General features: G+C 35.8%; 4 protein-coding genes across 4 annotated transcripts in view; all 4 read right to left on the bottom strand.

Annotated features, from left to right (window-relative positions):
- The window catches only part of LOC134391191 (complement factor H-related protein 3-like), a 59700-nt gene extending 56848 nt beyond the window's left edge, over positions 1-2852 (bottom strand). Inside the window, exon 1 of the mRNA XM_063115157.1 lies at positions 2740-2852. Within this exon, the coding sequence (XP_062971227.1) occupies positions 2740-2797 (58 nt within the window). The 5' untranslated portion in view covers positions 2798-2852. The remainder of the gene's footprint in view (positions 1-2739) is intronic.
- A 21196-nt stretch (positions 2853-24048) lies between these two features.
- F13B (coagulation factor XIII B chain) lies at positions 24049-54969 on the bottom strand. The gene is made up of 11 exons (XM_063113481.1): positions 54906-54969; positions 47243-47443; positions 45228-45413; positions 38666-38842; positions 38114-38290; positions 35445-35624; positions 35171-35356; positions 33891-34073; positions 30695-30895; positions 29768-29950; positions 24049-24266 (listed from the first exon to the last, which is right to left on the bottom strand). Exons 1-11 carry the CDS (start codon positions 54967-54969, stop codon positions 24049-24051), a joined length of 1956 nt encoding a protein of 651 aa, XP_062969551.1.
- Positions 54970-67956: 12987 nt separating this feature from the next.
- Positions 67957-135414, bottom strand: ASPM (assembly factor for spindle microtubules). Its single transcript, XM_063114949.1, is given in 31 exon segments — positions 67957-68059; positions 71988-72157; positions 74076-74252; positions 75733-75887; positions 76036-76228; positions 76711-76902; positions 77799-77948; positions 81400-81609; positions 82871-82967; positions 84543-84709; positions 88111-88526; positions 88529-88648; positions 88651-88935; positions 88938-92850; positions 104402-104596; positions 109218-109346; positions 109459-109601; positions 109697-109904; positions 111718-111939; positions 112400-112485; positions 112573-112718; positions 117715-117890; positions 118557-118687; positions 119382-119523; positions 121754-121821; positions 122758-123003; positions 124242-124388; positions 124798-124902; positions 131371-132835; positions 132997-133140; positions 135118-135414. Coding segments are annotated over 31 exon segments (10398 nt in total).
- An 11853-nt stretch (positions 135415-147267) lies between these two features.
- On the bottom strand, positions 147268-189222 carry ZBTB41 (zinc finger and BTB domain containing 41). The gene is made up of 11 exons (XM_063114170.1): positions 189152-189222; positions 187281-188521; positions 180223-180430; positions 179425-179494; positions 177513-177660; positions 170579-170708; positions 167171-167266; positions 165519-165625; positions 163680-163785; positions 159062-159150; positions 147268-150095 (listed from the first exon to the last, which is right to left on the bottom strand). The coding sequence occupies exons 2-11, from the start codon at positions 188401-188403 to the stop codon at positions 149440-149442; spliced, it is 2733 nt and encodes a 910-aa protein (XP_062970240.1). The 5' UTR covers positions 188404-188521; positions 189152-189222; the 3' UTR covers positions 147268-149439.
- Positions 189223-288358: the final 99136 nt, after the last annotated feature.

Raw genomic sequence — 288358 nt, 5'->3', positions numbered from 1 at the left:
TGGACTCACAGCTTTGGAAAACACAAGCCAGAAGCCTTGGCGGCATCCACATGCTGTTAAGCCTGCAGGCTTGCAGAATGCTAAAGCTGTGGAGGCTTGAGAACCTCCACACTGATTTCAAAGGATATTTATGGAAAGCCTGGGGGCCCAGGAAGAGATCTGTCACAGGGGTGGAGTCACTGCATAGAGCCTTGACTGGAGCAATGCTGAGCAGAAATATGGGGTCAGAGTGGCAGAAGAAAAAACCCACCAAGGCCATGCACAGTGGAGCCATGGAACCATGGAGCCCCCAGACTTGTGGAGCTACCAGCATGCAATGCCAGTCAGTGAGAGCTAAAGCATCACCTGAGACCAAGAAAGCCATAGGAGTGGAGCAGCCTGTGGCCTTGGGGACACAACCCCCACACCATGGTGCAGAGGATGCCAAAGACAGGGTCAAGGTGTGTGATTCACCAGCTGTAGTATTCAATGCCTGCCCTGCTGGGTTTTGGACTTGTTTGGGACCTATTACACCTTTCTTTTGGCCTGTTTCTCCCTTTTCGCACAGGAACATGTACCCTGTGTTTTTCCCACCATTGTATCCTGGAAGTAGATAACTTGTTTTGAATTTGCAAATGGGACTTTGATCTTTGGACTTTTGAAATGAAACACGTTAAGATTTGGGGCATGGTATGAATGTATTTGTGTGTGAAAAGGATATGAATTTGGGGGAGGATCAGGGGCAGAATGCTGTAAGATTGAATGTTCTCAAGCTTCACTGAGGCGTAATCCCCGCTGTAACTGTTGACGGTGGGGAATCCTATTATAGTAATTGAAAGGTGGAGCCTTGAAGAAGTGATTAGATTGTAGGACCATGCCATAGCGAGTGGATTAATAATGGTGGTCAGGGGCCTGGTTCTGAGGGCTTTAAAAGGAGAGTGCCTGAGGGAAGATCACTCTTGCTGCTCTGCCATTTTCTGCCATGTGAGACCCCTAGGTCACTGGCGCCACCACCAGAGTCTCACCAGATGTGTTCCCTGGACTTTGGACTTCCTAGCCTCTGAAACTGTAAACAATAAATTTTGTTTTCTTGTAAATGACTCAGCTCAGTGTATTTTGTAATAAGCAACAAAAACTGACTAACACAGTATGGCACTAGCAGAAATTGATATCACATTAAAGCAGACATTGATGAAAAATAAAATAGAAGTAAAACAAGTAAACTGGAATTAATTATGTAAATGAAGAGTTTAAAATACTATTTTAAAGTATCACATATACTTTGCTACACAGTATTTTAATAATGTTTCAATTTCCACTTTGTAACCATTTAAACATTTAAACTTGGCATCGATTCTTCATTTTTAAAAATTAGCCAGAAATAGAAGAAATCTCCCTTACAAGTGATACCTACATAAAACCTCAGCAAACTGTATATAAATAGTGAAACATTAAAAGCATTCCCATAAAGTAATAAAAGACAAAAACCTTTATGTAAAAAAAAGATATTTGATATGATTGGTAACATTAACATTATTTCAAACTCTTTGCCAGTAAAACAATGCTTTATTTTAAAATACTAATTGTAATATTTATATATGTAAGAAAATGATTATCTAGCTCGTTTAAAAAGTGTCTGAATATAAGGTTTACAAGCTAAAAATCATGCTATAACATTTTATTAAATATAACTGAATAAAGGCTCAATCTAACAAAAAAGCATTAAGCACATTTGAATAAAATTTTTAAAATATTACTAAAGGATATAACTTTGAAAATCTTTCTTTATTTTCTAAATTGTAAGACTTTCAAGGACAGAGGTTTTGTGTTATTTCCTCACATTCTTCAGCGCCTACAGGCTATGCTGCAGGCAATCAATCAAAGTTTGTTGACTTAGTGAAAAGTTTTGGAAAATTATGAATGACAGGTAAATTATTTGGTTTAAAAATGTTGATCAAATATCTGTCACATAACTGGTTACCTATCATGAACTAGGAAAGCACACTTCTAATAATAATCTTTTTAATTTATTGAGAAGCAGTGTTAGAATTAAATTTAATTATGAATCCAGAAATTGTCTTACTGATACCAGAAAAAAACCCTTACGTTCATATTCACTACACCAAAAGACTGCTCTCTGAGAGTATATCTTACATACAACTACAGGGAAAAAAATCCTATTGAACAATTTAGATGTTGCAAGTCTTATATATTCAATTTTCTTTCAAATTGACATAATATTTTCATTCTGATAGTGCAGATGATGCCTGTCTACAATACATTTAAGGCCATGACACTACCAGTTGTAAATGACAAATAAATTTTTCTTTATGAGAGTTAAAATTATATCCAAAATAAATCCTATCATTACATGATTTGAAAGTTTTTATTGACTATGTATATTCACATACTTAATACTTTCACATAAAGCAGTTTGTGAAACTTCTAAGCAAAAAAAAAAGCTAAGTTACATTTTGTGATAATAGCAAGAGAAATGATTGTGCCAGATTAGTTTTTAAAACATTATTTAACATATTTTTAGATTTTTCATTAAATAAAGTTATAATGAATACTCAGATGTGTCATTCAAATACTTATATATTTTAAATGTAACAATGTCTAAATCACTCAAATGCTAAGCTACAAAATAGTAACTAAAACAGTTTATAGACCAAACTTGTATTATCACCAAGAAAAGCAATTTTAGCAAATGTTTCATAAAATAGTTATACAAAACAAGTCTTCCTCTTTTAATCTTACCTTCTCCTACACAAACAGCCCATAACGTAAGCCAAATAATCTTTGCTGGAAGTTTCATTTTGGGGATATTTTAGGGATATATTTACTAGCTAACACTGCTCACAGCATCCAGTTCTCCTCTGCTAAAAATTGTGATTAATGCAGGAAAGTATTTTCTCTAAAACGAAGTTGAATGCCCCACCCATCAGAAACTTTTGCAAAGTAAACAACAAAAAAATCCACTACCAGCTCCAGCAGTGCTAGAGTTTGACCCGCTTCTGACTGTACTCCCACTGAAAGTTCATGCTGTTATCTGCTGTTTGATTGTTCTTATAAACCCAGGCGTGTTCTCCCTGGAACACGTTTAGATTCTTGAAGTGTGCAAAACAGCAGCTGGGGATATTCCCTGGACTTCATAAACCCTCCAATTATTCAGACTTCAATAAAGAGCTCTTCAATAATGGAAGCTCTTTTTAAAAGCATTTACAGGAGCCTCTGAATGCCTGGAGTAAATATTTTAGCAGCTGAGACACATGATGTTTTAAGTAAAATTAAACTCATTTCAAAGAGTGAAATACAATTTTTAAAAAAAATCGTTTACAGAACTTCAGTTTAGGCAATGTTTTCACAGTCAACACCCAGACAACATGAGTGAACTTTACCAAGAATGCAGTGCTGGCTGGTTACTGGGCTTGATCTGGAATGGTCTCAAGAGTACTTGGATATTACAGTGCAGTTTAAGAGGTTACACCTGAGCCAAGATTACGAAGTATAGGAAAGTGTAGAGACTATTTTAGAAGTAATAAGGAGACCAGCACAGGAGCAGTGATTTTGCACAAGGCAGTAGGGGAAAAAGAAAGAGGAGCTGTGAATAAGAAGAGGTTTGAATTCCAGATCAAAAAATTTTAAATTATTTTACAGGCAATAAAACATATTCGATATATCTAATTAAGGAACAGGAATGTAGGTAAGGTAGTATTTAAGTAGCATTGTTTTGGCAGGTGTTTTGGAAAGGATAGAGGAAAAAGAACTCAGACGAATGGATACAAATTAAGCAGATTACTGAATGAATTCATAATACAACAATTATACAAAATCTCAACCTGAAGAAAAGGGGGGAAAACTGATAATCATAGTCAGAGCTTGATTTCCTGAGAATCTAATGAAGTTTAAGCTCCAGGCCGCCTCATTTGAACAGACCTCCTCAAGGACCGGAGAGGGCCCCTAGTGATGTTTCTGCATGGTCATACATTTTTGTAAAAACTGAAAAAACATCTTAATTGAAAGAGAATAAGCTATTGTTTTATTCTACTCAGATTTTCCATTCATTATACTTTTACTAATCAGTTGACTTTAGAGAATCAGGAATTTAGAGGATTCAACTAAAAAGTTACACACAGAATGCTTTTAGTTTGAGATTAGTGGGGTATAATCTGCAGTCACAGTTGTACATAATTTGGTAACTGATAGCCACCCATGTGTAAGAATGGCGTCTACCACCACCGTGTCACATCAGTTGCCATCAGTTGCAAAGAGGTTGGGTCTGCAGACATAGCACATATGAATATGTTGCATATTGCCTGGCACCAGAATTCTATGGGTTTTGAAAGAGAAATAGCATTTTAAAATGTGGAGTCTATCATGAGATACATAAAAGTTGTAGATGATTCAATGCTCACTGATGCGTAGTGTGAATGAAAGTTTTTTCATGTCATGCATGATACATTGACATCAATGAAGGTACCGTAAAACTTATAACGTGTCTTTAAAATGCAGACATTGAGAACAAACTAGTTTTCTAAACTGCAACTGAAAGAGTATTTGATATTAATTCTATCATAAGAAATCTTTTAATGCCCTGAAATCTCAGAGTCCATTTTATCAGGGAAATTTGACAGAATTTTTCCAAAATTTGAGAACAATCCTAAAAATTTATAGATATTACAAGTTATAAGTGGTGAACCTGAAATGACTTGAAATATTTATATACCAAGTTGCAGATTTGAATCAAACATGCTAGAAGAAAGACTGAATTTTTAAAAATTTTATCTATATTGGAAATATAGCAAAATGATGTTATTTGAGGAAATAACCAAAAGAGTATTCAGCCAAAAATATAAAAATTGAAGGTATCATAGAATTTATTAGATAACTAATATTATATTATGTTTTTGTGATACCTCATTACAGTTTTCATTTGCATTTTCCTTTTGATTAGTGATGTTGAATATTTTTTCATAAGCCTATTGATTTGTATGTCCTCTTCTGAGAAATGTCTGTTCAGGTACTTTGCCCATTTTTAAATCAGGCTATTTGTTTTCTTGCTATTTATTTGTTTGAGTTCCTTATATATTTTGGGTATTAATTTTTTATCAACTGTATGGTTTGCAAATGTTTTCTTTCATTTTGTAGGTTATCTCTTCACTGCATTAGTTTTTTCCTTTGCTGTGCATAAGCATTTTAGTTTAATGGAATTCTATTTGTCTAATTTTGCTTTCGTTGACTGTTTTCATATTTTAAAAAAATATTGCAATGTTGTAGAACTTTAACCTATGTTTTCTTCTAGTAGTTTTACAGTTTCAGGTCTTAAATTTAAGTCTTTAACCCATTTTAAGTTGATTTTTGTATATGTTCTGAGATAAGAATTTAATTTTATTCTTCTGTACATGGATATCCAGTATTCCTAATAGAATTTATTAAAGAGACTGTCCTTTCCCCATTGTATGTTCTTGGCGCCTTTGTCAAAATCAATTGGCTATAAATGCATGGGTGTATTTCTGGATTTACTATCTTTTTCCATTTGTCCATATGTTTATTTTTATGCCAGTACCATGTTATTTTGATTACAATAGCTTTATATGTTTAGAAATCAGGCAATGTGATGCCTCCAGTTTTATGCTTTCTGCCCCAAATTGCTTTGTTTATTTAAGGTCTTTTATCTTTCCATATGAATTTTAGAATATTTTCCTATTTCTGTGAAAAATTACATTGGAATATTAATAGAGATTGCATTGAATTTGTAGATCAATTTGGATAGTATGGACATTTTAACAATATTAATTCTTCTAATCCATGAACATGGGATATCTTTCCATTTATTTGTGTTTTCATCAATTTCTTTCATCAGTATTTTGTACTTTTCAGTATACATTTATTTTACTTCTTGGTTAAATTTACACCTAAGTATTTTTCTTTTTTTGGTTGCTATTGTAAATGATATTGTGTTCTACTTTTTTTTCTGGATAGTGTATAGAAACTACTCATTCTTGTGTGCTGTTTTTATCCTGCAATGTTACTGAATTTGTTTATCAGTTCTAAGAGTTTTTTTGGTGGAACTTTTAGGGTTTTCTATAAATAGGATTATATTATCTGCAAACAGAGATAGTTTGACTTATTTCTTTCTAATTTTAATGCTTCTTATTTTTTCTTGCCGAATTGCTCTGGCTAGGACTCCCAGTATTATGCTGAAAAGAGATGGTGAGAGTGGGCATCCTTGCTTTATTACTGATTTTAGAGGAAACACTTTCAACTTTCATCATACACTGTTGAGTTTTATGTTAGTTTGTCTTATATGGACTTTAATGTGTGGAAGTACATTCCTTCTATACCTAATCTCTTGATCTTTTTTCTCATGAAATGATGTTCAATTTTGTCAAGGGCTTTTTCTGCATCTATTTATATGATCATATGGATTTGTCTTTCATTTTGTTAATGTGGTGTATCACATTTACTGATTTTCATATATTGAGCCATCCTTGAATCCCTGGGATAAACTTCACTTGATCATGGTGAATGATTCCTTTAAAGTATTGTTGAATTCTGTTTGCTAGTACATTGTTGAGGATTTTTCATCTACGTTTATCAGAGATATTGGCCTGTAATTTTCTTTACTTGTAGTGTCCTTGTCTGGCTTTGGTTCAGGAGCATGTTGTTTAATATCCACATATTTTTAAAAAATTTCTATGATTTCTCTTGTTATTAACTTCTACTCTCATACCATTGTTTCAGTCATCTTAAATTTGTTAAAATTTGTTTTGTGGCCTAACATATGATTTATCCTGGCGAATGTTACATGAATGTTTGATTAGAATGTGTATTCTAGGGCCGACCCCATGGCTCACTCTGGAGAGTGTGGCACTGGGAGCGCAGCAGCGTTCCTGCCGCGGGTTTGGATCCTATATATTGATGGCCCGTGCGCTCACTGGCTGAGCGCGGTGCGAATGACACCACGCCAAGGGTTGCGATCCCCTTACTGGTCACCAAAAACAGAAAGAAAAAAAAAAAGAATGTGTATTTTATTGTTATTGGATGTAATGTTTCTATATGTCTTTAAGGTGCATTGGGTCTAAAGTGTAGTTCAAGTCCAATGTTTCTTTATTGATTTTCTATCTAGGCCATCTATCCATTGTTGAAAACAAGGTGTTGAAATCCTCTACTATTATTGTTTTGCAGTTCATCTCTTCATTTAGATCATTTAAGAATTGTTTTATACATTTAGATGCTCAGATGTTGGGTGCATATATATTTACTACTGTTATATTGTCTTAATAGTGGCTTTTTATCATTATATAATGAACTTTTTTTTGCCTCTTTTTACACTTTTTTACTTAAATTCTATTTTGCTGATATAAGTGTTGGTACCCCTGCTCTCCTTTAGTTTCTATTTGCATGGAATACATTTTTTTCATCCTTTCACTTGTAGTCCACTTGTGTCCTTAAAGCTGAAGTGTGTCTCTTGTAAACAGGATATAGTTGAATCTTTTTTTTTAATCCACTCTGTCACTCTGTCTTTTGATTGGATAATTTAATCCATTTTCATTCAAGGCAATTACTAATAGGGAAGATTTGACACTTAGGAATTTGTTTTGTTGATCCTTTTTCTCTGTATTCCTGTCTTCCTGTCTTACCTTTGTTGTTTGATAATTTTCTGTAGTGGTATGCTTTGAATCCTTTCATTATATATTTTGTTCAACTACTATAAGTTTTTGCTTTGTGGTTGGCCTAAGCCTTACATAATAGTCTATTTTAAGTGAATAACGAATTAAGTTTATTGCATTAAAAAAACTCGTACTTTCACACTCATCTCCACCTTTTAAATTTCTATGTCAAAAACTGTATCTGTTGGTAATTTGTATCTCTTAACAATTTATTACAGCTATAGTTGTTTTTAATAGTTTTGTCTTTTCTTAGAAAATTCCACAGTTTTGGGTTTTTCTTTTAAGTCTTTAATCCATTTTGAATTGATTTTTTGTATGTGGTGAGAGATTGCACTCTAGTCTTATTTTTTTGAATTTGGATATACAATTTTTCCAGCACCATTTATTGAAGAGTGTCTTTTCCCCAATGAATATTCTTGGTATCTTTGTAAAAAATCAGTGGATTGTAAATATACAGCTTTATTGCCAAGTTCACTATTCTTTTCTGTTAGTCTGTATGTTTGTTTTTATGCCAGTACCACGATGTTTCAGCTACTAAAGCTTTGTAGTATATTTTGAAGTACATAGTGTGATGCTCTCAGCGTTGTTCCTTTTGCTGAGGGTTGCTTTGACTCTTCATAGTCTTTTATGGTTTCGTACACAGTTTAAAATCATCTTTGCTATGTTTGTGAAATATGTCATTGCTATTTTAACAGGAATTGCATTAAATCTGTTGATTACTTTTAGTAATATGGTCATTTTCACAATATTAATCTTCTAATCCCTGAATATTAAATGTATTCCAAGTTTTTTGTGCACCCTCTTCAATTTGTTACATAAATGTTTTCTAGTTTTCCTTGTAGAAATATTTCACCTCCTTGGTTAAATATATTCCTAGGTATAATATATTTTTTATAGTTATTGTATAACTATATAAATATTTGTTAATTAATAATATATTAATGTATATTAAATGGAGATAATTTCTTGATTTCTTTTTTAGCTAGCTTGTTATTGGCATATAGAAATGCTCCTGATTTTGTATGTTGGTTTTGTATCCAGCAACTTTACTGAATTTATCAATTCTAAGAGTTTTTTTGGGTGGAGTGTTTAGGGTTTTCTATATGTATAAGATTATGTCATCTGCAAACATGAGCAATTTGACTTTCTCGTTTCCAATCTGGATGACCTTTATTTCTTTCTCTTGCCTAACTGCTCTGTCTAGGATTTGTAACACTATGTTGAATAAGAGTGGAGAAAGTAGACATCCTTGTCTTGCTCCCATTCTTAGAAAAAAAAAGCTTTCAGCATTTCCTCATTCAGTGTGATATTACCTGTGAGTTTGCCTTTATTGTATTGAAGTACATTCTTCCTGTATCTTGTTTGTTGAGGGTTTTTATCATGAAAGGATTTTATCAAGTGCTTTTTCTGCATTTATTGAGGTGATGAAATGATTTCTGTCCTTCATTCTGTTGATGTAATGTAGTACATTAATTGATTTGTATATGTTGAACCATTCTTGCATCTCTGGAATAAATCTCACTTGATCATGGTGAATGTTTATGGTGCTGCTGGATTTGGTTTGCTAGTATTTTGTTGAGGATTTTTTCATCTAGGTCATCATGGATATTGGTCTATAGTTTTGTTATTGTTGTTGATGTTATTGTTATGACCTTGTATGGTTTTGGTATCAGAATAATGGTTGTCTTGTAGAATATGCTTGGAAAAACTCCCTTTTATTAAATTTTCTAGAAGAGTGTAAGAAGAATTGGTATTAATTTTTCTTTAAATATTTGATCAGAGTCCCCTCCCCTCTCCCCGAGTGTGTGTCAGTGACCCAGAGGTGGTGTGAGGCGGAGGGACCGTCGGGGGGATGGCCAGTGCGCTCACTGGCTGAACGCGGTGCAGACGACACCAAGCCAAGGGTTGCCATCCCCTTACCGGTCACAAAAAAGACAAAATAAATAAATAAATAAATAAATAAGTCAATATTTAAGAAAATGAATACAGTCCATGTACTATGTACACTGCAAAAACAGACCTGAAAAAATAGGAATGTAATATACATAATTAGGCTCTAAGTCAACAAAAACAGTAACTCTGTATTTTGCTCGATTTATAATTATAAGGCCATTTAAGCATTATTTATAGTTTTTTTATTATAGGGCAAGTACAATCGTGTATTTCACCTCCTCAACTCCCCAACGCTAAAGTTAAGGACATAAGGAAAGAAAAATATGGACACAGCGAAGTGGTGGAATATGATTGCAATCCTAGTTTTCTAATAAAGGGGCCTAAGAAAATACAATGTATGGATGGAGAATGGACAACTTTGCCCACTTGTGTTGGTAAATAGATATTAATGTTTAAACAAAAGAGTTACTTTTACTTTGCACTTATATGTGAATACATATGTAAATAGATTTGAAATATTTTAAAGGTAAACATATCCTTTATTACATTTTGCTAGGACAATTGAAAACATGTGACTCTATACCTAAACTGGAGCCTGACTCTGTCCAACCCTCTGTCCCCCCTTATCAACATGGAGTTTCAGTGGAGCTGAACTGCAGAAATCCACATGCAGTGACTGGAAGGAACGCAATTACCTGTATTAATGGAATATGGACAGAGCTTCCTAAGTGTGCTGGTGAGAATACACTTCTACACTTTATATTTGTTTACAATTTTGGTTGGGATTGCGTGCAATTTGTAAATCTGGCTAGAATTATAATTGTATTGATATTGTCTCGTCTTCCCCATGAACATAATGTATCAATCCATTTATTCAGGTCTTATATTGAACTAGCCAAATGGTTTTATGAATTTGTCATTATTTCTGAGTAGGTTTCTTTCCCAGTTTCTTCAGGATTTTACTGATATGAAGAATGGGATCATTTATTAATTTATGGGTTTGAATGGTATACTTTCTACATACAAGAATATAATTTAATTGTGTATATTGATTTTGTTTCAAGCAACAAATGCTGAATTTTTGTATTAATTCTAATATTGAATTTGGATATTGCATTCATACAAGTAATTACAATTTAATCTTTTTTATTTGTTTGCTTTAGCCCAGTTTTTACCTCAGCTGATCTTGAAACAATAACCAAAATATTAATCATGTAACCTGAGTTCTACTAAAGTTCTAGGGTGTTTGGAGTCTCCCCTTAGGGGAAGTTTGGGAAACCAGGACCCAGGAACTAGGCGTGATCGCTGCAGTTCCAGTCCCCATAATTCTCTTAACTTTATTCCAAATTTTCTGATTACCTTGTCTATGTTTCCTCCACAGAAGTGATGAAATCCATTCCAGGTTTTTCTGTCAGTCTGTCAGCCTTCGTGCTCTGCTCTTGCATTCCAGCAGCCATACTGATAGGTGTTTGCAGTGTTTTTTTCCTGGCATCCTTAGATCCTGGCCTCTTTTGTCCTATCCCTACCAACCACAGTACAGTAAAGCCTCGAATTTTGAGCTTTAAAGACATGCAAACTCTGCTGCTGTTCTTCTTTCAGAATCTAAAGTACATAGCCCGGAATCGCACCCCTCCCCCATCTCCTGGACTTTTGGATTGTCAACTGGCTCAGCCACTTCTGGGAAAGGTTACTGTAGCTGGCTGCTGCAACCCTTTGAGTCTGGCAGATACAAGGTCACTAGCTATCCTTGATGACCTACTGGAAGGGAATGTCTTTCATTCCCAGGAGACTGGACTCTGTTATAAGAAAGTGTAGATCCTATATCTTCCTGGTCCCCAATTTTATGCAAACATCCAACCACTAGTATCACATGAGGTAACTTTAAGATAGGAATTATTGCAGAAAAACATAAGCACAGAAATAGAAGGGCACACTTAGTGTCTCATTCTACCATCCTTTAACACACCAAGGAAAAGTCTCCATAACCAACTATATATTTATAAAAATAAAGGGTAGAAATGTAACAATGAAAACTACCTATGTTAAGCAAGAGGCTTTCTAGAAGTGCAATAATGTTATTATCAGAAAGTTCCCCTCATGTGCTGAGTCAGAGGTTTTGCTAAGCTTCTGAGAACTGAGAGTAATCAAACATCACGGGACTTCCAGATTTGTCCCTCCTTACTGATATGATACTTCACACAGACTTACTTGTGCATTGCCTCTTTTAATTATTTATATGTTTTGAAGATATTTATTGAAGATAGTTTAATGGAAAATAATCACATATGTGTACATTTTCAGAACCATTATAAGTTTGGCTGAATGTAGTTGTATAAAGACTGCCCTCCAGTGCAATCTTCTGGACCAAGGGAACTCACCTCTCACTTCTGTTTCCCAGAAAAGTTTCTAACATATTTTTCTGCCATTCAAAGACAGGATAGATTTTTTTTTTCTATTTTTTCAACAATATAGCCTATTTTATACAATGACATCAGAATAATTTTTAATGATTTTGCTAAAGCATCAAACTAATTATACTACTATTTAAGATATTTTATTGAGAAAATTGCTTAGTTTTCATTTAATATTGTCATTGTGTATAAATATTTTCATTTTTTATAGCAACACACCAACTTAAGAGGTGTAAAAGACCAAGTCGAATACTCTTCAGATCCTATCTGGACGGATTTAATCACAATGCCAGAATAAATTACACATGTAGTGGGATCCACAAATACCTGCAAACAGTCTGCATACACGGGAAATGGGATCCCGAACCAGACTGCACAGGTAAGATTTGTTTAAAGCATTTTGTTGATCCTGTTGCATTTTTTCACCAGAAAAATTATCTTGAAATTGATATTTTTTAATTAAACTACTTATTGTGGCATACAATTTTTAAGCAAAAAAGTTAGAAACTACCCATAATACTCTTTCCAGGCAAATAGTATCCTTGAAAAACCCTGGCTTTCTGGTAAAGATGACTAAGTAAAGCCCGTTTTATTCTATTACAGTCTCTCAAACCCATAAAAGAGAAAAATAAATAACTGTAAAAATAGAAGAAAAACTCAATATTCAATGACATTAGGAAACAATTAAAACTCAAATCGCACACTAGGAAACATAACTAACAGATATTTTTAATTCTGTAGAAGATAGTAAGCTGAGTAGAAAGTAGGCAAAGAAAGAAAATGCACTCAATTAGAAATTATTTCTCTAAGCATAAATCTCATATTCTTCAGGCTTATTTGCAAATCATTTAATTTGAGCAGTGGAATGACAAATTACAAATAATTATAAAATGGGACACCATGTTAGATTAAAATAAATTAGATATAGAAAGGACAAAGTATCTACAAAGGAATGATACTAAGACAGAAAGTTAGACTGCAGGCTTCTCAGCAGCAATACAAGAAGACAGAATGGAGTCATATCTCCAAAGTGCTTAGAGAAAGTGATTGGCAACCAATTATTCTATATATCAGTATTATTCCTCATGATTGCAAAATAAATTTTCAAGTATAGGAGACTAAGGAAATTTACCTAAGTCACAATTTGAAAGAAATTGTACGAAGTACACAGCAACAAGATGAGATATTAATTCATAATGAAAGAATGTGATGTCATTAGAAATTGTGAAGAAAAAATAGTGGAATAAATTGTTAAATCTAAATCCGTAATGATTTCACTAAGATAAAGTAACCACAATTTGTTTTAAACAACTGAAATGGTTTTATATTATATATTTTTTAATTTTTATCTTATTGAAACATAATTGATTGTACATATCCGTGGAATACTGAATTGAATATCAAAACCTGTGCTCAATATATGGGATCAAATCAGGATAATAAATATATTCATTACACAATGTAATCATATTTTGTGGCCCTTTACCAATTTCTCACTAACCCTTCCTCCCCCTTTACCAACTCTGATAGCCTAGTTCCGTTCTCTCTTTGAAAGTTCAACAAATTGTGATTGTTGTATCCTTCTTTCTCTCTTTGTAAAATCTTTTTTTTAGGTCCCACTTATGAATGAGGACATGCAGTATTTCTCTTTCTGTGCCTAGATTATTTCACTTAACATTATTTTCTCTAAGTTCATCTATGTTGCTGCAAATCACAAATTCTATTCTCTTTCATGTCACAGTAGTATTCCATGGTGTGAATATAACACATTTCCCCATCCAGTCTCTGACTATGTATATTTAGGTTGGCTCCAACTCTTGGCTATTGTAAACAGAGCTGCAGTAAACATGGGGGTGCAGGTGTCCCTTCAACATGATGATTTCCATTACTTTGGGCACATGCCCAGCAGTGGAATTGCTGGATCATGTGGCAGCTCTATCTGTAGCTGTCTGAGGCAGCTCCATCCCATTTTCCATAATGTTCACACCAATTTATAGTCCCACCAACAGTGGAGAAGGGTTCTCCTTCTCTGCACCATCAATAGCATTTCAAGTGTTTTCTGCTCTATGGGGTCTGATAGTTGAGAATTACTGTATTCCTTTGATTATGTCATATTTTCTTGTGTTTTCATATTTCTAATCTCTCTACATTGATGTGTGGTCGTCTGATAGAGCAGTTGCTTCTTCTATTACTCTGGAGTGGGATCAAGGAGAGAGATTTCCTTCTCTTTTTCTGGAATCCACTGCTGACTCTCTTTGTGTCACTGCAGTCAAGTGGTCACCAGGACAGCAGCACAGCAGCCATGGCTGCTGCTGTGGCAGTTGTGGTGGTGACTGGTGGGCCATCCATACAGGAGCAGTGTTTGCAGCAGTGCTGGGGCTGCAGTCTCCAGGTGCACCTCTGCCTTCTATTGGGTGGGCTGCTACCCATGGCTCCTGGTGAGGTACCCAGGCATGCTCCTGCCTTCTTTCAGGTGAGAGGCTGCCTGCAGCTCCTCTTATTGTATACATTTTTAATTCTATTTGAGGAGGTGAAATATCACCCTGAGTTTAAAGAATTTTAAAGTCTTCTATGTGCCCATGAAATGTTTGCTTAAATTGACCAGTTATTGTGCCCACAAAATAATTTTCACACATTTCAAATATAGATCACTTTCTATAACCACAAAAAAATGACATTTAAAAGTACTGATATTTAAAAGTACTCTATTGCTCATTTTGAGTAGTAATTTACCTCTAAATAATCTAATGACATACTGTTTAAAATACTAAAAACAAAATTACAATTATAAGAACACATGGCAAGACCTATGAGATGAAACCTAACTAAAATTTAAAGTGACATTTATAGTCTTAAATTCATTTATTTTTGGGGAAAAAAATAAGTATAGATATATATCCTAAAAAAGCTAAGAGAAAAAGTAAATTCAGATATTCAAAGAAAAAGGAAAGGTTAAGTAGACCTGTCTAATCAAGTTGACTCTAATGAAGAATGGTGTGCAGACACAAACATTTCTACAAACAAAAAGTATATGGAAATAGAAGTGTGGAGAAAAATAATATGAGTATAATTTTTAAATAAATAAATTGAAAACTTAAGGAAAAGGAAAATATCATGAAGCATTTAGCGATTCTTGAGAGAGCACCACTTCTGCACATCTCCCTTGACATAGGGTCGGCACCTTGACAAAACTCTTCCAGCCCTACATTTAGAGTCCTTTCCTCTGTCAGAACTATCTCACTCCTCCAAGGTGCCCTTTTGGGTACAGCACTTTTAAGACAACACACAGCTAGCCCTTTTCAATGGGTACAGTTCTAACCACTGAAATTTGGAAATGGATGTCAACAGTGTGGTCTTGTCTTTAGGTGCTTTACAAAACAGCCCACTTCAGTTAATTTCAAATTTTAAGCAGGAGTCAGGAAATATTTCCTGAACCATTAATTCCTTAAGAAAAGTGGCTGTTGAGAAGCTTCCTACTTTCACTTGGCTTAAGTTGAACAGGAATTTTCCCTTTTCTCTCCCATGAATATGGCAATAGACAGCTCTCTATTAGGAAACCTTTGGTACTGGCCCCACAAAACTCATTTCTTTACCTTCTTATGCTTATAATTGTAGTATAATGCTGGCGGAATATTTTTTTTTTATTTTATTTTAATTTTTTTATTTTATTTGTTTTTTGAACATTTTTTTAAAAATTTATTTATTTATTTATTTTTAATTTTATTTTGTCGATATACATTGTGGCTGATTATTGCTCCCCCTGGCGGAATATTTTTAATACTCCCCTGTCATATTTTTTAAAAGTTGCCTACCGGACCCTCTGACCCTCTAGCACCAATGCAGCAACAGGCAGCTGAGTGACAGCAAAACTCCCTGCCACTGCTGCAGACACCAGGGTGGAAGAAGTGGAACATGAAAGCCTCTGCTACAATGACTAAATACCAATGGAGAGATACTGTAAATATGAAAAACCAAGAAAGTACACCACCACCAAAGGAATGTAATAACTCTCAAATTCCATATTTTATAGAACAGGAAGTGCTTGAAATGACTGACAAGGAATTTCAAACAATTCTAAGGAAACTAAATGAGACCCAAGAAGACTCAGTTAGACAACACAATGAAATGAGAAAAGGTATACAGGACCTGAAAGAGGAGATGTACAAAGAAATCAGTACCCTGAAAAAGAATGTAGCAGAGCTTATGGAGCTGAAAGATTCATTCAATGAAATAAAAAACACAGCAGCTTAACCAGCACACTAGATCAAGCAGAAGAGAGAATTTCTGGCCTTGAAGATGGCCTGTTTGAAATAACACAGGTGGACAAAAAAGAAAAAAAGAATTTAAAAATTTGAAGAAAATCTAAGAGAGATAACAGACAAACTAAAGCACTCAAATATCTGAGTCACGGGTATTCTAGAAGGGGAAGAAAAAGGAAACAGCATTGAAAACATATTCAACAAAATAATAGCAGAAAATTTACCAGGCATAGGGTGAGACACAGATCTTCTGATTCAGGAGGCTCAAAGATCCCCACACATATTCAACTCCAAAAGGTCTCCTCCAAGACGTGTTATAGTCAAATTGGCAAAACTCAAAGACAAAGAGAGAATCTTAAAAGCTGCAAGAGAGAAGTACCAAGTCACCTATAAGGGAGCCCCTATCAGACTAACATCAGACTTTTCATCAGAAACCCTAAAAGCCAGAGGAGAATAGGATGATAGATTCGAAATGCTAAAATACAAAAATTGCCAGCCAAGAATACTTTACCCAGCAAGGCTATCCTTCTGAAATGAAAGACCAACAAAAACTGTGGGAGTTCACTACCACACAACCAGCCTTACAAGAAATTCTCAAGGAGATACTGGGTCTGGTACTTGAAAAACAACCATCATGACCATGAATACTCAAGAAAGAACAAATCCCACCAGTAAAATAAAAATGCTTACAATAAAGAGAAAAAAATTTCTCTGCCATCCGAGGAAACCAACAAACACAGAAGACAAACAGTAAATCAGAAAGAAAGAAACAAAAGATATTTAAAACATCAAAACAAAAATCAATAAAATGCCAGAAGTAAATCAATACCTTTCAATAATAGCTCTTAATGTAAAAGGATTAAATCCCCCACTCAAAAGACACAGACTGTATGATTTGATTTAAAAGGTGGACCCAGCAATATACTGCCTTCAGGAGACTCTACTCACCTATAAATGCACAAATAGACCAGGAGTGAAAGGATGGAAAAAGATATGTCATGCAAATAGAACTGAAAAATGGGCTGGAGTAGCTACTCTTATATCAGATAAAATAGACTTTAAGCCAAAAACCATAAAAAGAGATAAAGAAAGCCAAAATATAGTGATGAAAGGATCTATCCAACAAAAAGGCATAACAATCATAAATATACAGGCACCCAACATCAGAGCAGCCAGATTTCTAAAGCAAACACTATTAGAACTAAAGAAAGAGATAGAAACTAATACCATAATAATAGGAAACCTGAACACCCCACTCTCAACATTGGAAAATCTTCTAGGCAAAAATCAATATAGAAACACAAGATATAAACAACACTTTAGACCAATTCGACTTGACAGATATCTACAGAACATTTCATCCAAAAACCTCAGAATACTCATTCTTTTCATCAGCACATGGAACATTCTCCAGGACAGACCACATGTTAGGTCACAAATGAAGTCTCAACAAATTCAAAACAATTGGAATCATTCCATATATTTTTTCATAACACAATGGATTAAAACTAGAAATCAATAACAAATGAAACTCTGGAAACTGTACAAATACATGGAAATTAAACAACATTCTACTCAATGACATGGGGCAAGAAGATATTGGAAGAAGATATTAAACAGGAAATCAAAAAAATTATTGAAACTAATGAAAATAATGACATGACATACCAAAACCTGTGGGATACTGCAAAAGCAGTACTAGGGGGGAAACTTATCATATTAGATGCTCACTTCAGAAGAATAGAAAGATGACAAGTAAACAACCTAATACCTCACCTTAAAGAACTAGAAAAACAAGAACAATCCAAACCCAAAGCTAGCAGATGGAAAGAAATCATTAAGATCCAAGCAGAACTTAATAAAATTGAAACCCAGAAAACAATACAAAAGATCAATGAACCAAAATCTGGTTTTTTGAAAAGATAAATAAAATTGACAAATCATTAGCATGGCTAACTAAAAAAAGAAGAGAGAAGATCCAAATAACAAAAATTAGAAATGAAAAAGGTGATATTACAACGAATACCTCAGAAATACAAGGAATCATTAGAGACTACTATACACAACTATATGCCAACAAATTTGAAAATCTGGAGGAAATGGATAAATTTCTGGACACACACAAACTACCAAGACTGAGCCAAGAAGGTGTAGAAAATCTGAACAGACCAATAACAATCAAAGAGACTGAAACTGTTTTTAGCAGTCTCCCAACAAAGATAAGCCAAGGACTGGATGGCTTCACTGCAGAATTCTACCAAACCTTTAAAGAAGAATTAATACCAATTCTCTACAAACTATTCCAAAAAATTGAAACAGGCCATTCTCCCAATCTCATTCTAGGAGACAAACATCACCCTGATACTAAAACTGGACAAAGACACAACAAAAAAAGAAACAGGCCAATATCCTTGATGAATATAGATGCAAAAATCCTCAAAAAACACTAGCTAATAGAATACAGCAACAGATATATAAAATTATACACCATGATCAAGTGGGATTCATCCCAGGGATGCAAGGTTGGTTCAACATATGCGAATCAATAAATGTGATAAACCACATCAACAGAATTAAGAACAAAAACCATATGATCATCTCTATAGATGCTGAAAAAGCGTTTAACAAAATGCAACATTTGTTCATGATAAAGACTCTCTATAAATTGGGAATAAAAGGAAATTATCTCAACACAATTAAAGCCATATATAAAAAACCCACTCCCAATATCGTCCTGAATGGGGAAAAATTGAAAGCTTTTCCCTTAAGAACAGGAACAAGACAAGAATGCCCACTCTCACCACTCCTATTTAACATAGTGTTGGAAGTACTAGCCAGAGCAATCAGAAAAGAGAAGGAAATAAAGGGCATCCAGACTGGAAAGATGAAGTTGAACTGTCTCTGTTTGCAGATATATGATCCTATACATAGAACAGTATAAAGACTCTACAAAAATACTCTCAGAGTTGATAAATGATTTCAGCATAGTTGCAGATAAAAGTCAACACAGAAAAACAAGTAGCATTCTTATACTTCAACAATGAACTAGCAGAAAATGAAATGAAGAAAGCTAGCCCATTTACAATACTCACACACAAAAAAACCAGGAATAAAGTTAACCAAAGATGTGAAAAATCTCTCCAATGAGAACTACAAACGACGGTTGAGAGAAATTAAAGAGGACACAAGAAGATGGATAGATATCTCATGTTCTGAGATTGGAAAAATCAACATTTGGGTAAATGTCCATACTAACCACAGTGATCTATGGATTAAATGCAATCTCCATGTAAATTCCAATGACTTTTTCCTCAGAAATGGAAAAAAACCATCCTAACATTCATATGGAAGAAGAAAAGACCATAAATAGCCACAGCAATTCTGAGCAAAAATAAATAAGTAAATAAAGCTGGGGGCATGACACTACCTGATTTTATACTACAAAGCTATGGGAACAAAAACAGCATGGTACTGTCATCAAAACAGACACACGGATCACTGGAACAGAATAGAGAACCCAGAAGTCAACCCACATACTTAAAATAACTGATCTTTGAGAGAGGCACCAAGAACATACGTTGTGGAAAAGACTGCCTCCTTTATAAAGGGTACTGGGGAAACTGGACATCCACATGTAGAAGAATGAAACTGGATCCGTACCTCTCACCATATACCAAAATCAACACAAAATGGATTAAAGAATTAAATATACATCCTGAAACAGTAAAACTCCTTATAGAAAACAGGGGAAACAACTCCAGGAAGTAGGATTGGGTACAGACTTCATGAATAAAACAAGGCAACCAAAGGAAAAATAAACAAATGGGATTATATCAAATTATAAAGCTTCTGCACAGCAAAAGAAACAATTAACAGAGTGAAAAGACAACCAACAGAGTGGGAGAAAATATTTGCAAAATATACATCTGACAAAGGATTAATATCCAGGATATACAAGGAATTGGTAAAGGGACATGAAAGTCAAATACATTGCACGTTGATAAAATAAAATTTAAAAAATGAGCTCAAAACAAACAAACAGACAAGAAAGTAAAAACCCCCAAAATAAAAAGAAGTTGCTTACCATCTCACTTGAAATCTTGGGATAATTCAGTCTGGAAGACCAAGCAAAGGATACAGAAAGTTCTTATTTTAAAGCTCTCTTTAGTATACAAACATCTATGGGTCTCAAAACATAATATTTTACCAAAAAAAAAAAAAAGAGCAAGTTGCCACACAATTTGAGGCAATATATTACTTATGGATACTAAAAAATAAAGTCATGGATATTGAAAATATATTGTACATGAATTCATATGTACGTATTTGGAAGCAGAAAATAACTACAATTACACGTGTGATAAAATAGAAGGAAAATAATGAAATGAGGTATGCCATAAGAATAAGTTTATTTTGCCTTTAAAATTTGGTTTCTTTCATTAAGAAGAGGAAGAAAACAACACTATCTACATCTGAAAAGCAAGAAAAACCAAGATAAATTACCAAATCAGATTTATAAAAAAAATCCATCAGACAGCTTAGGATACAAAGACACCTAATGTCCATACTTACCCAAAGTGATCTACAGATTCAATGCAATCCCCATCAAAACACCAATGACATTCTTCACAGAAAAAGAAAAAAATAATCTTAATAGTCAAATGAAACAACAAAAGACCATGAATAGCCAAAGCAATCTTGAGTAAAAAAAAATAACATATATAATAAAATAAAGCCAGAGGCATAACACTACATACCTATCTTCCCCACCAGAGCACAACCTGCATAAAAGTAGAAACAGTGTGCGTCTTATTCACTGTTTTTATCTTCACTGCTTAGCACAATGCCTGGCATATGGTATGTGTTATTATATGGTATATGTCATTCCTTCTAAATCAGATGATTTCACAATTAACAAATCAGAAGATTTGGCAATACCAGGTACATATTCCCACATCACAATGACACACTTTGAGCAAAGAAGTAGTTGTTCAGGTTAAACAGAACATGCCTTCTCCAGCTCACCAGAAATCTCAGCGGACAAGCCACACCCATCATCGATGGAGTATGCCTGGCCCCTCGGCATTTGAGTTTGCAACCACTACTACACTCTTGTCTCTTCTACTAAACTGGGTAGTTCCTTGTTTTGTGAGTTCCTTGAAATAATGAAGTGAATTTTATTCATCTCTGAATCCTGTCTCACCCAGCATGTTTCCTGGGATACAGCAGGTTCTCAATAACGTTCATTATTTGATTGATTTAACAGGATTAATGTTTCTCTATTGATATTTAATTTCAATCAAATTTAAATGTTATGGGATCCACTGTGGGAATCTATTGTAGGAGACTCATTAAAATAATGAATATGAACTCAAGGATAGTTCTAAGATACACATGTTTAACGTTGAATGAATTAATATTTAATCCACAGAGTTAGGTCCAGCTGGGGCTTCATTTCCAGAAGAAGCTATTTCATAGTCCAGCAGTAGAGATTTGTAAGTTGGGGGTTTGAAGAATGTCATCATAATAGTGGATAGCTTATTGAGAGGGGAAAAAAATGTGCTGTTCTAGTGCCAACAACCTGTCCTAATAGGGGTCCCAGTATCCAGATGGTGCTATTATACACATGCTTATGAATAACCTGAAATAGCAATCGGAAATATAAGTGTTACTTCAAACTGAAAAGTGGCAGTGTTGCTGTTTCAGGTCTCCAACAGACATTTGTAATACTGACAGTAATTTTTGGGGTGCTCCCAGGAACCACTAAATTCAGGTTTTGTAATCTACATGATTCCAACAATTATCTGATCCAAAAAAAAAAAAAAAAAAAAAAAATTTGAAGAGTGAAAAATATTAAAGTGGCGAGGATCAAATAATTTGATTATTAATCTGGTAGCAAACATTACAGTCGATTTTAAAAATCCTTTGCATTTACAGAGTCTAAAGGACAGTCTCTTGTGCATTTAACAAAGTAAATCCTCTAATATAACATATAGTCTCTCATCTCTAGTGTGTTTTGTACTTTAACATTGACATAAACATTGAATTAAAAGTAACAGAAAACTCTAATATTAACGAATATGATAAAGATAAATGTGGGGCCGGCCCCCTGGCGCACTCAGGAGAGTGCGGTGCTGGGAGCGCAGCGACGCTCCCGCCGCGGGTTCGGATCCGATAGAGGAATGACTGGTGCGCTCACTGGCTGAGTGCCAGTAACGAAAAAGATAAAAAAAAAAAAAAAAAAAAAAAGATAAATGTGAATGTTAATTTTTTGCACATACAGTATATTGAAGGCAATAATATATTCCAGTCTATGGCCATTAGGAAACAGAAATATTTTTATGTGCATATTAATTTTTAACAGAAGAAAGACATGAAATAAGGACTTGGTTATATGTCAAATTATCCAAACTAGAAATAAAACAAGTTTTGGCTTTTATTTATAAATAAAGAAAATTTTCAGCACAAACAATTTAGATTTTAATCTTCAAGCAGGTAAAAACTTAGATGTTTTTAATTCAATATATTTCTTCTAAAAATTATGTTTTATAATGAATTTTATGATGTGTTGAAATACTGTTCTTCTTTCTGCCATTCATTTTTATGTTATTAAGGGTAGTTGATAAGACAGAGTCCTTGAGAGAGAGAGACAGAAAGATATTTTTTCAAATAAATATCAATTCAAGTCAATACTTTCTTAGCCATTTAAATTTCATACAATGAGTGATTGTTTTAATTAGGCACTGACAAGAGCAAGGAACCATACTTGGCAAATAATACTACCAGTTCCCTTTTAACAACTCAGTGTTATTTACTTTATGAACACCATTTTTTCACAATTTTTTTCTAAATTACTTACTCTTTTTTCGCTTGGAAATGAGAAATCCAAGATATACTAAACCGTTTAAAGAGCATATAAAATTTCTCCACTCTGATTCTACCTCAATTAAAAATAAAAAATTTTACCACCCATATGTGTCTTATAATTTTTTCCAGAGTGTTCAAACTGTCTAAAAAGTTGTTCTCATGTATTTTATATAATTCATTGTTTGAAATTACTAGAACTGCTCCACATGTACTTTGCCATTAGTTTTTTGTTGTTGTGGTGGTGGTGTTTGTTTGTTTTAATATTCTTAGTTGAACACAAAACATAATTTCCATTTTATATAATAACTTCTAAAGGGCCCAAATTCTGATCCTATATAATGATTCATATCATTTTGTTGTATTGTTTTAATATTTTTCTAAGAAGAGAACAGAATTATTTTCCATTCATTGAGTAGTAGAAAAAAATATATTTTTTAATTGTCATATGGAGAAACACCTTAGTGATTCCAAGTTTTATATACAATGTGGTCCTAAAAATAAATACCATAATTTTAATCATTATTATTGCAATGCTCTGGTCTCAGTAGAAAGGTTTGCACAACTGTGTTTCCCAATCCTTAATAGTTACATATGAACTTATATTAAGAAATAAAAAAATATATATATGATTTTTTAAAAAAATCTCAGAACATATAGGTTCATTTTGGCACATTTAAATATTGCACATATAAGTTGATTTATTTATTCAATTGCCAAAGTGTCACAAATATCAAATAGCAAGCAGTGCCTTGACATAAGACAACTCAGAAAGCTTGTTGAATTAATATTTCTAGGAGTTTTCTTGGTTTTTTCTTTTAAATAATGAAAATAAATAAAATATGATTCTTTTTCAATGGTCATAAAGTTGGAATGCTGTAGAACATACTTCTGAAGCGTATAATATATATGAATCTCTTGAGTAACGATATGACCAAAAAAGTAGCTGTCAGTGCAAAATACCTCTTACCTTTCTCTTTGAATACATCTTGGATACTTTAACTGCCCTCTGTCACATTGCACTCTAAGTTCAGATCCAAGTACAGATGACTCTGTCATGTAAGTATCTCTTTTACAAAGAAACTCAATATACTCGCCATGGAAAATATGTGGTCTATTGTCAAAATTCCATTTCAGGAGTAAATTATTCTTTTCCATTTCAGCAAAAGATAATATGCAAGGCTCTGGAGGAAAAAAAAAAAGAATACTATCTTGATACATCTTGGATTAACAGGAATCATTGTATCGCCAACTCATGATGACCTTAAAACTCAGGCATGAGAGTGGCAAGCAAGATAGTTAGAATTAATTCAAATCAGAGAATATGTTCAGACCTCACAGGAACCAGTGTGCCGTTTATCTCCATAGTCCCCAATATGGAGAAAGGGTAGGTCCCACCAGTCACTTAGTTTTATGACAGTAAGTTTTTCAAAGATAGCAAACCAAAAAAAAGATATTTTTCAAGAGCACTGACTAATGGTCATTGAAATAAAGTTCTCACTTTTTCCTCTTTAAAAAGCTCTAATAAAATATTCATGAGACAAACCATTGATTGCCGGATATATAATATTTTACGGAAATGTAGACAGAAGCTAGATTCTCAACACTGACAAAACTTTATAACTTGATGCCATCTGAAGTGGTTGACAGTTTTCTCTTTTTTAAATTTCCAGTTAAGAAGTATCAAGATTGGATTAAGATGCTTTAAATTCTAAGCATTGAGAGTATTATTGTGTTCTTTCCCATATGTATTAAAACAAAATAAAGCAAAAGCTTAAATAAATATCAAATTATTTCAGAAAACATTTTTCTTGTACTTATTTGCCTGCTGGATAATCTGGCATTAAGGAAAAACTTCAGAAATAGGTAAAAAGGTCCAGAGATACTAACACAGCATTTCAAACATATACCTGTAATAAATTAACAAACTTACTTATTTAGTTATTTTTTCAATATTTATTGAAAGCCTATGTGTCACACATTATGCTAAAAGTGTTACAGACTATAAAAATGAGCAAGAACTATTAGAAAGAAACTTTAAAGTCAATGCAAAATAGTTTAGAAAATGAGATCGAATGGTACTATAATTTAGAATATTATTGTCCTACAAAATATGAGACTTCAATCACAACAAATTAAAAATTGATTAACGGGCCTTCTGCTTTCAGCTATGACAGAGTAGTTTATATCAGGCCCACACCTCTACTAAGTACTAAAATATCTGCAAAACACGCAATAAGCAAGTATTTCAAGGTATCAGAGAACCTCTAAGGCAGCCAAGGAGCCAAGGTTCTAGAAAAGTTTATTCATATAAGTTCAACATTCTATATACCACTTTCCTCTGGGTATTTGTTGATTCTCAGACTAAACTGAGAGGCTATGCTGAGAATGACCACTAATAAGCAGAGACAGCGCAGAGTTTTTGAAAATATCATGGTGCTGAGGATAGAAAAATGGGAGTTTAGGTCAGCCAAGGCAGACAGGACTTGAGGAGGTGAGAACTCAGATTGATGGGAGGTATAGAGAAATGAGCTGGATTCCCTGCACTTGCTTTTCCCTTGAGGAATTTGTCTATTCTTGACCTGTGCACAGGGAGAGGATGAGGAGCTAAACAGAAGGTGAACACAAAGCTACACTGGGTGTTTGACAGTCTCCCAATAATATCAGAGCTAGTCTAGAAGGAGGTACATGCTCTACACTCTCAGTAAAGAATGCTGGAGGGTTACAGTCTATGAGTAAGGGCAAAAAAAAAAAAAAAAAAAAAAAAAAAAAGTCTAAAAACAAACAGAGAAAACTTTATTTCTAATTGAATTGAGACCCACTGCACCTACTCTAATCATACCCCAGAGGGTAGAATCAGTATTCTCTGGAGTAAGATGGCATCATCCCAAACTCCTAAAATTTTCCATACATAATATTTGATATGCAACAAACTGTTAACAGAAATAGCAAGTAATGGGGCTAGCAAATAGAGATAGGCCTACAAAATGATCCAGATATTGGAGTTCACAAAGACTTAAAGATGAGTATGATTAATATGGTCTGGAAATCAATGTTAAGATGGAATCTTTCATCAGACAATTCAAATCTCCAAAAAAAAAAGTATGAAGTGGCAATTCTAGACATGCAAAGATAACAGCTGAAATTGAGAGCTCAATAGATGAGTTTAAAGCAGACTGGACACATCTAAAGCGAGGATTATTGAATGGGAGGAAAATTACTAAATTGAAAGATAAAAAAGATAACAGGAGAGAAAATATAGATTTAAAGGGACAAAGGCACAGCAAAAAGATGTAATATGTGTTTTATGGAATCACATAAAGGGTGAAGAGAGAGAATGTAACAAATTGAAAACATATTAACCAAATATTTCTAAAACCTATGAAAGACATCAAGCACATCAAGATTTAAGAAGTGCTACCAGCTTGAATAAAATGCGCAAAGAAACCCACATCTAGGTGAACATAAATAACCTGCTGAGAATAAGAGCAAAGAGAAATCTCAAAAACAGCAGAAAACAAAAAGTCGCATTCAAATAAGTAGCATTAAGAGTGACATTTGACTATTTAACAAAAACTATAAAACCAGAAAAGGATGAAATGACATCTTTTAAAGCACTGAAAGAAAATAAGGGTCAAACTGGAATCTGTATCAGGCAAAAATACCTTAAAAAGTGAAGGAAAATAAAGCTATTCGCAAACCAAAAAAAAAAAGAGAGAGAGAAATAATGTAAAATAAAATCGTTTTCAGGCATAAAATCATTCTGGTGAGAAACAAGAAAACAAGAAAGGATCAGAATCAAATGCATAGATAAATATATGTGCAAAGTCTAAAAGGATATTGTTGGACAAGACAATAATGTTAATAATATTAAAGTATTTGTAGAATTAAAATGTATGATACAATAATACAAAAATTAGGAAGGTAAATAAAATCGAAGTGTTCAAACATCCTAAAGAAGTGGTAAAAGTACTAATTTATATCAGATTGTATAAATCAAGGTTTTATGATGTTTCTCTATGATAACAGTTAAAAAACTATAGAAAGCTAAAAACTATAGAAAGGTATAATTAACAATCTAATAGAGGGTGAAATTGTACAACAAAAAATATTTGATTTACCCATAAGAAAACAAAAAAAGAAAAACAAGGCTATAAACAGACAGGATTTGTAGGAGGTACTTCAAAATGTTTGTGGAAAAATTGAATTAAAAAATATGAATCCTTCCACAAACTTTCTGAAGATCTCTTGTTATCTGACATAGTAAGATGGTAGCTATAAACCCAAATATATCAGTAATTACAGCAATACATACATGGGCTGAATACTTTATGAAGAAAAAAATTGTCAGAATGAGTAAGCATATTTTTAAATAAACTAACTATATATTGCTTATAAGAGATGCACATTAAAAGTAAGAGCCCAGATGTCTGAAAGTTAATGGATAGAAAAACATATACTATATAAATACTGGTCAAAAGTCCTCTGTTGCAGCTAAAGCAGACTTCAAGGCAAAAACAAAACCAAACAATCAAACAAAAGCATCACCACAGATAAAGAGGGGCTCTTAAAATTATGCAGGGCCAACACACCAAGATTTAACATGTCTCAATTTGTGTACACATAATTAAAATAGTATCAAAATATCAAGACAAAAATTGACAGAACAAAAAATGAGAAGTTTTTAAAAATGCACAGTGTGAGACTTTAACATACTTCTCTCTGCAACTGATAGAAAAACAAAACACAAATCAGTACAGCTATGGATGAATTTAATAATATCAAAAACAAAATTCAATCCAATAGACATACATGTAACAACAGTGAACCCAACAATGCCAAAGTGAGCATTTTTCAAGTACAAAAGAATATCTACCTAAAGCAAATATATGCTAGTTATAAAGCAAGTATCAACAAATTTCCAAGGACAGATATAATTCAAAGGATGCCTCAGTGGAATTACACTAGACATTAATAACCCAAGGAAAACTAGAAAATCCCCCAAATATTTAGAAATTTAAAAATAAATTTATAAATAATGCAGAGCTCATGGAAGATATCAAAATAGATATTATAACAATTTTTAACTGAGCGATAGTAAAAATCCAAAATATAAAAATGCACAAGATGATGTTAAAGTTGTGATCAGAGGGAAATTTATATCCTTAAATTCATATACTAGAAAAAAACATAAAAGTTGAAAATTAATAATCTAGGTATCCATATAAACAAGCTATAAAAAGAAAAATAAAATAAATCCAAGAAAGTAGAGGAGAGGAAATAATAAAGATAAACAACATTTGATGAAAGGATCAACCTATACAAATGTTCATTGCTGGAAAAGGCTAATGAAATGTATGGACCTTTAGCAAGAACTGTTGAGAAACAAATAGAAGTTAATAACAGTAATTATAAAAGTTGCATCACTAAAAACATTAAAAAGAAGATACAAGGATGTCATGAACCAATTTATATCAACTAATTAGGTAATTTAGATGTAATAGACAAAAACTACTCCCTACCAAAATTAATGAAAGAGATAATAACATAGTATCTATTAAACAAATCAAAGCTGTCATTAAAATCTTTCCACAAAGAAAACTCAAGACTCAGATGGCTTATCTCTTGAATTATTACAATTGTCAAGGAAGAAATAGCACCAATCTTACATAAATCTTAATTTATTGTATTAGGTCAGAGGAAACTTGATATCAAACCTGATAGGAAAATAGTAGACCAATCTGTCTCATGAAAAGAGATACAAAGCTCCTAAGTAAAATATTAGCAAAAAATCCAACAATATGTAATAAGCATAATTCATCACAACAACGTAGGATTTAGCACAGGAGTGCAGTCATGCTTTAACATTCAGAAAAGAAGCGATATAATTTACTAAATTTACAGGAAAAAAAGCCATGTAATAATTATATTATTGTTTCAACAGATATTGCTAAAATTAAACACCCAATGAAGATTCTTTAAAAATGCTCTTAGCAAAATAGAAATAGAAGGTTTCTACACCTTTAACTTGATTTTTTAAAGTATTTACCATACCACACTTAAAGGTAAATTATTGAAAATTTTACTTATGATATTGGGAAATAAAGATACCCACTACCTCTTCCATTCAACATTGTACTGAAGTCTTGACCAGTGAAATAAGATAAGAAAAATAAATAAAAGTCAGAATTGGAAACAAAGAAATATTTCCTTATTATTTATAGGTATTCTGTTTTATGACTTCTGAGGGCCTTGATAAATGTTACTTCCAGAGTGCTTTGCAAATGAAGGCATTAATTCGCTTCATCTTTCCATGTTGAGGTGACCACTTCTATCTTTGTTCCTCCATTATATTCCTGTTTTCTACTACATACCAGTCACATAGAATGGCAATTGTTAACATGTTTACTCAGGCCACTATGGCTTATTCATCTCTTAGCCTCATCCCAAACTAGTACCAGATGTATGGTTTGTATTTAATAAATATTTATCAAAGAAGACTGGACTATCGTTATTTATGATCTAAAGGAAAGAACAGAAACAAGTGATTAAATAGGCACACTAATAAAATAACGTAAGTGCTGCAAATTTAGCATGATTTTCATGTTATATCAACTCAAAAGTTACAGAAAGCTTAAAATATACAGTTTTACATTGTTACATAGGCATCTTTAGCAGTACATACCTAAACACGATGGTGGCGTAGTCCACACTCCTTCTAAACAATAGGTCTCCCTAGACCCTTGTAGGAAATGGTGATCAAAACATCTGTATTCTACTGAGGAACCATTTTCATAGATGTCTACTGTTGAACTAATAATAACTCCATTTTTAATAAGTGGAGGAGATGCACACATTCCTTTAGATTCTGCAAAAATAATTTTTAAAGTATACACTGAATTACTATAATAAGTACCCAGTGTTTTTATAATTGTAACAGAAATAAAATAAGATCTTTTACGTAAAGGCATTTTAGACAGTTCTCAAATATTTTTAAATATTAAAAATATTTCTGGAACAATTTCATACTGTAAAAATTTTTATTACAATTAGAATCCAATGTTATAATATTTAAATACATATTTAAAGCTGCTAAAGTGTTAACAATCATGCTTTTATTATTATTCCCTTTCTATCTAGCCAAAAGTGAAAGTGTATGAAATCTCTCTTGAGGCCATGCTTTCTGTACATATTATCTTTCTTTTTATTTTATGTATTTTTATTAAAAGTAATAGTCTGTGTATCCAGGGAGCACAGAAAATCTGTCACACTGCATAAAGCCCTTTTCTGACACAATGGTGCTGAGCACAATTTGAGTAAAGTGATGTTTTACAGTGCTGTGGCATGCCCACATGACGTGATGAGTTCTCTGACAGACTGATGATACATAGAAAACTTCTTGATTTTTTACTTCTTACTATGGACATATAGGAATCAAAAGACATCAGCACAGTCATGCTATTTAAATGTAATTGCTGAGTAGAAATTGGAATTGGATCACTTCCAACTTCACAGACTAGAAGATGATGCTTGTGGTCATAAAAATAACCTTTCAGCCCAGGTGGCGGATAACAATCCAGAAGGAAATTGTCAGAAAGCACTATTGCTTTACCTTGTCTCACACACGAGGGATATCTCAGTTCGCCTCTGTTGCACTGCACGGTTAACTCAGACAGCGGAGTTGATGGAGGTAAGGAATGCCCTTGTTTACACACAAAATCTATTAAATCTCCATGTAAGACCTTCCCTTCGTATTTCCACTTCATCCGTATGTTATTTCTGTTCATGTAATCCGCATTAACAGCACATGGCTCTGAAAAACAAAATGTTCTTTTAAATTCTTTACTCATCTGACAAACATGAAAGCAATATATTTTTAACATACAAATTATGACAGGCATCAGAAGCAATATTTTATCATTTTAAAGCTTCTCACAAATATACATAATAAAATATATACTTTATGACTATCAAATGTATACATCTCTAATTATTTTTATTACATCATAAATTAAAACTACTTAGTATGAAACTTTAAAAATATTGTTTAAGGCTATCAAGCAGTTAGGTTAATCATGATTTCCTTTCTATAAAATAAAAACCTTGTCATAGAAAATGTAATGTATTGTATAAATAATTATAGAAAACCTGCCACTTGATTATCAATGAATAAAAAAAAGATCTCTGCCCTCACGGGGCTTACCATCTAGCTGGAGGAAACACCCACAATAAATAATAAATATAATCAATGCATGAATTTTATGATTTGTGTCCATTTTTAAACTACAGCATATGATAAATTAGATGGGAAAAAGAGTAGTGAGGGGAGGGAAGGGGCTATCAAAAGGCCTGGAGGAAGGGAGGTTGCTCTTTTAAGCAAGGTGATTGGCAAAAGCCTAAATAAGAACTGATATTTGCACAAAAACTTGAAGAAGGTTAAGTCGTGAACCACGTCGTTTTCTGACAAAAGAGTATTCCAGGCAGAGGGAATGGCCAGTGCAAAGGCCCTGAGGTGAGCGCACTGGGCTTGTTTGGGGAAGAGGAGGGAGGCCAGAGCGGCTGCAGGAGAGTGGGAGCTCGGGAGAGGAGTGGGAGGGCTTAGAGATGTTCATATTGTCTTGAATAATAACTCACAGACGGAAAATTCTACCCTCATCACATGTAGTCCGGATTTGTACTTAGAATACTTTCAATTCCAACAAATAAACAAAACGAGCAGAGCTCTCTCATCGCACCCTGATGACAGCGATGGGTCCTCACTCAATATTTGCTCGGAGTCATTAGCACCACGCCTAGCTATCGTGAGGCGACTGAATTACCGATTTCTTTAAACCTTGTTGTTTTTTATGGGATGGTTTCATCACTAGCTTTCTCATTACTATTTTAATCCAGTCTCTATCCTCAGAGATGTCTGTATTTCCATTCAATACAATATCAATCACATCATTTAAAACATTTATGAAAATATGAGAGCAATAGAAAATTATTATAGGTAAAGATACATCTAAATTTGAACGGGAACATCAAAATAGATAATTCTCAAATGCATAATATAATTTGCATAGATATAGCTCTTACAAGTATAGAAAATGGCTAAACGATGAACAATTAATTCATGAGAATAAAAACCCGTGGCTGCCAGAAAATTGGAAAATACCAAGTTGAATCATAAAATGAACCAATATTTAAATGAACCCAAATAATTTTGCTTACTGGATTAATAAAGTGTGAAGATTAAAATATTCAAAGTTGACAGATTAAGAAAACTACTACCTTAATTCACTGACGGTAATGCTAAAAATCAGAATAAACTTTCTAAAGGACAATTTGTCAATTAACAAGAAAAATTAAAATTCCAATGTCTCTGATCCAGAAATTCCACTTTATAAAATCTAAAAAATAATAAGAAACTAAAACATGAGAAAAATAAATATAATTAATTTTTAAAATAAAAATAAAGATTTTTAAGGTATACAACTATTTAGTTACAAAATGCACTGTTTGGAATATGAAAAGGTGGAACACTAAACACCCATCAATAAAATGATTAGTTAAATTAGTTATGGAATATCTGCATTGTGTAATACGATGCAGCTATTAAGATATAAGTATAAATATAAGTATACATATGTTTATAAGTATACATATAAAATATATATATGTATATATATTTTATATATAAAATAAATATTAAAATAAATATATATACATATATTTATAAGTATACATATAAAATATAAAATGCACATTGTATTAAAATATATATTATATGCCAAACCATGTTTATAATATATTTTAAGTTAAAAAAGATACATAATCTCTGCATATACAATAGCATTTTTGTGCTCTGTGTGTGTGTATGAGTGTGTGTGTAAAAAAAGGTTTCAAAGACGTTCATTATCTTAGTCATTAATGGCAATTGTTTCAGGCAAGGTTAATGACATTTTCTGTTTTCTTCTAGCTGCTTCAATTAACTTATTAATTTTTTAGTAAATAATGATTTGCCTTTGTAGTTTAAAATGCTAATGTGTTTATTTATATAACTATTTTATTTTAGCTTATAGAAAGTTTATCGTGTCATTGCTTACTTGTAAAAGTCACAATGGAACCTATCCAATGCAATTGTAGTGACCAGTTACATCACTTTCAAATGTAACTCTGGCCAGAAAAGTTTTTAAAAAATGAGGAAAATCATCATCTCAATCAATGTAGGTAATTATCTGCATAACTTCTTCAATTTTCTACTTGAAATATGAATGTTCATTATATCATGCCTTATTCCAAATATATTCAGAGCAGTTACAAACATTTTTACATGATCAACAAGATGTAACAAAGGTGACCATTCGAGGGAGCAAGTGGTGGTGAAGAAGCTATTAGTGATATGCTTTACCAAGGAAAAAACTGGATTGATTATTGTTCTCTCCAAATGACATTCCGAGGACAATGCACGTGGAGACATTAAGGGCTACAGTAGCGGGAAATTTCAGTTCGGAGAAAGACACACAAAACCAATCAGTTAAAAAAATGTGAATATACTTAATGCCACTGAATTGTACACTTAAAAATCATTAAAATGATCAATTCTATGGGATATATAATACACCAGAATAAAAGGAAGTATTGGGGTAAGAACTAATGTAATCCTACACACTAAAATATTAGGGATTTTCTTCTCAAAGAAATGACGTGAAAACACTTGGGGAAAAAAAAGACATACAAAATCATTTTCATTCTAGATACATTATTTTTTAAATTACATAAAAATACAAATGTAATAGGAAAATTCAGTGTGTTCTCTCTCTTACCCAAGCAGACAGGTGGGGGTGACCACTTTCCTTGTTCACAGTGAGATACTTTTGACCCCTTCAGTAAGTAATATTCATTGCATCGATATTCCACCGAAGACCCTGTTGTGTAGCTTGCCAACAACCCACCCACAGCGGCTCCATTTGTGACATCAGGTGGAGGCTTACAATTCTCATTATTTTCTAAGAAAAGAGGCCATTTAAAAATTAATGTCAACTCATAAGAACAATGACATGCTACAGTTGCTCATACTACAGTGTCTCATTATTTGTAGTATATAATTTAGGACAACAGATTTCTAAATTTATCAGAAATTACAGAAATGTTATTCGGCTCAAATACCTTTAAAATTTACTAAGCAAGAATAAACAGCAAATGTTTTGCCTGCGTTTGCATATTTTTCTCATTTCTTGATTGTGAAGGAACTACGACACAGTTATTCCTCAGATGTATAGAAAGGGCAACAATGTTTTCAACCTGAAGGCTATGGTCAATTCTAAAACTACCCTTTGGCGTTATCCATTTTTATTTTCTCCCTTCCTATTTCTCTTCATCCCAGGTCTCAATCAGCCCATAGATGAAATGTCCATTTTTTTCTGTCTTTAGAATCTTTCTCTTACTTTGCTAATTTCTTTAGCATCCTTCCTAACTTTTGTCTTATGCAATGAATATCCTAAGTAAGTACATTTGTAGAAATCTCTCCAGAATCTGATCAAGAAATGAGAAGCTTGGCAAGAAGAGCAGCCCCAGGAGTGGTCGTGTGTCCTGGTGGCGCCCTTCAGTAAAATGACAGACCAGGGCCGTGTCTCGGAAGGCTGGAAGGTTCAGAACGGCCAGCTGCAAGAGCACTGTCAGCCGGACTTACCAAAGTCAGAGTGCCCTGTCCTAACTTTGCAGGATGTGTAGGGAGAAGGAGATCACGCTCATGGCCCGCCACTCAATCCAATATGCCCTTATTTACTTCTCTAATGAAGCACGTCATTGCTTATGTGCTGGCATTTAAAGCTCACAAGTCATGGCATCGCAGAGGTCAGACAATTGGTGCCTAACACTCATATATTCAAAACAATTTTTTTTTAGTTTCTGAATTTTCTTACATTGGCTTAAATTCTGCAGAGGGCTCCATGCACACACGAAAGTAGCAGAGTAGGTGCAGTAGCAATGTGTTTCTAAATTTTCTAAGCAGTGGTCTCTTGATATGAACATGTGGATAAAATAAACATGATGAAACATTTTGCACTGTGGGCTTAGCTACTGATCGTAAATGCAGCACACGTACCAACACACTCAGGGGCAGGTGTCCACTTCCCACGATTACAAGTTATCTCATTTGATCCACGGAGACGGTAGCCGGCTTTACATCCGTATGTCACTTTATCTCCATTGTAATAAATCTTAGCTTGTGGGTTTGCTGCACCGTTCTCAATGAAGGGTGGCTCCTCACAAACCGTCTTCTCCTTTTCCTCTGAAAAGTTACAGTTTAAAGAGAAGAGACCATTTAGCCACACATGCAGATTTCATTTGAAGGAAAGCTTATTCAAGGTGCTACTAACCAATGCATTTTGGAGGTTCTGTCCATTTTCCATTTTCACAATGTATGTCTTCTGACCCCTGGATCCCAAAATTAAGTTCACATTCTATATGAACTATTTCTCCATGACGATAAGTTGTTGAATATGTTGGAATTTTGGAGTTTAGAGGCAGAGGTGGAGGAGGACATCGATTTCTTCTTCCTTAAAGAAAAATGTTAGCACATTTAGTCATATAATTACAGAAAAAAAAAGATTTAATAAGAATATTCATTGTGCTAAGCACCATAGAAAGTTCGGCAGACAGACTCTAGGAGCACCCTTTGTCCCCTGACTCCTGATGTCCACTGTCTTGTATGATACCCCACTCCATGCGTGGGACCTGTGGCTTGCCTTCTAGCCAATAGAATACAGCAAAGATGGGTAGTACATGATTACGTATAGACAATTATGCAGCCTAGTATTGTAACATCATTCTTGCTGAGAAACTCTCTCCCAGCTGGTTTAGAAGAAGCAACTTTGTGTCAACATTGTGAGCTTCTAAATGGAGGGCCACAGGCAAGTGGTAGAAGGCTGCCTCCAGCCGACAGCCAGCAAGAAACTGAGGCTCTCAGTTCAGCAGTCTGCAAAGCACCGAATGCTGCCCCAAACCACAAGTTTGAAGAAGATTGCTGTCCAGTTAAGCCTCAGATGAGACTGCAGCCCAGTGACACCTCAATTCCTGCTTTGTTAGACACTGATGTAGAGGTGCCAGTTAAACTATGCCCAGACTTCCAACCTACAGAAACTGTGAAATAATACCTTTGTGTTGTTTTAAGCTGCTTAGTTCGTGGTAACATTGTTATGTACCTATAGAATACAAAAGCAGCAAGCATCTTACATTCATTATCTCCTCATCCTAAAATAACTTATTATGTAGGGACTATTAATTCTCCCGTATTACAGAAGAAGAAACTAAAACTTACAAAGTAAGTGTGTTAGTAGTAGGTAATGGATCTGTTCTTGAACCCATGTCTGTTTGAATTAAAATATCCTGCTCTTAACTGTTATAAAATATTGACTGTATTAGTTTCCTATTGCTGCTGTGACAAATTTCCACAATTTAGTAGCTTAAAAGAGCACAAATTTATTCTCTTATACAGTTCTGGAGGCAGAAAGTCCAGAATCAATTTCACTGGGCTAAAATCTAGGTGTCAGAAAGTTGTATTCCTTCTGGAGTCTTTAAAGGAATATCGGTTACTTTTGACTTCTGCAGCTTCTGGAGGCTGCCTGTCCCCTTCCTCATTGGCTCAAGACCCCTTCCTCTTATCACTTCAACCAGTTGCTTGCCATTGTCGCATGTTCTATGTCCTCTTCTGTAGTCAAATCTCTCTCCACCTCCCTCTTAGAGGGACACTTGTGGCTACATTTAGGGTCCAAATGGATAATCCCAGATAATATTCCCAACTCAAGATCCTTAACTGCAAAGTTCCTTCTGCCATATAAAGTAACATTCACTGGGTCCAGGGATTAGGATAATAGGCGTGTTGGCTTGCTGACTAATTTGTAGGGGGAGGAGGTATGGAATAGGCATTAAGTAGGTCTGTCTTTTATTTTTTTTAAATAACATGTTACAGAAAATTTACTAACAAATTTTTTCTCAACTGTTATGCCATGGCTGTTGAGTATGCCTGGACAGTCACAAAACCAATAAAGTTGCTGTTTAATACATTTTGAGAATTATGATAGTTCAGGGCAATCCCCTCGCATAGCCCTCCCTCTTCCGCTCCTCCTAGCAACTGTTTCAAATCTTCACTCTCTTCCAAGTTCTACCTTCATGTCTTTCATTTGCCTGTAAATAACAATACTATTTCCCATATTACAGAGAAAATAGTGACTATCAAGCCCCTTGCCTTACCCCATCCTTCCCAATCCTCAAACTCCTGTTTATCTTTTATGACCCAGTTATTTATCACTTCTATGAATGCTGTCCCACACCATACCAGTCAGAATCTAATGTTTTATTCAAGCACTTTGTACCTGATTTTATTATATCATTTGTCACATTACAGGAATTACTTTTTCATACCTGTTTCCTCTGCTACACAGAGGTTTTCTTCATATTAAATTGTAGATGTGTTTAAATGACTACTGAATTGATGTCTTCTTACACCTAATCACACTGCCTACCTGACTGCATCCAGTGATAGAAATGCAACCACACCTGTTACATTTTTGGATAGCTCTTAACTGGGTGACCTCATTTTACATTTTTAGTTCTAAGTAATATTCTTCTGTTTCTTCTGCTCTCTATCCCATTATTTTGGAGATTAAATTTTCACATCAGGAAATAGGTGGCCAATTAAAGTATCCTCACAAAGTCGCCAGCTTGGGATAATTGGGTCTAGCAATTCCCAACAAGAAAGGTCATTTGTTACAATAAGAGATTTAAAATTTGTAATAGATATTTTAGAATAATAAATTTTAAGATATATCCATTCTACAAAGTAATACAAAATGAAGGTTTCTTCAGATGGAATATATTAAAGATTGCCAAAAATAGCACTGATTCAAAAGACAATATTTATTTTTAAAGTAGTACTCAGGACAAGAATTAAATATAACCACAGACATTTTTTTTCATATCTCATAGAAATTAAAGATGATAAAGACATGTTATATTTCATTTGTGAGTGTGAAATTTAAAAATTTACCTTCACATACAGGAGATTCTGGATACCAACCAAAGCTATAGCACTGAATCAAATCAGGTCCACTTAGATAGTAATTTTCATGACAGAAAAACTGAACTACATCCCCTTCTTCATAGGTTTGCTTTACAGGATGAAAATAACCATTTTCTATCAACCTTAAAGAAGAGCACTTTAATTCTAAAAATGAAAGAACAAATAAAAAATGTAAAGTGTTTTTCTGCTAGAACAAAATTCACTTACTATTTACATGCCATATCTGAAATAGACATCACTAAATTTGCCATATTCTGTTTTAAATAATAAAAGCTTATAAATTTACTTTACATATTTAGTAAATATAATTAGGCTTAGTCTAATTTAATTATTTTAGGTAAAATAGCTTTTGTCCTACTCGAGAGCTTTAAATTATTAAAGACTACTATCAACATAATTAAAACCAGAAGCAAAAAATGTATGAAAATGGAACTTAATTAGTGCGACAACCTATCTACATTCCCGCATGAGAGGAAGTTTTCAGAAGTAAAGTAGATTTTATTCAGAACGAGAACCTACTGGTACATTTTGGTGTGAGAGACCACCCGTACGTGTGACATTCCACCTCCTCGGTCCTTTTTCCTCCAGCCGTGTAGTAGCCAGTAGCACATTCATATTGCACTTTGTCCTTCACTTTGAATGTTTTCTGTGTTGTAGAATAATTTCCATTATATAATTCAGGTGCCAAACATGTTTCTAAAAAAAAAAAAAAAAAAAAGGTTATTTATTTTGTGAAATTCATTGACAACCTAGAATATCATAAAGAAATTTCAATATATATTTTCATTAAATCTTAAGAATAAATAGCAGAAGTAAACCAAGACCCGCATGGTGCCAGGGGCTCAGTCTACAGCCCCAGAGGGAAGGGATGCGCCCACAGCCCAGCAGCCCCTGAGGTGAGCCAAGAGCCACATGGCTCTGGGGTCTCCGTCTACAGCCACGGAAAGTTGGAACAGGAGCCAAGGGGGTGTAATGTAGCCACCGCCACACCTACTGTCACCACAGTAGCAGCCAGGGCCACTCTATAGGCAACCTGCCAATCACTTGACCATATTGATATATATGAAGAGTCAACACTAGAGATTGCAAATAGGGGAGGAAGTCTTTATCCTCATGGCCAACCCCAGAGTAATAGAACAGGCAACCCCTCTACCAGATGACCAAATATCAATGAAGAAATACTAGAACTGCAAACAAACAAGAAGATATGACACCACCAAAGGAATGAAGTGATGTTCAAATTACAGACCCCATAGAATGGGGAATCCTTGAAATGTTTGAAAAGTAATTCTGAACAATGATCTTAAAAACTCAGAGATAAAAGAATACTCAATTAGAAAATACAATGAAACAAGGAAAATATCCAGAATATGAAGGAGGAAATTTACAAAGAGATTAATACCATAAAAAAGAGTGTAGCAGAACTCCCAGAAATGAAAGATTCACTTAGTGAAATAAAAAACACAACGGAGAGCTTGAGCAGCAGGCTATAGCAAGCAGAAGAAAGAACTTCAGATCTTGAACATGGTCTTTTTGAAATCACCCAGGCAGACAAATAAAAGAAAAAAATAATTTAAAGTAATGAAGAAAATCTAAGAGAGATAGCAGACAATCTCAAGCACTCTAACATCCAAACTGTGGGTATTCCAGAAGGGGAGGAGAAAGGAAAAGGTATTAAAAACCTATTCAAGGAAATAATAACAGAAAACGTCCCAGGTGTATGGAGAGATGCAGACCTTCAGATCCAAGAAGCTCAAAGGACCCCAAACAGATTCGATCTAAAAAGATCCTCTCCAAGACACATTATAGTCAAATTTGCAAAGCTCAAAGACAAAGAGAGAATTCTAAACGCAGCAAGAGAAAATCATCAAGTCACTTATAAGGGAACCCCTATCAGACTAACATCAGACTTCTAAACCGAAACCCTAAGGCCAGAAGAAAGTGGAATGATATATTCAAAATACTAAAAGAAAAAAATTGCCAGCTAAGAATTCTTTACCCAGCAAGGCTCTCCTTCAGAAATGAGGAAGAAATAGTGCATTTCCCAGACAAACAAAAATTGTAGGAGCTCACAACTACATGACCAGCCCTGCAAGAAATTCTCTAGGGAGTCCTTCATCTGGAATCTGAATAATGATCACTATCACAGATACACAAGAAAGAGCAAAACTAGCCATTAAAACAAAAATGCCAGTGAAACAGAGAAAGAGGCTAAATCATGCCACCTCAAATTTCCAAGTAACATTGAAGAAGAGAAATCAAAGGGGAAGTAATGATCAATAGGTGTTTAAAACATCTAAACAAAAAGCAATTAAATGACAGGAATTAAACAATACCTGTCAATAATTAGCCTAAATGTGAATGGATTAAATTCCCCATTCAGACAACACAGACTGACTGATTTGATTAAAAAGCTAGACCCAAGTATAGGTTGTCTTCAAGAGACCCACCTCACCTATAGAGACACACACAGATTAAAAGCAAAGGGATGGAAAAAGATATACTGTGCAAATGGAAACCCAAAATGAGTAGGAGTAGCTATTCCTATATAGGATAAAATAGACTTTAAACCAAAAACATGAAAAGAGACAAAGAAGGATCTATCCAGCTAGAAGACATAACAATCTTAAATATATATACACCCAATACTGGAGCACCTAGATATATAAAGGAAACACTCTTAGACCTAAAGAAAGAAATAGGCCCTAATACATTAATAGTGGGTGACCTGAACACCAATTTTTCAGTATTGGACAGATCTTCCAGGCCATATCAACAGACAGACACAGGATTTAAGCTACAACTTAGACCAACTGGACTTGGCAGATACATAGAGAAAATTTAACCCAACAACTAAAGAATATACTTTCTTCTCATCAGCACATGAAAAGTTCTCCAGAATAGACCATGTATTAGGCCACAAATCTAGTCTAAACAAATTTTTAAAAATTGAAATCATTCCAAGTATCTTTCAGACCACAATGGACTAGAAATTAATAACAAGCAAAGCTCTGGAAACTATACAAATACATGGAAACTAAACAATAGGCTCCTGAATGACCTATGGGTCCAACAAGAAATTAAACAGGCAGTCAAAAAAATTCTTGAAACTAATGAAAATGAAGATACATCATACCAAAACTTGTGGGATACTGCAAAAGCAGTACTAAGAGGCAAATTTATTGTAATAAAAGCTAACATCAAAAGAATGGAAAGACAACAACAATCCAATCCAAAAGACAGTAGACAGAAATAAATAATTAAGAAATAGAGACCCAAAAAACATTAGAAATGATATAAAAAAAACCCACAAAAAGTCGGTTTTCAAGAAGAAAAATAAAATAGACAAACCATTAGCTAGGTTGACAAAAAAAAGAAGCGAGAAGATCCAAATAATAAAAATCAGAAATGAAAAGGGAGACATCATAACCAATACCACAGAAATATGAAGAATCATTAGAAACTGTTATAAACAACTGTATGACAAAAAACATGAAAACCTGTAAGATATGGATAATTTTCTGGACACATACAAACTACCCAGATTGAACCAAGAAGACAGAGAAAACCTGAACAGACCAATAACAAGCAATGAGATTGAAGCGGTAATCAGCAATTTCCAACAAAGAAAAGCCCAGGTCCAGATTGCTTTACAGCTGAATTCTGCCAAACCTTTAAAGGGGAATTAATACCAATTCTCCTCAAACTATTCCAAATAATTGAAACAGAAGCCATTCTCCCAAACTTATTCCATGAGACCAACATAATTCTGAAACCAAAACCAGATAAAGACACAATAAAAAAAAGAAAACAATAGGCCAATATCCTTGATGAACATAGATGCAAAGCTCCTCAACAAATATTGGCAATCAGAATACAGCAACACCACAAAAAAATTATACACCATGATCAAGTGGGATTCATGCCAGGGATGCAAGGATGGTTCAACACATGAAAGTCAATTGTGATACATCACATCAACAAACCCAAGGACAAAGACTATACGATTATCTCAATAGATACTGAAAAAGCATTTGACAACATTCAACATCCTTTCATGATAAAGATGCTCAACAAATTAGGTATAGAAGGAAAGTATCTCAACACAATAAAAGCCACCCATGACAAGCCCACCACCAGTATCAATCTGAATAGAGAAAAACTGAAGGCTTTTCCCCTATGAACAGGAAAAAAACAAGGATGCCCACTCTCACTGCTCCTACTTCACAGTACTGGAGGTACTAGCCAGAGCCATCAGGCAAAAGAAAGAAATAAAGGACATCCAGATTTGAAAAGATGAAGTCAAACTGTCCCTATTTGCAGATGACATGATACTATGTATAGAAAAACCTAAAGACTCTATAAAAATCTCCTAGAGCTGGTTAATAATTTCAGGAACGTTGCAGGATACAAAATAAATGCCCCCAAATCAGTTGCATTTATATTCTCCAATAGTGAGCTAACAGAAAGAGAAATCAAAAAAGTAAGCCCATTTACAACAGTCACACACACAAAATAAAATACCTAGGAATCGGTTTAACTAAGAAGGTGAAAGATCTCTACAATGAGAACTACAAACCACTACTGAAAAAAATTAAAGATGACACAAAAAGATGGAAAGGCATTCCATGCTCTTGGATTGGAAGGATTAACATTGTGAAAATGTCTATACTATCCAAAGTGCTCTACAGATTCAATGGAATCCCCATCAAAATACCAACGACATTCTTCACCAAAATGGAAAAAACAATCTTAACATTCATAGGGAACAACAAAAGACCCTGATAGCCAAAGTAATCCTGAGCAAAAAAAAATAAATAAATAATAAAGCTGGAGGCACAACACTACCTGACTTCATATTATATACTACAAAGCTATAGTATCAAAACAGCAAGGTACTGGCATAAAAAATAGACACAAAAGACCAGCATAGCAGAATAGAGAACCCAGACATCACCCCTCAGGCTTACACTCATCTGACATTGGACAAAGGCAACAAAAACACACATTGGGGAAAACACTGTCTCTTCAATAAGTGGTGCTGAGGAAATTGGACATGCATATGCAGAAGAATGAAACTAGACATGCATCTCTCACCGTTTACTAAACTCAACTCAAAATGGATTAAAGACTTAAGCATAAGACTTGAAATGGTGAAATTACTAAGGGAAAATATAGGTGAAACATTTCAGAAACTAGGTCTGGGAACAGACTTTATGAAGTCTGTTGCCCAAAAGCACAGGCAACAAAAGAAAAAAGGAATCAACAGAGTGAAATGACAACCTACAGAGTGGGAGAAAATTTTGCTAACTATGCATGTGACAAGGGATTAATATCCACAATTAACAAGAAACTCAAGTAATTATGCAGTAAAAAAACAACCAAATTAAGAAATGGGCAAAGGAGATGAATAGATATTTTTCAAAGGAAGACATACAAATGGCCAACATGTTCATGAAAAAATGCTCAGCATCACTAGTCATCAGGGAAGTGCAAATTAAAACCACATTGAGATATCACCTAATCCCAGTTAGCCTGGCTATAATAAAAAAGAGAATAACAAATACTGGCAAATATGTGGAGAGAAGGGAATGCTCCTACACTGTGGGTGGGACTGTAATTTAGCACAACTGCTATGTAAAACAGTATGGAGGTTTCTCAAACAACTACAGATCTTCCACATGATCCAGCAATCCCACTTCTGGGTATATTCCCAGAGGAAAGGAAATCATCATGTCAAAGGGATACCTGCACACCCATGTTCATCGCAGCTCTGCTCACAATAGCCAAGATATGGAACCAACCTAAATGTCCATCGATGGATGATTGGATAAGAAACTGTGATATACATACACCATGGAATGCTACTCTGCCATAAAAAAGAATGAAACTCTCCCATTCGCAACACCATGCATGAGCTTGGAGAAACTTATGTTGAGTGAAAGAAGCAAAGCACAGAGGGGTAAACACCACATGTGCTCACTCATAAGTGAGAGTTAAGAAAGAAAGGAGGAAGGAAAGAAAGACCACAGTGGTGCACTGGACTTGCAGAGGGAGGGGGCACACCTAGAGATGCAAAGTGGAGTTGGGAAAGGAGGATGGGAAGAGAGGTTGGGGACAATTGGGTGGGGGTCAAGGGATATAATGACAACTTGTGGTAATGGGCGTGCTGCCAGTGTGGATCTTGCCATCACATCTTGGGCACGAGTGGTGACAATCAGCTCTGTACCCCATGAATATTCACAAACAATAAAAAAAAATTTGCAGGGGGGTTAGTGAGAAATTGGTTTATGGACACAAAGAATGATTACATTTTGTAATGATGAATTCGCTAATTATCCTGATTTGATCATCACATATGGCACACAAGTATTGACAGTCGACTCTGAAACCCCTAAATATGAATAATCAATTACGTTTCAATAAAAAAATGAAAGGGAGAGAAAAAAAGAATACATAGCAGAATCAACGCTTGGCAAAATTGAAAAATAGTCGGTTTGCCTTGCCTTTCCATTCTCTTTTTTCATATACCTTGTGACATAACTCTACCAGTCTTGTATTCTTCAAATTCTAGTCTACTATATTTGACCAAAGGCCGCAATTCAGTTGAAGTTTTGTGCAGTGACAATTTTTTGAATATGTATCATCTGTGGATTTGTACAATTAAATGAACTATAACACACGAACAAAATATGTATATTCAAATTATTAGATTACTTTTAAATATCTGGCATTGGTTTGCAGTATAAAATACTGTGCATGATATTGAAATCTTCTGTAATAAAGGAAATAGTTATTTACATATGTTTCAAGAAAAAGATAAGTTTCTTTCATTTTATTCCATTCCAATTCTTTTTTATTAGTACAAAGTAGGAATGCTGGAGCAGGGGTGTTGGAGGGGTTGAGAACCCTTGGATTAAGGAAACAAAGTTTGAAAAAAACAATATAATATCAACTCCCCACATATGCAGACATAATGAAGATAAATTATATTAAATAAAAATGCCTATATATATATAAGAAAGTCATAGCTTCACAAGCTGTTATCGTCAGTATTAGGAAACGATTCTTATACACATACCACGTTCCACCCTACAGGTTGGCTGAGAGGACCATCCATCAGGGAGACATTGAATCACTTCTTCATCCTTCCCTCCAGTGGTCTTGTAGCCCGAAGCACAACCATAACGCATGTTCTCTTGAATTTTGTACGATAATTTTACATCAGAGATATAACCATTTCTCAGTTCAGGCTTAGTGCATTTTTCTATGGAAAAGATATTTATTTGCTTTACTTGGTGAAATTAAACTTGTCATTCACGAAGTTGTAAAATTAGAACAAAAGAATAATATTATCCTTAGTTAGAAATCGAAGAAGAGAAATAATTTTTAATCCATAATTCCTTGATTTAATTTGATTTGAAAATATCTGCATAAAATTTCTTTGAAAATGGTTCAATTTGACATTGACTTTCTTTGTATTTACTAATATCAGTTCTTATAGTCATTCCTACCCCCACCACATTTACCTTTAGAAAATACACTCATAGCTCTTTCAGTAGTTTTTACTAATTACATACGGAAGGAATTTCCTTTGGATTTATTTCCTAATATTTTTAAGTCTAGTGAGTTTGACAATTTTTAACATCATGCAACAAAAGAACATTTCTATTTTATGGATCCTTAAATAATTCTAAAAACATCTTCCCTTAATGTGAAAATTGTGTTCATTCACTCCTTCATTACGTATTTTGGAATCACCTAGCTGCACAGTTAAGATTTAGCAGTCAGTTCATGTGGACTGTGACTAAATCACAGATATGTTACTCAAAAGCTTTGAGTTTACAGAGTTATTTTTAGTAAATACTTGCAACAGTGATATATTAGATGATAAAATTACCTTAGCATTGTATGGAGTTCTATCATTTTTATAAGCCCTGATATTAGACCCTCACAACAAACCAATTCAGAAGGGTTAAGATACTTATCCAAGGTTAATATTAGTTTAAATATATTCAGTACCTGCTACACACATATATTTAGTACAATGCTTTATAACAATTATCTCATTGAAGCAGTATTATCCCCATTTTATATATGAAAAACTTAGACTCAGAAGTCACTTCCCAGTGGTGGAACTGGATTCACACATAGGCAGTCTGACTGTGGAGGTTATATCTTAATGATCACACTATTGCACTGATCTCTTCTTGATCCTATTTCAATATTCTTTCCTTTAAGCTAAAAGAGTTAATAAATCTAAGATGTTCTTATGAATGGATTTTTCTATAAATCTATTGTCTATACTAAGACAAAAAATAAAATTCTTATATTTCTGGTCTGTCCTCAAGTCATAGAATGGTAATTATCACAAATGGGTATGTTTGCTGGATATATCAACCACAGTAATCCCCATACCCTACTTCCTTTTCTAGATGAAACTGACTCAACAAATCGCCTTACTCTGAAAAACAGAACTTAGGGAATTCTTAGCTCAAGAGAGATCATCTGACTCAGTGGAAGCCGATTGGTAGTTTGACTATAGCTTAGCCCGAGATGAAATAATGAGACGAACCAGTCACATTACCTTCTCACAAGTTCGAACTCAAATTTCAGAAAAACGCATTATTTTTTAACAAGTATTATGAGAGAAGATGGCACACAAAGGAAAGATGAGTCTTGCAAATAATAAAGCACTACAGTAGTAATCTTGTCCTTCCTGAGGCCAGTGTCTTAAGCATTTTTCTTGCTTCCTGTGCATAATTATCCATATAGTAAGTTACTCATTACTTAAAAGTAACTCTGTTGAGTCTCTGTCTCCTCTAATGTGATAAATAACAATAAGAATAACAGTCATTACCTTTACTTCCTTCACAGGATACTAATAAAAACAAATAAAGAAAATAACATTTTAATGTGAAAGCATCATTTACAGAATTTCAGAATATGCCTCCATTTTGTAAAAAGACAGTTGGCCAGTAATTTTATTCTTATCTACCAAAAGTTTTAACCACTTTCTATATTTTGTTGGAATTTTATTTTTATAAGCTAATTTGAGTATTGTAACCATTGTGTTGACACATTCAGCTGACTTACTGAAGCATCTGGGCTCTGGAGACCAGCCTTCTCCAGTACACGTGGTTCGATCTTCTTGTTTCCCAGTTTCAGTTGTATAACCAGCCAAGCAGAAGAATGACAACTTTTTGTCTATGCTCATTGGAAAGTAAAAACTCTTAAAAGTATAGTAATATTGGGCAATCATTCCATTTTCCACATTAGGAAGACCACAGGGTTTCTCTGAAACAAGTAAACGTCAAGTTGAAAGTGGGAAAACAGATCTAAAACCATAAAATTCATGATCAAGTGACAATACATTTTTATAACACAAGTTTCTGCAGACACTTCAACTAATACTTATTTTTATTACCTAAATTTTTAAGGTGCTTTTGTGGCAATCCAAGCATTTTTTTTTTTTTTTTTTTTGTTCTTAATCATAATCTGCTGACAACACTAAATACCCAACGGTCAGAATAAATTGGGCAGCACTTTCTAATAGATACATAATGCAAGTCACACACATAATTTTAAAATTTCTAGTAGTCACATTAATAAAAATAAACAGGAACAGTTGAAGTTAATTTTAATAATAGGTTTTATTCAACATAATATATTAAAAATATTTTGCATTTTTTTTCTTACTAACTCTTTAAAATCCAGTATGCATTTATGCTTACAGTACATCTCAGCTTGGACTAGCCACATTTTAAGTATTCAATAGTCATATGTAGCTAAGGCAACTGTATTGGATGGCACAGTTCTAGAACCGATGAAATTTTCCTGAAGATATGCAAATTAACAAAACTTTAAAATGAACAGGTGGATTTTGAAATTACAGACAGCCAACTAAAGAAAATCAAAGACTTGAGTGAGAACTTTAAAAAACAGGATATTTAAATGGTCAGAGACCTAGTATTCAGGTTTATTAGTTATCAAGGAAATGCAAATTTAAACTACCATGACACAGTACTGAAAAAACTACCAGAACTGTTAAGATGAAAAAGACAGACTATCTCAATGAATGATGAAGTGAAAAATCTGGAATTCTCAAATGATTGCAACCACTGTGAGAAAATACTTTGGCAATATTTAGTAAAGCAGAGCATGTACATACCATATCACCCAATACAAAGCGTACACTTGTACATCCAAAAGCATTTAAAAGAACGTTCAGGGGAGAAGGGAACAGCACCACAGAGAGCAGAACAGAGTATCCAGCCTCAGCCCCACTGCAGGAGAAGCAAGGAGAGAAGGTAGACTGGAAAAGACCCCAGCTATTCCCATTGCCACCACCAACACTGGTGATCTCTGTCTCAAAGGAGTCCCCCAAGTCTTTTGGGGACCACATCTGAACTCACTCAGCACTCACTCCCCACCCAGGTGAGCAGACAGACCTGCTGAGTGGAAAATACACTGAAGTGCAGCAGTTCCCCATATTTGCAGTCCACCTGGCACAGCCCATGGGGGCTAAGGCCCTGACTAATCCAGTGGAGGCCCTACCTCCCATTGGGACCCTCCAAATACTCACCCAGATACCAACACATGAGCTATTTGGACCCTGGATGCCAGCACTGGACCCAGCTGGACTGGGTGCCTGTGTCTGGAGGCACTGCCTGAATTCTGCATCGTACACTTGAATACTGTCGAGGTCAGGGTGCAGGCTGCCTAAAGCCTGGGATAGACAGAGTAACTGAAATCTCAACATCTGACCTCACTCAGCCCTCTTCTCCCAAGGCAGACCTCTATAGTGTTGCTGGGCTTGGCCGTACCCTTGCAGGTTCACATCAGGCTCAACAGTGACTGGGTTTCCTTTCCTACAGCATGTCTCCAGAGAGCCACTTAGTCTTACATCACACAGGCTTGCTCCAGGCTCAACAGCTGAGCCAGCAGCCCTCTACAGGAAGTGCTGCAATAGTACACAACTACTCACTGACTGACAGAGGATCACCCACCCCAATGAAACCCCACCCCAACAAGAAACGGCCAAGGGCCGCTCTGCCTAGGCCACAAAATCTTAAGATTGAATGTAGTTGAAGAAGTTGCACAAAGCCTGCACTACTGCCCTCACCTAGATCCAAATTTAAAATGCCAATGCCAACTGCCAATATAGAATACAGGAAAGAGTCTCCACCTTCAAAAGCCACTCCTGGAATTTAAAGTAACAATGCCACCAGATGCCCAGAAGTCAATGCAGAGACATGAGAAGCATGAAAAAACAAGGAAGTTTGACTCCTCCACAAGAAGACTACAATTTTGTAGTATAAAACCCCATAAATAGGAAATAGACAAATTACATGAGAAGGAATCCCAAACGTCAATACAAAGGAAACTCAAAATGATGGATGAAAAAATAGATAGAAATCACAATGAAGTCAAAAAGAAATTCGAGGACATGTATGAGAAATTCAACAAAGAAATACAAGCAATTTTAAAAAATCAAGCAGAAATCCTGAAACTGAAGAATTCATCCAAAGAAATAAAAAATACAACTGAGAGCACAAACAGTGGGTGGGAACAAGCAGAAGAAAGAATTTCTGAACTAAAAAACAGGCTTTTTGAATTAACACAGTTGGGCCAAAAACATAAAGAATTCTGAAAAATGAAGAAAACCTATGAAATCTTTCTGATAATATTAAGTATTACAAACATCCATATTTCAGGTGTACAGGAAGAAGAAGAGAAAGGAAAAGGCATTGAAAGCATATTTAATGAAATAATAGCTAAAAACTTCTAAAATATTGGGAGAAATAGTCTTACAGACCCAAGAAACTAAAGGTCCCCAAACAGATTTAACCAAAAAGGATCTCCCTGAGACACAGTGTAATCAAATTGTCTAAAGTCCAAGACAAAGAAAGAATCTAAAAACAGCAAGAGAAAAGCATCAAATAACCAATAAGGGAGGCCCAATCAGGCTAACAGCAGACTTCTCAACAGAAACCCTACAGGCCAGGAGAGAGTGGGATGACATTCGAAGTGCTAATAGAAAAAAGCTGTCAACCAAGAATACTATAACCAGCAAAGCTTTCCTTCAGAAATAAAGGACAAAGTATCTTTCCCAGACAAACAAAAACTCAGGAACTCTCTACCACAAGACAAGCCCTTTAACAATACCTCAAGGGAGTCCTACATATGGAATCAAAAGAGAGAGATATGTCACCATAAATACACAAGAAAGAATAAAAACCACTAGTAGAACAGATATACAAATGAGAAAGAGAAAGAAAATGTATTTTATCCCCCCCACCAAAAAATGAAGCAGAAAGAACAACAACAACAAAACCAGAAGCAAAGATACAATAAAAGGGAAATAAAGGAACATAAGAAATATAAAACAACCACGGAGAAATTAACAAAATGGCAAGAATAAGGCAATACCTTTCAATAACAACCTTGAATATAAATGGACTAACTTGCCCACTTAAAAGATATAGACTGGCTGAATGGGTTAAAAACTAGACCCAACTATATGCTGCCTGCAAGAAATGCACTTCATCAATAAAGATATATATATAGGATAATAGTGAAGAAATGGAAAAAGATATTTCATGCAAATGGAAACCAAAAATGAGCAGGAGTTGCCGTACTTATATAAGCTAAAATAGACTTTCAACCAAGAACTATAAAAAGAGACAGATATGTATATTATATAATGATAAAAGGATCAATGCAGCAAGAAGACATAAAAATATATATATATATATACACACACACACAAACACACACACACATATATATATATATATATATATATATATATATATATATGCACCCATTGGAGCATCCAGATATATAAAGAAACTGTTTTGGGGTCTAAGGGGAGAAATAGACCCCAACACAGTAATATTTGGGGACTTTAACACACCACTGTCAGTACTGGACATGTTATTTAGACAAAGAATCAGCTGAGAAATATTGGATTTAAACACCACATTAGACCAAATGGATTTGACAGACATGTACAGAGTATTTCATCCAACAATGACAGTACACATTCTTCTCATCAGCATTTGATCATTCTCCAGGATAGGACGTATGTTAGATCACAAATTAAGTCTCAACAAATTTGAAAAGATTGAAATTGTATCAAGTATATTTTCAGACCACAGTGGAATAAAGTCAGAAATTAACAGTAAACACAACTGTGGAAACTATATGAATTAGTGGATATTAAACAATATTCTCCTGAATAACCCAGTGGGTCAAAGAAGAAATAGGCAGGAAATCAAAAAATTCCTTAGAACAAATGAAAATATAAGTATAACTTACCAAAATCTATTGATACTGCAAAGAAGTACTAAGAAGGAAGTTTATTGCAATAAGTGCTTACATCAAAAGAATGAAAAGACTTTGAATAAACAACCTAATGTTAAATCCAAAGATTTAGAAAAACACGAAAAATCTAGTCCCCAAAATAGTAGACAGAAAGAAATGATTAAGATCAGAGCAGAACAAAATGAAATACAGACAAAAAGATTGATACAAAAAAAAATCAATAAAACAAAAAGTTGGCTTTTTGAGAGGATAAACAAAATAGACAAGCCACTGGCCAGAGTAACTATTAAAAGAAGAGAGAAGACCCTAACAACAAAAATCAGAAATATAAAAAGACATGTTAAAACTGATAATACTGAAATACAAAGAATCATTAGAGACTATTATGAACAACTATACACCAACAAATTCGAAAACCTGGAGGAAATGAATAAATTCCTGGGCACTTACAAACTACCAAGACTGATCAAGAAGAAATACAAAACATGAACAGACCAATAACAAGCAATGAGATTGATGCAGAATTTGCAGTCTCCCAACAAAGAAAGGACCAGGACCAGATTGCTTCACCACTGAATTCTACCAAATGTTTAAAGAGGAATTAACACCAACCCTTCTCAAACTATTTCAAAAAATTGAAACAGAGGCCATTCTCCCAAATACATTATATGGGACCACCATGACCCTTATACCAAAACCAGACAAAGACACAACAAAAAAAGAAAACTATAGGCCAATATCTGTGATGAACATAGACACAAAAATCCTCAACAAGATATTAGCAAACAGTATACAACAGCACATTGAAAAGATTATACACCATGATCAAGTGGGATTCATTCCAGGGATGCAAGGATGTTTCAAAATACGCAAATCAATAAATGTGATACACCATGTCAACAGAACCAAGGACAAAAACCAAATGATTATCTCAACAGACACATAAAAAGCATTTGACAAAATTCAGCATCCCTTCATGACAAAGACTCTCAACAAAATAAGTATAGAAGGAAAACATCTCAACACAATAAAAGCCATATATGACAAACCCACCTCCAGCATCATCCTGAATGGGAAAAAACTGAAAGCTTTTCCTTTATGAACAGGATCAAGACAAGGATGCCCACTCTCACCACTTCTATTCAACAAAGTATTGGAAGTATTAGCCTGAGCAATCAGGTAAGAGAAAGAAATAAAGGGCATCCAAATTGGAAAAGACAAAGTCAAATTGTCACTGTTTACACACAACATGATCCTATATATAGGAAAATCCATAACCTCTCCCAAAAAACAAATTCAGTATTGTTGCAGGATACAAAATCAATACACAAAACTATTCTTATACAGCAACAATGAACAAGTAGAAAAAGAAATCAAGAAAGCAAGCCCATTTACAATAGCTACCAAAAAAAAAAAAAAATACCTAGGAATAAATTTAACTGAAGAGGTGAAAGATGTCTGTAATGAGAACTACAAAATTCTGCTGAAAGAAATCGATGAAGACACCAAAAGACAGAAAGACATTCCTTGTTCAAAGACTGGAAGAATTAATGTGGTGAAAATGTGTCCTACCCAAAGTGATCTACAGATTTAATGCAATCCTATCAAAATGCCAATGACACTATTCACAAAAATAGAAACAACAATCCTAAAATTCACATGGAACAAGAAAAAACCCTGAACAGACAAAGTGATCCTGAGCAAAAAAATAAAAAATAAAACCAGAGGCATTATACTGCCTGACATAAAATTATACCACAAAGGTATAGTAACAAAAACAGCATGGTACTGGCATAAAAACAAACACATGAACTAATGGAACAGAATAGAGAACTCAGAAATCAACAGAGGTACTTACAGGCATCTTGTCTTTGACAAAGGCTCCCAGAATATACATTGAGAAAAAAACAGCTTCTTCAGTAAATGGTGCAGAGAAAACTGGGTATCCATGTTTAGAAGAATGAAACTAGACCCATACCTCTCACTATATACTAAAATCAACACAAAATGGATTAAAGAATTAAGTATAAGACCTGAAAATATAATACTCTTAGAAGAAAACATAAAGGAAACACTTCAGGAAGTAGGACTGGGCAAAGACTTTATGAATAAGACCCCAAAAGCACAAGCAACAAAAGAAGAGATAAACAAATGGGATTATATCAAACTAAAATGTTTCTGCACAGCAAAGGAAACAATCAACACACTGTATGTTTCAGTGGTGTGGGAAAAAAGCAGAAAGTATAAGGCAAAATTTGAATAATTTGATTATATCAAAATTAAGTATTTCTTCCAATAAAAGTCACTTTTAACAAAACACATAATGTTCTGGAAGAAGAAATTTGCAATGTCTAAAATTGACAGAAAGTCAGTATTTACTATATAAAAGAACTCCCACAAATCAACTATAGAGAGGCATAAGGCAAAGGGAAATGCTAATCAAAAGTAAATCAGAAAATCACAGAATACTGAACATCAAAAAACTATATGAAGACATGTACAAACATACTAGGAATCAGAGAATTACAAATAACAAAAATGGGATGTCACTCTCTGTGACACAGCTTGGCAAATAGGACAACAGTAGATAACATGAAGTACTGATGAAGGTGATGGGAAGCAACAACTGGTATCTTCTCTGACGACGATATACCATGAAACAGCCATTCTGCAAAAATAATATATCGCTACTCACAGAAGTCAAGTACAAGAATTGACCCAACTGTCCCACCTGAGAGTGAACAGAGGCTGAATAAATTCTCTCAGAGAGATAAGGTGATTATATGACAGTATTAATTTCAGTGGTATTTGTGGCTAGAAGGGAATTAGAGTAACTCTATGTCCATCACTAGAAGAGAGGTTATATAAAATACATGAAACGATACGAAGCAGTTAAATTATTTGGTCCTCAATTATTTGGTCCTCCTACTAATCACTAGTTAGTGACTCCAAGCAATGAATAAATCATTGAGGTAAAAATCAAGTATCAAGAGTAGAAAAATTTGCTGATGATTTATGGTTATTTATTTTTCAAATTGCCCACATTAAACTATCACCTTATAAACAGAGAATTTAAATTGTCCTAGTTTTGTCAGTGTTAGAAATAGATTCTAGCATGAAATTAGAATTAAGTTTGACATGTGACTTCTATACAGCCATATTATTAGCCTGAAAACCCTTTAAATTATTTAGAACCTAGTGTCCTATGCTCCAAAACCTACAGATACAAAGGGTTAATGTTTTGGTTTGTTTTTCTAAGTTATGTTACCATAAGAATAGTTCACTAGTTTTGCCCAAAGGCAAATATTATAACACATTATATTTATAAAAATAATGTGTTAAAAATGATATGTCAAAATGAAAGCGTATGAATGTTATAATCTCCATTTATAGACTTTAGAGAATAAAGAACATTAAGCATTGATTTTACCTTCTGCATACAGTTCTCCTGAGATTATTAACAGGATGATAAAAGCCCAGTCTTTCAACCTCATCTTCAGTGGTGTGTTTCATAAAGATTTTAACAATTCTAAAGTACTAGGGACCCCGCATTAAGTACACAACACTTCTCTTGAAGAAAAAGTTAATAATTTACAACATCTAAGTCCCTTTGCCACAAGCGTTATATTTCGCTTAAAATATTTTCAAATAATGTTAAAATAACACAACTGGATTAATTGACATCCCTTTTCATGCCAGAGACCAATATGAACATGATAACCAATTAGGGCAACAATAGCAGAGGCAGAAATAATTGACACAGACTCATAAAAAACTGGGTATATTTTTAACTTTAATTCCCTAGTTTCAAGTTCATTGAGCAAAGTTCACTGTGGCCATTGATCTTTACTCACAGTGGTCGAGTGAAGAGATGAACTTAGGAACATGATAATGGATATCTGATGATGAAATGTGTTGTCTAAATGGCACGCCTTAGAGAGATAAACGATCTTAATTGTCTCAAGCAATAATAGAATAGTTGTATTATTAAAAATAGTAACATGTAACATTGAGAGAGTTTGTGCTCTGTGGCAGGCAGTGAGCACTGTGCTATATTATCATTTATTCACAAAAAAAAATGTTTTGAACGTATATATACCACTATATACCAGGCTATGTTATAGTCTTGGGATTTACGGTAGTGGAAAAATGGATTAAAGTTATTGCTCTCATGGAGTTTACATTCTAATGAGTTTTAATTTCAAGTACAAAATAATGTTTTGAGGTGGGAGCTGTTATTATGTCAATTTTGTAACTTTTTAATAAAACATAACATATTAGCAGAAAAGCACACATATCATAAGTGCATAGGTCAATAAATTCTCACGAGGTGAACACATCCATGAATATAGAACCCGGATTAAGAAACGTCATATACCAGTGCTCTAGAGCCTCCCTTCCAAGTCATTACCTACACCCACCCTAATTTAAACACTGTAAGTCACGTGTAAATCAGAAAATCACAGAAGTCTGAACATCTTGACTTCGAACAGCATAAATTGCTTTTGCCTGGTTCTATACTATATAAATGGAATCATTTAGTATATGTTCTGTTATGTCCGGCTGTTTTTGTTTAACATTTCGCTCCTGAGATTCATTCATATTTTGGAATGTAGTAGTTCCTTTTGTATACAGTATTCCATTCTGTGAATATGACAAAAATCATCTGTCTGCTCTACTGTTCATGTAAATTTGAGTGAATTACAGTTTAGGGAAATAATATATCACCTGCTTATTTTCAAGATTTTTTTTTCATTTGAAAATTTTCAAACAAAACTTCTACCTCGATTCTACCATCAACATTTTACTATAGTGTTCCTTTTAATTTTTAAATGCTTCAATTAGTTTAATTTTTAACATTGGATCTCAAGAATTTATTTATTTTGGATAACTGAAACTTTGTACCCCTTGAACGACTTCTCTTCATTTTTCCCTCCCCCCAGCCCTTGGCAACCACAATCCTACTCTGTTTTGACTATTTTGGATTCTACATAGAAGTGAAAGCATGAGTGTTCATCTTTCTGTATCTGGTTATTTTACTCAGCATAATGTCCTCCAGGAACATCCTTGTGGTATATGGCAAGACTTTCTTGTTGTTTAAGACTGTATAATATGCAACTGTATGTATATACTATTTTTTTTATTATTCATTCATCTGTCAATGGACATTTAGGTTGTTTCCAAATCATGACTATTGTGAATAATACTGCAATGAATGTGGGAGTGCAGATATCTCTGAGATTCTGGTTTCAATTTCTTTGGCCATATATGCAGAAGTGAGATTTCTGGATCAAATGTTTTTTAAGAAATCTCCACATTGTTTTCCATAGTGGCTGCACCAATTTACATTCCCATCAACAGTGTACAAGGGTTCCCTTTTCCCCACTTCTTGTCAAAACTTACCTTTTGTCTTTTTGGCAATAGCCATCCTAGCAGGTGTGAGGTGATATCTTGTTGCACTTTTGATTTGCATTTCCTTGATTAGTAATGTTGAGCACCTTTTCATATATCTGTCGCCCATTTGTATGTCTTTAAAGAAATATCTATTCAGATTCTGTGCCCATTTTTTAATTGGGTTATTTGTTTTGCTATCGAGTTGTAGGAATTCCTCATATATTTTGGCAATTAATGCCTTTTCAGATTTATGATCTGCAAACATTTTCTTCCATTCCATAGGTTGTCTCTTCACTCTGTTAAGTGTTTCCCTGGCTGCACAGAAGCTTCTTAGGTTCATGTAATCTCATTTCTCTATTTTTGCTTTTGCTGACTGAGCTTTTGGGGTCAAATCCAAGAAATCATTGCGCAGACCAATGTCTAGAAGATTTTCCCGTAGGTTTTTTTCTAAGAGTTTTATTATTTCATGTTTTGTGTTTAAGTCTCTAATCAATTTGAGTTGATTTTTGTATATGGTGTGCAATAAGCGCCTATTGTTATTCTTTTGCATTTGGATATCCAACTTTCCCAATACCGTGAGATTTTTACCCTTCATTTTGTTAATACTGTGTATCACACTGATTGATTTTCTTATAAAGAGCCATCCTTGCAACCCAGGGATAAGGTCTATTTGGTAATGGTGTAAAATGCTTTCAATATGCTGTTGTATTTGGTTTGCTTGTGTTTTATTGAGGATTATTGCATCTACATTCATCAGGGATATTGACATGCATTTTTTTTTTTCCTTGTGGTATCTTTGTTTAGCTTTGGTATCAGGTGATTTTGACCACATAGAATGAGTTTGGAAGTGTTCTTTACACTTTTATTTTAGAAGGAGTTTAAGAAGGATTGGATTTGCTTTTCTTTAAATGTCTGTTTCTTTAAATATTTGGTAGAATTCACCCGTGATGTCATCTGGAACTGGGTTTTTCTTTGTTGGGAACTTTTGATTTCTCTTCCAATCTTATTTATTACTGGTCTATTCATATTGTCTAATTCCTTCTAATTCAGTTTTAATTGGTTTATGTTTCTAGAAAATCAACCATTTTTTCTATGTTGTCCAATTTATTGTCATATAATTATTTGTAATCATCCCTTATGATTCTTTTTATTTTTGTGAGATCAATGTTTCCTCTTTCATTTTTATTATATTTGAGTTTTCTTCTTTTATTCCTTAGTCTAAAGGTTTGTCAATTTTGTTTATGTTTTCAAAATACTAACTGTAAGTCTTGATAATTTTTAAATTTGTTTTTCTACTTTCTATTTATTTCTGCTTATTGTTATTATTTTCCTCTTTTCACTAATTTTGGGTTTAGTTTGTTTTTCTTTTTCTAGTTCCTTAAGATGTAAAGTTGTTTGAGATCTTTTTTAATATAGGCACTTTTTGCTATAAACTTTCCTCTTCACACTGTTTTTGCTGCATTCCATAACTGTTGATATGTTGTGTTTTCATTTTTGTTTGTCTCAAGATATTTTGTTTTTTATTTTTTGAACCTATAATTGTTTATAAGTGTTATTCAGTTTTCCTGTATTTGTGAATTTTCCCATTTTCTTTCTCTTACTGATTTCTAGTTTTATTCCACTGTGATCAGAAAAGATACTTGAAAAGATTTTAATCTTGCTAAACTCATTAAGATTTGTTTTGTGACTTAGGATGTGATTCGTCCTAGAGAATGTCCCATGTGCACTTGAGAAGAATGAGAATTCTGTGTGGTTGGGTTTAATGTTAGGTATATTTTGAGTGTTGTGTTGTTCTGTTCTTTTTTTTTTTAATTGGTTTTCTGTCTGGATAATCTATCTATTCTAGAGAGTGGGGTATTGAAGTCTCGTACTAATATTGTATTGCTGTCTAAACCTCCCTTCAAGTCTATCAATATTTGCTTCATATATTTAGGTGCTTTGATGATGGGTGCATATATTCATATTTATAATCAGTATATCTTCCTATTGAATTACTCCTTTGATTATTATATAATGACAAATTTCTGTGGTTATAGTTATTCTTACAACTCTGTCTTTTAATAGGTATCTATAGTAGCTTTAGAGTGATTTACATGCCACTATTACAGTATTACAATATTGTGTTTGCTTTTATATTTACTTTTAGCAGTGAGATTTATACCTTCATATGCTTTCATGTTGTTGTGTAGCATTTTTTTTGTTTCAACTTGAACTTTCCTTAACAATTCTTGTGAGACAGTTTCACTTTTTTTTTTTCCCCCTCCACTCTCTCCTGAAGAGAAACATCCTCTGATAGTTTTATGCAGTCCTTCTTTTATGTGATAAGTCACTTTTCTCTTGTTGCTTTCAAAACTCTGTCTTTGACTCTTGAAAATTAATTATAATGTCCGGTTGTAGATCACTTTGAGTTCAACCTATTTGGGAATCGATGGGCTTCATTAATCTGGATGTCTATTTCCCCCCCTAATACTGAACTTTTAATTTTGTTCATGTATTTTGCCTGATTTTGTTTAGTTGCCTATGTTCTCTTGTAAATCCTTGAGCTTCTTTAAGATGAATATTTCAGATTTTTTGTCAAGCAGTTTATAAATCTCCATTTCTTTGGGGTTATTTAATAGAGTATTCTTAATTTCTTTTGGTGGTGTCATGTTTGTCTCAATATTCTTAATTTCTTTTGGTGGTGTCATGTTTGTCTCAATATTTATAATCTTTTTAGCTTTGCACTGGTTATCTGTACATTTGAACAAGGATGAACCTGTTCCATTATTTGTAGACTGGTTTTGGTAGGTAAAGACCTTCTCCTATTGGCTCCCTAAGTGGAAATGAAATATGAAATTTACAAACATATGCACAACTTTTAAGTGTGCATTCTATGAGTCTTGAACAATGTATATACCTGTGTAACTCATATCCCTACCCATTACAATAGTCTCAGAAAGTTCCTTCTATCTCCTTCCCAGTCAGTCCCACCTCCACCCACTCAGAGGCAACCATTGTTCTGATTTTTCCAATTATTCATTTGCCAGTTATAGAACCTTATATAAATGAAAAAAAAAAATACTAGTACTTTTTCCTGAAAGGCTTTTGTCTTATCTATTCTGGCTACTATAACAAAATACCTAAGACTTGGTAATCTATAAACAAAAGAAATTTATTGCTTACAGTTCCAGAGGCTGGGAAGTTCAAGATCATAGTGCCAGTGTATTCAGTGTCTGGTGAGGGCCTGTTCCTCATAGATGATGCCTTCTGTGTGTCTTTACATTGCAGAATGGATGTACAAGCTTTCTCAAGCTTCTTTTATAAGGGCACTGATCCCACTCATGAGGCCTCCTTATAATCTAATCATCTCCTAAAGGCTCTACCTTTTAATACCATTGCACTGGGAATTATACTTCAACAGATGAACCTGAGAGAACATCAACATGCAGACCACAGGTGCTTCTTTCACTCAGCATGTTTTCAGATTCATCCATATTGTGTGTGTCAATACTTAATTCCACTTTATTGCTCAGTTTTACAAAAGAATACACTGAAACTTAAATAGTATTGAATTGGAAGTGGTTTGGCAAAGATCACAAATCTAGCAAGTGTTAGAGCCAGGGTTCAAAGAAAGTCCTTTTGAAAAGGTGAGATACATGCTGACATATCCAAATTAAATATCTAATTTTTTAAGCAATTAAAATTACTAGTTTCAGTAAATATAGTAAGTGTATTTCATCTAAAAAATCAAACTAAACTAGGAGATATATTTAATGTTACAAAACATTTCCGGTTCCTCTATGAGACAAATAATGCTCTCAGTATCTTTTGCATTTTACCAGAATTATCCTATGCATATACAAGAAAATCTGTACCTACCTCACTTTTTTACTTAACAATATATATTGGAGATCTTTCTATAGCAGTGCATAAATAGATTCCTCAGTTATGTTTTGATCAGCATAGTCTTATAGTATAGGGACATATAATTTAAATCAAATTCATTGTTGTTGGGTAATGAAGTTGTTTCCAATATTTTATTATTGCTGAAATTGCTGCAATATCAGTACTGCACATGACATTTTGCACATGTGCAAATATATAAGGATAAATCTGCAAAAGTGAAATGTGCACTTGTAATAAACAATTTTTTTTTTTAATTTTGCTGAATTTTCCTAATAAAATTATGCTAATTATTTCAGGGCATAGCCCTTATGATCCAATCACCCCCCCCAAAGGCCTCATCTTTCAACACTGCCACAATGGGGACCAAGCTCCCACTTGACAACAGAAAGTCCCAACCAGGAAGAAGGCACTCACCAGATGTACTCCATCAACCGTGGACTTCCCAACTTCCAAAACTGTAAGAAATCTCTGGTTTCAGGTATTCTGTTATCAGCAAAAATAAATGGACTAATACAGTAGTTATTTGGCTTCATTTGTAATCGATACATATAAAATTCATTTTTGTAAGTGGTATCAGATAAGTATGCATCCTTTTTGTTTTTTTTATTTTTGCCCCCCTCAGAGTTGCCAATCTGTTTCAATTATTTATCAAATATTTCACCTTTTTTGTTACAGGTCTAAATTTCCAGTGTCATCATGTGCTAAATTCCTGTGTGTATTTTGTGTCTATTTATAGATCTGTTTCATTGTTTAGTTATGCTTTTCGCTACCATACTTTTAACCACTCTCACTACAGAATATATAGTAAGTCTACTCTTCACTTTAGTCTTCTTTTTCAGAAATTCCCTATCTGGTTTTGCTTATTTACTGTTAATGTAGTACAGATTTGAAGTAAAGATTTTGGATTCACACAGCTCTGACCTATAATGTCCATATCCAGACTATGACTTTGGAAAAGGACAAGTGTTTTGCACCTACAACTCTTAATCTCTAAAATAAAAATAAGACTAGTAGCTACCTCAAAGCACATTATGGAAATACTGCTGAGGATAATTTAGTATTCCACCGTTTGCTGACCCCTAAAAGGCCACTATTAGAAATGGCTTTAGAAACAAACAAAACTCAAAAACTGCCAACCTACAACTCTATACCCAGTAAAAATTCTTTTCAAAAATGAAATCCAAAAAGTACTAAAATAGAAAAATCTTTCAGACATATATTAGCTGAAAGAATTCTTCAGCAGCCAACCTGCTCTATAAATCATATCAAACAGAGTCCTTCAGGCAGAAGGAAAATGGTAACGGATGGAAATCAGGGTCTACTTAAAGACTGAGGAGCAACCAAAATAGCACCTACATAAGGAGATATAAAGATCTTTAAAATTAGTTAAATCTCTTTTTAAAATAACTGCTGAAAGCAAAATAGATGAAAATTGTAACAATTTTTTGTGAGATTCATAAGATAATAGAACTCAAATTTTAACAATAGCACAAAGGCAGGGAAGGGAGAAATGTAGCATATTGCAAGGTCCTTATACTACATATGAATTCGTATACTGTCACTTATAAATTGTGATAAGTTAAAGATGTGTACTAAAAGCCCTAAAGCAACCAACAAAATAACGTAACAAAAGGTTATGTATAGCCAACAAAGTAGATAAATTGGAATCATAAAAAAAACCCCAAAAAACGAAAAACTACTTGATGAATTCAAAAAGGTCAGAAAAAGGGGAAAAAAAGAACAGATGAGATAAATCAAAAACAAAGAACACAAGAACAGATTTAAACTCAGCCACATAAAATAATCACATCAACTATAAAAAATGTAAACACACCATTTAAATGAAAGATTGTTAGATTGGATTAAAAAATAAAGACCCAGTTATATTCATTCTACAAGAAACCCATGTTAAAGTAATATACAAAAGGTTAGAAGTACAATATGGATAGATATACCATGCTATAGTGGGTTGGAATTATGACATAGCGAACATATTGAACTCCCAAAAGAGATATCTATGTTCTAATCCCTAGAACCTTTAAATGTTATCTTATTTGGAAAAAGGGGTTCTGCAGATGTAATTCAATCAAGAATTTTGAGATGAGATTATTCTGGATTATAAGGGCGGGCCTTAAACCCAATGACAATTGTTCACATGAGTGAGGAAGAGGGAGAATCCAAGGCAATGTGGGCACAAAAGCAGAGATGGGAGTGATGTGGCCAGAAGCCCAGGAACACCTGGAGCCACCAGAAGCTGGAAGAGGGAAGGGACAGATTCTTCCCTAGAGCCTTAAAGTGACTGCATCTCTGCCAACATCTTCATTTCAAACCAATGCTTCCAAAATTATGACAGAATAAGTTTCTGCTGTTTTAAGCCAACAATGTCTTGGTAATTTGTTATAACACCCCTAGGAAATTAATACACATGCTAAGGCTAATCAAAAGAAAACTGAAGTACCCAAAAATGCTGATATACTTAATGCAAAGGAACTTGTACATTTAAAAATGGTAAAATGGTAAATGTTATGTGTATTTTATCACAATTAAAAATTACTTAATGTAAAAAAATGAGAGAGCAAGAACTGGAGTTGCTAAATTAACATCAGACAAAAGAGATTTTAGAATAAAGCATATTGCCAAGGATAAAAAAATGTTGTTCCACAATTACAGAGTGGTAAATGTATCAAGACAACATAATAATCTTGAAGATCTACACAACTAATAAAACAGCTTAAAAATACATGTAGTTAATCAGTTTTTGGTTCAAGGATAAGTAAATCAATACACAATTATAGTCAAAGGTTTTAATAACTTTCTCTCAATGAATGATACAAGTACACAGAACATCAGTAAGTATATGAAAGTCTTGAACAACAATATTGCCTAATTTGACTAAATTGAGTATATAGAACACTCTACAAGAACAACAGGATTGACATTCTTTTCATGTGTATGTGGAACACCTATCAAAACAGACCATATCTGGGTCATAAAACAAGTCTCCAACTTCAAAGAAGCCAACTCATAAAAAATACCAGAGTAGAATTAAAGTATCAATAACCATGATATATGGAAAATCTGCAAGTATTTGTGTAAACTAAATAACACACCGCTAAATAATCCACAGGTTAAAGAAGAGAACAAAAGAGAAAGTACTTTGAACTGAATGAAAATGAAAAACACACCATACATCAAAGTTGGTGGGATGCAGCTAAAGCAGTACTTGAATGCAAATCTATAGCATGATTGCCTATATTAGAAAAGAAAAAGATCTCAAATCAGTGAACTCGGTTTCCACTTCAAGTTCTAGAAAACGAACAAATGTCCAAGTAAGCATCGAAAAGGACTTAATAACTGATTCTAAATTTTACATGAAAAGGCTGGCTGGTTAGCTCAGCTGATTAGAGAGTGGTGTTAGAACACCAAGGTCAAGGGTTCAGATCCTGATACTGGCCAGCCACCAAAAAAATAAAATAAAATAAGATAAAATAAATTTCATATGCAATTGGAAAGGACCTAGAATGGTCAAAGCAACTTAGAAAAAGAACGTTGGATTACTTACACTGATTTTGAACCTTATTATAAAGCTTTTAATATAATTATTATATTATGATAATGAAGATATTGTGATATTGGCATAAACAAACAAACAAAAAAAAACAAAAAACAAAGAGATCAATGGAAAAGAAAGTCCAGAAATAGACCAATACTTATATGGTTCATTAATTTTTGAGAAATGTGCAAATGCAATTCAGTGGAGAAAGAACAGGCTTTTCAATAAATGTTGCTGAAACCACTGGCTATCTATATGAATAAACCTCTGATCCATACCTTGTGCCATATACAAAACTTGAAATGGATCAACAAATTATACAACTAAAATGATGTAACTTCTGGGAGAAAACATAGCAGAAAATCTTTATGACCTTTGGTTAAGCAAAGTTTTTAAACAACACACAAAGTATAATCAATGAAAGAAAAAAAGGATAAATTGGACTTCATCAAAATTAAAAACCTCTGCTCTTCAAAAGACTGTGTTAGAATGAAAAGACAAATGACAGACTATGAGAAAATATTTGCAAATCACACTTCTGGTATCCATAATATTTAAAGGACTTTAAAAACTTAATAAGAAAACAAAAAAAGCACATGAATAGATGCTCATCAGAATTAGCATTTGGGAAATGCAAATTAAAACCACAATGAGATAACACTACGCATCTATACAGGACTTTAAAATTAAGTTTGACCATAACAAATGTTCTTAAGGATGTTGTTATGTATAAAAATACAAGGAAACATGTTAGGTAGACAAATTACATTACTTAACACCCTCAGAGCAGTAGTTTTATTGACAATCAGAATTGACAAATAAAACAGGTGGGAAAAGTGTTTGAGAAGCTGGCTAGGTTAGTTCAATGAACGTGTTCATGCACTGATGTCAGATGGAGAGTAAGACTACCGTAAAGGCATCTAGAACTGGGAAATGAAAGTGAGAACGGAGGATGACGCAAATCCACCACTTTTTATCTTTAATACCTCTCACAACATTTTCTTTAATCTTGCCTGGTCCCTTATTTTATTGTTATTTTTTTAACTTGTTCATTTGTTTTTTTAGAATTTATCGTTTTTAGTTTTTTTTTTTTTTTTTTTTTTACCATCTAAGATGCTACTGTGGAGAATCTGGGGGGAGGGATAGAGGAAAAGTGGGAGGGAAATAGGGTGGGAGACAGAGGAAGGGGGGGGTGCATGGTCAAAGCCTGCAGCACCCGCCTCATTCTGGCAGGGGAGACCAGGCGGCTTCCTGCAGTGGCTCAGTCATTGCTGGGCTTGATACAGATGTCTGGGGGTTGTGGCTGAAGCCCTCGGTGGCACCTCACTGCCCCAGCTCAGGAGTCCAGAGCACTTCCAGTGGCAGCTCGGTGGTCATTGCTGGGTTGCTTGCATATGTCGGGGACATGGTTGCCTGATCCTTTCATCTGGCCTGTCTTGGGACTGGAACTGAACTTCTGTGTACTACTAAGGGTGAAACCAATGCCCAAGATACACTATCCATATGACCAAATCGATTGTGTATGCGTATATTCCTAAAGGAATTTCACAACTTCACCTCACATTAGGGCTGTGTATCTAGCCCCATCATAAGCAGCAGGAACAGCCCTATAATTCTTTATCTGTCAAATCTAACACATCTCCCTGGGTATGGGCAAAGGGGAAGCCCTGGTAAGACCGATGTTAGCGCCTGCTTTAAAGGTAATTAGTACAGCTGAGCCAGGGGAGCAAGGGTGTGGGTTAAATGCCCATTAAACATGTTTAGTGTGAGATTTAACAATAAAAAAACTTTTAACATCTGAAAGTCCTCTTCTTGCATACATAACTTCATCTAAATATTTCTTGTGCAACTATTAATTAGTTATAATCATCTTGGAGGAAATTAGTACTAATAACATTTTTACAATGGTCAATGATATTCGAGCAGTATAATTAATCAACATAAATAGATTATTTATATGAAAATTCTCTTAAATGAAGGAGAAAACAAAGAATAGGAGAGTCAACAAAAAATGTAGTATTTACTATAAATACTCAGTAACAAGAGATAAGCAAATACTGAGTACCAAGAGCTCTTAAACACTTTATTGGCAAAAAAAAAAAAAGGGAAAAAATTTTTCTTCAGTTAATTTCAATATACCCTTTAATACACCAATATATTAGATCTATCCTAACCAAATCATAAGCAAACTATTTCAGAATAATGAGATTAAATCCTTAAGTTGTTCTACCAAATTTATATATATATATATATATATATATATATATTTTTTTTTTTCGTGACTGGCACTCAGCCAGTGAGTGCACCGGTCATTCCTATATAGGATCCGAACCCGCGGCGGGAGCATCGCCGCGCTCCTAGCGCAGCACGCTACCGAGTGCGCCACAGGCTCGGCCCCCAAATTTATATATTAAGTAGTTAAATAGTCTCTCCATTTCTGGCTACTACTGTTTATCTCAAACAGTTAAAAACTTTTACAGTGTCCATACACAAACAGATTTTGGGACCCTATCAGATTTCAAATGGCCAGCAATATTAGGCTTCTGAGCCCTGGAATCACATAGATACTGATTACAGTGACCCAGTTTTATAGAAATAACAATTTACGTTTCAACACTGAATCACTTTCAGGTCTGCGGTATGTAATTAGACAAGTTTCTATAATAAGCAATACCACGCTCTTCCTGCTTTAAATTAAAACCCCAATCAGTTCAAAGTTAAGGGTTCTTAGATACCCAGTGACAGGTTGCATTCTTTAAATTTCCCTAGAGGGGTTCACTTGCCTACGTGGATGCTTCAGCCAGTCAAGGATACAGATGAGGAAGTTGATAGGCATTTGATAGACCTTTGAGGGAATATTTTATCTTCCTCTCACTTCTTAGTGAGTAAACAGAATGTTTTGGACTGATTGTGTCCCACAGACTTCATATCTTAGAAACTTAAATCCCCACTGTACTGTTGAGGGTGGGAAACCCTATTATGGTAATTCAAAGGTAGGGCCTTGAAGACATGATTAGTTTGTAGCATCATGCCGTAGTGAATGGATTTATTATGGTGGTCATGGGCACGGTTATGAGGGCTTTATAAGGACAGTTCATGGGGGACTATCTCTCTCGCTGATCTGCCATTTTCTGTGAGACCCCTGGGTCACTATCACCATCACCAAGGCCTTCGCCAAATCTGTTCCTTGGACTTTGAACTTCCCAGTCTCCGAAACTAAAAGCAATAAATTTCATTTTCTTTATAAATCACCCAGTTTCAGGTATTTGTTATAAGCAACAGAAATGGATTAATACACAGAATCTTCCATTTCCAACATTTACTTTAGAAAAATGCTTCAACTTATCTACAAAACAGGGGTAATGAGCTATTCTTTTCCTTTTAGAAATATTATTACATTCAAACTAATATAATACTTTAAGATAATATAATACTATTATTTTATGACATTAGTTTGTTACATATAAAATAAAATAGTTATTAAATAATAAACAATAAAGAATGTAATAAAGAGTTTAGTTGTTATATATTTTTAAAATTTTAATACAAAGATTTTAATAGTTGTACACAGAAAGCAAAAAATAGTTTACATATGCATGATGAGCTTTAACATTTCTTTATGCTGTGCACCCTTAAACGATTACATTGACTAATGAGGAATGCCAAGCGTGTCCATCACCATTTGAATAGCTTGCAGGGAATTCGTGATTTCTTCCACGTTATCTCTTCCCAAAACCCAATCTGGCTTAAGTCTGCTAAAAAAAATAAGTAAAAATCTGGCATTAATAAAGTTATTCTCTTAAGAGTTGCTTTCCCTTTTGTGTGCACTAAAACGTGGCTACTCCGGAGCACATCATTTCCCTTACAACCCTCTCAAAGAAGTGGGACAGGTTCATATTATCGCCCATTACTAGTTCCAGGCTATTTCCATCCTTCCTAAAAAATGATGCTGGCTTTTCTGGAGCTGACGCTATCCAGCCCCACCACTGCCTTCTGATCATCAGCCAAACTCTCAGGGTCTTGTTCTTTGTAAACCTGGTTCTTGGTCGTCTCTCAAATCTTGTCACCATTCTCAGTAACATCAACACCCACGCGGCCACAAAGCCAACAACCTGGGCAGGTTTTGTGCCCCTTTTCTTCTGTTCTACCTCGACCAATCCTTTCTCACACAGTCATATATCAGACCTTGTCATCAGCAGATGGTGCACCACCACTGAAATTCCAATTTGAGACTTCCATTCTCCAGCCAAAATTTCTGATTCATCCATGTCTGTCTGCTTTCACACAGTCACTGAACCAATTCTTCCATCTCACAGAGATCTCCAATTCATTTGACCTCAACATGTACCCATCGTCCTTCGGAACTTTTCTCACTTCCCTCTGTATCTAGCTTAGGTGCCTCAATATAATCCCTTTTACAAATGCCATTAATTCTGTTGTCTCTCTCTATTGACCTTGTCTGGATTTGATTCTAAATTGAATCAAAATATCTACCTTCTCCATTCCCATACAGCTGGATTTAGCAAAATAAATAAATAAATAAATAAATAAATAAATAACAAATAAATACATAAATAAAATTAATATATATGTTTTATATTACACAACCAGGCTGGCTGATTTCATTTTCGCTAATAACTGTACATCTAAAATGGGTACTCAAAATTGTCTTGTATGCTCCTTTTCTCTCCATGATGACTATTTTATTCATTTGCTCTTTTCAAATGTCCCCTCCACACCCTCTGAGCTGCTTCTGAGTTGCTGAGTTTATAATCTCACACTTCATTGAAAAAATCTGCATCTTCTCACATAAATGCCTATCATATGCATTTCCATCTTCTTATTCTTTTCTGTTAAAAATTCACATATCTATTAATTAATTGGTGAATGTACAAAGTGTGCCATATCATACAATGAAATATCACTCAGTGATACAAAGGAATGAAATTCGAACCCATGCAACAATATGGATGGATAAACTTCAAAAGCATTATGCTACATAAAAGAATCCAGTCACAAAAAGCTACATACTGTATTCCATGTATGTGACAGTGCAGAAAAGGCAAAACTAAAGGTACAAAAATCAGATCAGTAGTTGCCAGAATCCAGGGATTAGAGGGAGAGAATTGACTGCAAAGGGACACAAGGGAACTCTGGTGCTATGGAAATATTTTATATCTCAGCAGTGGTCATTTCACAACTGTATATATTGGTTAAAATTCATTAAATTGCATACTTATAAAGGGTGCATTTATATTGTTGGTAAATTTTACCTTAAGAAACCTCATCTATATCAAAAAAGAAATAATCCATTCATATGTTAGTAATAGTTTTAAAAACATAATATTGAATTTCACCTAGTCTGCAAATAAACACTATGTGTAGAAATGGTCCCATGAATAAGTTCAAGCAAGTAGACTACTTTTATGTTATACTGTGAAATATGTATGCATAATTTACAAATATTATACTATACAGTTTATAATTATAACTGCTGTGTAACCACTCAAGTCAAAAAGCAGTGCACTGTAAACACTGCAAAACTTTTACCTAGCAGAGAATTGCTGAGTCATAGGAAGAAGGAAGGAAAGAAAGGAAAGAAAGAAAGGAAGAAAGAAATGAAGGAAAAGATTCATATAATTTAGAAAGGAGGGAGAAAAGAAGGCAGGTTATTAAACACCATGACAGCTTATTGAAACGAATCAAATCTTTTTGTTAATAAAATAAAATTAGAAGATGTTAAATCAACGATTTTTAGATAAAATTTTACTATCTGATAAAAATATGTCACAGCTAAAGTTGTAAAGTTGCAAAATTTAGAGCATAAAGGAATTCACGAAAAAAAATCTGAATCTTAAATCAGTATTATAATTCTAATTTACACCACCTAAAAGAAGAATGTTACAAGAGTTCTCTATAATAGACCAATACAAGAGTCATAAGTAACTTAGTCAAAATTTATACTTAAAAAGGATGAATTTTACTGTATGTAAATTATACCTCCATAAACTTGACTTTAAAAAATATGCAACAGTAAGTTTAAAAGTTAAATTACTATAAAAGTTTCTAAATGCTGACTAAGCTTCTGAACATTTATCAACACACAGCAGTAACAGAGCTTGTGGTCTAGCATTGGTCGTCTGTGAGTCACACTTTGAGTAGCACAAAAGGCTTGAGGTGATTCAGGTTTGGTTTTAGGGTAAGAATCTTATTTAGATGGTGCTGTGTACCAGGAGAAACACAATATTTGGTTGTCTTATCTTTTTGTGACGTCAAGATTCATTAATAATTTTGATTATTGTCTCCAGATCCAGTCAGTTCATCAAAAGATTTTCTCAGCCATGCATAATCATAGCCTAGAGTAGGCCTGCTATTTCATCAGGGGCTGCAAAACAGTGTGTGGTCTCATATTCCTTTAGCATTTATTAAATGGAATTCTTTTAACAGAGAACTTTTCTGCATCGACCATTTTGTTACCCTAAGATACAGTCCATATAAGAAAGATGGCATCTTTAGCATCATCATAAACTCATGATTTCTTCATACGATGTGCTCCATTTGTTTTCATTCCTCAGCTGGCACATGTCACCACATCACCAGTGACCTCTATTTTTCCCAGTCCAATGGGAATTTTTCATCTTCCTCTAACTGGATCTCAGCAGCATTCCACACTGTTGACTGTAACACCACTCTCTTTGGAATGTTTCCTGTCTGATTAGCAATTTCTTTTCAGAGCTCTTGGCTGGTTCTTTCTCTGTCTGAATTCTGGACTGATCAGGGTTACCCTAGGATTTAGTTTGGGATTTTCTTGTCCATATATTCTCTTCCTCCTAGGTGATCACATTCATCTCCTGGCCTTAAGTGCTATCTATATCCATGTCCTAATCCCAGAACCTCTGGATGTCACTTATTTGGAAAAAGGGTTTTGCAGATATACTTAAACAGAGCATCTCAAGATACGATCATCCTGGATGATTCGGGCTGGCCCGAGATTCAATGCCGAGCGTCCGTATAGAAGACACAGAGGAGGGAGAAGAGGAGATGGACGCAGAGACTGCTGTTACAAATGCACATGCCAAGGAACACTTAGAGTCAACAGGAGCTGGAAATCAGGGAAGACACGTACCCAAGGGCCTTCAAAGGAGGTACGGGCCTGTCAACCAACTCTGTGATTTTGAACTTCTGGCCTTCAGAACTGTGAAAGAATAAGTTTCTGTTGTTTAAAGCCATCAAGTTTGTGGTAATGTCTTACAGCAGCCCTCAGAAACGAATACACGGTCTCATAAAGAACTTCTGTAGGAGAAATTCCAAGAATCAGAGTAATTACCGGAGGACTGAAGGTTGACATTTTGGTGAAGAGGGACATTTGGCAGCTCTTAAACAGTGTAACTTTTTCTTCATGCAGGAAAAAAAAAAATAATAAAACTTATAACAAGCTTCATAGCCTTAGCTCTTAACTATTTAATACAAGAAATTTGTTGAATAACTACTAAATATCCAAAGGCACAGCATTATTAACTCATTATTTACTGAGATTGCCTCCTTTAGATTTAGGAAATATTCTATTCCTGTTCATTTATTGTTTCACTATTATTGTACACACAATATCTTATTTACAGTTAAGTACTATGAAATGAATAAACAGTGACACAAGATTACAGAGTACATTTAATTGCTTACCTTGAAACTATTCTGGTCCTTACAGGTGTTTCTGGAATAAAGGGAATGCTCATAGAAGAATTCTTTTTTTGTTTATAAAGTATTCTTTCATTATTCATTTTATGTTTATGAGCTGTCAGCTTGTAGAGATTATAAATACGATCAACAACTTTGGACCTACTTCTTACATCCTAAAAAAGAGAATGTACATTTATTAAAAACCAAGAATAATTAAATTTTTTTGCTCTAGACTAGCAAAATCAATCATAATAAACAAACAATACGAAGTAAACATTCAAGCTTCTGACCATCAAGAACAGAAGCTCTCCAAATATAGCAGGCAGATTGATTTAAATTATGAACTAATTTGCTAGGTAATTAATTATAAAGAAGACAAATATTCAAAAGCTATATATTTAACTCCACACTGAATACAAAAAGGAAATACTATAGTCAATATACCTACCATATCCAGTTACCAAGTCTTGTGAATTTTACCTCTTCAAAGTTTCCAAAGTCATCCACCTAATCTCTCACTGGCACGATGTCTTGCCTAGACCACTACGTACATACATACACTTGCCTCCTCTTTTAATGGTCTTCCTATATCCACACATGCTCTCCCAAATTCATTCTTCAATCAGCAGACAGAGTAATGTGAAAACTTAAATTGGAAAACATCATTCCCTCACTTAAAATCCTTCAGTGGTTTCCCTTTGTTATCAGGATAATAGCCACAATTCAGACATGGCTAATAATTATCCCTATGTTTGTTGTGACATTTAGAGAGAATAACTGAAGTCTCACCATAGAAAAGCTTGAAATATATTTATGATTACAACAGGAGGATAAGGAGTTATATACATATCTGGTTTTCTACATTGCTAGGATAATTTATTATTCTCTCTAGTTAAATGGGAAATGGATGCTTTTATGGCTGTAATAAATTCTATTTGCATAATTCAGTTTCTTTAATTTCTGAAAGAAACAGCTTCGTAAGTAGGCATTTCTCTAAGGAAGATATACAAATGGCCAACAGACATATGAAAAAATGCTCAACATCACTCAGCATCCGGGAAATGCAGATCAAAACCACATTGAGATACCATCTAACCCCAGTCAGGATGGCTAAAATCCAAAAGACTATGAACGATAAATGCTGGCGAGGCTGCGGAGAAAAAGGAACTCTCATACATTGTTGGTGGGACTGCAAAATGGTGCAGCCTCTATGGAAAATGGTACGGAGGTTCCTCAAACAATTGCAGATAGATCTACCATACGACCCAGCTATCCCACTGTTGGGAATATACCCAGAAGAATGGAAATCATCAAGTCGAAGGTATACCTGTTCCCCAATGTTTATCGCAGCACTCTCTACAATAGCCAAGAGTTGGAACCAGCCCAAATGCCCATCATCAGATGAGTGGATACGGAAAATGTGGTACATCTACACAATGGAATACTACTCAGCTATAAAAACGAATGAAATACTGCCATTTGCAACAACATGGATGGACCTTGAGAGAATTATATTAAGTGAAACAAGTCAGGCACAGAAAGAGAAATACCACATCTTCTCACTTATTGGTGGGAGCTAAAAATTAATATATAAATTCACACACACACACACACACACACACACACACACACACACACACACAAACCGGGGGGGGGGGGGAGAAGATATAACAACCACAATTATTTGAAGTTGATACGACAAGCAAACAGAAAGGACATTGTTGGGGGGAGGGGGGAGGGAGAAGGGAGGGAGGTTTTGGTGATGGGGAGCAATAATCAGCCACAATGTATATCGACAAAATAAAATTAAAAAAAAAAAAAAAGAAAAGAAACAGCTTCGTGCACACGTGCGCACACGAGGGCTTTCAAAAAATTTGTGAAAAAATTAGTATTATCTTTAATCCTACATTTCCACAAACTCTTTGAAGTACCCTTGTATATATATATATCCCGAATTCATTTTATCAGTGTAAAAAGCAGATTTGAATACATACAAACCCTATTTTAGTGTAATAATTACTAAAGGAAAAGTCACAGACTTAAGAACCTAAAAAAAATAACCTTAACGAAATGTAACTAATTAATACGTACAGAGGCTCGATTTGTTGTCTTCAATAAAACAGCCAACAAACAACAAGTTTTTGTGAAAATGCTTCCACCCTTGTCTGCAACTTTGTCACCAGGCTTTTCTCGATACATCTGCAAAAGCTCCAACAGTGTATCTATACAATTTTCTACATCATAAACTGCTGACGTAGTCTTCTCATACTGGAAGAAAACAGAATGAAATTAAAAGTTATAATAAACATATACCTTCAGAAACAGCTCAACCATGAAGAGCTTAGAGCCAAATTTTTGAGCCATCTGCAGCATGTGCAAAGGAGTTCATGAAATGACTTTTTGTTAATACTGTCATTTCTGGATCTATCTTACATGCTTACTCACATTTTAACCTTTTTCTTTCCCATCTACTTCTAAAGATCCACATATAATGAATCAAATCTAAAATCTCTGAAAATGAGCATCTCGAATTAAATAAAAGCAAGGTTTTAAAGATACGACCATTTTAGTAAGAACCTCTTAGGAAAAAGGTAACATCTGTGATAGTTAATCATGGGGTAAGATAATGATAAAGGTAAGATCAGTTAGTTACCCTATTACATGCTTCTAGAGAGGAAGATGAACTTGCTTTGAAATAAAGTAAAATAAATATGATACTACAAAGTATAGGATATATTTTTCATGTTTCATTTATCTAATTTTATCAATAGCTTCCTATTGAAATTTGCATGGTAGCAAATAATGATGATACTGAGATAATAATAACATTCATAGAAACACTTGTATGGCATGTCTGTCTATCAAGCACTTTATGCAGAATAATTTATTTAATCCTCACTATAACATTCTATGGTGGGTACTATTACTATATCCCTCTTACAGTTGAAGGAAGTGAATCACGAGGAGGCTAAGGAACCTATAATACGCTGCACAGCTGGAATTCAAACTCAGGTAGTTTGGCATCAGAGTATGTATTCTTAACCACTACCTCTCAATATGAAAACACCAGGTAATTTGCTCTAAGTTGTGATTGAGGGGTTGGGTAAGAAAGATAAATCTTTCATATTAATACCTTTGAATGCATATAAATATAGTTTGTTACAGATATCAGCTACCAGCCCAAAGTCAAAAGACTTAAATTCTGATATATAGAGCATTACAGGGTAACTAAGTTACAGTAATATTTTTCTTCATCATGTTCTTCCAGATATAATTATAATGAGGTTCTACTGTCTTGATATAATACGGTGCAGAACAATACCAGCTGTAGAGGCAGACAAAGATGAATCCAAATTCAGCCCTACCACTTGTGACACTCAGGTTCTTAGGAGAGGAACCTAACTTCTAAAAGTATTATTCCTTCTCTATAAAATGGAAATAATAATGTGAACTACCTTAGAGAATTATTATAAAAATTAAATTAAATAATGCATGAAAAATACTAGCATGTGCTAAATACTTACTAAATGTTATCCACTATTGTTATTAATTTTACAAAGGCAGAAGAAATAAAATCTAATAATAAAATTTAATATTAATAGATAAATATTTTTCCCCCAAGATTCTTGCACACAAATGAATTTAAGAGACTTCAAGTTCTAGTAATGAGCAAACATAAACATACACTTAATTTGCAGGGTCACATTTCTTGACCAATGAATATTTCATTATTAAAATGGAAAACTACCTTAGCTACATGAAGCAAGACTTGTACAGCATATTTGATGACTTCCATGCAAGGAACACTACGATTACAACTTCGGATCAGAACAAATATTTTAGAAATTGCTCCACTCTGGGCCATGTTCTCACAGCAAAGTGGAGACAATCTAGTAACTACCTCTGAAAGTGGGGCGGAAAAAAAGCACAGGTTAATTCACAGCTACAAAATGAAGTTTTGGCAAATACTGTACTATTACAACATTTTTAAACATTCAAAGGTAAAAATTTACTCCCAACCTTAAACAAGATATTATTAAAACGAACTAACCGAGGTGCTTTAAAGCCTCAAGAATAGCAGAAAGGTGTTTATATGTCAAAAGATAATGAAGTGCAAGTGCAGTTCTTTTGTAGAGTTTGTTTTCTTCTCGAATCGCTCTACTGGCAACTTGAAGACTTAGTCGTATAGCTTTCACTTTTGTACAGTCATTTTTCTTCCTCCAAGAATAGCCTCTCCATAATGCCTTAAAGAGATAAAACAAAGTAATTTTAAGATTACAGCCAACTATGTTTTCAACTTAGATAGATATCTACATCTATTTCCACAATGTAAACATTTTCAGTAAATTTATATGGTATGATCAGATACATTTCAACTAAAACCACAATTCAGGTTCTAATAAATAGTAAAATCAACTTTGCTAAAAGGAATTATACATATATAGTATTCCTGTATGTAAACTGAGGCATCATTCATTGGCCAAAAATGTCAAAATCTATTCAAAATGTTAAAACACTTTTTCATTTCTTAATCATAAACCTCCTGTAGGGAATTTGAAAATAAAGGCCTTAGCAATGAAATTATGGTAATGTAGTATTTCATGAGTTAGGCTACTGGCTAATCTCTTAGCTTTTTAAAACATATGTGAGTTTATAAAATGTTAGCTCCCATGTAGATGAATTGCAAACCAAAGTCTTAAACTAAAACCACACAATTTTCAGTTACCTGAATTTTAGTGATTCCACTATTAAATTTTTCCTGTTTTTTACGAAGGAGAAAATGGCGTACTGCTTTCTGTATTACTGATGCAGCCCTATTTTGCTGTTTCAGAGATTCTTGAACTTCATGCTCAATTTTTATGATGCTATGATAATTCTGAACAAACCTCTTTTGTTGTAATCTTGCTCGAAACCATCTCTGTTTTAAACATACAAACATTTTTTTCACTTTTACTTCAGGTTTAAAAAAAAAATATATATATATATATATATACACACACACACACACCCAGACATACATAAATGAAAAAAATAGAATAGTATATTAAAATATTTCAGTCTCCTCCAGTGGCATTACTTCCCCCCTCCACTTGGTACAAACTCAGTCAATGTCAGGGGTGTGGGGGTAAGTGTAAGTGTATGTGTGTAAGTGTTTAACCCTGCACAACACTGCCTTCATTTTACAATTTATATAAATTCTTTCAAACTGTATATGTTATTCTGCAATTTGTTTCTTTCACTTAGTATTTTATATGTAAATATGTTAAACATACAAATAAATAAGATTTTTCTCTAAAATATATAAAAAATTCCTGTAAATCATAATAAAAAAAGAACATCCAACAGGAAAAAGTGCAAAGTGCATGGGAAAAAAAAAAACACATTAAAAAAAGGACAGAATATACAGATATGAACTTGAATCAACACAGATGAAAAAGTTTTAGAATTGCTAGCAATCAAATCCAAAAACAAAACAAAAATGAGATCCCATTTCCCATTTACATGAGAATAATAGTAAAAATTAGAAAGTCTTCTGGTGCCATGTGTAGGCAAGGATGTAGAGAAACAGGTATCCTCAGACTTTGCTAGTAGGAGTATAAATAATTATAATTATATCAGAGAATAATTCACAACTTTACTTTTGTGCCATAGGGCATCACCCTATTTCTAACCCTCAAATCATCCTCACAGACAATGATGAAAGGCTAAACATGATAGGACCTTAGCATAAAGTATTTGGAAATTATTTATTATATATCAAAAATTTCTAACAGACAAATTATATCATAGTTTTACTGCAAGGGAGAAGTTAACCTGAATACAGATGACTGAATCAAGCTGCCTGTTAGCATTCTTCATAGCCATGTGAAGTCTATATGCTTTTTGAATTTTAAGAGCAGACAGGTGAAAATACGCAGCTGCTGTGAAGTGAAGAAGCCGAATTTTGGCTCTCTGTTCTAAAATCTAAAGGAGGGAAGAAAAAAAGAGCATTAATAATCAAGTATCCAACTCCTCAGATAATCAGTGTGTATTTTTATATAACCTCAATATCAAGTTATATAAACTAGCAAGAATAAATTAACTTTTAATTATTACAATTATTTACATTGTAATTCAAAGTGATTTAGAATCCTTTACTATACAATACGTCCAATAGTGTAACTCATAATTCAAGGTATAGAAAGCAAAATTATATTTTTGGCACTTTACTAAAGAATAATATCATTTAATTTAACTAAACTATCCAGTAATAGCTAGATTTGTCTTAATGTTTTGCAATGTGATTATAATGAGAGAAGGGTATGAATGTTAAATTCAAAAAAGGTTATAGTATAAGTTAGGTATAGAGGGAAAGTATCTCAACATAATTAAAGCCATATATGCCAAACCCACTGCCAATATCATCCTGAATGGGGAAAAGCTGAAAGCTTTTCCTTTAAGAACAGGAACTAGACAAGGATGCCCACTCTCACCACTCCTATTCAACATAGTGTTGGAAGTAGTAGCCAGAGCAATCAGAGAAGAGAAGGAAATAAAGGGCATCCAGATTGGAAAAGATGAAGTCAAACTGTCCCTGTTTGCAGATGACATGATCCTATATATCGAACAGCCTAAAACCTCTACAAAAAAACTCTTGGAATTGATAAATGATTTCAGCACACTAGCAGGATACAAAATCAACACACAAAAATCAGTAGCATTTCTTTTCTCCAATAGTGAACATGCAGAACAAGAAATCAAGAAAGCCTGCCCATTTACAATAGCCACCAAAAAAAATAAAATACTTAGGAATTGAATTAACCAAGGAGGTGAAAAATCTCTATAATGAGAATTACAAACCACTGCTGAGAGAAATTAGAGAGGATACAAGAAGATGGAAAGATATCCCATGCTCTTGGATCGGAAGAATCAACATAGTGAAAATGTCCATACTACCCAAAGTGATATATAAATTCAATGCAATCCCCATCAAAATTCCAAAGACATTTTTCTCAGAAATGGAAAAAACTATCCAGTCATTTATATGGAACAATAAAAGACCACGCATAGCCAAAGCAATGCTGAGCAAAAAAAATAAAGCTGGAGGCATAACACTACCTGACTTTAAGCTATACTACAAAGCTATAATAACCAAAACAGTATGGTACTGGCATAAAAACAGACACACTGACCAATGGAATAGAATAGAGAATCCAGAAATCAACCCACACACTTACTGCCAGCTGATCTTTGACAAAGGCACCAAGCCTATTCACTGGCGAAGGGACTGCCTCTTCAGCAAATGGTGCTGGGATAACTGGATATCCATATGCAGGAGAATGAAACTAGATCCATACCTCTCACCGTATACTAAAATCAACTCAAAATGGATTAAGGATTTAAATATATACCCTGAAACAATAAAACTTCTTAAAGAAAACATAGGAGAAACACTTCAGGAAATAGGACTGGGCACAGACTTCATGAATATGACCCCAAAAGCACGGGCAACCAAAGGAAAAATGAACAAATGGGATTATATCAAACTTAAAAGCTTCTGCACAGCAAAAGAAACAATTAACAGAGTTAAAAGACAACCAACAGAGTGTGAGAAAATATTTGCAAAATATACATCTGACAAAGGATTAATATCCTGAATATATAAGGAACTCAAACAACTTTACAAGAAGAAAACAAGCAACCCAATTAAAAAATGGGCAAAAGAGCTAAGTAGGCATTTCTCTAAGGAAGATATAAAAATGGTCAACAGACATATGAAAAAATGCTCAACATCACTCAGCATCCGGGAAATGCAGATCAAAGCCACATTGAGATACCATCTAACCCCAGTCAGGATGGCTAAAATCCAAAAGACTATGAACGATAAATGCTGGCGAGGCTGCGGAGAAAAAGGAACTCTCATACATTGTTGGTGGGACTGCAAAATGGTGCAGCCTCTATGGAAAATGGTATGGAGGTTCCTCAAACAATTGCAGATAGATCTACCATACGACCCAGCTATCCCACTGTTGGGAATATACCCAGAGGAATGGAAATCATCAAGTCGAAGGTATACCTGTTCCCCAATGTTTATCGCAGCACTCTCTACAATAGCCAAGAGTTGGAACCAGCCCAAATGTCCATCATCAGATGAGTGGATACGGAAAATGTGGTACATCTACACAATGGAATACTACTCAGCTATAAAAAACGAATGAAATACTGCCATTTGCAACAACATGGATGGACCTTGAGAGAATTATATTAAGTGAAACAAGTCAGGCACAGAAAGAGAAATACCACATCTTCTCACTTATTGGTGGGAGCTAAAAATTAATATATAAATTCACACACACACACACACACACACACACACACACACAACGGGGGGGGGGAAGAAGATATAACAACCACAATTACTTGATGTTGATACGACAAGCAAACAGAAAGGACATTGTTGGGGGGGAGGGGGGGAGGGAGAAGGGAGGGAGGTTTTGGTGATGGGGAGCAATAATCAGCCAAAATGTATATCGACAAAATAAAATTAAAAAAAAAAATAAATAAATAAGATAAAAATCAGTAAAACTAAATGTTTTAAATACACAATTTCATACATATATGTAATGAAAGACAAAAAATACAAAGGACATAATGTAGGCCAAAATCATGATATCAATAGTTGTTTGTAAATAAACAATTAAAAATGAAACACTGTCCAAAAAATAAATAAACAAATAAAATAAAACAAATGGGGGGGAAAAAAAAAAAGGTTATAGTATTCCAAGCAGAACTGTTAGAATACTGTGAGAATATTAAATCAGAAAAAATTATATGAATTAATTTCTCCAGTATTAGAATAGTGCAAATGTAGCATAAGACTCCTGTAGCATAAGTGTTCTACTATGGCCTCTGGTCTTCAGACTTCTGATTTAGTAAACAAAATACAAATGATTTCTTCTTTTTAACTTTAAATCCAATTATTTTGTTTATGCCAGTACTTCACATATTGGAAGGTTGAAGGTCACGAGCTCCCTTAAAAAGGATTCTCTCTAGCTGATGACACGAAAGCTATCACAGGAATGGTAGTTACAACACCTCAGAGAGATGCCTGGTGGTAGCAAAAGGCTACTTGAATAGCAAGTGACCTTCTTCACATATGGAGCCTTGATCTCAAACTTCTTTCAGTTCCTTTGTTAAGATTTATTACACAAGAGAAATTTTATTTTGCATCTTTGACAGCGAACATCTCTGAGAAATAGTGGGGTCACAGAACAAAAATCTATGACAACCAGTGCTTTTGTTACATGGCTTTGCAGCAGCTAAATTGATTCACATTAATGGTTGTATTAGTTCTGAAGTTATTCTCCAAAATCTAAAATTTCTTAACACTATTTATCATCAAATACTTTCATTTCTTTAGATTTAAAATACTTACTTTTTTTCTTACTAACCAACCACGCACCAGTGCTTGTAGAATAACTGTAGATTTTTTTAATTCAACATATTTTATCCTTTCACACTTCCCAGCCTCTTTGGCTCGTATATATCTTTGTATGATCAAAGCAGCAGATTTCTGCTGAAGAAAGACCTGCCTTCCTTTATATCCTCTAAAATATGCTTGGATCAAACAAGCAGCCTGATGTCTCTATAAGGAAAAATTTGGAAGTAACATTAATAGCTAGAAATAATAAGATTTTCAACCCACTATAAGTTCTTAAATTTCTCAATGTAAAATGAGATGGCATAATTATGTTTTACTTTACATTTATAGTTTAAGAATGCCTTATTTCATAGACATGAAAAGGTGATATAGCATTATTAAGAAACCTATATAAGTCTATAGCAAAAATGAAGGTACAAGCCAGGGTCAATAAGTAGCTGGTGCTTATTCCTTCATCCTCTTGACTCCTTTCATTGTGAGAGGAAAAAAGGACCAACATTATTACAGGACAAATACATTTAATAAAAATGCTAGGTACAATATGAAGAGCAGAGTGGTCGTATGTACATCTATGAGGAAAGCTATCTGCAGCTTCAAGAACCATACCACCAGCACACCTTAGATCTGTCAGTTATGTAACATCCTGACAGCCAATTCCTAATACACGCAAAGAAACAATATGAATTAAAATGGTTTTAATTTATTTAAGCTAGATATGTCTTACAATATAACTCCCCACCTACTAGCAGAATGACCTTGCGCAAGTCGCTTTGCCTCTCTAAATCTCAGTTTCCTCATCTGTACAATTATTATGCTAATAGTAACTACCTCATAAGGTTGTTATGAGGATCAAATTAGTTAGTAAATATACAAGAGCTTATCCAATGCCTGGCATGTATTAGGCATCAGTAGTAAGAGTAATAATAATAGTGGTTGTATAACCACAGTGAATATGACATGAACACTGAAATTTACAAATAAGATTTTAATTTTGAGTTACTTAATGAAAGACCCTAAGTACTGTAGCTATTCTAAAACTTTGCAACTGGCTAGTAACGGGATCTGAAACCTTGACCTTGGTTGTTATAACATTGCACTCTAACCAACTGGGCTAACTGGCCAGCCCTGATCTTAAATATTTTATATAGATCACCAATTGTGCCTTAAAGAGCATGTTATTAATTAGTCATACTACACAAAATATGCTGTATCTTTATGACCTTCTCCAAATAAATTGTTTATTTTCACTTAAGTCACTACAAACTTGGGTTTGAGAATATTTTAAAAATACAGATAAATAACACAAAAATACCAGCAAATAGTCATTTTATGGGTGAATAAAATTTTTAATTGACGGCAATTGATGTGTGTAAAATAAATGAATAGTTAGGTCTTAAAAACATTCTTTTTGTTTGTTTTCTGTTTCCTAAAGCAGTTCTTTGAAGAGTTGATTTTTTGTACCTACTTTTAACACTAAGAAGTTCTCACGAGCTATTCTTGCAGAAAGCGTCGCTCTCCATTTTCTCTGAATGATAATTGTTGATGCTCTCACATTCAAAAACCTGAAAAGTAGTTATTGAAAAGCAATTTCAAATTACATCAACAAATTCAACAGATATTTATTGCCTCCCCTTTAAATACTAGAGCAGAAAGGAAATATAAGAAAGGCAATGACAAAAGAAAAGAAAGTGGAAAAGAAAAGTATTCTTCACACTTAGGTTCTAACAATCAGAATTTTACACACACACACTCTCACACACATTGACACAATGAAAAAAATAAAAACTTTGCAATTGACAATATTCCAGTGGATGAGAAATCTGAAGTTCTATGACTCTAGTATGATGAAGACTTTTGAACATGATTAAAACAAAGTATCATTATCTAGATCTAGACAAAAACCTAGATACAGTGGGTGGTGGTAGAAATAGTGGTAACGTATGAAATCTGAGTCAGTATTGTGAGTCTTTGAGCAGAACAATATTGGGGAGATTATGAGCAGCGTCAGGCAAATGATACACGAATGCTCCTTTGAAAGGAAAGATAGGCATCACCAAAATATCTCAATAGAGATATTCTGTGAACAGAATTGGAGAAAAATAAAAAATGTGGGCTGGCCGGTGAGCTCAGTTGCTTAGAGTGTGGTGCCGGTGACACCAAGGTCCAGGGTGTGATCCCTGTACCAGCCAGCCACCAAGGGAGGGGGAAGAAAAGTGAGTGCTGCAGATTAAACTTTAGGGCTTAATGTAGCTCCAACAGATAAAATGAGAACGGACAAGCTCTTTGATCTGTTCTTGGTAATGTAGAGAAAGTAGAAAGATTAGCTTGTCTTGTTGCCACATTTCTTAGAAAATAAGGCTGAGTGTCAATGAGAAAAATTCTGAATTTCAGTACAGGAAAAGTTAGATAGTGATCCTTAATCGCTGATAGTAGCAACTATATCTTTACAGGCTAAGTCCTGCTTCTAACTATGGACTTGATCCTGGAACTCTTCTAACCCTTGTGTGCTCTTCTAGAACAATCTATAATACCATCACTGATACAATAATTCAGCAGTTCTGGAAACTGAAGAAAAATTCTTATACTGAAAAATTTAAAAAAATAGATGATCTAGTAACAGCTTCTGAAAATGTGTGTAAAAGAAATGAACTAGGAATAAGAAAATACAGGTTGGTCACTAGGGTCGTCATCATTAAGGATAGAGTATAAGGAAAAACACAAAGTAAAAAAAGAAAAGAAAAACAAATGAGTAAAAAACCAAATTTTGCCAGTAGTCAAGTCAACAGACAACATGAATCAATGCACTAATAAGGAAAGCAAGACTTAACTAGATTATTTTATTCACTTCCCACCCATCTGTCCTTACCCTCATTCCTATGAACATGAATTAATCAAGTATAGGTAAATATTTTTTTACTAAATTATATTTTCAAGCTATGCTCTATCTCCAAAAAGCAAGGCAGTCCAAGAGATATATTTTGTTTCATTAATGAAGAAAACACCAAGAAAACCAACCATATAAATTAAGCACAGCAAATACTTAAAAGAAAAATCGATAAGCAGTGTTATTTTATATAAGGACTTGGCTACTACACACACATACTCTCACACTCTTCCACAGAGTTATGATACATTACCATGTTCTCTCCAGTTTGGTATAGAAGGAACCTTGAATAAGTCTAACAGCTTTTAATACAGCTAAATATTCTTTGCGTGCTCTCCAACACCTATACCATGCTTGGATCTTGCATGCAGCTTTCATTTCACATAAATATTTCTTGGCTTTATATCTCCTCCACGCAGCCTATTAAACATGTAAATATAACCAGTATGCAATGAGTTGTCTATTTTTTCTAAATTGGAAGAGTCAGTATTAAAGACTGATAAAAAACCTGGAAGTTAATATAAGATTAATGAAGACAAAAACTAATTGCAGACTCTCTACTACACTTTGACACACAGTGAGCTCTCTGAGAACAGTGACACTTACTATAGTACTATGAGCTTTATCACATATACCCTGTGGCTGGCTGCCGGCCCAGACTAACAGAAACCTAACCAATATTTAGGAATTGTATGATATTCACAGTATGTGGAAAGCCAGATATGTGCGTTGTCCTCACCACCTCAACCCATGTGGAAGAACAGAAAGGAAATGAACACACTGACCTGCTCCACTTCCTGGGTGGAAGGAGGAATCCCTCCCACCCCATGTACACACTGAGTTTTGTTTCCAGCCTGCAGCAGAATCCTGAGAGCCCCTATCTATGATGGGACTGGCAGACTTTCTGATTCTGGCAACCTTGGGGCTGACTAAAAGTTAAGTGACAGCTACAATTGACTGAATTTAAGCACTAAGAACTATTAGTCTTTACAATAACGTAGGTAGATAATATTATTACCTCTAATTTAGAGATGAGGAAATCAAGGACCAGAGAGATTGAGCAACTTGTTGATGTCACATAGGTTAATAAGTGGAAGAGCTATTAATAAATATCTTGCAAAATGGTTATTAAGATCTCTATTTCAGAAATAAACAAAAATTAGGTTGAGAAAGACTTGTTACTACATAGTCAGTAAGTGATAGAGTCAAGATTTGAACCCATGTCTATTTGACTCCAAAGCCCATCCAATAAATACTGCTGCCACACCTTATATGGATATTAAGTTCTAAATTCCATTGATGAGGCAATGTATGGTCAAAGTTACTCTTGGGATGTCCTTAACTCAGAGTATATTATGTGTGGTTTTTATGTAAATAAACCTGAATCTCAACATATGTACATATACACATATACATACAAAGGCATTCAGTAATGTACAGTACATTACAGCGGATCCCCAACTTTGCTGCTCATCAGAATCACCTGGGGGGGCTTCTAAAGATCCTAATGCCTGTGTTGCTCCCCATACCAATTAAATCACCATGTCTAGAGGTTGGGGCTGGGCATCAGTATTTTTAAATATTCTAGGTGATTCCAACGTGCAGTAATGTTTGAGACCACTGGTACATGCTAAAAATCACACATATAAAATACAATTTTATAATTTAACTCCTTAAAAGAAAAAGCAGTTGAATTCTCATAAGATTATTATTTTGGTCTTTTAGTCATTTCAGCTGAATATAACCCAAATACATCCAATTAATCTCTCTCAATTCTGACCTTCTTGGTAGCATTTGGAATTTGAGCACTCCTTTCTTCCTCTCTCAATCCTTGGTTTCTTGATACTGTAATCTTTTAGTTGTCTTCTTCCCCTGTTAATATCATGTGTTGGCTTCTCCACTTAATGTCCTTAAATTTCAATGTTCTTCTGGACTCCAGTCCGAGGTCCTCTTCTTTCACCCATTCTATACATTTTCCCCAGGCGATCCCATTACTCTCACAACCTCAATTATCAGCATATGACAATAATGCACAAGTCAAATTCTAAAATCCATACTACTCTCCTAAACCAGACAAACATAGTCAACTGCCTTACTAGACAGTTACTAGACTGGGACATCTGCTAGGTTACTTCAGACTTCATGTGCCTCAAACTTAATTCATCAAAACCCATTCCTGAGGCTGGCCAGTTAGTTTGCGTGGTTAGAGTGTGGTGTTATAACACCAAAGTCAAGTGTTTGGATCCCCATACCAGCCAGCCGCAAACGAATAAAAACAAAATCAAAAGCAAGAACCCACTCCTGACTTTGTTCCTATGTCAGTGAATGGTACAATCTACTCAGTTACTTAAGTCATAAACACGGCGCGGTTCCCTGTTTACACTCTCTATACTGCCAATTCTATCCTTCCAAGCAAGTTCCTAAAATCCTGTCGTCACTAACCTATACTGAACCACAACTCTTTTCCCTGACCTACAGCCAACTGTCTCCTAACTGGTCTCCCTGTTTCTAGTCTTGTTTCCTTCCCATCTTCCACATTCCTGCCAGAGTAATTTTTTTTTTTTTAAATGATTCTGGTTTTCTCCTGCTTAAATTCCTCTAGAACTTCTCTTAGTCTGTTGGATAAAGACTAATCTTTTTTCAATATCTTACAAAGCCATCCACAACCTTACTCCTTCTATTGCAGACCTAGTCCTATATCACTTTTTATCATTCTCTTCGTTTTGGATTTTTCCATGTTATCCCCTGCAGCTGTAATATTTCTTCCATAAATTTTACTTGGCTATTTCCAATTCATCCTTCAGCTTAACATTTCAACTTAAGTGTCACTTGCTCTGGTAAGCCTTCTCTGGCATGGAGATTAGTTTAGGTTTCCCTTCTTCATGGTTCCAGCAACCTACACTTCTCATTTTGTATTATAATTACTCTTCCTTGCTCAATTAAGTTCTCTGAGAATAGCAACTAAGTATATCTTACTCACTGCCTATTCTTAACACTCAGTACAGTATTTGGCCCGTGGCCAGCACTCAATGTTTGTTGAATGAAAACAGTGTTTTTAAGCTTAACAGCAACCCAGCAAGATACCAGCATATTGACCCTAGGTTCAAAGCCCAGGTTATTGCATATAGAACAGAAATAGCTGAAGTACTCAGATTCAGTTCCTAGGTCTGCCTCTTTCTGTGCAACACTGGCAAGTTACTTAACCTTTCTCAGTTTACTAATATTTTAAAAGAGAAATAACACTTCTAGACACATTTGGAGAATAGATTAAACAAAATAATAGAAAAGTGTTTTGGAATAATAATAATTTAGATAATAATTCCTCACGCATTTGGAGAATAAACAAATACAAAAGTGCTTTGGAAGCCAAAAGTACTAAAAACTCTGAATAAAGTACGTCAATCTAGTCTAAGCAGCCACAGTTAACAGATTAGTAGAGGAATAAAGTTATTCTATTTGTCCTAAACTATGCCAAATAACACTTTACCTTAGTTTAAATTTTTCATTAAAAAAATAACTTTGCCAAATAGAGAGTTCCCATCTTTCCAAAATTCTTCCAGGAGTGTTATAATTAACAGCTACTGAAATGAACCAAGCACAGGGTGACCAGGGCTAGAACAATCCCAGTCGTGTGCTGTCTTGGATGAATTTATTATTGGTGCCGTTTTCCAACTCTCAAAAATGTTCCAATGTGGAAGGCAAATAATATGGTCGCTTTAACTAAATATTATTCATTATGACCTGCCTATACTTACTTTATAAATTCTAACAAATATTGGTCAAAAGAAAGACTGAAGTTTTGTATTTAAATATATACATACCTGAATTGCTACGGTGCTATTTCTAATTTTCTGAAACTTCCGTTTCTGTATAAATCCTTTCATTCCAGCCTGAATGATGATAACACTGCTCCTGATTTGTAAATAAACCTGTCTTTGATGTTTGGCAGACAGAAAGGCTCTGTGGTGATTTTGTAAAACCACTGCTGCTTTTCTATACAGCAGAAACTGTTTTCTTGTTTGCCATGTCCTGAAATAATGCTGCAAAGTGATAGCAGCTCTTTTCTGCTGAACAAATCTTCTTCGATACACAGCCATCTGGAGGAAGGACTGAATTCGTAAAGCAGCACTTTTCTGTGTTTCCAGTTTTCTTGTGACTGTTTTATGAGAAGCTTTTTGAATGGTTACTGCAGCCCTGCTTTGAGAATGACATTCTGCTTCCTGTGAATAAGCAAGTGAGAAGTTGTATACCACTTTTGAATCATAAAATGCCCACTTTGCACAGCTTTACATTGAGTTTTAGCTTTGTAACAGCAGAATGCAGATTGCTTAACAATGGCTGTCATCCTTTCCTCAGACGTTTTTCAATTGGTCTAACTTTCATGCCTCTAAAAGCAGCCAGAATAGTTCATACAGATTTCTGAACTGCTAAAAATTTTTTCCTTTCCCTTTTTACTCTGATACAGGGCCTATAATAATTCTCTACAACTGCAGTTTTCTTTGCCTGATAATCAACTTTGGCCCCGTGCATTTGGTAGAAGGACTGAATCAGTGTAGCAGTCAGGCGCATCAATTAGACAGCCCTTCATACCTTGAAACCTCTGTAAAAAGACCGTATACAAATAACTGCTTCAGTACACAATGCATTAGTACTCTGTATCTTCTCTGGACAGAAAATACTGTTACTCTACGATGGAGATAACGCCTTATTTTAAAATGTTTAAAATGCTTTTGAACAATAAAGGCAGCTGATGCTGTCTCAATCTGTTTCCTTATGTTCATGTCCTGAAAACTTACCTGAGTAAAAGTTGCTGCTTTCTTAAGCACATTGTGTTGAAGAGCTTCCTGTTTCTTTTTATTTACTCTGTATCTTTCTTGTATTACTTTTGTAGCACACCGAAGTTTCTGGTAGAAATAATACTGTCTATACATTCTATATGTACTTTGTATTAGGATAGCAGCTCTGTGTTTTTCCCTCAAAAGCTGTCTTGCTTTCATTCCTTTATAAGCAGCCTGAATGATCACAGCAGAGTGCCATTGTCTGATAGAATTTTCTCTTCGCAATTTTGCAGCCCTGTATGTTCGATAATGTTGCTGAATTACAACTGAGGCATGTTTCCAAGTCTGATACGTAACACATGTTCTGTGCATTTTGAAAGTGGCCTGAATGAGAACTGCAGCCCTGTGCATTTCCTGTAATTTCTTCTTTACTATCAGTCTTCGGTAAGATGACTGTATTGTAATGGCTGCCTTTCTTAACTGCAGGAATTGGTACAATTTATGCTTGGCACAAATGGTGGCTCGATACTTCCTCTGAACAAAAATAGCAGCTTTTTTGAGGGAAATGAATCTTTTCCTCATCACTAAAGATCTAAACCTACTCTGAATAAGGGTTGCAGAAGAATGCATACTCTTCAATTGTCTTCTAGTTTTCATACCCCTAAATGCAGCCTGAAGGATCACGGCAGAATGTCTTTGTCTGAGGTAATTCTGCCTCTGCAGTTTTGCAGCTCTATTTACTTGGTATCGCTGTTGGATAACAACCGACGCCTTTTTCAAAGCCTGGTATCTCACGTGTGCTCTGTGCATTCTGAAAGTAGTCTGAATGAAAGTAGCAGCCCTGTGCATTTCCTGCATTTTTTTCCTTACCATCCATCTTCTGTAAGATGACTGGATTTTAATAACTGCCTTTTGTAACTGAAGGAATTGTTGTAAGTGATGCTTTGCACAGAGATTTGCACGATGTTTTCTTTGAATCCAAACAACAGTATTCTTGAGAGACAGAAATCTTCGCCTAATCACTAGAGTTCTAAATCTTCGCTGAATAAGGGTTGCGGCTAAATGCATAACCTTTAAATGTTTTCTAGCTTTCATCCCTCTAAAAACAGCCTGAATGTAAATTACTGAATGCCTCAATTTGTTATACCTGTGAAATTGCATGTTTCTTTCTTTCACTGCCCGGTACCTTTGCTGTACTATTTTTGTTACCTTCTTTAGCTTATTAAAATATGTTTGCTGTCTGTATCTTCTATAGCATGACTGAATGAGTGTTGCTGCAATCTGCATCTTTCTTAGAGTCTGTCTAACTCTTACTCCTCTAAAACCTGCCTGAATAACATTAACTGCTTTCAAAATTGTCAGGTAATTTTCATGTTGAATTTTACCTTGGTAATATGCTCGATATTGTACTTGAATTATAACAGCTGCTTTTCTCATCATATGGTATCTTACTTTTGACTGATGCATTTTAAACATAGCTTTAATTAAAGTGGCTGCCTTGTGCATGTGTTGAATATGCCTTCTTACTCTACTACCTCTATAAACAGCTTGGATTTTAATTGCTGTCTTCTTTAAATTAAGATATTCCTTATGTTGATGATTTGCAATTTTAATGTCTCGATACCATCTCTGAATTATAACAGCTGAAGCTCTATAAGTTGTATATTTCTTTTTGGTTTTGTAAGCTCTATATTTAGACTGTATAGTAACTGCTGCTTTGTTGCAATCCTTTATTCTTTTTCTCACTTTCATACCACGGTAGGCTGACTGTAAAATTACTACAGCTGCTTTTGTTTTCAAATATAAGTGATGCTGTTCCCTTCCAATACTGTAAGCTCTATAATACATTTGAACCAGAAGAGCAGCTTTTTTCATGATTTTCCACTTCTTTTGTTGCACATGCATTCTATAGTATGACTGTATGATGATAGCACATTTGTGCTGCCTTTGAATCTGTCTTCTCAGTGTTTTTGCCTTCCATGTAGATTGAAGCATCAGTACTGCATGACGGAGTTCAATATACTCCATACGTTGTTTCTTTCCTGAAGCCCATGCTCTCAGATGTTGCTGGATGACTACTGCTGCTGTTTTTAATAACCTAAACTGTTTCCGGGCCTTGGCCATTCTAAAAACAGACTGAATCTTCATTGCGGCTTGATGTTCCCTTCTGATCTGCTTGCGAACTTTCCTGCCACGATAAGCAGACTGGAGAGAAATCACAGCTGCCCTTGTCTTTAAAAAGTGTATTCTTACGTCACAAACAGTCTTGTGTGCCCTATACCATCTCTGAATCTTCATAGTAGACTGAAGCATAGATTGATATTTCACTTTTTTACTATAGCCTCGAAAAGCAGTTTGAATTTTACGAGCAGCTATAGATTGTTGTTTGATGAGCTGGCGTACTTTATAACCTCTATAAGCTGCTTGTAAGCAAGTGGCTGCTCTTTTGATTTGCAAGAAGTTCCTCCTCTGCCTGACTTGTGCTTTGTATGCATGATAGTAATTCTGAATGACAACAATTGCTTTATAAATTTTCAGGTAGTACTGCCGTATCCTTCTCATTCTGTAATACGATTGTAGTAAAATAGCAGCTTTTCTTTGCAACCTCATCTTCTTTCGGGTCAGGTATCCTCTAACAAAAGCTTGCAGTTTAATACAAGATTCCCGCATCTGCATATATTCTTCTCTCTTTTGTGCAGCCATCTTTTTGGAACGGTACCATTTCTGGATAAGCAGTGCAGCTGCTTTTAAATGTAAATATTGTTTACGTGTTTGTTTCATCTTGACAACTGACTGCAATTTTATTGTTGCATTTTTTAGGCTCAGAAATTTCTTTTTGAACACATAAGCACGATAATTCGATTGAATCTTTATAATAGATGCAAGGATGTGAATAAATGTTTTCCTGGCTTGCATCCCTCTATATGCAGATTGTAGAACAATGACAGCAGAGCGTGTTTTCTGATAAGACACTAGAACTTTCCTGGCTGACACGTAAGCTTGGAAATGAGTCTGAATTATGAGGGCCGCTTTCTTCATCTTCTTATACTTCTGTAATTGTTGGTATCTTCTTATGTGTGCTTGCAACTTGATAACCATCTTCTTAAAGTTTAAAAATTGAAATCTGTCTTGTCTCATTCTCCAATATGACTGAATAACACAAGCAGCTCTAATTTGTTTGTGTAAATTATGAGCTTTCATTCTCCTGAAAGCAGCCTGTAGTAGAATGGCTGCAGCTCGTTTCTGCAAATAGTTGGTGCGCTCAATCTTTCCTTTCAGATATGCTTTGTAGTACTTCTGGATAATCAGTATAGACTCTTTCTTTCTTTTATATAATTTTTGGGCTTGAAAGCACCGAAATCTTCTCTGAATGATAACAACACAAGATCTAATATAAATATATTTCTGTAATTCTTTGTGCATCCTATACCATGATTGTATAATAATAGCAGATTTTTCTTTAGCTCGTTTCCTAAAATGCCATTCTCTAAAAGCTCTTTGCAATATTATCACAGCTTTTATTTGTAATTGCATTTTACGTAGCTTCCATCTTCTGAACATAGACTGGATTATAAGGCATGATGATTTTAGCATTTCATATCTTTTTTGATCTCGTTTTCTTCTTAAACAAGCAAGCCAATGCCTCTGAATTGTAACTGTAGCCCAAAGATATCGTTTATAAGATGTAACAGCAATTATCATTCTTATCCTAGATTGCAAGATGATTGTATAATATTTTAATTCCAGAAATCTTTTTCTAGTGGAATATCTTCTCCAATACCCCTGAAAAAAAGGTAAGAAAGGATACAAAGTAAAATAGACATAGTTTTCTATACCTAACATTTTTGAAAATACTAATTTTTCCAACATTCTGCTGAAAAATAAAAAATAAATTAGAAAACCAGGAAGTAATGGGTTATCGGTATAAAGCTATGCTATCTACCCTAAGTGAATCAATGTACAGTATATACACACTGTACCCCACAAACATGTGCAATTAATATTTTAAAAAATTAGAAAGCAAACATATTTTTGCTAGATACGTCTCATTTATAGTTTAGTTTTTACATTAATACAGCTGTAGCCAATTCAGAAATCAGCCTCAATCCTAATTGCATTTATGCTGCATTTGTATTCTAGAGTCATAAGAAATAAAAGCAAGTTTATGTTATGTTAGAAGCAAAAGAGTCATAATAAACAATAGTAATATTCTTTTGCTATCCATTGATTCTCAGTAATTTCGTATGAATTTATTTCTGGATCTTATGTGTTCCCTTTATTTCAGGATTGCTAAGTTATCTTATAACGACTAGAAAATGTTTATGTGAGGGATCCTATACTATATTACAGGCCTGATAATATAAATACCAAAATTTGAGAAATAAATGAGCAAGATCACTTTCATAATCACTATTTTCTTTAATAAGAATACAATTCCTTCCTTTTCTCAAATTTAGAAATTATAGGCACATGGTTAAAAAGTAGAATTCTGAAAAGACTTAAGTGACAAATCTTTTGTCTCTTGACCCCTTAGTTAACCTAACAATATGCTAGGCTTAACAAAAAGGGCTACAAAGTCTCAAGCTAACCCCAGTTACTGCTTTGTAAAAGACCAGACCACAGGTTACAGGTAATCAAGCTGTGGGTGTTCCAGCAGTAAGACCATTCCTTTATCCAAAACTCTCCAAACGTTGTTAAGACTGGGGGAAAAAGGGGAGAGGAGTGGTTCCGTATTACATCTTAATTTTTCTTACACATAAGTAGAACAGTATAGAGGCTGGGTACCTCACTCTTTTAGCATTCTCCATGCAGTTATGCTTGGCCCAACACACCTATCCATCAGAGGAGAGTTAGGGAGAAAATGTACATCCTGCTGACCCTTTTCCTATAAGTTTATTTGTTTCTTTCTCTACTAAGTGTCACCTGAGATTTTGTTCTTACCCTTCAGCCTGACAAAAAATGATGTGTGCAGCACATTATTTCTCTTACTAGGAAGAGAGGCATAAGTAATTAAAATATTTATGCAACTACAGTCAAGCACATTTGCTCAAAATGACTTCAAAATCCATATAAATGTAAGGTATTATTATGCTGCCTTAAAAGAAATAAGGCAAAGCAGAAATAGTATTCAGGGTCTCAGACACCATTATATTCACCCCCACTCCACCCCCAGATATTTGTAAAATCTTCAAACTACGAAATTGAAAGGTCACTGTGGACACTTTACTTTACACTTCAATAATCATTTCTTCTAAATATGCCAAGGGATGGGAGGAGGGCGGAGGGATAAACAGGTGGAGCACATAGGATTTTCAGGGGACTGAAGCTATTCTGAATGATAACGTAATGGTGGACATATCATTACATAGTTGTCAAATCCACAAAACTATACAACACAAAGAGTGAACCAGCCTAATGTAAACTAATGTATTGATATTGGTTCATAATTCATTTAAAAAAAGGACTACAAAAATAAAAAGAACAGAGCTTCAGAGACCTATGGGGCAAACTCAAATGCTATTAAGAGTTCTGTCATCAAAATTCTAGGAGAGGAAAAACAGTGCAGTGCAAAAATATTTTTGAAAAAATAATGGCTCAAATTTTCCCAAATGTTGTTATAAAATTATATATTCAAAAAATTCAGTAAACCTGGAACAAGATAATCTCAAAGAAATCAATGGCCAGACACAACATAATCAAGCTGCTGAAAACTAAATCACACACACACACACACACACACACCTCTTAAAAAGTAGCCACAGAGAAAAGTCAAATTACCTGTAGAAAAACTACGATTTGAATGACATGATTTCATCAAAAACCATAAAAAATATCTTTCAAGAATAAATGTGAAATAAACACATTCTTAGATGAAGAAAAACTAAGTAAACTTGGAACATCAGGAATGAAAGCCGAGCAAAAGAAATAACAAATATCTGTACGAATATAAGAGAATATTCTGCTCATGTGCTCTTTAAAATATTATGGCTGAAAGCAAAAAATTATAACATTGCATAATGTGATTTGTAATGTATGTAGATGTAATACATAAGATAGCTACAACATAAAAGTGGTAGGGGGAGTTATCGGGACCTAGATAGTGATGTTTTCTACATTCCATTTAAAGTGGTAAAATATTGATTCTAAGTGAATAAAAAGTTATGTACACTGTAACCCCTAAGGCAACCACTAGAAAGCCTACATAAATGGATACAGTCAAAAAGAAAGTAAACTAAGGCTGGCCATTAGCTTAGTTGGTTAGAGAGCAGTATTATAACACCAAGGTAAAGGGTTTGAATACCCTTACTGGCGAGCCACCAAAAAGGAAAAAATAAAAATAATCAATAGAAAAAAATGAACTTTCAAGTCAAAAAGAAAGTCAACTAAAATGGAATACTGAACAGTGTTCAAATAATTGAAAAGACAGGAAAAAAGAAAGAGAAGAATGAAGGAGAGAGAACATTCAGAAAACAAAACGATAGACCTAAAACCAAACAGTACCCCCTTATCCATGGTTTTGCTTTCAGTGGTTTCAGTTACCTGTAGTCAACTATGGTCCAAAACATTAAACAGCAAATTCCAGAAATCAACAATTCATAACTTTTAAATTGTGAGCTGTTCTGAGTAATGTAATGAAAAGTCATGGTGTCCTGCTCTGTCCCACCCGGGATGTGAATCATCCCTTTGTCCAACGTATCCAAGCTGTATATACTACCTGGCTGCTAATCACTTAGTAGCAGATCGACTGTCACAGTATTGCAATGTTTGTGTTCAAGTAATCCTTATTTTACTTGATAACGGCCCCAAAGTACAAGAGTAGTGATGCTGGAATATTGGTATAATTGTTCTATATTATTATTAGTTATTGTTGTTAATCTCTTACTATGCCTAATTTATAAATTAAACTTTATCATAGGTATGTATGTATAGGAAAAAACATAGTTTATATGAGGTTCAGTACCATCCGTGGTTTCAGGCATCCACTGGGGATCTTCAAATGCATCCCTGCAGATTAGGGAGAACTACTGTATTAATAAAATAAGGCTGGCTGGTTAGCTCAGTTGGTTAGAGCATGGTGTTGATGACGCCAAGGTCAAGGGTTCAGATCCCTGTACCCGTCAGCCACCCAAAAGAATAGATAAATAAAAATAAAGAAATTAATACTTAAAATATAAATGGTCTAAACCACCAATTAAAAGATTTTCAAAACAAAAACTATATGCTGTCTATTTAAAAATTCACTTCATATAAAATGTTATAGATAAGTAAAAAGTAAAAGAAAAAAAATATACCCTGTAAATGATAGTGAAGGGAAAGCTGGAGTGATCATTTTAACAGCAAGCAAGGTAGACTGCAGAGCAAAAAAAATTACCGGAGATAAAGAGGGACATTGCATAATGATGAAAGGGTCAACTCACGAAGAAGAAATAACAATTCCAAATGTGTATGCATCTAACAACAGAGCTTTAAAATACATGAAGCAAAAACTGGAAGAATAGAAAGGAGAAAGACAAATCCACAATTATAACTGGAGACTTAAATATCTCTCAGTATTAGGATAAAAAGAAAGAAAATCAGTAAAGATATCAAAGTATTGAACACCATCAACCAAATGTATCTATCTGACATTTACAGAAAACTCCACCCAACAACAGCAGAATACACGTTCTTTTTAAGTACACATAGAACATTCACAGAGATCAGGGGTCAGTAAAGTTTTTCTGTAAAAGGCCAGATACAAATGTCTTCAGCTTTGTGGGCCAATTCTGTTGCAACAACTCAATTTTGCTATACAGTGCAAAAGCACCCCTTAAATGATACATAAATAAGTGGCTGTGTTGTAAAAAACTGCATTTACAAAACTACATGGTAGGCCAAATTTGGCCCACAGATTTGCCAATCCCTGAATAAAATGGATCATATCCTGGGTCATAAAAAAACCTTACCAAATGTAAAATCATTGAAATCATGTTCTCTGATCATGATGAAATTGAACCAAAAATCAATAACAAAAAAATAATAGCATGATCTCCAATACTTGGAAAGTCAATAACAAATTCTTAAATATTGTCTGAGTCATAGAAGCCTCATTAGAAACCAAAGTATATTCTGAATTGAATAAAAATGAAACTATACCATATCAAAGTTTGTGGGATGTAGCTAAAGCTGTACTTAGAAGGAATATAAGCCATTAATGGATTATATTAAAAGAGAAAGGACTCGAATCAGTTAACCTAAGATTCCACTGAAAGAAGCTATAAAAAGAACAAAATAAATCTAAACAAGCAGAAAAAATTAAATGATAAAGAGCAGAAATTAATGAAACCAAATACTTCTTCAATGAAAAGATCAAGAAAATTAATAAACCTCTGGAAAGACTGACAAAGAGAAGAGAGAAAATACTAATTACAGTATCAGGAATGAAAAAGGGAATAGCACTACAGACTCCTTGGACATTAAAAGGATAATAAAGACTTACTATGAACAACTATATACACATATATTCAATACGACTTACATGAAATGGGCCAATTATAAAACTACAAACTACCAAAGCTCATCAAAGATTAATCATATACTAATGTTAAAAGGTATAATTTGTAGTTAAAAATCATCATATAAGGAAATGTCTGCTCCAAGATGGTATCACTGGTGAGCTCTACCAAATCTTTAAAGAAGAAATAATGCCAATCCTATACAAGTTCTTCCAGAATATATAACCCACTTACTGAAGCCAACATTACCCTGATGCCAAAACCAGACAAGAGAGAACAAGAAAATAGATCAATACACCTCATAAACATAGATGCAAAACTCTTCAACCAAATATTAGCAAATGGAGGAATATACGAAATGAAAAACACATCACAAATGTGAATTGGAGGGGGGAAATGAAAGGTTGATTAATGGACACAAATTACAGCTAGATAGGAAAAATAAATTCTAGTGGTGTACAGTCAAGATGGACATCTGTAATAAACAATAATTAATTGCATGTTATCAAATGGCTAAAAGAGAGATCAAATGTTCATATCACGAAGAAATGATTAAGTTTTGCAATGATGAATTTACTAACTACCCTGATTTGATCATCACACATTGTATACATGTATTGAAATATAAGTCTGTATCCCATAAATATGTATAATCAATACGTTTCATTAAAAAAATAAAATTAAAATAAACATATTATTCTAAAAAAAAAAAACCTGTGAATTTTATCCTAGGAGTGCAAGTTTACTTCAAAATTTGAAAATCAATAAATGTTAACAGTGTAGGGAAGAAAAACCATAGGGGCATATCCATTTATGTAGAAAAAGTATTTGATGAAACTCAAATCCATACATGATAGAACTCTTAGTAAAGTGAGAAATAGAAAGGAACTTCTTCAACCTGATAAAAGGCATCTACACAAAAATCTACAGTTTATATCATACTTAATGTCAATGTTAGATTGAGAACAAGGCAAAAATGTCAAACTTCACCACTCCTATTCAGCATCATACTGGAATTCTTATTCAGAGAAATAAGGGGGAAAAGGAGAAAGAAATAAAACAATATATAGACTGGAAAGGAAGAAAGGCAGATGACACGACTCTCTGTGTTAGAAAATCTTAAGGAATCTAAAACAAAAAACAAAAACATAAAAACTTCCCAGAAGTAAGTGAGCTTATCAGCAATGCTATAAGACACAGGGTTAACACATAAAAATGAATCTATCTATAAAAAGTAATGAACAAATAGGAACTGAAATTAAAAAGCAATACCATTTACAATGGCTCCAAAATATACGAAAAAGGTATAAATCTAACAAAAAGCTTATAGAAAAATCAAAGATCTAAATAAATGGAACACTAAACGTAGTATAAAGATGTCAATTACCCTCCAAATATGTATAGATGTAACACAATTCTGATAAAAATTTGGCAGGATTTTTTGAAGATACAGAAAAGCAGAACCTAAAACTAATGGAAAGATAAAGAAATTAGAATAGCCCAACTCATTTTGAAAAAGGATGAAGTTGGAGGAATTACAATACCCAATTTTAAGGTTTACTATAAAGCTACAGTAATCAAGGTGCTGTGGTATTGGTGAAGATACAGACAAATAATGGAACAGAATAGAGTTCAGAAGATCCACTCGAATATAGCCAAGTGATTTATGACAAAGCTTCAAAGACATTTCAGTGGATAGACAGTTTTTCAACAAAAAATATCGGAACAATCGGACATCCACATGTAAAAAAAGTAAAAGTGAACCTTAACGTAACCCTTATACCTTAGACAAAAAATTAACACAAAATACACCATAGATCTAAATTTAAAATGGTAAATTATAAAACTTGTATAGTACTTACATATGACACTAAAAGCACAATCCATAAAAGAAGAAAAAAATGATCATTGGAATTCATCAAAATAAAATACTTATCTACGTAAAAACCCTGTTAAGAGCACAAAAAGACAAGGTACAGGTTGGGAGAAATTGTTTCCAAACCACTGATGACAAAAGAGTTCTTATCTACTAGATGCAGAGATTTCATGTAAAGCTATGTTGCAAGTCTGAAAGACAGAAAAAGGACCAATGGAATTTTAAAAATACTTGAAACAGAACGACACATGTAAGAATATGAAGGTCATTCAAATACTCCATGGAAAAATTCGTACTATCTTTCAATTCTATTTTTCCACGAACTTTCTGAGGTACCCTTGTACTTAATGTACTAAAGGTAGCATTGTCACAAGACAGGGATGGTTGTTTCAGTAAACCACAATGAAACAACTGGATAAACATATATAAAAAAATGAAAATGGTCTCTAAAACAAATCATATGCAAAATTTAATTTCAGGCGAGATCTAAACCTGAAAGACAAAACATTAAAGCTTATAGAACATAATATATAAGAATATCTGCAAGGCCTTAGGATAAGGAAACACTCCAAGGTACACAAAAAAAACACTAACTACAAAAGAAAATTAAGACCATCCATGAGTAAGACAAAAAACAGTAAATCAGAATCGGGGAGAAGATGTTTATAATACACATATCCAACAAAGGTCTAATAACCAGAATACAGTATATGAAGATCTCTTATGAATCCACAAAAAGGCAAACAATCAAATTGAAAAATTAATACAAGATTCTTGAGGCTGGGCAGTTAGCTCAGTTGGTTAGAGTGGTGCTGACAACACCAAGGTCAAGGATTTGGATCTCTGAACCAGCCAGCAGCCAAGAAAAAAAAAAAAAAGCAGCAAAAAGATACGTGAAATAACACTTCATAAAAGAACATTTCCAAAATGAAAATGTGCTCAATATCATTAATCAAGAGAATGCAAATTATAACTACTCTGAGTACTACTGCACAACCAACACAATGGCTAGAACTAAAAAGACAATTTCCAAATGTTTACATAGGAGTGGAGTTACATGAACTGTTATAAAAAGCTGATGGGTTTTAAACCTGTACTTTGAAAAACTCTTTGGCAGTGTCTATTAACACTGAAATATATATACCCTGAGAACAATTTGTACTCCTGAGTACAAACTGAACAGAATGAATACAATTTATAGCAAAAGACACATTTGTAGCAGCTTTAATAACTCAAAACTGAAAAGCCAAATGCTGATAAGCAACAGAAGTAGTAAATTGTGAAATACTAAACAATGAAAACTCAACAGATACACTCAACAACACTGATACAATAAGTATCCCAAATGTAATAATATTACATGAAAGAATTTATACAGTTTAAACTGATCTTATATAAAATTCAAAAAACAGGCAAAACTAAATTATAGTGTTTAAAGATGATGCATAGGAAAAAGGCATGATTAGCATGAATTGGCATAAACATTACCTTGGGCTGGGGTGGGAAAGTTAATTAAGAAATGGCTTCTGAGAAAGGTGGTGGCCTAGGTGTTAGTTACTTGAATATTCAATTTGTGAAAATTTGCTAGGCTCTACGTTTTCCTTTTATACTATTTTCTATATGTAATATTTCACATTTTTTAAAAAAGGCTCAAAAAATGATAATTTATTAAGTCAGAACTCCTCATCTATCAATAACTGTAGCCAGATACAAAACTTTCAAATGTATAAAACAGATTAAATTTAGGTCATTCAGGAGCATGTTGTTTAACTTCCATGTGCTTGTACTGTTTCCAGAATTTTGTTTGTTATTGATTTCTAGTTTTAATCACTTGCGGTCTCAAAAGATACTTGAAATGATTTCAATTTTAAAAAATTTGTTGAGACTTGATTTGTGACCTAACAGGTGGTCTATCCTGGAGAATGTTCTATGTGCTGATGAGAATGTATATTCTGTAGTTGTTGGATGAAATGTACTGTAGACGTCTGCCAAATCCAATTGGTCCAAAGTGTAGCTTAAATACTATTTCTCTGTTGATTTGCTGCCTAGATAATTGGTCCAAAGTTGATAGAGATGTGTTCAGGTCCCCAATTATTATTGTATTGGGGTCTATCTCTTTCTATAGGTCTAACAGTGTTTGCTTTATATATCTGGGTGCTCTGGTGTTAGGTGCATATATATTTCTGACTGTTATGTCTTCTTGCTGTATAGATCTCTTTATCATTATATCATTTGTCTCTTTTTATGATTTTTGGTTTAAAGTCTATTTTATCCAATATAAGAATAGCTACTCTGCTCCTTTTTGGTTTGCATTTGCATAGTGTATCTTTTTCTATCTCTTCACTATTGGTCTGTGTATCTTTACAGGTCAGGCAAGTCTCTTGTAGACAGCACATAGTTGGGTATGCAGTCTTTTACTCCAATCAGTCAGTTTGTGTCTTTTGAATAGGGAATTTAAACCATTTACATTTAAGATTGTTATTGAAAGATACTGCCTTATTCCTGGCATTTAACTGCTTTTCGTGTGGTTGATTTAAAATATCTTGTTCCTTTCTTTCCCTTTTATTGTCTTTAGTGTTCCTTGTTTTGTTTTGTTTTGTTTTGAGATCATATGGTATAGTTTTTCTCTTTCTCGTTTGCATATCTGTTCTACCAGTGGTATTTGTTCTTTCTTGTGTATTCATGGTGGTGATTGTCATTTTTTGGGTTCCAGGTGCAGGACTCCCTTAAGGGTTTCTTGTAGAGCTGGTTGAGTGGTGGTGAACTCCTGTAGCTTTTGTCTGTCTGGGAAATACACTATTTCCCTTTCATTTCTGAAGGACAGCCTTGCTGGGTACAGCATTCTTGGCTGGAAGTTTTTTTCTTTTAGTATTTTTAATATATCAGCCCATTCTCTTCTGGCCTGTAGGGTTTCTGCTGAGAAATTTGCTACTAGTCTGATGGGGATTCCCTTATAGGTGACTTGATGCTTTCATCCTTGCTGTGTTTAGGATTCTCTCTATGGCTTTGACTCTTGACAGTTTGGTTACAATGTATCTCAGAGAGGACCTTTTGGATTGAATCTGTTTGAGGATCTTTGAGCCTCTTGGATCTGGAAGTCCCCGCTCTATCTCCCAATACCTGAAAAAATTTTTTTCTGTTTCTTATCTGCTTGGGTTATTTCAAAAAGACTGTCTTCAAGATCAGAAATTCTTTCCTCTGCTTGTTCTAGCCTGCTGCTTACACCCTCAATTGTAGTTTTTATTTCATTGAATGAGTCTTTTAGCTCTAGGAGTTCTGCTACATTCTTTTCATGGTATTTATCTCTTTGTAAATTTCCTCCTTCATGTCCTGGACGTTTTTCTTATTTCATTGTGTTATCTGAGTCTGACAGACTGTGTTACTTGATAGTTTCTTTAAGATTATTACTTGGAGTTCCTTTTTAGACCTTTCAAGTTTTTCCTGTTTTTTGGGGTCTGGTAGTTGAGAATTATAGTATTCCTTTAGTAGTGTCATATTTTCTTATTATTTAATATTTCTAGTATCCCTATACTGATGTCTCGTGAAGCAGTTTCTTCTATTACTCTGGGGTGGCTTTTGAGGAGAGAGCCTCCCTCCTGTAGATTTGTTATATATTATCCAATGGGTAGGGTGTTTTAGTTTTGGTTCTGGGTAGACTCAGTTGTTCTGGGGGGTGCCAGCAGCTATGTTTGTGGGCTGGAGCCATATAAGCAGCTAGGCCCACACAGGTGGATGGGGCTGTGTGGGTGCATATGATGGACGGGACTTCATGGGAAGCTAGATGTCTGGAGCTGCATGGGTGGTCAGAGCAGCTGGGTCCACATGGTGGGTGGGGCTGCCTGTGTGTCTGGGAAGGCTGGGGCCAGGTGGGTAGGTAGGGCCACACAGATAGCTGGGCTGTTGGGGTAACGTGGGTAGCCAGGGCAGCACAGACAGCTGGAAGGCAGGAGCTGTGCAGATGACCAGCACTGCGTGGGCAGTATGGTCTATGTGATGGGGTGTGCTGCGCAGGATGAACTCCTGTGTAGGGAGAATGGCTGTGGAACTAGACAATGACACAGGCTACTGCACTGGTGGAAGGGGCAGGCTAGGGCAGGAACAGGAGGAAGGTTACTGCTCGGAGGTGATCATGACCCAGGAGATTCTTTCTGCTGCAAGGGAGAATTCTTCTTGGCTGATCCTGGTGTCAGACTATGGTAATGGCTGAGGCCTCATGCCTCTTTCTCCTCTATGCCTACCCTGCTTGGTTTTCATGTTCACGCCCCTGCTGCCCTCCCACACTCTGCCACCGATGCGTCCTTGCTCTGGTCTTTCTGTGGGAGGATCACACATTGGGCACCTCTAATCTGCCATGTTGCCCCACCCGCCCAAAGGATAAATTTAAATAGCACAACTTTCTAATGTTATTAAAATAAAATTTAACATAAAAAACTAATTTATATAGATGTAAGTAACAAATCAATTATGTAAAGTAGATATGTTACATATTTTTTACTAGAAAAAATGACAATGGCTTTCTATAAACTAATTACAAGCACTGTTATGTGCCAACTAAGTGGGCTAAAGAGAAAAATGTGTACATTTGTCCCAAAATATAAGTTTCTAAAACTCACAAAAAAGATAAATAAGAAAACTTGGTGGGTATATGGATATACATAGAAGAATGGTATGGTATGCCAGCACGTCTCATAGAGTGGAAGACTGCAAACCTCTAACATAGAACAACTAAGACAGAAGGGATATAGAATTAGAACATTTGTTCCTTACGTTTTAGGTTTATGCTGAATAAACATAAGCAAAGAGTTCTGCAGGAAGTAAGGAGGTGTTAACTATTTGTTAAATTAAATATTAGAGAAAGAATGCTAAAATATTTTCATTGAAAACTTGATCAAATTTTGCCTTCTTTCCTAAAAAAAAGTCATTACATTTTTTTAAATTTAAAAATTAATTCAGGATACTATACCTGAATAACTGAGGCCGATTTATTTTGAACTTTTGCCAGTTTTTCCTTTTTTAACATTAATAATTTTCTCTGTGCTAAAACTCTTCGCCAAAATTTCTGAATGAACAGCACTGCATTAACCTCTTTTTTCAATCGTTGTTTAGTGAGAAAATTGATTACAGCTGATTGAATAATCCTTGCAGCTTTGTCTCTCTCCTTTAAAAAAAAAAAAAAAAAAGAAAATCAGCAAATGTGAATTAAACATTTAATCACTTAAGACCTTAAATTATTCTTTATAAGATAATTAGCTGTTCAACATTAATCAAATTGATCCTGAAAACAGCCCAAGGCTACTTGTATTCATCTTTGAAATTATAGATACTTCTGGGGATGTGGAAATGGCTGATAGGTGGGCTTGCAAATATATTTGCATGATGAAACACAGATTCCTAAAAAATATTCTAAGATAAAGATCACAGACATGTTCCATCTATCATAAATCCAATCAAGATAAAGACAATTTGATATGTAACATGGTATTGTTATTTGGGTCCACTGAATTCATGCTTCACTTTTAGGAAAGGGGTGGATTGGATGAGGAAAAAACGCTTTCAATGTAGTATTGCTTTGTTACAATTTGAACAAAGCAATACACAAAAGAAGAAAAACAAAATACCTCTTCCTTCAGCACAGAATATGTTGTGGCATTATGCCATGGAGGCTTAAGAGAACAGAGTATAGTTTGGGTGTGAGAAGTGGTATCTGAGATGCCCAATGCCATCAGTTGTCAAAAAGGAGCCAGCTGCCCTGGGAACACTAGAGAACACTGCCCCCCTCCATCTCTCTGTTTCTGTTATTTCTGATAATGCTCCTGTGAGTGATAACACATTTTATGTCTGGCACCATTCTAAACATTTCATGAAAGACATGCTTAAACCTCACAACAACCATAAAAATTAATGAGAAGATACTACTCTTATTACCATGAGGAAACTGAGGTAGACAGGTCAAGTGGCTTGTTAGTCTACTGACAGCATAGGCAGGATCAGAACCAGAAAGTGTGGCTTCAGAGTCCATGCCCTTAATCACTTTGGTATACTGTCCAAGACTAGATTTATCACTTTACTTCACCTGCACTGGAAACTAGAATATGAGGTATTTCCTCTGGTGGAAAGGAACAAGTTATAGCATGTCCGACAACCTTTTATGTTGATGCCTGGGACAGTCTAGCATGCAAGGGTGGGCTCTACACAAAGATTAACTATAGATTCTAATTATTAATTAATAATTAATAACAATCAGTGGATGGTATCTGCGACTGGAGGCTACACAATATGGGAACACAACAATGGAAGGGATCAAATTATTATTCTAACATTTGAAAAAAGTAATCAACATATTGAAACAAATACTAAGGAATGGTAAGGGCCATACTGGATCACTCCTCTGAGGAGAAAAGACTAGACAATTCTAAAATTGGTCTAGGGGAATTATGTATGTATCACACAAGTAGATTAAGCCTTCTAACATCATTGTCAGTGTCCCTGGGAAACCTATGGCCTTTAGGGCTATAGAGATGCAGGTTAAAAACACACCCCTATTAGTCAATAAACAAATAAATAAGCACATTAAAAAAAAAAATAATGCAGTTCAAAAGTATATAGCATTTGGGCCAAAAGTTATCGGGGCTAGGGGCATTCTGGACAAAATAGGCTAAGGTGAATTTAAATTCACATCTCAGGTTTTAGATCATCTCCACCTCAAGCAAATCAAAATGCAACAACTTTATGTGACATTAGAGAAGCTAGAGACAGAAAGTAAATAAATTCAAGAAGGCAAGTATAGTACAAAAATTAGCAACTATTTGAAAACTCACATAAGCTGATGCTAACATTTCTATGCCTGCAGTCACTGGCTCTTCTCTAAGTCAGACTGTGTATCATCATTCTTAATCCCACACCGCTGTGGACCTAGCTAGTCATTCTTCTTTTATTTTGCCTCACATATGGGCCAAATAGTAGGATTTACTTTGCATTATGCCTAGTTTATGGCTATCTGTTGACAGGAAAAACTGAGAGCTAGAATGTGTGAGGGAATTCTCGGATAACTCATCAGGTAATTCTGATTACTTGCCAATGTTTCTTTGTCACTATGAAAGCTTCAGCCTCTCTGTTATTAATGGATAGTTTATATAAATTATAACAACTGCATAAAAATAAAATATAAAACCTAAACAACAGCTATCTTAAGATAATGTTTATATGCCTACTAGCTTGTAATATTTCTACTAGGATATTTAGGGAGCCCACTGCTTAATGTTCTAAATGGAAAATGAAAAGATATAATTGGATGTTAGTGTAATTATATAAAAGACGTATTGTCACCAAGAGAAAGGAGAGAAACAGTGGTCAGATTGGGCCAATGAAGTTTAATCATAGGTACAGAAACTTCTTTTAATTTAGTCCTTCAAAAACAGATACATTTCCACTATTTGCACTAAAGAAATAAATCAAGAAAAGAAACCTCACCAGCAAAAAGCTAACAAAATTCAACAGTTAAAATCTGATTACTACAAGGCTCTCTTGAGCAGAAAATAAAGCACTATATATACTAATACATACATACAAAGGGTCTTCAAAGAGTTCATGGAAAGATTCTCATTATCTTTTTAATTACATTTTTCCAAGAACTTTTGGAAATACCCTCATATTCTGATTGATAGCTGTTTCTTCTAATTATAAAACTCTCGTTTAATGACATATGAAAAGAATGAATCAAATAACTGGCCAGGAGATAGTTTTTCCTGAAACCTTTCTTAAAATAATTCTCCTAGAAGCTTCCAACAGTACTATTAACCTGCAAGTGATTTGTGGGCAAGGAGGCAGCTCCTGAGGAGGACGGGACACAAAGCATATGTAGTAGCAGAGAAGACCATTTATGCGTGTAAGATCCTACTCATTTTCCAAAAGTTAGTACAAAAACTTTGAGTGGACAAGAGCAAATTATTTCCACTAGTGTTATTTCCAAGTCTGATACGGTTTAAGAATACCAAAATTTAGATGTTTATTCAGTCACTAAGAACTTTATCATAAATGCTTTGTAATTCAAAATTGAGGAGCGATACCAGATGGAGCCTATTTCTAAATCGTCAGCCACTTCAAGGCTTCACGGAGCAAGAGATGGCAAAAGGCACAGCTATGCCCTTCGTATGAAGTTGCTTGGAGGAGGCAGGGGAGAAGAGGGCCTTGGTGGCCCCCAGGCTAGCAAGACCACGAACAGAGTTCCCGTGGACCCACATAGCAGCGAGAAGCCACAGACAAGTGAAAGAAGGAGCCACTCAGAGGCTGGTGAGTCATCACAAGAGACTGCTGCACGGCCCACCCCATGGGAAATGTTTGGAGCATCGGTGGTGGGGGAGAAGGGCCACCAGGGGAACACTGTGGCACAGCATGGTCAGCTGATCTGTCCCCAAACAGTTTAGGTCCACTCAGTGGAGACTGGTCAGGAATATAGAACTGCAGCAGTGCAGTTTGCTGAAAAGTCTCAGACCCGGACCAGAGTTTCCACACAACCCAGGTGTACCGGACCTTACAAGACCCATAAGTACATACAAGGTCAACAATTAAAAACTGAGCTACACAGAAAGGCTTCCCCAGGGATCAGCAGCAAAGCAGCAACTTAGCTCAACCACAGGGATCAAGTGCTGGTCCCCACATGAAGATCCCCCATTTTAGAAGTAAGCAAAAGACAACAAATCAGTTCCAGTACGGAGTTTAAGTGGTAGGAATAGAGAATAATCCAACACAGAACTGAAAGGAAAAACAAAATACCCACAGATCAGAGACAAAGTCTGATATTAACTAGTAAAGGTCTAACACCACCAAGAACACCTACTACAAAACCTAGAAGGACAGGTAGCTCCCTGGGCTCCCAAGCCTGGGAGCAGGAAGGGCTGTGGGCTTCAGCCACACTATCCCAACAACTATAACCAGTCCAGCAACAACCACCGAGCTGCCACCAGAACCCCTCCGGTCCCCCCTGCTAGAATGAGAGGGGTGCCACAAACCTCAACCACATCCCCCCTTTTTAGTCTTCCAACCCTATTTCCTTTCCCCTTCCCTTCATCTCTTCCCCCCAACTGTTCCACATCTTAGAATCTAAAAAAATAATATCAATAAATAAATTTTAAAAAATGATATTTTTCTCAGAATTAAAGAAAAAAATTGTGTTAATGCAAATCTTTTACTGTTGGGGTCACAAAGGGAAACAATTAACAACATCTTTATCCCTGTATCCAGATTCTAAACATTTTGAAAAATAGAACAATAGAAACCAAAATGCCACTTTTAAAACTAATAAATGATACCAGAAGATGATTTAATTGTAAAAAATAAAAATTAAAAAAAAATAAATGAGCATCCTAATTGAACCACAAAATCAGACATTTGATGTGCAGACCCAAGCAGCACTGGTTGAGGTCAAACCTCACAGAGCACAGCATGAAAAATTAATGGAAAACTCCTGCTCCCTGGAGGCAGGCTAGATTCCAGTAGGAAGAAGGGAAGAGCTGAATCAAGCATCCCTAGTTTATTCTTCACAAATTCACAAAGCAGATAAGTTATTCCTCTTCCCTAGAGCCTGGAAGATATATCAAATAAAGGAAATAGAAATTAGGGAGAAATATCCACACTCGGCCAACCCCAAACACATACACACAATTATTAAATTTATCTCAATAACATCATTTTCAGTAAAATGTAAAATCACATCAAGAATCAATCAACTGGCATCTATGAAGCACAATTCACACTATGCTGTTTTCCTTTTCTAGGAGTACCTGATGAAGTTTTAGATCTATTTTTAGTTTATATTTTCTCCATGTTGTCTGTATAAGCCGAGCAGCTCTTATTTCCTTGCGAAGATCCAAGAGCCTTGCACAAAGAAATGACAAATAGGTAATAACCACCTAAGATAAAACATAAAAGATGAAGACAGAACATCAACAAAGAAACACAACTTATTATCATCTTCTGAAAATCTTATTAAGAATTATTAAAAGAAACTCTTCATTTACTTACCTTTTCATTTGGAATTGTATTTGACATATCTGAATGATGAATCATAGCAGGTATTCCACCAAGGTCTCTAACTGCAGATTTAATCAAATGAAAATTTTTCTTTTCATTTTCTAGAAGCTCTTTGTACAGTTCTGAAGTATCTTCTATTATGCAAGTAAAAGACAGAAATTAGACTGCAGTAGCCAAAACTCAGACATGGCAAAGAATTGGAAAAGTTAATTATCAAAAAAAGGCTAACCATGATTTAATGCCTTAAGCGACATATCTAGAGAACTATCATCAGATTCGGATGATGAATTTAACACCACTGAACCAGTTTGTGTGCATTCCACGGTTTGGGTAGTACGCTGACATATAGCATCAAAAGGCACATAGCACGGATGGTAGTGGTGGATCAGGTAACATAACACACGGCCATCTGAGAAGGACACTGTAAAGTTCTCTACCTGATGAGAAATACCAGAAAAATAATCAACTGTAGTTAGATAGTAATATAGATACAATGGTTTTGTAGTCCCTTACTTCCTTTTAATAGCTAAGAATATCATACCAGTTGCTAACAGAACCTATTCATAGCCTAATTGTCAATTATGAAATACTAACCATTCCAAAAGTAGGATCTGATTATAACATCACTGTCCTAGGTTGAATGGTGCCCCTCAAAACTTCACGTCCTTCCCAGAACCTCAGAATGTGACCGTATTTGGAAATAGGGTTATTACAGATTTAATTAAGGTGAGGTAATACTGGCAGAGGGTAGGTTCTTAATCCAATATGACTGAGATCCTTATAAGAACAGGACACACAGAAACAAACTCACAGGAAGAACACCATGTGATGACAGAGGGAGAGACTGGAGTAATGCATCTATAAGCCAAGGAATGCCAGTGATTGCTGCCAACCATCAGAACTAAAAAGAAAGGCTTGGAACAGAGTCTACCCTAGAACCTTTAGTGAGAGCATGGCCTGGCCAACACTTTGATTTCTGACTTCTAGCCTCTAAAACTGTAAGAGAATAAGTTTCTATTTTAAGCCACCCCATTTGTAGTAATCTGTCATGGCAGTCTTAAGAAATTACAATTATAGTCAATTCCCATTGTTTGTGAACACTGAATTAGCAAATACTGAACCATTGCTCATAAGGGAAATTACAGGGTTATGTTCCTTTGAGCCCCTGGTTACAACATTGTCATCAACCAATATATGACCTTGTTTTATGTGTGCTTCTGATTTGATAACATTAAACTCACAGCCAACAGAGCTATAATTCATGCCTGAATGAAACTTACATAACACACGCACTTTCTGCATATGGCTCCTCACAGTCTTCTCTTAGGAATCTAGACAAGTACTTCTGCATTACACTTGAGGGCCATTTAAATGGGAAAGTCACCAACAAAAAGCAGAAAAGCGCAAAAAACACAGCACAAAATAGGCCAGGAAAAGGACACTTGTTTATGTATGAGAGCTGAAACAAGAAGGCAGAGTGTCTAAGAATAAGTGCCTTGGCATTTTCACATCAGCAAATGACCACAAAATGCCACCAGTATGGACAATGGCATTAGAAGTAAATTTTAGTAGTATGCAAACTTCAAATATGGAATCCAAGAATAACAGAAATCAACTGTATCTTCTTTGGCTCTCTAGTACTTAGCTAAAACATAGAAGATTATCCATATATTTGACAATTTTTCTCCTAACAGCTCTTCAAGGTGTAACAGTTTACCACATTTAGTTACATGTACTCTGTATCACTGTTCCTATTTTATATTCCTTACCCAAGTGCCAGAACAGTTTTTTTCACCTATTTACACTTAAAAGTACATCTCATACAGAAATACAGTAGCAATCTAACAAATGATTACAGGAACATTCAACTTAATTTTGTTTTTTCTTCCTCCTCTACCGAGTGGTAAGGTTCTCCATTGTCCTATTCTGCTTGGTGGTTTTATTTGCATTTACCTTTATAATAAGGTTATAAAATCCTTTTGTGTCCCAGTTCTACGTAAGGATCTTCTATTAAGACTAGGGCAACTTCTTTCTTAGTGATAAATAAAATTATTGTGCATTGTACAATTTGGTGACATCTTAGATTAGATGAAATATGGTATATGACAATACACTCACTCATTTGAGGAAAAGTTTGCTTACACCTATAAACTAAATTATTTAAGAAATGCAAAAAAAGATTAAATTAAATTAACTTTCATTAAAATCTATTTAAAAATACTGGGTTAAAACAAAAACAATGAAATTTACCTTTTTATTATAGAAGGCACAAACAGCATTTACCCACTCCATCAGTAAGTTTATGCTTTCACTATGTTGCTCAAAGGATCCACCATTCCTTTTGTCTTTTTTCTTATTAATGACAGCATCAGAATGGCACAATAGTGCAGACATTGTTTTCTTTATACTCTGTGTGTGTTTTAGAAAGTCAATTTCTTCCTTTAATTGATCTAAATTCAGAGAAATATCCACCTGAAATGCACAAGAATAAATACATTTATATTTTGAACCCACAGCAATTCGAGTAACTGTCTTCTATTCAGAGAAACTGTAGAGACTGAAAAATATAGTCAGAAGTATTAAAAGTCTAAGAAAACGAAGTACCCCAAACGTATATTTTATCATGAAAATCTACGTTTTTAAAAATAGGCAAACACAATCTACATAGAAGTGACAGAATGTTTAGCAGTTAAGAAAATGGGATTCCAGGCCACAGAAGCCTGGGTTCTAATTTCAGCTCCACTCCTTATCAATGAGGTACACTTCAGCTTCAGCTTCCTCACCTACCTTGTAGGGGTACGGCAAAGATTAAATTGAAATATATATAGAGCAATTATCACAGTTCCTGGGACAAAATACACCCCACAAATTGCTTCTATGAATCAGTAAATGAAATTGATAAAAAGTGCAAGATGTACTGAATATACAATACCTGAAAAGCAGATGCTATTTTCCAAAGCAATGCAAGAGTTTTTTCTCTATGCCTATCCACGATATCCTTAGATAGAATTGTATTTCCTACAAATGAAAAGACAGTTCCTTAGCATAATACAGGTGAATATCAATATTCAGTGAGAATAATTTTTATGTCTATTCAGTGTTTACCATGTTCATCACGTAATTGAATTCCTTGTGATTTAAGAACCTGAAGAGCAATGTCAACATTGTGCATCTTTTGAAGACGACTTATTGCAGGAATCCTGAGTTTTTTTGAGAGATTCCAGTTCTTTGTGAGAAGTTCCATGGTTCGCCTAGCAATAATGAAATTTTCAGATAAAATTTCTAGGTAAAAACATGTATGGAAAATAACTTTTATTTAAATATAGTTATTATCCATGTAAATCCCAATAGTTTAAGGGCTTTAAGGTCAAAAGGACCTCAAAAAGCTCTCAAAACTCTGTTACTGAATAGTCAGCAATTAGAGTTATTTCTCATTTTAAGTCTGTGGGTTGAAGGCTATGAACAGATGAAAAGAAAGAAAAACTGAGACATACGTAAATGCACATGTGAACAAAATAACAGTATTCTACACAGAAGGAAAGACCAAAGGGAAGGAGAGAGAGAAGAGGGGACTGAGGTGTATTATATTCTACACATCAAACAAGTACGTTGTTTTCTTATTTTAGTCATGGTAAATCCCACAATCAGGTATGGTGAGCCCATTTTTTGCAGATGAAGAAACCAAGGCCCATAGAAGTTAAGTAACTTGCCCACGGTCGTATAGGTAGTAATGACAGAACAAAGAAAAGAACTAAAATCCAGTTTTATCAGTTCCCGTAGTCATTCTCTTATATATACATACCAGATTATAAGAAAGATATTTGAGTGCATACCGAAAATAGATGTGTACACCAGAGTTCAAATTCAGGCCCCTAATATCATCTAGGTCACTAGTATTTCATTCACTAGATAATAGTCAATAACCACAGAAAAAGCAAACACCAACTGATTACTGTATGTAACTAAAAGTTTGTAGAATTCTCTGGAGAGCCATAGTTTCTAAAGGTTATGAAATGACTTAAAGATCATTCTATGCACAGCACCCAATCAATGTAGGAAATAATTCTGCAACAGTACACCAACCCATTACCCTTGGCATTAGTGGAGTCACCTTTCTGAAGTATTCTAAAGTGACCTCAAAGTCTATAATATAGTCATGTTGCTGACAGTCAACAAAATGGAAATTTGGATTGCAAGATTGAGTCTCTTATCTGCTGAGAGTTGCTAACCAACTACATATCATGAATATCAGACACCGCTAAGTCATCAGTAACTCCTCTAAAGGCATAAAAAATGTCTGTCTTTGTGGAAAAATAGTACTGAATATTAAACAAATCCTTGCTCCTCGAAAGTAGAAAAAGTCTGAAAACATAAATTCCTATTGGTCACAAAAAAGATATGGTGGTTTGAATTTATAAAATCAACAAATTAACTAAATATAAAAGTAACATAGGAAATACTTTTACCAAATGATCTAGCCTGTACGGAAGCTACTCAAGTGAGACAAAGCTCTGATAATGTTCAAAAGACTATTAACTTGTAAGAATATTGATTAGGAAAGAAAGGAATGTTCATGGAAATTTAACTTAGAAGGAAACAAGGGACATTTATGTTGTTTTTGCAAAACTGGGGATTCATAAAAATCTAGGAATCTCTTCCTCATAAATGGCAAAGAATTCCTGCCTTCTGGCAAAGCAGTCCTTTGACCTCTGTTTAAACCTTCCAACACTGTGAACTGGTTTCTTCCCAAGGGCGGGTCTGAATATTGGCAAGATTTTATATCTAACCAACATTCATCTTTCTGAAGCTTTCATTGTTCATGAATGGTTATTCTGCTTGGTAATAAACACTTTAATCACTTTATAGCATAAGTAAGCCTTTCAAATATCTGAAGGCTTTATGTCTCAGAATTCTCTCTTCTGTGAAAGAGTCTTCAAAAAGTTCATTTAAAGATTCATATAAACTTTTTATTCTATTTTTCCATGAACTATTTAAGTACCCTTGTGTTACTGTAAATATTCACAGTTCTTTGAATGATTCTTTCAACAAAATAAAAAATACAACCAAGAGCTTAAGCAACAGGATAGAGCAAGCAGACAAAAGAATTCCTGATCTCAAGGACAGTATTTTCAAAATAATCCAAGCGAAAAAAAAAAAAAAAAAGAATTTTTAAAAAATGAAGAAAATCTAAGAAAGCTACCCGATAACTTTAATCATACAACCATCTAAACGATTTCAGAAGGGGAAGAGAAAGGAAAAGGAATTCAGTTCAATGAAATAATAGCTAAAAAATTCCCAGGTACTGGGAGAGACAGAGACTTCCAGATCCAAGAGGCTCAAAGATCTCCAAACATATTCAACCCAAAAGGTCCTCTCTGAAACACATTGTAATCAAACTGTCAAAAGTCAAAGCCAAAGAGAGAATCCTAAAAACAGGAAGAAAAAAGCATCAAGTCACCTGTAAGGGAATCCCCATCAAACTAACAGCAGATTTCTTATCAGAAACCCTATGTGCCAGAAGAGAGTGGGATGATATATTCAAAGTACTAAGAGGAAAAAACTGCAAGCCAAGAATGCTGTACCCAGAAGGCTATCTTTCAGAAATGAAGGGGAAATAGTGTATTTCCAAGTGTTCACCACACCACACCACCAGCTTTACAAGAAATCCTTAAGAGAGCCGTGCACCTGAAACCCAAAGAACATCAATCACCACCATGAATACATGACAGCCTGTTTAAAAATGATGCTGAAAAAATTGGACATCTATATGCAGAAGAATGAAACTAGACTCTTACCTCTGCCATATACCAAAGTCAGCTCAAAATGGATTAAAGACTTAAATATAAGACCTGCAACTATAAAACTCCCAGAACAAAACACAGAGAAAACACCACTTCAGGATGTAGCGATGGATAAAGACTTCATGAATAGGACCTCAAAAGCACAAACAACAAAAGAAAAAATAAACAAATGGAATTATATCAAACTAAAAAGCTTCTGCGCAGCAAAGGAAACCAATCAACAAGAGTGAAAAGACAACCTACCGAGTGGGAGAAAATATCTGCAAACTATACATCTGACAAGGGATTAATATCCAGAATATACAAGAAACTCAAATATCTTAACAGTAAAAAAACCCCACAAATAATTAGATTAAAAATTGGGCAAAGGAGCTGAATAGGTATTTCTCAAAGGAAGACATACAAATAGCTGACAGGTACATGAAAAAATGCTCAACATCACTAATCATCAGTGAAATACAAATCAAAACAACATTAAGATATCATCTCACCCCAGTTAGACTGGCTATTATCTAAAAGAGAATAACAAATACTGGGAAGGATGTGGAGAAAGGGATCCCTTCTACACTGTTGGTAGGACTGTAAATTAGTACAGCGGTTATGGAAAACAGGATGGAGGTGTCTCAAATTACAGATGGAACTACCATACAATCCAGCAATCCCAGTGCTGGGTATACACCCAAAGGAATGAAATCACCATTTCAAAAGGATACCTGCACTCCTGTGTTTACCGCGTGCGGGTCTATTTACAATAGCCAAGATATGAAACAACCTAAATGTCCACCAATAGATGACTGGAAAAGGAAAATGTGGTATATATACGCAATGAACACTATTCAGCCAAAAAAAGAATGAAATTCTGCCATTCACAGCAACATGAATGAGCTTAGAGAAAATTATGTTAAATGAAATAAGCCAGGCACTGAAAAAGAAACACTGTATATCTTCACAGATAAGTAGGAGCTAAAAATAAATAAGAAAGAAAAGGATTAAGAGAGAAAGAAAGAGAGAGACACAAAGAAAGACAGACAAAGAAATAAGGAAACAATAATCACAATAATACACTGAACTTTCAGAAGGAGAGAACAGAAGTGTGGTTACTAGAAGCAGGAAAGGGGGTGGGGGGTTAAGAGAAATTGGTTAATGGACATAAAATAACTAGTTAGGAAAAATAAGTTCTATTTACAGTCAAGCTAGGCAGCTATAATTAAAATCAGCTTTCTGCATGTTATCAAACGGTTAGAAGAGAGGAGGTCAAATTGTTCTCAACACAATGAAATGATTACATTTTGTAATGGTGAATGTGCTAATTTTCCTTATTTGATCATCTAACATTGTACACAGGTATTAATATTCAACTCTGTACCCTACAAATATGTACAATCAATTATGTTTCAATAAATAAATATTCTCAGTTCCTTCAACTGGTCTCGATAAGAGACGGAAATAAGGGTTTTAGTTTATACTCTAAAAATATCTCTGGTTGAAACAAAAAAGTTAATAAACGCATCCAAGTAAATTCTTTCCTGTTCAGTTAAGTTTTCTGACAATTTGAATTTCTGCATAAGGTTGCCTGCAATATTCAGGCTATAAGATAATCAATTTAAAACCTGACAAGAATATGCCAGGTTAGAAAACTTTACTGTAGAAGAGATATTTTGTGAAGGCCATTAGCTCTGTGCTTCCCATATTTTGAAGTTTAACTGGCTGTTTTGAAGCTTAACAACTTCTTAAATACAGAAAAAACAAACAAACAAACAAACAAACAAATCTTTGCTTTAAATACATCTCATTCTTTGATCCCAAATGTGCTTCCTTGATAAGGACGTAATATACATTGGAGAGTTTCCTAGAAACAAAACGAATGTCTCCACTCCAGATATCCTAAATGTCATTCCTTCCAAATCCGAAACTGGCAACCCACTACTCATACTAAAACGAATTTTGAGCACTCCAGTTTGTTAGTGAGGAAATATTATCATCTGAAGTGGGACATCATGAGTTTATGTCTCAATTCCACTCTGTAAAACTTGGGCAAGGCATTGTACCACTTCATCTTATTTTCCTCATATGTAAAACAAGCTTACCACTTCTAAAAATGGTCTTAAATGATATGAAACTCATTAAACCACTGTTGACATAGTGTTATTTAAATGTTTGAAATTTTAATCAGTTTCCTGTTCTCCCCATTCCTATTCTGAAATGTGAGTAGTTCTTATCCACAGACTCTAGTCACATGCTGGCAGGAATAAAATTATGGATAGGAGACAAGGTATCTACGCATAAAATTAACACCATTTTTCTGAAAGAGAAATCTCAAATTTTAACTCTAAATCTATTCCATTACACGGAAGAGCAAGAAATATCATGTAAGTACAGAAAACGATGTTTTCCAGAAAATTTCAGTCTATTCCATTAAGCAAAACATTCTATTTCTTATACTTACACAAGACGAACTCCACATTGCAAGTCTACAGCAAGATTTGTGACAGCAAAATCAAATTCATCAAATGGTGTCTGAACATGGTTAACAGGTAATCCCAATAAGCTAAGATGACGGGAAAGGTCACCTTCACCACTTAGGAAATCTCGTGAAAAAGCCAAAAGAATTTCTTTACTAGCCTATAAAGAAACAAGTTGCATACATTATAACTTCATATTATAATTTTGTTTACAATAAAAGTAAATCCTTCAAATCATTCTGCACATATAGATATAAAATAAAATTAATAGTATAACAGTAATAATAGAAATTGCATGTATTTTCATTTAAGACCTTTTCAAAAATTACTAATAATAATACATTATAAAAACTAGCATTATGGGCCGAGCCCGTGGCGCACTTGGTAGAGTGCTGCGCTGGCAGTGCGGCGACGCTCCTGCCGCGGGTTCGGATCCTATATAGGACTGACCGGTGCACTCACTGGCTGAGTGCCGGTCACGAAAAAACGACAAAAAAAAAAAAAAAAAAAAAACAACAAAAAAAAAACTAGCATTAATTTGATAATATACTACATCAAAATTAGGAAAAAAATTTCCCCAACAATTAATGCCTCAGAATTATAATTTAATTTATTGTTAAATCAAAATTAAGAATAAGGATAATGTGCTTAAAGTCAGGAACTGTTAGAATTACTGACAGGACTAATGAGACGGTCATTCCTATTCTACCCCAGAGTACTGTTATTTGAAAAACTAATATTTTTCTATATAGAAAAAATAACATAATAGCAAGCAAATGTTTTAAATGGGAAAAATGAAATATAAAACAGAAAATAAAAACTGTACCTTGAATTCAGCATCTTTACAAAAGAGACAAGGATCATGATCTATAAGTCTGGAAATTTTAGCATAATCAAGGAAACAGACCAACAACAATAACTTCTTCAATGTAAACTTGGACAAAGCTTCTTCATGACCTTAAATAAAGTACAAAAGAGCATTGCAAGTTAATCTGTAAAAGGCAAGTTTCACCTTAAAATATGATAATAATAATGTGCTAGTAAAAAAAGTAGTATCAAGCATAAATAAACCATTATGTGCCTTTCTCAGTGCTTTACAAGTATGAATCCACTCAATTCTCACAATAACTCTATGGGACAGGTACCATTTAATATTTCCAATTTATAGATGAGGAAACAGGCACAGAGACATCAAGAGATGTAGTTGGTCATACTCGGCAAATATTTAATTTTTAAATTTTTTTTAATTTTAATTTTTTATTATTAGTATATTCATTATTACAACTTGTGATTTTTCTTTATGCCCTTTACCCAACCTATCACTCCCCAAAAGCAAATATTAATGAACACCTACTATATTCAGGCACCATCCTAGGTGCTAGATATACAGTAGCAAACTACAACACATATGATCCCCATAGGACCTAGAGCCCTAGTGGGGGTACAGGGTGAGTAGAGAAAACAAACAGGAAAGAATAATTATAAATAGTGATGAAGAAAACAATGGAAAATAACGGGGGTGGAGGAAGAAAGGGTAGTAGACCTACTGAGATTGGTTTGAGAAAGAAAAATGCAAATAGAACCAGTAAGAATGACAAGAAGCCATTTATGCACAGTATGGAGAGAATGCACCGTGGGCAGAAACACTTACCATCTCTATACAGATGGGGAACAGCCGGGTGTCGATACTCAGCTGCTATATCAGGATTCCAAAGTAAGCGATTCAGAATAAACACAGCCAACCCTGTGATATCACTGTTGTCTTCCAAAGATATGAGTTCTCCATAAACTGTCTGAAAAGAAGAAATTAAAGCCAAAGTCATAATTATGCTATTTCTAAGAAGTAAAGGGATGTGACTGGAGAAGGGCAGACAAGGATCTTCTAAGAAACTGGTAATGTACTATTTCCTACATAGAATGAAAATGACATGGTTATTTGCTGAATAACATCTTTAAACTGTACATACATGCGTTATGCATTTTTTAGTGTATACGATATCCTCCACAATGAAAAAAGACAAAGCTCAGGATTAACATAAATTCTTAATCATCTGACAAGCAATATTTACATTTTAATTTTTTCCTTTAAGTTACAGAGCTATCAAATATACATAGGCTTGAGGTTCAAATTTAACTAACTATGCCACTAAGTACATCATGAAAGTACAACAGAAACCTAAATATTCAAAACTTCCTAATAGTTACAAGTAGAAAACCATCTGCAAATCATCTAAGAAAATAATTTGGGAAGCTCAGATCTATTTATAATCCATGACTTAAATATAAAATTAGTTAAATACCAACATGCCTATTAAATGTTTTTTTAAAGCAATTAGAAAAAACTATAAACACATCTAATTATATTCTGTAACCTTACATTGACAAAATACAGAGACGAAAGCATGTAAAAGTATTCATATCTGACAAAATAGAGAAATTCATCTTTATTTACTTTTCTTTGGCTTGTGAAACTATCTTAAAATTCTGAAAGGTCACGCCCATTTTCAAAATCCTAAGATGTGGTAGTGAGGTAGAATGTTTTATTGCTCACAATTGTTCACCCGTCCATTCCCTGGAAAAGGATTATACATCCCCATCACCTCCCATAGACCTGCTGTTTGTCTCATGTGAGGTTAGTACATTCCTGCCTAGTTTATGCTTGGCAAAATAATGTATTTTAGCCAATATAATATGGGTGGAGGTGACATACACTACACCTAAGCAGAAGTTTTAAAAAGCATTACAAGTTGCTACCTAACACTCTTGCTTTTTACCTTTGCCACAGAAAAGTTGTGTCTCAAATAGGGAGGCTTTACTTCAATTGAGGTTCCAAAAATTTTAAAAAGAAAAAAAGGGGGGGAGAGTTAGCTGGTCACCTCAGTTGGTTAGTGCATGGTGCTGATAACACCAAGGTCCAAGGTTCAGTCCCTATACCAGTGAGCTGTGCACCCCCCACCCCAAAAAAGGTTCCAGAATTATTTGACATGTGAAGCAGAGCCAGTTGATATGCAATCTGCTGACTAATGAAAGGGAAAGGGTACTGGAATTGAAATAAGAAGTCATAGCAATGACACTATAAAGCTGTGTGACTACAGTAAGCTTATTATTTGCTCTCTCTGGTTTTCAATTTATTGGTACATAAAAGCCAGAGTATTGCAAAGATCCCGTTTACGCCCAAAGACTCTTCTTTACAAATCCTGAAATAAACTGAAATAATGGGAGATCCCACATTAGGAAGTTAAGAAACCTAGAAAAAATATAAAGGAATACTAGTAAAAGACTAAAGGAAAGAGAAGAACAAAGAATTCTTTTTATAAAAGCATATTTTTATCAGCTAACTACTAGTTGTAGCTTTCTAATTCAGTTAGTTTTAACAGTCTAGATATCACTGGGCCAAGTACTATGTAAATAATGAAAATCCCTACGACATTTTTATGAATAGTACTCCATCAAAATGATAAGACTGAGCTTTGGCATCAGACTGGTGTGGGTTCAAATCCTGCATAATTACTGGCATTTGACAAGTCACTTAACATATAAGCTTCTGTTTCATTAGTGAAGCGGAAATAATAACACATACCTCACTGGTTTTTGTGTTTTTTGTTTTTTTAACTTTCTCTTTACTTGAGGCCAGGAAAGGTAAACTCATTGGGTTTTAAACAGATTTAGATTAGAAAAAGTATTTAAAATAGCTTAGCCTTTTCATTTGTAAATGTTTAAAAATGAACTTACTATAGTTATCATTACATCCAGCACCAAATGATGTATTTTTAAGATATTATACAGGTAAATTGCTATTTAACAGTATGGCAATAACATATAATGGCATGGCCTAATGTACATGCTCATGTACCTAATGAGCATTTATTAATGGACCTTACATTTTATACTGAAAGACAGGTCAAGCTAACCAAATGACTTTATAACTTTTATAAGTAAAACCATATTTTACTAGAATCTATTCTATTAAAAACATATAATAAAAAAAATACATCATTTTCAAAAATTAAAACTTATGCTTACCTCTAGGCCAATTCGAAGCCACAAAGGATTATATGACAACAGCCAATTCAGAACTTTCTGGCGTTCTCCTGAAATGCATGAGCAAAAGCAAGTAAGCTTAGACTGCCAATCAAATGAAAACAATAAATAAAACTTCATGGAGGGGTTATCAGTGGGAAAAAAACAATAATGGCTTATATAAAATAATTTATATGAAATACACTTCTATTCCTAAATATTTATGATCATAGTCAAGTATGTGAGATTTCAGGCAGTAAAGCTAAAATATGTATATTTACTTTTGAAATGCAAAATGTCTTGGGTATATACACAAAGGAAATGAAATTAGCATGTTGAATGATATCTGCACCCTCATGTTCACTGCAGCACCATTCCCAATAGCCAAGATCCAGCAACAGATGAACGGATAAAGAAATGTGGTTATATATACACGATGAAATATTATTCAGTCTTGAAAAAGAAGGAAATTGTTTCATTTATGAAAACATGGCTGACCTAGAAAACATTATACTAAGTGAAATAAGCTATGGACAAAAAGACAAATACTATATGATCTCATTTACATGTGGACTCTAAAAAAGTGGAACTCATAGAAACAGAGAAAAAGGAGGGGGCTGGGGCATGGGAAATTGGGTGGTGTTGGTCAAAGGGTACAAAGTTTCAGTTATTCAGGATGAATAAATTCTGGAGATCTACGGTACAGCATGGTGACTATATTTAATAATACTGTATTGGATATTTAAAATTTGCTAAGAAAGCACTTCTTAAAAGTTCTCACCCACCCCCCCCACACGAAGTTAACAATGTGAGGTGATGGATATGTTAATTAGCTTGACTGTGGTCATTATCTCACAGTGTATAAATATACCCACATCATGCTGTACATCTTAAACACATACAGTTTTTATTTGTCAATCATACCTCAAAAAGCTGGGGAAAATAAGAAATATAAAATCTACAGTGTTTTTAAAGAACGAATCTCAAGATTTCTGCAGTCTTCTTACCCACATCTTTCCAGAGATGTCTATCTTTTCGAACAATTAACCGCCTAGCTTCAATTTCAATTTCAAGCTTTTTAATAGCTTTCACCATTTTTTCAGAAGTAAATAAACAGCATGCTGCACGACGTAATCTATTCAACCTACACCGAGCAGTATAAGCTCTGAGAGACATTTCATCTTTTGTAGGTGCTCTAGGAACACTTATTTTATGTTGATTCTCCACTCCCAAAAGAATAGTAGCAGCATTTACTGGAGAAAAAAAAAAAAAAAAAAAAGGAAAATACTTCTGGTTAACAATATCTCTGTACTCTTAAATTCAGCAATAAAATGCAACTTAAGACAGTCAAAACAGAATCTATTCCCCACTCCCTCCAAGCTTACTTCTGTCTGTCTTCATTTCAAAATAAACATGTCAGCACTCACTATCTTAGGTCAATCTATCTATCATTGCAACCTGTTAGCTCTACCTGCAAAATGTGCCCCAAGCCTAACCACTTCTCACGACCTGTGCCATCACACAAGTTCAAACATCATTATCCCTAATCTAGGCTGATGAAATGGACTCCTAACTGGTTTCTGTTCCCATACTCTTTTTAACTAAAAAAAAAAAAAAAATTAAGCTTCCAAAGAATGTGATTTTTTTTTAAATCACTTAAATGTTGAGCTATAATTTGAATTTTTATAAAGCACTTTTAAGAAGAGAACTGAAAATTGGGCTGTTTCCTTTTGGGGGAAAAATAAAGTAATCTTACAGATCATCTAATCCAAAGGCCTTTCTAAGGCAGAAATCCTCTGCATGTTTCTCCGACAAATACAAACAAGTGTCTGTTTGAACACTCCAACAACAGAGAAATCACCGTTTAAAAAAACGGCCTATGTGATGATTTGACAATTTAAATGTTTACAAGGATTTTTCCTTATCTTGAGCTGAAATCAATCCCTACAACTTTGACACAAGAGCTGCACAAATATTTCCTTCTCTTTCAGAAGAAAGCCCTTCAAACGATTGAAGGGCAACATGTTTCCACCTTGTCCCACACCTAAGTCTTCTCTTTTTTAGAATAAATACTGAAATGTTTTAAAAATTCCTCATATAAATTGGTTTTCAGATTCCTCATAATCCTATAGCTTTCCTACAAACTTCTTAAATTAAGGCACTTGACAATGGAGACAATATGCCCAAAGGGTCAGGCCACACAGAACTGATTGCATTGGCTGATGAGAGAGAATGAAAAGCAAAGAGAAAAAGTAAATTTCAGTAATCCCAGTACTTTCAGTACAGAAAATCTATGTATATAAATCTAGGCAGGTAAAAATTCATACCTATACAAAACATTTAGCATTTAGGCCAATGCACTAGTAAACCACATCATTAAACTATAATATAATAAACAAAGTATGCATAATTAAAGAATGACACATCATGTTAAAATTTTAATCTGTTAAAACAAGAATATTATTAAATTTAAATATTAATTAATGTTTACCTTCAGAAATATTTGTTTTTACAGTGAAATCATCAGGAGTTAATATAAAATTTAGCCACCACGTAAAGCCCTGCTCCTGCTTTTCCTTCCAGCGTTCATCATAAAACATGTTTTTTGCAGCAAATGGCATTGGATGTCTAGGAATATCTAAGAATACACTTAGATTATTATATAAGAACATTTCCTTTAAATTATTATACAATATATAGCAAAAGGCCATTTTTACTAGCAAAACCATCTTTAAAACACTGAACAATATTTGCTTTCCACTATTTGCTGGAAAGAGTTGAAAGTATTCCGAGTATAAAATGCAACCAAAGCAAAAGGGAAAAGGTAAAACAATATTTCCTTGTTAATTCAAAATCCTAAACCACTGTAAGTCAATTTCATTAAAGTCTGATGGAATGTTTTAATTGTAATTTGAATACACACTTTAACAGTTCTTCAAGGCTTTTATTCAACAACAACAAAAAATCAATTCATTTCCATTTGAAATGCAAGTAATGTTTTATTCCATGTCACTTTTTCAGAGAGTTCAAATATAATAAACACTTGCCTGTTTTTAATGGTTTTATAAAGGTCAAATTGGACTGCGCCACAGCAACAATGGGTTTTGTTCTTCTGTTTGTTTTAGAAATAGGAGTCTTGAATGCTAATAAATCTACAACAAATTAGAAAACAATTAATATCATTAAAACAAGTTCCCTGAATAGATAACTGATTTGAAAGTTAGAGTTTGAGTTCTTCACAATTATATTCATTTAGCAAATCCTTAATAATTACTATGCCCCAGTTACTAATGTTATGAACTCAGTAGTCAATAAAACCAACACCTGAATGTTACAGACCATAAACCACAATTTATTATATGTTTACAAAAGCTACAGTCCAGATTCAACCACAACTTATTGTATGCATATATTCCAGACTATGCAAGGTGCTGAGAATATGCAGAATTGAAAGATACGGTACCAGCTCTTAGGCAGTTCTCAGTTTAGCACGAAAAAAGTTTTCAAAGGATGGAAGAGCCTTCCTAGAAGGGAAACTGAATAAAGATGGAGAAAAGAATACATGTGAAAAATGACATACAAGAAGAGGTTGGAGGAGGTAGAGAAGAGTTTAAAAATATTAAATATAATAATGGCAGCTAATATTTGAATACTTTGTGCTAGGCACGACCATAGTCTTTTACTCATACATACAATTATCACAACAAATCTATGGGGAGTGTATTATTATTATCCACAATTTACATAATTAGGATACTGGGGCTTAGAGCAATTAAGCCACTTGGTTAAGGTCACACAAACTAGTAAGCAGCAGAGATTTGAACTTGGGCACTAAAGTACTAGAGCCTACATTATTAATCACTTCAAAGCATCTACTATGCCAGTGAAGGATTTTTAATGCAGGAAGTAACATCCTCATTTATATTTAAGGAAACAGTATGGACAATGAAATGAATGGGGTATCAAGATAGCTATGACAGTAACCCAAGTTAGATGTGACGAGACAAAGGAAAGGAGAGTTATTTTAATAGTAGAAGCAACAAGCCTTACCAACTAACTAGGAAAGTGATGGAGAATGAGAACAGGCTGATGCCCGGGTATGTAGCCCAGATGACTGAGGTGACTGCATAATGCAATCAAAGTCACAGCAGCAAATAACCTAACAAGACAGCAGTTCACACTTTTAAAAGCAGGTTTCACCCAGCATGTATTGCTACTAAATATAGCAAAGAGCTAATAACAGGAGGGGCCAGCAAACCATGGCCTACATGCAAAGTCCAGCCCAGTGTTTTAGTATGATCCACAAGCTGAGAATAGTTTTTACATTTGTAAATGGCTGAAAAAAATAACATTTCATGACACACAAAAATTATATGAAATTCAGATTTCAGTATCCATAAAAAAATTTTATTGGAACACAGTCATGCTAATTGATTTGCACCTTGTCTATATGGCTGTTTTCCTTCTAGAGTGGCAGAGTAGTTTGCGATAGAGATCAAAGGCTTGCACCGCCAAAAATATTTATTATCTGTATCATTAGAAAAAAAATTTGCCTACCCTTGTTTTTGACGGATCTCAAATCTATACCAATTGTAAAAATAATGAACATGACTAAATTGCAATATAATATTTATTAGGTTTTAAGGTTCTTTTTATTTAAACATTTTAAAAATAAATTTCTGACAAGAAATTCCTCATTTTGAGAGCTAGTCCCTCTGCCTGGAACCATTTTTTTCTTTAGGAAGACTTTCTTGGAACCATCTCACATCTTGTCATTCACACTAAGCCTCTGCCTTCTATGCTTGCATAATTTCCTGGGTAGGACTGAGAGCAACTTGAGGACAGGAATTTTACCTTTTCTCCCTGTGTCCATAGAGCATAGAACAATGTCTAGCACATAGCTGGCACCTTATCAATGTTGAATAAATGCATGTAAAAAAAATTGCCTTCTTTCTCTGTTCTCCTAGGTTTGTCAGAAGAGGAATAAGCTAGTCACTCTTAGTGAGTTGCCTGGCTGTCATATAGGCTCATAAATCAAACACCTAAATGTGTACAATTCTCTCTAAATCCAGCAAAGAGTCTAAACCAGGTGTCTGCCTCAAGCAAATGTTAAGTTCGACTATCAACACTTCAGTGGTTTGTTTGTTCATTCATTCACTCACTAATTCATTCATTCAACTATTATTTATTGTATACCTTGTAGGAGTTCAAAATAGATAAGTTCCTTAAAATAGAAAGGTTTGTTATCTGATCAGAACATATCTATACGAAACAGTACAAACAAAGTAACAGAGTTAAAAGGTAGGTACAAAATGTCATATAAGCTGTATTCATATTTGCTAAGGAAATGAACCTGGAGGAAAATTCATTAGGAAACAGAATTAACAAAAGTTAATTATAGTATTGGAAATAAGTGAAGGATTTGAATTAATGAGAGAACAGACATGAATGCTAATAAGAGGATACACTGACACAATGGCAAGACTAACATGGCTAGAATGCTGAAGAATAGAATACTGGAATAAGACAGCAGGGTGGATAAGTAGAGATCACATGAAGGATGACCTTAAATGACAGAATAACAGTTTACAAATCATCTGATAACAGCAGAGAGCCACTGAAGGTTCCTATCAGGGGAGTAAGAACACCGTATGTTGGATATCACCCAGTGCCTCTACATACATCGGCACATCAGAACTTTGAGGCCAGTTGAATCCCACTGTGCCTTTCTTTCATCACTGTCATCTTTTGTCATTGCCCAAATAAAAACCTTACATTTGTCTTTTCTCTCATGTAAACCTCAATAGTACAGCAAGATACGGTGGAAAGATTACTTTGTAGTTAGGTAATCCTGAGTTTAAACCCTGGCTCTAAATATTTAGTAGGTTTTGTGATCTTGGGCAAGCTACTGGCATTTCTGAATCTGATGTTAAGATGAAGTTGGAGAAGGAAATCATTCCAGATAGAGGAAATAATAAAGTGCAAATGCCCAGAGGACAGAGAATGTTTGAGGTTTCAAGGAAGCCAAAGTGGTAGGAGCACTGTAAGCAAGGGGGAGATAAGAGTGAGGTGGGAAGGAGGATGCCGGTAATACAGATCTTACAGGGCCTTGTAAGCCATTGTAAGAACTTTGGCTTTCAGTACGGCAGGAAGCCATTAGATGGTATGGAACTAAAGAGTAATAGGATCTAATATTTTAAAAGTATCACCCAGGTTGTATTGTAGAATATAGACTATAGAGAAAACAACGGTGAAAACAAGGAGATCTGTTTGCAGACCCTGCAATGGCAAAGACTGGCCCAAATGGTGCCATTGCAAGTGGTGAGAAGTGATCAGATTCTGAATATATTTGAAAGAAAGAGAAGGTAAGATTTGTTGATGAACTGAGTTTGGAATCAGACAGACCTATTTCTGAATTTATAGAGAAGGGGTGGGAGAGAAATACAATTAAGGACAATTCCAATGGCCTGGGCAATGAGAAATATAGAGATATCATTTACTGAGATCAGAGGTCAAAACAGGAGAACCTGTTTGGGGACTGAAGACAGCAAGGTCTTGGTATTGCGTGAATAATATCATTAGACAGTCAAGTAGAAACATATGTTGGATATATGAGTCTACAGATTAGGGGTCCATCCTGAAAAAATAAATTTGGGAAGCCTACATGTACAGATCATATTAAAAGCTATGAGACAGGATATCATTACGAAAATGAGTAAAAATATGAAAAAGGTCCCATGACTAAGCCTTCATGCACTCCCAGGTTTAGGGGCAGTGAAAAGCACCCCCCCAAAAAAAACTGAGAGGAAGCAGCCAGTGAAGTAAGAAAAGAACCAGGAGAAAGTAAGGATGGTTAAGACAGAGTGTTCCAAGAAGGTAGAGGTTCAAACTATCAGTTTGCTACCAGTTCATGTTGAAGATTGAAAACAATTACTGGATTAATTTATTAATTTATTAGTTTATTTTATCATTTTTTTTTTGGGGGGGGGGTGGCTGGCCGGTACAGTAATTACTGGATTTAGCAGTGTGGTCATTGACGACCTTGGCAGGAAAAGTTTCAGGGGAGTAGTCAAAACTGATGGAATTGGATTCAGCAAATGGGAGGAACTGAAAACAGCTAGTAAAAGCAACTTGCAAAATGTTTTACTCTATAAAACACCTTTTAATCTAAGTATAATTTTTACACAGAAAAGTATACAAATAACTATATAACTCAGTGAATTACCACAGAATAAATACCTAGATTCTTTCCAATTTTGCTTAAAAGAAAACAGAATGGAGCACAGACTGAAGGGATAATTGGGTTTGTTGGTTTCTTTGTTTTGTTTTTTAAGGTGGGAATAACAACAGCATATCTGTATGTCAGTCAGAAATGGCTTAGTAGGAGCAAAAATATGGAGACGTGGGAGAAAGAAGGCAATTTTTAAAGCAGTGTCCTTGGGTAGAAGGGCATGGGATCTGGTGTACAAGCAGAGAGGCTGATCTCATTAGGTGTAAAGACATTTCATGATGTTAATAGGAATGAAGAGGTTAGTAGATAAAAATACAGGTGGGGTGGTAGATCTTGTACATAACAGTGTGAAAGTTGTCTTCAATACTTCTATTTCCTGAATGAAAATAGGAAGCAGATCACTAGCTTAGAGAAGGATCAGAGCATTGTCTCTGGAAACACTGCCTGGTGTAGGGTCCCAGCCTTATCACTTAACTAACACTGTGAACTTAGGCAAATTATACAACTCCTCAATGCATCTGTCTCCTCATTTGTAAAACCACAGTAATGATAACATCTACTTTATATGATTGTTTTAAGTATTAAAGGAGGTAATAGTAAAGGACTTAAAACTGGGTCTGACAGAGAAAATGCTCAATAAATGTTGGCTACTATTGTCGATCACAAGAGAGGAAAAAGACAGGTTTTAGGAGAAAAGGGATGAAATAGCCTATATAGCAAAGGGATAAAGTCAATAAACCAGGAAAATATAGTCAAAAAAGAGTGAAGGACTTACTTGATTAGTGGCACTGGAAAACAACCAGCAAGGTTCAGAAATAGAGTAGGCAGAGTTAGATTGGACTGGGGTTGGAATTTGCTGGGCAAGTACAATAAAGGGAAAGAGGATGAATGAAGTGATTACAAGCACAAGTTAGAGAGTTAGAGAACCCACGCTGTTAAGGAAAGGACGGACATGTCAGGGGTGAGGGCTGTAGAAACAGCGGTGGATTAAAGAATTGTAGGTGTTGGAAGGGTATAAAAATTGTTGAGGTTAAAAAAAAAATGTTGAGGTTGGGCTTCTAAAGCAAATGCTGAAGTCACAGAGATGGTGATTGGAGACTGAGGTGCTTTTAGGAGAGCATGACCTAAGCAGGTTGGAACTAAAGGCCAGGGTATTGGAAGGATCTTCTACATGGATCTTGACATCTCGATAGTAAAAATAACACATGTTGGAGAAAATATCATGAGCCACATACAAAACCTAGAGAGCAATCTCTCATATTAAGAAGGAGGGATATGAGTGGGATAGTCTGGAAAATGAGGTTCAAGTGAGTTTGTCATTGTTTGCTTTTTGTTTGTTTCTTTTTAAGGAAGAAAGAAAAATTAACAGTTTGGAAGTAGATATAAAAAGCAAAAAGTAGATATGAGATGATCCCACCAGGAAGCTCAAGGTCATAAGAGTAGGAGAGAAAAAAGACACAACTAGAGGAGATTGGAGTGAAAGCAGAGTTCTCGGGGAGAGCCAGGTTTCAGCAGGGTGAGGAAGTGAGGAAATGTTTGGAAAGGAGAGGGACTCCTGAAGGACAGTGAGACCAGAGGGTTCAGAAGGTTTTAAAGAGCTTCAGAGATAGAGAAAATGGTTCAAAGTAGGGGATATTCAAAGGGAAATGAGATGTGTGATATATTTCCTAAGAGTCCTAGGATTCTTTTAAATTATCTTGGTAAAATAACTAGTGTGGTTTATTTTCCTGCCAGAACATTGATTGTCAAATGAGGCAAATTGGGTTAAAATGGCATGATGGGATTAGTCCTGACTATTCTGGAAGTACACAGTGGTGGTAAAGCTGTGAGCACTAGGAAAAGAACAATGAGGTTTCTCCTAAACGAATGCAGAACTCTGGGGCCCTAACTTCATTCCTAATTAATGGCTGGGCAGAAGCTATGGGAGGGTAATGTCACCAGGAACACAGGATATGTAAAGGTGTCTTCCGCATTCCTTTAGATGGCATTATGGGGTACAGGCACTTCAGTGGGCCTTCCAGTCAGGGCCTGCACATGGCAAGGCACATGAAGTACTTTACTTGGGAGTAAAATTTAAGAGGACGTGAAAAAAAAACTTAGTAATTAAAATAAATATTTGAATGCAATAGTTTTAAAAAATCAAAATAAATGCACAAAATTCATGATGAACAAAATATCAAAAGTTTAAATACAGACAGGATCACAACTATTTCAGAATTTAGCTCCATGCTACATTTGACCCCCCCCCCATCTTTCACTAAACAAATTGGTAAATGAACAGTGCAAGCTAATACAGGCTTATCAGTAGCAGATTTACTAAACCAAAAGAAACAGAAAAAATGCCATTTATACCTATACTTTCATTAGAGATTTTATAAACGAGACTCACCAGTTTTCTTCTTCAGGTTTAATTTCTCTCTGTTGCTAATACGTTTTGAGATGGGTGTTATCACCTCTTTTGTTTTTTTAACAGTCGAAGTTTTAGACTCCGAAGGAGAAAAATGGATTCTTTTGCCTCCTCGCACTTCTGTCTGCTCTGCAACTGCAACCTGCATACTTGCATCTTCCATGTTTCCATCACTCTTTCTTTTACGAGCAACTAAAACTGTCATCGGACAGGAAGTTATTTCATTTTTACAACTCTTAGATTTACTCAATACTGGATCTATAATTGGAAGATGAGAATGAAAAGCCTCTTTTTCACATTCACCTGCTGCACTGTTGAGGCATCTTTTTGCATTTGGTTTATTAATCTCAGTTTTGTTCTCTCTGGCATAGGTGGGCTTCCTTTTAGTGACAGTAGCAGAAAGTATTGGACGTCTCTTAGGCTGTTTACTGTGGCTGAAACTAGAAATATCCTCAACTGCAGAAAATTTAGGATGATTTTGTTTTGTAAAATGGTAGTAATTTGACTTCATTTCTACAAGTTCTTCAAAAGTAGGTTTGGGAGTTTTTGAACCCTGACATTCAGGAATACATGGCAAAACTTCATCTTTTCTCCAATCTTGAGGAGACTGTGGGCTCTGAAAATTTGCTGTTGATAATGGTGATAATTCACATGTTTGCTGAGACATACATATACATGCCATATTATCTTTTAAAAATTGATGTGGGGATAAAATGGGATTAATTGGCTCTGGTTCTAGATTCCTATTTAGTCCATAATTATCATTCATGAAAGAATCTGGACTTAAAATTGTCTGATAAATTTCATGTACAGTTTTTGATTCCAAATGCACAGGATTTGAATTATCTTTCATAAATGCATCTGAAGAAAGACATGTCACTAATTCTAGTTTATTATTAGCTGCATGGCTATTCTTTACAAACGAATCTGGACTTAGAAAATTTCCTTGGCTTTGTGTAATGTTCAAAGTTGAAGTATAGTTTGGAGTAAGAGTAAGTTTACTACTCTCTTCACTTTGCTCATTAACATTTACGTAATTAAAGGAAGTTTCAGTTATGACTTTCTCATTAAAATAAACATCTTTTGAAACGTTGGCATCTTCTACTTTTAATAGTTCCTCATTTTCAGATGCATGAAGAGATGAGTCAGTAGTAGAACGACGTATAGAAAGTGGCAAGCAAGTTTCACCACGGCATTCTTTGTAAGCAGGGCTAATAGGTGATATGGGTATTTTATTTTCTTCAAGGGTTATTAAAGAATTATTTTCTGTTGGGGAACAGCCTTCATTCATAGCCATATTTTCACAGGCTTGTAGTGGGCTCCTAACTCTGTCAACTTTTTTGGAAACATTAAATGTTTTGTTAACATTTTGAATATTTGAAATCCTTTTGCTGTGACTTGAAGAGGTTGATTTTTTCTTCCTTTTAATGGTATCCCAAAGACTCCTCTACAAAAATAAGCAAAGTGTACCAATTAAGTTGATAGCTATTGAATATTACCTTTAAATAAGCAATATTATGTATGTTAATTCAAACCTATTATGAAAATAATTTTTACATATTATTAAATATTTTCTTAGAGTAAACCACAGAATGATTAAAACATTACCTTTTTATTTTTCTGCTCATCTGCATTTCCTAGTAATATAGCTTGGTGTTTCAGAACATCATTTACAAGAAATGTCACAATCTCTCTTACTCGTCCTTCTTTAAGTGGTGTCCAATTAACAGAAATAACAATTTTTTCTTTAGGCTATAATCAAAAGAATACATTTTAAAAGATTATGACAACAGTAATTATATAATAACTGAAACAAATTGTATTCAACTTAGAATATAGTGGAGGATCAATAATTGTTAATCACCAACATTCTGTACTCAAGTAGCATTTAAGAAGTCAAATATATTTTTTTTACCCTATCTGCTCATTTCATTACAAGGAAAAAAGTCATTAGTAATCAGAGAGTTCACACCAAAATTAAAGTACAATACAATTGTAATTTTATGAAAGCAATGGAACAGATAGTCTCCAAATCATTTTATTTTAGTTGAGTGATTTTAAAAAATTTAATTGTATTTTTCTAGTTTTTTAGATACAGGACTTGTATTTCAAACATAATGACCCTGTATTATGAAGACTTTATTCAAAAAGAAATAGAAAGACGATCAGCTAAGTTCCCTTTTCCCACAAACTCCTCTAAAGTCCACATCATACTGATATTTGTTAAAAAAAAATTGTGCTCCAAGTATGTATGCTATCTTATATAACTCATTTAATGCTCACATCCCTAGGAAACAAGTACTATGATTATTCTCATTTTACAGATGAAGTAACCAATGTCCTGAAAGCTTCGCCAAAGTCATACAGCTAGTAATTAGAATCCAGGCAGTGATTGCAGAATTCAAACTTTAACTTAATCTTTATCAAAATCAAACTTTAATTTAATCTTTCTCAAACAGCCTGTCAGATAGATAGAATCTGACAAATGCAAAACTCTCACGTGACAAAACAAACTCTCGTTTTTCAGGTAAAAAAGACAAGTCTTTGTTTTAATGGAGAAACCATATAACATCATAAGCAGCTTGTTTTAAAAAATAAAAACAGTGAATTTTTACTCTATAAAACAGATTTACTCTAAAAACAACAACAAAACATTTAGTTCCACATTATAACAAAAAAATAAGTAAAAATATTATGTATATAGGAGAAAAATCTGTCTTTCCACAGAAAGGAAAGCAGGCAGTTATTCATAAAACAGAGGGGAGGGTCAGGCACTTCTTGAAGTGTACATAAGCCAGTGGTGACACACAAGTCAATGAACCTCAGAGTAGAGTCTCTTCTTAGTGCGCTGTGAAATGATTATCAGCCAACTAGTTCAGACCTCCCCAGCTAAAGGTTTTCACACTTTGAACTTCTGCTCAATAGAAAGGCCACAGCAATCAAAATAAAAAACATAAATTCTCTAGTTTTTGGTGGTGGGGATGGGAAGATTACTCTGGCCAATGCAATGCCAGTACAAGCTACGCGGGAGGTTTTTAAAACAACTTTTACAAAAATTAAATTTGATGCACCATTAAGACTACACTGACAGCAAAGAAAAAGATTAAAATACAAAACTTTGCATACACACCACACTTGCATATTGGAAACAACCCTGAGGAGGCTGTTTTTGCTTGCTTTTTGCTGTAGACATTTAACCGAAACGAAGTTCACTATTTCACCAGAAAAAGTAGTTACCCTGACTCTAAGGACACAGATGAAAACTAAAATGCATATTAAAATGGCTAATAGGAAGCAATCAAAAAAAGCCGCTCTAACCAATGTACTCCTGACAATCTTAAAAAATAAGCGTGTTTTTAAAAAGTGCCACATACTGATTAAGAACTGCAAGAGTACTCCGTACCACCTGAAGTCTATGGAAAATGCTTGCCTATTAAATAAATAAGTCTTAAGAACGTTTCTAAAGATGCTTAGTGCGCGCGCGTAGATGTGCTGTCACCGTCCAAATTACCGCTTGCCCTGGAGTTTCGTGTGTGGCGCGCACCCACGCACACACACGCACCCACGCGCGCACACACACGCACACGCACGCGCGCGCGGACTGTACGGGCCAAGGACCCACCCACAGTTACTGATTGAAAGGGACTGACTACTCTTCCGGGTCTTTTGCTGTTGTTGATTCTTTTCCAGGACTCATCACTCCAGAGGCGCGCCCCTCCCACGACCTACCTGCAACACGAAACGGCGCGGCGACACGTTAAAGCCCAGGTCCGCGGCCGGGACATGGGAGATCGTCACTTGAGCCACCTCCTTGTTCGGGTTGTCCAGGACCAGAGGCAGCGTCCGCGAGGCTCCCAATCGAACATCCCCGAAGCAGAGGAAAGGAGACCTGCAGAAGTGGCTGAGGGACAGGACGGGCGGCGAAGCCGCCTCCCCCTCGGCCGCGGCGCCCCGCCGCCCCGCCAGCGGCCTCCGCTCGGCGGGACTCACCTCCCAGCAGCTTCGCCCGGCTCGCCGGGTCGCCATGGCAGCTTCGAGACCCCGCCCGGACGTGCTAACCCCGCTCCCACGGGGCTGCTCTGGAGCCGGGACCCCGGACTTGAGCCGACCCCTTCCCCTCGGGGCGGCCGTGGAGGTCGTGGGCGCGAACTCGCCCCTCTCCTTCTCCAGTAGACGACACCCTCGGAAAAGGGAAACCCGCACACTCAAAAGAGGAGCGACTCAGTGCGGGGTTTTTCGCCTCCGTTTAAACTTCCAGCCTCCACCAATGGGCACCTCCGGCACCGCCCTCCTCCAGACAGAGCCAATCGATGAGCAGCAGCCCTCGCCAATGAGACGGCAGCGCCTTATTTAAATAATTGCCTCGGTCCGTGTGCGCCTGTGCGGAGGAGGCGTAAACGGCAGTGGAGTCCCAGCGACCTCCTCGCAGCCCGGGTTGAGAGTTGAAACTCGCTTTTAGATTTTGTGAAGAGGTTGTGTCGAAGGGAAGAGAGAACAGCATCTCCACGGTCAATGCAGTAATCATTGCGGTTGTGCGGCACAGCTTAGGTAAAGCTGTCGTGTAGGCAAACATTGGTTTGTCACGCCTCTCGTCTAATAGACCCCGCACCAAATTATATTAATTAGCTTTACTTTCGCGGTTTCCTGAGCTGAGTGGCAGAAAATTAAATTGATAGTTTGTGAACGTACTTAATTTAAGTGATGGACCACAGCCCGGGCTCAGCATATTTACATGCTGTTTCTTATCTCGGGATACTGGGAGCAAAAGTACTTGAGATTCCCAATAATTCATAACTGATCGTTTTGACAGGTGATGCCCTTGATAAATAACTTCTTGGTTTTTATTTTAATTGTAGGTATTTAATAATAATATTTATTGCTTACATATTATATCACTACTATATGCCAGCGATTGTTTTAAGCCGTTTGCATATTTCTCTCAACATTCACTTCAACCCTCTGAGACAGTTACCATTATTTGTATTTTGCAGATGAGGAATACAGGGCATACAACTAACTAGGAAACGGCAAAGCCATGACATGTATACAGGCAGTTTGGCTCTAGTTTTCCTCTTATCTGCTACACCATACTGCCTCTAACGGCAGGAGAAAACTTCAAAAAAAAGAAAACACATGGATGTGCGTATGGGCACACAAAATATGTAGAAAGAAAAGTCCCTGAGTGGAAAAACAAAATGAGGATGAGATATGAAGTTATATTCAACGACACTTCAATTTGACCTGAAATTGAACCCTATTACCTTAACAATATTTAAACAAACTGTTCATAGAGGACTTCTTGAATCATTGTGCACTGATGCACAGTGAGAACACAATGAGTTTTACTTTTAATAAAAATGTTAATATGAATTACAATTATTTTCAAATACATAATTTATATTTACTTCATACTGTGTTAGTCATCAAATTAACACTGCAAATACAAGTCCTCTTTAGGTTGTCATTCAAATGTTCAATTCAACTCAACATGGTCATAGTGCAATTTTGTTCACATTTGCTAACTCTTCATAGTGTTTTTTTCATAAAGCAATGCTGTTGGCTCGCACTTTTTAAAAAATCAGAATGAACCGTATTGGATGCCTCCATGTCCACTCTCCACTCTTCTCCAGCTTGCTCTTTGCTGTGGGATGCTAATCTGTATTGGCTACATCAATATGTTTTCTTACTCTGTGGCTTTTATTTTCTTTTAAAAGAGGGAGGTTACCAAGTGAGAAGAGGGAGTTAAGGGTATTTTCTTTCTCCTACCTGTTCCCACCCCCTAGGGTTGGCTGGCTGTGTCTACATTAAAGTAACACATACCTATAGAGGTATCCTTTCCACATGGGACTTTCTCCTCATCCCTTTGGACCCTGGGGTGGTAATATCATGTTGTTATTAGTCTCAAGGTATTGCACTACAACTTAATGGTTTCCCTATATCTCAGTCACATCTTTGCAAATAATCCCTCTATTAAACTTTCCTTGAATTATACTAATTTGGAGTGGGATAACTGTTAACTTTGTCCTGGTTGATACAATAGTGGCCTTAGGGAATTGCCTCAATGTGGAATTCCGGAATTGAGTTCCTTATTTTTGTAGAGTACAGGGACAAACTCTAGGTAGCGAGAAACAGATCATGATGATCTGAAGTGTGTGGTGGCTTCATAATTACTCAAATTATTGCTGGTAGTAGCATCAGATGAAGTGTATACAGAGAGCGATTCATTCAAAGATCAAGTGGCCATGGCATGTAATGGCTATGCCAACACTTTATAAAAGATAATAAAGATTATAGTCTCCCCCCGTTTCACCTGACCAACCTAGAGAGTACACACGGGGGAAAAGAAAATGAAAATTTATTAAGTGTACAACTAAGAGAGTTTTATGAGAACAAAATGGCATCAATGGAAGCTCTGAAGAAATCTCTCATTTCCTACAGTCTTAAGAATATTGCTAAGAAAGATATAGCCAAATGTCTGATAGTAAACCCAAGGGTCTGGTAGTAAATGTGGCAGCACTATTTAAATGCTCAACCTGCTAGCTCTTTTAGGCTAAGCTATAAGGAAATGGGGAGAGAGTAGACTCTGGGAGTAGGTATGGTGACATTTGGACAAAATTGCCAAGGCTGAGAACTTTAGTACTCCATATTTCTATAATTCTCCCTTGCTATTAGAGGCAGCTCTAGCCACCCCATCCTAATTTGAGGGTCTCTGTAGTCTTCGGGAACTGCACCTGGAGCAGGGTCTCACAAGTCACTGCCAATTCTCCTTAGCCTCTACCCCTCCGACCTCTTATTAGCTCAGTCTTCAAAAAATAAAACCTGAACAGAGAGGTAAGTGCAAAATGTATGTAGGAGAAAATGGCCTATACACCAAAAGAGTTACGAGACTCTGACCGACCAACCTCTTAATATGTTGGCTCAATTACTTGGGAATGGTTTTAACAGTCTTGTAGTTTAACTAACTGAAAGCCAACTCATTAGTGGTTTACAGTCAGGTCAAAATTCTGGAACCTACCTGGCATTCTGTAGAGTAAGAAGTCCAAAGGCTCAGGAAGATGGGAATGTTGGAGGACATCTATCTATACAAGAGGTCTTCAAAAAGCTCATGGAAAGATTTATATTATTTTATTTATTTATTTTTGGCAGCTGGCCTGTAAGGGGATCCAAACCCTTGACCTTGGTGTTACCAGCACCATGCTCTCCCAGGTGAGCTAAGCGGCCAGCCCCTGTATTATCTTTTAATTCCATTTTCCACTAACTTTTTGAAGTACCCTTGTACAACCTACTCAGCCAAGCCACCCCTAAATATACATAGTCCATCCCCCACCCCTACAACCCTCCCTTTACCAAGGCATTAAGAAATGTATTAATGAGAGGACTCCAGCATCCTTGAAGAGACCTCTGATGACTGTTCTTTTAGGCCAGAAATGATGGTAGAGACGCTACAATGAAAACAGTTTCTCTGATCTCCACGTGAATGGTAAGACCCATAAGTGGTCAAGGCCTTTTGGCACTTAACAGATAAGGTGGCATAGCACTTACGAGAATATGCCAAGGGCTGAATAGTAACTAGAGGCAGAGATTTGAGGCAATGGTTAATTGATCAAGCATCCGTAGAAATAATATGAGCAGTGTACTATGGTGCTGCATGACATTTACAGGTAGAAAAAGAATCTGCAAAGCAGAAACCTGACTGAAGTCAATGTTGTTGCGATTCACAGCCTCTTGCTCAGTTCTCAGACCTAAGCCAGTCACAGACCCAAAGCTCCTTGAATGAGGAAAAGCCTTGGCCCTAGAAGAAAGAATCATATAACATGAATACAAGTGTATACCGTAAATCTTCACCCAAACTTTCCCCTAGGTAACTGCTGTCATTTACCAATGTGACTGTAGATTGGGGGCAGGGGAATAACCAGACCTCCCAGGGATTATTAAATAATGGCTTTCCCTTTCTGCTATTCCCCAGAAACCTAAAATGCTACCATGAACCAACAGTCATAGAGTCAGGTGATAGATGGCACATCGGCCTGAATCTGTCTCACAGAGTGTCCATGGGATCCATTTAGCTCCATATTACAAAATGAGAATACTTACTGACCACATTCTCACACTGGTTCCCAGATACAAGGAGTGATGGATATCATCATAGAAGAGCCAAGTGAAAGCCTCTGAAAATGTCCCGTTCCCCATTCCTACAATTCACAGATTATTCTGAAGACTTGAGAGATGTCGGGATACTGATTATATCCATATACCCACTTACCTCACTTATTTGGCCAGTACAACAGCCAGATGGGTTCTGGAGAATGACCGTAGCTTGTAGCTATTAAGTGATGATGCCAATTATGGCTACAATTTTGGATGTGTTATCTTTATACACAAATCAACAAACTTTTGCCTCCTGGTTTGCAGCTATTCACCAGGCAAATGCAATTTTCTTGCTTTTCCTCATTCATCAGTGTGGAAAAGCAGTTTGTGTTTATGTGGTAGGACAATACTATAGAATTACTATATTTCCTCAGTGCTAGTCAGATCTCCTAAATGGTAATACTGTTCAGAAAGACCAGGATCTTCTTAACAGCTGTCAAAATATCACACTGATCCATTACATTGATAAATTTGCTAATTAAATCTGGTGAGCAAGAAGTAGTTGTCAAAAACTGTGAGGGTCTGAGATTTTACCCTACTTGCAAGCTAAAAAGTTAGCTTGCCAGTTTCACACATATTAAGAGGATATGATAGTCCTGGGTTAGACACAAATGACTTTATTGCAGAAAAAGCAATAGCCAGATTGTTAGCAAGTTCACTCACATTGATTTTGCCTGCTCCCAAAGTCTCATGGGGGCAATACAAAGGGTCTGGTGATGGATGCCTGCACACACACATGGGTTGCATTACAGGAGAGCAACACTGGGCTGGAGATTTGACTATTCTTATACTACTATGACTGGGCAGGGAGACATCACGTCATCCTTCAAGATTGCTCTCTGCAAACACAATCCTGAGAAATGTGCTCGGTAAAGATTAGTTAGGGCTTTGCATTATTGACAAAACTAGCAAGAATGTGTAGGCCTGCTCAGAGCCTGTGGTGAGTTGTGTCTCCCAACAGTAGCAAAGTAATAAAACAAATGTAAACCAGATGGTAGGAGATGAACTGTGACAAAGTTCAGGGTTCTGCCACATCAGTAAAGTTTTTAGGGATCCCATGGCCTGAGATATGTTCGGATATCCCTTCTAAAGTATAGGCAACTTGCTGTAGCTTTTATCATTTGGAAGTCCTCTTTAAATTTAAATACCTTATAAGGGTATTTCTCATCAATCCATTTACCTAGTGTCAAAGGACAAAATTACAACAAATTTAGATTAAAGATCTCAACTGGCTTTATTGCAATTCTAGAATCAGGCCAATGCTTCATTCCATAAAATAGAATAAGTGTTCCAATGAGCTGAGCAAAAGAGGTTGGCCTTATAGACAGAAAAAGGGCTTCAAGAAAGCAGAAGCAAAGAACAAAAAGGAGATTGGTCATTTTAAGTTACTTTCCTTGTAAGGTGGGGGCAGGGAGACAGGACAATAGAAAAATAACTGATTATTTAACATCAGGTTACTTCTTTTGTGTAAGGATTAAAATAGAGGGAACTTCATTATCGTGCCTATTAATGATTTGGAAAATTGGCTGTTATCTGTCCTGATTTCACAGAAGGTCAGACCAAACTTAGTTTGGGTTTGGTTATGTGAAACTTTAGCAGGGGTGACTCCATTTTAATTTTTTAGTCTGGGCTGCTGGGGCCTCCTGTAATTTTTATTTAACACTAGTAAACTGTAAGATTGACATTTTTGAGTGGGGCCTGGAACAAGTAAGGCCTCTATAGCAAGTCTGGGTTGCAATGTGTGCTGCCCTGCCACTTATGCCATATGGTCTAAATGACTCAAGTGCCCATGACAATGAGAGACATAGAATAGAAGCTCTGGCAAGTTTCCATAGAAGTGTCACGGCACAAAATTCCAGGTTTGGGATAAGGCCGTCTTCTACATTCAAACATCCGTCATTTGAAAAGCAGATCCAAGTGACTGTGTGATCCAAACTGCCTATCATCAACTATTACCTAATCCAGGGATTGATCAGCAAATTATGACCTGAGGGCCAAATCTGGCCTATTGGCTGTTTTTTTTAAATAAAGTTTTATGGAACACAGCCACATCCAATTTATTTACATATTGTCTACAACTGCTTTCACACTATAATCACAGAATAGTTGTAACAGGAATCATATGGCCTGCATAGCCTAAAATATGTCTGGCTCTTTACAAAGCAGTTTGTTGACCCAAGATCTAATCTAAAGGACCATGAAATTGGATGTGACAAGCAACTTCCCATTATCAAGCATTATAAGCCCAGGGCTAAGCAGGCCTGAATACATAAGTAAGCTACACAGACAACTCAGATTCCTATAATCAATATCTTCTCCTAACACTTTCCTGCCTCTCTCTCAAACTACACCTACAGAAAATTGAGAATTTCCTCATGATAATTTCACAAAGGAAGAAAAAAGCCTGGTTTATGGATGGATCTCTACATAGGTCAGTTGTGAACAGAGATGCACTACAAACTCCCCTTAAGGGTGGATGGTAAACCCTCTCAGTAAGAATTTTGGAAATACATCTGGTAGTCCATTTCATAAAGATATGGCCTAAGGTAAAGCTCTACGTTGATTCATGGGCAATGGCTAACAGGTTGGCCAGCTGATCAAAACTTTGGGAAAGACAAAATGGAAAATTGGTGATGGGTTAGTCTGGGGAGGAGAGATAGGCATAAGGGCCTCAAAATAAGTACAAGAAGTTAAATTTGTGTCCCATGTAAACGCCCATCAGAGAACATCCACAGCACAAAATGAACTCAAAAATCAGGTAAACAAAACAACCTATCCTGTGGATGTCAGCCTCTGTCCTCAGGGATCCTTTGCTTGCTCACTAAGCCCACTGAGCACTTGAGCTCAAGTGGCCCTGGCAGCAGGGTTGGAGGCTAAGAATGCACTCACTGAATGCCCAACCTGCTAACAGAGGCCAATGCTGAACCCCCAGCATAACTCCTTTCTCCGGTGGTACCAGCTAACTACCTGTGGCATGTTGGTACATTAAACCCTTTTTATTATGGAAGGGGCAATATTTTGCCTCTCTAGGATAAACGTAATTTCTGAGTATAGATTGCTATACCTGCCCACATCATCCAAAGATTTATTAGAAAGCTTTATCTGTAACCAATTAATCTGTGACAGTTTTCAAAATAGGTCCAAAAATTCTTTGCTACGACAAGTTTAATTTGTATCCTTTGTATATGGGCTAGAATTAGTGACTCACAATACAATATTGGAGAAGCGATGCAATATCACTTCTAAGATTAGGTTATGAAAAGATTGCAACTTAAATCCTGAGTATGCTCTCTTTTGGATTGCTTTCTTGAGAGTGGGGGTAATGTGAAGGGAAACCAACTGCCATATCACTAGACAGTCCTGTGGAGAGACCATGTGGTAGGGAACTGAGACCAACCGCCAGATGAGTGAGCTTGGAAGTAAAGCCTTCCCCAGTCAAGCCTACAGAGATAGCAGACCTAATTAACACTTGACTTCAATCTCATAAAAGACCCTGAGCCAAAACCACCCAGCTAAACCACTCCTAGATTCCTGACCCACAGAAAATGTCAGGTAATAAATGTTCATTGTTTTAAGCCACTAAATTAAGTATAATATGTTAGACAGTGATAGATAATTATCACATGCAACATCGCCTACAATCAGAAGACTCATTTTGCAGAAATGGGCTCACGCCCATAGAATTCACTGGCCTTTTAACGCTCAGAAGCAGATGCTTTGATAGAATAGAGAATGGTCTATCGAAGGCTCAGTTATGGTGCCAGATGGAGACAGCAGCTCGCAAGGTTGGGGTACTGTCCTACAGCATACAGTTTATGCCTTAAACCATCAATCATTTCTCCCATGGCCAGAATGCACGGTTCTGGGAGTGAGTGGGGTTAGAGGTAAGAGTGGCCCCTCTCAGTATTATACAGAATAACTCATTTCATTGGTAGAATTTTGCTACACTTCATACTTTTTTCCAAAAAACAGCATCATATGACTACTTCAAGCATATTAGTCATCATTAGTATTTGAATTTATATTAGACACATAAAAATCACTAGTTTAATGGTTTATACATTTAATGTATAAAATATTTCAAAACAATATATGGCTTACTGAAAAACAAAATTTTTAAAAATGTGCCCCAAGATACTTTCTTTTCCATTTGTTCATGGTCTTTGCATTCAATTTTATGGAGGCATGAGGAGTACTGTGTTCCCATGCTGTGCAAATGTAATTCAATAAAACCTAGATATGCTTTATTAGGATCAAAAAACTTTATATTTATTTTAAATATCAAAATAACAGAAAGAACTAATTCAATATACAATACACTTCCTATTCTTCACAGAGAACTGAATTTTTCTATAAAAACATTTGTACTTAAGAAACATGAGACAACCAAAATATCTATAAAACTCATAAGATAGTTTTATACACAGTTGGCAATAATGAATTTTGATATTTTAGATTTTTCTTTGTAATTGCTTTTTAAAGTGTCCTTAATTAAAAACAAAAATTATGATTTGAGACTGAAAGCAAGTTCAAAAGCATTTCTACCTTAAAATACATCATAGATCCCTTTAATCAGAACATTTACTATACAACATGGAGCAGCTAAATGCCCAGCTTTGTATCATTTTTTGGCAGCCACACTCATCAATGGTAATACAGTTTTATCTATAGGGATAAGAAGACTCTGATTGCTGGAAGAAATAAAAATTTTATAATTACACCACAGTACATCGTCCAACTTCAATGCAAACAAGAATACCAAGCAAAGAGGTGCAATAATAATGAGATGTGTACATGCTCTTCTTCAAGAAATGCTTAGAATCTCCAACAGTAACGCAAGCACTGAAATTACTTTTCCTTACCTAACAATCTGAAGGAAAAATAAAAGGTTATGTTCATCTTTGTATAACCTCTATGCTCTGAATATAATCCTTAATTTCTGCTCTAAATATAATTCTTAATTTCTCTTTATATAAATGGCTGCAGAGGCTAAATTTAATATTGTTTTGGGATTTTTCAAGAGTCATAGACTTCAGATCAACATACAGCAAGAAGCAACATGAAGAGTAAGCAAAACATAAGCACTCTCTCTCTACCAAAATCGTTCTCTCACCTTTCACACAACCTAATCCTATTACTTCTATCTTATTAATGCTACTTCCAAAGAGAAAGAGCAGAAAGCATGCTAATACTACAGGAGAAGTATCTAAGTAAAAATAATTTTACAGGAAATAAGGGTAGATCCCCCCAAAAAACTCTACAGACAATACCAAGAGAGAAGAGATGTGCAAAAGATCAGGATCTAAAGAACAATTGTCTAGTTCCTGGAAATTTTTTAGAAAATTAGTATCACATTACCCATTATTCACTCTATCAGCAAGTAACATTTACCATAACACTACTTAAAGTTTTAGAAATGCTACTTGTTCCTCATTAAAGAATACATATCTAGTCATTTTAAATTTGGTACTGAATCTTAGACTATCCAAATATGACTTTGTTTCAAATTCCTCATTTTTCCTGAGTTAATCAACTCAAGTTATATATTGGTGGGGATGTTGCTGCTCCTAATGAGAAACTCATCTCAAACCATCACCTCTTGTTCAGTTTTAGGCAAACTGAAATAAGAAGTTGTTCAGTGCAGTGCTGTGTGGTTATGGAAAATTGTTATTCTAAAAAAAAAAAGAGACAGAGACAGAGACAGAGAGGCAGACACACTACTCTTATTTTATTTGTCAGATTCTTCTAATAAGCATCTTGAGACAGGCCCAGGAGTGGCTTCACAGTAACTATAAAGGCCACAATTGAGATTTAAAATATATATATAGAGATAAATCATAAACACAAATATTCACACTAGTACTTAGTGCCAATTTCTCTATATAAACATAAAGCAATCTAAAAAATTTGCTGCCCAACCAGCAGGCAACACAAACTTAAGACCCATAACAGGAAAAACATAAAAAATAAAAAAATGAAAACATTTATTAACCTGTACAACTTAGCCAGCAAAATCAACTCTAAGCAAATACAACACACAGAAAAGGCACAAAGCATTCAATCCAGAAAACACTGGGTATAAAAGGACACTGTCGAAGAGCTAATGCTCAAAATCTGACTTTTCATCAATGATATATTAGAGTGATATGGTAGGAAGAAAACTCAAGCTTACAAACGTACCAGTTTAACTGTGTTTTTAATTTGTTTGCACTTAAAGAGTGAAAAGCAAGGCATGATATTTAACTACTAGCCCTTAACTAACAGTTTATAGTCACCCTACAAAGATGTTTTGACACTTTATAAGGCTGATAGAAAATTATTAGTGTACCTATTTCATGACCTACCATCGCTTAAAAGGAATTCACTTAATAAAGCACCAATTTAAAGCCTCGTTTTTGCTGCTCCTTTTCTCCCAGCAATAAATGTCTATATTATTTAAAAGTATGCAAAGACTACCTAAACTGTTGTTGGTTAAATCTTGCTGGCATGAGGAACAAACCCTAACCATTTAATTAAATGATATCTTAGGCTGCAAAAATAGGTGGGGTTTCTCACAAAAATAACTTTAACTTGACTTAAAAAAAAATTTCTAAGGCAAAAATTATTTTGACAATGTAGTGTAAAAAATAAGCTTATTGTTTAGGATTTAATAGTGTTCACTGAAAACAACATTCAATTAATTAAACTGAGGAAAAGAGTATTCTTACATGTAACTGGTCTGTCAGTATGACTATTCTCAGAGTGTTTTCTTCTGCTCTAATTTTTATACATATAAACACAAACACTTAATACTAAATCTCAGTATTCAAACTAACAATTTTTTTAAAAATCCATTATCCTAGACTTCAACTGTGCTTCTTTGGACAAATATTTATTCAAATGACAAAGAATTTAAATTCTTTTCAACTATTTAATACCTACTAAAAATCTTTGGTGCGTTTAAGTCAAAACTGATTAGCTTAACAAATTTCTGCACTTGATAAATTATTCAATTTACAGATTAAGTGCTAACTTCTATTTGCTAAAAATTAATTTAAAACAATAAATTATGCTCATAAAATAAAAAATTCTGAATGAGGCTAAACTTAGCAGTGAGACTCAAAAATTTAAGTATAGTTACAAAATAAATGAATTTTAGAGTTATAGAACATTTGTCCAAAATATTCCAAATCAAATATCACAAAAGGTCAACTGAAAAGAGTAGGCCTCATTTTATACTTTTTGTGCCAACTTCAAAAGCTCATATACATTCAGTTTGCCCAAATCCATAAGGTTTTCACAATTTAAAAATTTCTTATATTTTTTAGAAATTAGAGGCAGCAGATTAGTTTGGTTTTTGTTTTTGTTTTGTTTAAACAAAACCCATTATGACAATTTCTTCATAAGAATTATATTACCTACCTCCCAGACTGGGTTAAGATTAAATGAGAGAGTGTAGTGCCTGGCACAAAGTAAGCATTCATTAATGCTAGCTTTCTCCTTTCCCTACTAGCAGCTCTGCCACTATGGACCATGTGAGCTTAAATGAGTCCTTTCTTCTTAACCTCAGATTCTGTATCTTTCAAATGATAATACAGCATGTCCTTTCTATTTCAGAGCTGGTCATGAGGTTCAAATGAGATAACATATGTGAAAGCATTTTATAAAACAGTAAACCACTACTCAAGTTTACCTAGAATAATAACTAAATACAATTATACAATTATATTTCACTTAACATAAGAGACGTATTCCAGAAAAATTCCATGTAAACCAATTCCTACAATTAAATTATATACTTAAAGCATTAGGACATTATTATTAAAAGAACCCTAACGTAAATACCTTCAAAGAGCAAAGTATTCTTTTCAATGTGAAAATGAAATATCCTCTTTTTCTGCCACAAAACATATAATATACCATATACATATACATATATTTACCATTTGCCTTTTTGTAAGTCCAAACTTTTCTACATTAGCTTACAAGTAAGGCAGGGTACATTTTTAAGTATAACTTCTTTGCATTATAGTAAGACTTTTTAGTTACAATCTTGCAAGTCTTTATGATAAAAATCATAAAGATATGTATTTTTTAAGTCAATATGAAAGACTAAGAGACTAACAGTACCTCATATAGTCAAGCCCAATCATGTAAGTACCCCAGATATAACATTTCCACACAAAGTAAATAAAAATGCTTTAAAAAAGAAGAATTAATACAGTAATTATGTCTGGTCTTAAGATAATCACAACCAACCTTGATAAATGAGGCAAAACTCAGGTTGGTTTTATGACCGATATGAGCTACTTTGGTTAACTGCTTCAATTCTCAACTTTTTTTCTCGTTTTATCTTCACTAGCATGGCAATGTTCCTGTAAAGTACCTTCAGTTCTTAAGTGCTTCAGCAAACAGTTCCCCCCTTTACTAGATGGTTAAATGTTATTCATTAAAAGTTCATTATTTTATTTGTGATTTTTTTTTCACAAGGGCCAGGCCAGACTTTACAGTTTACACAAAAAAAGTGCTTAAAGCAATCAGGAGTGTAAACAAAACTGAAATAGAAACTTTAAAAACTGCTATTTTCCAGTAGTTTACATACGAATGACATGCTGATAATAAATCAACCCTGCCTAGTCTAATCCTCAAGCAACTCTACTAGGAAACACCATCCTAGTTTAAGTTTAAATTGCCTTGAAAATATGAAAAGTGCATGTCTTTAAAGGTATTTTATAATTCTGACTTTTTCCTCAATTAATTTTAATCAGAAAAGTTCTGCTATAACTGCTATTTCCCTTCACTAAGTCCTCAACTTTTGTCTTGTGCAAAAATAAAAACTAAGGATAATTATAGACATTAGACATGTAAAAGGAAAAATGAAGATCTGGACTGCATGTTAATCTGCATACAAGTAGTTTGCAGCTTTTCTATAATTTGTTTGGCACTTTTTCTAACAATTACACACGAAATATCTAGATTCTGTTTCCCAGAGTTTCAATCAGCTAAAGTAAATGAAACCAAAAGTAGCATGTTTAAATTTCATTAATTAGTTATAATTGCCTCTTCCTTAATGAGATGAGGATATGTTGATGTGATACACTGTTAATGTTTCTGAAATAAATGGTGAAGTATAAAAGGTGAACTTACCTTGAAAGTTATCTAGTTAAAACTGTCATCTTTTTCTTTTAACCCTTTTTAAACTTGTATAATTTAATGCCTAGACCTGTATCTGCATTTTTTATTCATAATAGAAGTATAGGCAAATACCAATTGTCTGGATAATTATTTCAATCTTACATTTAATGAGCTACTCGGACATTATTTGGCTTTCTGGCTTTGAGTCTGTCAGCAGTCCAAAAGATAATGGTGAATTAAAAATTATGAATAGATGGAAAACAACATAGAAATTTAAGATTTCCTTATAAATTCAAATTCCTAATTTCAGTTTAAAAAATCTATATGAAATAGTAATGAACCTTAAGCAAGAATAAGAAAGAGTTGCAGATATTAGTATACTCTTACATTTCTTCTTAAAAGCTACATCGTCCTTGAACTTATTTGTAAGATGGGGAAGGGAGAAAATAGAAATGAGACTAAAGAGTAAAAATTTCCACTGATGATTTAAAAAAAATCCCCATAATGTCAGCAGCTAATAATTCTAAGAGTTTGAGAACTCATTAAAAATTAGCACTGAATAATCTTTAAAAATCACAAAAATGTTCAAATGTTACATCAGAAAATGTGTCCAAATATTCATATAATCAGTAAACAGAAACACATAGTTTTCTTGATTTGAAACTGTTCTGAGGACTTGAGAAACTAGAGAAAATGAAAAAATAGCAGCCCTACTAATTTAAAAGCCATCATCCTTTGGCTACTGTTAGCACATCACCATCAAAAAGTCTGTGGAATGTTTAGATTTACTCATGAATGATGCTCATTAGCAGAAATGCTTTGAACAGCAGCAGTGTTATCAAGGCCCAGTAATGTTCCAAGATAAGACTGTTCTCTAGGATCTAGCATTTGCTCAGGTCGGACTGGATGAACTATATTTGCAGGCTGAGGAGTAAGAGTATATTTTTCCAGAAAAGCTAAATCGGCTGCTCGTGGATAATCAGTTGCTTGTGGCTGTGGTGACAGGATCTCGTGAGAGGACGGTGGAAGTGTAGCAGTATGACGTACCAGATCACTTGGAGGGTCAGGCATCTGAACTGGAACCAAGGTTACTGGAACACATACTTCAGCAGACACATTCTGTAACATAGTCTTGGCTTCTGACGGATAAACTTTGGGCTGGTCCATATATTGCTTTGTTTCTGTCTGAAAGATTTTATCATCAGATGAGTACTCTACAGGCAAGGACACAAGTTTTTCCTCAGAAGTACTGAGAGGATCATCAGGAGATTTTATCCCATGAACATGGTCAATGTGGTATTTCAGCTTGTCTTTCCGCTTAAATGTTGCATTACAGTGCTGACAGTTGAAAGGTCGGGCATCAGAATGAATAACCAGGTGTTTTGTTAAAGTTTTCTTAATTCTAAAAGACTGATTGCAAATTTGACACTTGTATGGTTTTTCACCTGTATGAACACAAATGAAATTCAATGTAAAATGCACTCACCTGACTAGGTGATGACTTTAAGTAGCAAATTTTCCATGTGAATACTTGCAAGAACTTAACAATAGTAATACTGCACGTCATCACAAAACGTAGACAGTACAGTAAACTGGTAAAGAGAGTGACTTTAAACATCAAAAAAATCTGACTTTGAATTCTGGCTATACCACTTACTAGCCAAACCTTGAGCAAGCTACTCAACTTCTAAGTCGAGTTTCTTCACCTGTAATGTAGAATAATAATAGTACCTACTTCACAGAGTTGATGAATGGATTAAATAAGAAAGTAAAGTAATAGTGCTTAGCACTGTACCTGGCACATGTATGTGCTTGCCACACCTAAACTGTTATTATTATTGCTTACTTTTAATCCCACTATAGCTCCCAAAAAGGTTTGTTAAATAAAACCATTTGATTTCCTCTCACCCAAGGAGGATAAAAACCAAAACATCAACTCCAATTAAGCTGTTCCTTGGATCTGTACGAGAAGTAGTAATATCCATCTCTAGCTTAAGGTCAAAATAAGGACAGTTGATCAGGGGAAAGAACATGGAAGCTGGACCACTTTTCAGTTCCTTCTGAGTCAGGTTCTCACACTGTAGTTTTCCTTTTTTTGTTTTGTTTTAATAAAACACTACAAATTCCTAGGTTAGCCAGCGTGGTAGGCAGAATAATGGCCCCTCAAAGATGTACATGTTCCAATTCCCGAAAGTTGTGAATATGTTACCTTACATGGTAAAAGCATCTTTGCAGATATGCTTAAGGTTAAGACCTCAAAATGGGGAGATTAACTGGATTACACAGGTAGGCCCAATCTAATCACAAGAGTCTTAGAAAGTGGCCAATAACTGAAGAAGAATGGGTCAGAGAGACGTGAAATGAGAACTCAACCTTGAACTGCTAGCTTCGAAAATGGAAGTGAGCCAGGACCCAAGGTAGCCACTAGAAACTGTGAAAGGTGCTCAGCTTATAAGAGCAATAAAACCAGAACTTCAGTACTGGTTCTACAATTCCAAGAACTGAATTCTGCTAATAACCTGAGTGAGAGGGAAACAGATTCCTCCCTAGAGCCCACAGAAAGGAATACAGCCCTGCCAACACCTATGTTTTAGCCTGGTGTCTGTAAGATCATAGATTTGTATCGTTTAAGCCAGTAAGTTTGTGCTGATTTGTGATAGCAGCAACAGAAAACTAATATATCCAGACATGCTAATATCTGCAATAGACACAAAGGCATACTTTAAAAACAAATGAGAAAATTATACATTGTTACATGTGTTTGTCGATACCATTATCTTCATCATCTCTCCATTTAAAACATCATCAATTTGCCCAAAAAATTAAGGGATGATGTCATCTTCATGTTGAAACACTAATATCAAATAATTATTTGTTGAATATTATTATTTAATATTTTGTAGCCCATTGGAACTTTCAAATACCACTGATGAAATTCATACAGACTGGGATTCTGGTACTACTAGATTTCTATGTGTTTCTGGACTAGCAGTATTACTAATGTCACTAGAAGGAAAGTGAGACACGGGAGTAACATTTCTGACATGAAAGTATTTTTAACCATTTATTTAACATACTGCATCTGACATCTGATTTTTACAAGTAAATGCCTAGAATCAGAGATAATATGAAAAAGCTCACAGAAGAGTATTCTGAGTGAGAAACAGAAAGTTATATTTCCAAAATGCAAGAACTATAAAGTTCTTTCTATAAATCTCTGGCATTAAAATTGGTGCAAGGGCGATTCTACCATTTTTTTTTTTTAAAAAGAAAAATTCTACAGAGCATTACAAATGACATCAAGAAGCATACAGTTTATTTTTAAAGAAAAAGGTATTGGTTCTCCTTTGGCCATGAGCCTTGGGTATCTTCATTAAAAAGCTTTTATAAATGCAAAGATTTTTTCTGTAACTTAGAGTCATAGTCAATGAGTTCTAATGTGCAACAAATATTTTTTAAAAATTGGGACTCAGTCATATTCCTCTGAGAAGTTTCTATTATTTTAAACAAATGCTATCTTCAATAGAAAAATCAATGCGGGTTTGTAAAAAGACAAAAATTCTTAAAGAAAATGTTGACATTATTAAATGTAAAAAGCAAATCTAGAGTGCTTAAAAATACACAAGTAGAAAGGGTCAATACAAAGAACTTGATGAAAGGAGGAATAGACTAAAAAACATACTTTCTACAGTGAGATTTCCTATAGTAAAATCATCTATTTAACAACAATTAACCCAAATTGGGTGCACCTTCAGAACATAAACAAGAGACATGAGGCAACCAAGAAAAGGTTACTTCTGAGACCTACAGAAAGGAGCCTATTAAGTATAGAAGAAAATAAAACAACATGCAAAGAGATGTAAACTATTTCTCAGCTAAACTCATAGTAATCTATGAGCTTTTAGAATTAAAAAATGCCATCCAGAGGATCAGCTACCTTTAGATATTAAAAATTAGTATGTAAAAAATGTAACTTAAGGTATTTTTATTTCAAACTTGATAAAGTAGTTTATGTCACACCATGCCTCTTGCTGGTGAGGGGGCAAAGATAAGAGATTTTTTAATAACCAAAAATAAAAAACCTACTCTTTGCAGAGACTGAAACACAACCAAGTCAGCCAGAGCCTAAAGGAGCAAGATTCTGGAAACACAGAAAGGTATGGAGGTGCTTTCTTCTCCACTCAGCACACTTTCAGATTCAGTGTATGGGGAAACAGAAGCCAAGCTGCAGTCTAGGGCTTGAGGAAACCTCACTGGAGTGGGAAGATAAAAGCTGGAGTATGGGACTACCAAGGGCTTGAGGGGTCAAGTCCTGGAAAGGAAGGAACAACAGAGAAATGAACCAAAATATCTCTATTTGTCAACTCCTAAGATGAATATTTGCTGGGTGAGACAGCTTGAAACCAGGGGCTAAGAGTCTAAAGCGTTGACAGATTTTTCAGAAATCTCTAGAGTACAAGGGAGATAGAGATTAGAGTTCGGGATTCACCAAAGTGGGGAACTTGGGGAAAAACGCCATACTTTCTCTTGAGATCCCAGAATGATGATGAACTAGGAGAGAGGCAAACCAGAAATAAACTAAAAATAGATTATGGTCATCTTATGTTCTATCTGCTTGGGAGAAGAATATTAAATCTATCTGAGAAAGAACACCTTCAAGAGCTTCTATAATTTTTGATTCATAAAATCTAAAGTTAAATACAAAATTACCAGGCACGTCAAGAACCAGGACCAAATGATCAAATGCCGAGAAGAAAAAAAAGGTAATATATACACCCAACAGTAAATCAAATATTACCCATATAAGATTGGGACATTAAAATCAATATGCTTAATATGTTCAGGAAAATACAGAAAAAGAAAATTTCACCAGAGAATTGGAATCAATGAAGAAAAAGCAAATCTAGAAATGATAGATAAAACAATTGAAATTAATAACTCAATAGATGAATTTAACAGCAAATTAGATGCCACAGAAGAAATGATTAGTAAAATGGAAGCTAGATCAATAGAAAATATCCAGGTGGAGGCATACAGAGAAAACAGGATGAAAAAAAAAAAAACCATAAGACAAAGTAAAAAGATCTAACAATACACGTAATTAAAGTCCCAGAAACAGGAGAGAATATGAAGCAAAAGCAATATTTGAAGAGAAAACGGCTGGGAATCTTCCTAAACAAAAGAAAGACATCAAGTCATAGATGGAGTAAATTCTACAAACCTCACTAAATACTTACTGAAAATCAAAGACAGAGAAAAATCTAAAACAGCAGCAAATTAAAGAGACACATTTCCTCAAAGGAGTAACAGTAAGACAGTATATTTTTCAACAAAAAACAGAAGACGCTTGAAGAGAAAAAAATGACATATTTACAGTGCTGAAAGAAAAGAACTATAGCATAAATTCTATGGTCAGAAAAAAATTCTCCATAAAGTAAAATAAAAACATTTTCAGACAAATAAAAGCTAAGAGAATTTGGTGCCAGCAGATCTGCACCAAAGGGAGTTTTTCATGTGGACGGAAAATAAGTCCAGGTGGAAGAATAATAATGCAGGAAGGAGTGAACAGTAAAGGGTAAGTATACGGTTAAATCTAAATAATATTGATTATTTAAAACAAAAAAATTAATGTCTTAACCACTTTAAAATACATATAGAATTAAAATGCATATAATACATAAAAGGTGAGAGAGACAAGGGTGTCCCAAAGTTTTTACATTGCCTGTAAAGTGATGAATAATTTCAATTATTTTATTTATCTTCTCTAGAAGGTACCGTAGACTCTAATAACTTAAGAATACACATTGTTATCTTCAAGGTAACTACTAAAAGAATAGTTTAAGAATGTCTAATTAACAAGCTAATTGAGGGAAAAATTGATAATTCAAACACTTGATGATTATAAAGGAAGTGAAGATAAGAGAAAAAAGCATTGAGGAACAGAAGGCACAAATGCTGATAAATTCTAACCCAAATAAATGAGAAATTACATATAATTTAAATGAACTCCAATTAAAAGACAAAGATTATCACTGTGGATAACAAAATAATACTCAAAGACACACATTTTAAATAAATGTCCACGGAAGGTTTGGAAGTAAAAAGAGAAAATGGATGATACAATAGTAGAGAAAAGAGTGCTGATAAATCTTTGAAAATCTATTTTAAAGAGGGATGCATAAGATATTAATACTAAAACCTATAAAACATCTTTGAGGAAATTTTTTAAAAAACAAGTCTTAACTTCCATTAGGTAAAAAAAAGTATTAATACTTCCATAAACAAGTATTAACTTCCATTAGGTAAAAAAACAAGTATTAACTTCCATTAGGAAGAATATAATGTGTTCGTAGATTGGAAGATTCAATATTGTAAAGATAATCAATTAAGGAAAAGCTAACCACGGACTGAATGAAATTCGCATAAATTCCCAGCAGGTATTTTTGTGTGTGAAAATTAACAAACTGGTTCTAAATTTATATAAAAACATAAAAGAACAAGAATAATAAAGACATTGAAAAAGAACAAAGTTGGAGGACTTATATTACCACACATCAGAACTTATTTTAAAGTCATAGTAATTTAAATGGAATAGTATTACTACAAGGATATACAAATAGTCCAATGGAACAGAATACAGAGCTCAGAAAAACTCACACATATATGATCATTTAATTTAAAACAAATATGCCAATGAAACACCATGAGAAAATGATATTCTTTCCAATGAATAGTGCTAGAGCAACCAGGTAACCACATGTAAAAATAAAAAAAAAAAGGGAACTTTCTCTCTTACCTAATAACAAATACAAAAATAAATTATAGAGGGTTAATAAATCTAAATATAAAAGTTAAAATAAATCTTCTAGAAAGTTACAGTGAAAAACGTTAAGATCCTAGGATAAGCAACAGCTTCTTAAAGAGGACACAGAAGACTGTAACTATAAAGAAAAAAAAGGATACATGACTTCTTTAAAATTCAAAACTTTTGTTCGTTGAAAGATACCACTATTACAGGGAAAATGTATGTCACAGAGTAGGAGAAGCTAGCTGCAATACACATATATATATTGTTAGATATATAAATATCTAACAATGGACTCATATCCAGAATATAGAAAGAACTCCTACAAATCAATTAGAAAAAGACAGACAATGCAATTTATGAAAATGAGCAGAAGAATTAATCTGGTATACATAAAAGTAGATATTCAAATAGCCAATAAGCATATGAATAAGTGCTCAACATCATTTCTCATCAGAGATGCAAATTAAAGCCACTTTCAGACAGTGTTAAATATCCATCAGATAAATTTTTCAAAAAGGCAATACCAAATATTGGTAAAAACGTATAGAAACTAGAACTCCTGTACACTGCTAGTAATAGTGTAAACTGACACCATTACCTTGAAAAATTGTTTAATAGTGTTTACTAAAGTAGAATATTTGCATATCCTATAAGACAGGAATCCCAGGGCCAGGCAAATACACAAGAGAAATGAATGTATATGTGTATGAAAAGACATGGACAAGAATGTTCAGAGCAGCTTTATTCATAATAGAACCAAGTAAATACAAGACAAGTGTCCATCAAAGTAGAATGGATAATGGATAAATAAGTTGCGATGTATTCATATGAAAATGAAAAGAAACAAACTATTGCCATAGAAGAATCTCACAGAGATAATACTGAGTGAAAGTCAGACAAAAAAAGAGAACACACTATATGATTCCATTTTTATAAAGTTCAAACAGGCAAAAGTAATTTTTGGAGAAATAAGTCAAAATGGTCATTATTTGCAAGGAGACCGTGGAAGATGCTTTTGGAGTCCTAGTAGTGTTCTACACCTCCATCTGAGTGGTGGCTACATTGATATATTCATTTATAAAAATTCATTGAGCTGTTCTTAAGATTTGTGCACTTTATGTGCTAATACTCCAACAAAAATAGCTTACAAAGAAAATTCACCTTGAATAGAAAAATAAGCCAAGGCTAAAACCAAGTCCTAAATTTGTCGTCACCTTTATGGTAATTTTAACTAACCTATTATGTTTCAATAAGACAAATGTTGAAGAATAAATGAAATCACTACTCTCCGAGGATTATACAAGCAAATCACATATGGATGAGAATATGCCATTTGTAGAAGAAAATCTTATATACATTTTCCAACTAATTTTTCTAATTGTGTAGTTTAAAAAAGTAAAAGAGATTAGAGGGTAGTCATAAGAAAACATGATAAATTCACCCATTCAACAAATATTTATTGATCACCTATTATTTGCAAGCCCTAGGGCTATCTGCTGATTATACCTACTCTTTGAAGCAATTAAGTGCACTGACCAGGCCAAAATTAAAACTAATCCATTATATTGTACCTCATCTGGAGTAAAGACATACTAACAGAAAAGAAAAGGTCTGCTGGAATCTGGTTAAGGGGATTCCAAAAAACAAGAATTCAGCAGTATATAAAATCCACTAACAGCATCCTCACTAAGGAAAAAGAATCTGGAGAACAAAATTATTCTGATTACGAGAGGTACACTGCTGTGAGGTTAAAGATGGTTCAATATCCTTCACCATTTTCCTGGATAAACTATTCCACGAAATTACTACCTATTTTTAATCTACACCTACATTTGGCATTTTTTCTTCTGATTAATAGATTTAGTAATTCTGCTGCCTTGATAAGGACACCTCGCCAGTAGACATTAATATCTCATTCTCTAGACAGTCAACTAACAAGCCGATATTCTGGTTAATCTATTTCCAGTGGTTTTTATGAAGAACTACTCAAAATATTTATAATTCTCCGTACACAGATAAAATTAAGTTTCTGGACCTATATATCTTAATAATAGAGTTGGGAACATAGTGAACAGTTCTTGGAACAGCCACTCTGTGAAGTCCCGTGTGGGGAGCATGCTGATCACTTTAGATTAGGAGTTGGCAAACTACAACCTGTAAACTAAATCCAGCCTGCTACCTGTTTTTGTAAATAAACTTTTAAAGGAACACAGCCATGCTCATTTGTTTACACAGTATCTATGGGTGCTCTCATGCTACAATAACAGGGTGGGGTGACTGTGAGAGAGACTGTCTAGCTTGCAAAACCTAAAATATTTACTACCTGCCCCTTTACAAACATTTGCTGATCCCTACTTTAGATTATTTCTCCCTTGCATTTCATAACAACCATGGTCTTTCTTTTATTTTATAACAGAGCTAACCTCCTCAAGTTTCAAAGGGTAGAGACACCTGTCTATAATTCCAGTTAACTATGAGATATCCGGAGATGGACGTTTCACATTATCACTGGTTACCAATCAATTATTATAAACCAATGTTTTCAAAAGTTTTAATGCAATTTAGCCAGCACTACTTAACTTCTCCTCTAGAATAATTCCTGAAGTTTTACAATTCTTAAATTACCAAAAGTCTTAAATTAACTTTCTATAAGTTCACCATCTCTTTCAAGTCATGAGTTCTGTTAGGTTTATTACTTGTAACTGATATGGAAGATAGCATTTGTACAGTCTCCTCATTTTACACTCCTATTTATGACCCCCAAATAATGACTTTTTCATTTGGAGGGAGTGTAATTTTGTTTTAAACGGCAGCCCTATATCAGTAATAAATCCTTTATGGCAAATCTTTGCTACTTAAATTGCCCAAATTCAGTTATTTTCATTCTAACATTTATGAAATAAATTGTTTTTCTCTTCCAGAGCAGCGGCTTGACAAAATCCAAACTGAATATAAAACAAAGCAACCATAAATGCATAAGTGGGCTTCTTTCTTCAAAAAAAAAACTTTAAAAACTGTTAATATATATGTGAAGGCACTCTATAACAATATATAAGAAACAACCCAACATATTCTATGTTTCAAAATGTAGTAGCATTCCCAGGGGGAAAAAGGTAAAGATTTATAATATGACAATTTGTGGAAACTATTTATAAATCACGACTAGCTATGTAAAAATGAAACTATCCAACAGAATCATGGTAGTCAATGAGGTCATACTTGCATTACTCTTCTAAAAGAGAAAGAAATCAAAGAAAAAGATAATCAGAGCCTAAGAAAAGCCTTCAAAAAGTGAAATAAAGAGGCACCACAAAACAATCAGAAAAGGGGAAAATAAGAGTTAAAAGATGAGTTAATTCCCTGTGCAGAAACTTTTCCCAAATTCTAAGAAATGATACCCAAAAGTATTGAAGCTTATATAATAAAGAATAGAAGATTGGCATATTGCTTATTCATAATATAAACTTCAGTATAATGAGTAAAATCTTAATGGGGAAAAGACAAAAGAAAATTTAGCCAAGAATAACAAAGCTTAAACTTCCATATTTTACTCCTGAATAATTATACAAAAAATATATATATAAACTACCCATTAAGTTTTACCTGAATGCGTCCGAAAGTGCATTTCCAGACTTGATTTGCCTTTAAAAATTTTCTTACAAACATCACATTGATGAAATGTTGCTTTATATCTAAGAAAATAAAAAGGTTTAATATGAGATTGTAATATAATTTTAATAAATAATATAATAAATATAATTTACAACTTCACTTACAACTGCCTATATAATTCTCATATTGATAAAGCATAGAGAATACCAAAGGAACACGGACATACTTTTTAAGTATTAAGTTTGCCTCTGGTTCTTCCTCCTCAAGTTATATTCAACAAACAAACCCATAAAAAGAGGTCTTCAGGTTCTCAACTGCTTCCAGTCACTGACCTTTATTATTATTAGTTATTAAAATATACAAAGGAAAATTATAGGGACAGAAACAGATCAATGGTGGGTTAAGGGGAAAAAAGGGGTTGACTACAAAAGGGCACAGTAGAAATTTTTTAGTGATGGAACTATTTTTTGTGGTGATGATTACATGACTTGCAGAATATATACTAAAAGGTAAATCTCACTTTATGTAAATTATACCATAATTAAATTAAAACAGATGCTGAGGCTGATTGAAAAGAAACTGCAGCAATCTCAAAATCTGCATTTATCAAAAAAGTGACATTGCTCGCATTGGTCCACTTCCTTACAAATAAATATTATAAATTTGAACTTACATATAAAATAAAATGAAATGACACCTAAATAAAAAAGAATGAGAGCTGGCCGATTAGTTCATCTGATTAGAGAAGGGTGCTGGTAACACCAAGGTCAAGGGTTTGTACCCCATACTGACTGGCCAGCTGCCAAAAACAAAAAGAAAAAAAAAAGAATGAAATACTAGTCCTTTATTTGTATTATAGACAGACAGAAAAAAAGCTACACATTACCCAAAAGTTAGTAATAGGTAGCACAGTATAATGCCCAGAAAGTGTTTATGAGCTTAACAATCGAAAGTGAAAATTTAATTGTGAGGATGAAGATATTTGTAAAATGATAGCATTTAAGTGGCAGTTATTTGGAAAGACATATAATCTCACCTTGGAAGCAAGTGATATCTAATGAAAATGTGGAAGAATAATTATTGAGTTTCATTGGAACTTTTAGCACATTGTTAACCAAAATTAAATGGCAATATAGTAGATACCTAAGTTTCACATACCATTCAGACTTTTCAATTAGTCCAACCCAGCATATACAAGACACCATGCAAAGGCCTGTCTTCTAGGAATTTACTTTAACTTGATGAAACAAACATTAAAAAAGATCATTTGGACTCAGTCAATTGGGGGTGTCATAAACAACCTTAGCAAAGAACTCCAAACCACTATGCTTAGTTTGTCTTATTCCATTCATATTAATGGTAAACAGAAATAAAGATACAAACAGGGTCACCATGGGCACACAGAGAAAGAGGAAGTGGTACTCAAGAGGGGGCAAATTTGTCCCCCATGGAACATGTGTCAATACCTAAAGACATTTTTGTTTTTTCACAACTAGGAGTAAAAGAATAGGTGCTGCTGGCATCTAGTGGGTAGAGAGACCAGGAATACTGAGAAACATCTTACAAGGCACAGAATTATCTGGTCCAAAATGTCAACAGTGTTGCAGCTGAGAAATCTTGGTCTGCACTGTGAACAATGATGTTTTGAACACAAATATAATTGCCTCACAGTTGACTTAAAGATAAAATATGCAAAGCCCTGCATGAGTAATGCCCTATGCATATATCTCTCCATTCACACATGCACACTGAAGAGTAAAGATTTTCAAAGGAAGGAGGAATAGACAATTCCAAATAAAGAAGAAATACGCAGTAAAAAAAAAAAAGTACTCAAAGATCTTTAATGGATTTGGCAATAAGGAAGACATACTGACAGCAGTTTGAAAAGAATAGTAAATCAGAGGTCAGATTACAGCAGTTTCCAACAATGAATGTAAAGTGAAGATGTGAATTAAAATTTTTTTTTCTTTAATTTAGAAGATTAGAAAATAATTGGTGGTTGGAGGGGTGCTAATCCTCATCGTTCGCCACATTCTCCCCCTGGATAGTCTGCTTTGATATGCTCACAACCCCTAGGTCTTTATACAAACCCCAGACTTCATTCCTAAGATTTAGACTACTACCTATCTCACATCTTATGTCAGTAGTTTGTACTGAGCATCAAAGTCAACACACACCAAACAATAATTCATCATCTCCCTCTATAAATTTACTCTGTCTCCTCTATTCTCTTATCTCAGAGACTGAAATGACCCACATGCGCTTGGAAACAGGTATCACCCATGACTGCTCCTACTACCTCATTCCCCACAGTCAATCATCAAATATGGCCAAGAAAGGCTTAAATATTTTTCAAATAACTATCTTCCACTGGTCATTACAAATGCTATTCCCCGGTTTAGTTCCTCATCATCTTTTTCCTGGATTTATAATCAGCTGTCTGACTGGTTGATATACTTGCCTCCAGACTTATCCACCACAAACCCAGCCTCCATATATCAATAAGACCGATCTACCGAAAATAAAAATCCAGCTGTGTCACTCTTTTGTTTAAAGTCTTCATTGGCTTTTTATCAGCATAGGATAAGCACAAATGGTATGTAAGGCTCCATATTCTAAATTCGCCATTAGCCAGCCCGTGCAGAAGAAAGTGGAGTCTAGGAGCTCTAGTTTCACAATTACCTAGGCCACCAGTGAGGTCCGCAGGCCCCTGGCCACACCCTTTCATAGTGTCCACAAGATTAAAATTATTTTTAAAATAATAGCAAGATATTATTTGTTTTTTTTCACTATGTTGACATTGATACTATGATGCAAAAGGAACAGGGGATAAAACTGCTGGCACCTTAGCTCTAAACAAGGCAGTGGCACGAAAAATGTACTGACTGATTATATTCTTCACCACCATGTATTCACAGAAAGAAAAATGTGATGAAGGAGTAAAATCACTAATTTCATTAAATTTTGACCTTTCAGAACTCAGCCTCTTTAGTGCCCTCTGTGATGAAATGGCGAGTATACGTAAAGCACTTCTATTACACCTCTTGAAAGTTAACTGAAGTAAGTCAAGGTCGCTTCCAGGGAAACTGACAATATTTGCTATCGCTGACAAAATCTGAGCTGTGAAGCTAACATAAGAACTCCAAAGAACTTGTATCTGCCATTACGGTCTTGACAGCTTCCCAATCCTCTTTTCTGAGACTAGAGGCAATATTAACAAATGTGATTTTTGGTACTGTATTCTGAAATGTGCTAACATTTGGGAAATATGTGTAACTCAGTTAACTCACATTTTCCAAATCACGAATGCATGATGATATGCCTGGGTAAAAAAACTCCATTCAAAGTACAAGACAGACGGATAGACTGGATGTAACAGACTACCATATGAAAGTTTCGTTAATCTTGTTTCACATTCTAACTTGCAGTTTTGTTTTGTTTTGTAGTTATTTTTCAGAAATCTCTATTTAGGTTAGCACATGATGAGTATATTATTATTTTAAATAAATTAATGAATATTTCAAATTCTTTTCAGTTTTAAATTGGTAAAGGGCCACAAAAATGATTATATTATGTAATGATAAATATAGTAATAAAAAAATTAGCTAATTAAAAAAATGTTGTTTTAATTTCTAACATAGTTTATATAATTTAAATAATATAATTTATATATTATATTTATTATATTATACAACATATTTAAAAAGCTCCTGTATTAAATGATTTTTAAGAGTGTGACGGGGCCTTGAGAATGAAGGTTACAGAGCCTCTGAGTGGGTGAGGCTGCGAGTCTGCCCTCTGCCCATTCTCTCTCTTCGTCTTCACGGCAATACGCACATCTTTACATCCCAGAACTCAGTGCTTGCCACTGTCCCCAGCACATAATGAAGACCAGAGCTGAATGAATGCAATAAAGGCACTGATCAATGAGTAAATCACTGAATAAAGTTAATAAAATAGATAACCCAATATATAAAAATGTAAAAAATGAATACAAACCAATACTCTCCCTGCTGTCCTTTAAACTGGCCTTTTACTTACCTCTTTTATGTATGTGCTACGTATATTTTGTTGATCATGCTCAGGACTATTAAACTAAGCTTCTTGGCACCTTAGAACACATCTGTTACTTATCATTTATCCCAAATACCAAGCTCAGGAACATGAATTCTTTGAAGATTTTATACTCAGCAACTTCAGTTAAACTTGGATTGCACTAAAAAGTTGATGTTCAAAAGAGCACAAGCCTCCTTCTGACTACACACATTTCCTAATAATTGGTGTCTTATTAATATAATACATAGGCAGTATGGTTAGTTCTCAAATAGCCACAGAAACCAAAGATAAGTGATATCTTGGCAAAGAATGCCAAGATTTTATATTAGTATTTGACTTCAATGTCTACCCTCCTAGCCTTTGAATGAAGTGAAAACAAGTAAGAAAAAATACGCCTTGCTCAATTTCTTCACACCTGCAGAGAATCCATAGAGGCTAGAGAAAGAAAGCTGGTTAACCTACCCCCAATTAAAAAAAAAGAAAAGCTATAACTTTCCTCCAATCAAGATTTGAGTAATGCAGTAATCACGAGAAGTTCTGCTTTTTCACTTACTTTTGCCACACTTTCTCTCCAAGGTGCACACTTCTGTAATGAACAGTGAGATGATCCCTGCGACCAAAACATTTTCCACATTCTTCACACTGGTGAGCCTTTTCACCTTAAAACACAGACCAAAATATTTAGATTATGATATGCATTTCAGTTTTTCCTTTTTCCTGAAACGAATTACCAAACAGTAAGATCACATGTGGGAAATATACCAGGAAAGTAAAGTCACCCTTTATTCTGGGCTATTCCTTTATATTCCTTTCTCAAATACCTTTCCTCAAAGAACCTATTCCTAACTTCATGGATGTGAACCCTTTCCCCACTTAGAGAAGGAGTCATCAGCCTTTCGCTGTAAACTTCAAATCTTACCTTTCAATGTTACAGTAATTTTAGTGAAATTACTTCAAAATTCAGGGATTTTTAGGAAAATATATGTCTGGACATCAAACATACATTAAATTGAGATGAAGATGTCTTACTGTTTATAAAAAGGACCTGAACATTTTCAGATCTTTGTACTTTACTTTTAAAATATTTTTCATCTGTGGGGATTTCTTACATTTGCAATGAGCCAGAATACAAATATAATGGAAAATTCTAGATGAATCCTATTTCTCATCCCTACTTTTATGTTCAGCTGCAAAGGCTTGGTCTTTAAAAATCACTGTCTCAATACCAGTGTGCAATTAAAGCATGTGACTTGTAGAATTAGGAATTTAGAATTCTCCTCCTAAAAACAAAAATGCATAATTCCAGTAAAAAAAGTCATCAGACCTTTAACATCTCTTATAAATGATGAGAACAGCTGCAACCTGTCTCACTGAGCTCATTTAAGAAAATAACTACTACCTGTTGCATACTTTATATTCAAATTATGTTTATAATAATAACAATAATCACCTGTTCTACTGTGCTCACAGAGATGGCTCTTTCCCATTATTGTGCTCACATAGTTGGCTCTCTTAGCACTTCCTGAACATCAATCTGAGAGGAAAATATGAAAGAAATCCCCAGAATATAAAAATTATAATACAGTATAAAGATCTGAAATTGATCAGGATTATTACTCTTTTCCAAAGATAAGATTTCGAAATTCACTATAACATAAATTTTAACACCCAATTATAATCATTTTCCTTTAAACACCTAAGTTTTGCTAACTTCTTCTCAAATCCAATCGAATGAGAAATATTATCATGGCTGCTCCCCGTTAGTGAAGTGCCATCCCAATTATTGCACATATCCACATAATATGCAAAATGTAAATTTTGAGGATTTGTTTAAAATTAAACTTTAAAATACACTTTGTAGTCACAAAAGGTAACCAAGTAACTAAAATGCAGTAAACATATTATAAAATTACGTCCCTTTGAAATGCTTTTTAAAAAAGGTTTTTAGAATCAGCATTATAAAGGAGTAATCAATATACGAAGGTACTTTATTTATTTATTTATTTTTTTGGTCGTTTTTTTTGTGACCGGAGCTCAGCCAGTGAGTGCACCGGTCAGTCCTATATAGGATCCGAACCCGCAGCGGGAGCGTCGCCGCACTGCCAGCGCAGCACTCTACCAAGTGCACCACGGGCTTGGCCCCAAGCTTTTTTTTTTTTTTTTTTTTTTTTTTGTCGTTTTTTTTTGTGAATACGAAGGTACTTTAAAACGTTTGCAGAGAGATTTGTATTATCTTTTAATTATATTTTTCAACAACTTTTTGAAGAACCTCTGTATACCAAATTATCAACATGATATGATATTATGCCAATATAAACATGATGTAATATTATGTCCATTTCAGGTGTTTTTTTAAAAGGATTTGGAAACAGCATTACAAAATACAGCTTACCTGAATGTATTTTTTTGTGCTTTGTAAGGTGGTCATGACGAATAAATGTTTTTCCACATTCATCACACTCATATCTTTTATCATCATGATGTACTCGTAAGTGAAGTCTATAAAGAAAAAAAATTGAAGACCACTGAAACTGGTGACACAAAAGGAAAAAGACTGTTAATGAATAATGAAAATTGGGCTGTCTACTCAACTATCCTCACACATTATTTGCACGGTTTCTATGACTTTCAGAGTCCTTCCTAGTCTTTCACCATCTGATCCCAGGGTTCTTACTCACCTCGTCCAAAAAGGCATTTCAACACTTGCACATGCTCAAACCACTTCTGGATATTCCTTCCTGACTTGTTAGATCCTAAATTTCTTTCACTGAATTCAACAAATAGCTGGGGTTGTTATCTATTTGACTGGTCCAAGCCCCAGAGATATCAAAGTAGGAGTAAATCAGGAAGGAATTAAAATCACACAAATGGGCTAAGTGCATAAATGATTAAGCATATAATAATAATAGCAAATACAGCAAATAACAGAGGATTAATTCTAGTCTAGGCAACTGATACTACTTATAAATGACAGTTGAGAATTTACTATATTTTATTAGAACTCAACTTTATGAAAATTACATTTTACTACTTTTCTTCACGCTCATTGAACAAAATGTGGCTCATTTTATAGTCACCCAAAGACAGATTATAAAAGCTTTAGATTATTAAAATTCTTCTAACTTGAATTATTTTTATCCCCCATAATCCACTATCTATATACATCCTAATGAAAGGAAGAGTTTTTCCATTCAAATTGTCAAAATAGGTGTTGATTCTACCATAACTAAAACCAGTAAACTGACAGACTGCATCTAAAGGGGAGACATTCTTTAAAACTTAAAAAGAGTTATAAAATAAATGAAAGTGTAAATATTAAAGCCTTAAGATTAATATTCTTAAGAGCATTAATAAAAATTAAAACTGTACACACATTTCACAATAAGTAGCTACACATTATTTATTAGGAAAAAAAAAAAAAAAAAACTTTTCAAGGCTGGCCAGTTAGCTCGGTTGGTTACAGCACTGTGTTATATTACACCAAGGTCAAGGGTTCGGATTCCCATACCGGCCAGCCACAAAAAACAAACAAACAAACAAACAAAAACACCTTTAATACAAGCTGCAAATGTGGTCAGGAATTCAGCCCTAAAAGTAATGAAGTAAGTTACAGTTTCAATTAATGCATAGAAGGCTTTCTAAAATTGAGAATCCCAGAGTTTTTAATTTTGCCATATTTTCATACTAAAGTTATTTTTTAATAATAAAGAGCAAGGAAATACACTAAGTTTGGAACACCAGAGTTTTAATCCTTTTCATTCAAAGAAAAGTAATGAAATAAATATTTAAATAATAACTTTATAAAGTATATCAGCAAATTGGGTGATAAGAAAATATTTAATAATATTTGTTAACACAGGATGAAGATAATATTAGAAATCGTAGGGGGAAAAAATCTATTCAGTGAAGTTTTTTGCACAACTTTGCATAGCATAAGGGCTAAGAAATGTTTTACTTCAACAAACTTAAAGCAACAATAATAGAACTAAAATAGAGATGTAATTTTAGCTTACTTAATATAGGGGAAAAAATGGCTTTACTTACCTGTATGAGCTTCCATGACGAAAACTTTGCCCACAAATACTACAAAGGTGAGGCTTTTCTCCACTATGGATTCTCAAATGTTCCTTCAAAGTAGTTCTGTGTTAAAAAATATATATATATATATATTTAGTCAAAGATTATTTTAATGCCAATGTATATATTAAATACAAATTTCCAGAAAGCTTACTAGAAAGATTTTCAAGCTAATAGATATTACGGCAATTTTCCTTTCTTCCTCCTACAGTGTTTTTGCTTTTTATTGGACTACTCTCACCAGCATACAAACATACTTGTTAGGTCTCACTCTTAAAAAAAAAAATCAAAAAAACTTTTTCCACCTTTGCCATTGGTTTGCTTTGTGATTTAACTATATCACTTAGGCAAACTTTCAAAAGGTACAAATAAAAACTGTTCAATTGTCAAAACTGATGTGAATATTGGTGGAGAGGGTTTAATAATATTTTAAAGAGCCCAGTTTATCAGTAGTATTCCTTCCAAATATGTACTCAATACTTGTTGGAAAAATGCTTTAAGGCAAAGAAAACTTTACATGTATTTCTAACTTCCTGGTGCTGATGTGAAAAAGGAACCTACTAAAGGATATAATTACTGCTATTAAGTCTTCCAGCCCCACTGACACTGGATGGGCTACTGTGTAACCATTACTGTTCTACAATTCCTATGGTTCTAACATTCAGATTTTTCTCATATAACTAAAGTGCTGAGTAAAGATGGACAAAGTTATTTTAGGGGGAAAGATGAAAGGCAAATGTGACCAACTTTTGCAAGGCCTTCAGCTGTTACTATTGCTCGGTTTTTATTTCAATCCCATATCCAGTGAGTTTAAAGGCTGAATGTGAAATGAAGGCAGAGCTTTGCCAGCAGATGGTGCTCTTCTCCAAAGGCCACCAACACTTGACAAATGACTCTGCAGGTATATCCAACTTCGCAGAAAATACCCCTGAAAATATTCCTAGAACCCTACCCATTAAGTAGTTACAGTAAAAAGATGGAAGGATTATTTTCGGTGGTTTTTTTTTTTTTTTTCATGGCTTGTTTGCTTTTTATTTTTACAAAAAGATCTTTAAGGGGAAAAATTAATTTATAATGTATATAATAAACTATAATTTATCAATCTCTAAATGTTTTTACATAAATACAGTAGTCCACCCTTATCTGCAGTGGATATGTTCCAAGAACCCCACTGTATGTCTGAAACCACAGATAGTACTGAACCCTATATACACTACGCTTTTTCCTATATACCTACAATAAAGTTTAATTTATAAATTAAGCACAGCAAGAAATTAACAATAACTAGTAATAAAATAGAACAATTACAACAATATGCCAGCATCACTACTCTTGCTCTTTGGGGTCATTAAGTAAAATAAGGGTTACCTGAACATATGCACTGCAATACCATGACAGTTGATCTGATAACCTAGACAGCTACTACTAAGTTACTAACGGGCAAGAAGGGATGATTCAAACCCCAGGCAGGTTTGAAGCAGGACAGTGTGAGATTTCATCACACTACTCAGAATGGCACACAGTTTAAAACTTATGAATTGTTACTTCTGGAATTTTCGATTTAATATTTTTGGACTGCAGTTGACCATGGGTAACTGAAACCACTGAAAACAGAACTGCAGATAAAGGGGGATTACTGTATAGTGTACTGATTTCCTATTCCATCATCACAGTCATCCGTTATTTTTTTTTTAATTATGAAAGTTTTATATACTCAAGTGTATATAAAATGTATATTTACTATTGAAAGAATAGTATTAAACACTTATATGCAGGTTAAGATATAAAACATTTTTGTACTGCCTAGGCTTGCATGTCCCCTCAAAACTTGATCCCCACCAGGACAGTGTTAAGAGGGTGGGAAATATTATAGTAATTGAAAGGTAGAGTCTCGAAGAGGTGATTGGATTGTAGGACCATGCCACGATGAATGCATTAAAAATGGTGGTCAGGGGCATGGTTTATAGGGCTTTAGAAGGAGAGTAAATGAGGAGGCCAGTCTCTCTCTCCTCTGCCATTTTCTGCCATGTGAGCCCCTAGGTCACTGTCGCCACCACCAAGGCCTTCACCATCTGTGTTCCCTGGTCTTTGGACTTCCCAGCCTCTGAAACTGTAAACAATCAATTTTGTTTTCATAAAAGTTTCCCAGTTCCAAGTACTTTGTTATAAGCACCAGAAATGGACATGCACCTTAGAATGCCTCCACATGCTCCTCCCTGACCTCATCCTTCTCCCCCTCCCCCTCCAGAAGAACCATTTATATTAAGCAGTCTCTTTCTTTGTTTTACTAACCTACATACTCATATATATCACTAAACAATGCATCATATGCTTGTGAAAAACTGAGTAGCAAGCACAAACCTAACAATATTGCCACTATCAGATAAAGGGCCCAGAAGATAATATGAACGGAATCTCTGAATGGGAGTCTAGCTACATCCTATTCTTCTTTAACAAATTCTACATCTTCAACTGGGGAGAAAAATAGTTGTTTTCATTTTTTGAAGTTTTCTTCTTCCTTCACGTTTCCTTAAAGTTCTTTTTTGTGTGTTTGTGTTAGAATCTATCTTCCCTGTTAAAAGCACCCCACTAAGTCCTGTAATCCTTGACTATCTGCTCATGATTAAGTGTGATAGGTTAAAAAGTGGATGGGAAGGTCAAAGAACATGGAGTGTCTTGATGACTGTGCCTTTCTCTGTAGGTGATCTGGGTGTGTCACTTGCTAAGGAATATATATGCCTTTATGTTGCTCAGATTTTCAGGAAGTAGTCCTCTAATCTGCTGCCTGGAGGGTAAAATCTGAAAGCCAATATATTGGGCACAAGGATAAGGCTTGGGGCTCACTGCTTTCAGCATTCAGAATGTATCCAATCATATAACAACACGGCACATTCCAGTCCAGCAATACTCTGTGGGGAAAAGGGGAGGTGCCCAAGAGAAATGGCACATGTGAATGGTAGAAGGAAATAAAATGATCTAACTTTGAAAGTTTTTACTACAGTGCTCCTTGTTCTGCCTCTCCTTCACGCCAGTTCCAGAGTTACCTAATAATGCCAGTTCCTATACCTTTTGTGGATTGTGTGATATAACCTACATTCTCACACTTCTCCACTGCCACTTTGAGATTTGTCTTTCTTAGATCTGCTAAGTTGCTTACCACTGATTAATCTGCTTTATGGCTTCCAAACCTGTCATTCTTGTAACCTTTCTGTTCTCCTATATTTTATATAATTCCTTTTTTCTCCTTATATTTCAAACTAAGGCATAATTCAAATGTTTTGTGTCATATGTTACTCTAACCCTTATAAATCATATTTGTTAATTATTTCTACATAACAGTACTAGACTTTTCTGGATGTGCAGATAATTCTTCACCTTTCTCGTACTGATTTTCCACAGATAAAGCAAGTCCATTTTCTCTTTCCACCATGAGTGCATTCTATATGGCGTTTCAAATTTCCAGTGTCATTAAACTGACGACCACATATATCACATGGAAAAGGACCTAAGAAGAAAAGAATAATGTACATTTAAAGTTTAAAGAGCAGACGCTAAGTTAAATTTAATAGGTATACTATAAATTTATGCCTACCACTATTAGTGCATATGTCATAATACACTGCAATTTTTTTTTTTCTCAACTTGCTCTGGTTCTGAACTGCAATTATTTGTTTATAGTTTTCTCTTTCCTTCTAGATTGTTTATTCCTATAAGGCAGGTTGTAATCATCTCTATATCCCTAGAACCAAGTATAGGGCTTGGCATCTAATAGACATATAATAAATGCTGAATAAACTAATGAGTTAATAAATTGAAATAGCCAATTCCTAGGTTGAAATCTGACTGGAACAAAGTAAAACGTGCTACATACTAAATTTCTGAGAAAAAGAAGTAATGAGAAATTTTGAAAGAATATAAATTTCTCTTTAATAGAGCTCATGGTTCGGAAATATATTGCTATTCCTAACAAGTTTTTAGTGATGTTGAGTAGACTGAAAATACTTTGGCACATTTCTGTTTACTCTAACAAAATTAAACCCAGACTTCTCAGAGTAATATTGATATTAGCTGGATTCTAAATTTCGCCATGATTTTACCAAATAAACAACTGGAGAGAAGACAGCATTCTACTGAATGGCAAACTAAAAGGAAGACAAAAAAAGTATGAAAATGTACATTAGATACAGTTCAAAGAAACTGTGTGTTTGGAAGATGTATCAGAATTTGGAAAAATAAACTGAAGAAGGAATTCTAATGAAGAATTAATCATAACAGCAAAATGGAAAGAAAATGGAATTTGGACACTGGAATTCAGAAACATATCTTTAAGCAAAATTGCTTAGTAGCCACAGCAGCTTTGGGGAAATTTTAACATGTTTTGTGCATTAGAAATAAGAGATGACCTCAAAATGTATATTGTATTAAGTATCATTAACATACCTTCATTTAAAATCTATTTCATTTTCCATGGGAGATAAATCTTTTACTTATTTATTAATTCATTTAATGAGTAATTTATTGATTCTTAATTCATATCTAGCACTATGTTAAGTGCTATGAGAAATGCCTCCACCTCCCCCTGCACCAAAAAACAAAAAAGCTCCAAGAAATTGGGAAAACAGTCAGTAATTGCATAGCTGAAAACAAAGTAATTAAAAGTACCAAGATGAGCATATTATAGGAAATGTGTGTTAGACAAAGAGTAAAATATCAACTAGTAAAATTTTTTATAAAGTAATAACTATATATATAGCTAAAGGCTCTAACTAGGTGAAGATACTTAGATTCTTATCTGGATTCTTCAAAGAAAATAACAATTATGTTTTCTCCCTGTACTAGATATACAGTTTTCTATGCAGCTAAACCTCTTTGAACATTTATTTATGAAGCTAAGCTGGGAACCTAGACTAAAGCAGATCTTCATGCCAACTCTGTAGATAGAATTGTAAGATCTCACTTTTTAAAGCCAGACTGTAACTTTTACACTTGTAAAGATACCTTAAAAATTCTTCTCCCTTAACTGTTCAGATTGTATTATTTAGATACATTTCTCTCTGATTTAAGTGATTAAATAATCCTAATGTAGGTGGTATTTAAATAATATAAAGCAGTAGTTCTCAAAATGTGACATCTGGATCATCTGAACCAGCATTACCTGGGAACTTGTTAGAAATGCTCATTTTGGGGCCATACTCCAGACCTACTGAATCAGGTACTCTGGGGATGAGGCCCAGCAAGCTGTATTTTAACAAGCACTCCAGCTGATTGTGACACACACCAAATTATGTGTACCAAATATCTAAAGTATACAGTGATTCAAGGAAACAGAAGCATAGAGTTGGGATGCAAAAGAAGTTAAAATATATATATATATATTTTATACATATATCACATATATATTTATATATATTTCATATATATCACTAAATACTTTAAAATATTATTTAAGACAAAATAAAAAAAAATTTTTTTAAAGTATTTTTCTTAAATAATCATGGGTCAAAAGTACAAAGCTACTGTTTTATTTCACAAGCCATATATGTCAAAGGTCTTAAAAACAATAATTATAACACTAAAAATGATAACATATTCAGAAACAGAGAATGCAAACTATTCCTGGCTCTACTGGCACTTATTATTCATTACTTCATTTAATCTTCACACCAATTTCTATGACGCAGGTATTAACCTTGTTTCACAAATGAGGAAGCTGAAGCTCTGTGAGGCTGTCACAGATCACACAGTAAGTGGCTAAGTCAGACTTGGAAAACAAGCCTGGCTGTGAAGTCTTCTACTTCCACTTCTGCATCATGCCACATCTATTAAACTTTTTCTTCTAGCAAATGTCAACCTAACTTAGTAAATATCAACTCTTATTAAAAATTATACAAATTACCTAATCATATGTAAAATATTTGTGTGGACATAGCATTATAATATGATGATTTATTTACTGGTTTGATTTTATTTACTGTGCTGTAATTTAATTTAGAGGAGAAGCAGGATCCCCAGATCCTATCACAAAGCTGATCACATAGTTAGCAACTGTTCAATACATATTTACTCCTTTGAATGCTGAATGTATCTTCCTCAGTGAACTCTAGTTAGCAGGTTAGCTAAACCTTACTGCCTAGCATTTTTGGATCACCTCTCTATACTGACATGCTAGAGCATGACATAAAAATAAATAATCTTTTAACAAGTCACAAAAATCTTCTAGTTTAACCTCTTTTCAGGAATGCCCTCTTCAATAATTCTAACAGCTGATAAATTCAGCATATGCTTATATACTTGTATACTTTCACTAATGGGAAAGTAACCATTGTGTAAGACAAGTTACTTTAATACTTAAAAACGATTATATTGAAACTAAACTTATACCTTAGAATTTCCGCTCAATGTTCTTAGAATGTTTATTTACTTACTAAATAATGTATTTAATAAAAGTTGAAATGGAAAATTAGGATCAGAAAAAGGAGGTGGAAGTAAATATGTTAGTCATAAAAATTACTGTATTTAGCGATGATGGTTCCACAAGGTGGACAAAAAGGATTACCTATAGTTTTCATTTGAAAAAGAATGAAGCCCACCAATTCTCCAATAAAAATTATTCTTCCTGGAACTAAAGTCTAAAGAAATTTCTCACATGCAACCATGAACATGTCTCCAACTACAGTTTTGATAACTATAAACTGTTTTCATAATGATGGCTTCTCCGAAAGACTGATATGGAATACACTGAAAGAACAACTTAGTAAAAGCAATTCAGGGAGGATTAAGCTAAAAAGATAAATAACTTTCCAGCATATACCAGCCTTATATACTAGAATAACAAAGACTAAATATCCCTTGCTGCACAATAGAGCCTCGAAAGTATCTGAACACAGCTGTTCTATTTCTCTTTCCCAGACAAAATATTTTAAGGTCCTACAAAAGTATTTCACATGACATGATTTTAAGCCCCTATATCAACAAAGTTACCAACTTCTAGAATATATATTTGTCAATATTCATCTTAAAAGTGGTATCCAAAAATGAATGCAATTTTCCAGATCAATTCAAAATCCCTAATTCTCAAAAGTACACTTTTATTAATATAGTTTAAAACCACATTGGTTTTTGTCAGTTATATCACATTATTGGTTCACACTGTGCCTAAAAGGCTTCTGCTAAAGCCCACCTGTAAAATGAGGAGTTTGGATTGTATACCATTTTACAGTTTCAAGACCTCATGACTGAAAGTCAGATCATTCCCATAAGTTTACAACTCTGTATTTATTCTTAATTAATTTTAACTTAATTTGTTTTGACTTACTGTATAGCATACAGTTTTGTTTTATTTTTACATTTAATTTTACAGTATATTAAATACTCCACCAGCTTTACGACATCTCAAGTTGTTAATAAAAGCATTGAATAGAACAGGGAGAAGGCATCTACCTGGGATGATAATAATTCATTTTGGGATTAACCAATAATACATTTACTAAACTATACTACCATCTAGGCCACAAGTCTCACCTCCGCCACAGTAGTAAAAAAAGAATTCATCAAATACAATACTGAATTCCAAATATACTAAGTTTATTCCATTCCCTGAAAAATGAGTTTTTTCCAAAACAAAAATGCCTTATACCAAGCACTCACAAACCAACTCAACAATCAACAGTGGATATATGCACAGTGTATGCTCACTGACACCTTTGCCATCAAAAAATAAATTAATGAAATATATTTACTCATCTCCAGGAACTGCAGCATATATAGTACTCCTTCCAATTTATATGACTTCCTTTGCTTAAGCCAATACCAAGGTTCACCAAAAGAAGTTTGATAACCCCTAAAAATGAAATATTTAGGTATAAATCTAACAAAATATGTACAAAATCTCTATTAAGAAAACTATAAAACTCTAATGAAAGAAATCAAAGAACTAAATAAATGGAGAGATATTCCATGCTCATGGATAGAAAGATTCAATACTGTCAAGATGCCAGTTCTTCCCAATTTAATTTCCTGTTTTTATGCAATCCTAATCAAAACCCCACCAAATTATTTTTCCAAAGTTTATATGGAAAGGATCCAGAATAGTCAACAAATACTGAAGGAGAAGAAGAAAACTGGAGGACTGACACTACCCAACTTCAAGACTTACTATAAAGCTACAGTAATCAAGACAGTGTGGTATTAGTGGAAGAACAGACAAATAGATCAAAGGAACAAAATAGACAGCCCAGAAATACACCCACATAAATATGGTCAACTGTATTGCCTTCACTCCTTGACAAAGGAGTGAAGGCAATACAATAGAGCAAAGATTGTCTTTCTAACAATTGGTACTGGAATAACTGGACATCCACCTGCAAAAAAACAAGTCTTGATACAGAGCTTATACCCTTTGCAAAAATCAACTCAATATAGATCACAGACCTAAACATAAAAGGCAAAACTATAAAACTACCAGAAGATAACACAAGCAAAAATCTAGATGACCTTGAGTTTGGCAAAGACTTTTTAGACATGACACCAAAGGCACAATCCATGAAAGAGCTGACAAGCTGGACTTCATTAAAATTAATTTCTGCTATGATAGACACTGTCAAGATAATGAAAAGACAAGCTACAGATTGGGAGGAAATACTATAAAAGAAATATCTGATAAAGGACTGTTATCCAAAATATACAAAAAACTCTCAAAACTCAACAATAAGAAAACAAATAACCATGATTAAAAAATAAGCCAAAGACCTAACAGACACAAAGAAGATAGACAGATGGCAAATAAACCTGTGAAAATATGCTCCAAATCATATGTCATCAGGAAAACACAAATTAAAATAAGATACCACTACACACCTATTACAATGGCCAAAATTCACAACACTGACAACAGCAATTGCTGGTGAAGACATAAAGCAGTGGTGCTGTGGACTGAATGTCCCCCTCCCAAACTCACTGAAGCTTCAACTGTGTCCCCCAGGTTTTGTGTATTAGAAACTTGGCCCCCACTGTGACTGTTGGGAGGGTGGGAAATCCTACTATGATAATTGAAAGGTGGGGCCTTGAAGAGATGATTAGGTTGTAGGATCATGCTGTAGCAAACGGTGGTCAGGGTCGTGGTTCGAGGGCTTTAAGATGGGAGCACGAAAGTCTCTCTCCTTCTGCTCCACCATTTTGCAACGTGACACCCTGCAGTACGGAAATCACCACCAAAGGAAGCTCTCACCAGATGTGTTCCCCAGACTTTGGACTTCCCAGCCTCTGAAACTGTAAGCAATAAATTTTGTTTCTTTATAAATTTCCCAGTTCCAGGTGTTTTGTTATAACCAACAGAAACAGGCTATACAAACAGGAACCCTCATTCATTACAAAATGGTACAGTCATTTTTGAAGACAGTTTGGCAGTTTCTTATAGACTAAATTTACCATCCAATGGAGACTTCATGCTTCTAGGTATTTACCCACAGGAGGTAAAAACTTATGACCACACAAAAACCTACATAAAGATGTTTATAGCAATTTTATTCATAATTGCCAAAACTTGAAAGCACCAAGCATTCTTCAGTAGGTGAATGGATAAATAAACTGTGGTACATCCAGACAACGGAATGTTATTCGGCACCAAAAAGAAATGAGCTATTAAGACTTTTATTAAAGACATGGAAGAACCTTAAATGAATATTACTAAGTGAAGAAGCCAATCTGAAAAGACTACATATTATTCCAACTATATGACATTCCTGAAAAGCCAAAACTATGGAGAGGAGACGGAAAAAAGCCAGTGGTTGCCAGGGATTGGTGGCAGGGGCAGGGCGATGGTGACTGAGGGAGCACAGAGAATTTTTAGGGCAGTGAAACTACTCTGCATGATACTATAAAGATGGATACATGTCATTATTCATTTGTCCAAGCCCAAAGAATGTACAACACAATAGTGAACCCTAATGTAATCTATGGACTTTAAGTGACACTGATACGTCAGTGCAGGTTCAATCATAACAAATGTACCACTCTGGTGGCGCATGTTGATAATGGGGAAGGCTGTGCATGTGTTGAGGCAGGGAGTATATGGCAAATCACTGTACCTTCTGCTCAGTTTTGTTGCAAACCTAAAACTACTCTAAAAAACCAGTCTTTTAAAAGAAAAAGATAACACTAAGGTTGAGGGTTAAGATCACTATACTGTCTGGCTGCAACAACAACAACAACAACAACAACAACAACAAAATAGAGTGGTTCAATATTAGCAGGCTCCTCCAGAATAATCAATAATTGCCAAGACTGCCTTCAGAAAAAGTAACTTGCTTACCCAGATGGAACTTTTCTTGATGCTTTAACCGTGCAAATCGTGATTTGAAATGTTCTTCGCAATAGGTACACTTAAAAGGTTTATCTTGAGAATGTAGAATCATATGTTCTTCCAAGTGCGGTCTTCGAGTAAAAGATTTCTTACAAATCTAAATGAAAATGTGTATAAAATGTAAGAGAACCTGAATTAAAAATTTAAATACAAAGGTCACAATGAGGAAAAAAAACATATGAATTCAAGTAAAGAGAAATTTCCCCCAAAAGAAAACTTGCCAAGAGTATAATTAAATTGTAATTATATAGACAAAAAAGCCCTACAGGAATTAGTACTAAAAGTAGCTGAATTTCAACTCAATTTTTTTTTTTTTTTTTTTTTTTTTTGGCACCTGGCCGGCATAGGGATCCAAACTCTTGACCTTGGTGTTAATAGTACCATGTTCTAACCATGTGAGCTAGCCGGCCAGTCCTCAACTCCCTGTATTTCCCATAGGACTACAGAATAATCTTACAATCTTAATTCTAGTCAGGATTTCCAAATCCATGATATAATTTTTAAGTCACTTACATATCAGGAATAAAAGGTTTTAGCATCACTGCCATATATTTGATTAGGAATATGAATAAGAAACCACAGAAAAACCATTTCAAAATTTATCTCCTGACGTGGTCAGAAGGAAGAGAGACAACTTTTAAAGAAACTTGACACACACCAAATTTTAAAAAAGAGGGGCAGAGGCTGCTGCAATAACAACAATATTAACAACAATATAGCATGTAGTATATACCAGCACAACACTAAGCAATTCACAATTATTTCACTTAATTCTTACAATAATGCTTTGAAGTAGAGATAACTATCATTATCATTATTTTATAGCTAAGGATGATGAAACTTATTAGTAAGGGGAAGACACCATCTTATGCAGATTCAAATAATAATTAACTTCAATTTCTAAAACCTGAAGTGAGAGAAATGGTGAGAATTTCACAGTATATACAAATGAAATCCTTGAAAGAAAGAAGGCAAAAAATGATAGCTGGTGATTCCTTTAAATGATATTCACCTAAATACTGAAAAAATACTTTAGGAGTGTAGTAAAGATGACCACAAATTCTTTGCTACTTTTCCCACTGAAAAATAAGTCTAATTCCCCTCCCTTAAATCTACCCTGGTTGTAGTGACTGGTTTGAGCAACAAAATGTGGAAGTGATATTCTGGGATTTCTGAGGCTAGGCCATAGAAAGTCTTGCAGTTTTTACGTAGGCTTCTTGCAACACACTCACTCTTGGAACCTAGCTGCTATGCTAGAAGGAAGCTCAAGAAGCTGCATGAAAAGACCAGAGTGGAGAAGAATTAAGGTTCCTGGGTACACAGTCCTGGCTGAAATCCTGTCCATCAGCCAACACCAAGTTAAGTGGCCTCAGACCAGACTATCCACCACTGAAAACAACTGAGTGACTTCAGTCGACATCATGTGAAACAAAAATTACCTAGCAAGTTCTGCCCCAAATTTGGATTCCTGACCCATAAGAGTGAGACATTAACAAATGGCAGTTTAAGACAACTAAGTTTTGAGGCAGTCTGTTATGTAGCAACAGGTAACCAGAAACAAGGAGGAAATTCTAACATTTTATATTCTATACGACAGTAATGTCACAGGTACTTATATATACAACTGTAAAAACATGTTATAGTGACCACAATTAAAATAAAAGCTAGGATTTCCACTTCTCAGGTCCATGATCTAAAAACTAGCCCATATCAGGCTTAATTTACAAAAAATAGTATAACTTTGTACAAAAGAAAAATTCTAAAAGCAAAGTCAAATTACTTTAAAACCTAATTACCTTACTTTCCAAAAAGGCAATATTACATTTACTTTGGTTTTCTAATACAAATTATAAACCCTTACCTCACATCTCCAACTTTCACTCTTAGTCTTCTTAATGGAAATAAATTCTTGTGCATTTTCAGGATGAAATCTATCAGAGAAAAGAAAAAAAGAGTATTATGCAAAGATTATTTTAGTTAAGTAAATATTCCATATGAATCTGTTGACAGTAATTATAAGGATCAGGTGCTAATTCCTTTCATAAAGAGGCACACTGACACTTTAATAACATAGGTATTATTATCATTTTAATAAATGTATATGTATACTGAAGTTTATGCAGAAATAGTCAAAGAAAAGTCTAATCTTTTAAATAAATTCACGAACTTAGCTATTTACAGATAACCTGCAAGGTAACTCACATGACTTTTTTTTTAGTCCAGATTTCAGTAAATGTAATTTTTTAGAGTTAAATATATAACACTGTACTAAACATTCTTCGTATCACAAACTAATACACATTAAAGACAAAGTTGAGTATAAGAAATAAATTTCCTAGAGTTCTAAACCATACACTTCTGAAGACATACTTGCCAAAACCCAAGACAGAAAACAGGATAATCAAAATGCTATACCTTAAACTTCTAAATTATAAACAATATTCTTGTTTAAACACCAAAAAACTTCACCTCAATAGCATGAATAAAAAATATGAACAAATTAACATTTGCTGCTCTTTTAAAAATTAATTTGTACTCTCAGCAAAATGTTAATCAATGAAAGAATTGGAGACAAGCACTCCACAGATGTTTTTAGCTTTCTACATATTTACATTAGAAGGTATAATAAAATACATTATGGAAGCAAGGTAATACTTGCCTCTTAACATGCTTGGCTAAAGTCTTCTTGCTTGCATGAAGTTTATTGCAATAAGGGCACTTGTGCTCCTTCTTATGAAATTCTGTTTCATTACTGTGCTTCTTTCTGTGAACAGTTAGATTAGACTTTGTCGAATAGCGCTGGTGACAAATATCACACTCAAAAGGCTTCTCACCTGTGTGAACACGGGTGTGGCTCTCATATTTTCCTATAAAAAGAGAGAAATTAAAGTTAAATTCAGTACATTTGCTACACTGTGATTGAAATTTTAAATAAAATCTCATGATTCAGCAAACTTAATACACACACTCAAATCCATACACAAAACTAAAAAAAGTTTACCTAAACTTCTACCTGAGATAAACCTTAAAGACTTACTGCTTTAAGCTTATTGCTCAAAGTATACTTTTTCTCAAGAACTTGGGTCATTTAAAAAAAAAGTTATTCACGTTCACACATTTTAAAAATCATGCAGTTTGAGAAATTTTCTGAAAACTCCATTGGCAAATTCTCTAGCCTTAAAACTTTAAAAAATGTATTTTTTTAAATTTTAAATTAACCTTTAACAAAAGATCTACTCATCATCTAATATTTATTATTTTCATGTTTTACTTTTACTATATATATCCCTAGATCCATGCACCTGGAAATGAATCCTGGCTCTTTAAATAGCAGGCCATGTGACCTCAGACAAGCAACCTCTCTATGCCTCAAATCTTTCTCATCAAAAAAACCAGAATAATAAAAGTATTTATCTTATAAGACTATTAAAAAAAATCATACAAATAAAGCACTTACAACAGTGTCTAACACATTATAAACTATGGATTAATCTTATACTTTATTATAACTGTGTAATCTGTCTACTATGAATATGCACATCTCATAGCCTAAAGCAGAAATTTCAATGGATACTTCCAAGCAAAAGGCAATAAAAATAAGAAAAAACATTATCAATATGAAGAGCAATTTCCAATTAAACACTTAGCTTTGCTTTGTCCTGCAAAATAAATGTATAAATAAAATTTTCTTCAGGCTATAGCTAATGTGGAAGTATACAGCATTTCAGTCATGCATTTAAAAAAAGGATACATCCTACACATCATAAAAATTAGAAAAAAATCCAAAATATTCCAAAGCCACTGAGAAAAAGAGATAATCATAATTATTTGTCTACTTAGTAAAATAAATAATAGATTCACCAATTTATTAGACATATCTATATGACTGAATTTAATAAGCAACTAGTATCATATTATCTAAAAATTAATTACATTGGATTTGTCACATTAAAAAAAAAACCAGGAAAGGAAACCAAGATATTTTCCTTAAGCTAGGGGGAAGAATGTCAATCATAGGCAATGAAAAACAAAAGTATAATGAAAAATCCATTAAGTAAGGTCTATGTATTTTTTACATGTATGTAATCACAGAACTCAGTCAACATTTGGGCACCTCCTAAATTAGCTGTGTGATCTTAATTGAGCTAATAATTTAACCTCTCTGCACCTGAGTTAGTAACACTTCATGGGGTTCTGAGAAGGAAATTAGTTAATATATAAATAATACTTAAAATCTCAGCACACAGTAAGTAGTAATAAATATTGCCACTATTATTATCATATGGATTACTAGTCACAGTATGGACATGTAAGTATGCCTCAAATATAAATCTGGATATACCTGATTTATGAATATCTATTATAACAAATTCAAACTGGGGTTTCAGCTCTCTGAGAACATTGGAAGGCCTTTGCTTTTTTTTCACTTGCACTGCTAAAATTACCTGGTATCTCAGTTCCCTCTGCCAATGCTAGGGCATACCCTTCCATTTACACATGCATACACACACCCTACCACCACCATTTCCCTTGCTGTGTGCAAGGGATGAGATCTAATAGTGGGAAAAGATAGAGGTCACTGTACGGAATTTAAAAAATAAAATGAAAAGGTTTCCTTGATTGCAAAGATTTTCACATTTTATTTTTTATAGTCACTTTTTAAATTACGTAAATGATACATACTTATGGTAAAAAAAAATACATCAAGAGTAAAAACAAATCAAGAGTATACAGTCTGATTTTTAAATGACTAACTTGTAAATGATTTTTGGAAAAGCCCATTCTTAACTAGAAATTGACTGGATATTTAGCACAGACTCCCAAGACTGAAAGATAATTTATCAACCTCCTAATACTCAAATCTCCTCATTTTTGGTCCCAAGTGAATAGTAACAGTAAGTAATAAAAATCTTAAAGTACAAGAAAAAGTTTTCACCAAATCTTTTATTTTCTATGAAAATGCCTTTGCTGGAAAGATGTTAAATTAATCATTAGTAGCATTTTCCCTGCACTTAAGGTCAAGAATTTCTTCCTTGCTTGCAAATAAAAAGTAAATTACATGTAGTTGAATATTAAAGCCATCAAAATGGCAGTAATAGTAAAAATCAAAACCGTTTTGACTATTAAACTTACATTTTCCTACCAGTAGACTTAAAAAGATTTCAGCAAGAAAAATGAAATAGAAAAGTTTGAAATTTAAACTGAAATAGCCAAAACTAGATAAACCTAATGATTTTTAATAATCACTGGAAATATTTTAAATAAACTGAGCACAGTAAAAAGATTCCAATAAAAATACAGAGACTTTATTTTAATAAATAAAAGAAATTTCTTTTAAGTTACTAATTCAAATTTTATGCACACAGGCATTACAGGGTCTGTTATCTCCATGGATTTGAATTTCTGAACAGAAGAAACACAACTTCTCAGTTCTGGACCTAGAAGAACTAGGTAGATCTCCAGGGTGTAGTGGGGAAAAACATTTTAACTCACATAAATCCAGTATTTACCTCAACTGGTGGGAGGGTATACACGTGGGAGGGAGGGCACGCCTCAACACAAACAGCTGACATCACATCTGTTTATTTTTATCAGGTGGGGGATTCAATAATAATGAATAAATCAAAATGTTCACTTCAAACTTATCAAAGTTTCAATTAAAAAAATAGTATTCTTTCAACGAATACTAAACTACAACTAAGCATTCTTGATTGCCAACAGAAAACACATAACTTTAAGAAATTTCATCCACAGCATTTTTCTGAACTGAATCCCAATATGAACTGTGTCTCAAATCAGGAGTTATAAAGATATTTTCACATAAACAAATTTGACCTCATGCAGAATTTATTCCCTCATATGGGTCACGTATCACCATCAGATTTTGTACCAAGTTTCTGCAAAGAGAAACATCACCCAATTAGCTCATTACATATCTGATATTGCTAAATCTTAAATTATAGCTTAAATCTATTCGTATGGCATACCCTGAAGAATATCTAACTAAAATAGCTTTAAAGTTGAGAACTGCGCCATTGTTATAACTCTTTTCTATTAAGAACGAAGTGGAATGCATCAGGATGGGGACATTTAAAAAAAAAAAAGGCACAAAACATTTTCTGCCTCTAGAAGAGATTGTAATTTAATCCAAGGATTTTAGTTCTCTGTAAGAATAATAAAAAAGATAAATTATCCAAATTTTCTCTCTCACCCCATCTGTCATCTCCCTATTTTTGCCTTTTTACCTATTAGGTTTTTAGTATAAGGGGAAAGGTCAAAGGATTCTTATTTACATAAGAATTCACTAAGAACAGGACAGCTGTAGCCTAAGAAAAAATATAACTGGATCAGGAGTCTTACTCCAAGCAACTACTAAATACATCCAAAGTAATGAAATCAAATTAGTAGATTAAATATTGTGGAGCTAATGGTTCCAGCAGGTCTCAAAGCTTACTCATCTCTCATACATCCACTCCGAGGCAGCCAAGCTAGACGCTCATAAGGAGGTCTATCTAACTGGCTTCTTTCAAGCCCAAAGTACAGTCAGACACCAACCTTTCAGCTTAGGTCAAGTAAAAAAGCTCTTACTGGAAACGCATTATTTGAAATGACCTGGGATATTCCAAAGGATATTAACCAAGAGTAAGATACATAATCTTCAAGCTCACAATGTAATAAGATAGATAAATAACAACTGAAAATCTGGGTGGACATTTTCAAACCCAATGAAAGGAATGTGGATGATATAAGGATAACCGGGAAGGTGGCCCTTGAACTGGTTTTTTGAATAAAGTGGACTTCTGATGGGATGTACAAGAGGACATTAAGATACATGGATCTTCTTTATATTCTTTTCATTCCACAAATTGGCACTTTACATTCAATGTAAACTCTCTGCTCTACCTTCATCTACCTCCCATCCCCAGTACCACTCATCTTCCTAGTGCAGGCCGCATTATCCTTTGGGTCCTTGGCTACATGCTCCTTCTTGCCCTTTCTCTATCCCTTTTTCCAATTTCATTCTCTTCATTGAAGCCAGCATAATCTTCCTGAAACTCCTACAGGCTGACCCTTTGTCAATTTTCAACAGTTTCCATCAGCAACTGGATAAAATCTAAACTCCTCTGTATAGCATACAAGCCATTCAAAAGCTGACCTCTGCTTACTTTGCAGTCCTCATCTCCTATCATTTTCATTATGCCTCTCTGCCCACCTTGCAACCACCCACACCTTAGCAATTTCCAGAACACAAAATACCTCAATGCCTTTGCACATGTTGGTCCTTCTGCCTCATAAATTCCTCACTATTCTTTAAGTCTCAGGTCAACTACTACCTGCTCTGTGAAACATCTCCTGATTCTTTTAGTCTTCTGTACTTATCCTGATCAGATTATCTTTATTGTAATATGATTGTGTTTCTTAATGTACTCCTTAAACTCAAAGACTCTTGAGGACAGAGAATACATCAATTCATATTTGTCTAGCAGTGTCTGGCAGCGTAGAGACACTCCATAAATATGTTAGATTAATGAATAAGAGCAGCCAGCACTCCCTGAACACCTAAATGTCATGTAACATTTTAGAACTATCCCATTTAATCCTCATTATAACCCCCTCAAGGAGAAGGTACTATTAGGATCACATTAGCATCATCTCACTTTACCTATGAGGAAACAAAACCACAGACAGGTTAAGTAAATCACCCAAGACCTGGATTCAAAAAACCTAGGCAGTCTGATATCACCATAACTCATGCTTTATAACCAACACGACATAAGAATAAGACATAGATAGATAAAAAGATATAGATATGTTAACGTAATGAAGACAAGAAAGTACTGGTGAAAAGTAAAAAGCCTTCACACAGTTAAGAAAAAAGTGGGGGGTGGCGAATAAAAGAGAGCAATAATGTAATACATTCAGAAAGGTAAGCCGGAAATAAGCCTACAATGTGACCTACTGATTCCAACAACTATCGGGGCTGAACGTGGTTAAAAAAAAAAAAAAAAAAAAAAAGCCTTCCTCTTAGTATATCAGCACCTTAATCTTGAGAAGTGTTTTCCAAAACTGTATGCAGAAAACTCTAGTTTCCTAGGACATTAAAAGAAATGCCCCCAAAGTGGCAAAATGCGGTATAATGATTTGAGGAAATGCTAGGTTAAGCAAAATTAACGCTATGAATTATAATAAATAGTTTACCCAATCTTACTTGAACACAGAACCCCTCTCTCATAAAGCATCTCACAGGCCTAGTGCTCAATGGGACAGTTGAAGATCTATGTGCTGGACCCACAATGCCATTTGTGAATTGACCCCTGCTCACTCATCTGCAAGTCAAATTAGGTAAATCAAAGCAGAATACAGGAAGTATGTGGTAAGAGTACAAAGTCTAAGAAGCAGATCTACTGAAGAGATGAAATACTCTCAGGTACTTCAGCCTGAAAAAGCTGTTCTCTCCTCTAAACATACCTTCATAGTATTTGTTTATATCTCTACCACAGCAGTTACATAGCCTGATTTTAACAAGTTACTTGTATACATATGCTCTTCCAATTGACTGAGTTACTCAAGAAAAGTTATTTTATTCATGTTTCTACAAGCCTCACAGTAAAAATATTGTTATTAAATTGGATTGTCAAAAGTATTCGGAGAGAAAAATATTTAAAAGGCATTACAAAGAGCAAAAACAAGATACCACTGTTATGTCACAGTGTATACTGCAGCATATTTAGACAGCAAATAATTACCAATACCTTATAAAACTAATTTCCACCAATATCATAAGTAACACAACACTGCAAGACACATGGGTCAGAATGCATAATTAATTGTACCAGGTCAGAATAATTGTGCCAGGTCAGAATGCACTAACTATGTTCTTTTTATCGTTACATGTGGTAGAATATTTCACATTTTCATAACTTCAATATACATGGAAATAGCTTAATTGTTGCAGTTTTTTAAAGTCTACATTAGAACAGTTCATATAAGACACTTCCAAAAATTGTTTTGTAGCAAATATTAGACATCTTGAAATTAAATATGCACTGATGTAAGACTTAAGGTTATAGGCCATGTTTCTTACATACTCTTTCCTAATAGGGGAAAAGTTGATGTATTCAGTATTATAATAAGCAAAGAGTACTACTAATTAGGCCACTTCCTAAAGCCTCTACCCACAGAATTAAATTATATTTAGTAGAATTTTATTCTTTACTATACATAAGTCTAACCTAAAACGACCCAATACTATATAGTGCTGGGTACTGGAAAAGTGACTATATATTTATAACTCACATATTACCATTTGCAAGGGAAAACAGTATATAAATTATCAAATTAAATCTAATAGAATCTAATTCAATTTTCTTTAATGACTCAAAAATAGCACTTATCTCTGAAATGAAGTTGGCATATAAATCAAAGCTCTATATGATAATTATTGGTACTCTGGAGTATTTCTTACCAAATACATGAACTAACAATACATTTCCTACTGTTGGGACATGAAAGAAAAATTAAAGGCTAATATACTTAAATTAATTCCTGAATCACAACAAATTTAAAGTAACAGGATAAACTGTATTGAAAACCAAAGTATCCTCCCTACTCAAGCATTCTTTTTAAAAGTTACTTTCAAAGTTTAGTTTTTAATTATCACCTTTAAAATATCCACTAAATAAGTGATTAGACAGAAAACAAGCTTTCTTTTCTTACCTATTCGGTCAAATGTTTTATCACATTTAGGACATTGCAGTATTTTTTTGTTACTGTTCTGAATGACTACTGGAGTTAACCCCTCATGAATATTTCCTACAGAATCACCAGCCTCAGGTTCCTCTTCTGCATCATTATTATCTTTTTCACTTTGTTCTTCAATGTCAGAGTATTCATCTGACATCTCCTCCTCTAGCTCATCTTCTTCAGCATTATATTCACTTCCAGGATCCTCAGAATCATTTCTATCTGACTTTTCCTTATCAAAATTTTCTTGATTCAAATTGTCTGACCCATCACCACTTTCTTGTTCATCATCACTGGTGTCATCGAACTTAATAGGGCACTTCCGATTCCTTTTTGATCTTCTAGTGGAAAAACTTCTCTCCAGCATTTTTAACCCATGTTTTTTCCCTAATAAAAGGGACCTATGGGTTTTAGCCAAATGATTCTCTAAGGACTTTTTGTAACAAAAATGTCTACTACAGAATTTGCACTGATGATTATTTGATAGTCTTACAGTTAATTCATTTAGTGTTTCTTCTGGTGATGATTTTTCAGTTAGCTCTGACTGAAAAGTGGCAACATTTTCATTATTTAACAGCTTCACTGCATCTATAATGTCCAAAAATTTTGCAGCCTCTAAAACAAGAGGTATCTCATATTTGTACACAAAAAATTCTGATGTATAAAGAAATTCAAGCAAATGCTGAAAAACTGAATGTGTTACGTGATCCAGGGTGACAACATCAGTGCTTGGATTTTTGCTCAAACACGCATGAAAATAACTACTGCCCACAGCGACAACTACTTTATGTGCACTAAACTCTTTCCCTTCTACTACGATAAGTAAATCACAGAAAGATGGTTGCTTCTGCCTATCGTCATTTAAATACTTCAGCAAATTCTTGTTATACTGCAAAGAACTCAAAAGCTTTCTCTGATCTGGAGAGGGAGGCAGTTCCTGATAACAGTGAAGAGCTTCAGCAGCAGGTCTATCTGTAGAATGAGTATAGGTCACTTGGTCACACTCCACTGCAACATTTCCTTCAGAAGAATCTTTATGATAGCCTAGATGGATCTTCTCATCAAGATCTGAAGTAACCTTTCTCCTTTTCTTCATTGCAGTACAGCAATTTCAGAACAAGAAGCTTCATAAGTGTCTACAGAGATTTCTAAAAGAAAAACTAGATTGTCTGGGATAAGAGCTCGTTGAGGGGCGTGCCCGAGGGTTTCATGGTCTGCAAAAGAGTAAAAACCACGTAAAATAAACTCCGTGGCAAAGCAACTGAAATCAGTCAAAGGCATTCATCAACTAATCCTTTCTAATTTATAACTAAATAACGATAAAGTCACAGTTTACACACGTGTGGCTGAGATTTTAGGGCGGAGAACGACTAGGGCCGGGTTAGAAAAGACAGCCAACAAAAGAATATTGTTGAAGAAGCCAGAGCACACCTCCCAGGCCTGATCCGCGAACAAGGTGGGAACAATCGGGCAGAAAACGGAGCGATCCCCCCAAGATCGTGGACGGTGCAGGCTGAGGGGGCTGCCGTAGTGCTTTAGGGGCGCTGGGAGACTGACAATAAGGCCGTCGCAGCCGCGAACTCCGAATCTCTCCATTAGCAAGCTTTCCAGGGCGGCCAGGGCACAGCGTTTAGGGACAGAGAGCGTTCCCGGCCAAAACCACCCGGAGGGAGATGGCCCAAAGAGGGGCGCAGGGCACGAGGAGTGGGGTCAACCTGAAGGACGACTAAAGGAAGCAAAAGAGTCTTCGCAGGCCTTCGTCAGGCGAGGATGCGCCCGCCGACGGCGAACCCGCTACCCTTCCCACCCCACGTCCCCGGGCGAACGCCCCACAGCAACATTACCGGGAACCCAGGGCTCCCCCGCTGGCTCCCGGCCGCTGAGCTCCACTCCCGGCGCGCTCGCCCCAGCGCCTACCCACTTCCGGGTTCAGCCCCCTCGCCCCCTCCCCCAGCTCCTTCCCCTCCCAGAGCCTCGCCGCCTCCGAACAGTCACCCGCGCGCAGCCTCCAAGCCGCCTAGAGCGACGGGAGCGCGGCCCTGCGCCGGCCAATGCGCATGTGCGCGCAGCCTCCTTTACGCATGCCCCGTAAGGTCTCCTTGCGGCCTTGGGCCCCTAACGACGGCCGAAGTCCGTTCCTCCGGGTTTTCGCTGTGGCTTGGTGGCCGACTGTGATTTAACCAATGAAGTTTTGCTGCGGGAGGGGAATGGAAGAGGGGGGACTGCCGGGGCGTTCAGAAGAAATTGGCAGAGGTGCGGTGACACGAACGGATTTCATCCTCCCCGGTGTATTGAACAGTTTGTAATCAACCGAACGGCAGCCGCCGGACGCTGGGCCCGGCAGACACACTCGCGTGCAGCTGAAGAACAGGCGTTGATGTCGTTTCGTTATTTTTATGATTTAAACGGCCAGATTTAAACGCGATTCCTCCTTAAAAATATGTTTTTAATTTCTGTTGTACTCGGAAAACAGAAAAGTGTGCATGTAAGTGTACAGCTGGTAGGAAAGGAAGCCGAAACAGAAAGAAAATTTGCAAGATCAACTTTGGCAGCCAGTGCCTGAGAATTTGCATTTCTGCGTCTCGGGTAATGCTGATATTGTTCTGAGGACCACATGTTGAAGAGCAAGGACCTAGATCATGTGACTGTACAGATGTGAGAAAAATAAGACAAAGGCTGAGACCAAATAGGATGGATGGCCAAGCTGGAGACCGCACCTATTCCTCTCCACACATACAGCTGCAAATCTAGAAGGGCCACCCTCTCACTGGAAGAGCTGGGGGAGGTGGGAGAGAGAGATTCTCCTACGTAGAGAGGAAGACTTTGGGGAAACTTGCCTCACATTTTCTCAGGTGTTGAAAATAAATAAAAATTTAAGCTTTTCATGAAAATTCCTAGCAAAACTCCACACTCATGGATTCAGACAAGGATTCATATCACTTGTGCCACAAAGTCTGCAGGTATTAAACTTACCAGAAACAGAAAATAAGTATATTTAATATATTGAAAGAAAAAAAAGAATTGAAAATGAAAAAATATCAAAAATAACTAAGCATATTAAAAGAATAATTTAGAAGTAAAATCTATCAGTATATTAGACAAGGGACATGTTGGTTTAGTTAAGATACATGAAAAAAGACCTGTCCTGGTGTTTGGATGTGTTGTCCTCTTAAAGCTTATGTTGAAATCTGATCCCCAATGTGACAGTGTTGGGTGGTGTTTACAGCAGGGGGTCAGATCTCTCACGAATAGATTAATACCCTGGGGGCGTGGGTTATGAGTGAGTTCTCTCTATATTAGTTCCTAGAGAGCTGGTTGTTTAAAGGATCCAGGCACCTCACCTCTCTCTCTTCTTGCCCTGTGATCTGATTGTACCTCCATACTTCCCTGCTGCTTTCCACCATGAATAGAAGCAGCCTGAGGCCTGCAGCAGATGCAGCTGTCCCCAAATCATGAGCCAAATAAACCTCTTTTCTTTATAAATTACCCAGTTTCAAGTATTTTGTTACAAGCAACAGAAACAGACTAACATAAGCAAGAAGGCAATATTACCTTGAACTTCAAGCATATCTTAACTGGGAATACTCCGAAACGAGTTTGACCTAAAGGTGCCTCTATGCGTATTTTGAATTTGACATAAAGCCTTCTCATATGTAGTGAAATGTAACTGAACTTGATGTGCAAAGAGACTGTAACTTAACCTGGAAATATACTCCTATAACAAGTAGCTGAGTCTCAGCCAGTCATAGCAACTAAACCTCCAGCCAACCAGAGGCTGAATGCTCCCCAAACATGACCATATAAGGCTAATGCCAACTGCATACAATCAGGTTGTTTCTGTATGTCACTTCCTTTTCTCTGGCTATGAATATGACTTGCACATGTGGTGGGCTAGAGCACATTTTCAAGGCCTCTTGAATTTGTGTATTCTAGGCTGCAGTCCTAAGGAGTTTTCAAATAAACCTACTTGTTTTATATCTCACCCAGGTGGTTTACTTTGGTTGACAGTACTTAATACTTAGAACATAGGTGGAAATGTATAAGTTCTAATTAAAACTGAAAAAAGCCTGATACAAAATAGAAATCCAAAGATATTTTAAAATATTAACAAAAGAAAATAAGTGGTGAAATGTAGGATAAAAAGAAAAAATAGAGCAAAAATTTGGATATTAGAATAAATAAAAAGTTGAGAAACTTCTGGCAGGATTTGGTTATCAATAAAAGAGGGAATACACGTATATACTCTAGTTTTTTTCTTATTAATAGTGTAAATTATGTTGAATGCATTAGTGCCAACTTTGTTTATTCAGATGAGTTCTTTACAATAGTACTTAAAAATATCAAAAACATTCCATTATTAACAATGTCTGTATATGAAAGTGAGTTTAATGTTCTGATGGAATTTGCTAGTCATTAACCTATTACTCATTGCATGCTTGACTGAATTGAGCAGTAATTCTGTTTCATGGATAGCCAAATCTTAGAAAGATAAAGGGAATGTAACTATGAATGCAGCAGTGATTAAAATAATGGCTAAAAGCCACAAACAAAATACTGGAGTCTCAATCTGTTCTTTAAAAATTGACAGAACTGAAGTGAGAAAGACAAACCTAGAATCATAGTGGGAGATATCTAACAAATCTATTATAGTAACTGATCAGGTCAGGAAAAAATCAAAGAATAATTACCAATTTTTAAAAATAGTTAACAAAATAGACATAACACACATGAAATACTCCACCCAGTAGCTATGGAGAATACATTTTTTTTCAAATACACATGTAGCATTTACAAACACCGATTAGATATTAGGCCATAAAGCAATTATCAACAAACTTTTAAAAACTGGCACTACCAACTAATAACTCCACCTACAATGTAGTTAAGTTATTAATAAATAGTAATAATGATAATGATGATTATTAGATTTTCCCCATATATTGGAATATAAGATACACGCTTCCAAATAACCTATAATTCAAGGAAGAAATCACAGTGGAAACTACCAAGTAATTTTAATGGAATGATACTGAGAACGCAACGTAGCGAAACTATGAGATGTCTCTACAGCTATGAGTAAGGGCAACTTATGTCCTTAAATGCATGTATTATATATAAAAAAAAAAAGGTCTGAAAATTAATGAGCATCTAATTTCTCAAGAAGTTAGAAAAAAAGTAAAGTATTAGGAAAGAATAAAAAGGATAAGATCAGGAATTAATGAAAGAAAAGAAGGTCAACTTTAAAACCAAATTGTGGCGCCTGGAAAAAAATAATAACATTGATAAACATTTAGCAAGAGAGAACAAGAAAACATATATCAGAAAAGAGGAGGACAACATTACATATTCAACAATTACTTAAAAATTAATGACAAACAACTTTATTCCAATAAGTTTAAGAATTAATAAAAAATAGAAGAATTATATGAAAAACAAAACTTATTATCTGAACTGACTCAAAACTGGTAATTCACTAGCAAGAATAGCCAGAAACAATCAGCAAGAGAAATAAAAAAGGTACCACTACACATTGAAAAGATAACAAGAGGGTATTATAAGCTATTTTATGACAATCGATTTCAAAATTTAAATAAAATAAAGTCCTAGAAAAATGTGTAAGCAAAATTGAATCAAATAAAAAGATTAATAGTTCTAGTTTTAGTAAATAAATTCGCAATAAAAAAAATCTTTGCAAAAATTAGAACCCCAATTCAAATAGTGAATTCTTCCTATCCTTTAGGAGAGAAATATTGCCAATTATACACAACTCTTCAAAAATTTATTTTAAAATAGAGAGGCAAGTCACACCTCATTTGATAAGGCAAGCATAATCATAATACTAAAAAAGAGTCCTCATGACTTAATCCCTTCCCCAAAGCCCCATCTCTTAATACCACCACAGTGGGGATTGAGTTTCAGCACATAAGTATTGTGGGACATTCAAAGATTATAGCATATACCATATTCATAGATTGGAAAAAAAATCAACATTGTAAGTAGGTTAATTGGTTAATTGTCCCCAAATTAATCTATAGATGAAAGATATCAATATGGGACTTCATTAATATTAAAAAGTTACTTTTTTCAAAAGACAACGTTAAGAACATAAAATGACAAGCCATGGATTGGGAGAAGACACTTAAACATATACCTGGCAAATAACATATCTATAATATAAAAAGAACTCGTAAACTATTTAATGAGATAATATACATATAGTGAGCAAAATATTTGAATAAACACTTTAAGAAGATAAGCACATGGAAAAATATTTTTTATTTTTTATTTGCAACTTAAGGGACATGCAAATTAAAACCACAGTGAGTTACCACTACGCATCCATTAAAATAACTAAAATTATAAATACTGACAATATCAAGTGTTGGTGAGGATGTGAATCAATTGAAAACCTCAAACACTTCTTGTGGGAATGTAGAATGGTATAAGCACTTTGGAAATAGTTGAGCAATTTCTAAAAACATTAAATTTACACATACCATGCAAGCTAGTCATTTCATCCTTACCCAAGAGAAATAAAGCCTATATCTACACAGTCTTTTATACAAAAGTTCATAGCAATTTTATTTGTAACAGTCTAATACTGAAAGCAACCAAAATCCAAAAACAGGTGAATGAATGAGCAAATTATAACATATGGACATTAAGTAACATATTACTGAATAACCAATTGGTCAAAGAAGAAATTAAAAAGAAAAACTAAAATTAAAAAACGTATGGGATGCAGCAACAGCAGTTCTATGAGGAAAATCTATAGCTATAAACACCTACATTAAGAAAAAAGAAATCTAAAATAAACAACCTAACTTTATGCCTGAAGAAACTGGGAAAGAAAGAGCAAACTAAGCCAAAGTTAGCAGAAGGAAAGAAATAATAAAGATCAGAGCAGAAATAAATGAAATAGAGACTACAAAAACAATAGAAAAGATCAATAAAACTTTTTTTGGTGGGGGGAGATAAAGTTGACAAACCTTTAGCTAGACTAAGAAAAAAAGAGAAGACTCAAATTTAGAAACTCCTCTTTCATTAAATTACATCTGATACCACATAAATACAAAGGATCATAAGAGAATAGTGTGAACAATTATATACCAACAAGTTGGATAACTTAGAAGAAGTAGATGTTTCCATAAACACACATCTTAACAAGACTGAATCATGAAGGAATAGAAAGTCTAAATAAAACAATAACAAGTAAGCAGATTGACTCAGTAATGAAAAACCTCACAACAAGGAAAAGCCCAGGAGCAGAAGCCTTCACTGGTGAATTCTACCAATACTCAAAGAAGAATTAATGCTAATCCTTCTCAAACTCTTTCAAGCAATTGAAGAGGAAAGAATCCTTCCAAACTTATTTTACAAGGCCATCATTACTCTGATAACAAAGCCAAATGAGGACACTACAAGAAAACAAAATTACAGGCCAGTATCTGTGATAAACATAAATGCAAAAATATTCAAAAAAACAAAAACAAAATAGAAAATTGAATTTAAAAGCACATTAAAAGTATCATACACCACGATCAAGTGGAATTTATCCTTGGGCTGGAAGGATGGTTCAACATACACAAATCAATAAATGTGATACCAAGACAAAAACCACATGATCATCTCAATAGATACAGAAAAAGCATCTGACATAATTCAACATCTTTTGATGATTAAAAACTCTCAGCTTGTTAGATATAGAAGAAATGTACCTCAACACAATAATAGTCATATATGACAAGCCCACAGATAACATTACACACAAATGCGAAAAGCTAAAAGCTTTCCCTCTGAGATCAAGAACCAGAGAAGTATGCCCACTCTCACCACTGCTATTCCACATAGTACTGGAAGTACTAGCCAGAGCAATTAGACAAGAGAAAAAAACAAAAGACAAGCAACTCAAGAAGAAAAAAGTAAAATTGTCTCTGTTTGCAGATGGCATGATGTTATACATAGAAAAAGCCCTAAAGACTCCATCAAAAAAAAAAAAGTTAGAATTATAAATATATTTAGTGAAGTTACAGGATAGAAAATCAATGTACAAAAATCAGTTGTGTTTCTATAACAACGAAGTATGTGAGAAAGAAATTAAGACAATCCCATTTACAATAACATCAAAAATAAAATAAATTAAGGAAGTGAAAGATCTCTACACCAAAAACTGTAAAACATGGATGAAATAAATTGAAGAAGTCACAAGTAAATGGAAAGAAATCCCATGTTTATGAATTGGAGGAATTAATATTGTTAAAATGTCCATACAACCCAAAGTGATCTACAGATTTAATGCAATCCCTATCAAAATTCAAATGGCAATTTTCACAGAGAAACAAAAATCTTAAAATCTGTATGGAAGACTTCAAATATCCAGAGTAATACTGAGCAAGAAGAATAAAGCTAGAGGCATCACGCTTCCTGATTTCAAAATGTATTGTAAAGCTACATTAATCAAAACAGTGTGGTACTGGCATAAAAACAGACATATAAATCAATGGGAAAAAACACACAATGGAAAAAAACACACAATGGGAAAAAATAGTCTCTTCCATAAATGGTGTTGGGAAAACTGGATATCCACATGCAAAAAAAAAATCAAATTGGACCCTTATCTCACACCATATAGAAAAGTCATCTCAAAATGAATTAAAATTTAATCTAAGACCTGAACCTACTAAAAGAATGCATAGGAAAGTAACTTCTTGATATTGGTCTGGGCAATGATTTTTGTATAACACTCCAAAAGGACAAACCACAAAAGCAAAAATTGGCAAATGGGATTAAATAAAACTGAAAAGCGCAGCAAAGAAAAGAATAAACAGAGTAAAGAGATAACCTATGGAAAGGAAGAAAATATTTGCAAACCATATATGTGAGAAGAGGTTACTATTCAAAATAAATAAGGAACTTAAACAACTCAATAGCAAAAAAATTAATAACCTAATTTAAAAATGGGCAAAGGACCTGAATAGATATTTCTCCAAAGAAGATATACAAATGGCCAACAAGTATATGAAAAGATGCTCAAGCACACTAATTGTTAGGCAAATACAAATTAAACCACAATGAGGTATTACGTTACACTTGTTAGAATCTTATACACTGATACAGCCATTAAAGAAAACAGTATGGGGGTTCCTCAAAAAATTAAAAATAGAATTAACTTTTGATTATGCTCCCTTTTGAAAATTTTTCCTCTGAATTTGGAGCCAGACAAAAATGCCCACTGACATTAACATTAACAGCTGGTTTATAGTTTTCTCTATCTTCTAAATATCTAAAGATTTGACCCTTGGCTGAATTCTTCTTGCAATACTACCTCAAGGTATTTATAGGAGCAAGGAAACAAATGAAAATCTAGCCAAAGTTATAACATTCTGAATGAACTACTTTTTTTAAGGAGCTGGTATTGAAAATATGCAGTTATACTGAACAAAAGGAACTGGTTACGAACCTCTCAGAGGCTATGTGATTGTCAAGGTATAAAAGCTGAAAGGACCCTAGAGTTGATGGCACCTTGGAACTTTTCCCATTAATATGGTCACACATTTTATATTAATAATATATGTAAATAAAGACTGTAACTGGATCTCAATTTAATCTACTGGAACATATATCTGCTTTTTTTTGTTGTTGTTATGGGAACATTTATTTTGCTTTAAACATCCTTAAATTACCTGTCAGTTTTGACTTAATCATATAAATGAAGAGATGGCATATCCTGAACAGCATGCTCTCTTTTTTCCTCTGGCCTTCTGAATGTACAGTTTCCTTTCATTAGAAATCTCTTCCTCCAACTTGTTTCACCTGATCCTCAATTTGGTATAGTAAGATGAATCTTTATGATTCTGATGGTTTCAAATTAGGCATTTTCTCCTGAAAGAAATCTGCAGGCTCTCAAGTATAGGTTGATGTCCCTCCTTTATTTTCTCTAGAACACTATAGTTGCCACATTTGTAATGCTTGTCTAGTTTACCTATAGGACTAACATATCTTTGAGGACAGGAGCCATATTAATCCCATTTCCTATTGTATCCTTAATAACTAGGAAAATACTTAGGTTCTGGTAATATGTCAATAAATACTTCTGAATAAATAAATTATTTGGAAATTGTCAATTTTACATTAGTGAGAAGCAAATAGTGCACCATAATACCGTTTTTTTTTGCTGAAACTGAACTCCTCTTTTACCCTTGAGCTAGTATAAAGATACAAGTTTTATATTAGAGGGATCCAAAATTATTACATATTCTTGCACAATACTAATTGTGATTCAAAAGGATATGGAGCTAGATTGTTTATTTGAAGCAGGGTAATGATAATTTTATAAAACTGGTACTCAGATACTATGGCCATTAAGAGAATAACCATGATCTGTGATGAGGCTGAAACTGAGAGGGCCTACAGGCTCCTTTGGAGGACCTGTGGGAATGCCAGCTTCCATAGGTCAGGAATGAGGACGCTTCCTAGAGATTTTTGAGAACGAAGTATACCCTATGATCTTCAGAGAAAAACCAAGTAAGGAAAGCATGGTTGTAAAGTGACATTCAAATGCTTCATCTCATAAAAGGACCATAAAGAATACCCTCAAGGAAGTGAAAAGACAAGTCACAGAATGAGAGAAAAAGCTTATAAAACATCAGTTGGATAAGAAGCTCATATCCAGGATATAAAGAACTCTTACAAATCAACAATATAAGACAATAACCCAATTTGGAAAATGTACATAGGATTTGAATACATATTTCTCAAAAAAAAAAAAGATACATAAATTCCAATAAACACATAAAAACATGCTCAAACATCATTGGTCCTTATGGAAGTACAAGTACAAATTAAAACCACAATAAGGTACCACTTCATACCCATTAGGATGGCCATAATTAAAAAGATGGATAATAGCAAGCATCGGCAATGATGTGGAGAAATTGAAATCCTCATACACTACTGGTGGGAATGTAAAATGGTGCACCCACTTTGGAGAACAGTTTGTCAGTTCCTTCAGAAGTTATCATACGACCCAGTAATTTCACTGCTACGTATATACCCAAGAGAACTGAAAACACAAAACCACAAAACTTCACACGAAAACTTGTACACGAATGTTCATAGCAGCATTATTCATAATAGCCATGAAGTGGAAACAACCCAAATGTCCATCATCTAATGAATAAATAAAATATGGTATATCCATACAATTAAATATTCTTTAGCCATAAAAAGGAATAAAGTACAGATACGTGACACCATATCGATGAACCTTGAAAATGTTATGCTAAAGGAAAGTAAAACACAAAAGACCACATATTGTATGATTCCGTTTATATAAAAGGTCCAGAATATGCACACTCAGATATGGAAGGTAGATTAGTACTTGGTAGAGACTAGGGAAGGGGGTAATAGGGTGTAATTGCTACCATACTGGGTACAGGTTTCTTTGGGGGGGTGATGAAGCTATTCTAAAATTAGATAGTGATAATGGTTGCACTGAATTGTGCACTTCAAAATGGTGACCTTTATCTCAATAAAAATGATATATTCTAGGGATTTAATAACATAGAAAAATGCTTAGGTAATAATTTTAATGCCAAAAAAGGGTCCTTTTTGTTCATACAGTACAGTCACACGGATGGAAAAGATTTGCACTGAATAAACAACAGCAGACAATCCACCAAAATATTAACAGAAGTTAGTCTCTAGGTAGTAGGTGATGTATAGTTTTATTTTCAATTTTACAAAATATTTTTAGATCTTCTACTACAAACTTGTATTTTTTTTTAGAGAGAAAAAATATCTTTTCTCATGTTAGTACATCCAAGATATGATGTTCCCCAATATACAAGTTTTTTTCTTTTAAGAGGTTAGTGATAGTGCTATGTTTGCTTCGGGCTCTGGCTTTCAGAAGGGGTGGGCATGCAAGGAGCTTGACCAGTGTTGCCCTCCCACCCCACCCAGAGCCCCTTCAGGGAAGCTTGTGTTTCCAGAGCACCATCGTTACACACATTAAAGAACTAAAGTCCACCCACTTTCTAGTTGTTTCCTCAAAAGGGGCCATTCTGGGTGTCAAGGTTCAGTTGCAATGAGAGATTGTGGCTTATTGTGGGCTACAGGACAAGATACTCCACAATCCTTAATCTGGGGTGGAGCAGAAGGTATTCATATTGAGAAAGAGGACTGTACATGGGATGGGCCTGGACCTGCTCCCTATTGTAAGAGCACTTACTTTAGAAAACTTACAACTATAAATCCTTTCTCTGGACCTTTGAGATGTAACTCTTCTACAACCCAGAAATGTCTTTCTCAAACATCTGGCAGACATCCCTTTGAAAAATAGTCACCAAGAAAGATAGAGCCCATGTCTCCCAGTCTCTGTGGAGGGGCAAGAGCCTAACTTTGATAAGAGTCAATTAGCAAACCCAGATGGCCCAGTCACACTGACCGACCTCTCCCCTAACATTGGTGTACCTTTCCCTTAGCACACTTTAGCATTTGAAAAGCCTCTCGGTTTTTCAGCAAACTTGAGGCTTTCTAATATATTATAATTGATATGTCTACGTATTGAGTAGAAGACAATTTATTCAGTGGATTTCATTATTAGGCTGACTTGCAGCATGGCAAGAAGTCTGTGGTTGCAGGTGCAACATATTCACATTTCTGAAATGTCTGCAGGGATTTGTCTTTGGCTTCTTTGGACTTCACTGATTAACAGAGAGGCGAGGACTTGGCAGGACTGGATGGTGCAGCATGACCCTGTGCAGAGGCCCAGGCAAGGGAAGCAAGGATTATCTTTCACTCCAGCAGATGAATCATCCTTCAGGGCCACAAAAGAGAAGACTTGAGGAATAATCACAAGATGGCTGAGTGTGTTCCGTCTGGGGCTTTCTTGTTGAATTGGCTTCCCCCACACAGTGCTGTTCGTATCCAACATACCGTTCCCAGGATCTGGCTGAGGACCTTGCTTCCACACTCCTTCTTCCTGGATAAGAATACAGACCTCCTCCCTTTTCATGGTAGTACAGGACCATCCAAGTGACAGTGCAAGCTGAAGCTTTACTTCTCTTGGCAGCTTTGTGTTGAAAGGCACACTTCTGGAGAGATAGTACAGTCTCCCCGCTTTCAACACCCCCCCACAGGTCTTTTATTTTTTGCCATATTTGCTTTCTCTAATTGTTTTGCTGAATTATTTTAAAGTATTACTTTAAATTTAATTACAAATACATAATCGTAATGTCTCAGTATGTATCTTCTAAAAATAAGAATAATTTCCTACATTATCCAAATATCATCATCACATAAGAAAAGTAACGTAATTTTACTTCTAATGCTCAGTCCACATCCATGTTTCCCTAGTGGTTAATGTCTGTTGCAGCTGGTTTTTCTCCAACCAGGATCCGATGAGAACCACACACTGCAGGTTGTCGTTAAGCCGCGAGCTCCGGGATTCGTTAAATGTGTATTTTTATAAAGGGGAAAAAATAACTTTTTTCCCCAGTATACCACAAAGAGAAGGTGTCAAATAATATCATAGAACTCACAGGCTCTTCTAAACTTCAGACTCCAATATCAGACACGTGCTAGACAAGGAATAAGGAAAGTCTGTCACCTTATCATGAAAACATGGCTAGAAAAACAACATTGTCTTAGGGATTTCTCTGCTGACCAGCAAGAAAATATTCTTGATTTTAGTTGGGTTATACGATAGGAAATCTTGAGAGAGTAATTTGTATGTGGGACATGAGAATGAAGGGTACTGATTAGTTGCTGGAACTCATTTATAGAGTTATGACAGAAAATGTCTTCTTCTTAGAGATCCTCATAAATGAGTCTGGATTTATAGTGACCCAGGGTAGGTCAGATTGAGTACATTTTTAAAATTTCCTGGGCCAAACAAAACACATGTCCCGTCTGGCTTTGGCCCATAGGCCCTAGTTGATCTCTGCTCTAGTGCTCAGCTCTAGCAGAGTTAAGGTGGAGGTCAGTGAAGCTGGAATCAAAGCCCTTGGAAGGCAAGGATGTTGTGTGAACCAACTATGTGGATGTAGAAGTCTCTGAGATGTGGACGATGCAAGGTTTGTAGATGGCAGGGGGCAGGAGGGCAGGATATGGCAGAGCCAGACACATAGACCTTAAAGGAGCTAATTTATTTTTCTCATAAATTTGAAGAAACAATGGATTGGAAGTGGCATTGGGGACAAAGAGGAGGGATGTATGATAGGAAACACCCATTTGTGCAGCTGCAGGAGAAGCAATGTCCTCAGGGAATACCAAATATAAGATGAAGCAAGAAGCTGGAGGGAGTGTTTGGTGAAGAAGTTAGAGAGACATATTTAGCATAGATGAAATCCCAGTGGAAAGTCTTGATATGGAGAGGAGTGCAGGGCAGGTGGGACATAGAGAGCGAGAAGACTAAAGCCTATGTAGCTAATAAGCACTATAGGGACCCAAGTGAGCTGAAAGTGCTGGTAGATTTCTTGTGGCCAATGAAAAGGCTCCTAATGTGTTTAAAAAAATAAGCATAAGGAGCAAGCCAAATAGCTCACTCGGTTAGAGAGTGGTGCTGATAACACCAAGGTCAAGGGTTGGTATCCCCAAACCAGCCAGCCACCAAAGAATAAATAAATAAATAAATAAAAGTATAAAAAGTTAGTACGACAAAATTGGCCAACATAATAAATAAATAAATAAAAAGAATTGTCATTGACCAGAAATCAACCTTGGACAATGTTCACAAAAATCTGACTCCTGATTTCATTTGAAATTGGAATTTCCAATACAATAACTGATATTTGCCAAATGCTTACAGTGTGCTGGATTCTGTCATAACTAGTTTAAATCTATCCACTCTTTTAATCTTCACAAAATCTTATGAAGCAGGTAATCCACCATTTACTAGCTGCTTTGTTTGTTTCATTTGATTTCTGTACCTCATTTTTTCTCATTTGAATAATAAGCGTTATAGTAATAGTACCTACATCATACAGGATAAAGAGATGATGGATCAGACACTGAGAACAACAGTGCCCAGTGCAGGACACATGCTGCTTACAGCCGACCTATCACTATCAGTATTATTACTACCTCTCATGCTACTGCTACTATGAGTACAATGGCCATTATTGCCATTTCACAGATGAGGTTAAAAGAGGTTGAGAAACTTGCCCAAAGACACGTCACACAGCTAAGATATAGAGGAGTAGGACTTCAAATGCAAGTCTCCTCACATCACTCCTCTTACCTCTGCCAAAACATTTGAATGGCTTCCCTTTGGTTTTAAACAAAATTCTTAACAAAACCTGTGTGATCTAAACCCCTTTTACTGCTGTCTCTCCACTAGAGCTAGGATACAGTCTTCTCTCCTGTCTGAGGACATTAGAACTGGGAACTCTTCAGCTTTTAGGTTTCAGGACTTACACCAACAGAACCTCAGGGCTCTCAGGCCTTTGGCCTTGGACTGAGAATCACATCATTGGCCCCTGATTCTGAGGCTTCTGAACCTGGACTGAGCCATGCTACCAGCATCAAGTTTGCAAAGGGCCTGTAATGAGACTCCTCAGACTTCATAATCATGTGAGCCAATCCTCCTAATAAATCCCCTCTCATATATTCAAATACATGTCCTATTGTTTCTGTCTGACTAATACACTCCTACTCTATACCCAAATTCCACTTTATAAATACATTTATTCTCAGAATGTAAAAGATAAAACAAAGAAGAGCATGCTAAACCCTGCAAGTGAGATTCGACTAGCATGAATATCATCGCAGCCAAGGTTTCTTTACCGTGGAACCTATTACGCTGCCCAATTATTGATCCAGAATACAAGCTGCCCTCAAGGGAACATTGTATATAAGCAGTGCCTTTCTGGATCCCTACAGTAGCAGCAGGGCTCACTAAGGAACAACTCACACTTGACTGCCTGCCGTCTTCCCTCACATCTGCTCTCACTGGCCACACAAAATAACCAGTGAAAATGCCTCTGTTTTTAAGTACCCAACAATGGAAGTTCAAACTAAAAATCAAGAATCAAGGAGAATTCATTAAAAACAAAACCTGAAAGCACATAACAATTTTCTTATGACTTCAAGACACTTTTTTACTACTGAGATAATAGGAGAGATTCCTGTTTAAATTACTTGCGTAGTTCAAGCACAATTTAATTTAACTCACCCCGCTATAGTTTATTTGCCCCATAATTGATCATGACAAAATTTTAAAAAATAAAATTTATTTATTTTCCTAAATATCTCATAATGATAAGGCAATTGACAGCTATATTGCTATTGCTAAGAATGTCCCAAGCTCTATCCCTTGGTATCCAAAATGCCCCCCTGCATTTTCTTTGAGCTCTTAATGGTAGCAACACCTACTATGTGTATGCCCATAAGACCTCCAGCAAATTGGTTCTTGTGTTAGGGAATTTTTAATAAAAATTCTAGAAAACAGAGAAGCTTCAAGGAAGCATATGAAATGAGGGAGTAAGTTTTAGTTTATAAGTAATTACTGCCAAAGGGTGTTTTCTTCATACTTTTTCTTTCAATTTATATTTCCTGTATTATTTTCTGGTGCCAAAAATGACTAAAGAAGAGAGGAACTGCCTTTTTCCTTTTAAGATTCTTATAAAGAGTTCCAGTTTCTGTAAACCTTTTTACTTATTCCACTGTTGATCTTGATCTACATACATGCTGCAGGATTTTTTCTGAAGAAGTTAAATAAAAATTGTAATTGAAATTAAAAACAAACAAAAAAATACTTTCCTCAAATCTCATCCCATGTTTCCCTCTCTGCATGCTCCAGCCACAATGACCTCCTTTTAGTTCTTGCAAATCAGATTGCTCTTTCTCTTCTCTTGCAGAGTTTTGTACTGCTCTATCTACCACTCTGTTTCCTAGAATTTTTATTAATATGAGACCTCAGTTCATCTCTTCTTTAGGGAAGCTTTTGCTAACTTCTCTGACTTGACTAATAATCCAGTCATATGCTCTCATAAAATCATATGCCTATTCAATTTTTTATTTGTGTGTTTTCTGATTAATATGTTTTCTCCACTAGACAGGAGACACTCTTCTGTCTCTGTTCTCCACTGTGGCCCTAACCTACTATACAGCATGAAGAGGCTGAAAAAAAAAGGAAATGAACTAAAATGGGCAAAGAAAATAAACAAAAAGGACATGGTCATAGGTTAAAGAATAAAACCAATAAGATAAAGTTTAGGAATTATGGGTTATGTTTTTAAAAGAGATGATCAAAAAGAACCAAGTAAAATAAAGTAAAAAGTTTTATAAACAAGTAAAGTAAATAAAGAAATTAGAAGAAATAGACCAGCAACATAAAATCATTGAATTAGGATGAGGAAGGTGTTCAAGAGGGGTGAGAACAATCTTCATTTGTTATCAGACCAGATTCCTGGGTCTCAAAATCACAGAAACGAACAATGCACCGAGCAGTAAAGCAAGCAATACTTTCTTAAAAGGAGACAGACGGATGCATAGGAGAGGCAGCAGTGGAGAAGCTGTCTCTCACAGGGGAGCTGTTCAGGGTCCTTAATCGGGCAAGGGGTGCGGGCCAGCATCAGCATTCTGCACCTCTGGAGGAGGTCCCTTCTGTTCTTCCTGAAGAAATTAAATAAAAGATTGTGGCATGCGCGCATGCTCAGTTAGGGCTTTGGGCCTTGCCTCTGCTCAGTAGGTCCTAGACGGTGGTGTTTCTCCCTATCACCAACGCAGGAGCGTGGTTGTAGGGGTCACCCTGAAGCATGTGTGCAGGAGTTGGGCAACCTGTCTGGAGGAAATCTGTGGATTAAAAAAGTTGCTTATCCTATTGTGTGAAAACAACTTCGCTGGGTGTGCTGGATTCTGTGAAAATAGCGGTGAGGGGCTGGATTGAGGGGTTGAGTCCCATCCCTGTCCTGTCTCACACTGACAGCTGAAAGCAGAGGCTGCTTCCAGACAGGGGCATTGGAAATGAGACCATATCAAAGGAAAAGAGGGAAGCAGGGAAAGTGTCAGAAGTAGGCTACAAGAGTGTCAGGTAATAAAGAGTGGATTGGCTTTTTCTTGAGAAGAAGATTTAGGTTGATTTGTCAAGGACAGCAAACGTTTGGCAAAGTGGTAACATAGGGAGAAAAACTGGTACCTCGGCATAATTCTCTATAAGGAAGAGACCTAGAAGTCCCCTAAAGATCATGCTGAGGATGAAAGGTAGTCACAGTTGGCCTACCAGACTTTTCTCTGGCCTTGGTGCATGAGGTCTATAAAGTGAAGGCTAGAGTCGAACTGTTGAGGACAGTAGAAGGGAGTTTTGTAGGCCACGTTAGAGAGAGCTAAACCAAGGAGGGAGGGATTCTTAGGAGAGATGACCTCAGTTTTAGGTGATACCTGTGCCTGTGTTTGACAGTGTGCCACCGATTTATAAGCAACAGAAGACAGAGCAATTATAACTATAGATTTGGCATAAAATACTGTGGGATGAGTTCAGCTTTGGAGTTACGGCCATCTGTGTGCAAAATATAACTTGTCACATTCTGTTAGTGTCAACTTTTAGGCTTCTCAGACCAGAGTGAGAAACAGAAATGTGTCCCGTGTTTCAGTTCTTTTTGAAAAATAATCATTTTACTAACAGTAATGAACATTTTTTACACTAAAAAAAAAAAAAAAATCACATATATTTTGAAGTAGAATGAAACATTGGCCTGATGATTTTTAAAAGTAAGGACATTTCTTGCTGTGGACTTGCCTTCATGTTTCTTGCAGTTCATGTTAAACTTAGGAAAACTTTACAAAAAATAATTGAGAACCTGTATGAGTCTGTTTTTATCACTGTAAAATTAGGGTGTGGACGGAGGATAAGTCCATGTATCTAGGCACCTAGACTGATCCTGACATATGGTCTGCGTTCAGAAGTATTATTTTCCTTTCCCTATTCCTTCCCTCTTCAATTTATGACAGGAATGGATGATATTTCAGTTTTTATTTAACCATTTTTAAAAATTCTTCTTTCGATATTGAGCAACTGTAGATCTTTCCAACCAAAATCTTTGCTCCTAGAACTATGAATAAAAGTTAATACAGTAACTTAACATCTTCAACACAAGTAGGTATGATATACCTAAAATATTTCTATATTAAATACATAGTAGGTGATATTCTTTGAGAAAATACTCAATATACACATGTACATACCTTCAATTTTATGTTTGACTTTTCTTTTTAAAATTTTCCTTTAAAGTTCTTTACTTTTTCAACATTTAATGTCCTATTTACATAATAGACTCTGAAACTCAGAGCAACTTCTTGGGGATTCAGAAAATATAATGTATATCTAAAAGCTCAGGTAAGAAAACATAAGTATATTTTTAAAAATTTTAGTCAGAAGCACATTTGAATATATCAAAGCCACAGTGCAGAAACATACTAAAGTTTTATGGATAAACATTTTTTCCACTGGAGGGTGCAATTTGTCAGTATATCAAGATCTTCATAGTTCCTTTAATGAGCATACTTTATAAATAATATCAGACAGCTGATTATTTCTAAGACACACTAAGGTAGAATGATGAGCAGATTTCATAAAACATTAAATAAACGAAATTTCACCCATAGGAATCTGGGCTTTATTCCACAATATACTTATGATTTAATTAGGATCGTGTGATTTTTAAACTGAGCATAATTTTATTTTCTTATTCTCTTTTTTGAACACCATGTATTACTTTCTGGCTATTAATATGGCAAAAATGTATACTAATAGTTCATGATGAATTTAAATACAGTACTACCTATAATATAAAATTTTTACAGTTTTTTAGCAGTCTATGCATTTATTAAAATTCATTATAAAATATGGATCACTTTCCCTCTACTAGGCTTTATACCTAATAATAATGTATGGTCTAAGATTAAATATAAATTGAATAAGCATAAAACTAATATATATTTAATTTTTTGCTTTTATCATAAACCTCATATAGTATGAAGGCTATTAGATAATGTGTCTTAGATATAATACTAATAAAATATGAATTGTAATAACAACCTGTATTTATTGAGCACCAACTAGGTGTTAGGCACAGTTCTATATTTACTAACTTTCCGTTTTTAACTTAGTTCTCACAACAGCCTCAACGAATAGGTACCATTTCCTCCATTTCACAGAGGAGGAATCAAATGTGCCAAGTGACTCCTCCAAGCCCATGCAGTTATCACCAGGACTCAACGTAGGTGGTCTGGCTCGAGGGCCCAGAATTAATCACTGTTTAATAACTTTGTTAAACATGTTGATGTCAAACACTCAGAGAGTAATGTTTTGATTTTTATTTTAGATACTTGAAAATAGGCACTTTCCACTGTAGGTTAATGTCTCAAAGATATTCGCCAAATATTTTTTTCTGTTTTTTGCTTGGCCTAAACTGATAGAACTCCTGCAATTATGATGTGGATAAACAATCTTGTGACAGAGACACTTAAATGCCTGCCCCAGCAACTCTTCTTTCCTTCCCCCTTAGTGATAGAACAGCAATATTTTGCTGGCATATTGCCACTTAGATAAAAATCTACATTTTTAGACTCCCTCTCAGATGCGCATGACCGTGTAACTAAGGAGGCAACGAAGTGTGGCCTGTAAGTGTGTGGGACTCCCCGGGAGTCTCCTCAAAAGGAGACTTACTTTACTCAAACAAAGGGTAGAGATAAAATATAAGGGGCGTCTACTGTGCTCTCTCCTCCTGCCTGCAATGTGGACACGAAGAGCACCTGGAGCTTAAACAGCCTTTATGGACCTTGGGGCAGGATGACAGAATAACAGTGCGAGGCAGGAAGGGAACTTCTATCTCCCTTAAGCTTCTATTTTGAGTTCTTCTGTTCTATGCAGCTGTATCTAATTCTATTAACAGTTATAGATTTTGGTACAATTTAAGAGCCCACTTTCTGTGTCTTCTGAGCACCAGTCAACACCAGATCACAGCCTTTCTTCAATAGATGTGACTCCACCATGAGGTCTCCAAATATCCTTACAGGCTACATTAATTTTGAACATGTTATTAAGCTACTAAAATGTGTTTGCTTATTTTTTTATACCATAATTTCTTTAAAGATAGTTTCCACTTCTAGTTCAAGATTAATTGTAAAAATTGTTCTACAAGTAGTAGTAACTCGTGTAGTAGTAATTTGTGACTTGCTTTAAAGTTGTCAATTATTAAAGTATTTTAATTTGTATATTTCCCCTTTTGTAACCAGGATGGTATTGTTTTAGACTGTGTGTTTCTGTCCCCATCCCAATTTACATGTTGAAATCCTAACCCCCAATGGGATGCTATTAGGAGACAGGAACAGCTAAAGTGGAAAAAGGAGGACATGAACTTGTACTTTTTGACCTTGCAATGTTACTATAAAATGTTAATATATTTAGAGAGTTGTTAGAATTATTGTATTAAATTAGCTGCATGAAAAATACTAAAGAAATATAGAAAGCTGTACTACATTTTCTTGATCTATGCTTCTCAGACTCTCTTGGGATTCAAATGTAAATTTATGCAAATCATTGTTACACAATTTCTTGAATGAAAAATTTAAGATTTAAAATTTTTTTCCACCAAATTAGATAATTTCCAAAGAAAACATTCATAGTAATTATCTAAATCCTTCATGTTTTTTCTATTTTTCTATGACTTCAACATACACAGGTATTAGGATAGATGTTACAATTGAGGTTTAGATACAGTCTTGGGAAAGAATCACCATATGGCAAATTAAGTCTGTTCAGGTATTGATTATGTCTAGTTCCCTCCACTTATGATTGGTCAATCACGTAAATGAAATTATCCACTTCCATGTTTACCAAGAGTATGCAAAAGGAAAGGATACATAGGGCTAGAAATATTCTTTAAAATCAATTAATGGTCCTTGTGTTTTGCAGAGAAAAATAAGGCCTAACTTGATCAAATAACTTGACCAAGATACTTTACTCAAGCAAAGGGTAGAGATAAAATATAAGGAGCATCTGCTATACTGTCAGGAGATCTAGGTCAAATCTTGGCTGCGCAATTCAATAATCAGGAAAACCTGAACAGTTTTTAATCTAGGAAAATTAGACAATGATAATATCTCACATAAAATTGTCTATGAGGATCAAATGATAAAATACAGGGGACAGTGTTTTGCAAACTATTAAGTGTTATATAAATATTAGATATTAATAGATTTTGCTTTCCATTTAAGGAAAAAGTGCTACAAAATATATACATCATCAACAATTTAGAACGGATTCCTGTACCAAAACCAGAGCAGGAGATATTATAGCTTCTTTATAAAATACATTGTAAAAATTTCAGACATTATCTCAAATATTTAATTAGATTACAATTCCTACTTCATTTTAAAATCATACATTTATAATCTCATAAAACTATTTTAGGGTTTTTTCATCCTTTACAATAACATGAAAAAGGATTTTGACGTAATATTCTTCCCAAATATTTTTAAATAAAATTGTGGTTTTTAGTTCAAAATTTTTAAATCATCTGCCCAATCTTATTAAACTTCTTAATAGCTTTTATGAAATAAAAGGAGACAATACCATCTCCACACTAGCAGATGAATGACTAAGATATAAATACATTTAAGGAAATGGCTCAATCTTCCTTCAGCTATCTGTCTCTGAAATATATTTCTTAGATGTAAAATGATACAAATGTGATATTTAAAACTTTTAGGACTATTAATTATGAAATAATAAATATGAAATTCAGATTTCTAGGCAGAACTGTGCCGACATATCTATGCATTTCTCAGGCCTAAAGCAAATTCACTAAGCTGTATACATTACCTATAAATATATATTCATGTGCATAGGGTAGATACATCTTTAGTCTGTGAGAAGGAGAAATTCTTCACCAAAAGCTAAAGAGCTCTGAATATTTTATTGATCAAATTTTCCAGGGTCCATGGCAGCCAGTCTCACATCAAAGGGAAGACCGGTTCAGGGACCCCGTTTCCATTTCTGACACCCTCCTTCACTTCACCTCTGACCACATGTCCAGCCCGTTTGTGATCTTTAAAATGATCTACAACAGGGAGGAGAAGCTGTAGATCTAGGAAAGCTAAGAAAGCAAACAAATATCAAGGCTACTTAGCTAAAATCATACTGGGAATGAAAAAAATAAAAGGATGAGTAAAATAAAGGTAGGAAAGATGAGTTTTATCCTACTCAGATTTTCGCCCTATTCTATTTCCTCAGCAACCTGAATCTCATCATGAGTACATGTCACCTAAAATACAGGACTTGAATAAATTAGAAGGAACAATAAGAAACTAGCTCCAGTACAGCAACATATGAAGCTACATAAATTTGAGTAAAAAAATAATTTTAAGTAAAAATTTAAAAAATAACAATGGGAGGTGAATGGACAGGGCGTTTCATATGGAAAGTAGAATATTATGCACCTAATAGGAAAGTGTGTGAAAGATACATGCAATGTCCTCAGGCACTACCTCAAGGGAATTTTCCTTTATACTTCAGAGCATTTACTAAATTCACACACACGAACATAAATGAATAATGTAAAATATCATGTAAAATGTGAGATTTGCTTTACCTATTCAATTTGAGGTCTTACCTGAATGATAGTACATGGGGGTGGGCGTCAACAATAATCAAAGCCTTAAAACGTAACTTAAAATTTAGAGCAATTTTTCTGAGGTTCTTATGTCAAGGGACACAACACTCTTGCCCAATTAAGTAGAACAGGACTACCCCCACCTCATCTTATTTCTGAAACTTTTCATAAATCACATTTAAAATTTGAAAAGATGTCTGCTATTTGCCTGCTGCCAGACTCCTTTTATAAGGTATTCCACTTGCTTATTGTTAGGGGAATAGGACCAGGACTGGATTCTGGGGGTGCTAGAATCAAAAGGGAAAGTATCATAAAGCTGGATAAAGTACAATATGGAAACAATCTCCCAGAATTTAGCATTTAACACTCTGGCACGGACCCTGGGAAAGATGGCATTAGCAGCATGGAGAAAGTGATAAGCCACACGGTGAGCAAGGGAGAAATACCAGAATTGACATCCAGATGGTGAAAGAGGGGATTAAAAGACTAGGCAAGGTGGGCATGCTAGGGTGGATGTTCTGTACCATGAAAGACTGGAAAGCCCACCAGATGCGTAGATGCCATGGAACGCCTAGAAGATTCACTGCTTACAATCAGGAATATGTTGGTGAAAGGGACACCAACATCAAGAGCGAGTCTCATTAGTAGCTCTCTTCTATAGGCCAGGGCTGACGTTAGGAGATGATATTTGTGGTAGGCAGAATATGCCCATGTCCTGCACCTTGCAACCTGTCATGATAAAATGTACTTTGCAGATTTAATTGGGTTAAGGATTTTGAGACAAGGAGATTATCCTGGATTATCTGAGTGGGCCCAATGTGACTGCAGGGGAACTTACAAGAGAGAAGCAAGAGGGTCAGAGTCAGAGAAGGAGATGTGACAATGGAGGCAGAAAATTGGAACAATGCAACCATGAACCAAGGAATGCAGACAGCCTGCAGAAGCTGGATAAGATAAGCAAATGGACTATTCCCTTGAGCCTCCAGAGGGAATGCAGTCCAGCCAGTACTTTGATTTTAGCCCAGTAAGATGTATTCTGGATTTTGACCTCCAGATCTGCAAGAGAATACATTTTGTGTTATTTTAAGCCACTGTTTGTGTTAATTTGTTACCACAGCAATAGGAAGCCAATATACTTGAAGAACTGGGCTAATGGATGAGGATGTCACCCTAAAACAACAGAGACAAAATGGCAAGACTTAACAGTAAGGAGTCAGTTGGGTGCAATTATGGTAAAGAAGAACAAGGGTTGAGTGGTAGTCAGTAGGCCCGACCTACAGAGGATTATAGAGATGGCTGCTAGAACATGGTGACCTTAGGGGCAAGATAGATGGGCAGCCACGAGGGATATACTCAATCTGTACAATGAAAAGAAATCAAGGATGGATGACCACTTTTACTGCTTCAATAACAAGTTATAATTAAAAGAAAAAAAGTCATAATTTCTCTTCCAGTTTTGGATTGCTGCCACTTTTCAAAGCCCAAATTCATTCCCTGGAGAGGCCAGGTGTCCAACAGGAAGGACTCTTGGAAAATGTATACGGTAACAATTTATCTAACACTACCATAATAGGACCTATAGCCATTTATTAGGGTAACCATACTCTGGGGGAAGATAACACCCAAACATTTTAAGGACTGCTTAAACTCAGAATCTGAATCGACATTTTTACTCAGAGACCCCAATTCTCATCATGACTCTCTTATCAGAGTGAGGACTTATGAAGAGCCAAGTAATAGAATCCTGCCCAGACCCAGATCAGAGGGTCCACTGGTTCCAAACGTTTACTTAATGTTTATTTCTCTAGTCCTTGAAAGTATAATTGAAATGGATATACTTGATAGTTGACACAAATTCCACTTTGGCCTTTTGGCTTGGATGGAAAGAGTAATTATAATGAGGAAAATTAAGTGGAAGTCTTTAAACTGCTTTTTCCTTTCGCCAAAACAGTAAATCAAAAATAATATTCCATGTCAACAGGAATGGCAGAAATTAATGCCAGAGTTGGTGGTACCCACTATATTTTCATTTGATCCACCAGGCTGGCTTCTACAAAAGTGAGATAATTCCTGGAGAATGACAGTAGATACTACAAACTCTGTCAAATAGTTGGCCTAATTGCAGCTACCGTGTCAAACAAGATACTTTTCTAGAGCCAATCAAAGAAAAATTAGGTAGATGGATCTGAAAAATGTATTTTTTTTAATGCTTATTAGAAAAGTGGATCAGAAACAGTTCATATCCATTTAGAATGGACAAAAGTTTGCATTTACAACCTAGGCTTAGGGCTATGTTAACTCTCTTATCATCTATCGTGATACATTCTCAAAATATCTGAACTGTTGAATCATAATAAAAAATATCACACTGGTACACTATACCGAGTACATTATGCTAGTCAGATTGGATAAACCAGAAATAGCAAGTATCTTGGATACACTGATAATACACATTTACTTATGGGGGAAGGAGGTAAATGCTGTGAAGCACCATGCTTGGAAGGTGTCCTTGGGTTCTGGAGGCACATTATTCCACACTTGGAAATACTGTGCTAAGCCATATACTAAATGACATGAAAGGCTGACAGTTTTGAGTAGGACGCAGAGAAAAAAGGGCTTCTGCAGCAGGACCAGCGGATGATGCAACCAGCTCTGCAGCTTTTGGGCACACAATGCAGCTGAGCGTATTCTTTTTGATGCATCTGTAGGATACTCAGTGAGAAGAGTCACAACGTGGAATCTATGGTCAAGTTCCACTTTAAGAATCACAATGCGAGCCTTTTGGAGTGGAGAATTATACACCTTTTGGGTGGAAAAAAAGGCTATGGAATTTGCAGTAGAGAATTATACAACTTTTGGGAAATAAATCCTGATATGCTACTGGACTCTGGTAAGATGAGTACCTGGCAATGAATCATTAGAAGACCGTGCTGTCAGGGCTGCTCACCATGAGTGAGATTCTGTCAGACTTTCCAAGAAGTAGATCTAGGTCCCATGAGGGATAGGCTGCAGATGGCCTGGGGCTCTTGAGGTATCCATTCCCTATGGCTCTGCTTACATCTAATCCACAATGCAAATTTCCATTTCAAAATGGGTTGCTGCTGGGCCCCCTGATCTTATGACTTGGATCCACTTCTTCATATAAGTTCCAGGAAACATTTTTGCAGGATTCTAAGGGGCCTCTTTTCCTGAAAGAACTTTTAAGGGGCATGTAAGTGGCAAAAACTACAGCCACCTACACTGCACCTGATCTCAGAGATATGACCGATCCTTCTCATCTCTCTCCTACACTATAAACTTTAGATGACCTTTACCCTCAGTCATTCTAGGTGGCTTACCAGTGGCATGACCCAGACTGTCATCTGTGAAAGGTCTGAGACCTTGGCCCACCATGCCCTTCTTAGGGCATAACTTTTACATCTGCCCATTTGCATCAATATTAGTTAAGAATGTATCAAGAGCCACTTAGGAGTGAGACAGACATATTCCGCCTACAATGCTACGAGAATATGGTTAGCTGACAACCCATGGCTGTTAACTCATTCAAGGTTCACCTCAACTTTTGAGCCAAGGCCATGTCTTCTCCGGGCAGCCAATGGCTGAGTAAAGTGGTGGTCCATGGACCTAGCCATTTCTGCCCAATGTGGGATCCCTCTAATGGGTTCTTCTAATGAGTTCTTTGCTCCAGAATTCCTCATCGAGCTGGCAGAAAATTTCTCAGCCCTGCATCATGATATCAATCCCTTGCCAAATTCTGTTTCCTCCTTTTGTCTTTCATGGATGTTACCTGTCCTTCCCCAATAGCTTGTTTTGACTCCATCTCTGTGTCTGCAGCTCAGCACAAGGAGGAGTGGGTAGAAGCACGTGGATGAACTGATGGGAGTGGGCACACAGTATGAAGACTTTTGTACCACTTGTTGTAGTGGTTTTAAATGTCCAAAAATTCTTTGGTATTTCTCTCCTTAAAAGGCGGAGCCTAATTCCCCTCTTCTTGAGCTTGGGTTGAATTCAATGACTCAATTCTCATGAGTAGAATAAAGGGAAAGTAATGATGTGCAACTCTGGAGAGTAGTTTATAAAAGGCATTATAGCTTCCTCCTTCTTTTGTCTTGTATAACTTTCTCTTAGGGAAGCCAGCTGTCATGTCATGAGGACACTAAGGGAACACTGGAGCAACCCATGTGGTGAGGAACAGAGATCTTCTTCCAACAGCCATCTGAGTGAGCTTGCAAAAGGATTCAAGCCCCAGACTACAACCCCAGGAAACAACTTGATTGCAATCTTTTGAAAGATCCTGAACTAGAACTAGTTGCTTGTGAATTCCTGGCCATAGATAATACAGGATAATGCATGTTTGTTGTTTTAAGCTTCCAAGTGTTGGAGAAACTTATTACACAACAATAGATACTAACATACTTCTAAATGACCACCAGAAAGTATCTGCTATTGAAGACGCACTAAACAAACAGAGAAAATGACTTTCTCAGTTGTCATCAGTCAGCCTCTGTCAGCCACTCTAGGGATAGTATAATGGTTGCAAGCATGGAGGTGCCATAGGGGCAGGGATGAAAGCTAATCATGGCCCCAATAACATGGGCTCCCATTCACCAAGGCTTATTTAGCTACTATTGCTATTGGAAGTCCAACCTGACAAAAATAGAGATCCTTTGAGGAAATCACACAGATAATTGCTAGCAAGATAGGTACATTGGACCCTTTCTTCCCCAGTGCAAGAATGGGCACATGCCCCTGGAATTCATTCATAGCGATCATATTCTATCCCATACCACTGAGCAGCTGCTGGCCTGACAGAATGATGGAAGAGTCTTTCAGAAGTACAACTGAGAGACCAGCTCAGAGGCAATGTTTTATGAGTGGCAATTTTTCATTTTTCAGGACCCAGTATACATTATAAATCAATCAAAATATATGGCCTTGTGTCCCTAGAAGGTGAATAGATGGGAACCAATGGATGGAAGCAGGAGTCGCCCCACTTACCCTTCTGTTAGTGACCCAGTTGGGGAACTTGTGTTTTCTATTCCTGCAATTCTGAATCATAGAGGTATGTTTTGAGGACCTTGTTTCCATTTGGGTGCCATTAAGTTATAGCACCACCTGGGCATTTTGGGTTGTTCCTGCTAAGAGACAAGCAGGTGGGGAGAGAAGTCAAAATCCTGAAAGGGATAATTAAACCTGATTGTCAAGTGAAGGTAGGACTGCAGAAGTTTGAAATACGCTACTGCATTTTGGATTGCTCACTTGCTGCTTTTGGAATACTGTAATTACCATGTAATAAAGCCAGTGTGAACCTGCTAGATGATGAGAGACTGCCAAATACCAGTCATATGAGTGAGACTAGCTTAGATTATCCAGCCACGAGCCAAACCTCCCACTGGGTGCAGCAGAGGCATGAACAAGTCAACAGGGATCAGCTGAGATGTTTTAGACCACAGAATCACAAGTTAAATATGATTGTTGTTCTAAGTACTGTACCTAATTTTTGGAGTGGTCTGTTATAGAGCAAGACTAAACTGACACAGAAATAACATGCAAAGATAAAGGTTTTAGGAACCAGGGTACTGCAGCCATTGTTTTTTAAAAGCTGTATGATCCAAGGAGCATTCCAAGAAGATTGACATTTTTTAATAATTATTAAGACTTCTGAATCAAATCCTTTTATCATCTACCATGGTACCATTCAGGTGACTTGATTGAGACCACAGGTGAATTTTGAGGATCTCTATCTATTTGATCTTGGACCTAACCTGAAGTTATGTCCTAGTAGCTGCTGTATGTTACCTTTCCCCTAGTTCTAGCATGGCTCGGTTTGGAGCCTTTAATCTTATCACCTCATAGTGTTCTTATGAGCTCCAGCAATAAGGCTGTGTGATTATAATCATATATATTGTAGGGTGGACTTGAGAAGAAGCCCTGTACCCATCATATAGCTATGATCTGTGTGACTTTTACTTCCTTTCATTGCCTTATTGCTCTGCTTTGAATGTTTGTCACCTCCAAAGCTCATGTTGGGACTTAATCCCCAGTATGGTACTTGAAAGGTGTGGCCTTTAAGAGATGATAGGATCTTGAGAACTATGCCCTCACGAATGGATTAACCCATCCATGGATTAACAGGTTAATGGATTAATGGGTTATCATCGGTGTGGTCTGACGTATTTATAAGGAGAGCACATGAGCACGCTCTTGCTCAGCCTCTTGCCATGGGATACTCTGTCATGACTCTAGAGTTCCCACCAAGGACAAGACCCTCACCGGATGCACCCCTCAACCTTGGACTTCCCAGCCTCCTAAACTGTAAGTAATAAATTCTGTTTCTTTATGAATTACCCAGTTTCAGATATTCTGTTATAAGCAATAGAAAACAGACTAATACAACTGGCTAAAATTTGCAGCACTATGTTGAAAAAGAAGCATGAGAGTGGACATTCTTAACATATTCCTGATCTTAGGATGAAAACATTTCATCTTTCATCATTAAAGATAATGCTAGCTGTTGGGGTTTTTTGGTAACATTCTTTATCAAGTTGAAGAAGTTTGTCTCTATCCCTACTTTTCTAGTTGTTTCTGTCATGTATGAGAGTTAAATTTTGTCATCACCTTTTTCTGCATCTAATGATATGATTTTTCTCCTATAAGCCTGTTGATGTGGTGGATTACATTGAATTTCTAATAGTGAACCAACCTTGCATACCTGGAATAAATCAAATTTGTTGTGGTGTATAACTCTCTTTATACGTTTTTTTAAAACATCCAATTTGCTAATATTTTATTGAGGTTTTTCACATGTATGTTCATGCGAGATAGTGTTCTGTAGTTTTCCTTTTTTATAATGTCTTTGCCTGTTTTAGGAATTAGAGTAGTGCTGGCCTCAGAGAATGAGTTAGAAAGTATTTTTTCTGCTTCTGTTTTCTAGCAGAAATTGAAAAGAGTATAATTTTTTTTCTCAAATATTTGGTAGGAATTACTAATAAAACTATCTGTGCATGGTGCTTTTGTTTTTGGAAAATTATTAATTATTGATCCAATTTCTTTAATACATGTAGGCTTTTCCTAGTCCATTTGGGCTGCCATGACAAAATACCTTATGCTGGGTAATTTACAAACAATAGAAATGTATTTCTTACAGTTCTGGATACTGAGATGTCCAAGACCAAGCACCAGCATATTTAGTGTTTGGCCAGAGTCCATTTTTCATAGATGGCAACTTCTTGCTCTGTACTCACATGGCAGAAGGGTCAAAGCAGCTCTCTTCAACCTCTTTTATAAGATCACTAATCCCATTCACTAGGGCAAATCTCCCATGAATTAATCACCTCCTAAAAGGTCCCACCTCTTAATAATATCACATTGGGTATTAGGTTCCAACATATGAATTTTAGAGAGACACCCAAATTCATACCATAGCAAGGCCTATTCTGATTATTTATTATTTCTTGTGTGAGTTATGTAGTTTGTGTCTCTAAAGAAATCGGTCCATTTCATCTAAGTTATCAAATTTGTAGGCACAGAACTGTTCATATGACTCATTTTTGTTGTCTATAGGATCAGTAGTGATGGGTCATCTTTCGTTTGTGATATAGGTAATTTGTCTTCTGTCTTTTTTGTACACGTCATCTTGGTAGAGATTTATCAATTTTATTGACGATTTCAATGAATAAGCTCTTGTCTCACTGATTTTCTCTATTCTGTTTTCAATTTCAATGATTTCTGCTCATTATTTCCTTCTTTTTGCTTGGTTTATTTTGATTTATTTTGATCTTTTTATTTATTTATTTTGGTCTTCTTTTTATGTTCTTGAGGTGGGAGTTTTGATTATTAAGTTGAGACTTTTTTCATTTTCTTTTTTTTGATGTATGCATTAATTTCTATTCTTCATTTCAACACTGCTTTAGCTGTGTCCCACAGATTTTGGTACGTCTTCATTTTCATTCAGTTCAATGTACTTTTCCTAGATTTCCTCTTTGACTCATGGGTTATTTAGAAGGATGTTTTTTAGTGTTCAAGTGGCTGAAGATTTTTCTGTTATGTTTCTGCTATTGACTTATAGCTTGATTTCACTGTTGTTCAGAGAACAAACTCTTTATGACCAATCTTTTAAATTTGTTGAGTTTGTTTGTTTTATGGCTCAGATTATGATCTATCTTGATATACGTTCCATGACATCATGGGAAGAATGCGTATTCTGCTGTTGTTGGGTGGACTGTTCTATAAAAGTCAATTAGATCACATAGGTTTATCATTCATGTTGCTGAGTTTCTTCTATACCCTTCCTGATTTTTCTGCCTAATTTTTGTATCAGTTTTTGATATGAGATATTGAACTCCCCAACTATAATTATGAACTTGTCTATTTGTCTTTTAAGTTCTATTCATTTTTGCCTCCCATATTTTGCAGTTCTGATTTTGGGTGCATACGCATTTAGGAATGCAATGTATTCTTGCTAAGTATAATGTTCCTCTCTGGTAATTTTCTTTGCTATGAAGCTGACTGTATCTAATAGTAATATAACTATTGCTGCTTTCTTTTCATTCATGTTTGCATGACTGTCTTGTCTTCATCAGTATTTTTTATTTTTGCTTACTGTATTTCTTCCTTTGTGCTGTTCCATTGATCCTTCTTTATAGTTTTCCTTTTTTTATTAATTTTTTTATTTATTATTAGCATACTCATTCTTAAAATTGTGATATTTCCTTATACCCTTTACCTTAGAAAACTTCTTTTAGCCATTCCTTTAAGGTAAGTCTGCAGGCAACGAATTCTCGTAGTTTTCCTTCTTCAGAGAATGTCTTGATTTCTATTTCATTCTTGAAGGATATTTTCACTGAATATAGAATTTGGAGTTAACTGTTCTTTTCTTTCTGAACTTGAAAAATGTGTTTTTCCTTGCTTTTGCCTCCATGGATTCTGATGAGAAATCCTCTGTTGTGAAAGTACATTTTCTCCTATAGATAGGATGTTATTTACCAATTTCTTTGTTTCAAGGTTTTTTCATTTTTTGTCCTTAATTTTCAAAACTTTGATGGTGTGCTTTGGTGTATTTCTTTGGGTACATTCTGTCTGGGATCTGTTCAGCTTCTTGAATCTGTAACTTTATGGTTTTTGTTTTGTTTTGTTTTGCCTTATTTGGGATGCTTTCAGCCATTATTTTTTAAAGTACTTTTTCTGCTTCACCTTTTTCTTCTCTCCTTCAAGTGCTATGATGACACAAATGGTGGATCTTTTGTTATAGTCTTACAAGGTTTCTTAGGCTCTATTTATTTATTTTCAATCTATTTTCTCCCCTCTGTTCAGATTGGGCAATTTCTATTGTTTTATCTTCTACATCTATTTCCTCTGTTTCCTCCATTCTACTGTCAATTCCATCTTTTTTTGTTTGTTTGTTTGTTTAGGTTAGCATATTTTTGGTTCTAAAATTTCCATTTGGTTCCTCTTTATATCTTCTGTTTCTTTGCTGAGACTTTCTATTTCTTTAACGATGCTTTTTATTTTTTTCATTTGCTTCAAGAATGTTGGTCACTGCTCACGTAAGCATTTTTATGATGGCTGCTTTAAAATCTTTGTCAGCCAATTCTAATTTCTCTTTCAGCTTCGTGTTGGCACCTGTTGTTTTTGTCTGCACCTGTTGACATTTCTGGGTTGCTGGCTTGATTTCCAATTGTGGGATATGCGAGGCCAAAGGAAAACTCAAGGAGCTCACCACTGTGTAATTTCTCAACCCGAGTCCTCTGGATGGTCTGCTATATTCTCTCTATCTGTTAAGTCTCCTTATCACTATTTTGTACATAATGTCCAAGGTTTTTAGTTGCAATTTTTTTTAAAAAATAGGGAAAACTATGTCTACTCCATTTTCCTGGAAGAAGTCCCCAACTTTTTTTTTTAGATTTTTAAGTGATTGAAAAAGATAAAAAGAAGAATAAAATTTTGTGGCACGTGAGAATCATGAAATTCAAAATTCTGTGTCTATAAATAAAGTTCTAATACAATATAGTCACATTCATTTCTTTATAAATTGTCTACAGCTGATTTTGCGCTACAATGGCTGAGGTGGGGTGATTGTATGAGAGACGATATGGTTCACCAAGCCCACAACATTAATTATCTGATCCTTTACAGAAAGTTTGTTGATCCCTGGCTCACACTATGGAATGGGTAACTTCCATTTTACTAACAGCACTGAGTAGGATACCTCTTCAATCAAAACTGAAAGACAGATGCGTTAGTTCAGACAGACGCCACTCAGTTGTAGGCGCTGGTGAACAGATTTCGTTTAAATGTTCTGTGTGAAAAACGATGCTACCATAGATGGCTTCCTGCACTCCTAGTACCTAATATCCATATTATTCACAATAATCCTTACTTCATCAATCCTAAGAAGTACTGTTTCTTTACATTTTAACATCTCTTATGTAACTTGCAATTAATACCTCATCATAGTTTAATTGGCAGTGGGTTTTTTTTTCTTTCTTAGTGATGAAGTAGTGATGAACCTTACAAATGGTAATGTGTTAGATTTAATAAAATACGTTATTGATCTGCAGCAATCATAAATAAATCCTTCTTCAGTTAAAATATATATACAGTTATTAGTTTAAGCCCAAAGCTACTCAGGTAATGCTGAATAAATTTTCCTTAAACATTGACCTCAAAGGTACTCTTTTTTTGAGAAATAGAGAGTAGAATGGTGGTTACCAGAGGCAGGGGAAAGGAATCAGGAGGGGGTTTAGTGAAAGGTTGGTAGACAGGTGTAAAGTGGTAAAGTCACAGTTAGATAGGAAAAATAAGTTCTGCTGCCCTAGCTGCAATAGCACCTAGGTGACAATAGCTACCAATATTGTACTTTATAACTCAGATAACTAGAAAAGAGGATCTTGAATGCTATAAGCACAAAGAAATGATAAATGTTTAGGTGATATGCTAAATATTCTGATTAGATCATTATACAATATATGTGTGTATTAAAGCAACAAATTGTACCTGTAAGCATGTACAATTAAAAAAATTTAAATAATTGAATTTTAAAAAGGTACTCTTTTTTGAATTATTGGTTAGCGTGAAACTTTTTTCACTTACAATTTTTTTAATTAAATTTTTTTCTAGCAAAGTCTGCTACACATACTCTTACATATTTTTTCTGGGATAACCAAGGTTGTCATTGTCATAATGTTGACCAATTCTAATCCTAAGAGCTATAAACAGCAAGTTCAACACTAAATTTGAAAGACACGATGCAAGGGGGGAAAAATGGTACTATTTTCCACTTATCTAGCTTTTCAAGGGCACTTAGCAGTTAGGAGATGATTATAAGTACAGACAGATTTCATGATTAGAAGGTTCATTAGTAAGAAGGTACAGAATACTAATCACAAGACTTTCATTTGCACTGACAAGGTCTGACCTAGCTAGCATTCATCAGTGACAGTGGAATTGCTCCCCGGTGATATCAACCACAGGCAAGGCAGAGAAAACATGTTCTTCATGGAAGAATTCATCAAAAGTACACAGAACTGAATCACACACCATTGCTTTCAGGAGCTCCCCAGAGAGTAGCTAGCATCTATCGGAAACAGTTTGGGCTGTAAAATGTAAAATGCTCAGGGGAAGTTTGCATGTTAAACAAAGTTTAAACTTTGGAACACTAGAACAGCAACCCTAACGTGAATTTGCACCTTAAATGATCTAATTGACCATGAGTAGGTGCTTGGGTCAATATTAAATCTGTGAGCACAGGAATATACCCTGATATTAACTATTTAGGAATTATAAATGTTATAAACTCCTGTAAAACTCCTGTAAATGTTTCCATGTTTAAATATTGTGACACTAAAAAGACTACTAGGTTAATATCAATCAAAATTGCATATTTTAAGCCTGAAAGGGCATTTTCAGATCTCAGTTATAAATATGTATCTAGTGGCTCTTTTCCCAAATATCATAACTTTCAACCAAATATGTCTTCATCATCTAAAAGCAGTTTATTAAGTTCCCGGAGTTATGCTTGTGTTGTGATGGACAAAACTGAGCACTGTCAGTTTTCCATCTGCAACAGACTTACTGCTAATTTGTTAAAAAGTTAGTTAATTAAATAATTGGAAATTATACAAAACAAAATATCACTAAGTGGAAGCACCCAGGCTCTGGAGTCAGATGAACCTGATTTTTGAATCCTCTTAATTCCATAAGCTGTTATTGAGCCTCAGTTTACTTACCTGTAAAACAGGAACATATGATGTAACATATGAGAGAAATTCAGGAAGATCATGGAAATATTTGTATTATCTCAAATTCTGTTTTCCACAAACTTTTTGAAGTACCCTCATTGGGTTAAGTGTTAGGTAATAGTGATTATTATAACCAAACTCCAAATTGTGTAGTTGTTGGGAAAAATAGGAAAATGTCAGGGCCCCTCGGACGTTCAGAAACTTGCCGAGCATTTGCTGTAAATATCCTCAGGTTTTCCTTGTCACTACTTAATGTAAGTCGTGTATGGGCCTCCAGGTATCCAGGGTTGTGGACTTAAGTAGAAAAGACTAACAGCTCTGATCCACAGTGCTTCTCAGAACTCTCAGAGAAGCCCCTAGGACAGTTGCTCCTAGATCTGAATAAAACCCGTTCATTTTTCTATACCCACAGCTCCCAGAACCTTTTTTTCCCTATTACCTAGCTCACAGACCTGCATGTGGAGGGTTTGTAACCCAATCTGTGCAACAGACTCGAGGGGTCTGTAAGCCCTAGCTTTACAGTAGTAAGTACTGCCAATACAGAAAAACACCAAAAGAGAAGACAGGTGAAAGCCTAATGGTGTTGAGGGTTGCGCCTTAAAAATTCTCAATTTATTATAATAATAAAATTGCTATTATTTTAAATTTACTTTTTCTCAAATTTATGTTAGAATAAATGAGCAATAAATCAGGTAAGTATTAAAGTATGGTAGAGTTAGCATTGCCTACATATCTGCTAACTTATGAGATCCCTACAAGTAGGTGAATTTTAACTCTGATTTGGGTCTTCATGATCAATTTAAATGTTTTCGCAAGGATTAAACTCTGATACAGGATTCAAACAAAAAAATTTTTAAGCAAAGTATGACTAAACGCCATGGAAAAAACATATTTCTCTGAATGGATCATGAAAATTTTTCTTAATTTAATTTTAAATAAGTACTGTGGCCATAAATTTCAAAATCAAAACGGTAAGTATAAAAAGGCATATTATCAAAAATTTTCAACTCATTCCTGTCTCCCAGCCAGATCAAATATATTAACATTTTTTTCTTTACAGCGTTTGTTTTGATATTAGTTGTAGGAAGTTTTCATTACTCCAGAATCATGTAGTTACTATGTTCTATTCTACATTGTTTATTGCTTTATATTTTTTGTTTAAATCGTTCATACATCAGAAATGTATCTTGATACATGGTGTGAGGTAGGGAAAACTTTTTTAAAAACCATTTTAAGTTCTCCTGTGGTATTATTTTCTTATATTTTCCTTTTACCTAAGTCAATTCCCTTTATCTCTCTATTGTGGTTAAATGAAGTAAGTGTTTCCTTTAATTATCTTTTTAATTTAATTTTTTAGTTTTTCGATGGCTGGCCAGTGCAGCAATCAAACCTGGGACGTTGGTGTTATCAGCACTAGTCTCTAACCAATTGAGCTAAGCAGCCAGGACTTCTTTAATTTTAAAGGTAGTACAAAACTATCTTTAGGTGGCAGAATCTTTTCATAAGACACATTTTTCCCTCTTTACTCATTTTTAAACATGAATGACTAGTATTTTCCAAAAAACTCTATGGTTAAATTTATTTAGGACTCTCTGCTGTCCACCTCCATTCTACACTTGATCTTAGCCAAAAGGCCGAGAAGGGACTCCACCACCATTCTGATAACATCCCCTTCCACATTTTACGTTGGAGTGTTCATTGATATAAGTTATACCAGTTCAATGATTCAGCATATTAGAGGCACAGTTGGAGGAGTTGTGCAGTTGTAGCAGAGGAACATTTTCTCTGTTCAGTACTGTTTTGGTTGATATTACAGTACAGAACACTAGCGTTACTGTCTAATTTATTTTTATACCCAGCCTCCAGCACATGTGTGTCTGTGATGTTTTTCCTCGGAGAGTAGCTTACTGCTTCAGGGAAGAGTCGCACCTCAGTAAGAAGCCCTGCTTCCTTGCCATGTTTTTTTTTTTTTTTTTTTCGTGATTATGATTTCTCTTTCCTTTGGGTCTCCTAGCAGAGCTTCTTTTTAATGTCATTGATCTGCGCAAAGGTTTTCTTTTCTTTGTGTTTATTTGTTTTTTCTTTTTTCTATTTTGGCAGCTGACCTGTATGGGGACCCAAACCCTTGACCTTGGTGTTATCAACATTATGCTCTAAACAGCTGAGTTAACCTGCCAGCATCTGATCTGCATAGAGGTTTTCAAGTGAAGTGATTTCCATTCTGCCCATTTGGCAGCCCTCATCTCTATATTGAAGTTTTAAATGATGTCCATAAAATACAGTTATAGCCCATTGACTGAACAGTCAAAACACAGACATCATGCTGCTTTCCATATTTTATTTGGAGAAATAATAAACTACAGTGTAAGCTTAAGCTCGTGGACTCTGTATACAAACTATCTGATTACCAATCACAGCTCTGCCCTCACAAGCTGTGGAACCTTGTGCAATTTAACTTCTCTGCACTTGGGTTTCCACATCTGAAAATGGTGTGAGAATTCAAATCAATTAATATGTAAAGTGCTTAGAGAAAATGCTGAGCATATAACAAGCACTATAGAAGTGTTTTTTCTTGTCCTTGTTGTAATGGTGGTAGTGGTGGTGGTGATTATTTGATTTTCACAGTAGACCTGTAAGTTATTTGTTTAAGAAACAGGTTCAGAGATATTAAGATTGTACAATAACATGTTATTGCCTTGTATATGGTTGGCATTCATTAAATATTTATTTAATTAATGAAGTTACAAAGATAGGGTTATAGTTCAGGACTGGCTGGCATCAAAGCTTGAGCTTTTAATCACTAATTTCCAAGATATCTCTTTTACTTTTGTCTTGGCTAATGATACCACTTTCTCTGGAATGGGAGCTGCATGTTGGTCCTCCTTGGCTCCCTTTTATCTTGTATTTAAAATGTTACATCTGTCAGAAATTCTTTGAAATTTGTCTCATAGAGCATGCTTCCTCCCCAAGTTTTCAGTGCAATATAGGCTTTCCCAATATTTTAAATTGTGTGTGTGTGTTTTAAATCATTTTAGTTTTTATTGTGCTGTTAAGTAAAAGGAGCATTAGATTACCTGCTTATTGCCAGCTTACCCAATATTCTCTTCTACTTCTATATTTCTATTTTCAGGATCTTTATTAGTTACCAGAACTTGAACTAGGTTAATATCTAAATCCACTGATATTTTCAGATGAGGCTGACATATCGTGTAGAAGCTTTCCGAATATAACTCATGTTGGACCTAGCCATTCACAGTTTGTTTATATCCAAGATCAGGGGTCAGCAAACTTTTTCTGCAAAGGGATAGGTAATAAATGTTTTGGGCTCTGTGGGTCATATGGTCTCTGTTGCAAATACTCAGCTTTGTCATTGTAGTTTAGTTGCAGTCACAGAGGTACATGAATAAATGTGCCTGTGCTTCAAGAAAACTTTATTTATGGACACAGAAATTTGAATTTTATACATGAAATATTATTCTATTTAACTTTTTAAAACTATTTAAACATATAAAAATTCATTTTCAGCTTTCAGATTTAAAAATAGGTAGCTGTTGTTTTTTTTTTAAATTTTATTTTGTCGATATACATTGTGGCTGATTATTGCTCCCCATCACCAAAACCTCCCTCCCTTCTCCCTCCCCGCCTCCCAACAATGTCCTTTCTGTTTGCTTGTCGTATCAACTTCAAGTAATTGTGGTTGTTATATCTTCCCCCCGCCCAGTTTTGTGTGTGTGTGTGAATTTATATATTAATTTTTAGCTCCCTCCAATAAGTGAGAACATGTGGTATTTCTCTTTCTGTGCCTGACTTGTTTCACTTAATATAATTCTCTCGAGGTCCATCCATGTTGTTGCAAATGGCAGTATTTCATTCGTTTTTATAGCTGAGTAGTATTCCATTGTGTAGATGTACCACATTTTCCGTATCCACTCATCTGATGATGGGCATTTGGGCTGGTTCCAACTCTTGGCTATTGTAAAGAGTGCTGTGATGAACATTGGGGAACAGGTATACCTTCGACTTGATGATTTCCATTCCTCTGGGTATATTCCCAACAGTGGGATAACTGGATCGTATGGTAGATCTATCTGCAGTTGTTTGAGGAACCTCCATACCATTTTCCATAGAGGCTGCACCATTTTGCAGTCCCACCAACAATGTATGAGAGTTCCTTTTTCTCCGCAAGCTCGCCAGCATTTATTGTTCAGAGACTTTTGGATTTTAGCCATCCTAACTGGGGTTAGGTGGTATCTCAGTGTGGTTTTGATTTGCACTTCCCTGATGCTGAGTGATGTTGAGCATTTTTTCATATGTCTGTTGGCCATTTGTATATCTTCCTTAGAGAAATGCCTGCTTAGCTCTTTAGCCCATTTTTTAATTGGGTTGCTTGTTTTCTTCTTGTAAAGTTGTTTGAGTTCCTTATATATCCTGGATATTAATCCTTTGTCAGATGTATATTTTGCAAATATTTTCTCCCACTCTGTTGGTTGTCTTTTAACTCTGTTAATTGTTTCTTTTGCTGTGCAGAAGCTTTTTAGTTTGATATAATGCCATTTGTTTATTTTTCCTTTGGTTGCCCATGCTTTTGGGGTCGTGTTCATGAAGTCTGTGTCCAGTGCTATTTCCTGAAGTGTTTCTCCTATGTTTTCTTTAAGAAGTTTTATTGTTTCAGGGTGTATACTTAAATCCTTAATCCATCTTGAGTTGATTTTAGTATATGGTGAGAGGTAGGGATCTAGTTTCATTCTCCTGCATATGGATATCCAGTTATCCCAGCACCATTTGCTGAAAAGGCAGTCCCTTCCCCAGTGAATAGGCTTGGTGCCTTTGTCAAAGATCAGATGGCAGTAAGTGTGTGGGTTGATTTCTGGATTCTCTATTCTATTCCATTGGTCAGTGTGTCTGTTTTTATGCCAGTACCATACTGTTTTGGTTATTATAGCTTTGTAGTATAGCTTAAAGTCACGTAGTGTTATGCCTCCAGCTTTATTTTTTTTGCTCAGCATTGCTTTGGCTATGCGTGGTCTTTTATTGTTCCATATGAATGTCTGGATAGTTTTTTCCATTTCTGAGAAAAATGTCTTTGGAATTTTGATGGGGATTGCATTGAATTAGTATATCACTTTGGGTAGTATGGACATTTTCACTATGTTGATTCTTCCAATCCAAGAGCATGGAATATCTTTCCATCTTCTTGTATCCTCTCTAATTTCTCTCAGCAGTGGTTTGTAGTTCTCATTATAGAGATTTTTCACCTCCTTGGTTAACTCAATTCCTAAGTATTTTATTTTTTTGGTGGCTATTGTAAATGGGCAGGCTTTCTTGATTTCTCGTTCTGCATGTTCACTATTGGAGAAAAGAAATGCTACTGATTTTTGTGTGTTGATTTTGTATCCTGCTACTGTGCTGAAATCATTTATCAATTCCAAGAGTTTTTTTGTAGAGGTTTTAGGCTGTTCGATATATAGGATCATGTCATCTGCAAACAGGGAAAGTTTGACTTCATCTTTTCCAATCTGGATGCCCTTTATTTCCTTCTCTTCTCTGATTGCTCTGGCTAGTACTTCCAACACTATGTTGAATAGGAGTGGTGAGAGTGGGCATCCTTGTCTAGTTCCTGTTCTTAAAGGAAAAGCTTTCAGCTTTTCCCCATTCAGGATGATATTGGTAGTGGGTTTGGCATATATGGCTTTAATTATGTTGAGATATTTTCCCTCTATACCTAACTTATAGAGGGGCTTTGTCAAGAATGAGTGCAGAACTTTATCAAATGCTTTTTCAGCATCTATAGAGATGATCATATGGTCCTTGTGTTTGAGTTTATTAATATGGTGTATCACATTTATTGATTTGCGTATGTTGAACCAACCTTGCATCCCTGGGATGAATCCCACTTGATCGTGATGAATAATTTTACGTATGTGTTGCTGTATTCTGTTTGCTAGTATTTTAGTGAGGATTTTTGCATCTATATTCATCAAGGATATTGGCCTGTAGTTTTCTTTTTTGGTTATATCTTTACCTGGTTTTGGTATCAGGATGATGTTTGCTTCATAGAATGAGTTTGGGAGATTTGCGTCCATTTCAATCTTTTGGAATAGTTTGTAAGGAATCGGTGTCAATTCCTCTTTGAATGTTTGGTAAAATTCTGCTGTGAATCCATCTGGTCCTGGGCTTTTCTTTGTTGGGAGCCTTCTGATAACAGCTTCAATCTCCTTTATTGTTATTGGTCTGTTCAAATTTTCTACATCTTCATGGTTCAGTTTTGGGAGCTTGTGTGTGTCCAGAAATTTATCCATTTCCTCCAGATTTTCAAATTTGTTGGTGTATAGTTGTTTATAGTAGTCTCGAATGATTCCTTGTATTTCAGATGAATCAGTTTTAATATCACCTTTTTCATTTCTAATTTTTTTTATTTGAGTCTTCTCTCTCCTTTTTTTTTGTTAGCCATGCTAATGGTTTGTCAATTTTATTTATCTTTTCAAAAAACCAACTTTTTGATTCGTTGATCTTTTGAATTGTTTTTTGGTTTTCAATTTCATTCAGTTCTGCTCTGATCTTAATGATTTCTTTCCGTCTGCTAACATTAGGTTTGGATTGTTCTTGTTTTTCTAGTTCTTTAAGGTGAAGTGTTAGGTTGTTCACTTGCCATCTTTCCATTCTTCTGAAGTGAGCGTTTAATGCAATAAATTTTCCCCTCAATACTGCTTTTGCAGTATCCCACAGGATTTGGTATGATGTATCATTGTTTTCATTAGTTTCAATAAATTTTTTGATTTCCTGCTTGATTTCTTCTTGGCCCCATATGTCATTAAGTAGAATGCTGTTTAATTTCCATGTGTTTGTATAGTTTCCAGAGTTTCGTTTGTTATTAATTTCTAGTTTTAATCCATTGTGGTCTGAGAAGATACATGGGATAATTCCAATTTTTTTGAATTTATTGAGACTTGATTTGTGACCTAATATGTGATTTATCCTGGAGAATGATCCATGTGCTGATGAGAAGAATGAATATTCTGAGGTTGTTGGGTGGAATGTTCTGTAGATATCTGCCAATTCCAATTGGTCTAGAGTCTTGTTTAGATCTTGTGTTTCTCTACTGATTCTTTGCCTAGATGATCTGTCTAATATTGACAGTGGGGTGTTCAGGTCCCCTGCTATGATGGTATTAGTGTCTATTTCCTTCTTTAGGTCTAATAGAGTTTGTTTTATAAATCTGGCTGCTCCAACATTGGGTGAGTACATATTTATGATTGTTATGTCTTCTTGATGGATCAGTCCTTTTATCATTAAGTAATGTCCCTCATTGTTTCTTTTTATGGTTTTTAGTTTAAAGTCTATTTTGTCAGATATAAGAATAGCTACTCCAGCTCGTTTTTCTTTTTTGTTTGCATGGTAAATCTTTTTCCATCCTTTCACTCTTAGTCTGTGTGAATCTTTATGGGTGAGGTGGGTCTCTTGTAGGCAGCATAGAGTTGGGTCCTCCTTTTTGATCCAGTCAGCCAGTCTGTGTCTTTTGATTGGGGAATTTAAGCCTTTTACATTAAGAGTTGTTATTGAAAGTTGTTGATTTATTCCTAGCATTTTGTTGGTTGTTTGGTTGTCTTAGGTGTCTTTTGTTCCTTGCTTTCTGATTTACTGTTTGGTTTCTGTGTTTGTTGGTTCCTTAGGTTGTAGATAGCATTTTTGTTTGCTTGTTTTCTCTTCATGAATGCCATTTTTATTATAATAGTGGGTATTGCTTTTTCTTGGGTTTTTATGGCAGTGGTAGTTATTTTTCAGGAACCAAACCCAGTACGCCCCTGAGGATTTCTTGTAAGGGTGGTCATGTGGTAGTGAACTCCCGCAGTTTTTGTTTGTCTGAGAAATATACTATTTGCCCTTCATTTCGGAAGGATAGCCTTGCAGGGTAAAGTATTCTTGGCTGGCAATCTTTGTCTTTTTGTATTTTGAAAATATCATCCCATTCCTTTCTAGCTTTTAGGGTTTGTGATGAAAAGTCTGATGTTAGCCTGATTGGAGCTCCCTTATAGGTGATTTGACGCTTCTCTCTTTCAGCTTTTAAGATTCTCTCTTTGTCTCTGAGTTTTGCCAATTTGACTATGACATGTCTTGGAGAAGGCCTTTTTGGGTTGAATACGTTTGGAGATCGTTGAGATTCCTGGATCTGAAGATCTGTGACTTTTCCTATAACTGGGAAGTTTTCTGCCACTATTTTGTTGAATATGTTTTCAATGGAATCTCCATTTTCCTCCCCTTCTGGAATACCCATGACTCGGATATTTGAGCGCTTATGGTTGTCTGATATCTCTCTTAGATTTTCTTCCATGTCCTTGATTCTTTTTTCTTTCTTTTTGTCTGCTTGTGTTATTTCAAACAGCCCATCTTCAAGTTCAGAGGTTCTCTCTTCAACTTCGACAAGCCTGCTGGTTAAACTCTCCGTTGTGTTTTTTATTTCGCTGAATAACTTCTTCAGTTCAGCAAGTTCTGCTACATTTTTTTTTCAGGACATTGATTTCTTTGTACATTTCCTCTTTCAGATCCTGTATACTTTTCCTCATTTCATCATGATGTCTAGCTGTGTTTTCTTGTATCTCATTCAGTTTCCTTAGAATTATCACTCGAAATTCCTTGTCAGTCATTTCAAGGGCTTCTTGTTCTATAGGATCTAGAGTTTGAGATTTATTAACTTTTGGTGGTGTACTTTCTTGATTTTTTGTATTTCTGGTATCTTTTTTTTGGTGTTTATGCATTGTGGCAGGGGGTTTCACAGTCCACTGGTTTGAGACTAATGACTCACTAGAATGTTGCTGTGGTTGCCAATTTCGTATGGCTCCCTCCGTGGCTGCTCAGTTGGCCTCTAGTGCCTTGTGTGTGTGGTTTCCTCGGGTCTTGGGCTTCTCTGGGGAGCCACCTTTCTGGTCAGCTTGGACTCTGCTGGGCTGGTGGATCACGTACTATAGGGTGTGTGATCGCTGTTGAGCTTTCACTTCCAGTGCAGGACTTCTCCCTCTTCCGTGTGCTCTGGCCCAGGCTGTTGGATCGTGCAGTGGTGACCTCACAGGGTGTGTGGTTTCTGTCGAGTCTCCGCCTCCCTGGCCGCACGTCTCCCCACTCTGTGCGCACTGTGCTGGGCTGGGGCGTGTCTTCTGCAACCCTCATCTATCAGCTGGGCCTTCAAGACCCTGCTCGGCACCGCCTCGCCCAGGAAGTCTACCAGGTTTCTGCTAGGCACAGACAACCAGTCACTCTGGGTGCCTTTGTAGCATTGTGTAGATCTTTCTCGGGACTTGTTCACCTTTGTATCCCCCCGGTATAAACCGAGTCTAGCGCCCGCCTGCAGCCAGCTCTCCAGCAGGTTCAAGCGGACCTGGGAACTCTCCTACCACACTATTCCCAACCAGAAATTGGTTAGGCTTTTTTTCTGAACTAGTGGCCACAGAGATGGTATCTGCCTCCCAGTAACAGGAAGTTTACCAGGGGCCGGAGTCCAGGGTGTGGTGGAGTGACAGTCGGCCCGCCCATACTTCCTTGCCCTCCCAACACTGTCCGGGGACGCCGTACGCCACCAGCCCCACCAGAGAACCGCGGAGGGAGTGGGAGGGGAGGCCGGCCCGCAGGCTCCAGGAAGCCCCGCACCGGGCCATGCAAGTGGGAAGGCTTAGTGAGGGCCGAGCTGGGCGGAGCTGCCGGGGCCTGGGAAAATGGAGGCAGCCCCGGGGCGGTGAGTGGCCTGGTGATGCAGGCGGGAGCAGGGTGGGCGTCTGCCACCCACAGGACTGGTCCAGGGGTCACTCACAGGGTTGTGCCAGGTCGGGTGCTCACTCTCTGCCTCTGGTTTGCCACCTTCCCCGTTCTCGGCCGCTGCCGCCTCGGGCTGTTCAGTCACGGCGCGGCTCAGTTGCTCCCAGGAATCTTCTTTAATGCCGGCCTGAAACCTCGAATCCTGAATAGGGCAGCTGGCCACCTTCAGCGCGGCCCCGGCCTCCGGGATCCTGGCTGCTTCCACAGCAGCCCTGGCACCATGTTCCCTGTTTCGAGACTCGCTTTTGCAGCTAAGAAACAGTTCTTTTCCTGCTCCACACTTCAAAGCTGTTGCCTGTAAATGAGGCAGCCTCTCCTGCCGGGGGCAAAGTGGCATTCAGCCCCCACGACCGGCCAGCAGCTGTGGTCCTCCCTTAAGAGATGTCAAGAGGAAGGTCCACAAGTTTCCTGGCTGCCTGAGGCCCAGTGGCCGCCTTTTCCACCTCAGCTACTCCGTGCCAGCCGCTGCAGCCACTGCCATCTTGAAAACTCAACACCTGTTTTCTTTAGGTGGCTGTTTAGAAGGAATTATTTGGTCTGCAAACTATAGTTTGCATTTCCTAAACCCCCTTGCCCTAGATGACCATTTTATTCCCCATTCTACAGCTGGAATTGTCATTCTGCAGTTTAAACTACTAATCTGATTCTCTTACTCCTGTGTTAATCGGGGTTCTCCAGAGAAAAAGAACATATATATATATGAAAGCACTTGCTTTCATAGCACTTCGAACATTTAAACAAATAGTTATATCATTATATATATAAAATGGAAATTGGATCATATTTGGAGGATGAGAGCTCATTCTGCAAGCTGGAGAACCAGGAAAGCCATTGGTGTAAGTCAGAGTTTGACGGCCTGAGAAAAAGGATGTCTGATGTCCAAGGGGAGGAGAAGATGGAATACCAGCTCAACAGAGACAGTAAATTTGCCTTTTCTCTGCCTTTTTGTTCTTTTCAAGTTCTCAATGAATTGAATGATGCCCACTCACATTGGTGAGGGTGATCTTATTTATTTAGTCTAGTAATTCAAACGCTAATCTCTTCCAGAAACACTATCACCGGTACTCCCAGAAATAATGTTTTACCAGCTAGTTGGGTATCCCTTAGTCCAGTCATGTTGGCACGTAAAATTAACCATCACAGCTCCCCTCCTTATGATCCTTTGTTGACTCTCCAAACTCCTCGATGTGAAATTTTAGGTCAAAAAAATCCGCTCATAGTTTTCTTCTTTCAGACATAAATTTTAATACTTCCTTTTCGGCATCCCTTAATCAAGCCAATCCGAATTATTTTCTGATTCCACAAATGCATTCATATATTAGTCTCTCTCTTAGGCCTTGAATACTTCTATTGTATATCGTTACTTGGAAGATTTGTACTTTTTCTTAAAAGCTTCTCCATGAATTTGTCTCTTAATTTTCAGGCAGAATGAATCAGTTCCTCATTCTTGATATCATAGCACTTTGAACAGTTAAAAAAATAGTTGTATCATTATAATTCACTGTATTCATGGTTGTCTACACCAATTTTAATATGAGCTCTTGATGTTAGAGATTGAATTAATTCACATTAGTTTCCCCAAATCTAGTATATATTTGGGACTTCACAAATGATTTTGAATGCTACAACAAGGGAATTATATTTGAGTGCTCATGATGGTCACACAAAAATCTGTTTTTTAGGGAAAGAAAAAAGATAGATGATTTTTTGGAAGGCAAATAATGTATGGGATCATCCTTTTGCAAAGCAAAGAATTATTTGGTAAATAAAAATTTGCTTTAAAATTTGTTTTGAATTTTTTCTTAGTGGACTTGAATTTTTAAGGCTGTTGTCTTATTTGCCTAAAACTATGAAATATGTTTAAAAGAAATAATAGTTTTTCTGCTGATACCTTCTATTAACACATATAAGTAAGCCCAGTGGGATAAAAAAATCTAGACATGAGATTTTGAAAATTTTAAGTAATAAGCACCTCATTACAGAAATATTCTCAGAGTTCCAAATGTCCTGGGGATGCCAACGGTGACAGTGCTTTGGGCAGCCATCAATCCATACTCTGAGCCTCCAGTCTCTGCTCTCCTCAGCCTTTGAATTTATTCATCTTTTCTCTTCCACAGAGAGGCTAGATAAATTTATTTATAGATATAAGTGTAGCTCCTGAGAAGAAAGCCACAGCATATGTATTTGATAAAAAGCTTTCTAGAAATTCTGCAGGCTCGTGTACCTTGTGATTTTTCACCTGGGAAGGCAACCCAGGCTCTCTGAAGAACAAGGTCAGCACATGAATCCCTTTGTACTTTTTTGTCCTCCCTTGTCATGAGCAATGTTCATACACATTCTTTGCAATCATTATTTATAGCAAGATATAAGAAAAAAATACTATAGGGAGCTAAAGATTTTAGTCCACAAAGTATTTTAGAAATTAATATTGATGTGATCAATGACTACTCAGAATTGTGTATGTTCTTTTCTTACTAATGTCACAATGATTTATGACATGAACAGATTTTTTTTTCACATTATCTCTCCTATTTGGATCTCAGGCTCTGTTTCTACTTCCATTTCTTTATGGTGGTGATGATCAGATGAGGAGAGAGAGGAAAAAGGCCTCAGCTGTTTTAATTTCTGAGTAGGGATATAGACTAACTGGAACCAGGGCTGTTACCAGGACTCTACAAATCACTTTTTAAAAATATGTCTTTACATATCTTTAAAGAAAATAAAATAATTTCTATAGGTAATTACAGGGTTTGAATAAAGTAAGTTTAAATATACCAATAAATTAATCAAATAATTTTTAATTTTATTATTTGATTTCCCCAATTTACAGTATTTGTGTTCCCCTCACAATTATGAAGAATATCTTTCAATTAAACTTTTATACAACTCAGTAATACAAATATGTACATTTTTAATATATCTAATAATTTTGTGGTGGACCTTTTCTTCAACAGATCCTAATTCTTTCACATGTCACAATGTACAATAATTTATCTCATTGGATTTTGTAGTTGTTGTTTTAAATTATAACACTCATATGGAAAAACAAAAGACCACAAACAGCCAAAGCAATCCTGAGCAAAAAACAAAAAAAGGCTGGAGGTATAACAGTACCTGACTTTAAACTATACCACAAAGCTATAATAACCAAAACAGACACATGGATCAATGGAACAGAACAGAGAATCCAGAAATCAATCCATATACCTACAGCCATCTGATCTTTGACAAAGGCACCAAGTTCACACATGGGGGAAGAGACTGCCTCTTCAGTAAATGCTGCTGGGAAAATTGGATATTCATATGTAGGAGAATGAAACTAGACCCATACCTCTCACCATATACCAAAATAAACTCAAAATGGATCAAAGAATTAAATATATATCCTGAATCAATAAAATTCCTTAAAGAAAACATAAGGGAAACACTCCAGTAATGGGTGGGGGATACAGACTTCATGAATACAACCACAAAAGCACAGGCAGCCAAAGGAAAAATAAACAAATGGGATTATATCAAACTAAAAAGCTTCTGCACAGCAAAAGAAACAATTAACAGAGTGAAAAGACAACCAACAGAGTGGGAGAAAATATTTGCAAAATATACATCTGACAAAGGATTAATATCCAGAATATATAAGGAACTCAAACAACTTTACAGCAAAAAAACAAGCAACCCAATTAAAAGATGGGCAAAGGAGCTGAATAGACATTTCTCAAAGGAAGATATGTGAATGGCCAACAGACACATGAAAAAATGCTCAACATCACTCAGCATTTGGGAAATTCCAATCAAAACCACACTGAGATACCATCTCACTCCAGTTAGGATGGCTAATAACCAAAAGACTGAGAATGACAAATGCTGTCAAGGCTAGAGAGAAAAAGGAACCCTCCTACACTGTTAGTGGGACTGCAAAATGGTACATACAGCCTTTACGGAAAATGGTATGGAGGTTCCTTAAACGATTACAGATAGATCTACCATATGACCCAGCTATCCCACTGCTGGGTGTATACCCAGAGGAATGGAGATCATCATGTTGAAGGGATACCTGTACTCCCATGTTGCAGCACTATTTGCAATAGCCAAGAGTTGGAATCAACCCAAATGTCCATCATCAGATGAGTGGGGGCACATATTTAATATTAAACATTATAATTTTAAAGGAAAGCCAAAATTATGCTAAATATCAAAACACCACGAACATATAGCAAACAGCTCCATATTGCCCCCATAATGGCATTTGGCTTCAATAAATCTTTCTCCCTAGAGATTTTCAAGCATTTTAGCAAAGAACATTTACTATTATAATATTCATGCTTAAAAGAATGAGAAAGCCAAGAGAGATTCTAAACACAGGATAGACCTCCCAAGTTCCCAGGTGTGCTAGGAAAACGGAGAGACCTACACTTAACACGTACTGCTCTCTCCAGAACAAAGCCACTACCAGCGTCTGAGGTGTTAGGAGTGGAGGTGATAAAGCGGACTTACTGGGTGATTTAATCTAATACTGCATGAGTATCTAGCACTGATGTGGATTAAGTTCTAAAAATACTGATCATGAAACAAACTCCTTTTCTTAACTTACTGTGAAATAGTGGGAGAGTGGGAAACTGTCAGCAATTATCCATGTCCACTGGGTCATTTCTATTAGCATTCAAATATTCTGTAACTATATAAATATAATTACAATATATAATATGTGTATAGATAATCACACTGGTATATGTGCATATTGTACCTATCCATTCTATCCATTTATTGCATTACAACTACGCCCCAATGTTTTGCTCACCTTTACAACAAAAGTTCTTGGATTTTCTCTCTACAAGCATTTTTTCTCCTTGCAATTTCTCTTGAACACACTGAACTTTCTCTTGTCAAGATCATGAATGACCTCCATGTCACCAAACAGCCAGTTCTCAGTTGTCATCTTATTTGACTTAGCAGTAGTAGTTAACCCAGTTAATCACTGTGCTTGGAGAAATATTTGATTGGCCTTCTAGGAAACTGTCTTCTCTGGATTCTCCTTCTGTTCACTGGCTGCTGCTTCTTAGTTTTGTTCTTCCAGATTTATTGACCCAGGTGAGTCAGTGGGGCTAGTCCTTGTTGCCACCCTTAAGAAAAAAATAATCTACCCTTATCCCTTAAGTGTTGTGATTTCTCCATATAGCTTTAGATGACATCACTATGTAGATTTATATATCTAAGCCAGAGATCTCTCATGAGCTCCAGACTCATATATGCAACTCTTTATTTGACATACCTACTTGTATGCTCAATAGATTTATTAAAATGTAACATGTCTAAATCTATATTCCTGTTTCCTGTCTTTTTCATGCCCAGTGAGCAGAAGGGCTCCAAGTAGAGTGAAACTATATGAAATGAAATTCTAACCCTTTTGAGGGAATTTTTACTCCATAAGTATTTACCTTCTCTGTAGAGAAGAAAATTGCTTTTTCCACTGTCTCTCTCCTACTTCTTCCTAGTTCACAAAATATAGAATTAAGAAGACTTGGAAGGCATCCTAGCAGTCTTTGAGAAGAAAGATCTATTTATTTCTATGTTAGTCAGTGCTCTCCAGAGAAACAGAACCAATAGGATGTATTTGCATGAGTATGAATGGTTTGTTATGGAAATTGTCTCACGTGAGTTTGGAGGCTGAGAATTCCAACGATATGCCATCTGCAAGCTGGAGAACCAGGAAAGCCAGTGCAAGCATGAAGCCCTGAGAACCAGGGGAGCCTATGTTTTAATTTGCAGTCAAAATCCAAGTTCTGAGAACTGAAGGGGCTGCTGGAGTAAGTCCCAGAAACCAAAGGCTTGAGAACTAGAAGCTCCAATGTCTGAGAGAAGAAGATGGACATCCCAGCTCAAGAACAGAGAGCGAAATTGCCCTCCCTCCACCTTTTTGTTCTGTTCAGGCCCTCAATGGATAGGATGATGCCAACCCACACTGATGAAGGTGATCTTCTATACTCAGTCTACTGATTCAAATGTAATCTCTTCCAGACATGCCCTCACAGATGCACTCAGAAATAATGTTTTACCAGCTATCTGGGCACCTGTTAGCACAGTCAAGTTGACATATAAAATTAACCATCTTCTAGAATACTTGCTTGTAGAGGTAACTTTATTAAATAGCTAATTATTTTAATTTAAAAAAATGCTTTGTTACTAAAAATGCTAACAATCATCTGAACCTTTAGTGAGTTGTAATCCTTTTGTTGGTGGACAGTCTTGACTCAGTGTTGATGGCTGCTGACTGATTGGGGTGATGGTTGCTGAAGTTTGGGGTAGCTGTGGAAATTTCTTTTTTTTTTAATTTTAAAGTCAGTTGATTAGGAACAAATTTAATGCACAAAGATCAACATCCTTAATGCAGAAATAACTCTTAAAAATGAATTAGAAAAATCTAAGCAGAAATTTGATGGAAGACATGAGCAGATAAGTCATATACCCCAAAGAAACACATGTAGCTAATAAGTACATCCTAAGATGTTGTTGTGGGGGTTTGGGGGTGGAGGTGTGGGGCTGGAGACCCCTGCCTCAGGACCCCAGGGGGCAGCTGGCTGGCTCTGATGCAGGCCTGGTTATGGCTGCGAGGGGCAGGGCTAAGGCCCACAGCACCATCTCAGGACCCCAGGGTGGGGGCAGGGGGTTTGCAGCTGCCTGGCTCCATGGCTAGCTTGCTTGCCTTAAATAGTTGTTGTTATACAGTTTTCTTAAGGTAAGCAAAAATCTACTTTCTTGTAATTTTCACCAATTGTTTCCACTTTAACTTAGATAAAGTCTGATTAGCTCTTTCATTTATATTTGTGGACTTCACTATCCCACTCTCTGAATTTGACCCCAATCCCATTTCATCTATTCCTCTACCACACAATGACCAACAATCCAATGAGACCCACTTTCTTCTTATCTGTTAGTCACCTCCTCTTTAGATGGCTCAGTTGCCATTGTCCCTTGCAACTACCTATCAATCCCTCCATCTCTTACTTATCTTTTCACTCTGAAAACTCCCATCCCTGGAGTAATTGTGTAGTCTGCTAGCTTGCTGCTGGGAAAATTATACCACTCTGCTTATTAATAGCATGACAAATAAATGGGATTACAATTCAGCTGACCCTTTTGTTCTCTTATCAAACTAATCAGGTGACTCTTGCTGCCTCTTCATTCCTCAGTGATCCTTCAGTTCTTCTCTCTACTTAAGTAACTTGATATCCTCTTTCTCCTATTTTTTTCTTTCTAAAGTATTTGATCTCACCTAGATCCCATTTTTTCCCACCTCCTCAAGAGCTTGCTCCATTAAGTATCCCTTATCTTTTTCATATCTTCAACTTTTCTGGCTCTTTCCCTTTTTTTGTGTGTATTTCATGTTAAAAAGAAAAACTTCTTTGGCCATACATCTTTTAACTTTGCCTCCACACCCTGTGTTTTCTTCACAACCAATTGTTTGGAAACTGTAGTTTGTTCTCACTGTCTCTACTTTCTAATTTTCAATTCACTCATTAAAATGACTGAAATTTTAATTCTGTCCTAATGCTTCATTGACATTTCTCTCACCAAAGGCACTAAAAGTCTCCTTATTGCCAAATCCAGCTAGCAATTTTTGGTCCTGATCAAACTTAGCCTTCCTGCAGCATTACCACTGTTCATTACCCTCTCCTTCCTGACCCTTTTTCCTCTCTTGGCTTCCAAGACACTGCTCTCTCCTGGTTCTTCCATTTAAGTCTCCTGTCGGACTTTAAAAACTAACACCACCTTAAGTGACATTACAAGCAGCGCCATTATGGGCCCACAAGGGCGTATTAACATGGCAGCCTAAGACAGCACGGAAGAAGTAGGGTGGGGGTGTCTGCGGGAACCTTGCCTTAGCCCTTATTGGCCAAATACGCGCTTCCTTGCACTTGTGGTTGCAATAGCTAGGCATTGAGACAGGATGCATGCTTTCTTGACCTTTAGGCTGATAAGATTATGGAAAAAACCCTCCCTTCCCCATTTGCCTCTAAAAGCAAGTGCTTGTGTGATAATAAACGGAACTGCTCGACAGAACCCCTGCTGCATCTGAGTTTCCTTTAACCGGGCTGGTTTGGGGCCGGTGGCTGTGCTCACCTCTCTTCACGACTCTCTTCCCCCGTCTCCTTCCAAAGGGGACAGGAGGGAAAGGGGAATCCCGGGCCGTTCGCTCGCCCCACTGAAAGGAATGTGGCTAGGGCTGTTTGGGTTGGCTGGTGGCGGACCCGACAGAGTGGTGCCCCATGTGAGGAGATTTTTAAAACTCGTGGGTGAAAGGCGAGCGAGTGAGGCCCCCGGCTGCTCGGTCCTGAAAGAAGGTCGATGAACGGTGATCAACCAGTGGAGTGGCCCCTGCAACCGCGGTAGTCGCCGTGAAGTAACCCGCCTGCATGTCAGGGTGAGTACCATAACAGGGGGAAGTCCCTGCACTTCTCTGCCCTGTTGCTCCCTTTGTCCCTTCCTCACGGGACAACATGGGAGATGTGTGTGGAAAGAGTGACAAGACAGCTTGCAAGGCTCTAAAGTACATGTTTAAAAGCAGAGGCCTAGAAATATCTGACTCCATGGCCACCAATGCCTGGCGTCATGTGGTGAAGGTGGCCCCTTGGGCACCTTCATCCAACTTGTTCTCATATGAGACTTGGGACCAGGTTCAGACCCTGGCCAGAAAGAACGAGATTAGTCATGGGCTAGACCCCCCCCTTAGGGTTCTACCCAACCATCTCTGCCCTAAAGCTTTGCTTCCGTCCCGAGCATCAGGAAGGGGCAGAAAGGGATTGGGCGCAGTTCGATGAGGAGAGAAAAAAGGAAACAAAGCTGCCGATGCAAGGCCCTGAGCAAAGGTTAGCCAAAGGAGAGAAAGCGGCACCTGAAGAAGTGGAGGAGGCTAGCCCACCTTTAAAAACATCTCTGGCAGAGCCGCAGGCTTTTCCTGTCATGGCTCGCTGGGAACCCCCAGCCGTCGCAGCCCGTGGGGGGAAGCGGCCCCTCAGGCCTATCCGGTCAATGTTGTAAAAGAACTAAAAAGACTGTCGCCGAGGCCAGGACTTTATCCTCAGCCTTGCAGGCTCAGACACAAAACTCAACCGAAGCCTTCAAGGCGTTTACCGCCCTGATCCCCTCAGGAAACAATACTTTCTCACCCTTCAAGGGACAATGTTTTGGTTGCAGAAGACAAGGTCATTTTAAAAGCCAATGTCCCAAGGCTAAAGGCAAAAAAACCCCGTTTAAAATTCTGGGCACACTTTTAACTTTAGAAAAGGCCAGCCCATTAAAGCCTCAGCTAAACATCTCAAACTCGTATACTCTCCCTCAATTACAAAAGCTTCTGGGCGAAATAAATTGGCTACGCTCGTGGATCCCCCTTCCCACCGGCCAGCTCATTCCCCTGTTTGCCCTGTCACATGCCTCGGACCCCAGCACCCCCTTCCTGCTCCCGCCTGAGTGCTGTCAGCTTTTAAAGTCAGTCCAAGATCTCCTAAACAGCGCCCAGTGGAAACGCTATGACCCTGAGTCCCCTATAGAGTTATGGCTCATGGCCACTAACACCACATACACGGCTGCCCTCACCCAACGGGGGGAGCCACTCCGATGGGTACACTTATCCCTAGGAGGGGCCCCACGGGCGTACACCACTCTGAACCAAGCTGCTGACCTAATAATGAAAGGCAGGGAATGCTCACTAAGATGTTTCGCAAAGGAACCGCAGAAAATTGTCGTCCCCTTCCGCTTGGCAGATTGTACACGGTTAGCTCAATATCAAAACCGGCTGGCACTGGCTCTAGAAGGGTATCTCGGGGTTGTTGACTGCCACTATGGCAACAATAAATGGGTCTCTGCCTTCAAAGAGCTGTCCTGGACTAACCCACAGCTTTTTGTTGCCAAACCCCTGGTAGGCACCTACAATGTCTTTATGGACGGTGGCAAATCAGGGGCTGCTGTAATTATTTACAACCCCCCATGCACCACATCACAGGCGGCCCCCTCTACTCATCTTCACCCCTGTGATGGGTCGGCACAATACAAAGAACTGCTCACTATACTCCTTGCCCTGAAAAGGTGCCAGACCCCATTCACCTTTTTACAGACAACGTATATGCGGCCAATCTTCTCCCTGGGCTTCCGGGAGCCCACGTTCACTTAGATTGTAATCCCATCTCCTCCCTTATGATACAAGTAAGGAGTACCTTACAAGGCCGCAATTACCCTATTTTTGTTCAACCCCTTCGGGGTCATCAACACCTTCGGGCCAGGATTTCTAGCCACTGGAAATGCCCAGGCAGACACTCTTGCCTCTCAGGGCCCTAAAATATATACAATAGATAGTGCCAGCCAACTGCACACTTTAACTCATGTAAACTGGTGAGGTCTACATGCCAGGTTTCCAAATATACCTATTTCACAGCTAAAAAGGATTGTACACACATGCAAGTCATGCCTTCCTTATCTGCAAGTACCCCCCTTACAACCGCCAGGGGTCAATCCTAGGGGACTCAAGCCTAATGTGCTGTGACAAACTGACGTAACTCACTTCCCGCCTTTTGGGAAACTCAAATATGTTTTTGTGTCCGTTGACACCTATTTACACGCGTGTTGGGCCACAGCACACGCAGGTGAAGCTGCCAAGCATGCAAAAAATCACCTGCTGCAGTGTTTTGCCACGTTAGGGCTGCCAGCACAAATTAAAACAGAGAATGGGCCTTGTTTTTCTAGCAAAGCCTTACAAGAATTCTTAATACAATGGAACATTAAACATTCTACGGGAATTCCCTATAACCCCCAAGGACAAGCCATTGTTGAACGGCATCGTCAATGCCTAAAAAATCAATTATTAAAACAAAAAGGGGAAGTCACCAGCCCTCATCAGCAGTTGGGACAGGCACTCCTAACTTTAAACATCCTAAATTTTTCCAAAAATGAACCCCTGTCTGCCTTCCAGAAACACTGGTCAGCTCAACCACTGCGCCCTGAAGTCCAAGTACGGTGGAAAGACCCCTTAACAGGCCAGTGGAGGGGCCCTGACCTGTTGCTAACTATGGGTCGAGGGTTTGGTTGTGTCTTTCCCCTCAGTGAGTCAACCCCTATATGGGTCCCAGCCAAAAATCTTAAGTTCTTGCCAGACACCCAGGGTACTGAGGACCCTGAGGAGTTTACTGTTTGTATGTTTCAGACTGCGTAATGAACCCGTTGTGGATGCTCCAAGTGGCCGCGCTCCTCGGGTCAACAAGGACAAGGGCCTCTGCCACCGGGGGAGGTCCCCACAAGCCAGCCAACCAAACCTGGGAGGTCATACAAGCCGCTTGGAGGTGTCTGTATCACATTTAAAAAAATCACTAACATCACTTTTTGAAGCTGTTTTACAGAATCGACGCGGACTAGACCTGTTGTTCTTACAGTAAGGAGGATTATGCGCTGCCCTCAAGAGTGCTGCTTCTACGCTGACCACTCTGGAGTGGTCAAGGATTCCCTAGCTAAGCTTAGAGAAGGGCTAGAAAAGCGCAAAAAAGAGTGAGAAGCCAATAGTAATTGGTTCCAAAGCTGGCTTTCAGGTTCCCTGTGGCTCACCAGCCTGCTGTCCTCCCTGGCGGGCCCCCTAGCATCTTGGGGCCTTACGCCATTTGCCAGGTTGTGTCCCTTATAAGGCACAACACTCTCGTAATGCTCACCCAGGTGGTAGAGGAGGTGGCCCACAATGAAAGCCCTGACAGCCCTTGGGTCAATATGGCCCTTCAAGAAATCAACACGAAGTTATAAGGCTCCGCCCCACCCCCGCTTGGCTGGATAGTCAATGACGGGTAAGATTTCCAGAGGGAAACAACCTAAGACAGGCACAGCCACCAGAGGGAACGGAGGCGAGGCTGGGAAGGTTAGCCGCCGCCAGCTGCCTTATTAAAACAAAAAGGGGGAATTGTCGGGCCTTAAAAACTAACGCCACCTTAAGTGACATTACAAGTGGCGCCATTATGGGCCCACAAGGGCGTATCAATGTGGCAGCCTAAGATGGCGCCGGGAGGAAGTAGGATGGGGGTGTCCGCGGGAACCTTGCCTTAGCCCTTAATTGGCCGCACTCGTGAACACTGCCTGATTGCAATAGATAGGCATTGAGACAGGACCCTTAAGCTGTTTGGAGGATGTAAAAAACCTGCCTTCCCCATTTGCCTCTAAAAGCAAGTGCTTGTGTGATAATAAACGGAACTGCTCGACAGAACCCCCACTGCGTCTGAGTGTCCTTTGACCGGGCTGGTTGGGGCCGGCGGTGTGATCACCTCTCTTCACGGCTCTCTTCCCCCATCTCCTTCCAAAGGGTACAGGAGGGAAAGAGGAATCCCGGGCCATTTGCTCGCCCACCAAAAGGAACGAGGCTAGGGCTGTTCGGGTCACCCGGTGGCAGACCCGACAGTCTCTGATTTTTATCCTCCAACCATTAAGTATTGAACTGTTGTTGTACTCTAGAGTGTGGTTGTTGGCTTTTTCCCTTCTTCCTTTATATTCTTTTCTCTTCCAGAGTGACTTATTGACTATGACACCTGAGACAAATTGCCAAATCTTTGTATTTTTAGTATCCGTAAAATAGAAAAAAAATAAGTAAATAAAACCCATTTCACGGTGTTACGGTAGAGATTAAATGGAAAAATATGTGCAAAGGTCTTAGAAAGTGTCTGGCATATAACAATGACTCAATATGTGTTAAATATTGTATGGTTAATCAGATATGACAAAATTCAATATTGAAAAAATATCAGTTATTCCAAAATTAATTTATAAAGTGAATGCAATCCCCATTAAAATCCAAATAGAATTTGTTCAGTGGAAATTGACTAACTGCTTAGAAAATTAATATGTAAGAGAAACTGTAGAAGAGAAGACAAATTTTTTTTTAAAAAAAGAAGATTTAGGTAGCTGTACTCTACCAGATACCATTCACTTTAATTCACTGGCCAAGGAACTCGCAGAAGATAAATGAAACAACAAAGATTCCTTATATATGGATTTTATAGACAATTTCAAATTTGAAATCCATAGGAAATTTTTTTGGACATGAGCTATCTATTTGGAAATAAAGTTAGATCCATAAGTGGAACAATTCATAAAAATGGTCTCCATGTGGGTTAAAATCACAAAATTCAAATTTAGATAAGCTTATTTTTAAATTTTTAAATAAATATTGGAATAAAACCCAAGTCTCTATGTTACTAAGCCTGCAGAGGAAAAAACCCTTCTTCAATAAGACAAAAATCAAAGGTCAGAAAAAATAAGATAGATAAATGTGTCTGAGACTGTTAAGAATTTTAAAAAATTAAGCTTTATGAAGAAAAACTAAAACTGATTTAAAAGAAAATGAGCCTTTTGGGAGAAAATATTTTTACATTTATAGCAGACTAAAGGTTAAGATACAACCTTTACAAATGCTATGAGTAAGTAAATGAAATGGGAAAAGAGCTAATAGAAAAGGAGCTAATCACTGAGGAGCAAATCCAGTGTTTAAAGGATGCTCAATCTCTCTGAACATGAAGAATATGCAAGTTTAAAATTTCAAGTTTCTATAATTAATTTTTAAAAATCTGTACTAAAGTAGATCAGATAATATGATGAACCTCTACATAGCCAATAACCAGCTTCAAAAATTATCAACAAAATTTTGTATTTTTCTACGGTAAATTTTGGCATTTACCCTGGAAAAACTCTTGCGCATTTGCACAAGCAAGTGTGTAAAATGACTCATTGAATCACTGTGTGCATAAAGTAAATTGGAAAAAAACATTGATGTTCAGAAAAAAAAGAAATGTTAAACTATGGAATTTTGCTATGGAATGCCATGTGGCATTAAAAAGTGCGAAGTAGATAGATGTAATAATATGCAAAAATATCCAAGACATGTTTTTGAGTGAGAAAAGCAAGTTGCAGATGATTTGATACTATTACTTAAAAAGCAAAATGATTTTCTATCTATCCATCCATCCTCTCACCCATGCATCTATTTATTTATCATCTCTTTCTATCTCTTTCAAACTACATTCTAGATTGGTATAAGGCCGTCTTCATCAATAATAACAATAGTTATTTCTGGGGAGGGATGTGGGATTGGTGTTCATCAAAGATTCTCTAGATTTATCTTAGAGCTTTTTCACAAGAATACACTTATGATTTACTTACATAATTAAAATAAATACTATTATAACAATAATTAAGAACACTGGAGTAAGAAAGCTGGGTTTGAATGTGAACTCTACTACTTATACAGTTGACTTGAGTTTCTCAATCTCTCTTTTGCCATTGTCAAACTGGGATAATTTAACATACTTTGTGGAGATGCTATACATGAAAGAATCTATACTACAGGGTGGGTACTCAGCTTTTGGTAACTATTACTTTTTATAATCTTATTAAATTCATTTTAAGCATCAAGGAACTTAAAGATTTTTTTTTTTCCCTCACTCGACTGCATCTGCTTTCTAGAGTTTAATTTCACAAGGGCAGTGACCTTGTCTCACACACATACAGATTCCTGATGTTGACTCTAGTATCTGGTACATCGTAGGCACTCAACGAATATTTGTATGTTAATATGTTATCTATAGTCTCCACCAAGAACAGCTGTCCTGCATTCTGGAATTGTATATCTAGAACCCACCACATATCCTCACTTGGTTTTGAACAGGAATTGAACATGTATACAAATCTTCCTCTCCTGTTTTCTTTGTTTTGTGGCATCTAATTCATTGATAAAAAGTCTTCTGTCTTTTTGATTATTGTTCCACTGTAGACTTTTTAGACTTTAAAGACAAATGCTGATTTTTAAGATTTTATTTGTTTATTTTTGCTGCACTCTAAATTTGATATTTTCTAGGGATGTAGTGAGCTTTTCTAACTTAGTGGAGTCACATTTTTCTCCTATATGAAAAATCTACTCCATTAATTCTTGGTGATTACTTCCTCCCCATTTTCTCCTTTTTTCTGGAATAGAGATTTCTAGTCTACCTTCCATGTTTCTTGTTGATCATTTTTTCGTTTCCCTTTGCTCTATTCTGTGTGAATTCTTCAGATCTATCTTCCATGTATCTGATTATAGTATTGTCTACTGTTTAAGCTATGAATTAAACTTTCTAAAAAATTTCAGTGACTATTTTTTCACTTTTAGAATTTATATTGGATTCATTTTCAAATAGGCCTAATATTTTTTTATGATGTCCTGTTCTTGGTTTATGAAATAAACACATTCTTTCATCTCTTTAAAAAATATGAGCAGATTTATTTCAAAGTATTATTTTAACATCTCTTAATTAGCTCCATTATCATTAGTATTTTGAGTGTGAATGTTCCCATTTGTTGTGTCTGACATCTGTCATGGCAGCAGGTTTCTAGTTTGACCCATAGTTTGCGGTTGTGAGCTCATCTTCCGGTAGTGGTTGCCTTCCATGGGAAGCCTGTGTGAACTGTGAGTTGTAGCATTCCCACATAAAGTTTTCCATTAGTCTCATCTCAGTGTCCCATTGATTTTCCTATTTCTGAATTAATCATCCGTTCTTTCCTTCCTTCCTTCTTTCCCTTCCCTCTCTTTCTTTCTTTTCTTCTTTCTATTTTTTTGTCAGATTTTTGGCTAGAAATTTTGCACCTCGTGTTCAGTGCAAATGGGAACCTACCTTCACTCACAGTGCAGGTTTGAGTTTCCTGCTTTTCATAAATAACTCTCTTTCCATCTGAGTTCAAGAGCAGGTGTTCCACTTCATTCTACATTTTAACGCCTGTGGGTTAAATGAAATTGGGTCTCCTGCATGAAGCCCAAAGACAAGAAAGGTCTGTCTCAATTGGATATTTCACTTTTTTGCTTTTGATCTCACTTACAAATCCACAAGATTTATTGAAGGACTAATATTTTAGACATCAATGTGGAGACTCTGGTCCTAATGCTGCCACTAATTCACCAGATGGCTCTGGGCACACATAATAATTTGCATCTCGGTTCTCTGACAGAATACAGGGATTAGAGTAGGAGATTAACGAAGCCTCTGTAATCTAAAATTATTTTACTCTAATTGTTAAATTATTTGCATCATATGGAAAAGTCTTTATGAATAATAATTGCCATGAATTCTGCAAAAAATAAACAATTTTAAATGGATAAACCCCACTTTAACAAGTAAAATCTTCTGGAAGTAGGTCAGGGAATAATATTAGTAAAAATATATAGTCTGACTATTAAAATATTATGAACCACTAAGTAGATGGGCAGGAAATATAAAGACTTTAAACAATATGTTATATTGTCAAATATATAACAGATCTATTCAGATTTACACAATATTGGTTATATAAATTGCACTTTAAGTGTAACAAGTGGCCAGTTTTAACAGTGAAAAAAGGCTATGTATTATCACTAACGCCAATCAGAGAATAAGGCATTCTAACTTTAATTAATGGATGTTTCCATGAAGTATCCGAGAATAATACCATTTTAAGAATTTGAACAATTTAATCTGAAGAAAAATATTCTACTACTTAAAAATATCTTTAAAATAACCAGACATGTTTGCATTCATCAATTATAGTAGAACAAAAATTCAAGAAATCTCAGAGGTTATAATATCATGAGCAGGGTATAAAATGGGCTCTGGATTTACAGATGAAAAACTACCCCTAAATAATTTCCAGAACTCTGTCCGTTTTATGCAATAGCTTAATTTTTTTCTCTATCTTGACCTACCTAATCAACAACAGAAATCTGAGTTTTGAGAGTAGGCTTTATGAATAGAAAAATTTACTTGTCTATGAATTTTGTTCTGAAAAAAAAAGAAGTAAATATTCAGTAATGTAGGGTGATCCTTTAAAAGTTGCCAGGTAGTTATGTGCCAAGAGTTATCAGAAATTAATCCCTCTGTTTATAGTGATTGAAGACATGAGCCTGACGTAGGCCCTTTTTCGGAGGCATTATTATCAGAAGAAAACTATTCGAAAAGGCCCGAGAGGGGGATGAATCCCGTCCAGCCTGAAAAAAATCTGCACCAGGTTTGAAAAATCACCTCATCCTTTAAGAAGCACGACTGCTGTTTGAATCGGAGTCCCTGTGTTTTCTGTGAAGAAGCTGTAAGAGGGGTGGGACAGAGATGGCACCTGGGAGCTCTGAGGCACCCGCTCCTTTCTGAGACAGACAAGGATCAGGAGCCAGGGATCAGCCCACCAGCAACGCAGCAGAGGATGTTCTCAAAATAAGCCCATGGCGTTTAAGAAAAGTAACTACCTGCTCATCATCTACCTCAGTTGCTCACTGCTCATCTATATAAGAAGTAAGGCTTTCCCTTTTATTACACTTTTGGCACTTTTCCTGGCTTATTTCTGGCTTCTTATATTTCTTGCAAATAGTTCATAATGTTGCATGTTCTAAGCAATGCAATGCTAAAAGAAGTTTTTATTTCTATCTGGTGTGAGCAAGTGCGCTGTGTTAAGCAAATCAGTGATACCAGTCAATGTGAATAGTCAGCTTCATGATTCCATAATCTCCAATAGGTATTTAGGTATCGAAATTGTTTTGTTCTTAACCTTTTTAGTGGTAAGCAGAAGAATAAAATGGTCACATAGAAAAGAAGATGTTTTGTTGTGTTTATACGTTTATAAAATATATTTGACGCTTTACAATGGATATCCTTTAAAAGGAAGTTGTTCATAAGTTATATTGCATTTTATTGCCACATACCATGTATTTATCTTTACTTTTAAAGAACTCTATATTGCAACATTTGCTTTCACAATCAAGACGGTAGTCTCAATGTTTCTGAAAGGATAACAGGTCAAAGTGTTTCTTTTGCCAGAGAGATGGGCTTCTGTTGTACGTACTTGTGTTTTATAAATGAAGATATTATTTTCCACAAACTTCTCAAAATAGAAACGAGCGATGTTTCTGTGATAATCTTGTCAGATCTACGGCAATACGGAAAATCAGAGAACAAATGGCCCCAGCTGTGTGCTCATGAAGGACAGTAGCAATTGAACACGTATAAAATAAAGACAGGGAGAGTGTGTGCTTGTCAAAAGGGCTGTGTGATTTGTGTCTGTTGAATCTGAATATCAATGAGGCAAAGCATAGAGCAGCTGCCCTTGAACAAGACGACTTGGCATTAGCACCCAGCGCTGTGTAATCTGGGTCACCTTCTGTGGCTGCTCCAGTGAGAGAGTTACTTGTCCAGTTTAGAGCTGGACGTATGTGAGCGACTGAGGAAAGAGAGAAGCAGATATGATGGGTGGGTGCTGGAGACAAGTACAGAAAAGCCTATAAACAAGTGAAAAGTAAAATTCCTGATTGCCACACACACACACACACACACACACACACACACACACACACACACACACACACACACACACACACACACACGGAAGCACACAGAGGAAGAGGGTTTCTTTCTTTTTCTTTTTCAGAGATACATTTGTTAGAGAGTTGTTATTCGAATTGTTACTTACCCTCTTTGAAACTTAAAGTGGGCCACATGCAATGGGGGTGGGGAAGAGAAGTGTTATTTGAGATGTGCAGGTGGGAAGTGAAAGGGAGAAAAAGAAATGACGAGTGAAAGGTGAAGTGAGTTTATGACACATTTCATAGCAAAGAGCTTTGTCATTTCAATGCCACATATATTAAAATTCATGGAGTTTACTGTAGTTTACTTTTAAGGAGATGAATATGTAACCTCTGGAGCACACCTCTCTTTTTTTCAAGGTAACGTGACTATAAAACGATAATTACATACACATCATCTGATTTTATTGATAGACTCTAAATAAATAGTTTGTAATTATATGATTTATTCTCCAGCACAATATTTTTATTAGGTTAAAAAAGTAAATTTGAAGCCTCATTTTGTTTAATCTGTTAATATACGTACTAGCAACATATGACAATATTGTCTTCCTAGTCGAAACACTTAGTTTAGACTTTTTTACCTTTTTTTTTTTTTTCCACCTGACTTTAAAACTTTCAGCATCCTGGCATTAACCTTCTTTTCCACCCTTATCACTTAGTTCTTTTGACCTAAATCCTGTGTTCCAGCCAAATGAATACAATAATATCTAATAGTAAAAATGGTTAATATCGTATTAAGCATTTTGTATATGCTTCTACTCAATTTAATTCTTATAACAACCCTATCACATACATACTATTATAATCACCCACATTTTACAGAATCAGAAACCAAGACTCAAATCACTGTACCGGTGTATTTCAAATTTTGATGCACATCTGGGAGCTGGAAGGCTTAAGACAAAGCTCTCAAGTCCGACCCCAGATATTTAGTGTGTTTGGAGTGGATTTTAGGAACTTATAATTTACTAAGTTCTGCATTTCAAATGCAGGTGATCAGAAGCTCTGAAGCATACAAAAAATCATTACTGAGAACCCACTACCTAATGATGTTAGGAGTCATTAGAATAGTTAAATATAAACCTATCCCTCTCCTCAACAGGATTATGTAGAGAAAAGGTAAGCAATGAGCTTTAAGAGTGTTATTCCCATTTACATGCATCGTGACTCAATCAAGTAGAATTTATCATTAATGAAGTTTGACAGCTGAATCAACGGAAGCATGGAGAAGTGTATGAGTTTGCCCAAGGCCAGACTGCTAGGAAATGGTGAAACTGGGACTTGAGTCCAGCAGTCTGGCTGGGATGGGATTTGAATCCTGGAGTCTGTGCTGTTAGCTTAGCTGTCACTACCCCATGAAGTGGTAATATAGAAAAGCCTGAGCACTCTGCTCAGAACATAATAAGCACACAGGAAATTTCTGTTATTAGTATTGTATTAGTTGAATGAATGTATGATTCTTTTGCACTTTGAAATATATTCTCTTAAATTTAAAAGAAAAGAATCACCTGTGGCTCCATATCATAGGTATATGTTTTCTCAAAAGTTATGCCTTGCTCTACTACCAGGGGAATGCTGCTTATGTGTTTTGTCCAATGCCCTACACTCTTTATGTTCTTCCAGTTGAGGCCATGTGACATGAGAAATATTAGAGTGGAGTTCAGGAAGTGGCATTCACTTCCCGTTCCTGAGCAGGAAGACGCTCCACTTACTCAGAGTTGCAGTGAATTTGCTCTTACACTCTCCTGATTGCTTTTATACTGTTCCACAATTTTTGCAAAACTGGTTGTAGTGTATGAGATCAATTGAATTTCAATAATACAAGAAGAGTTATTATTTTTTATTTTTGATGTATTGAGAGAATTTTATTGGCGTGAGACTCTCCTGTGGTTCATTATTTTGGGGCTGTTTTAATTAGTAAGAGCACCTTATAATAAACTCTGTTTGGGACCTTGTCATATATATGAATCTTTTGTGAAGGGTTGTAAAGAAATTACCACATTAGAGCAACTATGAATTAAAAAAGTGATTTACAGCTATATTTCACTAGAATTTTATAAATTTAAGGGTAAATTAAATATTTTCAATGTAAATGCCACATAAAGTTTACTTTAAAAGTAATTGTTTTAACCCATATTTAAAGCATGGTCATAGAATGTAAAAAACACATGGTTTGACAAAACTGTTGTTAGAGTTATTTGAACAGCTTCAAGGAGTTTGAAGTAGCATCCAGTCTTCTAGAACCCATCAGCAATTGTTAAGTAACTGAATTTGAGTATAGTTATTTTAAAGACTACTTCCTTTCTCATATACCTGAAAGTATAAAGAACGAACGAATGGAATCTATAAAGATAAAATATGGTCTGGTTTATTCAGTCTTAATGGCATTAACAAGAACTAACTGACTTTGCTCAGCAGGTGATAGAAGGTTGATGTTATTCATTAGGGAGTAGTCATATACTACTTTTTGAAATTCTACATGTATAGAAACAATTAAAACTTTGATATTCAAAGTTCCTACGTAATTATTAGTATTATAAAAAGGTATCTTTGCTTCCTTGTAAATAAAATAATTATCAGCTTACAGTACAATGTTCTCTACATGAACGTTACCCACTGTTCTCTAGATCATATAGTATAATTAATTTTAGCTTCTTTTTAAAAGATGCTTATCTCAGGCAAATACAATTTTCTGGAGAATTGCATGCTTTTTCATCTTTGATGATTATCAAACATTACCATTCATGGTCTTAGGACATGAAATTTTGAAGTTTGAGCGGATAAGAAAAGTCAGAATTTTTAGTTCTATTTTCAATTTGATTGCTGATTTCTCAGGAAATCTATAAATAGGCCAGTTTTCTCCTTTAACAAATGAAAATTAGAGGGTCACTCTTCATTAACATCATTCCCTATTCACACCAGGCTAAGCCTCGCTGACGATACTTACATTGTACTTTGCATTTCTCTTCTATGTTGTGTATCAAAATCGAAAAACATTGTTTTTGTGTTGATTTACTTATGCTTTACCTATGACATCATAGGACATAGCTGTAGGAACCATGAGTGTTTTGGTAACAAATGCATCCCAGGTCAATGGATAGCTTACTGCCTAACACAGGGTAGTCCCTCATGGAATAATTACCAAATTAATAAATTAATTAGTGATGAAATTTTCATAGCACTTGTTATAAGAATCTTCCCTTCTAATGACATTTTAAAATTATTTTTAACTCTTACATTGTTTAATTTTTGTAGTATTCTTTAATATTTAGAACAGTTTTAAATTTACAGAAAAATAGAAAGGATAGTACAGAGGGATCCCATATACCCGTACCCAATTTCTCTATTGTTGAAATCTCACATTAATATGATAGATTTGTTACAATTAATGAACCAATGTTGATGCATTCTTATTAACTAAATTCATGGTTTATTCAGATTTTCTTAGTTTTTACCTCCTATCCTTTTCCTGTTTCAGTATCCCATCCAGGATATCATATTATATTTAGTTGTCGTGTATCCTTAGGTTTCTCTTGGCTGTGGCAGTTCCGCAGGCCTTCCTTGTTTTTGATGACCTTGACAGTTTTGAGAAGTAGTGGCCAGGTATTTTACATTTCGTCAAGATTGGAATTCATTGGATGTTTTTCTTAGAAGACTGGAGCTGTGGGTTATTGGGATGAAGACCACAAAGGTAAAGTGCTGTTCTCATTACATCATATCAGTGATACGTATACTCACCGTGATATTTGACTGCTGATATTGACGTTCATCACCTGGGAGGTAGTGTTTGTCAGGTTACTTCTTTTTTCCCCTTTCCATTTCGCATTCTTAGGAAGGAAGTCACTATGTACACCCTACATTAAAAGTAGGGAGTTATTCTCCCCCGCCTGGAGGGCAGAGGACCTATATAAATTATTGGGAATTCTTCTGCATGAGAGATTTGGCTCTTCTTATCTGTTCATTAATTTATTCAAGTGTTTGTTTATCTCAGTATTGATATTTACTGATATTTACTTCGAAAATAACATTTATTTGATGCTGTGCGTTATGATACAATACTACTTTATTTTGTTATTCAGATTGTTTAAGCTTTGGCCATTGAAAGTTCTTTTCAGTTGGCTCCTATTCTCTTTTGATACACTCCCCATCAATATGAGGTGCTTTTTTTTTTTTTTTTTTTTAGCATTTCCTTACTTTCTGGCTCTACAATTCGAGTATAAACCACCATTTCTCCAGGGAACCCTGGTTCCTTTTACTGGAGAATGGTAATAAAAACCAAGATTGGAATGCATTGTGTGCTTATTGCTACTGGAGTGTCATTTCATTTAGGCCATCTCACCTGAAAAAGCACAGATATACATGTGCATATACTACCGTATTTATATACGCACTTCTATAAATATTTCTGTATGTAAAGCTGTACCTATATTAAGCTAAACATGAGTTCATATTAATGCCTCTTACTCCACTACCACATGGATCATTCTAGCCTCCTCTCCTTGCTTATCTGTAAGTACCCACTTTGATGGTGAGAAAGCTGGTTTCCACCATCTGCCATCCATTTACTTAATTGTTTAAATTAAGTATTGTTTAAATTGCTATGGAAATATATTTTATACATTTGTAATACATTTAGATTGTTGCCTCAAATTCTGCATTACTTCTTTGAATTCCCTCCACCTCCTAAATGATATTCTAGATTTGCATCCAATAAGGTTCCTTATTTGTGCTGTAAAGTTCTACAGGTTTTGACAAATGCACCATTAAAGTATTATGAAGAATAATTTTTCTACTCTGAAAGTCCCTTGTGCTTTATCTTTTTGTCCCCCCTTCTCTGCCCCGACTCCCTGTCAACCACACATTATTTATTGTCTGTGTAGTTTTGTCTTTCATAGAATGTCATACAACTGGAATCATACAATATGTAGCCAATACTAGCTTCTTTCACATAGCAAGATTTAAGATTTCTCCATATCTTTTTGTGACTTATAGCTCATTTCTTTTTGTCACTAAATAATATTTTGTTGTATAGATGTACCACAGTTTGTGTATTCATTCGCTTATTAAAGGACATCTTGGTTGCTTCCAGTTTTTGGCTATTACATTAGTTTCCTTGGGCTACTGTAACAATGTACTACAAACTGGGTAGATTTAACCAGTAGAAATTTATTTTCTTATAATTCTGAGACTAGAAGTCTGAAATGAAAGTGTTAGCAGGGCCTGGGTCTCTGAGTCTCTAGCTGGAATCCTCACTTTCCTCTTCCTACCTTCTGATGGTGGCTGTCAATCTCTGGTGTTCCTTGGCTTGCAGCTGCATCACTCCGATCTCTGCCTCCATCATCACATGGTGTTCTCCCTTCATTTGTCTTTGTCTCTTCTACTCTTCTTATTTTCAGTCATATTGCAGTAGGGTCCACCCTCATGACCTCATCTTAACTTGACTACATCTGCCAAGACCCTATTTACAAATAAGGTCATATTCACAGGGACTGAAGGTTAGGATTTTGCAATAGTCTGTTTCTGTTGCTTATAACAAAAAACCTGGAAGTGGGACATTTATAAACAAAACAAAATTTATTGCTTACAGTCTCAGAAGCTGGGAAGTCCAAGGTCCAGGGAGTATATCTGGTGAGGGTCTTGGTGGTGGCAACAGTGACTCAGGAGTCTCACATGGCAGAAAATGGCAGAACAGAGAGACTAACCTCTCATGTGCTCTTCTTTTAAAGCCCTCTGATGGAGTTTGGATGTGTTGTCCCCTCCAAAACTCATGTGGAAATTTGATCTCCAATGTGGCAGTGTTGGAAACTGATTGGGTCATGGGGGCAGATCCCTCATGAATAGATTAATGCTCTCCCTGGGGGAGGAGTAGTGAGTGAGTTCTCACTCTATTAGTTCCCACGAGAGCTCGTTGCTTAAAAAGACCCTGGCACTTTCTCTCTCTCTCTTCCTTCTCTGTCTTGCTTCCTCATGTCATGTGATCTGCTTGTACCTGCTAGCTGCCTGCCACTTTCCACCATGAGTAGAAGCAGCCTGAGGCCCATGCCAGATGCAGCTGTCCCAGAATCATAAGCCAAATAGAACTCTGTTCTTTATAAATTACCCAGTTTCAGGTATTTCTGTTATAGCAACACAAAATGGACTAAGACACCCTCAGAAGAGCACCCCTGACCACCATTGTTAATCCATTCACTACGCATTGAGGAGGACACAATTCAACCTATAATATCTATTATTAATAAAACTTCAATAGATGGGGGCTTCCAGTCAAGATTGCAGAATAGATGGTCCCTAGTGTCACTCTCTCCCACAGATTAACCAATTTACAACTGTTAAAAAGCAACAACAGCTAATCTGGGGCTGCTATAGAACTCAGGGGAAGAGGAGGAGAGACCTACAAAGTTCATGAAGGCAGGAGAAGCCACAATGAGAGAAAGAAAGGATCACCTCCAGCATTTCAAACCCTGGCCACTTCAAGGCTGGAGCTGGTGAGCACACAGAGCAGGAGATGACCAAAGCCACAGCTGTACCCTTCATATGAAGTTGCTTAGATGGGGTAAGGGGAGAAGAGGGCCGTGGTGTCCCCAGGCCACAAGACCACTGTCAGGGTTTCCATGGATCCACATAGGAGCAAGGAGCTATAGACAACTGAAACAAAGGAGCCACTCAGAGTTCAGTGAGTCCTCATAAGGAGACCAGTGCATAGCCCACCCCATGGGAAGTGTTTAGAATGCAGGTGGGGGAGGAAATGGGCCCATGGGAGGAATACTGGGGCACAGCATGGACAGCAGATCTGCCCTCCAATCGGCACAGGGCCACTCAGTGGAGACTGGTCAGGAATATAGAATGGCAGGAGATGTAGATTGTTGAAAAGATTCAGGCCCAGACCAGAGTTTCTACACAACCCAGGTGTACCGGACCTCACAAGACCTGGAAGTACACACAAAGTCAACCATTAAACCCTGAGCTGCACAAAAAGCCTTCCCCAGGGAATCAGCAGCACAGCAGCAGTTTAGCTAAGCCACAGTGCTCAAGTACTGGTCCCCACAGGAAGTTCCCCCATTTTAGAAGTAAGCAAAAGACAACAAATCAGTTCCAGTGCAGAGTCGAAGTGATAGGAACAGCAAATAATCCAACAGAGAACTGAAAGAAAAAATAAAATACCTACAGATTAGAGATGAAGTTTGATATTAACTAGTAAATGTCTAACACCTATAAAACCTAGAAGGACAGGAAGCCCCGTGGGCTCCCAAGCCAGGAAATGAGGAGGGATGTGGGCCTCAGCTATGCACCCACAACTACCACACCCATGCCAGCAATGACAAAGCCACTGCAGGAAGCACCCCAGTCTCTCGAACGAGGGCAGTGGGGGGTCCAATGGAGTCAGCCATGACACCCAACATCTGCAACCAGCCAGCGACGACCACCAAGCTGTCACCAGAAATACCCTGGCCTCCTGAGCCAGGACTGCAGGGGGAGGGGGGCTGAGGGCTTTAGTCACACCCCCCCTGGCATCTGCATCCAGCCCAGCAACAACCAAGTGGCTGCTGGAAACCCCTGGTCTCCCCTGCTAGAATGAGGAGGGTGCCACGGGCCTCAACCGCACCCTCCTCCTCCTTCTTCCTCCCACCCTAGTTCCCTCCCCCTTCCACTCTCCCCCTCCCCCCAACTGCTCTGCAAATCTTAGAATGTAAAAAAGCAATGTTAATAAATAAATAATAAAAAAGAAAACTTTGATATATGATGAAGCTACCCGATGAATAACACTTTTCTGGGTAAAATTAACTTTGTATGCAAAATGAATTATAAGGAAATTTTTTCTAACATAGTAAGCGCTCGATAAATATATATAGAATGAATAGCTGTGTTTCAGGAGACATGATACAAGTTTCCATGTATTGACAAGTGCTATAAGAAAATTTATAGTAATCAACATGCCTATATTTTTCTATTTCCTCCCTTCTTTACCCTGTCCCCACCTTTTACATATCCAGCCTTCCACTTTGAATTAAGTACTCAGAAATTTTCTCCTACATAAATTTGCCCTATGAAATTAGAGTCTGATTAATATATTGAGTGTCACTAGAATAGGGCATAAATGTTTTTTTATATTTTCTTGAGACAAACAGCTTATAACTACCTATATAAATGTTCAATTCTTTTTTTTTTTTTTTGTCGTTTTTTCGTGACCAGCACTCAGCCAGTGAGTGCACCGGTCAGTCCTATACAAGATCCGAACCTGCGGCGGGAGCGTCGCCGCGCTCCCAGCGCAGCACTCTACCAAGTGCGCCACGGGCTCGGCCCTAAATGTTCAATTCTTTAACCTACTTTTTTTTTATAAACCACATTCATGATGTGGGGCACCAAAAAATTACCATGTCTTATTATTGATTCAAAATACTGGTTATAAATTACTTTGTTGTGAGCATATTATTTGTTTTATTTATTCATATAATGTTATTCTTTATTTTTCTTTTATATTTTTTGCCATAACAGTGAAATCGGAGGAAAGATGGTACTTAGACATTTAGTACTAGATCCTATTTCTTGCTACTGTCAGCACCCTTCATCAATCTTCTAGAGTCTCCTTCCTAACTTAATAGAAAATCATGACTACTCCAAACTTTTACAGCAATGTGTTAAGTAGATTATCCTATATTTTCTAGTTTTTCTCTTGTTCTCAGAAAAGTTCCATTAAAAGCAAAACTCAAGGGTCGGCCCTGTGGCTCACTTGGGAGAGTGCAGTGCTGGTGGCACCGAGGCCACAGGTTCAGATCCTATATAGGGGTGGCTGGTGCACTCACTGGCTGAGCGTGGTGCTGACCACACCGTGCCAAGGGCTGCGATCCCCTTACTGGTCAGGAAAAAAAAAAAAAGCAAAACTCAAGACAGTGTACTTACAATAATAACAGTATGAGACACAACCTGAGATAAAGCATGGCTGTAGAAATGAGCATGGCTATACAGAGCTGAATGGTCTGCCTGGAGTAGAAAGTTTACAAGGTCTAGAGGGAAAACGAGGTGTGGCTAGTTGTCCCTAGCCTCAGATAGAATAATTGATAAACAGTAAAAGTTTACTGTTTATCCAGTCCTTTCTTCATTTACTCATTTATTCAGCAGGTGTTTACTGAGGGCTATATGTGTATACGTCTGACACTGTTCTATGGCTCTGAGGATGCAGTAGTGAACAAGAGACAACAATCTCTGATTCTGTGAGATTTACATTTTAGTGGGATAAGAGACAAAAACCAAATAAATAAGTAGAAGGTGTAATTGTGAGCTGCTGATAAGTGCTATGGATAAAAGCAAAGGATGAAGGACAGAGAGCAGGTGAGCCATGAAGATATCTCAGTGATTAATATTTTAGCAGAGAAAGTAGCAAGTGCAAAGGCCTTGAGGCAGAGTGTGCCTGTAGTGCTTGAGGTGCTGCAAGATGTCCAACATAAGTGGAGCTGAGTAAGCAAAATACAGCAAACTAGGACAGGTGTCAGAGGTTCTACTATCAGTATCTCTAATTCTTACACAGTAGCTATTATTAAGCCCTTAAAACACCTAAGACAAAAGATAGCTTAGGTGATATACTCAAAACACAGCTATAAGGTGGTACAATTGAGATTTAAACCTACTGTCAAGTTCTAAGCTTCATGCAAGCTCACAAAAGCCAAAAGATAAACACTTATGAAATTTGCAAGCTAGTTATTAAAGCACTGGTAGCTTGAAATCAGTCATGGTGGAAGTAATTGCATCACAGAAATTGGCAAACACTATAAATCAAGATTGGCGGGAGGGGGGCGGTTAGAAAAAAAAAAAAGTTAGACCTAGATAACCAAGTATCCGTTCTACCTTTAAAACTTCTCCAAATTAAAAAGGTTTACATTTTCTACTGCTATCCCACTCTTGTGACTAAAATCTACAGAGGCATGAATTGCTGATACGTAACCTAGATTAATCCTGTTGTGTAGTCTTTTTGCTTCTCCACTTAATTGTCCCAGTAATTTTCAGATGGATGATTCTTTTCTCTAAATCCAAAATTGTTTGAGCCTTTTAAACAAGTGTACCCCAGGCAAATTAGTGAGAGCAGGGTGCTAATGAGGCTGAGTTTATGGTTCACTCTCAGTATAGTTTAGTTTCCTTTGCACAGAGACCAGCTTTGTATAAGTAATCATGTCTGGTCAGATGGTCTCTCTCATTTGTACTTTTGAACACAAGGAGACAAAATGAAATTAGCTCTGAGCAAATCAGGCATCACCACTGAAAAAAATCAGCTGTGAGTTAGCAGCAATAACTTTTTCATACAGGTAATGCATTAATATGATTTTACATCTGTCTATAATTTTAGTTTTCCATTATCCTTTCTCTTAATGTAGTTGAACAACAAATATTTATATTCAGCATCAATTTTTAAATAAGTAGGTCAGTAAATTAGGATTCTGGCTCTGACCCACAATTTGTTAGTTGTGCATTCATAAGTGCATCATTTAAGTTCTCTAGGTCTCTAATTTCTCACTTGTAAAATGAGGGGATTAGATTGCATGATTAGCAAGTTTCCTTCAAGGTCTACATTTTATGATTTCATGATTATTCAAAGTAATTGCATCATAAACATTGATGAGTAAGAATCTTTTTATAGACCTCATCCTGCACGAGCTGGCTTTCTCTAGGTTATATTGCAACCACAAACTCAGCATCTTAGTGTTAAAACAACAAGGTTTGTACCTTGTTCCCACTATACAGTGCTTGCAGATCGGCCGCATCTCTACCTTACTTGTCTTTTTCATTGCTATAGACTGAATGTTTGTGCCTCCCTCCCCTCAGTTCATGTTGGAATCCTAATCCCCAGTAGCACTAGGAGGTGGAGCTTTTGGTAGGTGATCAGGTTATGAAGGTGTAGCTCACATGAATGGAATTAGTGCTCTTATTAAAGAGACCTCCTCCAAAAGATCTCTTGTCTCTTCTGCCATGTGAGGACACAGAGAGAGGTTGGTCATCTGTCTATGAACCAGGAAGTGGGTCCTCACCAGACACCAAAGCTGCTGTCACTTTAATCTAAGACTTTCCAGCTTCCAGAACTGTGAGCCACTAGGTCTCTGGTAGTTCATTCTGGCAGCCCAAACAGACTAAGACATTCATTTTAGGACACAAACTGAAGGGGCAATCACTTAGAGAATGCTGTTTTCACGGAAGAAGGAAAAGAGTCATGGCAGAACCATGCAATAGCTCTTAAAGCTTCAGCCCAGCTGTGATCTACGTCATGTGAGGTCACATTTCATTGACCAGAGCCAGTAACATGGCTAAGCCTGATGTCACTGGACCAGGGACGTATCAAGGCAGAAAATATTCAGAACAAATAATATTGTCTACTTCATCTTTTCCCTTGTTACTAACCTCCCGAGGGCAATTTCTAAACAAATTTATTTACATAACTTAAAGGTGAATATTAGAAATTTAAAAGATGTTGACAAAAATTTTATTTCAACAACTATTTATTAAGCAGTTAATATGAACTTAGTCATAGGTATTGCCCATTCTCCAAGCATGTATAGTCTTGTGAGGTGGACATATGTGTAAAGACTGTTTACACATTGTTGTCTAAGAGAATAATCACACTTCAAAATAGTGTCAGAGGTCTGTGCATTGATCTGGGTATTCTTTTCAGATGTAGACAGAGATAGAAATTTTATTCTGAAAGATCTGGTTTTGTGACATGAAGAAATGTTTTCAGAAAGGGAATATAATCAAGCTTGCTTTGAAACCATTAGCCCTAATAAAATTAATTGTACTTTGAGGTTAAGGTCAACTAAAATTTGGGGAATAGCATGCCCAGTTTGTAAATTAGAAATTTCTATTTCTTACCAACTTTGTTTTACTTATCATTAGTACCTCTACCGGAGGTTGGGTAAGGAAAGAGAAGAGAAATAAAATGCAAGGTTTTACATTTTAGGTTATCAAAACCTAAAAATTGCATTAAAAACACTCTATTGTCAGAAGCTGGTTAACATTTTTACCTACTAAGAGCCTTAAGTGAAGCCTTTTCAATCTGCCCATTATAATACTGACTGTATTTCTACATTTTCTTCTAAAGTAATCATAAAATAATTAAAGGATTAATTTCTTTATTATAAACTTAAATAATGTGGGAAATGTCCTCATTTGTCCAGTGTCAAAGGTACCACGAAGCTAGAATTTAATGGTGGTCTTGCAAGATTGTGTGTCTGGTGGGCGGGCACACTGGAAACTGTTACATCCAGCAATTTATTCCCTAGGGTGCAAGTCCCTCCCCCAGTTCCTCATTGGCTGAGTACTGTGGGATGCATAATATTCCTGAACGTCACCTAAGTTTTATTACTTCCTTATAAAGCATTTATTGTCCCATTCCCTCTGGTGGAAAGGGGTGGGCTCAGGACAAGCCTGCAAAAAAGGCCTGCTGGAAGTCCCTAGGAGGAGGAAGAACCAGGAAGTAAAAGGAACAAGGTGACCAGCCACCATCGTGAGAAGTCACCCTCAGGAAAGTGCACCTTCAGGGGTTATCACACCACAAGTTAGTCAAGCAACCCTTGTTAAGCTATTCTTGAAAATGAATCACTTAGGCTATTTTCCCACAAATAATTTCTGTAACAGACATTTTTCCTGTTTACTAACCACATTATATGCAATTCCTTTTGTTTTCTGGCTCCTTTTTACAACCCCTCTGTGGAGCACTGGGAACAGAGAGTGTACGAGGTGTGCACTATTTATTTCTGTCCACCCAGCTGCTGCAGCGAGCGGACTAGCCATCAAAACTGCTCTAAGTTCACAGCAACCCTAGAACTAAACTGAAGTTTTCATAAACTTGATGTTTCCCTTTGGCCTGTTTTCTTTCTTCTACTTTTTTTTGGTGGCTGGCCAGTGCAGGGGATCTGAACCCCTGACCTTGACAGACGTTGAAACACCAGGCTCTAACCAGCTGAGTAACTGGCCAGCTCTTTCCCTAGGCTTGGAAGAGGGAGAAGAGATGCGATTGTGTGCACACTGAGGGACTCAGTGTCAATAGCAGAAGCAGCCCCTTACCCGCTGACCTTTTATTCTCACATTTCTTGGTTTTGGAGATAATAAATCTTTAAAACCCACCCCCCACTTTTTTTTAAATCAAGGGAGTCTGTGACTCATGCTTTCCTTGCCTGTCAGATACAACTGAACTCCATTATCATCTTCTCTATGCCAGAAATTATGCTGCGTGCTTTCACAGTTTATCTCATTTAATCAAAAGCCTGTGATGAAGATAATACTATTTACATTTTTCAAAGAAATCTAAGGTTTACAGAGGACCAGTAAAGCCACTAAATAGTTGATTTAGATACATTTTTTGTTTGTTTGTTTAATGTGAATCATGTTCACACAGCCTTATCACACAGTCAGAATTTGGAAATACCCATTTTATTATTCATGAGAACTTCTAAACCTTGGTAAATTAGACAATTTAAAAGTTTTTGTCTCCTTGAATTAAATAGCTTTTTCATACATACAGCAGGAGAGCTCCGCATCCAGACTTTTGACTCCAGGAAGGGGAGCATTCGTGGAAGAGTGATTGCCGATTGTAATCAGAAAACGTTATCAAGGGAGAGAGATGCAGGGGGAGGGGCAGCAGTCAAGCTTGTAAACAAGCTTCACCTGTGAAGAATGATCCATCGCTCACACCATAAGAAATAAAGGGATGAAATGAAGATGATTTTTCATGTACTTATCACCAGCTGCATGTGCTGCAAGTATAATTTCAAATATCAACATTCTATATACCCTCAAAGGGAATCTGTTGTGTGACTGATGATAGAATTTCAAAGAGCCATGAGCTTTGGGAACAAACTGGCTTTTAAAAATCCAGATATATCAGACATGTATGCTGTTAAGCATATTTCTCTAAGGCATTTTTTTTTACTCTAATAGGTAATAATAATGCATAACAGAATTGCTTAGATTACAGACTGTCACAAAGATATATTTTATTCAGTCTTAGGTTCAATTGTAGTCCCTACCATCATATAACTATTTTTTAAATGAAGTGCAGTTTGTATTATGTCCTTTTTCTAATAGATGTTTTACTCTTAATTGTTCAAGGCTTGTAAATTCATATTTATGAAGGCTCAAAAATTTCTTATTTAATTCAATATGCTTTTGATGTTTATGACATCTATAGATATAGATACATGAGTATAAAGTACAATTGTCAGTGAGGCTGTGTTTACAGCAGGGTTGACAAAATTTAAGGTGTCAGATAAACACAGAGTAGAAGGGGAGGGGATCGTCTCTGTGATGCTCTCCAACTCCACATACTATGATTTAATTTTTCCAGGATGGGGCCCAAGAATCCGTTCTCTTCAAACCCAAGTCTCAGGTGATCCTGACGCATGTCATTTATAGTGCAGACTGTCAGAGACACTATAGGTTAATAGCTGGTGGATTATCGATTCTCAAAATGTGGCAAAGGCTGCTGTGAGGGAAGAAGGGAGAGTCGGGAGGTGACAGGGGTGAGAAACAGGCAGGAAGCAAGCACGGGCACAGTGTGTTTGGGACTTACTAACAGAAAACTGAAATAACGGGAGGTGATGTGAGAGCAGGGAGTGTGGGCAGCGTCCACATAGGAAAGGGCTGCAAATGCTGTAGTGAGTTATCTCACACTAGCGTTATCTTATAGTCACAACATGGTGCATAGAGAAGGATAATACGCACACACCACACTGGCTCACGTCAAGACTGTAGACACTGAGGGGTGACCGGCTGGTGGCTCCTGCAGCTTTGGCACGCTGTAACCTACGCCCTCTACACATGCTGGGAACTGCCACTAAAGGGAATGGAAAGCCACTGAAGGACTCCACACAGCAACACTGACATGCTCAGAGATGGCCACAATGAGGATGGGTTTAGGAGGGGCAAGGCCATAGGTAGAGGGACCTGTCATAAGATGATGGGGACCTGCCACTGTGTGCTCCTAGGAAGGAGGATGAATCAGGGGTGGACATAGAAAAATTAGCAGAAAAATCAACTTAAAGAGGGAAAGGGAGTATTGTGAAGGATGCTTGTCAGGCTTCTAGTTTACATATTTAAATAATGGTATGGCATTATCTAAAATAGTAAATTCAAGGAAGAATGTAGAATAAATCCTCACAATTTAAACCTGTTTATTTTGAAATATCAGTGGTACATTCAGGCAAAGAAGTCCCACAGGCAGTCGGAGATATTCCTCCAAGGTTAAAAGCAGAAGCCCCATCGGGAGATGCAGTTGAGTCCTCACTAACTAATTCAGCAACTTCCACTGAACCCATCCTGTGGACAACTTATTAGGATAAGAACAGGGAACACGGAAACTCGAGAGAGAAGTTCTGTAAACTAATTTTACACTATGGATCCAAAGGCTTAAATATGAATGTTTATACCTTTTGACCTAGTAGTTCTTCTAGGAGAAAAAGTTAAAAATGAGGGCAAATATTAACACGCAAAGGTAGCTATAACATTATGCATAACAGTGAAAAATTAGACATAATCTTAATACAGAGAATAACAAATGCTGGTGAGGATGTGGAGAAAAAGGAACCCTCCTGTGCCGTTGGTGAGAGTGTACATTCGTGCAGCCACTATGGAAAACAGTATGGAGGTTCCTCACACAACTACAGCTAGAACTGCCATACGATCCAGCAATCTCACTGCTGGGTATAATCCCAAAGGAATGGAAATCATCATGTCAAAGGGACACCTGCACGCCCATGTTTATCGCAGCTTTGTTTATAATAGCTAAGAGTTAGAACCAAACTAAATGTCCATCAAAGGACAACTGGATAAAGAAAATGTGGTATCTGTACACAATGGAATACCACTCAGCCATAAAAAAAATATGAAATTCTGCCATTCGCAGCAACATGGATGAACTTAGAGATATTTATGTTAAGTGAAATAAGCAAGGTACAGAAAGAGAAATACACATGTCCTCACTCATAAGTGGGAGCTGCAAGAGACAGAGAGAGAGAGAGAGAGAGAGAGAGAGAGAGAGAGAGAGAGAGAGAGAGAGAGAGAGAGAAAAGAAAGAACAATCACAAGAATTACTTGAACTTTCAAAAGGAGAAAAGGGAACTGAGGCCAGAGGTGGCAAAGGGGGGAAGTAAGGGAGCATTAGGGAGAAATTTGTAAATGGCCACAAAAAATGATTATACTGTGTAATGACAAAATAAAAAGGAAAAGAAAAATACTATAAAGAAATAACCTTAATGACATCAATCGCATTTTGTACGTTTATACTAAGAAAATGTTTGAAACATAAATCATGTTGCATTATGTTCCAGTATCTAGAGTTACCTTAAAAGAAATAAATACCATCCAGTAATCAAAAGTAAATTAAAGCAATTTAAATATTTCCTGGGGTTTAAGAAACACACACACACACACTCCAGAAAATAATGTACAGAAAAACTTTTGAAAATACTTTCTTTCCATTTTTATATTCTCACTCTCTCATATCCCTTTCTAATGTCCAATCTCCCAGTTTCCCCAAAGATTCTCTCTTGAAGTTCTCAGAGGTTCTATCTTTTTTTCCTCTTAGAAATAAATCTCTCCCCTTTCTTATTAAGTCCCATGTCCTAGATTCCCAAATTCCATGTCTTGAGCGCGTTGGTGGTATAGTGGTGAGCATAGCTGCCTTCCAAATTCCATGTCTTTCTCGACTCTGTATCACAAAGCCCAGGAACAAAGCTGGCAGGGATAAAATTATTCTTATAGGTTAGGGCAGAGGTAAGTGAAGATGACCAAACAAAGCCAAATGTACTCTAGTGGGCAAGGAAGAGGAAAAAAATGTCAGCACTCACTCAAACGTTCATTTTTGTCTACCCAAAAAAGTTAAGTGAAAAACAAACATATAAGCAAACAAAATAGGAAGTCAAATTGTGTAGTATATAATGTATAGTATGTAATTTGTGCTATAAAAATATATGTACAGACAGTCAAAAAAAATTCTTTAGGGAAATATCTTAGAAATTTAAGGGTTGGCCCATGGCTCACTTGGGAGAGCGTGGTGCTGACATCACTAAGTCAAGGGTTAAGATCCCTATACATGTGATCTTTAAAAAAAAAAAAATTTTAATTGCAATTGTCACTGGGTGTTAAGATTATTTATTTATTTATTTATTTATTTTTAATTTTTATTTTGTCGATATACATTGTGGCTGATTATTGCTCCCCATCACCAAAACCTCCCTCCCTCCTCCCTCCCCCCCCCAACAATGTCCTTTCTGTTTGCTTGTCGTATAAACTTCAAGTAATTGTGGTTGTTATATCTTCTTCCCACCCGCCGTTTTGTGTGTGTGTCTGTGTGTGTGTGTGTGTGTGAATTTATATATTAATTTTTAGCTCCTACCAATAAGTGAGAACATGTGGTATTTCTCTTTCTGTGCCTGACTTGTTTCACTTAATATAATTCTCTCAAGGTCCATCCATGTTGTTGCAAATGGCAGTATTTCATTCGTTTTTATAGCTGAATAGTATTCCACTGTGTAGATGCACCACATTTTCCGTATCCACTCATCCGATGATGGACATTTGGGCTGGTTCCAACTCTTGGCTATTGTAAAGAGTGCTGCGATGAACATTGGGGAACAGGTATACCTTCGACTTGAAGATTTCCATTCCTCTTGGGTATATTCCCAACAGTGGGATAGCTGGGTCGTATGGTAGATCTATCTGCAATTGTTTGAGGAACCTCCATACCATTTTCCATAGAGGCTATACCATGTTGCAGTCCCACCAACAATGTATGAGAGTTCCTTTTTCTCTGCAACCTCGCCAGCATTTATCATTCAGAGTCTTTTGGATTTTAGCCATCCTAACTGGGGTGAGATGGTATCTCAGTGTGGTTTTGATTTGCATTTCCCGGATGCTGAGTGATTTTTCATATGTCTGTTGGCCATTTGTATATCTTCCTTAGAGAAATGCGTACTTAGCAATTTGGCCCATTTTTTAATTGGGTTGCTTGTTTTTTTCTTGTAAAGTTGTTTGAGTTCCTTATATATTCTGGATATTAATCCTTTGTCAGATGTATATTTTGCAAATATTTTCTCCCACTCTGTTGGTTGACTTTTAACTCTGTTAATTGTTTCTTTTGCTGTGCAGAAGCTTTTTGGTTTGATATAATCCCATTTGTTTATTTTTCCTTTGGTTGCCCGTGCTTTTGGGGTCGTGTTCATGAAGTCTGTGTCCAGTCCTATTTCCTGAAGTGTTTCTCCTATGTTTTCTTTAAGAAGTTTTATTGTTTCAGGGTGTATATTTAAATCCTTAATCCATTTTGAGTTGATTTTAGTATATGGTGAGAGGTATGGATCTAGTTTCATTCTCCTGCATATGGATATCCAGTTATCCCAGCACCATTTGCTGAAGAAGCAGTCCCTTCCCCAGTGAATAGGCTTGGTGCCTTTGTCAAAGATCAGATGGCAGTAAGTGTGTGGGTTGATTTCTGGATTCTCTATTCTATTCCATTGGTCAGTATGTCTGTTTTTATGCCAGTACCATACTGTTTTGGTTATTATAGCTTTGTAGTATAGCGTAAAGTCAGGTAGTGTTATGCCTCCAGCTTTATTTTTTTTTGCTCAGCATTGGTTTGGCTATGTGTGGTCTTTTATTATTCCATATAAATGTCTGGATAGTTCTTTCCATTTCTGAGGAAAATATCTTTGGAATTTTGATGGGGATTGCATTGAATTTGTATATCACTTTGGGTAGTATGGACATTTTCACTATGTTGATTCTTCCAATCCAAGAGCATGGGATATCTTTCCATCTTCTTGTATCCTCTCTAATTTCTCTCAGCAGTGGTTTGTAGTTCTCATTATAGAGATTTTTCACCTCCTTGGTTAACTCAATTCCTAAGTATTTTATTTTTTTTGGTGGCTATTGTAAATGGGCAGGCTTTCTTGATTTCTCGTTCTGCATGTTCACTATTGGAGAAAAGAAATGCTAGTGACTTTTGTGTGTTGATTTTGTATCCTGCTACTGTGCTGAAATCATTTATCAATTCCAAGAGTTTTTTTGTAGAGGTTTTAGGCTGTTCGATATATAGGATCATGTCATCTGCAAACAGGGATAGTTTGACTTCATCTTTTCCAATCTGGATGCCCTTTATTTCCTTCTCTTCTCTGATTGCTCTGGCTAGTACTTCCAACACTATGTTGAATAGGAGTGGTGAGAGTGGGCATCCTTGTCTAGTTCCTGTTCTTAAAGGAAAAGCTTTCAGCTTTTCCTCATTCAGGATGATATTGGCAGTGGGTTTGTCATATATGGCTTTAATTATGTTGAGATACTTTCCCTCTATACCTAACTTATAGAGGGTCTTTGTCATGAATGAGTGCTGAATTTTATCAAATGCTTTTTCAGCATCTATAGAGATGATCATATGGTCCTTGTGTTTGAGTTTATTAATATGGTGTATCACATTTATTGATTTGCGTATGTTGAACCAACCTTGCATCCCTGGGATGAATCCCACTTGATCGTGATGAATAATTTTTCGTATGTGTTGCTGTATTCTGTTTGCTAGTATTTTAGTGAGGATTTTTGCATCTATATTCATCAAGGATATCGGCCTGTAGTTTTCTTTTTTGGTTATATCTTTAACTGGTTTTGGTATCAGGATGATGTTTGCTTCATAGAATGAGTTTGGGAGGTTTGCGTCCGTTTCAATCTTTTGGAATAGTTTGTAAAGAATTGGTGTCAATTCCTCTTTGAATGTTTGGTAAAATTCTGCTGTGAATCCATCTGGTCCTGGGCTTTTCTTTGTTGGGAGCCTTCTGATAACAGCTTCAATCTCCTTTATTGTTATTGGTCTGTTCAGATTTTCTATGTCTTCATGGTTCAGTTTTGGGAGCTTGTGTGTGTCCAGAAATTTATCCATTTCCTCCAGATTTTCAAATTTGTTGGCGCATAGTTGTTTATAGTAGTCTCGAATGATTCCTTGTATTTCAGATGAATCAGTTGTAATATCGCCTTTTTCATTTCTAATTTTTGTTATTTGAGTCCTCTCTCTTCTTTTTTTTGTTAGCCATGCTAATGGTATGTCAATTTTATTTATCTTTTCAAAAAACCAACTTTTTGATTCGTTGATCTTTTGAATTGTTTTTTGGGTTTCAATTTCATTCAGTTCTGCTGTGATCTTAATGATTTCTTTCCGTCTGCTAACTTTAGGTTTGGATTGTTCTTGTTTTTCTAGTTCTTTAAGGTGAAGTGTTAGGTTGTTCACTTGCCATCTTTCCATTCTTCTGAAGTGAGCATTTAATGCAATAAATTTCCCCCTCAATACTGCTTTTGCAGTATCCCACAGGTTTTGGTATGATGTATCATTGTTTTCATTAGTTTCAATAAATTTTTTGATTTCCTGGCTTGATTTCTTCTTGGCCCCATATGTCATTAAGTAGAATGCTGTTTAATTTCCATGTGTTTGTATAGTTTCCAGAGTTTCATTTGTTATTAATTTCTAGTTTTAATCCATTGTGGTCTGAGAAGATACATGGGATAATTCCAATTTTTTTGAATTTATTGAGACTTGATTTGTGACCTAATATGTGATCTATCCTGGAGAATGATCCATGTGCTGATGAGAAGAATGAATATTCTGAGGTTGTTGGGTGGAATGTTCTGTAGATATCTGCCAATTCCAATTGGTCTAGAGTCTTGTTTAGATCTTGTGTTTCTCTACTGATTCTTTGCCTAGATGATCTGTCTAATATTGACAGTGGGGTGTTCAGGTCCCCTGCTATTATGGTATTAGTGTCTATTTCCTTCTTTAGGTCTAATAGAGTTTGTTTTATAAATCTGGCTGCTCCAACATTGGGTGCGTACATATTTATGATTGTTATGTCTTCTTGATGGATCAGTCCTTTGATCATTAAGTAGTGTCCCTCAGTGTCTCTTTTTATGGTTTTTAGTTTAAAGTCTATTTTGTCAGATATAAGAATAGCTACTCCAGCTCGTTTTTCTTTTCTGTTTGCATGGTAAATCTTTTTCCATCCTTTCACTCTTAGTCTGTGTGAATCTTTATGGGTGAGGTGGGTCTCTTGTAGGCAGCATATAGTTGGGTCCTGCTTTTTGATCCAGTCAGCCAGTCTGTGTCTTTTGATTGGGGAATTTAAGCCTTTTACATTAAGAGTTGTTATTGAAAGGTGTTGATTTATTCCTAGCATTTTATTGGTTGTTTGTTTGTCTTAGGTGCCTTTGTTCCTTGCTTTCTGATTTACTGTTTGGTTTCTGTGTTTGTTGGTTCCTTAGGTTGTAGATAGCGTTTTTGTTTGCTTGTTTTCTCTTCATGAATGCCATTTTTATTATACTAGTGGGTTTTGATTTTTCTTGGGTTTTTATGGCAGTGGTAGTTATTTTTCAGGAACCAAACCCAGTACTCCCTTGAGGATTTCTTGTAAGGGTGGTTGTGTGGTAGTGAACTCCCGCAGTTTTTGTTTGTCTGAGAAATATACTATTTCCCCTTTATTTTGGAAGGATAGCCTTGCAGGGTAAAGTATTCTTGGCTGGCAATCATTGTCTTTTAGTATTTTGAAAATATCATCCCATTCCTTTCTAGCTTTCAGGGTTTGTGATGAAAAGTCTGATGTTAACCTGATTGGGGCTCCCTTATAGGTGATTTGACGCTTCTCTCTTGCAGCTTTTAAGATTCTCTCTTTGTCTCTGAGTTTTGCCAATTTGACTATGACCTGTCTTGGAGAAGGTCTTTTTGGTTTGAATACATTTGGAGATCGTTGAGCTTCCTGGATCTGAAGATCTGTGATTTTTCCTATACCTGGGAAGTTTTCTGCCACTAGTTTGTTGAATATGTTTTCTATGGAATCTCCATTTTCCTCCCCTTCTGGAATACACATGACTTGGATATTTGATCGCTTAAGGTTGTCTGACATCTCTCTCAGATTTTCTTCCATGTCCTTGATTCTTTTTTCTTTCTTTTTGTCAGCTTGTGTTATTTCAAACAGCCCATCTTCAAGTTCAGAGGTTCTCTCTTCAACTTCGACAAGCCTGCTGGTTAAACTCTCCGTTGTGTTTTTTATTTCGCTGAATAACTTCTTCAGTTCAGCAAGTTCTGCTACATTTTTTTCAGGACATTGATTTCCTTGTACATTTCCTCTTTCAGGTCCTGTATACTTTTCCTCATTTCATCATGATGTCTAGCTGAGTTTTCTTGTATCTCATTCAGTTTCCTTAGAATTATCACTCGAAATTCCTTGTCAGTCATTTCAAGGGCTTCTTGTTCTATAGGATCTAGAGTTTGAGATTTATTAACTTTTAGTGGTGTACTTTCTTGATTTTTTGTATTTCTGGTATCTTTTTTTTGGTGTTTATTCATTGTGGCAGAGGGTTTCACAGTCCACTGGTTTGAGACTAATGACTAACTAGGATGTTGCTGTGGTTGCCAATTTCGTATGGCTCCCTCCGTGACTGCTCAGTTGGCTTCTAGTGCCTTGTGTGTGTGGTTGCCTCGGGTCTTGGGCTTCTCCGGGGAGCCACCTTTCTGTTCAGCTTGGACTCTGCTGGGCTGGTGGCTCACATACCACAGGGTGTGTGATCTCTGCTGAGCTTTCACTTCCTGTGCAGGACTTCTCCCTGTTCCGTGTGCTCTGGCCCAGGCTGTTGGATCGTGCAGTGGCAACCCCACAGGGTGTGTGGTTTCTGTCGAGTCTCCGCCTCCCTGGCCACACGTCTCCCCACTCTGTGCGCACTGTGCTGGGCTGGGGCGTGTCTTCTGCACCCCTCGTCTATCAGGTGGGCCTTCAAGACCCTGCTCGGCCCAGCCTCGCCCAGAAAGTCTACCAGGTTTCTGCTAGGCACAGACGACTGGTCGCTCTGGGTGCCTTTGTAGCACTCTGTAGATCTTTCTCGGGTCTTGTTCACCTTTGTATCCCCCCCGGCATAGACTGAATCTAGCACCCACCTGCAGCCAGCTCTCTGGTAGGTTTAAGCGAACCTGGGAACTCTCCTACCACACTATTCCCAACCAGAAATTCATTAGGCTTTTTTCCGAACTGGTGGCCACAGAGATGGTATCTGCCTCCCAGTATCAGGAAGTTTACCAGGGGCCGGAGTCCAGGATGTTGTGGAGTGACAGTCGGCCTGCCCGTACTTCCTTGCCCTCCTGACACTGGCCGGAGACGCCCCACGCCACCAGCCCTGCCAGAGAACCGCGGAGGGAGTAGGAGCGGAGACCGGCCCACAGGCTCCAGAAAGCCCCGCGCCGGGCCAAGCAGGTGGGAAGGCTCAGTGATCGCCGAGCCGGGCGGAGCTGCCAGCACCTGGGAAAATGGAGGCAGACCTGGGGCGGTGAGTGGCCTGGTGATGCAGGCGGGAGCCGGGTGGGCGTCAGCCCCCCGCACAGAGCTGGGGCAGGTGTCACTCACAGTGCTGTGCCAGGTCAGACGCTCACTCTCTGTCTCTGGTTTTTTGCCTTCCCTGTTCTTGGCCTCTGCCGCCTTGGGCTGTTCAGTCGCGTGGCGTGGCTCGGGCGCTCCCAGGAATCTTCTTTAATGCCGGCCTGAAACCTCGAATCCTGAATAGGGCAGCTGGCTGCCTTCAGCGCGGCCCCGGCCTCCGGGATCCTGTCTGCATCCACAGCAGCCCTGGCCCCATGTTCCCTGTTTTGAGACTCACTTTTGCAGCTAAGAAACAGTTCTTTTCCTGCTCCACACTTCAAAGCTGTTGCCTGTAAATGAGGCAGCCTCTCCTGCCGGGGGCAAAGTGGCGTTGAGCCCCTACGACCGGCCAGCAGCAGCGGTCCTCCCTTAAGAGATGGCGAGAGGAAGGTCCACAAGTTTCCCAGCTGCCTGAGGCCCAGTGGCCGCCTTTTCCACCTCAGCTACTCTGCGCCAACTGCCGCAGCCACCGCCATCTTGAAAACCTCTCACATGCTCTCCTGGGTGTTGAGATTATAATGCATTGCAATGTTTTTCTTTAATCTTGCCATCGGTTTTACATTTTTTTATAAGTAGGCCAAATATCCTTAAGAACAATAAAACAGAATGCTATTTATACTGAAATAAATTGTATTTTAAAAAAGTAATTGAGATTTTTAAACAATAAATTTCAAGTCACGAAGCTTCTGCTATCAGAAGTAGTTATGTGGACAAAAGTATTAGATATTTTAATATTAGATATTTAAATATTAAAGTATTTGCTGTTTTTAAGATGCTGAAAATTTATACGTCTTAGAATAGTATCAGATTAAAAAATATGTAAGATATGAGAAATAGTTTATTTAATTATAAACTATGTGACTTTGAACCATTTTACTTAAATTCTATGTTTTCCAATCTGCAAAAGGGAATGGTGATTTCAACGGCACTGGGATGTTGTGAGGATTAAATAAAATGATGGATGTGCAGCACTCTGCTCTATCAGGTCTTAGTTTCAGACTGACAGTCAAACTCAAGATTCACAATAGGCTTTCTCAAGCACAAAGTTTATATATCTTTAGGAAAATTTACAGGACAAACATCATATCACGCACATCAAAGCAGAGGTCTCTTGATTCCCAGGCACAGCTGTAAATGTCCCAGTTATTCTGCACCCTGGATGTGTGTGGTCACAAGGCAGAAAGTTGATTGGAGACTACTTCAGTTCAGGGAAACCATCAGCTCTGAGTTCCCTTCAGTTTTTAATGGAGCCATATGTATATAACTGATTAGTCACTTCTAATCAGGTTTATGTGATTAGCCCCATTTTCCAGGGCAGCTCCATTTCATTAGTTCCCAATTACTCATTAAACAACCTTGACAATGAGTTACAAGTGCTTAGTCTGTTACATGGAACTCTCCTTTATCTTGCATGAACAGAGGTAAATTTCTAACTATTCCTCAGTTGCTGCTGCAATCAAAGGTCAAATCTTCAGGCATTCCTGAGTCTAGAGAGAAGTCCAAAGAAACAGCTATTAGTCTTTTTCCAGTCTGCAAAATGCTCAGGATAATGCCTGACACATAATAAGAAAATAAAAATCTTAATAGAATCACTGCATTTGTCTTTTAGAGATTGATGAATAAAGTGTTTATTATAATACTATGATTTGATTGTTTTAAAAAGAAAACAAGAGAATCCACTGTTTGGTTGCAGTATATTTTCTTTGTTGATAGTTTTTCAAAATGATCATTGCTAAAATCAGAGATTCTCCCTATACCTCTGTCAAAATCCTTTCACATCTAATAAAATTAAAACCTATGGTGTCCTTCAAATCATGTTGTTTACAGATTATTATAGAAGACTTTTAAAAAATTCAGTACAGGAGGATTAAGGGATGATACAAGTTATAGCCTTGAGAATCGGTTGCTGAAATAGATGATCTGTGAAGGCTGCTGGACTGTGAATTGGCCATTAAACTGTGAACGGTCATTCACACCAGCACTGAAGTCTTCCTTGATTAGGAAGTTACCCATATGGTAAATGGGGTAATTAGTTGGAGGAACTGGAAAGAGAAGGCTACATTTGCTCGAAGGGCATCACTTATAAGAGGATTGTGCAAGAAAATGGTAGCAAAACTACTTTTCATAACAAATGACCATGATTCTGGGGTCTGAGAGTAAAAGGAGAGATGATGGGGATAGAAATAGGGGACAGGGCAAGAGATTGGGCTACTTGGTAAAAGGACATAGCCTCCAGATTAAAATAGCCGGTGAAATATTCCTCTCAGTGGGATATACAAAGGACTAGCTACAGAATGTCAAATTCTCAATTTTAACTCATCTGTGTTACTGCTTATAAAGCCTCATTGTCTCCCCAAACCTTCAGAAAGATTCTATTATTTTTATAGCCTTGGGGAGTGGTGTGGTAGGAAATGGTCAAACTCAGCTAAGAACACATACAGTGTGACTCACAGTTGCCTCTCTGCTGAGGCCACTGTGATGGAAACACAAATTGCTGAGGGATCGCAGTTCAGAAGTTTGAGGTGGTGCCTGACAGCAAAGTGAGGGGGAGCCCACGGTGGGGTAGGACATTTGGTGCAGAGGCGGAGCACAGCAGATGAACCAAAAGACAGAGTTTCTTCCCTCATTGTCATCAGACTAACTGTACCAGGCCAGGGCAAACAGACATGCTGATTCAATAAAGCAGGAGGGTAATCTAGATAGGATTGAAAGCTTCTCAATAAATTTTAATTTTAAATAATTACTAGTTAATTTTGATCATTATGTGAATTTGAGAAAAATCTCTCTCTCTCTCTCTCTTGCTTGTTTGGGCTCCCGAGACTTCTTAGCTAGCACTGTGAGGTCATGTTTCCTCAGATACAAACTATTTTTTCTTTTTCTTTTTCTTATTTTTCTCTCCAATACAGACTTTACTTGAGAAAATGTAGACCTCTCCCTGTTCTCATCGTAGCTCAGTACTATACCTGGCTTTTCAGCCCCTTCAAGGCTCCTTACAGGAAGGAAAAGCTGGGTTTTGATGCTCTAGAATGGGGCAAAGCCAAGATAAGACAGACTTTTTTTTCCTTATATGGCACGACCCTGACTGCTTGTTTTCCTGATATCAGGGAGAAGGCTTTCTCTCAAAGGGCAGATTTCAATGGCCATAGCAACAACTTCTTTTATTGAGGGCCAAATACATGGAATTGTGTATATGTTATCTCTGAATCTTACAAAACTCCTGCAAGGTATCTGTTATTTCTACTTTAAAATGGTACAATTATTCTCATAAAAGTTAAGTGATTTGACCAAGTTGACAAAGCAAGTGACAAGCTGGGGTTAAACTAAAATCTCTTGTTGTTCCTACTAAACCACCTTACAGGTCTTGATAACTGCAGATCTTAGATAACTAAAAAATGACTAATTGATCGTTTGCAATTTATCTCCCTAATAATAATGTAACAGGTTTTTAACATTCTCTCCAAATTATCCTAATTATTAAAGAGCCCACATACCTGTAATGAAACACAAATTTTGAAGCACAATTTGCACAGAATATAATAAAGTTTTCTTAGAATTAATCTTCAGTATTATTATAAGCTACCAGTACTTGAAGAACACTGGGTACCCTGGCTGACCTCCAAATGCACCCTCTAGCCCTGTGATTTTATGAAGAATCATTGACATGGTTCTCATATTTTGCATTATAATCTTATAAAACTTTTGTTAATATCTGTAATTTAATGCAGAACCATATGGTCATCAGAAATAGTGGATGTTTAATTTGATCATTTAAGCATTTGAGTTATTTTGTCTCTGGTACAAGGGTAAAAGAAAAACTATTTTGAATTCTATTAATTTTCTACTTCATAGAGTATTAGAAATTTATGAGTAAAGAGTTCATAACAGAACAGAAAATTCTCAAAGTAAACAGGTTGATAGATTCATTGAATGGGCAATATTTATATGCTTTTGTGAAATTCCAAAATTTTATATTTTCATCATATATATGTAGGTCACAGGGCAGGTACAATGAATTTCTGGAATATGGCCTGAATAAATAAAAGTTAATTAGAAAATAATATGTGTTATATTTTAGAAATTAGAAAGGCAGAACTTGATAATAAAGGTCTGAGTTTGATAAAACTTAAGTTGGGAAGATAACATCTAAGTAATTCTGACCCTTGGAACTGAAAAATAACTTCAACCTGCTGTAACAGGCTAATATATTGCTCCAACTCACAGAGAGAGAAATACCACGTCTTCCCTCATAAGTTGGAGCTAAAAAATAAATAGAAAGAAAGAAAAAAAAAAGAAAGAAGAGAGAGAAAGAAAGAGAATGAAAGAACAATTACAATAATGCATTGAACTTTCAAAAGGAGAAAAAGGAACTGTGGTTATTAGAGGTGGGAAAGTGGGGGATGGGGAGGGTTAGCAAAAATTGGTTAAGGGTCACAAAGAATGATTACATTTTGCAAAGATGAGTATACTAATTATTCTGATTTGATCATCACATATTGTACACAGGTATTGATATTCAACTCTGTACCTCACAAATATGTATAATCAATTGTTTCAAGAAAATAATAATAATCATATATTGCTCAAAATAGTCTGCTGCAGCACCAGAAATTTTCTCCTCAGAGATTATTACTTTTGTGAGTTAAGGTTCTCCAGAAACTTTTATTTAAAAGAAAACAATTTTACATTAACCCATCAATTCATTAAGATACATTTATTTTCAGTTTCCTAAGTCAAAAGAGGGACTTGAAACAAGACCTAAAAGAGATCAGCTGTGGAGAATTTGGAAAAGATTTTGAGCACATAAAATTAATTATGGTGGCCCCTAAAATGAGACCACATGCAGCAGCCTGGGGCACTGACTTCTCATCTGAGGAAAAAATGTGCTAAAGAGAGAAAGTGTTAGAAGCAATAGCAAGGCAAAATTCACCTTGCAGTTTAAGGCTGGCCCACAAACAGGAATCATTCTCATGAAGAAAAAAGAAATACAACTAATCATACAATCCAGGAATTACCTTCCTTCTTAGCCATATCAACAGGTAAAAAAAAAAATAAAATCATTACATTTAATGATTGTATTCTGAGGAGACCTCCACTTCTGAGCAAGATGGAGTAACAGGAACTGGATTTATCTTCCTGCTTGAGGAAATCAAAAATTCGACAACATATATGAAACAGTGGTTTTTAAGACATCAGCTATTAACTAATGAACGATAGTCATTTCCAAGAAATTGGAAACAAGGTGAACCCTACAACTGCTTGAGTTAACTACCTTGAGAAAGTTTCCAGGCAACAGCACAGGGAGAGAAACCCAGGCTGAGCCCAGTGTTTGAGAAGACTCACACAGACAGAATTCACAGGACAAGGTACCTGAGAGAACAGATGCACAGAGACAGAAGACCAGAGATCTGCAGAGACTCCCCCTCGAGTATCCAGCTGAGTTCTGACCAGCACATGCATAGAAGGAAAGTACAAAAGACCTAAGAAAAATGACTCGAAATGATTAGAGATAATAGTGCCCAGCACTCTCAGAGTGCTGACAATAGTACCTTTCCTCACCGGCCAAACTAGGTAACCTCATGATTTACAGATGGACAGAGTAAACAGAAGGATCTTGCCTCAACAGTGGTAAATAATTAGCTCCAGACTCAGCGTGCTCTTGTCCTGCTTTAACAAATCGTAAAAGCAAAACCTAAAAGGACCAAACTCTTTCCAAATGATTTATCTGCAACCCAGAACAAAGCTCAAGAATATTAGAAATATAAAAAGGACAGACCTAACAAGGTAAAATTCACAATCAAAGAAAAAAGATATGCACAGAAACAGGAAAATAAGACCTACGTGAGGAGAAGAATCAATCGAAACAGACCATAAATTGATACAGATGTTGGAATTACCAAATCAGGACATTAAAACAGTTATTACAACTGTATCCCAGATATTCAAAAAGCTAAGTAGAAATATTGGAGATATAAAAAAGATTTAAATCAGCCTTATGGAGGTGAAGACTCCAGTGTGTGAAATGAAAAGTACATAGGATGAGATTAATGGCAGATTAGACATTAAAGAAAAGATTAGTGAAATCAAGACACAGCAATGGAAACTATCCTAAATTAAGAACAAAGAGAAAAGAGGATTGAAAAAGCAAGCAAAGCAAAGCAAACAAACAAACAAAACAAAAAACAGGGCGTTATTGATCTGGGGAACAGCTTCACAGGGTCCCTGAAGAGGGCATGAAGAGAAAATACTTTTGAAACAATAATGGCCAAACTCCTCTAAAGTGGATGAAAACTATGAACCCATAATAAAGCTCCACAAATCCCAAGCACCAGAAACATAAAGAGAACCAAACCAAGGAACATCTTAATCAAACTGCTCATATTGGTGGTAAAAAGAAAAATTTTAAAATCTTACAAGGCAGCCAGAGGGGGAAAAAATGACACGTGAGTTAACAAAGGAACAATGACTAGAATGACAACAGATTTCTTCCTGGGTAAGCAGGTAACTAGTGAGACATTTGACTGCAAGTTAATTATAGGAGGGGCCAGTGATTTCTTCTCCCTGAAATGTATAGTTATCAGTATTTGGATTTGTTTCTCCTACCTTCCATGCTCATCAAAGCAACGTGATTCATTGCCTTCTAAAGGCATAGTCATCAATCATGTCATTCCGTATAAAATTGTTTCTGTCCTTTCCCACCGATATTCTGTTTCACATTGAAAATGTTGTCAGTGGTTAATATTATAGTTTAGTTCATAGATTACAAAATGTCAGGATAGAATTGTGACTAGAGGAGGAGAGAAATAATCACCAACCAATGTGGTAGGCATGCCTAAAAAGGCCCACAATCATCCTTCTCACCCCCTGATATTCATGCATTTATGAAAGAAATCCCTTCTTCTTGAGTGTGGGCTGGACCTAGTAAATTCTAAGGACGTTTTTATTCCACTCCTGAGGAATAAAATACTGCAAAACTAATAGGATGTCACTTCTGAGATTAGGTTACAAAAAGTGGTGGCTTCTTCCTTGGATTCTTTCTCTTGCTCTCTTGCTTGCTTGCTCAGAGAGAAACCTACTGTCATATTTTGAGCTTCCCTAACCCTAACAATAGCTCTAACACTCACCCTAGCCCTAACTCTTAAATATTTAAAGGGATATATGAGAGGGCCACATGGCAAACAACTGAGGCTCTCAAGCCAATAGCATGCAAGGAACTAAAACTCTGTCAAAATGACACCAGTGAGTTTGGAAGCAGGTTCTTCCCTAGTTAAGCCTTCAGATGAGACTACAGCCCCAGCAGACAGCATGACTGCAACCTCATGAGGAATCTTGAATCAAAAGTTTTCATCTAAGTTGTGTCTAGATTTCTGATACCTGAAATTGTGAGATAATGAATGTTTGGTTTTTAAGCCACTAAGTTTTCTGAGTGATTTGCTATGCAACAATAGCTAACTAATATACTCAGAGATCCTGAAATTGGAGAACACTGTGAATAATGAGATATATGAGAGCAGAGGGTTGGGGTATTTTGTTTTAAAGAAGAAATAATTTCATATGTTAGTTGGGAATACATTATTTTTATTTTACTTTTTGAACATTACATATGGGACAATGGTGCATGTTGATGAGAGGTAGGTATGCACTGTATTATAGGACCATTCATGATTTTTGCTGGCCAGCAAGTTTTGGAACTTTGTATGCTTAGGCAATTTCCCACTTTATAAGTTATACCTTTGTAAAATAAAAGTCAGACTTCCTAGCAGCTAGAATACATGAAATCTAGATTCTGCCAAGCATGTATCTATGAATGAAATTTGGCTTTGGAAGTGGGCGGATGAGATGGCAGTTCTACCAACTAGAAATGGGATACAACATTCTGGCAAGCATGATGGAACCATTTCTTTCTCTTCAGAGGCAAATTGGTAGAATTCTGGCATTCAGTACTGAAAGTTACTGATGCCAAGCTGCAGTGGCGATGGAGGTTCCCCTTAGGGCAGTACTTGTGCAGCTGCAAAATCTTGGCTGATTTTTAAAAGTCTATGGTTAAACAATATTCCGGCTGAATAAGTGCGTATTTTCCTTACATCTTCTTGTTTTATACCTATAAATTTGTTTCATACATATTATTATTTTCATCCAGTTAGTGTTTATGTATGTAACAATTTCTTTGCTTATCAAAGCTGCTAACACATTGCATCTTCCCTCTGACTTCAGTTTTCTTCCTTAAGTACATCTCTTATTCCTCTATAGTTCTGTCAATAAGTGGGAAATGTCTTCCTAAAATATCATTGTTTTCTCTTTAATTCTTAAATGATGTTTCATTTCTGAATGTGCTGTACCTTTGTCTTTAGGATACTGTTTCTTCCATGGAGAATTGTGCTCTCATTGTCAGCTTTGGTTCCTCTGTAGGTGCTTTCTATTTTCTTTCTGGTTTCTTAATCAACTTTCTCTTCATCGACAGAATACTGTGATGTGCCTTGATTGGGGATTGGTTTTTATTTTACTTTGTTTTTTTAAAAAAATTTTATTTATGATGTTATGAATCTAGAGTTTGACAAATCTCATGAGTTTTGGGAAAATCTGAGCCATTTATCACTTTTAATACTGTCTCTTCCTCGTTCTCTCTGTTCTCTTTCTTGCTACCCTTTTTAGATGAATATTGGAGCTTTTTCTTCTGTAGACTTGCTATATGTTCACCTTGCTAATATATTTTGTCTTTTTCTTTTCAGCTGTGTCTATTATTCCCTTTAATTTATTGATTAAGTTTTAAATGTCAGCAGCTACAATTTTCTTTCCAACAGATCTATTTGCCCTTTAAAATGTACCTATTCTTTTTTACATAATACGTATTTTTGTATTATAGATTCCTTTAAAAATATATATGAGTGTGTATAGCTTAAATATTGGATATAGATAATTATGTACCCATAACTATTTTTATATGATTATTTTATGTAGTTATTATATAATATATAGTTATTTTTATCCAGTTATATAAGAATTATATTTGTCAGTCTATTACCTCAAGGGCTGGGGATTCAATCACCTGTTTATTGCTTCTGCTAACTCATTGCTTTTTTTCCCTTATAACTTGTGATTTTTTTTTTATCGTAAGCTTTTCTTTTTTAAAAAAAATATTTTATTTTATTTATTCTATGAGAACATTTTGTAATCCCAGTCATGGAAGCTTCCCTATAAATTTTTTTTTTCATGTTTTTTTGCCAAGCAGCCAAGGATACCCTTGGCTCAGAACCAGTTTTTATGTTCCCTTTCTGATGTGTGTGTTTGGGGTGAGAGGGATCTCAGATCACATGGGTACCATAGCTGGGAGAGATGCAAAGCCCCGGAGTTTTGATTTCTTGGAGGTCGGCTTTATGAAGGCCAGACAGTCACTAACTTCACTGTCACTCTCCCACATCTCAGACAGCAGGAAGCTTATTTGTTAGGTCTTCTTTTCACTGAATACCTCGCTTTTAGAAATCCCCCAGCTCCTTTCCACGGACGTTAGAAACGACGCTCCTGATGTACAGGATCCATCTTCCCCTCTGCCCCCATCACCCAGTGGAACAGGCAGTGTGGAAGGACCGTGGTACCATGCTGATTTTGTCCTTTGTGTTACCTGGTCATCTTCCTTTCCTTCACTCATCTATTTAAATAATTTTAGTCTTATGTGATTCAGTATTTCTGAGTATTTGTAGTGGGGGGATTTTAAGTTTATGTACATTTGCCCTCTCACTAAAAATAGAAGTTAATTATCCATTTATTAAAGTAAAAATATCTTTGTTGAAGTGACATGCTATTACAGAAAATTATGTTTCTTGTGCCTGGCTCTCTGGCAATAAGTGCAAACGCATTTTTCGTTGTAATGTAATTTTGCGTTGTAATAAGTGCAAACGCATTTTTCAGAGATGAGCATTAATCATCTCTGTTTTTTACATATAAGGCAGTCTCACAGGCTATTCCAAATTGGCAGCTTCTATAAACTTGCTTTAGTAGGTTGTAAGTAAAAGTAATAACTTTAAGAACTGGAATGACATAACACTTTAAACCTTAATTAGTTAACATTTAAATATCCATATAACATAGCTCATTTCTTGAGCAATATATTCTTTAAAAATGCCATTCGAATAGGATTTATTAATAATGAAACTATTAAAATAAGTAAAAGGGTGAACATGTGTGTCTTTTATCCCCATTCTAGCGAATTGAATTTTACTTTCCTCGTCACTGTGGGTAGTAAACACAAGACACTTTGCAAGTGGTTTATTCTAGCTTTAATTACATTGGGGAATTTAATATTTTAACATTTCCTTAATTTTCCAATATTATTTGGTTATATGGTTTTTTCCCCAAATTAACGTTTGTGATTATCGCAAAAATATGACATTCAAAATACTTTCAATTACATAATAAAATTCCATTCAGTTGATTTTTATCCATTCAGTTATCAAAGCTTCATGACATTGTTGGATATTAGTTTAAGCTATTTATTATCTTTCTGTAGTAAAAACAGAATTAGCTAAAGATTTTATACCTATTTCAAGAGGACTCATATATTTGTCTTTTCTGTTCCCAGAGTCCTCAGTTAACATGCACAGTGCTAAAAAGAGCATATTCCCAGACAACCTGTCATTATTCATTTACATTTTAGATTATACATATATATTTATATGTATTACATTATACATATGTGAAGGTTAAAAAGCTCATGGAAAGATTTGTATTATTTTTTAATTCTATTTTTCCCCAAACTTTTTGAAGTGCTCTCATCCCTGTACTTGTAATGTTGCAAGTGTCATTACGTACTGCTGCCTCTTCTCCTATCTATATTCTCCTGGACTTCTGTGTTTAGGTCAAGACCTAAGATTTTACTTGGGTTTTGGGGAGGGGAGTGACTTTTTCATAAACCACGAACAGTTTTCAACTTATTGGCATGTTCTATATAGACGCTGTGCTGTTACCCTCCAGCTTGCAGTCAGCCCAGCATGGACTGTGTCATTCGGGTGCTGAACATCTGAGTCCTAGACAACCAAAGCTGAAAACCAAAGTAATGTGTTAAATCTCAAAAGGCAGGCAACAGCAAGGATCAGAAGCAAGACGGAACAACAGAGTGGTTTTGGATATCCAGCAGGTTAGAGCAGCTGAACCTGGAGAAGTCACTTGGGGCTGAGCAAGTGTCTTGTTATAGGACAAAGATATTGGTGACAGAATTTGGGGACAAAAGTGTGGGCCAGACACTTAAGGACTTTATGGTATCACTGAGCTGTGTGCCTCAGGATGGTAAATTTTATAGTCTGTATTTCCCTGATAATGGCATGGCTGAATTCCAAGCCTTCATATCTGCAGCACTGCAACATTTAATAGCGGCTGTATATTTGAGCAGCTTTATTTTATTCACCCTCCCTTCTTCCACCCGCATGATTAAGACTTGTTAATGGACGTATTTGTCAGACAGTACAAGACTGTGAATTAGATTTTCTTTTAAGTGCGACATATGGCTGAGGATCTGATCTCATTTCTGCCTGAGACCTGGTGTACCTAGGATGATCCTAATAAAGTACTATGTCTTCATAAAGACCAAGGCCAGGCATTCTGTGAAACAGTGTCCCTTAGCTGGAAGAGAGCTGCTTTGGTCTCTGCTGCTAGGTCTAGGAAATATGGCATCTAAACTCTTCTGAGATTTTTGGTTTTCTCAGACAAGGTAAGACATATTCCTTCATGAATGTATTCTATGGGCAGAAGAGGGCTGTAAAAGTATAAGCACCAGACTGGAGAATCTAAGTTCTAGAACAGTCTAAGCTACAAGATATAAATTGCTTAATCTCTCTTGGACTGTTTTTCCATCTGCAGAATTGAGGCATAAATAATGTTCATAGCTGGAGTAACAAGAAACACTTTTTCATAGCAAGTAAAAGCAAGGGCCCTAGAGCCAGACTGCTGGGGTTGAATCCTCTCTCCACTACTTACCAGATGTTTGACTGCACAAAATTACCTTCACAAGTCTCATCTGTAAAATGGGAATAATAATGGGACTTACACCATACTGTTTTTATAAAGCTTAATTGACATCATTTTGGTAAATGATTTAGGAAAGTGCCAAACAGTGCAGGCACACAATAATCAGCAAATTTTTAATTTCAGTTAGATCACTGAATTTCTCTCCTACTTTCTTCTATGAAAACTGTCTTGCCACAGCTTGTGAAGACAGTTGTATTTCCAGATAAGAGGAGAATGACAGAATTCAGACACAAAGCCAAGTGATTTAATATTGAGACTTCATTTATCGGGCATTGGAACCCCAGGATTTTAGGAACTGATTTCTCCCAGTAATCAAGCTCTCTCTTGATTGATTTTCATTCTTTAGTCTCCATTCCTAGTTGGTGAATTTGTTTCTACTAACATGGTCTCCTCGGTATCTGGATTTTCTAATCCCGAGCTCCAGTTTCCCTATGACCGCGCCAGGGAATCCTGTGGCTTGATTCTCTACTGCAAGCACTTGGGCCATCTGAAACTTCACCAATCACTTGCCATGATCTCAATTCTGTTCACTGGTTGCAACTTGTCCAACAGTCTTGATATCCAAAATGTACCCCTTTCCCATCAATGATTTCCTGATTATTATCTGCTCCTAATTGTTCCTTTCTAGACTAAGAAAATACAAATCGTGCTATTACACAGGAATGAGATGTCTTTAAGAGTTAGAGTCTATAAGATTTGGTGATTAATTGAATATGTTAAGTAAAGGAGAGGAAGGAGCCAAGGATGACACTCAGGATCCTGGCTTGGTCAATTGTGTGGCCAGTACTTCCATCAACTTTCTAGCTCAGGTAAGGAATATGACAGAAGGAGCAATGTTGGGTGGGGAGTGCAGGGATGGAAGGTGATCAACAGAGTTCATGTTTGTAAGCTGAGTTAGAGTGGAGGTATCAAACAGGGCGTTAGACTTATAAGCCTCCAGGTGAGGAGGGAGAGGTGTGCTGGAGGTTCAGGTCTGGGAGACATCAAGCGACACATAGCTGGTGAAGATATGATGATAGAGGATTGCCTAGGGGAGAGCCCAGAGGAAGAGGGGAAGAGGGCCCCTGAGGAACAGTCATTTTATGTGACAGACTGAGAGAAAAAGAAAAAAAAAACTCACAAAGAATCCTGCAGAGCTTTAGGAAGAAAAAGGTAGAAAAGTGTGGGGTTATTAAATACGTAAAAGTGTAACTTTAAGAGGGAGAGACTTAAGACAATTCAAATACCCAAAATGCAAGTAAGAAAATGACTCCAGGTGTGTTACTGGTTAACCTGCCAGTAGGTTTATGGGTGGTGATGTGGGATATTGAATAGCAAGCTGACAGAGTCCTTGCTATTCTAGGGAATAGGCCAGCAAGGCTGGCTTCCCATTTTGCCTGTTTCCCACTTCTCCCTTCCCTTGAGGTCTGACCTTTGATTGAACCCAGGACCCTGCAGGCTTTGTAAAAGAGGAACTTATGCTATTATTTTGCTGATAAGCAGTTAGCCATGAACCCTCAAGTGCTGCGGCAGCAGAAAATGTTCTATAAACAGCTTTGTACCAGACATGTCTGACTTAATCAGTATAATTTGTTATTTTCACTGGCTTATAAAAAGGAAC

The sequence above is a fragment of the Cynocephalus volans genome, chromosome 11, assembly GCF_027409185.1.
Source record: "Cynocephalus volans isolate mCynVol1 chromosome 11, mCynVol1.pri, whole genome shotgun sequence".
Classification (NCBI taxonomy): domain Eukaryota; kingdom Metazoa; phylum Chordata; class Mammalia; order Dermoptera; family Cynocephalidae; genus Cynocephalus; species Cynocephalus volans.
This window is presented reverse-complemented; position numbering and strand designations above follow the sequence as displayed.

Coding starts and splice junctions, on each gene's coding strand:
- F13B (XM_063113481.1), bottom strand. CDS start 54,969: ATGAGGTTGAAAGACTGGGCTTTTATCATCCTGTTAATAATCTCAGGA. Junction 45,414..47,242: donor TCCAGAGCCCAGATGCTTCA/GTAAGTCAGCTG, acceptor TCTTTTCCATAG/AAAAATGCACTAAGCCTGAA. Junction 35,357..35,444: donor AGAACCTCCAAAATGCATTG/GTTAGTAGCACC, acceptor GTAACTTTTCAG/AGGAAAAGGAGAAGACGGTT.
- ZBTB41 (XM_063114170.1), bottom strand. CDS start 188,403: ATGAAGAAAAGGAGAAAGGTTACTTCAGATCTTGATGAGAAGATCCAT. Junction 179,495..180,222: donor TTAGCCAAGCATGTTAAGAG/GCAAGTATTACC, acceptor TTTCTCTGATAG/ATTTCATCCTGAAAATGCAC. Junction 167,267..170,578: donor GGAAAATCAGTACGAGAAAG/GTGAAGAATTAT, acceptor TTTTTAACACAG/AACTACTTTGAAGGAACATT.